This window comes from Schistocerca piceifrons, chromosome 8, assembly GCF_021461385.2.
Source record: "Schistocerca piceifrons isolate TAMUIC-IGC-003096 chromosome 8, iqSchPice1.1, whole genome shotgun sequence".
NCBI lineage: Eukaryota > Metazoa > Arthropoda > Insecta > Orthoptera > Acrididae > Schistocerca > Schistocerca piceifrons.
The window spans coordinates 360,321,930-360,608,192 of NC_060145.1; the positions used below are offsets into that span (position 1 = coordinate 360,321,930).

General features: G+C 40.0%; 1 protein-coding gene and 1 pseudogene across 2 annotated transcripts; one reads left to right on the forward strand and one right to left on the reverse strand.

The window, feature by feature from the left end:
* Window positions 1-49,641: 49,641 nt before the first annotated feature.
* Window positions 49,642-216,734, reverse strand: LOC124711563 (zinc finger protein 726-like). 2 transcript variants are annotated; one of them, XM_047241703.1, is made up of 6 exons: window positions 216,574-216,734; window positions 212,579-212,650; window positions 126,430-126,504; window positions 112,496-112,552; window positions 94,244-94,281; window positions 49,642-51,580 (listed from the first exon to the last, which is right to left on the reverse strand). In XM_047241703.1, exons 1-6 carry the CDS (start codon window positions 216,601-216,603, stop codon window positions 50,368-50,370), a joined length of 1,485 nt encoding a protein of 494 aa, XP_047097659.1. In that variant the 5' UTR covers window positions 216,604-216,734; the 3' UTR covers window positions 49,642-50,367. The 2 variants fall into 2 exon arrangements, with proteins under 2 accessions (XP_047097659.1, XP_047097660.1); XM_047241704.1 differs by lacking the exon at window positions 216,574-216,734 and adding an exon at window positions 124,510-124,709 and having other exon boundaries at window positions 212,579-212,631.
* A 26,617-nt stretch (window positions 216,735-243,351) lies between these two features.
* LOC124712351 lies at window positions 243,352-247,283 on the forward strand (annotated as a pseudogene).
* Window positions 247,284-286,263: the final 38,980 nt, after the last annotated feature.

Sequence of the window (286,263 nt, forward strand, 5' to 3'; positions counted from 1 at the left end):
CTTGCACCATTTTACATTTTTGAACCCTTTTTCCAGGTTGACAAATCCTATAAACGTGTCTTAATTTTTCTTTATTCTTGCTTTCGTTATCAACTGCAACATCAGATTTGCCTCTCTGGTGCCTTTACCTTTCCTTGAGCCAAAGTGATTGTCATCTAACACTCCCTCAACTTTCTTTCCCATTCTTCTATATATTATTCTTATAAGCAAGTTGGATGCATGAGCTGTTAAGCTGATTGTGCAATAATTCTCACACTTGTCAGCTCATGGAGTCTTCAGAATTGTGTGGATGACATTTATCTGAAAGTCAGATGGTATGTCCCCAGACTCATACATTCTACACATGAATGTGAATATTCGTTTTGCTGCCACTTCCCCAAATGATTTTAGAAATTCTGATGGAATGTTATCTATCTCTTCTGGCTTATGTGATTTTAAGTCCTCCAAAGCTCTCTTAAATTCTGATTCTAATACTGGATCCCCTGTTTCTTCTATATTGACTCCTGTTTCGCTTCTATCACATCAGACAAATCTTCCCCTTCACAGACTCTTTAATATAATACTCTTTACTCCTATCTGCTCTCTCCTCTGCATTTAACATTGATAGTGGAATTCTCATTGCAGTCATAATGTTCCCCCCTTGCTTTTACTTTCATCAAAGGTTGTTTTGACTTTCCCATATGCTGAGTCAGTTCCTTCTGACAATCATTTCTTTTTCAATTTCTTCACATTTTTCACTCGGCCATTTCATCTTAGCTTCCCTGCATTTCCTATTTATTTCATTCCTCAGTGACTTGTATTCCTATATTCCTGAATTTCCCTGAACATTTTTGTACTTCCATCTTCCATCCATCAACTGAAGTATTTTTTCTGTTACCCACGGCTTCTTCGCAGTTACCTTCTTTGTACCTACGTTTTTCTTTCTAACTTCTGTGATTGCCCTTTTTAGAGATGTCCATTCTTCTTCAACTGTACTGCCTACTGGGCTATTCTTAACTGCTGTATCTACAGCCTTAGAGAACTTCAAGCATATCTTGTCATTCCTTAGTACCTCTGTTTCCCACTTCTTTGCATATTGATTCTTCCTGAATAATCTCTTAAAATCCAGTCTTCTCTTCATCACTACTACATTGTGACCTGAGTCTTTATCTGTTCCTGGGTACACCTTACAATCCAGCATCTGATTTTGGAATCTCTGTCAGACCATGATGTAATCTAACTGAAATCTTCCCATATCACCTGGCATTTTCCAAGTATACCTCCTCCTTTTGTGATTCTTGAACAGAATATTCACTAGTACTAGCTGAAATTTATTACAGAACTCAAATAGTCTTTCTCCTCTCATTCCTTGTCCCAAGCCCATATTTTCATGTAACCTTTCCTTCTGCTCCTTCCACTAGAACTGCATTTTAATCCCTCATGACTATTAGATTTTCATCTCCCTTTACATACCATTTTACCCTTTCAATATCCCCATATACATTATCTCTTCATCTTCAGCTTGTGACATTGGCATTTAAACCTGAACTATCATTGTCAGTATTGGTTTGCTGTTGATTCTGATAAGAATAATCTTATCACTGGACTGTTCACAGTAACACACTCTCTGCCCTACCTTCCAACTCATAACAAATCCTACTCCTGTCATACCATTTTCTGCTGCTGTTGATATTACACAATACTCATCTGACCAGAAACACTTGTCTTCTTTCCATTTCACTTCACTGGCCCCTAGTATATCTAGATTGAGTCTGTTTAGATTTTCTAGCTTTTATACCACGTTCAGACTTCTGACATTCCACACCCTGACTTGTAGTACATGATCCTCTTGCTGGTTATTCAATCTTTTTCTCATGGTTGCCTCCCCTTTGGTAGTCCCTTTTTGGAGATCTGGTGGGGGACTATTCCAGAATCTTTTGCCAATACAGAGATCACCATGACACTCTTTCAATTACAGGCTGCATGTCCTGTGGATACATGTTATGTGTCCTTAATGCAGTGATTTCCATTACCTTCTGCATCCTCATGCCACTGATCATTGCTGATTCTTCCGCCTTTAGGGACAGTTTCCCATCCCAAGAACAAGAGAGTGCCTGAACCTCTGTCCGCTCCTCCACTCTCTCCCATAATGCCTGCTGCTCACAGTCTGGCTTCAGCTGCCAGAGACTTTGGTCATGTGTGTGTGAGTTGTGTTTGTGTGAGTATTAGTGTGTGTATATGTCGTCTATTTTTGACAAAGGCCTTGTTGGCTGGAATCTGTTACAGTCTTTTTGTTGTTTGTGCATGTCTGCAACTCAGCATCTCTGCTATATGGTGAATAGCAACTGTCCTTTTCATTATATTGTTGTGGCCATCCTGAATTTTCCATTGTTTAATGAACTAAATATTAGTGTCCATGGTGTCGAGCAACAGCTGAAATCATTAAAATTGAACAATGCTCCAGGCCCCCAAAGGAATCCCTGTCAGATTCTATACTGAATTTGCAGCTGAATTAGCCCCTCTTGTAACTATAATCTATCAAACATACCTCAAACAAAAAATCATGCCCAGTTCTCAGAAAAACGTGCAGATCACACTCGTCTACATGAAGGGCAGTAGAAGTGATCCACAACTATTGTCCAATATCCTTGACATTGATTTGTTGTAGAATCTTAGAATTATTGTGAGCTCAAATATAATGAGGTACCTCAAACACGATGACCTCCTCAGTGCTAACCAGCATGGATTTCGAAAATGCCGATAATGTGAAACCCAACACGCAGTTTTCTCACATTACATAGTGAAAGCTTTGGATCAAGGCAACCAGGTAGACACAGTATTTCTTGATTTATGAAAAGCATTTGACTCAGTACTACACTTATGCTTATTCTCAAAAGTACAGTCATATGGAGTATGAAGTGAAATTTGTGACTTCCACATCATCAGGTGTAGAAGTAACTTCAGGTGTGCTCCAGGGAAGTGTGTTGGGACCCTTACTGTTCATGCTGTATGTTAATGACCTTGCAGATAATATTAATAGTAACATCAGGGTTTTTTCAGATGATACAGTTATCTATAATGAAGTACTATCTGAAAGAAGCTGCATAAATATTCAGTCAGATTTTGATAAGATTTCAACCTTGTTCAGAGACTGGTAACTTGCTGTAGATGTTCAGAAATATAAAATTTTGCAATTCACAAAACGAAAAAAATATAGTATCTTATGGCCATAATATCAATGGGTCACTTTTGGAATTGGCCAACTAATACAAATACCTTGGTTTAATACTTCGTAGGGACAGGAAATGCAATGATCAGATAGTTTCAGTCATGGGTAAATCAGGTGATAGACTGCAGTTTATTGGTAGACTAATGGGGAAGTGCAGTCAGTCTACGAAGGAGAAGAAGAGAATAGAATCTTTTGAAATATGGTGCTACTGAAGAATGCTGAAGATTAGATGGGTAGAGCAAGTAACTAACGAGAAGGTACTGAATAAAATTGGGGAGAAGAGGCATTTGTGGCACAACTTGACTAGAAGAAGAAATTGGTGGGTAGGACATGTTCTGTGGGACCAAGGGATCACCAATTTAGTATTAGAGGGAAGCATGGAGAGTAAATATCATAGAGGGAGGCCAGGAGATGAATACACTAAGCAGATTCAGAAGGACGTAGGTTGTGATAGTTACTCAGAGATGAAGAGGTTTTCACAGAATAAAGTAGCATGGAGAGCTACATCAAACTAGTCTTTGGGCTGAAGACCACAACAACAACAACAACAACAACAACAATATAAGTGAGTGGGGTGTGAAGTGCAGACCACCTCCAAGATGATGCACCTGGGCAGTACTCTGTTGATTCAAAGCAGCAAAAAGTCTACACACATGGCAACCAAATAAAATGTGATCATGACCGTAAGAAATGGAATTATCCACAGCACAACAAAGATAGTTCTTGTAAGATCTCACTGATAAAGGAAACAGGACCACAAATCTGAAACTGCAACTCAACATTGAAGGCCTAATCCAAGACAAAGGAAAAAACTGAACAGAATTGCTAAAGAAAACAAGACTGACATTATTACACCCCAGGAAACTCATATATTTTACAAAGAACAGTCCTCTGTGGAAAACGTACTGGCTATAAAGTTGTTGGAAGCATAGCCTCAAAAACTCACAGCTACATAGCGTACATTTGCAACAATATTAAACAACTATGAAATCTTCACGGGTTATCAGCCTAGTGGCGTCGACTTCTAGTCATAACATTTCAATGGATTGTGTATCCATCATCTTCAGGCAAAGTGTTGGGATGCTGTCTGTTACGCGCCTTTGTAGCCTCCAGACTGCTATCAGATTCTGGCCGCTGACCAATCACGTGCCAGCGGATTCGCACCGGGCACTTGGCGCCACCGGTGGTGGGGAGGATGTGTGTGTGGGCATCAATTCCCAGTGTATGTTCATATCAGTGCCGGCTGCAGTCCCCTTTGGAAGGAGCATTCTTGCCAAATTTCTTTTAATTGCAGGATCCCAGGCTGTACTGAGATGGTAACCACTGTCTCGATTAATAAAATTTTTGTGCAGGCAAATCTCTACCGCTTCTTTTATCATTGAATCCCAAAATCCGCTGGCGCTGCATAACTTCTTTGTTCCTTCAAATTCGAAGGTATGCTTTTTGTTGATGATGTGTTCTGCCACCACAGACTTGTCAACTTGTCCAGGACGCACGTGTTCTTATCGTTCCGTATGTCGCTGTGTAATGCAATGTTGCGTCTGCCCTATGTATTGCATTCCACATTCACATCCAATTCTATAAACACCCAGTGTCATTAGTCCTAGTGGGTCTTTGGTCAATCCAAGAATATCCTTGATTTTCTTTGCTGCGTAAAAGACGGTCATCACTTGGTGCTTCTTAAGGATTCTTGCGATCTTCACCGTTGGTGGTGGCAGGAGCACACAACCTCTTGTGTCGTCCTCTTCTGCTCTCTCTCTCTCCTCCTCTCTTCTTATTGTTCCTCAAAGCTCTTCCTATTAGTTTCTCGCTGTAGCCATTTCTTCTGAAGGTTTCCTTTAGATGTTGTAATTCACTCAGTAAACTCTTCTTGTCACAAATGGACCTCACCCTGTGTACCAAGGTGTTAAGTACAGAGCTGCATTGTTGACATATAGGTCCGTATGTGTTTCCTTCCTATATATCAAATGTCCCAGCATGCCTCCTGTGTTTCTAGTAATCAGGATGTCCAGGAAGGGTAGGCTTCTGTTTTTCTCTATCTCTATGGTAAACTTGATGTTTTCGTGTGTACCGTTGAGGTGCTGCAGGAACTCAAGTAGTTTATCTTTACCATGTGGCCATACCACAATGGTGTCATCCACAGATCTGTAAAATGCTTTTGGTTTCAGTGGAGCCATGTCCAATGCTACCTCCTCAAAGTATTCCATGTATAAGTTAGCCATGCTTGGTGCTAAGGGGGAACCCATAGCAACTCCATCTATTTGCTCGTAGAATTTTCCACCACATTTGAAGTAGGTGGTGGTTAGTACATGCCGAAAGAGTTTGACTATGTCCTCATCAAAGTGCCCCTCGAGCAGTGCTAGAAAATCATCCAGTGGCACCCGTGTGAATAATGATGTCACATCGATCAGACTAACAGATCTTCTTCATCCAAGTGCATTTATTGCAGTACCTTGACGAATTCCGCCGAGTTTTTCACATGGTGGGGACAGTTCCCTACGAGTGGTTTTAACAGTTGGGCCAGATGTTTGGCAATGCCCTATGTCAGCACGTTTCTGGTGTTTAAAATCGGACGTAATGGAACCTCGTCCTTGTGAATTTTTGGTAGGCCGTACAGGCATGGTGGTGCAGGTGCCCTCAGGTACAGTCTTCTGACAGTGTTCTTTTCTAGTCCTGAGTTATTGAGCCACTCAATGGTCTTGTGTGTCACTGATGCAATCGAGTCCTCTCCCACTTGTTTGTAAGCAGTATCTTGCAGAAGATTAGTGGCAGAAAATTGCCACCTTGGAAAAACTACAATTACATTCTATATCACAAGTCTTGGTTTTGGCCCCACTTTTATTTAACTTGTACTGCGGAACTTTGAACAAAAATGTACCACATTTTGCTTGACAGTCCAAAAACAAAATTCACAAAAAATGGAATGCTCACACAGGCTCAGTCTTAGGTAAGGCATGGGGCAGACTTTGATTCATGAGAAGGATACTGAGAAAATGCTGTTTTATTCATTCATTCATCTTGTTCCATAGATCTGATAAGAAGCAGAACTAACAGGGATATTGAGCAAAACTGAGTATAAGACAAAGAAAGAAATTTAATCTTTGCAGTGTACTAACAGTAAACTTAGTGCCATTCACACTTATGCCATCTAAATGCAATCAAATAAATAATTGTGGAAAGGAAAATTACCACTCATCATATAGCATAGCTGCCAAGTTGAAGATAGGCACAACAAAAAGATTGTCACAAATATAGCTTTCCGCCAGTAAGGCCTTCATCAAAATTAGACGACAAACAAACATGTACACACTCACACAAATGCAATCCACACACACATAACTGCAGTCTCAGGCAACTGAGGCCACACTGATTTAGTAAAATAAATTAGTAATAGAGCTCAGCTATTATGAAGAAAGTTGCTGTTTGTCTGTTATTAGTGATTTAATACTCACTGACTAGAATAGTATGTTTCAAAGAAATTGTTTTTTTAAATACATGAATAATGAGAACTATGTACAGTATCTTACTACTTGTCATTCAACTTTATAACCAGCAATGCTACTTGCTGTCTGAGTAAAAGAGCTCATCAATTCTTGAACCTAGATTTTCAGACAATTTGTAGAAAGAGTGGCTAATGAAGTATGCTTTTAATTTTCTTTTGAACTGGTTGGAATTCCCAATTCTTTGGTATATTTTGGATGGCTGCTTGTTAAATATGTTACCACAAGAATACATAACTCCATTCTGAACTGTACGCAAGAAGGTAAAATCTACCTGAAAATTATTTTTGTGTCTTGTATTGTGAATATGTATAAGTTGGTTATAATTTTAATTTTCACAACTTGGGAGGTCCCTTATGAAAAATTATTGATCGTAGAGCAATGAAACTTTGTGGAAATTTTTGAAATAATGAATAAATCATTGAAGTCAACCTTCAAACCTTGCCACACTGACCCCATTCCAGTTATCCAGCTTGATTTCCAGTCACTACTCAAATCCTTAGGCCCATCCCAGAACCTCTCCCCAGAGTCCATCTCTCTACTTACCCCTTCCACTCCCCCCACTCCTACCTTCTACATGCTTCCTGAAGTCCATAAACCAACCACCCAGGACAACCCATTGTGGCTGGTTACTGTGCCCCCACTGAGAGAATCTCTGCTCTTGTAGACCAACACCTTCAACCTATTACCCGGAACCTACCCTCCTATATAAAAGATACCAACCATTTCCTCCATCGAATCTCCACAGTTCCTGTCCCTTTACCACACAGTGCTCTGCTTGTCACTATTCATGCCACCTCTCTGTACACTAACATTCCCAATGCCCATAGCCTTACTGCTAATGAACAGTACCTTTCCAGACACCCTATGGATTCCATACCAGCAACCTCCTTCCTGGTCACCATGACCAACTATATCCTCACCCACAATTACTTCTCCTTTGTAGGCATTACCTACAAACAAATCCAGGAAACAGCTATGGGCACCTGAATGGCACCATCCTATGCCAACCTATTCATGGACCATCTAGAGGAATCCTTCCTAAAAACCCAGGATCTTAAACCCCTCACCTGGTTCAGATTCATTGATGACATCTTTGCTATCTGGATTGAAGGTGAGGACACCCTATCCACATTCCTCCAGAACCGCAACAACTTCTCCCCCATCTGCTTCACCTGGTCCTACTTAACCCAACAAGCCACCTTCCTAGATGTTGACCTCCACCTCAGAGATAGCTACATCAGTACCTCCGTCCATATCAAACTTACTAACCACCAGCAATACCTCCACTTCGACAGATGCCACCCATTCCATACCAAGAAGTCCCTTCCATACAGCCTGGCCACCCATTGTCGTCACATCTGCAGTAATGGCCAGTCCCTCTCAAAAAATACCGAGGGTCTTACTGAAGCCTTCACTGACCATAATTATCCTCCCAACCTTATACAAAAACAAATCTCCTGTGCTTTATCTTCCCAGTCTCCCACCATCTCCCAGTCCCACAGTTCGGCCACAGAGGAGCATTCCCCTTGTAACTCAGTACCATCTGAGACTGGAGCAACTGAATTACATTCTCTGCCAGGTCTCTGATTACCTCTCTTCGTGCCCTGAAATGAGAAATGTCCTGCCCACTATCCTTCCCACCCCTCCTACAGTGGTATTCCACCATCCACTGAACCTACACAATATACTCATCCATCCCTGCACAACCCCAGCTCCCAATCCCTTACCTCATGGCTCATACCCCTATAATAGACCTAGGTGCAAGACCTGTCCCGTACATCCTCCTACCAGTACCTACTCCAGTCCGGTCAATAATATCACAAACCCATCAAAGGCAGGGCTACCTGTGAAACCAGTCATGTGACTTACGAGCTAAGCTGCAACCACTGTGCTGCATTCTATGTAGGCATGACAACCAACAAGCTGTCTGTCTGCATGAATGGCCACCGACAAACTGTGGCCAAGAAACAAGTGGACTACCCTGGTGCTGAATACGCTCTTGAACATGATATCCCTCATCTCAATGACTGCTTCACAGCCTGTGCCATATGGATCCTTCCCACCAACACCAACTTTTCTGAATTACGCAGGTGAGAACTTTCCCTGCAACATGTCCTACGTTCCTGTAACCCTCCTGTCCTCACCCATCCAGCCCCATCCCTGTTCCCATTCCAGCACTACACAGCCGTCATTTCACTGCCACACCCAGTCTTTTAATTTATTTTTATTTTTATTTCTCTCCTTTCCCCTTTCCACTACTTACCCCTCCCCCCCTCCACCTTCTCTCCTGCCCTCCATCTAAATTGCAGCACTTCACTGTCCGCCACCCCGACCATACTATCCCTCCCCCTCCCTGCCCCAGCCTTCTCCTTACCCCCTCCCAGTTGCCACTCCAATCATGCATTGGTGCTGCTGCTTGCAATGTGGTTTGTTGTCTGAGACTGCAGATGTGTGTGCAAGTTACATGTGTGTGTGTGTGTGTGTGTGTGTGTGTGTGTGTGTGTGTGTGTGTGTGTGTGTGCACACGCGCTTATTGCTGACAAAGGCCTTAATGGCCAAAAGCTATAATTGTGTGAATCTTTTTGTTGTGCCTATCGCAACTCAGCATCTCTGCTAAATGGTGTGTAGCAACTGTCCTCTCTAATAGTGTTACATTCCATCCTGGATTTTCCATTGTTACATTTTAGTTTCCACATGAGAGGAGTCAAATCTGATGATTTTGGTGTATATACAGTTTGGAACGATCATCCAACAATTTGGTTTGCTCCTGGGAAAGGCCAACAGCTAATCACACCACAAATTGTTGAGAAAGATACTGTGGCCATAGCTGAGAATGCTCGATGCAATGTGTGATCGTTTAGCAATGCACGAGCTGTGTCACGGCAATTGAACAATCCATGATCCACCAATTGAAAAGTGCTGTGAATAGTTTTGGGATTGTATCACTATAGAATTCACACTACTCACCAGCTTTTGCCATGTGTCACAGACATTCGAGTAGACTTTGTTCATATGTTTCTTGCAGGGGTTGAAGTTGACACGTGGCTTTGGAATATTTTGTGGGCTGCTTAAGCACACTTAACACTTACTGGGGCAGTGAATATTCACAATTGTCACATTTGGGGATCATCACAGCTAATGAAGTTCCTTTGCATAGTGAATGCATCACTGTGTTGTATGGCTTCATGATCAGTTCGTGACTAGTTTAGTTTTCATTGAGGAACTCAGACCTCAATGTCCAAGGACATTCAGCATGAACAACATGTATTACAGTGATTTGCTCCACCAACATGTAATCTCTGCTTTCTAGGAGATGGGTGTATGGGACTCAACTGTATTAATATACGACAGAGCTCCATCTTGCACTGCTTGTGAGATCACATGCTTACTCCATAACACCTTTGGAGGAAACTGAATCATTAGCTGATCATTCCAAATAGTTTAACCACTAATATCACCAAATTTAAACCCTCTCATGGGGAAATTGAAGCATGTTTCTTACAATGGTATATTCACTACTTCTCTTCCACATGTCCTTACAAATGTTTCCCCAAAGTTTCATTGCCCAGCATTACTCACTCCCTCAAGTAGCAAAAGTTGAATTATAACCACCCTGTACATCACAGTTCAGCTGGAACTTATATTCATTATCAGTAATAAAAAACCATTAAGGAGTAAATGTATTGGGATGTGAGTTTAAGAAGGCTTCTGCAAGATACACTTTACACAATATTCATACTGCTTGCCTCTTCTGAATAAACACTGCCCAGAAGGGAATTCCATAAGGCAACTAGGAATGAAAATATTCAAAAGAATCCAACACACTTTTCTTTAGGTAAACACAATGAGAGGTACATCTAAGATCATAACGCACTGAATTGAGCTTCTTGACTAGTTTATCCATGTGCTGACTCCATTTTAATTGTTATTCAGTGGGCACCAAGCAACTTCACACTCTGTGCTTCATGCAGTGTATAGCCATTAATGTGTGCTGAAAAGTCATTATTACTTGTCTGAAATTGCTTAATATGAGTCACTGTGAAGTTAAGACCTAGGCTGCTAGCTGTGAACCACTTATAGACCTGATCAAGTAGTATCTTAGTAGTGTCTGCTATGGTTGAATTTGAGCCATTGAATAGTGCAAATTACAAGTGTTGGACTGACCTTTAAAGTCATTGCAAGATCATTTATATACATTAGAAACAAGAGAGGGCCTGTTACTGATCCTTGTGTCACTCCACATGTTATGTTTCCACGTTCTGAAGTCATTTTCATGCCTGTTAATGAGGCTGGCTGTATTCTATTAAGAAGGTAAGATCCCATCCCTGCAATAGGGATGCCATAATACTCTAGTTTGATGAGTAAAATTTTGTGATCCGCACCATCGAAGCTTTCACAAGGTCATAGAATAAGATATCTTTTGTAGCTCTGCTAGCACTGTGTCTGATTTGGGTAATAAAACACATTGTTCATGAGCTGTAATGACTGTCAAAATTACTGATTCACACACATAAAATAAATATTTATACACATTATGTGGACAGATACAACTTAAACACTTGGCGTCTCAGATAACACTGCCCTAGGTCCAGAGATACTGTTTTTGTAGTGATATTCTTGGAGATGGAAGTCCATAGATCTTGTGTCCCCACAGGGCTTCCAAAGGCATGGCAAAGTTGTGTTGCGGTGTGGTGCAGGACATCTCTGGAGATGTTGTCTAGCTCATACTTGTCTAGATGTCTTGGTTGGCGCAGCAGTCTGCCTGTGTCTGGAAAGGTGATGTCGGTACTGTCTCAGTAGGTGGTACTGGAGGTACCATTGTTAAGTCATCCACCAATGTTTGTATGTGATCCTGTGGTGGGAGTGTAGGCTGATCCTGTGTCTGATTTTCCATGTTGTGGTCTAGGGCTGACATATGTAGGATGCTGTCCCTGGATAGTGTAGGTAACAGTGCAGCTGTATCAACTGACTGTGGTTTTGGTGGGGAGTGGTGCAATGATCATGACACCATGCTGTTGCCAACCTGTTGGTTTTCATACATGGCAGATACCACAATCATGTCATGTAGAGACTTTGTGATATCTTCTGGAAGGAAGTGTTTGACACTGAATGTGAAGGAAAGGGGGGTTGTGTCGTGGTGTGAGATCAAAGGGGCGGTATTGTTCCCCAGTGTCTCCACCAAAGTCCACACTGGGTTCAGTCTATTGACAGACACAGTAGTGGGCTTGCCAGCTAGCGTGATCTCAAATGTGTTTGGTCCCTGTGTTAGTACTTTATACAGTCCACTGAATGCTGGGTGCAGCACTGGTTTGATGGCGTCTGAATGCAGCATTACATGAGTGCAAGTCTGTAGATGTTTGTACACAAACACAGTGGGTGTTGTGTGGTGCGATGGCAGTGGGACTCTGATGCTGCATATCTGATGTCTGACTCATTGTACAAGGTCTGGGAGGTCCTGTTGCCTTTGCCTTTGTCCATTGTCTGTGTGACAAATTCCGCCGGGAGGCTAATCACATTGCCATAGAGAATCTTCCCTAGCAAGGCACTGAGATCTTTGTGGGCTGTTCTGATACCCAGCAGCACCCAGGGTAGGGCCTCTGACCATTCATTATAGTGGCACACCAGTGTTGTTTTCAGTGTGTGGTACCATCGTTCCACTATGCCATTTTACTGTGGATGGTAGGCTGTGGTATGGAATCTATGGCAGCCGCAGAGGTGGCTCAGTTCTGTAAACAGGGTCAATTCGAATTGCATACCCTGACTGGTTGCTAGCAAATCAGGGCAGCCAAATCTTGCTATCCATCAGTCAATGAACAATCTTGCCACTGTGTCTGCTGGCATGTCCCTGATCAGAGTGGTCCCAACCACACAGTCGTTTGGTCGCTGACAGATAAGACATAATGGAATCCATTAGATTCAGGTAGTGGTTCCACTATTGCTGGATCTTACCTCTGTTCAACAGCAACATCATTTAATACAGCAATGACAGATATTTCATCTTTACTGCATTTTTCACTCAAAGGGTTCCTTGAAAGGCACACAACATCTTTGTGTGCTTGTCCACTTTTGTATACTGCTTTGATGCCATACTCCTGAAGCCTCAATTCTCAGTTCACCAACTGGCCTGATGGATCCTTCAGGCTAGCCAACCAACATAGAGAAGGGTGATCCATCACAATGGGGAACAGGCTGCCATTCCAAGAAAACTTCTCATATCACAAATGTGCTATCCCAAACAACTGCAAGGGGCTCTTTTTCAGTCGTAGAGTAGTTTACTCTAGACCTGGAGAGTCTGAAATTGTAAGTAATTATCTTCTCAGCATCTTAATGAATTTGCACAACAACTGCACCTATCCCGTAACTGGTAGTGTTGGTATGAAGTCATATCTCAGCATTCTTGTCAGACAATGCTAGAATTGGAGATGGTGCTAGCACCTCCTCAAGAAGAAGGGATGATCATTTTTGCACCTCATTCCAGGAAAATTTGGCATCTCCCTGGAGTCATCTCTCAGGGACTGTGTTTGGTACAGAATTTCTTTGTGAATCATGGGCAGTGTCAGCATATTCCAGGAAACTTCTCACATCATAAATATACTGAGGGAAATCTGTAGCTACTCTTATTTTCTGTGTGTATCAACATTCACTAAATGTTTAAGAATTTAATTTTCTGGGCAGCAAAGAAACTTTTTTTTTTTATTACGATGAAGGCTTGCAGTTTCAACATACTTCAACACAGTTGCTATGCAGCTTAGTTTCTCTTCAAATACATTCAAAAAATGATATTGGCTTTCAGACAGAAAAGACACATTCTAAGGTGTCTGAAGCATTACACAGTCGAAACAGTATAACTTAAAACCCACAGAGGTATTCAGGAGTTATGAAGGCAGTCTTTTCCCAGCGAGCCTCATCAACCAAGATTTGCAAGTAGCCTCTCTACATGTTCATAGCTGAGAAATAGTTTGCTCCTTTTAAGCAGTCCATGGTATCATCAGTGCACAGCAACAGATAGATATCTTTCTTCATGATTTTCAACAATGTAGGAAAAACTGTAAAAACCGCCTGTCGGATTGCAGACAAACATGACTAAAAGACACTCACATATAGCTTTCAGCTACAGCCAGCCTTCATCAACACACACACACACACACACACACACACACACACACACACACAAGCAAGCAAGCACACCTCATTCACACACAACTGCCAACTCCAGAAACTCAGACTGGAATGCAACATCACATGAGATGCAAGCAGCACTCTGGTGGGGGTGGGGAAGGGGAAGGGAAAGTGGAAGAGGAAGGGGAAGGGAAAGTGGAAGGGGAAGGAATAGTAGCATATGGGTGGGGAGAGAGATGAACGCTGTCTTGTGGAGTGTGCAGCAACTAGTCTGCCAACAGTCACAGCATCATAAGATTGTGGGGCAGAGAAGTGGGTAAAAAAGGAAGAAAAAGGAGAGGAGTGGGGAAGACAGGCTGATGTATTGGCAGAGGGCTGCAAATAAACAGGGTGGGAGATGAGAATGGGGAAGAGATGATAGGACAGACAGGGTAGAAACAGTTGGGTGGAGGTCGTGAGCGGACAGGGTAACCGGAGGTTGACACTGGGATGATTATGGGAGCAGAGATTGTTTTGTAAAGATAACTCCCACATGTGCAATTCAGAAAAGCTGGTGGTGGAGGGAAGGATCCAGATGGCTCGGGTAGTGAAGCATCCATGATATCAAGCGTTTTATGTTCAGCTGGATGTTGTGCCACCAGGTGGTTTACTTTGCTCCTGGCCACATTTTGCCATTGACTGTTCATTCTGGTGGACAGCTGGTTGGTAGTCATACCAGTGCAATGATTTCAGCAGAGCTGGTAAATGATACGGCTGCTTTCACAGGTGGCCCAGACCCTGATGGGGTAGGATAAACCTGTGACAGGACTGGAACAGAAAGTTCTGGGTGGATGGGTTGGACAGGTTTTGCACCTGAGTCTTCCATAGGGAGATGTTTCTTGCGGCAAGGGGTTGGTATTGGAAATGGCATAGAGATGAACTAGGATGTAGTGGAGGTTGTGTGGGTGGCAGAACACCATTTTGGGATGGGTGGGAATTATTTTGGGCAGTATGTCCCTAAGTTCAGGGCAAATTAAAAATCTTAAAATAGTTTTAGAAAATCATTCTGTCAGTGGGCCTCGTGATTGTTTGCATTTTTGATTTATTGTCATGCATATATTCACTGGAAGATGTGGCTCCCATTGCTATGAAACCAGTAATGAATCTAAAAGTACAGGACTAAATACATCTAAAGACGTTTATTAACACACAATAACAGTCTAATTACTTTAAGGACAAACACTGTAAAACATAAAAATGTCATAATGTCATAAATCTGCTGACAAATGGTAAAAAGGTAGCCCATAAAAGATATAAAGAAGATGCAGCCAATAAATAAAACACAGTGTAGTAAGTTACCACCCAAGACAATCCTTTGAGTCACATCCACAAGACTCAGCTCAATTTGCAGGAACAGAAACACCTGGCCAGCCACCAGATCACAATTTCATATGGTGTGCTACACATCAGCTGAAATTAAAAGAACAGTCTCTGGATTCTGAAACTAAATGCCTGGATTGTTACTGCCAGCTACCTAACTGCATTATTAAAGATACAAACGATACACACTGCCAGACAAACTGAAGCAACCAGAAGATATGGTCAGAAGTCAGTGTAACTTCATAATGTACATAGAATTGGTGGGCATGTAAATAATAACAGTTGTAATTCCCCGTGACATTAGAACAGGCACCAGAGCACATTAGTGTTTTTTGTTTTTAGTGTTGTTACCAGACCTTGTTGGGTACATAAGGAGTGTGGGGTGTGAACAACATCAGATGTTGAGTGATGAAGAACATTGAGATGATGCACACTCCTGTGAGATAGCATTATCGGAACTTGACAAAGCTTGAAAGGGCCCTCATTGTGGGTCTCCATCTGACTGGCTGGTCAAAAGTGGCAATATCCCAGATTTTGTGGAATTCATTGTGACAGTAATGTGATGTTGGACTGCATGGAAACATGTGGACAGGCATACACATCATTGACCACCATCTGCACCTACATCCATACTCTGCAAACCACTGTGAAGTTCATAGCAGAGGTACTTATGATTGTATGTGATTAGGGCAGCTTCTCATTCCATTCACGTATGGAGCACAGCTAGAATGACTGCTTAAATGCCTCAGTGTGAACTCTAATAAATCTGATCTTGTCTTCATGATCTCTATAGGAGTGACACAGGGAGTTTTAGTAGATTCCTAGATTCATTATTTACAGCCAGTTCATGGAACTTTGTAATTAGTCTTTCTCAGGATAGTATGCATCTATCTTCGAATGTCTGGTAGTTCAGTTACTTCAGCATCTCTGTGACACACTCCTCTGGGTCAAACAAACCTGTGACCATTCACACTGCCCTTCTCTATATGCATTCAATATCCCATCAGTCCTATTTGGTATGATTCTTCAACACTTGAGAAATATGCTAGAATTAGTTGCACTACGATTTCATGAGTAATGTTTTTTACAGACTGCTTGCATTTCCTTAGTATTCTACCAATGAATGAAAGGCTTCCATCTGTTTTACCTACAAGCAAGCCTATGTGATCAATCCATTCCATAATCCTACAAAGTGTTAGACACAAGTATGCAAGTTGCAGTCTTTACACCTTCTCAAAATCTTATCAAGATATGAATGAATATTTGTGCAGCTTTTTTCAGATAGCACAGGTGTTTATAAATTAGATAAAAAAAGTAATCTTTAATTGTGAAAAGGGTAAATAACTTACAGAAATGTTTGATACAGCACTGAATGGAGGGTACCTTCAAGGTTTATTCCCACCTAACACTGTTAGTTTCCAACATTCCCTCTAGGTTGCACGCCTGATTGAATTATTCTAAAAGTCATGGAGGCATATAATGGTGCAGACCATGCAAAGTGTTGTTATGATTTTATGAATTCAAATCCGCTACTACAATTCAGATATGTGGATTTACACTGTCAAGTTCATTGTAAATCTGACTATTTTGTAACCACTGAAATAACATTATATACTGTCAAAACCATGAAGTTTCATTTAATTTCCTCCTCCACTTCTGGGTGTCCCACATACTTTTTTTGTCAGCTAGTGAACTTTATCTGCACATAATCGAATTTCATATTTAACAAATGTTTATCCTGATTCCCTCAAAATGTCAACAATTTGTCTAAATGGAAGGAAAGTGATAAACATCTGCCACAAAGCTATCACCCTGTCTGAATTGCTCCAATATTTTCTAAAATATTAGATTCACTAATGAATACCCATTCAATTATCTAGTTTGAAATGCATAGCAGTATAATAACACTTCTATCATGTAGCCTAAACCAAGCATTTTACTGCATTCCCTCTGACATTCTATTAGCAAAGTGGAATTTTATGCTTGTGTCATCCTGCATTTGCTATATTTACTTACTGTCCTAACAATAGAACACAATTTCTCTCGGTCAAAAATGAACACTCTACCTTAACAGAACTTAAACACTGGTGTTTCAAATGCCTCTGTCCTTTGACCTTCCTTTCTCATTCCTAATACCAGTGACTCACCTCATTACATAGATCAGACTGTCATATGCTATGCTGATGACAGCTCTGCTTTCCTCATGAAACAACGTATCAACTTCCAGTCAGATATACTAAAATCACAGGAGTGTGCACTCAGCTTGTTCTCATCAAACTACCCTGTAACCCTGAGTCTGCAGCACATCATCGAATCAGTCTTACTGGAAATGATGACAACAGTAACAACAATAATCCAAAAAAAGCATGGCAACTTCTTTTAGGATTGCCCACAGGTACATAAATCTGTAGAGTTTTAGGAATACATGTCGATTCCAAAGGTATGAAGGAGGTGTCAGCTCTGTCTACTGAAAGATTCCACAAATCCCTTATCTCTTATGGAATTCACAACCCTACCCTACAGGAGCTACAACCCTACACAGACCACAGACGAGAATGACAGCCATCCAGATAGTGTTGCACATAAAACAAACCTCGAAAATCCATCTAACAACATCTGAAAAGAAAGACTTCGGTCATATAATGAAAGAGGTAATGAAGAACAAACAGGAGAAGACAGATCTGATAAAAGATGTAGAGTTTCAAGAGATCAATAATGCACTGACAGGAGTGAAGGCCAGCAAAGCAGCAAGAATAGATGGAGTCCTACCAGAATTCCTTAAAAATCTAGGACCAGCAGGAAGAAATTGACTAGAAAACTCTTCTCTGAGTGCATCAGGCAGAACAAAATACCTACTATATGGAAAGAAGCCAAGGTATTCGCTGTCCTGAAACCAGGGAAGACTGAGGAAAACCCCAAAGCTTTTCGAGCAATTTCTCTTTTATGCACTGTCTGTAAATTATTTGAGAGAATTCTGGCATTGTCCTGTTGGATCCAGCCTCAGCATACAATACAGTGTGGAGGGATGGCCTACTTTATAAACTGAAAGAAAAACTCAGAGCAGCCACACATATAAACTTACGAAGAACATTTTAACTGATGTGACTTTTGATGCTGAGGTTAGATCCAACAAGACAACACCAATTTTCTTCTTATCCTGATAGTTCTTTTTGATAAAGGTTGTGAGTGCAAGAACTTGCAACATTTTAACTATAAGAAAAATTAGAGTAACTCTTAATGGCAAAACCAGCAGATGTGTAGTGCTCAACAATGGACTCCCATAGGGCTCGGTACTGCCCCCCTTATTGGTTAACTTGTACACTGGGGATATTCCAGAAACAATGTCTCACAAGTTTATACACACAGTCGATATGGCAATAGCTTCTCAAGGCAAATATTTTGGAAAAATGGAGCGGAAATTGGATGAAGACCTAAACTTGTTGTACCTATACTACACTAAATGGCATCTCCAACTGAATCCAGACAAGGCAGTAAGTGTAAATATGCATCTAAACAACAGAGAAGCCAAGAGAAAGCTGAACATCTGCATGAATAACCAGACCATTAAACATGAAGACAACCCTTGTTACCTTGGAGTAAAGCTCGACTGGTCCCTAACGTACAGAGCCCGTCTAGAGGATACAAAACAAAAACTGAAACTAGAAATGCCATTCTAGCCAAACCCAGTGGAACCACCTGGAGATATGATGCAAATACCTTGAGAATGTCTGCCTTGCCACTGGTATACAGAGTTGTCAAGTATTGTGCACCTGTATGGACCAGAAGTGTTCATCTATCAAAAATCGATATCCAGCTAAGAGAAACAATGAAAATAATATCGGAAGCACTTAAACCTACACCTGTAGAGTGGCTACCTGTACTAACATAGCACCACCTGAAATCAGAAGAAATCAGCTACTATCAAGAGAATATAGAAAAATACTGGCAAACCCAAACCTCCCCATACACCAGGACCTCTCAACAAAAAACCGCCAATAGAGGGCTTTAAGCTTTCCAGAGGAATATGGACTATGCTGATCCATGTGATGATGGGTGTTGGAAGATGCAGGGAGATGATGACAACATGGGGCCTCGCAAATGACACTCAGTGTGAATGTGGACTCAACTGATCAATGGCCCACTTGATGCAGAAGAAAACAGGAGAAAAAATTGAAAAATACATCCAACTGGCTGAGGAAGTCAAGGACATGTGGCATCAGTATAAAGTTGACATTATACCAATTATACTATCAACTACAGGAGTCATACCTCACAATATCCACCAGTACATCAACGCAATACAGCTACATGCAAACTTATATATACAACTACAGAAATCTGTAATTATTGATACATGTTCAATTGCCCGAAAGTTCCTAAATGCAATGTAACATATACCGTACAGTTAAAAGGAGGTCACGCTTGATCAAGGTCCACGTCACTTTCCATTTTTAACCAGACATAACGTCTGAGAAAGGAAAGAAATAATAATAATAATAATAATAATAATTATTATTATTATTATTATCATCATTATCTTATGAAAATTTAGAGATGTTAATATTTGTGACTACTCAAGAGTAATACATCTTGAACTCTTCCAGCCATACATTCAGTGTCACCTTATCATTTAGGAACACACACTTCACTTTACCAATATTTTAAAAACAGAACAACAACACATAGATGTGTACAGCTGATCCTATGAAGCATTGTTGCCCTCTTTTTAGCAGGTTCAGGCTACTAATTGTTGTTGTATATGTGTATTCTTTTTCAGAAACAGTCACATGAAGCTTGTTGTCATGTAAGAAACGTATGGCTACAATCCAGAACAAATGCAGGTTATTATATTCCAAGACACAGAAACTGGGAACATATATAAAGTACACTCTCTCTAAATTCAGAGCAGATAGCAACACTCTGCACAGGCCATGTCATTAAATGATCTCAAAGTAAGACCATATAACAGGTTAGCAGACAACCAATTTTACATTATGCAAGTATTCTACAAACTGAACACTGCTGGTATCAGTTTGTATGATAATTATAGCCAAAGCCTTACTTTTTTATGTATTGTGGTTATTAGCTTGTAAGACAAGAACTATATTTATTGTATTAATATTTTTATATCGGTTCATATACATTTATTCATTGTATTTCAATCAATTACTATTTAAATACTTTATTCACTGTGTTAAGGTACTTTGTATTTATAAAATGTTTGCATGTTAACCACATTTATTAATGTATTTACTGCTTTGATAATTTTTAATTGTTTACAAATGATGAAGTCTATTTCATTTCATATGGTCAAGGCAGAATACAGATTTTTGATACTCATTGGTGAGCACGTCACTGAATATGCTATACATTGAATATGCTAACTGATGCGCATCGTGTCACAAAGTCAGTTTGTGTTTACATACTTTTATGAATGGAAGTTGATTAAACCAATGCTATAATCAAGCCTTACCCCCTCAGCTCTGCATCCCACTTAATGAAAGTAGTTCATCAATAACTGGGAAATAATTTTGAAGTTTGCTACTACAGCTAAAATACTACATTACATTGACCTAAAGGTACACTGAGAATACACCAAAAAATTGACACAGTCTTAACACAGCCCTTTTATTTGTCATTTGTTCCTCATGTTCTGTAGGACCCATACAGTAGGAAAACATTCAGGGATGTAGAATGAATCAAGTTACACATTAACAAAAAAAAAAAAGCAGCTCTTGGTAACTTAATCTGTATGCAACAGTAAAAAAGTATCAATATACTGCTTTATATTATTTGTGCTTACATGAGCTACATGTACTACAGTAACTTAGCATGGAAGCCTCTACTTCATAAAAACCTGTTTTATCTTCATGTACAAGGGTCATTGTTCTCGGAACAAAATAAAAAAAAAAAAACTTACATCATTGAAATTTTTTGTATTTTTCAAATGTAGTCACCTTGTAGATTAATGCATTTGGTCCAACAATGTTCCTTTGCCTTGGTCCCATCTCAAAAATGAGGTTACTGAAAATGTGATATACCCTTTCAGAAGACATCTAGCAAATGTGATCAATTTCACACACTTTCAATCGGCACTCCTCCATGACCATTTTGTGCACTTTTGCAATGATTTCTGGTGTAGTAACACATCTTGGCTGACCACTGCATGCATCATCATCTAAGCTCTCCCGACCAAACTTAAATTCATTTGTCCACTTGGAAACAGTTGAATATGAAGGAGCAGAGTCCCCAAGTGTATTCTGGAAATTGGCATGAGTGTCCTTTTCTTTCATACCTTTCTTTGCAAAGTACTAATCACTACTCAAATCTCGGTTTTCCCCATCTTCGCAAATTACTACACAGGAACAACAACAGAGCCACGTCACCACCACAGCTCTCTTCCATGAGCACTGACATGGCACATGTTTACAGGCAACAGTCCAATTAATATTATGTGAACAACCCGTTGTGCTAGTGCTGACTTCTCGTGGTGATCGAGAACTTTTCAAACCATCCTCGTATTAAACAGTTGTAGTTCATCTTCCATAGCAGCCTAGCAAATGCTTTAAGATCCCCTTACACAGGACCAACAGGGAGTAGTTTGAGCAAGAAAACGTAGCTGTTTAATTTCTTGTCCAGTATGTGGAGCACCTTGGTACAGGTTTTGCAGCTGTAGTATTGATTTTGAATAAAATGTCACTACCTGTTTTATTTTTAATTTTATTTTGTGGTTGTTAAAATAAAAAGAAAATTGCAACCATGCTGTCATTTTATTCAAAACATAGTTGTGTCAACACAGAAAGAGTATGGTGCACTCACAGCCTCAAGTGACGGCGGTGGGCCAAATGAAACATGCACATGTTAACAGGGCCACTTGTATTTAAAAATCATCCTGACACAGGTCGGAAACTTCCAGAAAATTAGGAAATCACTAAGGAACAGTACAAGCTACATGATAGCCATTGGTGTTGATAAATAAGAAGCCATCACAAGCAGGGAGTGTAATTGGTAGCTGTTACAGTATAGGTGCAGTCAGAGTTGAAGACATACTTAGATGTCTTGAAATTTACCAGCTAACCCTTGTCATCACTTTTCTGTGTGCCATGCAGCAGTAATCAATCTGCATGTAACACTGTATTCCTCTGCAGAGATCAACTGACTTAGATGAGCATAGAACAAGAGAATTACTGGGTGTCTATGTTTCAGATAACAGAAGGAGGAGCAGGAAGAGTAGTCTGCACTTTCCTCTGTTAATGAGCTGATATATGACTTTCTGTAAAAATTTACAGTGAGCCCTAGCATAACATTTGTCAAGGAACAATGGTCATCTCTGGCAGCTAGTAATCAATATTGCCAGAGTAACTGAGTGTTTCCTATAATGCCACTGTCTCTTATGGCCAGCAGGCCATAGAAGTAAAGTCACTGTGAACTACGTACGGGTGCTAAAGACTTTGCTGTTGCACCATCACTATCACTTACTGCCTCTGATAGAATCATAATATCATTGGCAAACTCATAGTTTTTATTTCTTCTCCCAAAACTTTAATTTCCTTTCTAGATAGGTTTCTTTACTGCTGGATAGAATGCTCTTTTTCTTGTATAGCTCTTCTATTTATTCCTTCCAGCTTTCTGATTTCTCCTGTCTGCTTAATACTGGTTTGCCATCTGAGCTCTTGATATTGATACAGCTACTTCTCTTTTCTGAGTGTCTTTAATTTTCCTGTACGTGGCATCTATCTTTCCCACAGTTATGCATGGGTCGCTATCCTTGCATTTCTCGTCTAAATATTCCTGAATTGCCAGTCTACACTTCCTGTCAAATTTCTGGCGTATATGTATTCCCTTTTGCCTATTTCATTTATTGCAGCTTTATAGTTTCTCCTTTTGTCAGTTAAATTCAGTATCTTGTGTGTTTTCCAAGGATTTCTAATGGGCTTTGTCTTTTTGCCTATTTGATTCTTTGCTGCTCTCACTATTCCATCTCTAAAGATTATTCATTTGCCAACAGTTTATACGAGAGAGATTAAAAAAGGAAAAAGCAGTGGAAAGAAGTAATGAAATAGCACAGCAGATAGTGCTGGAATAAAACGAATGAACCAGTCACTCTGCAACACAGTTACATCTCCAGCCTAGTAGCTTAGGCTTGGACCTACACACTGCATAAAACTTTAAAACTTGTTTCATCACCAGCTAAAATAAAGCAGTCATCCCCTAAATTTGCTTCTACCCATTTATCACTCAGTTAAAATGAGATGTACAGTGATTGGCATGCCACAGGCATCACAGACTGGGGGGTCTCCTCCCACCAGAGTAATGTTAAAATGTGATGTACAGTGATTGGCATGCCACAGGCATCACAGATTGGGTGTCTCTTCCCACCAGGGTAATAAACTACGAGTGACAGTTAGAGCCCATGTTAGGCAGATCAGGGCCACTTCATCCCACCACAATGAATGGTAGAAGGAATGCCATGGTCAGATGGTTTGCTTCACCAACTGCAGCTTCTCATCTGTCGCTGTCAGCTACTCTTCCTCCCAGTAACGCATGTATCTCTCATGCAATGGAGAGATGACAGCCTGCAGGGGAATGGACATAATCCAACAGCATGTTCACTGCAGATATGCTTTGCAGCTGAGTCTCTGCTCCAGAATGCAGAAATACACAACAAATACTGAGAAAGGAAAACAAGTATGCTAATTTACCTTCCACAGATTCAAAGTAAAATGGTCCTCGAGAATGTGGAGTAAGTAAAAGGAAAAAGGAAAAAAAGAGGTCTAAACATATTTCTGTTTCCTCAAATTCCCACATTCCCCTGTACCCTTCAGAATGGAATCAACTTAACTAGCTGTTGAAAGAAATACAGTTGGTCTTGTATTTCTTGGACCATTTTCTCTGCTGGGTACACATGATGCAATATGACTGTCGGGCACTAAGGGACTCAAATCAGATGACAAACTGTTTGTCCTTAAGATGCCTTATCTGCCCCAGTGTCTTCAGGATTTCACAGAGCTCTATGGTAAATATAAGATATTCACAGGGTAGGCCAGGGAACACTACTGTACAGCCTAAGGAGACCCCCTTTTTGGAACCATCAGTGTACACAACTTTAGAATTATGAGAAGACAAAGTCTGGAGTGCGGTCCTACTTGTAATTTCTCATGTCTAAAGAATTTCTCCCCCCCATCAACCATGGACCTTGCCATTGGTGAGGAGGCTTGCGTGCCTCAGCAAAACAGATGGCCGTGCCGTAGGTGCAACCACAACGGAAGGGTATATGTTGAGAGGCAAGACAAACGTGTAGTTCCTGAAGAGGGGCAGCAGCCTTTTCAGTAGCTTCAGGAGCAACAGTCTGGATGATTGACTGATCTGGCCTTGTAACACTAACCAAAACGGCCTTGCTGTGCTGGTACTGTGAACGGCAGAAAGCAAGGGGAAACTACAGCCGTAATTTTTCCTGAGGGCATGCAGCTTTACTGTATGGTTAAATAATGATGGCGTCCTCTTGGGTAAAATATTATGGAGGTAAAATAGTCCCCCATTCGGATCTCCGGGCGGGGAATACTCAAGAGGACGTCATTATCAGGAAAAAGAAAACTAGCGTTCTACGGATCAGAGCGTGGAATGTCAGATCCCTTAATCGGGCAGGTAGGTTAGAAAATTTGAAAAGGGAAATGGGTAGGTTAAAGTTAGATATAGTGGGAATTAGTGAAGCTTGGTGGCAGGAGGAACAAGACTTTTGGTCAGGTGAATACAGGGTTATAAATACAAAATCAAATAGGTGTAATGCAGGAGTAGGTTTAATAATGAATAAAAAAAATAGGAGTGTGGGTAAGCTACTACAAACAGCGTAGTGAATGTATTATTGTGGCCAAGATAGACACGAAGCCCATGCCTACTACAGTAGTACAAGTTCATATGCCAACTAGCTCTGCAGATGTTGAAGAAATTGATGAAATGTATGATGAGATAAAATAAATTATTCAGGTAGTGAAGGGAGACGAAAATTTAATAGTCATGGGTGACTGGAAATCCTTGGGTAACAGAAGAAATATTGAATTTAATTGATGAAAGGAGAAAATATAAAAATGCAGTAAATGAAGCAGGCAAAAAGGAATACAAATGTCTCAAAAATGAGATCAACAGGAAGTGCAAAATGGCTAAGCAGGGATGGCTAGAGGATAAATGTAAGGATGTAGAGGCTTCTCACTAGGGGTAAGATAGATACTGCCTACAGGAAAATTAAAGAGACCTTTGGAGAAAGGAGAACCACTTGCATGAATATCAAGAGGTCAGATGGAAACCCAGTTCTAAGCAAAGAAGGGAAAGCAGAAAGGTGGAAGAAGTATTTAGAGGGTCTATCCAAGGGCGATGTACTTGAGGACAATATTATGGAAATGGAAGAGGATGTAGATGAAGATGAAATGGGAGATACGATACTGCGTGAAGAGTTTGACGGACCACTGAAAGACCTGAGTCGAAACAAGGCCCCGGGAGTAGACCACATTCCGTTAGAACTACTGACGGCCTTGGGAGAGCCAATCCTGACAAAACCCCACCATCTGGTGAGCAAGTTGTATGAGACAGGCGAAATACCCTCAGACTTCAAGAAGAATATAATAATTCCAATCCCAAAGAAAGCTGTTGTAGACCGACGTAAAAATTACCAAACTATCAGTTTAATAAGTTACAGCTGCAAAATACTAACACGAATTCTTTACAGATGAATGGAAAAATTGGTAGAAGCCGACCTTGGGGAAGATCAGTTTGGATTCCGTAGAACTATTGGAACACGTGAGGTAATTCTGACCATACGACTTATCTTAGAAGAAAGATTAAGGAAATGCAAACCTGCATTTCTAGCATTCATAGACTTAGAGAAAGCTTTTGACAATGTTGACTGGAATACTCTCTTTCAAATTCTAAAGGTGGCAGGGGTAAAATACAGGGAGCGAAAGGCTATTTACAATTTGTACAGAAACCAGATGGCAGTTATAAGAGTCGAGGGGCATGAAAGGGAAGCAGTGGTTGGGAAGGGAGTGAAACAGGGTTGTAGCCTCTCCCCGGTGTTATTCAATCTGTATATTCAGCAAGCAGTAAATGAAACAAAAGAAAAATTAGGAGTAGGTATTAAAATCCATGGAGAAGAAATAAAAACTTTGAGGTTTGCCGATGACATTGTAATTCTATCAGAGACAGCAAAGGACATGGAAGAGCAGTTGAATGGAATGGACAGTGTCTTGAAAGGAGGATATAAGATGAACATCAACAAAAGCAAAACGAGGATAATGGAATGTAGTCGAATTAAGTCGGGTGATGCTGAGGGAATTAGATTAGGAAATGAGACACTTAAAGTAATAAAGGAGTTTTGCTATTTGGGGAGCAAAATAACTGATGATGGTTGAAGTAGAGAAGATACAAAATGTTGACTGGCAATGGCAAGGAAAGTGTTTCTGAAGAAGAGAAATTTGTTAACATCGAGTATAGGTTTAAGTGTCAGGAAGTCGTTTCTGAAAGTATTTGTATGGAGTGTAGCCATGTATGGAAGTGAAACATGGATGATAAATAGTTTGGACAAGAAGAGAATAGAAGCTTTTGGAATGTGGTGCTACAGAAGAATGCTGAAGATTAGATGGGTAGATCACATAACTAATGAGGAAGTATTGAATAGAATTGGGGAGAAGAGGAGTTTGTGGCACTTCTTGACAAAAAGAAGGCACCGGTTAGTAGGACATGTTCTGAGGCATCAAGGGATCACAAATTTAGCATTGGAGGACAGCGTGGAGGGTAAAAATCGTAGAGGGAGACCAAGAGATGAATACACTAAGCAGATTCAGAAGGATGTAGGTTGCAGTAGGTACTGGGAGATGAAGCTTGCACAGGATAGGGTAGCATGGAGAGCTGCATCAAACCAGTCTCAGGACTGAAGACCACAACAACAACAAAGTATTTCTGGGCCTCTGTAAAAGCCATTGTGGAAGTCTGCTCCAAGCTTGGTGAAAATCTCGAGATCTAGCTGCACTCCTCAGTAAAAGGCAATCCTTACACCAAATCTCTTAAGGCCTTGTTGTCTTTCCATTTGTGACTGAGCAATGGTATGGTGTGCAGGCATATATGGCATAAACAGTGTTTTATAGACCTATCACACCAGGGGCAGTCATCACCTGATACAAAGCGGCTGCTTAGTGCGAAGACTTGGTTGGTTCATTCACAAAAGGCTCAGTAGTCAGCTGAAATCCTTCATGGTGCAAACGTCCAACATTTTTAAATAAGAGGGTCATGCAAACTGATAATCAAGCCAAGTTCACATAAAGGCTCAGTAAAAATGGAGCAAACAGGTTTGGTCATCTCCCTATGAATTGTGGTTGACATTTTAAAATACTGAGTGATTTCAGAAATCATCATCTCAGGTCCCTATGCTGTTGCAACCATATTATTAGAGAGTCAAATGTGAGGTCCCGAAACCTTACCATGGCTTCAAAAGTAAGAATGGTATCTCCCATTTGAAACTCAGAAAAGTTTCAAACAGTACATGAGTGGTCAAAAGGAGCGCACAAACTTCTCGTTCGAGAATGTAGCCACATAACTCAGGGACATCAGATAATTTACAATGCACCTCCTGAAGACATGTACACATTGGTCTACTCTGAGCCAGTATACATAGTTCCCCCAAGTTTCCCGAACCCACTAAAGTACGGAAGACATTCGACAGTGAGATTTTCCTCTGTTTCTCCCCTGCTGTTTGTCCTTGATGGGGAGACTGCAGCAGAGGGGGGTTATGTGATGGGCTTACCAGTTCCCTCAGGCAGACATTGACGTCAATACCAATGATGTTGGGTCACCGTGTCAGCCATCAGACAGGACCAAGGTTGCATGGTCTGATGGCCTTGGAGCTGATCATTCTGGTCTGTTTGTTTTCATCCTGAGTTTGAATTCTGGGGCAATGGCAAGGTCATTTTAAAAGAGACATTTTGCTGGGTCTCTTCTAGTCTCTCCATTGTGGGTCTGCTATCCTTTCTGACATTATGTTATTACCATGATTTCAGCATTAGGAAAGCTTGGTTGTGGGGCTAGAGAGTAGGCTTGCAGCTGCATTAACAACTGCAGATTGATGTAACTCCTTAGCTGTCAAATTTTGGGTGCCAGCGGTAGACTTTTTGTACAGGCTGCTTCAATGCTGAGGCAAAATGCATCACAAAAGTGGGTGGTTGTGTAGCCTTAAATGCCTTCTTTGTATCAGATAGGGAGATGTGTTGGTTGACTTTAATCTCCTGTAGTATTTTCTCCTCTTCTGTGAGGACAGGACATTCCTTGCTCTGAACGGAATGGTTTCAGAATAATTGACGCACATGGGTGGGGCAGCCCATTGGACACCTTCTTCATGGGCAGCAGACCAGCATCTTCCAGATGCAGCTTAACGCTTAGAACCTATGGTAGTGAGACAAATATGCTGACACTTAGGCAGCATATTGGTTTAGAAACATGGTACCTAACTTCAAGGCAGAGAAAGCCTAATGCAATATATTCCAGCAACTTTGATAAATTGTATGTCAGGATAAAAGTTGCTGATTTCTAGAGCTCACCATCAACCCTTTTTTATGAAATCCTGTACTTCAGTGACATTCTCACTTTCACAGTCATGTTGGAGTTTCTTGGTTTCTTTATCCATAGTGTTCCAGCATGTCACAACTCCTTTACAACAATTTAGCTCAGTACGCTGCTCATTGTTGATAGCATGTCCTCCAAGTAGTTTAGCATCCAACAACTTGTTCACTTGGGTAGCCTTAGGCGTCCTGATCAGGACTTTGATGTTGTGCAGCCTCCCAGTAGATTTAAGTTGCCCTGAAAGTACCAGGTGTAGAAGTATGAAACTGGAATTTCCCTATATGTGGTGTTCGCCACCAGTGTAAGGCCTGTGAGTCCGCATCTGCAGTGCAATCTGATTCCTGTAACAGCTCACAACAAATGTCAGCATGCAGTAACCCAAATTCCACACATCGGTATCTAACCCATAAACATGTCGAGCTTTGTGGCTACAAACTATGATTTGTGGACAGCATTGGTATTCTGTTATCATTTGAAGAAAACTGCTGCAGAATCATATCCAATGCTTGTTGAAGCTTTTGGTGAACACGCTCTTGAGAAAACACAGTGTTTCGAGTGATTAAAAATATTCAAAAGACGTGCTTTTGATGTGAGAAACAATGAGTATTGGAAGCCACTGAAAAATTTGAAGACAATGAATTGCAGGTCTTACTGTATGAAGATGATACTCAAGCTCAACAGGACATCACGGAACAATTGAATGTGGTGCAGAAAGCCATTTCTCTTCAGTTGAAAGCTATGGGAAAGTTGCAGAAAGTAGGAAAATGGGTTCTGTACAAACTAAATGAAAGACAGGAAGCAAATCGAAAGACACTTGTGAAATGCTACTCTCCAGATACAATGAAAGACAGCAAGCAAATCGAAAGTTGTTGTTGTTGTTGTGGTCTTCAGTCCTGAGACTGGTTTGATGCAGCTCTCCATGCTACTCTATCCTGTGCAAGCTTTTTCATCTCCCAGTACCTACTGCAACCTACATCCTTCTGAATCTGCTTAGTGTATTCATCTCTTGGTCTCCCTCTACGATTTTTACCCTCCACGCTGCCCTCCAATACTAAATTGGTGATCCCTTGATGCCTCAGAACATGTCCTACCAACCGATCCCTTCTTCTGGTCAAGTTGTGCCACAAACTTCTCTTCTCCCCAATCCTATTCAATACTTCCTCATTAGTTATGTGATCTACCCATCTAATCTTCAGCATTCTTCTGTAGCACCACATTTCGAAAGCTTCTATTCTCTTCTTGTCCAAACTATTTATCGTCCATGTTTCACTTCCATACATGGCTACACTCCATACGAATACTTTCAGAAATGACTTCCTGACACTTAAATCAATACTGGAGGTTAACAAATTTCTCTTCTTCAGAAACGCTTTCCTTGCCATTGCCAGCCTACATTTTATATCCTCTCTACTTCGACCATCATCAGTTATTTTGCTCCCCAAATAGCAAAACTCCTTTACCACTTTAAGTGCCTCATTTCCTAATCTAATTCCCTCAGCATCACCCGACTTAATTAGACTACATTCCATTATGCTTGTTTTGCTTTTGTTGATGTTCATCTTATATCCTCCTTTCAAGACACTGTCCATTCCATTCAACTGCTCTTCCATGTCCTTTGCTGTCTCTGACAGAATTACAATGTCATCGGCGAACCTCAAAGTTTTTATTTCTTCTCCATGAATTTTAATACCTACTCTGAATTTTTCTTTTGTTTCCTTTACTGCTTGCTCAATATACAGATTGAACAACATCGGGGAGAGGCTACAACCCTGTCTTACTCCCTTCCCAACCACTGCTTCCCTTTCATGTCCCTCGACTCTTATAACTGCCATCTGGTTTCTGTACAAATTGTAAATAGCCTTTTGCTCCCTGTATTTTACCCCTGCCACCTTTAGAATTTGAAAGAGAGTATTCCAGTCAACATTGTCAAAAGCTTTCTCTAAGTCTACAAATGCTAGAAACGTAGGTTTGCCTTTCCTTAATCTTTCTTCTAAGATAAGTCGTAAGGTCGGTATTGCCTCACGTGTTCCAGTGTTTCTACGGAATCCAAACTGATCTTCCCCGAGGTTGGCTTCTACTAGTTTTTCCATTCGTCTGTAAAGAATTCGTGTTAGTATTTTGCAGCTGTGACTTATTAGGCTGATAGTTCGGTAATTTTCACATCTGTCAATACCTGCTTTCTTTGGGATTGGAATTATTATATTCTTCTTGAAGTCTGAGGGTATTTCGCCTGTTTCATACATCTTGCTCACCAGATGGTAGAGTTTTGTCAGGACTGGCTCTCCCACGGCCGTCAGTAGTTCCAATGGAATATTGTCTACTCCGGGGGCCTTGTTTCGACTCAGGTCTTTCAGTGCTCTGTCAAACTCTTCACACAGTATCATATCTCCCATTTCATCTTCATCTACATCCTCTTCCATTTCCATAATATTGTCCTCAAGTACATCGCCCTTGTATAGACCTTCTATATACTCCTTCCACCTTTCTGCTTTCCCTTCTTTGCTTAGAACTGGGTTTCCATCTGAGCTCTTGATATTCATACAAGTCGTTCTCTTATCTCCAAAGGTCTCTTTAATTTTCCTGTAGGCGGTATCTATCTTACCCCTAGTGAGATAGGCCTCTACATCCTTACATTTGTCCTCTAACCATCCCTGCTTAGCCATTTTGCACTTCCTGTCGATCTCATTTTTGAGACGTTTGTATTCCTTTTTGCCTGTTTCACTTACTGCATTTTTATATTTTCTCCTTTCATCAATTAAATTCAATATTTCTTCTGTTACCCAAGGATTTCTACTAGCCCTTGTCTTTTTACCTACTTGATCCTCTGCTGCCTTCACTACTTCATCCCTCAAAGCTACCCAGTCTTCTTCTACTGTATTTATTTCCCTCACTCCTGTCAATTGCTCCCTTATGCTCTCCCTGAATCTCTGTACAACCTCTGGTTCTTTTAGTTTATCCAGGTCCCATCTCCTTAAATTCCCACCTTTTTGCAGTTTCTTCAGTTTTAATCTACAGGTCATAACCAATAGATTGTGATCAGAGTCCACATCTGCCCCTGGAAATGTCTTACAATTTAAAACCTGGTTCCTAAATCTCTGTCTTACCATTATATAATCTATCTGCTACCTTTTAGTATCTCCAGGGTTCTTCCATGTATACAACCTTCTTTCATGATTCTTAAACCAAGTGTTGGTTATGATTATGTTGTGCTCTGTGCAAAATTCGACCAGGCGGCTTCCTCTTTCATTTCTGTCCCCCAATCCATATTCACCTACTACGTTTCCTTCTCTCCCTTTTCCTACACTCGAATTCCAGTCACCCATGACTATTAAATTTTCGTCTCCCTTCACAATCTGAATAATTTCTTTTATTTCATCATACATTTCTTCAATTTCTTCGTCATCTGCAGAGCTAGTTGGCATATAAACTTGTACTACTGTAGTAGGCGTGGGCTTCGTATCTATCTTGGCCACAATAATGCGTTCACTATGCTGTTTGTAGTAGCTTACCCGCATTCCTATTTTCCTATTCATTATTAAACCTACTCCTGCATTACCCCTATTTGATTTTGTGTTTATAACCCTGTAGTCACCTGACCAGAAGTCTTGTTCCTCCTGCCACCGAACTTCACTAATTCCCACTATATCTAACTTCAACCTATCCATTTCCCTTTTTAAATTTTCTAACCTACCTGCCCGATTAAGGGATCTGACATTCCACGCTCCGATCCGTAGAACGCCAGTTTTCTTTCTCCTGATAACGACATCCTCTTGAGTAGTCCCCGCCCGGAGATCCGAATGGGGGACTATTTTACCTCCGGAATATTTTACCCAAGAGGACGCCATCATCATGTAATCATACAGTAAAGCTGCATGCCCTCGGGAAAAATTACGGCTCTAGTTTCCCCTTGCTTTCAGCCGTTCGCAGTACCAGCACAGCAAGGCTGTTTTGGTTATTGTTACAAGGCCAGATCAGTCAATCATCCAGACTGTTGCCCTTGCAACTACTGAAAAGGCTGCTGCCCCTCTTCAGGAACCACACGTTTGTCTGGCCTCTCAACAGATACCCCTCCGTTGTGGTTGCACCTACGGTACGGCTATCTGTATCGCTGAGGCACGCAAGCCTCCCCACCAACGGCAAGGTCCATGGTTCATGGGGGGGGGCAAATCGAAAGACACTTGTGAAATGCTGAAATGCTACTCTCCGGATACAAAAGAAAGTCGTTTCTCCATCGAATAGTAACATGTGATGAAAAATGGATATATTTCAAGAATTCTAAGTGTTGTAAATCATGGATGAACCCAGGCAAACCATTGATATCCACTGCAAGACCAAACTGCTTCAGAAAGAAGACAATGATCTGTGTTTGGTGGAATCTGAAGTGTGTCATCTGTTATTAGTTGCTACAACATGGTGAAACCATTAACACTGATTGCTACGAACAGCAAATAATTGATTTAGATCATGCATTATGTGACAAAAATGAACAGAATATGGAAAAAGACAACACAAAATCATAACACCCCATCACACACAGCAAAACAGGTCAGGGAAATGACTGAGGCATTCAGCTGGGAAATTCTAGGCAATGCAGCTTATACTTCAGACTTGGCCCCAGGCAATTATCACCTCTTTGCCTTACTGGAACACACTCTTGCTGTACAATGCTTCAGTTCATATGAAAATGTGCGAAAATGGCTCGCTGACTGGTTTGCTTCAAAAGAAGAATTGTTTTTTTGACGTGGCATTCATAGCCTTCCAGAGACGTGGGAGAAAAGTTTAAGTACCATTGGAGATTATTTTCAATAAAATATTGTTTATCAGTTTCAAACAACAGGTGTATAATTATTGCAACCAAATTCCGGTTTCATACTTATACACCTGGTAGAGCTTTATGGATGTAGAAGTGTGACAGTGTAACAACAACAAGTACATTATTTACCAGAGACTGTGGTCTGTTGTTATTAATACTTTTCCTTCACAGACATTGCAGGTGGACAGCAACATGAAGTCTCTTTGGAGTATGGGTATTAGTGAAGTAAGCATCCACCCAGACAGAGTCCTACTTGCCTGGGTAAGCGCATATATATATATATATATGCCTGATGAGGCAACAGTTTGTTGCGAAAGCTTGAATTTTGTGTGTATGTTTGTGTGTCTATCGACGTGCCAGCGCTTTCGTTTGGTAAGTCACATCATCTTTGTTTTTTTATATATATATATATATATATATATATATATATATATATATATATATATATATATATATATATATATATATATATATATATATATATATATATATATATAATGGAAGGAAACATTCCACGTGGGAAAAATTATATATAAAAACAAAGATGAGGTGACTTACCGAACAAAAACGCTGGCAGGTCGATAGACACACAAACAAACACAAACATACACACAAAATTCAAGCTTTCGCAACAAATTGTTGCCTCATCAGGAAAGAGGGAAGGAGAGGGGAAGACGAAAGGAAGTGGGTTTTAAAGGAGAGGGTAAGGAGTCATTCCAATCCCGGGAGCGGAAAGACTTACCTTAGGGGGAAAAAAGGACAGGTATACACTCGCACACACGCACATATCCATCCACACATACAGACACAAGCAGACATATTTAAATATGTCTGCTTGTGTCTGTATGTGTGGATGGATATGTGCATGTGTGCGAGTGTATACCTGTCCTTTTTTCCCCCTAAGGTAAGTCTTTCCGCTCCCGGGATTGGAATGACTCCTTACCCTCTCCTTTAAAACCCACTTCCTTTCGTCTTCCCCTCTCCTTCCCTCTTTCCTGATGAGGCAACAATTTGTTGCGAAAGCTTGAATTTTGTGTGTATGTTTGTGTTTGTTTGTGTGTCTATCGACCTGCCAGCGTTTTTGTTCGGTAAGTCACCTCATCTTTGTTTTTATATATATATATATATATATAATGGAAGGAAACATTCCACGTGGGAAAAATTATATATAAAAACAAAGATGAGGTGACTTACCGAACAGAAGCGCTGGCAGGTCGATAGACACACAAACAAACACAAACATACACACAAAATTCAAGCTTTCGCAACAAACTGTTGCCTCATCAGGAAAGAGGGAAGGAGAGGGGAAGACGAAAGGAAGTGGGTTTTAAGGGAGAGGGTAAGGAGTCATTCCAATCCCGGGAGCGGAAAGACTTACCTTAGGGGGAAAAAGGACAGGTATACACTCGCACACACGCACATATCCATCCACACATACAGATATGTCTGCTTGTGTCTGTATGTGTGGATGGATATGTGCGTGTGTGCGAGTGTATACCTGTCCTTTTTCCCCCTAAGGTAAGTCTTTCCGCTCCCGGGATTGGAATGACTCCTTACCCTCTCCCTTAAAACCCACTTCCTTTCGTCTTCCCCTCTCCTTCCCTCTTTCCTGATGAGGCAACAGTTTGTTGCGAAAGCTTGAATTTTGTGTGTATGTTTGTGTTTGTTTGTGTGTCTATCGACCTGCCAGCGCTTTTGTTCGGTAAGTCACCTCATCTTTGTTTTTATATATATATATATATATATATATATATATATATATATATATATATATATATATATATATATATATAGAGAGAGAGAGAGAGAGAGAGAGAGAGAGAGAGAGAGAGAGAGAGAGGTTTTTGTCATTCTCACAATCCAGGCAGTTAACCCAAGATCCTTGTATCCTGTGAAACACCACATTCCAACAACCCAAAGCATGGTGGTCACTGAAGCATGGCCAGAACTCATGGTTACAGAAGACTAATGGTGCTCACCAGTCCCCAGCTTATGAAACCCGGGTTTGACAAGCCCATACCCACCAAACAAATACTGAGCTCTTTGAATGGTGTGGCACATATGACTTTATTGGAAATACTGCAGATACAGAAGCAATAATCCCCAGAGACAGCAAAGTATTTGGAAGAGCAGTAGAATAGAATGGACAGTGTCATGAAAACAGATTATAACAGAACACCAATGAAAGTAAAACAAAGGTAATAGAATTAGTCGAATTATGAGTAAATTAGGTGATGCTGATAGGATTAGACTAGGAAATGAGATACTAAGAGTAGTAGTGGAGATTTGTTGTTTGGGCAGGAAAATAACAGATGACAATTGAAGTGGAGAGGCTGTAAGACACAGAATGCAGACTGACAAATATAATATCTGAAAAAGAACAATTTATTGAAATCTAACATAAATTTAAAGTATGCACTTCCAGCATGTGTTCTACTGATAAATTTAAGTACTAAGAAGTTTTTTCTGAAGATATTTGTCTGGAGAATAACTTTATACCAAAATTAAATGATTATCAGTTCTGACAGGAAGAGAAAAGAAGCTTTTGAAATGTGCTGCTGCAGAAGAATGCTGACATTTAGATAGGAGGATCATATAACTACTGGAGGAACTGAACTGAACACATGGAAAAATAAATTTTTGATATAACTTGACTCAAAGAAGAGTTGACATGACATATCCTAAGTCAGTGGTTGCCAACTTGGAGGTAATTACCTCCTGGGTGATAAAAACAAAAGGATTTAATTGTGTTTTAGTCATGAAACTAGATTATTTTTAAAAGATCATTACTATTATCACTATTTTATAGCACTGTATTACTGATTACCTACATTATCAATCATTACAGTTTTTCCCCAAACAACACACAGTACACCATGAGGGCTACAGCTTGTGAAACAAATGTATGATCATTATCACCCTCATATGGTCCACTCACCACACAAACTTTGTACTTTTCACCAAGCAATTTGATGGTAAGATCGAGACATATACCTGTGGGGTGCTGTGTGTGGTTGAACCACGCATCATTATGGAGAGGGTGGTGCAGAGGAAGCATTCTTTTTAACAAGTCTCTACCTTCAAGGGAATAGTTAGTTTTCTTTTCTGAGGAGGAGTTGTAGGCAGCACTGGGAATGCACTGAGAATTGCTTCACCTTTCTATAGAAAAAGGTCGTTAGAAATACATAGTACCAGTTGTGTCATTGACTCATCAGTTTGTGGTTTAAAAAAAATCATCTAGAGAAACTAAATATCACTGAAAAATGGAAATAGTCAATGTTCTAAAAGCCTTTTTTCACTAAACACATGTTCAATACTATTGTGTGCTTCGTACTCTGATGCAAGTCACTAGAGTAGTTCCTGGAGCGAAACCATGGAGGAAATGTTTCAAAGCAGTGCTTCCATCTGGAGTTCCAAGTAGGACTGTTGATATTTTTAAAAATGTCAGGAATCTAATATATTGATATTTTAAAAAATATCATTATCGGCTCTCAATGTCTTGGAAAAAAGTATCAAAATATTGACGAAAAAAATACCAATTTATCGAGCTGCACACTGTAAAAATATTGCCAGTTTTAGAGCTGTATATTTAAGAATTGATTTGTTATTAGATATTCTCTACATCAACAAGCTGTCAGCATGCTTACCCCCATTAGCATAAGATATGTAAGGAAATTGATGCACATTCACGTTTGGTGATAACCACTTTTCTAACGGTGGTAACTGCATGTCAGTGGCACAATACAAAGTGTCTGATCAGTCCATCTTTGGATTTTTGTGACCTGTTTTTTCATTTCTGCTCACACCAGTGACCTAGCAGCTGTAGAGTTAAACTGCGTGGTGAAGTTGAATGTTGCAATTTCTGTTGGTAGTGCTAAGCACTGATTACATTGGCATTTCCCCTCATGTCTCCACCCATCACAAAGACAATTTGTCATTTATATTTTTGTTCTTCATTTTCAGCAATGCCAATGTGAAGAAATAGCATGGTAATTGTCTTAAAAATTGTCTTTTAATACAACTCGTGTGCAATTTCTTTATATTGGAAGTCTTGTTATTCCATTCACACTGCCACTCCCCGGTGCAATTGCACTTCTCCTTTGTGCCATCTACACTTGCTTCCCACAGTCAATCAAAAGAAGGCAAACACGACCTTTGTTCGACAAGATTTGAACAATATTGTTGATCTATGAAACCATTCTGTGTAATTCCAATGCATGCAACTGATTTCTTTGATTTGGGATGCTGCTGACACACTGTTTGTCAATGCATGCGTGTAAGATCTCCAAGTGCAGTATGATCAAAGTGTCTTGTATTCATTTGTCTGAAACAGCTATTAGAAATTCTTACTCTGAAACAGAAGAATTGAAAAATGTCAGTGTGTTAAAAAAAGGGAAGACCATGGCCAATACATGTCTTGATGTACCTCATCTGAAAGATCAGCCATGTTCATCAATTGCAAAACAGAAAGGCCTGTTAATGATGTCATTTCTTTCTCAATAGTACAGGGAGTTCTACAGTAAACTTCACAGCATCTGATCCCTAGAATGGAATTGTATAAGAAACAGAAGGCATATTGAGGGAGGCTTTTTCTTGAAATTAATTTTGTTATTCTTCTGTAAAAAATTTACAAAATATGAGAATGATTTAAAACATTATTGCTGAATCTCTGTACTTTTTTTATCACAAATAAAACATAGGGCCTCATGGCACTTGAAACAAACTTTCTTATTGTCACTTAAAACTAGTGAGCTCCTTGGTATGGTACTTGGAACATTCATCATAAATTATTTATTTTCTAATTTATCACCTTATTTTCTGCAGTGAACAACATAATTCTGTGATATCAGACTACTACTCAATGTTTTGCACACAGCAAAAGAGATGCAATGCTTTTTGATTCTCCTGGCAAATGTGAGATTTGACACTTCATTTTTCTTGTGTTATTTTAAAAAAAAAAGTGTTTAAAGAATTTTTTTCTAAAGTATAGTTAAAAAACATTGGAAACCAGTGTCCTAAGCCATCACGGAATTAACAATGCGGTAATGAAGGGAAGAGTTAGGGATAAAAATTTTAGATCAAAGGATGAACACAATATGCAGGTTCAAATGCATGTAAGTTGCAGCAGTTATTTAGAGATGAAGAGGCATGTACAGGATAGAAAGAATGAAGGAAGATTGGAGTTTAATGTACTGTATACAGCATGATCATTAGAGACATAGCACAAGGTTGGATTACAAAAGGATGGGGAAGGAAATCAGCCATGCATTTTTCTAAAGAACCATCCCAGCATTTGCCTAGAGCAATTTAGGAAAGTCAAGTAAAACTTAAAATTGGATGGTTGGATGGGTATTTGAACCATTGTTCTCCCAAATGCAAATGTGAATCCAATGTGCTGACCACTGTGCCACCTTGCTTGGTGTACAGGATACAGTAGCACACAGTGCTACATTATACCAGTCTTCAGACTGAACATCATAACAATAACAAATACCTGTTTGAAATCCAGAATACTTTCTAGTATGATAGCAATTCTCTTCTTTCCCTTCACCTGTCCTAAGTAACTGAAGGCAGCTTCTGCTCCCTCTAGTATCTTATGGCATTGCAAAGGAGCCAGTACACAATTCATGGTCAATCAGGTTTAGTCTGCAGCTAACAGTAATGCAACAATCTTCAAAGGAAACAGCCATCTACATCTGTTTTCAGTGTGCTACTGGTATTCATGCAGCTTTTCAATAGACACTTGTGTGTGCAATGTAGCTAACAGGGACTTTCAGTCCTTGAATCTAGACAGTGAGACAATCTGTAGAAAGACAGAGTATGGTTCTAATTTTCCTTTGGATTGATATGGACTTCCAAATCCCCACCCAATGCCAGATGGGAGCCTGTTTGGTATCCTTGCCACAGCACAACATGGATTTAGGAAACGACTATCATCTGACCTCATCATTTTTGAAATTGTGAGTATAGTGCTCCATAAATTATACAGTTGGTAACACGTTACCTTGGCCTCTCCTAGACTCATAAACTTAATTTACAGCTCCTGTCTATATGCACCAGAGGCACACCACACAAATGGCTCATGTCTTGCCTGAGCAGGTGAATATGGTTGATTGAAATTCAGCTTTAATAAAATGCCAGTTTATTTAAATAAACACTGTACTGACTATCAGGACACTGAATGTAACAATAATGGAAATTCCTGGATGGAAAAATATATAAAATAAGGGAAAGGCAACCATTCATTTCAGAAGTGGTATATGGCACACAGAGAAATGTAATTGATTGAAAACAATTAACACTAGCTTTTGAGCTCTTGTTCTGTTTCTTCCTGAAAACAAACACACACACACACACACACACACACACACACACACACACACTCTCTCTCTCTCTCTTGATGGAATATGGAACAAGTCATATAAATAAAAAAATAATAAAAAAGCAATTATCAGAAATTTAATGAGTATATTGTTTAACAGTAAAACGTCATTGTACTGGTTACTGGTATTTCTGCTTGCACCTCCATAATTTAACACATTAAATTAAAAGTGAAGTCTCTACTCAGAAATAAGCTGCTGTTAATTTTATGCTGGTAATTCTACTTTGAAATGAGAGCATAATGGTAAGCAATATGAAATTCAATGTAGACATTACCTTATTTCACACTTTTGTAAATAGCAAGTATGGGAAATTCACTGCAAGAACTCGAGGAGATTAATGGGAATCATTCTATAACAAGTGCAGCATTATAATTACTCAGTAAACCTGGATATTTGAGAAGAAAATGCAGGGCATTTGTATGTAGTACGCTATTTGGAATATATTACACAGTAACCATTAAAGTAATTTTCATCCAGCTGGCAAATTTATTTAAAATACATCAATTATTCTTTTTTGTCAAAACTAAATCAAGTACTTGATATGATATCCACTCCAAAGAACAACATTCTCATATGTGGAGACCTAAACATAGACAAACTGAATCCAGATCCTACCTGGGAATCATTAATAAGTGTCACTCAAAGTTTCAAGTTAGTGTCAAGAGCTAACAGTGCAACAAGAATAACAAACCATTCAAAGACAGCTATTGATCAGGTTTTAACAGATTTAGATAAAGAAAACTGTAGTGTATATGTTGTTGAGCTAGGATTATCTGACCATGCTGGTCAAATTATAAATATAAAAATGACCACAGAAAGAACAAAGAAAATACAAGTATATAGGCAAAATTTTTCCAAACCAAAAAGGCAGGAGTTTGCTAAACAAATAGCAGATGAAACATGGGAAACTGTATATTCAGAGGTAGATGCAAATGATAAATTCAAGAACTTCATGACACTATTCAAAATAAAATTTGAAGAGATCTTTCTTAAAGTGTTACGTCCATTCTCAACAGCTGAACAAAACAAATGGGTGACAAAAGGTATCAAAAAATCATCTCCAACACTGAAGTACTGCAGCTCTATCAAACACAGTCAAACAAATCCATCTTTCTCACTTTTTTATAAAAGGTACAGAAAAACAGTCAGGAAAGTGTAGTGTGCTGCTAAGAGGGCTCACAACTCCAAACTGGTGCTGAGTGCTGAAAACAAAAACAAAGCAGTCTGGAAGATTGTAAAACAGGGAACTGGCAACAGAAAGATGAATGTGTCAAACATAAAAATAAAAAAAGAAGGGATTCTAGTAAAAGATCCAAAATATTTGGCAAACTATATAAATAATTATTTCAGCAGTATAGGTAAAAAATTACAGCAAAAATTGCTAAAAGACCCTCAGATCACAAATCTAAACAAAAGTGTACCACATTCAATTGTATTACTGCCCACAACAAAGGAAGAAGTCTACAAAGTAGTTTGCAAACTGAAAAATAAAAATTCAGCCGGTTTAGATGAAGTTCCAGTTTTTCTAATTAAAGACTGTTTAGAGAGCCTGTTATCACCATGATTTAATATTATAAACCAATCATTCAAGCATGGTTACTTTCCTGACTACTTAAAATATGCTAAAATACTGCCTCTCTTCAAAAAAGGAGACACAGGAAATATAGAAAATTATAGGCCACTCTCATGCTTTGCAAAAATAATAGAAACTATTGTGAAAGATAGACTTGTGAGCTACTTAAATAAGAACAACCTCCTAGCCAAGGACCAGTTTGAATTCCGAACAGGGAAAGGCACAGAAGCAGCAACAGCATATCTCACTAAATATAAAGGAAACTATACAACATGTATATTTCTCGATCAAACTAAAGCTTTTGACACAGTGGATCATAAGATACTGTTGGTTAAGCTAGATGAACTGAGAATAAGGGGGGTTGTAAAAAAATGGTTCCAGTCATATCTAGAAAATAGGATACAGATGACTGAAATAACACATTTATCATGTAACTCCAACTGTATTGAAAAATATGTTTCTTACCCCAAATATATAAATATAGGTGTACCACATGGTAGTGTCCTAGGTCCAGTACTATTTCTATATAGGTGTACCACAGGGTAGTGTCCTAGGTCCAGTACTATTTCTAATTTATATTAATGATTTCCCACAAAGTATAAAGCATGGGCATACAATATTGTTTGCAGATGACCCTAATGTGCTAATCAGTGACACATCACATGTATATCTAAGAGAGAAAGCTGAAGAAACACTAAAAAGTGTATATGAGTGGGCAGCTAACAACAAAGTCACGCTTAATATTAAGAAAACAAGTATCGTATTGTATTGTATTTATTGGTCCAGTAAATCTTACATGTACAGTACAGCACATCAGATATTGGACAGGTCAAAGTATATCTTACAATTAAAACACTTTAGAAACTAGAAAATTATGTTCACAAAATTTTACAGCACTTCATATACTGGGCAAGTCAATGTGTAAGTTATAATTAAACCACATTAGAAACTTGAAGTTTACAACTGAATACATGTATAAGCCAATATTAACGATTAAAGTATTTGCATGATCCTCTCTTAAGCTCTAAGGATTTTTGAGGAACTCTTCTACACTATGAACTGACATGTACACTAGAGAATTACATTCACAGAATTTTACTTCATATACTGGGCAAGTCGCTATACAACTTATACTTGAACCCCATTATAAACTTGAGAATTACATCTGAATGTATTTATAGGCCAATATTAATGGTTACAGTATTTGCATAATCATCACTTAGACTCTCGAGGATTTTGGAGGAACTCTTCCACACTATAAAAGCAATGTGTCAACAGATATTCTTTTAATGCTGCTTTAAAAATTTTTATATCTGTCATTACTTTAATTTCTCTTGGCAATTTATTGTAGATAATTTTTCCATGGTGTAATGTTCCTTTTTGGCACAAACTGGTTTTTGTATGGAGTACATGAAAGTCAGTTTTCTGTCTTGTATTATGATGATGAACATTTTCATTTTTGGGGAGGATACTAGGATTTGTTTTTGTATATTTCTTTATAAACATTGCACTTTCAAATAGGAAAATGCAAGGAAGGGGAAGAATCCCCATCCTTTTAAATAATGGTCTACATGGTTTGTTCCTTTTTATTCCAGCCATGATTCTCACTATTCTTTTTTGCATCCTGAATAGTTTTAGGCAGGATGGCGAGTTACCCCAAAAAGTGATCCCATATTTTAGGACAGAATGTATATTAGAATAGTAAACTGTCATTAGACAGTCCTTATGACAGCAGTTTTCTAGCACTCTCATTAAATAACACATGGTACTTAGCTTCTTTAATATGTTGTCAATGTGAGTTTCCCATCTAAGATTATCCTGTAGCCAGATCCCCAGAAATTTTGTATTAGGCACACTTGCAATATCCGTGTCTGACATATGAATTCTTATATCCTCTTCAATGTTTCTCTTGATATTATGAAAATTTAATGCTACTGTTTTGCTTTTATTTATTATTAGTTTGTTTTGGTTGAACCAGTTTACAACATTTGTTAATGCCTCAGACAGTCTTGTCTGTAGTATCTCTGCAGTCTTCCCGCTGACTAATATGCTTGTGTCATCTGCAAACTGGATAGTGCTATGGTACTGGTTGGCTGATGTTAGGTCATTTATATATACCAAAAATAGGATGGGGCCAAGTACCGAGCCCTGAGGTACTCCATATTTTACTGCTTTATAATCAGAATAATGTCTTGTTGATTTATTTTCTTTGTGAAAATGTATTTCTACTACTTGCTTGCGGTCAGTAAGATATGATCTAAGCCAGCTGTTAGGCATACCTCTGATACCAATTCTTTCAAGCTTCTGCAGCAATAGAGTGTGGTCTATGATGTCAAAAGCCTTAGACAGATCAAGGCATATGCGAGTTACTTTTTGTCCACTATCAATTTTTTCAAGTACTTCACCCAGAAATTCATATATTGCTGTTTCTGTTGATCGGCCTTTCCGGAAGCCATGTTGGGTTATGGATAATATTTTGCACTTTTCTAGAAAATCTAGCATCCTCTTATGAAAAATTTTTTCTAGTATTTTAGAAAATGTAGATAGCAAGGCAATAGGTCTATAATTGGCTATGTCTTCTTTCTTACCCTTTTTGAACAGTGGTTTTAGTTTCACTGTCTTTAAGCAGGAAGGAAAGACTCCATTTGTTAATGAACTGTTGAAAATGTGGGCTAATGGTATTGCAATGAGGTCCCCCACATTTTTAATGACATAATCTGGAATCTCATCCACACCTGTTGAAAATTTTGTTTTTAACTCTCTTATTGATAGTATAATTTCCTTAGGGTTGGTTGGAATAAGAAATAGGGAGTTGCAGTTTCTATTTTGATTGGATGGTGTTGTAGCAGGATTTTTATTTGAAGATTTTATGTCAGATAGTAATTTTTCACTAATATTTGCAAAGTATGTATTAAAAGCATTGGCTACTTCTTCTGGATTTGTAATTTTTTTGCCATCTTGGATTACCTGGAGATTTCCATTTTGGGAGGTATCGTTTCCTACTTGTTCTCTGACTATCTTCCACATGGCTTTCATTTTGTTCCTGGCCATTTTTATATGGTGATCATTTGTTGTTTTTTTTAGATTCTTTTATGACTTTGTGAAGCACTCTCTTATAATTCTTGAAATGCACCAGAAATTCTTCTGTAACATTTTGTGTTTTTGAGATTTCATAAAGTCTCCTCTTTTCAGCACATGATATTTTAATGCCTTTCGTCAGCCATGTAACATTTCTTTTTTTAGTTTTTAATGTTTGGTTTTTAACTGGAAAAGAAATATTGAAATAATGGGAGAATATTTCCATGAACTTGTCAAACTTTTACATGTGTCCTCATAGTTGTCTATATCATTCCATGTTTCTTTTTTCAGTAAATGCCTGAAGTGTTCTAGGTTGTGCTTGCTAAAATTTCTACCTTTTCTTGTCATTTGTTGTTCAGTATTTCCTGCAGTGTCTACTGGGAATTCAATAAACTGTGCATAATGATCACTGAAGCCTGTATTCATATTTCCAGATTTGTATAAATATTTATCTGTATTTATTAGTATCTGATCTATAGCACTGCTTGACGATTTGGTGACTCTGGTGGGGGATTTGATAGTTGTTTGTATGTTGTAGGTTTTTAATAAGGCCTCAAGGTTTAATCTGTCTTTTGAGTTCTTGTTGAAATCTATATTAAAATCACCACATATGATGGTTGTTTTACTAACTATTTTTATACTGTTAAGTGCCTTCTCAAGATTTTCAACGAAAGTAGTTACGTTTCCATCTGGGCTTCTATATATGCAAATAACAATTATATTTAAATTTGTCAGTTCTGTAGCAGAAATTTCGAAGTTTTGCTCTTCCCCTAGCTGGTTAGTGAACTTTAAATTTTCGTGTTTGACGTCCTCTCTAACATATATGCATGTTCCTCCATGCATGGAGGTTTTCCTACAAAAAAAAGATGAAAGGGTAAAGCCCTCTATCCTTGTGTGATGTAACGTATTTTCGGATAACCAGTGCTCACTAACACATATAACAGTCACTTCTTTTAGTTCATCCGATAACAATATTTCTATCTCACTAACTTTATTTGATAAGGATTGTACATTTTGGTGCAGGAGCATAAATTTCGACGGTGACTTATTTACTAGGTTGTTTTGGCCTACCTTATGTCCGACAGCTGCACATGACATATCATTTTTAACACTTTTACAATTGAAGTTTTCTTTCCAGAGCGATGTTTTAGAAGATGAAATCAACATTTCTCTGGAATCACTTGCCATAAAAAACGTTGTGGTTCTTTCCTGTTTCGTGTTGGGCGAGTTGACTTGTAGTGTGATGGCGTTTCTGCTGTAATTTTTGGAGTTGTAATTTGAGGAACCGCAACCAGGCTAGATGGGGATCCTCTTCTTGCCGCTTCAACACTTCCTGAAGTCATTGGAGTAATATTCTCTTCATTTGAAATTGGTGATTCCGTTGCTGCTGCTGCAATTGGAGGCTGCACTAACCCTGGCTGATTTCGGTTTAATTGTTCCATGATTGCATCGCACAGTGCTACTTTCCCTTTCTTGTTTCTGTGCAATCCATGGGTAGTGAAATTCTCTCTTTTTTGACTGTCTGCATTAATACATGTCACATTGCTGAAGAGCTTACATATTTTCTCTAACTTTCGGTTTGTTGCTTCGATTTCTGCATTCACACACGATGTTTTGATGAGATCATGTCTCATAGGGATGCTTATTACGAAAACTTTCATGTCCATAACTTTTGCCAACGTTTCACTTAAAGATCGCAAAGCGAATTTTGCCTCGTTCTTGTAGACATCGTTTGCGCCAGCTAAAATAATGCAAGAGTTACAACTTCCATGGTTACTGTGTGTTTCAATATGCTGAGTAACTTCTCGCAGTGGAGCACCTGGCTTCACAAATCCAATAACACTTTCATTTATTAGTTTTTCGTTCATGATCTTTGCCAGTCCTTTTCCATGACTATCAGAAAATAAATAAATAATGCCAGCATCTTGTTTTTTACGTTGACTGTTTTCGTTTGTTGTTTTCGGTTCCGAAACTTTCGTTTGTATATCTGCTTCACTTTGTCTGTTCGTTTTTTCTGATAGCACACTGAATCTGTTTTTGCACACGATATTAGAATCAGTCAATAACTTTCTTTGAGAATTTGACAGTTTACTTTTCACTACCGGTATGTTTGGAAGTTCGCGATTTCGAGGAAAGTTTGATCTGTTTTCATGCTTTTCCGCTACCATGCTATAGTTGTTTGTTTGCACACGTTTTTGTTTACTTTCAGTTCCTTGCAACAGTTTTTCTTCAGATGGCTGTATTCCATGATTTACTACACTCGATTTTTGCACACTGTTTTTTTGTATTAAAGTTACACTGCTTCTTTGAGATTTATCTTCCTGGATAGAGTTTTCTTCGGTCACTGATTCCCATTTTCCTGTGGAGGCCGTGTCTTCTTGCTTCCCGTATTTTCCCGATTGAAGTTCTTTTATATCCTGTTTTAGAGTACCGATTATGAATTGTAGACTTCTTATACGTTCATTTAGCTTTGATATCTCGTCCTTACAACTCATACACGATTTCTTTTTTCCATCGAATTTTACTTTTTTTTGCGGAGATACACGATTTACTTTAACACTAGCCGCCATCTTTTCAAAGTGCTATGTAGTTTTACATTAACAAAAAACCACATTATAATAACCTGAAGTTAGGTAATTAAAGCATAAAATGGGTGGAAAGCACAAAATTTCTTGGCATGCAGGTTGATAGTCAGTTGAAGTGGGAAGACCATGTAAAAATACTTCATAACAGAATCTCTACAGCATGCTATGCCCTCAAAGTTCTTACTCCAGCATGCAATATTTCATGTATTAGATCAGTATACTTCCTGCAAGAAATTTTGGTCTTTTGTCAAAGCGGTAGGTGGATCAAAACAAAATGTCCAGACACTCTGTGACCAAAATGGTACTGAAACAGAGGATGGCAGATAAAGGCCAAAATACTAAATGTCTTTTTCCAAAGCTGTTTCACAGAGGAAGACTGCACTGTAGTTCCTTCTCTAGATTGTTGCACAGATGACAAAATGGTAGATATCAAAATAGATGACAGAGGGATAGAAAAACAATTAAAATCGCTCAAAAGGGGCAATGCTGCTGGACCTGATGGGATACCAGTTCGATTTTACACAGAGTACGCGAAGGAACTTGCCCCCCCCCCCCCCCCTCTTGCAATGGTGTACCGTAGGTATCTAGATGAGTATAGCCTTCCAGAGGATTGGAAAAGGGCACAGGTCATCCCCATTTCCAAGAAGGGGTGTCGAACAGATGTGCAGGACTATAGACCTATATCTCTATCATCGATCAGTTGTAGAATTTTGAAACACGTATTATGTTCGAGTACAATGACTTTTCTGGAGACTAGAAATCTACTCTATAGGAATTTTGAAAAAGATGATCGTGTGAAACCCAACTCACGCTATTTCTTCACGAGACTCAGAGGGCCATAGACACGGGTTCCCAGGTAGATACCATGTTTCCTGACTTCCGCAAGGCGTTTGATATAGTTCCCCACAGTTGTTTAATAAAAGAGTAAGAGCCTATGGGCTATCAGACCGATTGTGTGATTGGATTGAAGAGTTCCCAGATAGAATGCAGCATGTCATTCTCAATGGAGAGAAGTCTTCTGAAGTAAGAGTGATTTCAGGTGTGCCGCAGGGGTGTGTCGTGGGACTGTTGCTATTCACAATATACATAAATGACCTTGTGGATAACATTGGAAGCTCACTGAGGCTTTTTGCGGATGATGCTGTAGTATATCGAGAGGTTGTAACAATGGAAAATTGTACTGAAATGCAGGAGGATCTGCAATGAATTGATTCATGGTGCAGGGAATGGCAATTGAATCTCAATGTAGACAAGTGTAATGTGCTGCGAATACATAGAAAGAAAGATCCTTTATCATTTAGCTACAATATAGCAGGTCAGCAACTGGAAGCAGTTAATTCCATAAACTATCTGGGAGTATGCATTAGGAGTGATTTAAAATGGAATGATCATATAAAGTTAATTGTTGGTAAAGCAGATGCCAGACTGAGATTCATTGGAAGAATCCTAAGGAAATGCAATCCAAAAACAAAGGAAGTAGGTTACAATATACTTGTTCGCCCACTGCTTGAATATTGATTACCAGTGTGGGATCCGTACCAGATAGGGTTGATAGAAGAGATAGAGAAGATCCAACCGAGAGCAGCGCACTTCGTTACAGGATCATTTAGTAAATGCGAAAGCGTTACGGAGATGATAGATAAACTCCAGTCGAAGACTCTGCAGGAGAGACGCTCAGTAGCTCGGTATGGGCTTTTGTTTAAGTTTTGAGCACATATCTTCACCGAGGAGTCAAGCAGTATACTGCTACCTCCTATGTATATCTTGCAAAGAGACCATGAGGATAAAATCAGAGAGATTAGAGCCCACACAGAGGCATACCGACAATCTTTCTTTCCATGAACAATACGAGACTGAAACAGAAGGGAAAACCGACAGAGGTACTTAAAGTACCCTCTGCCACACACTGTCAGGTGGCTTGCGGAGTACAGATGTAGATGTACATGTATATCCAATCTGTTATTAGTTATGGGATAATATTCTGGGCAGTGAACAGGAAAAATATCGAAGCTATATTCAAATTGCAGAAAAGAGCAGTATGTGTAATGACCAAGAGTAGCAGCATGGCTCACTGCCTTGAACTTTTTAAAATTCTGGAAATCTTAACTGTCCCATGTGAATATATTTTTCAGAATGTTACATACATTAAAAAAATATTGGATACTATGTTAACAATGGTTCTGTACATGGTTACAAAACTAGGAACTGCAATAATTTGCATCTGGATAGAAAAAAATAAAGTTAAAACGCAACAGAGTCTAATGTACAATGCCATCAAATTATATAACAAATTACCACAAAACATAAAAGACATAGAGGCAATGTCCTCGTTCACAGAAAAACTAAAAACAAATTTCACAAAATGAAAGTTACTATACAGTAATGGAGTACTTGAATTATAAAAGGAAGCCTGAAAAATGTAAATTAGATTATAAGAAAATTTCACTGTCAACTATTGTGTAAGAAACAAATGAGAACTGTTAAATTGTCTATTATTCAATGACGAAATCCATACAATGTAAATTGTTTCACGGATTAATAAAGAAATCAAATCAAATCATTCTTCTGTATATACAACTGACAAGTCTTAAAACAGAGTACCAACAGTGAAACCTTTTTTAAAAATCTGACAGCACTTTGGTGTAAAGTGTGAGAATTTATCTCCAAATATGTTGAACCAGTAGCAGTATAATTTTCCATAACAATACACTTTATTAAAACACTTTGTTTTAAGTCACATTCATAATGTTAGCTATCATTTTAATCAATTACAGGTTTTACTGTATTATTATCTGAAGACCCAAAAATGTAGAAGTTAATGCAAGCACCTCTCCTGATCCACCATAATAGACTGAAGCAACACAATCCCTGTGGAATGTATATCACCAACTTCTTTTTACAGCTAAGAACAATAGTGCATGTTAACACAAATGTACAGCACCAATCTGTTTATTTGTGGGCTCTTTCAGTTTCTGAAGCTTACAGAATTCCTCCAACTGTCAATATGAAGACCACAAGATGGATATGGCAGCAGAATCAGAGTCATATCACAAGCTGATTTCACAATAACATAGATTCACCGCTATTTGTGCTAGTGCTTCAAAATTCACAACTTAGAACAAGTATCACAAAAAAAAGCACATACTACATTTTGTGTTTCTTTGTGTTATGTTTCTTAAGACTACTGGATATGTCAAAACTTTTACCACAAATTTGACAGATATATGGTGGCCCTTCTGTATCAGTACATATGTGACTCTTCAAACCTCTAGCCTGAGTGAAAGACCTGCCACAATGTTCACAACCAAAGGGACGTTCTCCTGTATGCATTCGTTTGTGTCTTTCCAACCCACTTAACCGATCAAAAGATTTACCACAATCTTCACAGTCAAATGTTGGTAATGGTCCTATCATTCCTGCTCGCCTGCGTCTCCTAAATTTACCACTCTGTTTACGACAAACTTCACAACTTCGTTTCCTTTCTCCATCACGTCTCACCACAGTTAAAGCATGAGATTCTGTAAAAGTTCCACCACAGTCATCACAAGTATACTCTTTCTTTTTTTCATGAATTTTCCTGTGTTCCTTCATACGAATAGACACAGTGAAAGTTCTTCCACAGATATCACAACTGTATGGTCTTTCTCCAGTGTGCTGACGTTTGTGCCTCTTGAGATTGAAAGGGTCTTTAAAACCTTTACCACAGAATTCACAGCAGTAAGGCACTTCCCCTGTGTGTGTGCGTTTGTGACTCTCAAGTCGGTCAGATCTATTGTATGATTTGCCGCAAACATCACAACTATATGGTAGTTCCCCAGTGTGTATAAGTTCATGTCGTTTCAGATGGCATAACTGTCTGAAAGATTTGCCACACAAATTGCATTTATATGGGTGCACACCCGAGTGTGAATTTGCGTGTCTTGTCAATCTGGATGATTCAGTGAAAGATTTTCCACAGACTTCACACTTGTATGGGCGTGGTTTTACCTGCTCACATTTGCGTTCTACAGCCTCAGCATCTTCACTCACAGATGAAGCAGTTGTCTCAATTTCTGTAGCGTGTTCTGACATGTGTACTGTCAGGAAGTCTTTTGATTTGAATCTTTTTTGACATATTTCACAAAACCACCACTCCAATGCTACACTTTTGAATGTCTCCAATCCTGCTGCCACAAATGGTCTCCTCTTATCATTCAAAGAATGCTTTCTCAAGCTTATTGCATCAGGAAATATCTTGCCACAGCGTTTGCAGATGTAGGATGATGGTTGCAAACTGTCAACACTGATAACGCCACTTGAATTTGTAAGACCTTCTCCTGATGTATCAGTACATTTTCCAGAAGCACTCTGCAGTAACCTATAAAATTAAGGATACCAATAAAAAACAGTACAAAATTTTAAATTGTATATATTTCTTAAAAATTAAGTGAACTAACTGTAGAGGACAAGAAACATACATGCAACCCCCCCCCCCCCCCCCTCCCACTCACACACACACACAATATCTGCTGTGACAGGCCCATATGACACAAAGTTGCTTGGTACCTCCTTAGCATTCAATAAGAGAATTATTTCATGAAAAATGAAATCATGGAAGCTCTAGGTTGGATTAACAACACTATCAGAAAAAGGATAGATTGCTACTCACAGTAAAGATCACATGTTGAGTTTCTGACCAGCACAATGAAAAGACTGTTACACATTAATAGCTTTCAGCCAAAGCCTTCTTCAGCAAAGAAAACAAACACAAATTCACACAATGAAACCCACCTCGTGTACATATAACCACTTACACAGGCAGGAGTGGGGCAGGAAAGGGGAGAGATAACAGGTTACAGGTGGAGGGAGAGAAAGTCCTGCCTACCAGAGTGTGCAGGGTCTAGAGACTCCCAGCACAGCACCAGGAGGTGGGGTGCGGGGGTGGGGGGAAAGGCAAGCAGAACAGGATCAGGGAAGAGATAAGAACATGCAGGTACATTGGTAGAGGGTGGCACACAAAGAGGGTGAAGGAATGCGAAAAGGACAGAGGTGATAAGACGAGAAGATGGAAACTGTTGGGTGGAGACTATGTCTAATAGACTTTTCTGTCTGCAACTCAATGGGTCATCTTTATTGTGAGTAGCAATCTATTATTTTCCTAATACTCTTGTTATTTCTTGAAAATGCATGCAAGCTGCACTTAGCATGTATTTATAGATAACAAGAATTAAATATATTTATTATTGTGTCCTCCTTATAAACAGCAGCGTACAAGCTCACCCAGTAACATTTCATATTCGCTAAGGCCACAACTTGAATTGTCAATATCTCTCCACCTCCTTTTCCTTGTTTCATCACAGTAATTGCTTGGCTATCAATGTCTCCAATTTTGAGCCATTTGGATGACTATTTAGGATGAAAATGTACTTCAGGATGTGGGCAACGATCAACTTCCCATATACATCTCTATCATAGATGATGGATTATTTGGTAGCCAGACTCTGACATGAGAGTAATAGAAAATCAAAACATTGTGTAAATTGTAGCACCATTACAAGCATCAGTGTGTATTGTCATACAAATTTTAAGTTTATTTCAGACTTTATTAAAAGGTAACTTAAAGTCAACCAGGAGTACAGCAAATGTAAAATAATTCTGGATGCCTGGAACATACAAGTCAAGTCTAATTCTGAGAAAGTACTGACATCTGCTGCAATCTAGGTGTCACTTGATACAAACGAATCACAAAAGCTATTTAATTCAGTCATATACTACAGTCCTGAAATTCATGCCCAAGTTCTTTGGCAGCTGATGTGTCATTGGATTTTAAAAGAAAAATATTCTACTTCAAAATAACAACACTGTAAGGAAACACTAGATTGCACCTTACTGTAAATAATTATGATAAGTATGTATGTAAGGCAAAATCTGGTTTCGGGCAGCCAGAGACAGTGGTCACATGTGTGCGAGTTGCATTTGCGTGAATGTGTGTGTTTTCTAATACAGAAGGCCTCTTAGCCAAAAGCTTACTTGTTTAGCAGTCTTTTTGTTGGGCCTGTCTGGAACTCAGCATCTCCACTATATGGTGAGTAGCAATCTATTCTCTTCATCATACAGTCATAGCACTACTACAGGTTGAAGAATCTATTACAGAGTTACGGTAGTTAAGCCAACTCTTTGCTAAATGTACTTAAATCTGTTTCTAATGTGAGATAATATGAGTGACTTACAAGAAGACTAATGCTTATGTGAGAAGTGTGAATTTTGTTCTTTATGAAGCTCAAATATACCAATAGTTGTTGAAAAGTATCCTTCGAGTACCTAATTATTTCACAAATAGAGAGAGAGTCTTTAAGGTTCCTGTAACTAGCATCATTCTTCAGAGAAGAAGTTTATAGAGATTCCAGAAGCCGGATAACCAGAGAAGAAGATAGGCTGTGTACACCAAATAAGTCGCTGTGTACACCAAGTAAGTCAACTTGTATAAGAGAAGTGGGAAGTCTGCACATACACTTCCCAAATTCTTGTCTTCAAAATGTTAGAATGTGGTGACTGGTGTGAAAGGACACAAGAAGACAGGAATTTTGAGACAAAAACTAGATAAGAAGATATCATGTCTTGCCATAGCAACTGAGCATAATGAGACAAAAGAATCATTCCAAGAAATTGAATTAAGCCCAAAGTATCAGATGGAGAAAATTTATGAATGTAAAAAAGGAGAAGACTAAAGAAAGTCACAATGTTAAAAACTGGATTGAAGCTCTTGACATATTAGACTAAGAAGAGACACGCCTAGAAAGATATGACCAAAAAGATCTGGTGCAGGGAGTATATAGCTCTCACACACATCATAAGGATGCAGACGTGGAAACCACCCTACATCCGATGTCACTGGCACCAGCTGCTGTTCACCGGTGCTGACCTGCCATCACATCCGCTCACCTACACTGCCAAAAGTCTATGCTAGGTGAGTGCGAAACAAAACTTTAGTACCTTAGCAAGAAGTGATACAAACTATTGAGTGAACTTTATTAGTGTAGTTATTATACTTAAAGTTAATTTTTAAATGCTCACAAGGTCTAAAGCTTGTAAAAATATGGATAACGAACAGCAAGTTGGGGAAACTTCATAACCAGTCATGGCTATGAAAATTAGTAAAGAAGGGCCAGATTGGTCTGAGTAGGTAAATGTAATCAAAACTCAATTAAATGAAGCCTTAAATGCTCAGAGTCTGCAAATGCTAAATTAGATGGTCAGAGTGGAACTTTAAATGCTAAATTTGATGTTCAGTATGAAACTTTAGGATTGTTAAATGCCAAGGTAGATTCACAAAGTAAAGAATTTAGTAATCTATGTGAAGGCATGGGAGATTTGAAGACTGAATTCAACACTTTAAATACTAAAGTAGAGAATTTTAAGACAAATTTAAAGAATGAACTGACTAGTTCCTTGCACATTCATGTAAATCAAATGTTCACTGACCATAGTAGAAAACAGAATGATAATTCCAGGAGTTATCAAAAAAAAATTAGAATTTGAGATTGAGGACAGATGCAATAATGTAGAATCAGAAATCAACGAAAAATTAGGATCTTTCAAAAATGTGTGTAACGTTAAATTGAATGCTGTACAGCAGGGACTGAGTACTTTAAAAGAGAGAGTAGATAAGCAGAGCGAATTAATGCCTGTCATTCAATCATAAATTACAGGTGTGAGTACCTGAGTGGATAATGTAGAAAGAAGCTTTAAAGAGAAAATAGCAAACTATTATATTGTAAATATAAGTAGTTTGGAAGAACAAGTTGATGAAATTATAGAAAGAAAAGTTACCGCGAGAATAACATTTGGGAACCTGTCGCCTATGGCTTCTTCTGAACTTACTGATACCAGGAAGGGCATAGATGAACTCTGGAGAGAATTCAAACTTATCCAGGAACAAGTAGAAAAACGAGTAACTTCACCTAATGTGGTGTTAACCAGTGAAGCAGTTACTGATTTGCAATTGGGAGCTCATTTGGGGTTATCGAGACAATTCCCTAAATTTAATAGAGAGGTACATCCAACACATTTTTTTGAAAAGGTTTAACCAGGCTTTGCCAGAAAATTGGGAAGATTCTAAAAAGATCGAATTTGCTGTGGGTTACCTTCTAGGAGAAGCCTCAGAATGGGGAAACATAAATATTGAGACCTTTTCCTCTTGGGGAGATTTCCAAAAGAAGCTTAAAGAGAAGTATTGGCCTGTAAGAGCACAAGAAAAGTTAATATCATATCCATGGGACCCGGGCGGAGTCATATATCCCCCAGGGACATTAACATTCTGAGTTAATGGGCGGAGTGAAGACTGTCGGATCCTGAATTGTTTTCGGTGTTTCTTCCAAAACAGTTTCCCTGCATCGAATTCCTTTAAAATCTTAAACTACTCTGTCATCTATTCCTAAAATCTTAAACTATCCTGTAATCTTATATCACAGAAAAATGGATATTACAGTCAAATAAAAAACAATCCTACAGAATCACAGGTAAAAAGTGGTATTTAGATAAATTGAAATGAATGGAATATTATGTGTTTTAGAAAATATAATATTGTGTGACTAGTGGAACAACTAATATACCATAGTATATAGATTTTCTATTTTATATAGAATATTTTATACCTTTTGTGAGATGTGATATAAATGGGAAGGTTTGTATTAAGTTTGAAAGGGATGGGTGTTGTAGATAAAAGCATGGTTTTCAAGAGCAAATAAACCATGGCTAACACAAAACACACATCACACCTTTCAGACAACCCTCGCAAATAAGTGTGCCTGATTCTTCACCATTTGCTGTTTCCATAGGGTTGCTAAGATTTCCTTCGGGGACCTCAAGGGCGAAGGTGGGAATGTCTATTCTGTAGGAGATGATTTAACACCAAACCTCCTACGGTGTCCCACTCAAGTACCTGAGAGGTAGGGATCCTGGGGAAGGAGGGTGGTAAGGATTTCCTGTCTTTGGGGCTATTTTATTTCTCTTCTTAGATCTCAGCAATCATATCTATTTTTTTCCTTTCGTGCTTCTCATTTGAGAACCTATCTATTTTTTCCCTCTTTCCATATTCACAAACTTCTATCGCTGAAGTCCTTTCTTGTTTCCCTGGTTTATAACAACCTACATCTTAAATTTAGATAAGAAGGATGAAGAATCAGACTACATGAAGACAACATGAAGACACATCCGCATACACACAAGAATACCCTTATACACAAACATTGAAATTACAGACTAGAAACCTGCTGTGATGTGAGACTGCCAGGTGTTGTAGGGGAAAGAATGTGTCTATATAAGAAAATATGCACATACGCACATACAAATATATATAAAGACTGTGATGATTCTACATCGCAAATATATATAAAAAACTATCATACATATACATAAGTATATAAAAACTATTAAGATTCTGCATCAAGTATACATAAGGAGGACGCGTGAGCAAAGACAAAGAACACAAACAAGAGTGGAATTGATCGTGATAGTCATTTAAGAAAAGTCAGTATAATAAATATTCTGAAATTTGATGAATAGTAGGATAGTAGGACTTGAATTATAGGTAGGTGTAGTATCTACTAAGAGTATAGAAGTTGAGGAGGACTCTATGAATTAAATTAAAAAGTGAATGTGAAGTGTAGAGTAGATTTACCAGAAAGTACTTGATTATAGTATACATAGAAACATATACTAGGGTAATGAACCGTGAACCCTCTCAGAAAGATTAAGGGAGGCATACCCGGCATTTACTAAATATAAAGGACAGGCATACCTACATGAAGATAGGACAACCTGTGGCCTAAAAAATAGGAATGTTTTATAAAGGGGTGTGCCTACCAGAATGGAAAGAGGAAGTGCTCTCATAAGGTCAACCACAAGCAAGGTATAGGTACTGATCCCAGGGGAAAGGGACAGTATTGTGATGAAAGTTACAAAATCTGGTAGGGATTATTCTGGAAAGTTTGAATGCTATGCACAACGAGCGTTAATACATTTCATGGAAGTTTACGAGTGTCTAGGGAACACTTTCATTTTGTCCGGAGTTCCTTCAAACTATGAAGAATAATAGAAATAGTACATACTAAGGAAAGGTAGTGCAATAGATGAGAACAGAAAGTAGATTACTCTTGTGCCACAAATATCTGGAGCTTACAATCAGAGAAAGGGAGTCCTCATAATTAATAAATATTAGAAAAGTTGAGTAAAACCTTGCACAAATGCTCAAGTTTGAACAAAGTAGAGCAAGAAAAGAGTAGAAAGACTGTAAGCAGAAGCCTCTTTAACAGAATCCAAAGAATTGTAGTTGAAAAAAATATGTATATAAACATGTAGAAGAAAAGTATATGGTTATGATATGTAATGTTATGGGTGATGTTATTTACATAATGATTATGTAAAAATTATCGTGTGTTCGATCTGAGGAGGGGAATATGTAGTGTTTTGAGAATTTCTGTTTAAATTCTAGAACCACTCGGCCTTCTACCATCTCAAACACACGATATTTTAGATGTGAGAGTGGGATGCCAGAATCGTATCTATTGCGCGTCACATGTTTGTGTGCGCAGGTGTGAAATCAGTCATGGGTGGAAGGTAGACGCAGTGGACAAACGGCACTGACAAGTACTTGTCGGGTGATCCGTGGAAGTTCTAGTGAAAGTATACGGAAGAACTGTGGAACTTCTAGGTTATTCTGTGATAATTGTATCAGTGACCATTGTTATAAATAGCAAGAACAATTGAGATTCTGAAGTCTAAAAAAAAACTCTTATCTTGGGCTTGCTGGAGGCAAGACGTATTTTATGATTTGTTTGTAATAGAGTTATGGTAGTTAAGCCAACTCTTTGCTAAATGTACTTAAATATGTTTCTAATGTGAGACAACACGATTTACTTACGAGAAGTCTAATGTTTATGTGAGAAGTGTGAATTTTGTTCTTTATGAAGCTCAAATATACTGATAGTTGTTAAAAAGTATTCTTCGAGTACCTAATTACTTCAAAAGTAGAGAGAGAGTCTTTAAGGTTCCTATACTAAAATGTAAACTTTCACGGCCGGAAATATCATGTCCATTATAATTATCCGGGCTGTTATGCCGTGGTCGGTTGATGAATTCTGTGGTGATTCCCAACGTTTCGTCTCCGACTGCGGCAGACATCTTCAAGGGGGTCCGTAGCTTGATGGAAGGTCCAACACACACACTGGCTCGCTACTGACTGCCGCTAAATTCCGTGTCCGCGTGCCCCCGCGTGACGTCACGTGTTTTGAAAACGTCAGTGCAATTGGCTGCTGTCCGTCGCCGTCGATCGCCGTTGCCATCACCCAGTAGTGGACGAGTGGTACACATCTTCTTTAACACCGGCATCCATATACCGTTTAATTTGACGCCCTCCTCCTTTCGGTTGAAATTATTTGGGTGTTTAGCGATTTCGATTGCCTCTCTGTAGAGCCTTAACCGCTCGTGGCTGCTAGTACTTGCGTCTCCCCGAAACGATTATTGTGGTTCCCTGGCTGGAAAGCATGCTCCGCAACAGCTGATCGTTCCGTTTCTCCTCTTCTACAATTTCCCTTGTGCTCTTCCAAACGTTTAGAAACAGTTCTTTAGGTGGTACCCACATAAACATCACCACAGCTGCATGGGATCCTATACACTCCAGATTTTTCCAATGGTTTGCGAGCGTCCTTGGCAGGCCTAAGGTATTCCTGTATCTTCCTGGTGGGCTTGTAAATTACGGTAATATTCCGCTTCGTCAAGATCCTCCCTATTCTTTCCGTTACATTTTTAACAAACGGCAGGAAAACCTTAGATTTTGCAGTAGCCTGTACGTCAGTATGATTTCTGCGTGGCTGCCTCAACGCACGCTTTATTTCAGCGGACGAATATCCGTTCTTCGTTAGTGCATTGTGGAGATGTTCCATCTCAGCGTCGAGCAACTCAGGTTCACAAATGTTCCTAGCTCTGTCCGCTAACGTCTTGATAACACCCCGCTTCTGTTGTGGGTGGTGGTTCGAATCCCGGTGCAAATAACGGTCCGTGTGCGTGGATTTGCGGTACACTGAGTGGCCCAAACTACCATTTTCGTTTCTAAACACAAGCACATCGAGGAAATGTAGTTTGCCGTCTACCTCCTCCTCCATTGTAAACTGAATTCTCGAGTTTATACTGTTCAGGTGTTCGTGGAACCGGCTTAGTTCCTCCCTACCATGTCTCCACAACACAAACGTGTCATCCACATATCGGAACCATACATTTGGTTTCTTGCTGGCAGTACCTAAGGCCTGTTCTTCGAATTTCTTCATAAATAAGTTTGCAATTACAGGACTTAGGGGGCTTCCCATAGCCACGCCATCCGTTTGCTCATAAAACTGTTCACTCCACTTGAAGTATGTGGTCGTCAAACAACACTTAAACAACTCTAAAATATCGGCAGGAAAAAATTCGATCCAGCTGTTCCAATACATCATTAAGTGGAACCATGGTAAACAGCGATACCCCATCGAAGCTGACCAATATGTCCTCCGGTTGGACCACTATGCCATTCAATCTGCTGATGAAATGTGTCGAATTCTTTATATACGAGTCCAAATGGCCCACATGTGGTTTTAACAGTGTAATCTAAAACTTGGCTAACGAGTAGGTGGGCGAACCAATGGCACTTAGTATCGGTCTTAACGGAACATTTTCTTTATGAATTTTGGGCAATCCATAAAGCCTCGGTGGTAGCGCAACCGAACTGCAGAGACCTTTCTGTACACTCTCTTCAATGGAGGACTTTTTTATTAGCTGCGGCACAGTTCTGTGTCGCATTTGATGCCTAAAAAGGATAATTTGTGGCACACACATGGGGACTTCTGCATGCTAAATTCCAGGACTGTGGCAGACAGATTTCTGGTGCTGCATCTGCAACAATTTAGCCATGTCCCAGCAGGTGTGACTGTTTTTAGCAAAACTGACCATGCGAAGATGTACACACAGATCCTATCGCACCTTATGGTGTAGGAAAAACCATTATTACCATTTCCCTCAGGTTCTACGAGAGCATGTTTATGATGTTTGGCCTCAAGAAAGCTGCTCAGATTTTGCACTTCTTGGATGGCATCTTGATAGGTTAACCATGCTGCTTTGCATACCATGATGACATCCTTGTGTTCCACGAGACACCCAAGCTACACCACAACCACGTAACAACTGTTTTCCAGCACCTCATAGAGGCTGGCATTGTGATCAACCTGCAATAATTGAATTTTGCAGACATTTAAACACACCTACTGGATCTACACCTTTGCCAGACAAAATACGGGCAATAGTGAACATGCCACACACACACACACACACACACACACACACACACACACACACACACACACAAAAACTCACAAAGGCCTACATCATTACCTCGGGATGATTAAGTTCTACTCGCACAATCTGAGTAATGCTCTCACAGTGCTCAAAGCTCTGACTACAGCGCAATGCAGCCCCACTGCAAAAGCAAGGGCTCCTGTAACCTGGACTGATGAATAGAGCACAGCTTTATCTAAATGTCTAAATGGTGCCTTGCCAAAGCTGTACTACTCATCCATCTACATGATGTGGACTTGGCCATCAATGCGAACACCGTGGCTTCTTCTTGCGAAAGTTATCGACATTATCAATGCCCTTGGAGGGAATGCAACCATGAGCTGCTGGCTGTGTATCAGGTGATGAAACACTTCTGCTTGTCGGTATAAGCCCACCACTTCATTATCTTCACTGAACATAAACCTATAACAGACACTTTGTGGATCAACAACACCAACCGTTCACCATGCCAACTACAGCAGTTGGAGTATGTGTTGCAGATCACAATGGGCATCTGCACATCTCCGGGATGGACAATATTGTTGCTGATAGCTTGTCCCGTGACTGTGCAGTCATCTCCATCTCACTGAACTTTGAAGATGCCGCAAAAGAACAGGAGGGCGATGGAGAACTGGACAGCTTCCAACACAACACCTCCAGTGGCCTACATCTAGAATTGGTCCCAGAAGGTCTGATGCGACATTATGACAGGCACATATCATCCGTTCTTTCCAGACAGTCTCATGCAGAGTTCAAAACTGTGTCCCCATGTTATCAAATCCCAGTGCAAACATCATGGTGTTGCTAATGGCGCCATGTTTTATCTAGCTTAGACTTCGAGAAACTTCCGTCGGTAGGCATGCACATGCATGTCATGCCAGTGCACCAAGCCCATTTACTCTGTCCCAAGGCAAATGCTACCTTCTTACAGTGGTGGACTACTTCACCTGCTGACTGAAGGTGATGTCCATAGCAGACATTACCGCTGAGACGGTCACTACTGCCTTTGTTGATACCTGAATGGTGCACTTCAGCTGCCCTAGCCACGTAATTACACACAACAGCTGCCGGTTCAACTGTGTTCAAAAACGTCACCCATCTGTGTGGTGTGTGGCTGAACTGCATGACAATCTACCAACCAGCTCCATCAGATGCTGAAGATGGCCCTGATGTGCCATGATACCTCCTGGATGGAGGCACTCCTGGCTCATACTCCTTGACCTGTGAGTGATCCTCAAGCAAAAGATCGGCACCTCACCAGCACGCCACATCTATGGCCAGTCACTCTCCATCTCCAGAGAATTCATGGAGGAATTACTGCTGCCACATGACACCTTGGCTCCACTACAAGCAGCATGTCTGCACTGTCACATGGCTGGACTCTGACCGCACCCACTGATGCGGCACAGCACAGGCAGAGCTTTCGTTCCAAGCAGATCTACAGTGCCGCACACAGGTGTGTTACAGCTACCACTTTGGCCATCCTACTTGGCACTGCACCACTTGATGACTCATGGTGGGAAGGCATTGGAGGTCAAGTACAATTATAGGCTGACTAAAGTCTCCAGTGACAGAGTAAAATAGGCATACATCTAGACAGAACCAGCTGCTGCACATTTCTTCAACCTGGAGGTGGGCTTGGCAATGGACAATGTAACCAGCCATGCAGAGCCCATCCCCACACCTGCCGGTGACTCACTCAAGCTGCCAGCTGTCACCAAGCAGCCATGAGCACCCCAACCGCCCCACCCAGACGGCTGCCTGGACTGCATTCCAGCCAGCGGACTACATCACACATGCCGGCTGCTGTGTCCGCTTCAAATGTCCATGCTGCATCATAATAATGTCACACCGCACAAAGCAGCCCACGCACACCCCCGTGCATGCCACACCAGCCGCACGTGATGTCACACACTACAGCCATTGTGCTCATGCTGCATCACACACTGCCACCATTGTGCTCATGCAGAAGTCACCACAAGCATGTGAGACACAGACATACAGGTATGCTAGCTGTAGATGGAACATTTTCAATTCTTGCGCCTAACGAGCTCCACTCCCCTATGCAGAAGTACTGTTAGACCAAAGCTCGGCAACAATGCAGTGCCCAAGGGTGTACAGGCCACAAAGAGAGACGGTAGTGAGAACAAGCAGCTGATACTGCATGGAGTTCTACACCATTCTTCAATCTCTTGAGCTATGGTCCACACAGATTGAGCACAATGCACTCTACCAACCATCGCATATGCAAACCAGACAGCCATTACTTGTTTGCTATGTTTCTTGTGCCAGCAAATTAAATGGTATCCATGAGTCAGCAGACAAATAACACGCTCGGCCACTCACATGACCGTTGTCCTTCTGCAGCTACGAGACTGTACTGCATGCTCAATCACTGGGATTAGTGGGTTGAGCCATCCACCACTGTCGCGCAATCGCCCTCGTGAGCATTTTAAGTGAGAATATTATGAGTTTTTTTGTGCGTGTATATTGTTGTTAATAAACGAGATGTTGCATTACCACATGTATTCAATTACCACCACCTGTGCCTATAGCTTGGACTTTGTGTGTAGACACAGCAGTAAGTCGGCTCACAGTGTGACAGTTTTGAAAGTGGCAAAAATCACTTGTTGCATGCTTCAACATCAATAAAAGTGTTTATTTATACATCAATAGTTAACTACACAATTTATCATGTTACTACATGCAGATATCAGATTCATCTTTCTACTCAGTGTCATGTACCTAACATATTGTATAATTTGTTTATGTTTTCACTGAACATGCTTTCCTCTCAGTTTATTCAAACTAACATCTTTTTAATGTAATACTCTTGAAAGTATAGAGCCAATTATATATAGGCAGGTGAGTTGTAGGCACAGAAGGTAGCTTTTTTGCAATTTTCGCTTTGCTTCTTTCCCCTAATGTAAAAGTGAATGTTACAGACATCTCCTGCAAGGAATTTAATGTACTTTCATGTGCTGTAAAGGTTTTTATTTGTAACATGCATATTTTTTTAGCTCTACAGGATGGGAGTGGTTATCTTTGACAATTTTGCAGAAGTGTGCTCTAGCACCAATACCGCTCACTGAAAAACCAAACAAGACTAGAGAATTTTTAGAAAATTTTGTCTGCCTTACTTATATGTAGAGTGGTCATCTTATTAAAAAAAAAGGCAGAGTTATTGAGAGATAAGCAAAAAAACCTGAAAAAAGTGGGAAAATTGAGATATCTTGTGTTTTCCATTGTGATGCCAACCTCCTACAAGACGGAAAACATCAAGTTTGGATTCAGTAAACAAAAAACATACAGAACCACTGAGAAAAAGAAAACAAGATTTGCAATTTTGTTACAGGAAAATCACCAGTTGATTAGGCTGTAGAGGCTACAACATGAATGAACCATCTGAAAATATGTTTGAACTGGCAGCAGCCATGGCTGCCACTGCTGGTGAAATGCACAAAATGTTCACACAGACATCATTCAGTGCTTAGAAAATGTTTTTCTGTCCACTAAAACCACTATGAACAATGACTGACGCAAATAATTTCAGTGTTTACGTCATAAAAGTTACAACAGTAATACAATTTGTACTGCATCATGTAATTATGTACCATGAATATCTCACTATATCCAGTTCTGTGCACCAAATAGACTCGTATCGACAACTGATGTAGTGTATGAACAGGGCACAGTAAACAGGGTAGATTTTCCCAAATTTTTGGGTGTTCAAATTGATGACAACTTGAAATGGAAGAAGCATATTACTGAGCTTCTTAAACTATTAAGTTCAGCTTCTTTCGCTCTTCGTATAATCACTAGTCTTCATAATAAACAGATCAGCCTCCTATTGTCTTATGAAATAGTTTTCACTTAGACATAAAGTATTCATTGCACAAAAGAGAGCACTGAGAATAATTAGTGGTGTTCACCCAAGGATGGCATGTAGGCACCTATTCAAGGAGTTAGGTATTTTAACTGCACCATCAGAGTACATACATTCACTAATGAAATTTGTTATAAATAATCCATTTCAATTTGTGAAGAACAGTGATGTTCATATGTACAACACTAGAGGGAAAAATGACTTTTCCTATCCATTATTGAAGCTGTCAGATGCTCAAAAACGAGTACATTATTCAGCAACAAATATCTTGGATCATTTGCCCAACAACATAAAGTGTCTGGCAGATAGCAGAGGACGTTTTAAATCTAGCTTAAAATAATTTCTTTTGGACAACTCCTTCTATTCCAAAGACGAGTTTCTGCTTCAGAACTGGTTCAAAAAATAATAAATAAATAAATAAAAATAAAAAAGTTGTACCTCTAAATGTAGTTCCATGTGCAGAACTAAAAATGTCAGTAATATTAATATTAGCACTATTTGTGTGTGTGTGTGTGTGTGTGTGTGTGTGTGTGTGTGTGTGTGTGTGTGTGTGTTTGTGTTTTTATATACAGGGTGGTCCATTGATCATGACCAGGCCAAATATCTCACGAAACAAGCGTCAAATGACAGAACTACAAAGAACAAAATTTGTCTAGCTTGAAGGGGGAAACCAGATGGCACTATGGTTGGCCCCCTAGATGGCGCTGCCATAGGTCAAATGGATATCAATTGCGTTTTTTTACATAGGAACTCCCATTTTTTATTACATATTAGCATAATACGTAAAGAAATATGAATGTTTTAGTTGGACCACTTTTTTCACTTTGTGACAGATGGCGCTGTGATAGCCACAAATGTATAAGTACATGGTATCACGTAACATTCCGCCAGTGCGGACGGTATTTGCTTTGTGATACGTTAACCGTGTTAAAATGGACCATTTACCAATTGCGGAAAAGGTTGATATCATGTTGATGTATGGCTATTGTGATCAAAATGCCCAATGGGCGTGTGCTATGTATGCTGCTCGGTATCCTGGACAACATCATCCAAGAGTCTAGACCGTTCACCGGATAGTTACATTATTTAAGGAAACAGATAGTGTTCAGCCACATGTGAAACATCAGCCACGACCTGCAACAAATGATGATGCCCAAGCAGGTGTTTTAGCTGCTGTCATGACTAATCCGCACATCAGTAGTAGACAAATTGCACAAGAATCGGCAATCTAAAAAAAGTCGGTGTTGAGAATGCTACATCAACATCGATTGCACCCATACCATATTTCTATGCACCAGGAACTGCATAGCGACGATGACTTTGAATGTCGTGTACAGTTCTGCCACTGGGCACAAGAGAAATTACGGGATGATGACAGATTTTTTGCACGCATTCTATTTAGCGGTGAAGCGTCATTCACCAACAGTGGTATCATAAACTAGCATAACATGTACTATTGGGCAACAGAAAATCCACGTTGGCTGTGACAAGTGGAACATCAGCGACCTTGGCGGGTTAATGTATGGTGCAGCATTATGAGAGGAAGGATAATTGGCCCCTATTTTATCGATGGCAATCTAAATGGTGCAATGTACCCTGATTTCCTATGTAATGTTTCACCAATGTTACTACAAGATGTTTCACTGCACGATAGAATGGCGATGTACTTCCAACATGATGGATGTCCGGTACATAGCTCACTTGCGGTTGAAGCGGTATTGAATAGCATATTTCATGACAGGTGGATTGGTCGTTGAAGTGCCATACCATGGCCTGCATGTTCACCAGATCTGACATTCCCGGATTTATTTCTGTGGGGAAAGTTGAAGGATATTTGCTATCATGATCCACCGACAACGCCTGACAACATGCATCAGCGCATTCTCAATGCATGTCCGAACATTACGGAAGGCGAACTACTCGCTGTTGAGAGGAATTTTGTTACATGTATTGCCAAATTGACGGGCATCATTTTGAGCATTTATTGCATTAATGTGGTATTTACAGGTAACCACACTATAACAGCATGCGTTCTCAGAAATGGTAACTTCACAAAGGTACATGTATCACATTGGAACAACTGAAATAAAATGTTCAAACATACCTATGTTCTGTATTTTAATTTAAAAAACCTATCTGTTACCAACTGTTCATCTAAGATTGTGAGCCATATGTTTGTGACTATTACAGCGCCATCTACCACAAAGAGAAAAAAGTGGTCCAACTAAAACATTCACATTTCTTTATGTACTACATGAATATGTAATAAAAATGGTGGTTCCCATTTTTAAAAAAGCAGTTGATATCTGTTTGAACTATGGGAGCGCCATCTAGTGGGCCAACCATAGTGCCATCTGGTTTCCCCCTTCAAGCTAGACAAGTTTTGTTCTTTGTAGTTTTTTCGTTTGGCGCTTATTTCGTGAGATATTTGGCCCGGTCATGAGCAATGGACCACACTATTGATAAAATAATCGTAAAAATGATCTACGGAACATGACATAACTAAACTAAACTTGAATAGTGGTGATTAATGTTCAATGACAACACTATTTCACGTGTGGTGCTAGATAAACTTAGAATGAAAAACCTTACAGTGTTACATGTAGTGGTACTGGTGGAGCTTGAACTCTGATCTTTTGGCAGTGAGAATTACAATGACACTATTCAGCTAAAATAACAAGCTGTCCACGGTATTTCCGAGTCATGATATAAATTTAGGCCTAGAGCTAGGACAGTAAAAAATGTGATACCCATAGAACACTGAGGTCGTTTGTCTCCAATGAGATTTTTATAAAAAAATCAACAACAGGGCTAAAGTACGATCTATATATCTGCCATTCATGTATATGTGATACATTTCAGCCAAAACTTTACTTTGAAATTCTATTACTTTTATATTACTATTTTCAATACATGAACATTACTTATCTGTTAAGGAGTGTGACGTATTTCTAAAGTTCCTAACATTTACTCATTTCACAAGTCTGAAATCACGTACTGAGTAGATTATTGGTACTTTTGTACACATTTCCCACAGACACTCTTTTCATTTCACACAGGTATAATTGATCTTGTTATGCTGGCACATTTGAGTTTCACACACCCGTCATATTTTTGATGTGTCCAGTCTTGCAACTGAGTCTTCCTTCAACTGACTTTTTAATGTTGTCCTGTTCATTGTTGTTTTCCACTTGTGAGTTCATTTAACAGTTGAACAATGAACAATTTTTTTAATTTTTTTTATTTTAGTTATTTGATTGTAGGTGACCCGTGCTGCCCTGCCTAGCATGTTGTAAAAGATATGTATCTGCAATCTCCTGCAAGCTACATTAGTTGCATATTTATGAATCATTTAAGCAAAGACATCCACATCATATTTCAAGGAGTCAAGGAAGGCAATAGTTTCTCATTTCTTGTTCGCCCACTGCTAGTTCAGGATGTAGTGTGCTGACAAGAATGACATTCTTGGTTTCCTTCTTTTGGTTCAAGGTCAGTATGCATCAGCCTTCTTCAAGATAATGATGGAATGACAGCCAGAACTGTTAGTCTTTATGTAACTAGGAACTTTTCAGAGAATCTTGTTCATTGTTCCCACTAACAACAGTTTCTTCTGTCAATGTTCCTTCATAAACTGAAGGTATGTGAAGAGACAGTTTGTTGTCACACTCACTCTTTTGTTTGGAAATGGCTCCATGGAACAAATGTGAAATACTCTCTCAATAGCTGGTTGCCCTGTCAGCATTTCTCCTTACCAATATATGGGACAGCATGGCAAAAATGCTGTAATACTACACCTATGGCTGTCAAAATCTCGAGTCTATATTTGTCAGAATGGTTTGATGAATTGGGTAAATTTATACCTTGCTTTGCTTGCAAATATCTGCTCATCAGCTGTAATATTTTCATTAGGGTGGTAATAGTGGAAGTAGTTTCCGAAAATGTATTCTGAACTTCAGAAATGGGTCTGAATTTTTCAGCAGGGATGTATTGGTCTCAAGATGACTCCAAATCAAAGAGGAGAAATCCAACAAGTTCAAAAAATCTTTCATCATTTCATCCCTTATATTTTATCCCCATGAATGAGATCAAAGATCATCTTAAGAAACATATTCAGCTCAAAGAGTCTCTCTTGTGTACACTTCCTCCAGTTCCTTTGGCAACGTGGTCTAAATGGTACACTTTACTCCATTCGGAGCATTTAATATTGTTTGTTACTTTAAATTACACATCTGCAACTACATCTACATCAATACTCTGCAAACCATTGTGAAGTGTGTGGCAGAGGGTAAATCTCATTCTACCTGTTACTAGAGTTTCTTCCCATTTCATTCACATATGGAGTGTGAGAAGAATGACTTTTTGAATGCCTCTGTGCCTGCTGTAATTATTTTAATCTTATCCTCATGATTCCTATGTTAGTGATATGCAGGGGGTTGTTGCACATTTCTAGAGTCACAATTTAAAGCCAGTTCTTGAAACTTTGTTAGCAGACCTTCTCAGGATAGTTTACATCTATCTTCAAGAGTCTGCCAGTTCAGCTTCCTCAGTATCTCTGTGATGCTCTCCCATGGATCAAATAAACCTGTGACCATTTGTGCTGCCCTTCTCTGTACACACCCAATATGCCCTGTTAATCCTGTTTGGTGTGGGTCCAACACACTTGAGCCAGTCGTATGAGTGATTTGTATGCAATCTCCTTTGTAGATTGATTGCACTTCCCCCGTATTCTACCAACAAACCAAAGTTTACCACCTGTTTTATCCATAACTGACCCTATGTGGTCATTCCATTTCATGTCCCTACAAAGGGTTACACCCAGGTCTTTGTATGAGTCGGCCAATTCCAACAGTGACTGACTGATATTAAAGTCGAGTACTATTTTTTTTTTCATTTTGTGAAGAGCACAATTTTATATTTCTGAACATTTAGAAAGTTGCCAATTTTTACACCACTTTGAAATCTTATCAAGATCTGACTGAATATTTATGCAGCTTCTTTGAGACAGAACTTCATTATAGAAAACTGCACCAGCTGTGAAAAGTCTGAGGTTACTATTAATATCATCTGCAAGGTCATTAATATGCAACATGAACAGCAATGGGCCCAACATAATTCCCTGGGGCACTACCAAAGTTACTTCTGCATCTGATGATGACTCTCCATTCAAGATACCAAGTGGCATTCTCCCTACCAAAAAGTCCTCAATACAGTAACAAATTTTGCTTGATACCACATATGATTGTACTTTTGATAATAAGTGTAGATGTGGTACTGAGTCAAATGATTTTCAGAAATCAAGAAATACTGCATCTACCTGCCTGTCTTGATCCAAAGCTTTCAGTATGCGATGTGAAGAAAGTGCAAGTTGGGTTTCACATGAGAGATGTTTTCAGAATCCATGCTGGTTGGCAGGGCGTATGTTTTAAGAGTCTACAACAAATCTATGTCAAGGATACTGTGGATCATTTCTACTACTCTTCTTGTAGAAAGGTGTGACCTGCACTTGTTTTCCAACAAATGGACACTTTTCTTTGTTTGAGGAATCTACAATAGATTATAGTTACAAGAGGAGCTAAATCAACCACAAATATATTATAGGGTTTGACAGAGATTCCCTCAGGACCCGGAGCTTTGTTTAATTTTAATAATTGCAGCTGTTTCTTAAAATCGCTGACATTAATACTTATTTCACTCATCTTTTCAGTGGTAAGATGATTAAATTGGGGCAAATCTCCAGGGCTATCTTTAGTAAAGGAACATTTGAAAACAGAGCCAAACATTTCAGCCCTTCCTTTGTTACTCTCAATTTCAGTTTCTGACTCACTCACTGGGAACAGGACACTACCTTTGGTAACACTAACAGCCTTTACATATGACCAAAAATTTCTATGGATTTTCTGAAAGATCATTTGAGAGTATTCTGCTATGGTACTCAATGAAGGCTACATGCATTGCTCTCTTGACAACCAAATGAGTATCTATCCAGTGGTCAACTATACTTTTACACTTGAGCCACAGTTCCTCTTCCATGTGTTGAAAGGTTTAAGTTCTTCACTGAGATGTGGTACTATTGATTTTTTTACCTGATTTACTGAACATATACATCTTTTTACTTGTTTTAGTTGTCCTTTGTAACTTCACTACTGCATCACGGTCACTGATACCAGTCTTGATGTGGACATCCTCAAAGAAGTCAGGTTCATTTGTTGCCATTAGATCCAATACATTTCCATTATGGGTGGGGTTCTGAACTATCTGTTCTAGATACTTCTCAGAGAGAAGGAATTTAGCAATGTTTCACAGGATGTCTTGTCGTGCCCATCACTAACAAAACTGTAATTTTTCCAGTTGATTGTTGGATGATTAGTGTCTCCACTGATGATTGCAGTATGACTAGGGAACTTACTTACAAATGATCTGAGGTTTTCTCTGAAGTCAAGAGACGAGTCTGATAGGTGATAGAAGGACCAATTATTGTTTTATGCCTACCTCTGATACTGAGTCTAGCCCAAACAATCTCACATGCAGCTTCAATTTATATCTCCATGGATTTGAGTTTCTTGACTACTGTGACAAATACACCACCTCAATTTTCCATTTGCCTATCCTTTCGATATACCCTTAAATTTTCCCCAAAAATCTCACTGATATCAATTTCAGGCTTCAACCAGCTTTCTGTACCCAGTATTATATGAGCTTCACTGCTTTTCAGGTGAGCTTCAAACTCCATCACTTTGTTGCAAATGGTTCGGCAGTTAACCACTAGGATTTTAATACTCGGACCTGCAGGAGGCATTTCTTCTCATCTTACACTGATACATCTAGGTTTCCTAAAGCTATTGTCATCTGGATTTGATAGAGAGTCAACTAATCTAAAAAAGCCTTGTGTGCACCCTGCACACAATCAGCTATGTGAGTGGCAGCCTCTATCAGGTGTAGTGTACACCTGACCTATTTAGAAAGACCCTAAAGTTCTCAATCCTATGGCGCAAGTCCAGGACGTTGCGGCCTAACTTGTCACAGAACCTTCAAAGTCTCTGGTTCAATACTTTGACTCAGTAACAAGAAGCCATGATCAGTTCTGGGGACAATGCTGTAAATTGTGAGTTTCATTGTAACTCAGTGTGCAAAGCTGGTCTTTTCAACCTTCTCTGCCAGTCACTGGGATGACCCAAGTGTGATATCGGAGCTCAGATGACAGGCATCATTTGTTACAAGATGTACCATAATCTGCAGTTGGTTGCACCCTTTCTGCTCAATGTCTGCTGGAATAGCCTCTTCAGAATGTTGAATCAGGTCCCCAGGCATACACATTGAGTGCATCTGGTGTCCTTTCCTGTACCTTAATGCCATTTGCCTACGGGGTACTATAATTAGCCATAAGCTTCAATTGCTGATGATTCAAAAATGAGTCAGAAGGCACTGGTGACTTTGTAGCAGCCATTTACATCATGCACTGGGTCCTCCCCTCTCTTTCAGAACATTTAGAAACACTCTTCTTCCAGGTGACAGTAAGTTTGCAACCATTCCATTCTATTCTATTCCCTCTCTAACAGCCATCTTCATTGTTGACACAATTGACTTCTGAGATTTTACTGAAGAAAACATACATGGAAGAAACTGGAAATTTGTGGTAAGTTCTATGGAACCAAACTGCTGAGGTCATCAGCCCCTAAGTTTACACACTTCTTAACCTAACTTTAACTTACATTGAGGACAACACACACACACACACACACTCATGCCTGAGGGAGGACTCGAACCCCCAATGGGAAGAGCCGTGTGAACAGTGACAAGGCGCCTCAGACTGTGTGGCTACCCCATGCGGCAACTGAGATGGAGATACTTCTACTGGCAGTAACTCTTCCTCACTCATATTATTCATTGATAGTTCTCTCTAATTACAATCTGTACCTGATGAGTGACTTTCTGATCTAGATCCTGAGTTCTCCTGAACACACAAAAACTCTTCACTGCTAGACTGTGCTGACATGGCATGACTGAAAATGCCTGCTAAAGGCAAAAAATCCTAACTGATGAGGCAAATAATAGCAACACATGGAACACAGCTGAAAAGTTATAGGGGAACATCCAGCATGCAAACCTCTCCGACAATCCACATATCATTATTTGAAGCACTGACTGTTGACTGAAGCAAAATGTAATGCAAGTACCTTTATAATAATGGAAAGAGTAATATTATAAAAGGAATTATGCTAAGGGTCAACTAACCCCTCCTGCTACTCTAGATACATTTCATGCAATTGTGAAAATTTAACAAACTGTAGCACACCATTGTCAAATAAGGAACAGTACTATAGTTTGGTAGGAAAATGTTAAAAACTGATTTAATTATTGCAGAAATAGAAGTTGGAAGATGATGTTTGACCCCCCTCATTGTTACAGTGTTAAATTCCACATCCTCTAGTGTCCCACATCACATATTTAATCTGAAGTTTTCTCACACATGACTGATCTTATTATATTCTGAAAACTAATAGTACCATTTCATTGTCCAATGCTACATAATGCAGTGAAATGTGTGGGCGATAAGTTCTGAGAGCCTGTGCAAAATAAAGAAACCTTCATCACCACTGGAACAATTGACTGTTGAGGATGGTGACTTTCATTAAAGACTGAATTAAATGAAATATTGGTGTTTGACTTTGTAATGGTACTTGAATTACGTAACCATTATGGTACCTCACCTGAACCTCTCGATACCAGTAATATTCGACTGTATTTCTGTTAACTACTTAACATATTTCTGAGACAACATTCAGATTTGATTTCACTTTTGATACATTGATATTTTTATATTGCAATGATATTATTCTTATGTGTATTCTTTCTTTTGTCACTATGATCTTTGATGTACTTGTAACTCTGATTTTTGGGCGCGTAAGCGGTTGTTAGTTAGTTGTTAACTTGTTAGAGAGTCGGACCTTGAGAAAGTCAAGTCATGGACGTCATGCTGGAAAGACGAATATTGTCATCAGCTTATAAAATGTGAAGCCAAGGCACAGTTAGTCTCAGGAATCAGTCAAAAGAGCAAATCATGATATCAAAAATATGTTGTCAACTTGATGGAAACAAATGAAACTTCAAAATGGTTTGGAGGACTGACATACATGCAAGCAATGAAAAATAGTGATTATCATGAAGAGATCAGATGTTCATCACGTGAAGCCATGTTTGGAGTTCCCATGAATATGGGCAGTGCCACCTCAGTTCTTGCACGTGATTTAGTAAAAAATAAAAACACTGAAGAAGACTTGGAACCAATGTTAAATGCCACTTCCACTGACTCACAGGAAATTGAAAATGATGACCAAGGAATTTATACCACTGAATCAAGTACTGGAACTGATGGAATGGAGATAGAAAGTGCGGCTGCAGCAGGTGAGGAAGCATCAGAGACACAGGATTTGATTACAGTTAATGAGACAATGGCACCAGCTGAGGGTTGTGACAAGATGCTGACAACTTCCAAAAGTGTTAATAAAATGAAATGGATCCGAGAAGCTGCCAAAGGTCTTCAATTGCAGGCAAAGAAAATGAAAGTAGCCTCATGAAACAAAATTCCAAAACCTTCAGTTGGACAGAATGTGAGAATTTAAGTACCGGGTGTAGACAGGGCAAAAATTGATGCAAAATCTATAATATCAGTAGTGATAAATATTCAGGATGACTAATTTTATCAACTTGGTACCAAAGCTGGTAAACTGAAGTCATTGTACACTAGGAACCAATTTACAATGTGCAAGGAAAATTTTATCAACATCGAAAAAGTAGCAAGAGAAGAAATTAGTCTATGGGAAGCGGTTACCAAACAATCTTTTGTTGGAGCACAAGGGTTCAAAAAGTGCAATTTCTTAAGAAAGCATTCAACTAAAAAATGCTTGTGTAAGTCATATTTCATTTTATGTAATTCGAAATGCCACAATATTCAGCCTTGTTGTAACAAAAATTAACGTTCACAAGGTAACATATTTTCCAAACATTTTTCACTAATCTGGAATATTGCTCATTATAATCACACTGGAATGCAAGAATGTTTAAAATACATAAATTTACAATAAATAAAAACTATTTCAATAAATTGCTAAGGTGAGTTTTTTTAATGAATATGGTTTTACCAGTTGGTATGAGTATATACTAAAATTTACCAATGTGTCTTGGTAAAAGTTCGAAATTTATGCATATACTAAGAAATTTTGGACACATCGTGGTCGTAAGCCTTACATTTCACCAGTTAATTCTAGGATTTACCAATCATCTTATTTGTACAGTAACACACACACACACACACACACACACACACACACACACACACACACACACACAAACCAATGGTAGAGTAACAAGTTATTTTGTGCCAGAGAGAATATTTTGATACAAAAAAATGAGAAGAAATATGCTCTTCAACTGATTAATTTCTGTATCTTCACCTGTTTGTTCCTATAAGTGGTAGCGGGTGGATGTATGACTAGCTCCGCCGTGCCAGTATTGTTTAAAAATGTGCACTTTGATCATATATTAAAATGTGTTAAAAAAGTTATGAGGAAGGCAAGTTTTTCATATGAATATCTGCATCAATAACATCCATCTGTTCATCATTTTTCCTGAGCCAAGAATCCTGCATCAGGAGGTTCGAAGCAAATGAGAGGAATTTGCATGAGCAGTGGAGGGACAACCCTGTATCAGCTTTATCATAATCAGCTCTATCCACAATGGAACTAATAAGAAGTAGTACATAACTTTAAATTATAAATACTGATCTAAAATGTATTAACATTGAAAGTCTGTTGATATTATCACCAGTTAAAGTTCACCTAGGATATGTGTACCTTCCAATTTCTTTTAATTATTCTTCCCAATTAATGTTTTTTTAATTACTCAAGCTTAAATTATTAATCAGTTTCCATTATTTCATCCCCCCCACTCATATGACACTATTCAGTGGTGACCGTGACAGGATGGCACCAAACGGAATATGAACGGACCTTTCAATTGTTGAGATAATTTTTTTTTTTATGAATGATTCATTTTATTGTCACAAGAAACAAATGAAAGCTCTATTTTATTTGTTACATGTCAGTGAGAGAGGAAATAACAAAAACATTGAAGGAGCAAATTAAAATTAAATTCTGCCTAGAAACCAGATGCGCCGGGAATGCTGGTAAAGGTAGGACACTGCTACCCTATATGCTTATATGGCTGCACTTGGCACCATCTCTCTGGCAGTAGATAATCTCTTTTCCTTCCAATTAATATCCTTTATGGAAAGTGCAATTCTACAGAACAGAAAATTTGAATAAAGTCATCATTAAATTGCAAGATAAGTCATCAAATTCTATATGACTGTGTCAGATAATAATCAAGCTCAGTAATGAATAGGCAGATAAATCTACTTTAGTTGAAAAGTACCAACAAAACAAAATTTAATTTTTTAAAATTTTGTTAAACACTATTCACAATGGAGTCAAAGGAAACGGCAATTGTTGAAAACTCATTACAAAATGCAGTATTCCAAGATGTTGAAAATCTGAGCTTGGCAACACTTGTAAGTACTGCGCCAACTCGTGAACTGGGCAAAGGCTACCAAAACAACGAGGTTGGCATCCCACTATCAAAAACAACACTGGTAATACAATTAATCATGATGTCACTTTTATGACGCTTGATGAGACGATTTCCCAGTTCTCATTGGGAACCATTTTTTCAAATAGTGACACTGAAGCGCGCAACAGCAAAAATTCCTTTTATTATTTGCTCATGACATCCCAAATGCAAGAACAGGAAACAGTTCATAAAAGCAATGTAAACACTAGCAAGACACACTATTTGACACAACTCATGCAACTAATAATACAACAGTTTAAACAGCAGTTCACAAAACATCAGGAAAATATACAAGGTGTACAGCTTTGCTTACACTGTTTTTTCCTCAACACTTGAGGCTTTAATGAAACAAAATGGTTACACATGTATCATTCAAAGTATTTTTCATTGCTGGCCACTACTTTCTTCCATCTTTCGGGCAGTCTACAAATCCTGCATCGAAAAAATTGTTCATCTTTTGAAGCAATCCACGAATCAATCCAATTTGTGACTTCTTCATGATATCGAAAGTGTTGGACAGCCAAGCCATGTGCCATTGATCTAAACAGGTGATAGTCAGAGGGAGCAATGTCTGGAGAATACAGTGGGTGGGATAGGACTTCCCATTTTAACGTTTCCTAGTGTGTTTTGACCTCTTTTGCAACATGGAGTCGAGCATTGTTGTGCTGCAAAATCACTTTATCATGCCTCTCGCTGTATTGCGGTCATTTGTCTTTTAATGTTCTGCTCAAAGACATTAAATGTGTTTGATAATGAGCACCCTTGATTGTTTCACTTCGTTTTAACACCTCATAGTACATGACACCGAGCTGGTCCCACCAAATGCAGAGCATGATCTTAGGGCTGTGAATATTCAGTTTGGCTGTCAATGTGGAAGCATGGCCAGGATATCCCCATAATTTTTTGCGTTTAGGGTTATCGTAATGAATCCATTTTTCATCCCTGGTCACAATGCAATGCAGAAATCCCTTCTGTTTTTACCTCTGAAGCAACTGTTCACAAACACACAAATGTTGTTCAACGTCTCCTGGTTTCAGCTCACACAGGACCCAAGTTCCTTCTTTCTGAATCATGCCCATAGCCTTGAGATATTTTGAAATGGCTTGCTGTGTCACTCCCACTAAGCATGCCAATTCTTTTTGAGTTTCACGCAAGTCTTCACTCATCAATGTCTCCAATTCTGCATCTTTGAAAACATTCTCTCTTCCACCACTATGCCAGTGTATGATGTTAAAAATCATCGTTCTTGAAGCATTGAAACCACTCATGACACGTTCTTTCACTAATAGCATCCTTACCATACATACTTGAGAGCATTCAATGAGACTCAGCCGCTGTTTTCTTCATACTGAAACAAAACAGTAACACCTAATGCAAATGACAAGAATTAGGCTCGTAAAGTGACATTTTCAATCAAGAACAACTTTATGATGCAGACACAAATCGATTAATGTTTGAAGGAAGTAATGTTGAGCAAGGTCCAAGCTAACTGCCTGATGTTTTCAATCTGTTTCTTTTGACCGCTACTTACCGTTGTCACCACCTATCGGCAAACGGCAAAAGCAAAGTTGTACATTTTGTAGGACAACAGTTTACCACTGTAGTTCACAAAACATCACGAAAATATAGGACAACAGCTTACATACCAAAATCAGGCATTTAACGATTTCAAGAAGAGTATTAGTCAACAGTTCAGTGAGGCGAGCAAAACTATATGCACTGAATTATCTGATGAACTATCCGGAAAGTTGACTGGGCAAGGTAAACAACTAAAACAAGAAATTATTACCAACATATCCTGCAATATAAATACATTAACAGAAAAAGTATCATCCATAGACGATAAAGCAGGAACTACTTGCAGGTGAGTTACAAAACGTTAGTGAAGCATATTCTCAAATTCAGGAGACGCAATCCCAAGTGGATGCGTCGGTAAAAAATGTGACAAATGCAGTCAGTGAGCTGCAAGATGTATGCAAAAATTTACCTACAGAAGTAGAACAGTTATGAGTAGACCAGTTGATTTTAGAGTCAAAATTTGCCAAAAAACAGAGAGATAAGTTATGTGCAGATGTAAAGGAAGTAACTGAAAAAGCTGAAGTCAGGATGCTCGATAAGGGCAGCACCTTTGCTGAAAAGGTAGTGTCAGGGTGCAAAATTTATGTAGATACTGTAGAAGAAGCTCTAAAGGAGAAGGGAAGCCAACTTCTAGCTAACGCAGATTCAGGTTTAAAGGAAGCAGAGGAAATGTTACAAGGCACTACTGTTAAAACTACTGACATTCCAAAACAACATTTGACAGAAAACAAACCCATGCCTTCAGAGAGGCTAGATACTTTCACTGGTTACCCACAATATGGGGCTAACCCATCAAAGGAAAAACAACTATTGCCAGCAGCTGTACCTGTTGCACAAGCACAGTTGCCATGCACTAACCCACAAGCGAACACAAACATGCTTGTCACTGACAGCGTGGCATGTTTGTCAACGCTAATTGCAGATGAGGGATTACTTAGGCATCAACAATTTCCGGTATTTACCTCTTAAGGGAAATGAATAATCCCCATGGTCTTTATCAGAACATTTTGAAATGTTTTACCTTGTACCTGAACTGAAGCCCAGAAAATTAGATTTGTTGTTGGATACACACAGGGTGACGTCTTGCTATGGGCTATGGACATGGCGGAACATTGCCATTACTATGAACACTTTGAGAAAGCCTTTCTGGATAAATATTGGTCTGAGACTGTACAAGAGAGGCTCAGATGTGATGTATTCAACCCAGCTCCATTCAATAGCAAACATGGAAGCTTAAGGGGCTATTCTGAAAAATATTTGAATAAAACCAGATACAGGAAGAACGTGGTACCTCAAGTAGACATGCTGAAAATTTTAAAGAGTCATCTTCCAGCCCACATTAGGGAAAAACTCATTACTATTCTGGAACATGACACCTAATACTTTCTATCTGTACTGGACTCAATAGATTTGATATACAAAGAGATGCCAATACAACCTAAGCCTGTTAATATGCACACAGTGCTACAAAGATTTACGGACCAACAAGTAAACAATGGATTCTTAGTACAACACGGATGGCAACCTTACGCCACACAGATCTATGGTAATGGCAATGGTAATCACAATGGCAATGGACAAAGCCATAAATCCAAGGGCAGATATAAAATAAATGGGCAAAAAAACTACAATGGCAGATAGCATTTGGTGATCCTGTACAATATGTACAGACACAAGCTACTGGCAATAACCAGCCGATCACTTGGCAAATACAAAACAATACCAAACATCCAAATAATCCACAGACAATGGGATTTGCCAAACAAAATAATGCACATATGCCAAATAACACACAAAGGCAAAGATAATTTCAGTCGAGAGCCTCACAGGAGTCGAGAGCCTCACAGGATACTAACTGGTGTAATCAAACATCAGTAGTCCATATAATAGAAGTTATGCCTAACCCAGAGACCGATGCCACTGCGACACCAGAAAACTTGAACTGGTCATGGTAGGCCCCTGTTCTGTGACCTGGGAGGAGAGCGGGGGCATGAGCTTCATCGATACTTGCTTTATCAGATGTGATCAAGGTAGGTATACCCTCTAAGTTGTACATATGTATATTAATATTAGATTTAGGATGCTGGAAAATCATGTTCCAGAATTTGTGTTGTTAATTGATAAGGAACATTTTTGTTTCTGTTTTTTTCTTATAGTCAAATGTGTCAGCGATAAAATGAGTGAATGTGACGAAGAATTTATGCTTTCCCTTGCGCATGGCCTAGTTTTAAAGAAATAAACAAACATGTGAAACACACGATAGTGTGCTATGCAATACTAAACTCGCCACGATATAACTGGTATCAGAACAACACAGGGCATGCAAATGGGGAGCAGCTAGGCAACAAACACAAGTGCGTGCACACTGGACGGACACAGCTGGGAGTGTTGGAGTACCCAAAACAAACAAACCCTATGAGCTACAGCCTACAATAGCATTTGTAAAGCCTACTGCATAAACACGGACATAGAAAATTTAGGAAGAGTCTATGCTACAACTACAACTATCTGCACAATACACACATACAAAGATAAGCTGAGGGATTATACACACAGAAAGCAATCGTAAACTATGAGATATTTACTGAAGTTATGGTACTATATACATTATATCTATATATGTACAATATTTACAAATTTATGTAGTGAAAGTACATGCACTAATTACAAGGTGTACAACTTCACTTCCGCTGTTTGCCGATAGGTGGCGGCAATGATAAGTACCGGTCAAAAGAAACAGATCAAAAATGTCAAGCAGTTAGCTTGGACCTTGATCAACATAACCTCATTCAAACATTACTCGATTTATGTCTGCATCATTAAGTTGTTCCTGATTGAAAATGTCACTTTACGAGCCTAAGACTCGTCATTTGCATTAAGTGTTACTGTTTTGTTTCAGTATGAAAAAAACAGCGGCTGAGTCCCATTGAATGCTCTCAAGTATATATGGTAAGGACGCTATTAGTGAAAGAACATGTTGTGAGTGGTTTCAATGCTTCAAGAATGGTGATTTTAACATCATACACTGGCATGGTAGTGGAAGAGAGAATGTTTTCAAAGATGCAGAATTGGAGACATTGATGAATGAAGACTTGCGTGAAACTCAAGAAGAATGGCATGATTAGTGGGAGTGACACAGCAAGCCATTTCAAAACATCTCAAGGCTATGGGCATGATTCAGAAAGAAGGAACTTGGGTCCCGTGTGAGCTGAAACCAAGAGACGAACAGCATTTGTGTGTTTGTGATTAGCGTCTTCAGAGGCAAAAACAGAAGGGATTTCTGCATCGCATTGTGACCAGGGACGAAAAATGGATTTATTACGATAACTCCAAATGCAAAAAAAATCATGGGGATACCCTGGCCATGCTTCCACATTGACAGCCAAACTGAATATTCACAGCTCTAAGATCAAGCTCTGCATTTGGTGGGACCAGCTCGGTGTCGTATACTATGAGGTGTTAAAACTAAGTGAAACAATCACAGGTGCTCATTGTCGAACACAATTAATGTCTTTGAGCACAGCATTAAAAGACAAATGACCGCAATACAGCGAGAGGCACGATAAAGTGATTTTGCAGCACGACAATGCTCGACTCCATGTTGCAAAAGAGGTGAAAACATACTAGGAAACTTTAAAATGGGAAGTCCTACCCCACCCACTGTATTCTCCAGGCATTGCTCCCTCTGACTATCACCTGTTTAGATTAATGGCACATGGCCTGGCTGACCAACACTTACGATTTCATGAAGAAGTCACAAATTGGATTGATTCGTGGATTGCTTCAAAAGATGAACAATTTTTTCGATGCGGGATTTGTACACTGCCCAAAAGATGGGAGAAAGTAGGGCCAGCAATGGAAAATACTTTGAATGATACATGTGTAACCAATTTGTTTCATTAAAGCCTCAAATGCTGGGGAAAAAATGGCGGAAGCAAAGTTGTACATCTTGTGTATTTGATGGACCGGAAAAGTCTTGCTTCAGATAAACAAGCAAGTACAGCATAAGCGGAAAACTGAATGAATGAATGAATGAATAAATAAATATATAAAAATAAAAGAACAAAGGAAGAAAAAATAATATGATACATTACAGTTGCCCCCCATTGTGCACTGGCATCATACAGAGGTGCACAGTGCCTGAGCTTATTTCCCTTTTTGAGAATTGATAACCCGGGCCGGTATGGGCATACCCTTTATTTTTGGCCATTGGAGTTATCTTGTGTGGTTATCTATTTATATGGGCATGTCAGCTTCCTTTAACACATACATGCATAAGTTCTCTCTCCTAACAAAGTGCTTGCTGTAACCGGGTAGTCCCAGTGTTGTCATTCAGCATCTACACAGTGTTTAGCTTGCAAAGCATGCGTGGGCAGTGCAACAGTTGGTATCATCCCAGCCCACACTCACGTATCTAGTACAGAGCCAGAGTGTCCATGCCATGAATTTATAGTGGCTTTCACTGCATAAATTTGTGAAGCTGTTTTTAGTGGTGTGATCCTTTGTGAAACCTTTGAAGTAGTGACAACTGGTTTCTGTACCAGTGGCCCGAGGAATTTATTTCACCTTGTCACTCCATTTTGTGCCAGAGATAATGTTTTCATAAAAAAAGAAAAGACACATGCCCTTCAATTGATTAATTTCTGTATCTTCATCTGTTTGTTCCTACAAGTGTTAGCGGGCGGATGTATGACTAGCTCTGCTATGCCAGTTTTGTTTAAAAATGTGCATTCCATCTGTATATTAAAAGGTATTATAACAGTTGTTAGGAAGGAAAGTTCATTCATATGTATATTTGAATCAATAACACCCATCTGTTCATCAGTTCGCCCACACCAAGAATCCTGCATCAGGAGGTTGGAGCAGACGAGGAATTTGCGTGAGCAGCGAAGGGGCGATCCTGTATCAGAATATCTTAATCAGCTCTATGCGCAATGGAACTAATGAGAAAAAAGTATGTAACTTTAAATGATGAATATTCATCTTGAATGTACGAGGGCTATCCACAAAGTACATTACGTTATTGTTTGTGTCCGTTAGGGGCGGGGCTAGCACGGCCATCTTGGTGTCATGGCATTCTGCTGCTCAGTCGGCATCTTGCCGTGCTAGTGAGAGGTTCGTGCTGTACTCCATTGAGTTACTGTGACAGTCTGAAATGTCAGCGTTAATTGAAAATGCCGCGAAGTGTGAAGTGCACCGATAGAAATCTATCGGCAGCTTTGTGAAGTGTATGGGAACAATATAATCACTGAAGGTGGAGTGCGTCAATGGGTCATAAAATTTAAAAATGGCCGAACTAACGTTCACGACAAAGAGCGAAGTGGAAGACCCAGCATAGTGACTGCCGAACTTGTCGAAAAAGTCGATGCCACGGTCCGTGAAAACCGTAATTTCACAATAACGGAACTCTCTACGAGTTTTCCACAAATTTCACGAAGTTTGTTGCACAAAATCATTACCGAAAAGCTTGGTTACCACAAGTTTTGTGCAAGATGGATACCAAAAATCTTGGCAGAGATTCACAAAAATCAGCGAATGGCTGCAGCATTACCGTTTTTGGACACTTACGAGAAAGATGGCGACTCATTACTCGATCACATCATTACTGGTGATGAAACATGGGTTAAGCATGTGAACTGCGAGACAAAATTGCAGTCAATTCAGTGGGGGCACACAAATTCCCCTCAAAAACCCAAGAAATGTATGCAGACAATGTCGGCAAGGAAGGTGATGGTGACTGTCTTTTGGGACAGAAAAGGTGTGATTTTTGTGGATTTCCTGGAAAGAGGCACTACAATAAACTCTCAAAGGTATTGCCAAACTCTGCACAACCTCAGAAGAGCAATACAAAACAAGTGCAGGGGAAAGTTGGACTCAAAGATCTTGCTGACTCACGACAACACCCGGGCCCACACGGCAAATACCACTTGTGAAGTTCTCAAATCTTTTAAGTGGGAGCTGTTTCCTCATCCACCGTACAATCCTGACCTGGCAACAAGCGACTTCCACTTATTCCCAGCAATGAAGAAGTGGTTGGCTATGCAGTGTTTTGATGACGACGCACAGCTTCAAGAAGAGGTAACCACGTGGTTGAAGGTGCAGGCGGCCGAATTTTACAATGAAGGAATTTCCAAGCTCGTCCATTGCTACGATAAGTGCCTTAATTTAAGTGGCAACTATGTAGAAAAGTAGTATTTAAGTGTGGCTTTCATCTGTATATAATTAAAAAAATTTCCAATACTTTATTTATTTTTAATTCCAAAACATAATGTACTTTGTGGATAGCCCTCGTATTAACATTGAAGGCTTCTTGATATATTAGCACTAGTTAAAGTTCACCCAGGATATGTGTACCTTCCAATTTCTTTTAATTATTCTTTCCAATTATTTTTTTAATTAGTAAAGCTGCAATTATTAATCAGTTTCCATCATTTCATCTTCCCCACTCATATGACACTATCCACATTAAAAATACTTTTGAACTTTATCTGCTTACACATAACTTTTTCAGTCACAGCAACAAATGTTTCATGTTGACTGTTTAGATGACCTGAAATAAGTTTCTTGTCTCAATTACTAGCAGAAATATCTTCCTATTTATCTTTACATTCATACTCACACATATAGTCAGTGATACTATAACAGCTTATAATCACTGACTACCAGCCCTATGTAAACTGACTGAATAAAAAAAATTGAGCCTGTTTGTAATCAGGAGATCTAAGGTGTTACTATTTCAAGTTGTTCTACTATTAATTGCTCCAAATTTTTGGGTAAGGCACTTGGAACAATTTTCCTACTAGCTGTTTTAATCGCTAGACTCTTTTCCCTCTCATATTATAACACGACCAAAAAATTTATGCACAACCTTCTCAGAGTTGGTTTTTAAAAACCCTGCTGCTGCTCTTGAGGTACCAGATCTACAAATAGTATCCAGTTATTATGTTTGCTCCTGCTTTAACATTAATGTTTTCTCAAATTATTTCATGTTCCAAATTTGTACCTACCTCACAAGATATTACTGTCTTATGTATGGCTATAAGAATGCCTCCACCAACAGTGTTGAACCCATCCCAATGATATAATTACAATTAAAATTTAGAATTTCACTGCTAGTAAGCTCTGACTTCAGCCAGCTTTTTATACCTGGTATGGTATAAGCATTACTGCCGATTATAAGGTAGACTAGCTTTCCATGGACGCATATGCTATTCCTTTCTCCTGTGTCTCATGATGAATACAACGAAGTTGATCAATGGGGCTTTTTCTTTTTTGTTCTTTCTGAAGTCAAAACATAATTAAACATGCCTGGGGAGAGATTTCTCAGTCCCAAAACCTGATGTGTACGTTTCTACTTTAGCAGCCATTTCCTATGTGCAGCATACACCTGACTCATTAACCCTACCTGCCATTTCCAAATTGCTTGGGCCACAGTGAGCTAGAAGGTTGTTCACACACCGAGTCATTATGCTGTTTAGCCAAGGGCTCAAACTTGTGCAAACAGTATGTGCTTTGTACCATATCTCTCTCGCAGTGGAACTAAAGAACTGTGAAATAATAAACAACATTAGGCATAATGAATATTTTGACGATGTCTGGGAAGTAAAGTTGACTGATTCATCAGTGAATAAAAACAATTCAGTATTTGGAAGTGGATTGTTAACAACTTGTAAATTAATACTTAGTTTAAATTACATTCTGATAAAATCCATAGACCAGGGTTTCCCAACAAAATTTTCTCGAGGACCCCCTCATCAAGCAGGATTGGTACCTTGTCACATCAAGTATCAAGTACCTAAAAGGCTTGACATGCACATTATTGAAAAAATACTGAGCTTAAAACTTTTTCAATTTAGCCATCATTGTTATTGTTAAATTTTTGAATATTGCTCAAAATCTTTGTCCTCAAATCTAGGTGTTTAGTATAACAGACTCCCTATAGAAATTAAAAATTGAGTATGAAATGAAAATGACAGGAAAAAATTAAAACTGATTGTATTGGTCTTTCAAGTGTTCTACACTTGAGATTGCATTGAGTAGACATGTGTGAAAAATAAGAAAACACTAATTTCATACAAGGTATTATTTATTTGAAAAAAATACAGTTACAACAGAGTACTCCATCAGTATACAGTTAGTTTTAATTTTCAGTTCTTAATGAGATGAGTTCAATCTGACCTTTGAGTCCATTATTTCTGAAATATTAGGTTCCAAACTTGGAACTTTCATTCTGAAATCCGACCGCATGTCGAGCCAATTCCTATATCTTTTTTCACGAAAGACATGGAAGAAAATGCTTGCTCAAACTGATATGTAGTTGCAAATGGAAAGATCTTTTTCATTGTCTTATCTCCAAGTTTCTTGTAGTCCTTGCATGCTAATGCCCAGAAGTCTGTAATTTTATCACCGATGAAAATATTTATCATCGTACCACAGCTGGACAGATCCACAAGTTGATCTCGCTCTTCTTCAGTGAGGCCTTGGATTTTGTCTATTTCTTCACAGCTGAAGGGATTTTGAATTCATCTGTGGTCAGGGTCAGGTTCAGGGAAATACTCTCTAAAAGTGGTGGCTAGGCTGCGTAGATGCTCAGCTACAATGATCTTGATCTGGTCAGGCAAACTCTCCTCTGATGACTCCAAGAATTGTTTTAAAGTAGAAAAGCTAGTTAGTGACTCATTTTCTATCCTTGATGCCCAGATCTGACACTTTCTGACCATAACACTAATCTTATCCTCAACGTTGAACATGTCTACATTTTTTCCTTGTAAACTCAAGTTCAACACATTCAAGTGTTCAAACACAACAGCTAAGTAAGCAACTGAGCAAAGCCAAGGGAATCTAAATGATTAATGGAAAATCTCATATAAAGATGTGAAACAAATACTAACAAAGAGATAGAGGGGCTGGCCAGTACTTACCTCAGCTCAGTACAGCCGATAGATACACAAAAACCAGAACCGAAAATTTACGTTCCTAGCTTTCGGAACAAATGTTCCTTCATCAGGGAGGAGAGAGGGGAAAGAAAGGGAAGAAGGGAAAGTGGATTCAGTTACTCACAACCCAGGTTATGAAGCAACAGCTACCCTCCCTGTTTTCCTTTCCCTGTTGCTTCATAACCTGGGTTGTGAGTAACTGAATCCACTTTCCCTTCTTCCCTTTCTTTCCCCTCTCTCCTCCCTGATGAAGGAACATTTGTTCCGAAAGCTAGGAACATAAATTTTCTGTTCTGTTTTTTGTGTATCTATTGGCTGTACTGAGCTGAGGTAAGTACTGGCCAGCCCCTCTATCTCTTTGTTAGTATTTGTTTCAAAGCCAAGGGAAGTTAGTGAGAAAATCCGCATACTTTGTGTCAAGAAGGAAGACATGAACCTCGTCTCTAAGTTCACAAAATCTTGACAAGATCCTACTTTGAGAAAGCCATCTTACTTCTGTATGAATAAGAAGTTGCTCATGCTCACTGCTGATCTCTTTACACAACAAAGAAAATAATCTGTATTGCAGATGTCGAGTTTTAATGTAATTGATGCTTTGAACTACTTTGTTAAGTATCTTTTGCAAAGGTTCAGGCAATCTTTTGGGTCACCTCAGGGGCTACTGCTTTGATACGAGCTAGAAGTCCTGTTTTTTTACCAGCCATTGACTTTGCTCCATCCGTCGACAAGTCTACACATTTTTTCCAGGTGACATTGTGTTCATTGAGACACTTATTTAATGCACTAAAAATATTGTCTGCTGTTGTAAGCAGTAGTTCGCATGAAAAAAGAAAGTCTTTGAACGCTGGTCCTCCCATAATAATTGTGTGAAAACCAACATTATAGCTATTTTTGATATGTCTGTGCTTTCATCCAATTTAGAGCATGCATGTTACTCATGCAAAGTCCTTCGATGTTAACTGCCATATCAGTAATTCGTCTTTGGACAGTATTATTTGAGAGTGGGACAGTTCCTATTACCCTAGCAGCTACATCACCTAAATTCTCTTGCCAAGTATTACTGCTGATGGCAGTATAATTGTGTGGTTTTTCCCACATTTAGCAACAAGCTGAGCCACATCGTAAGATGCAAGAGTTGCATTTTCATTTACATTTGCACCACAGTGTTTGGTAATTGTTTCATGAGATGTTTTCAAATCTCCTAATTTATTTTTGAAAAAAATCTAATGACTTACTTTTGTACTCAGGTTGCTTTGTTTCAAGATGGCATGGGAATTTTGCTAGTTTCATACATGCATTCAAAAGGCTTTCATAGCAAATTACACATTGAAGTTTAAGCTGTTGCTCAGATCCAGTGAATGTAAAACCGATTTCCAAGTAATCAGAGTTATATTTTCTAATTTTTCCAGTAAGCTAACAGTGATCTTGGAAGGGTTAGGTCCATGGGATACCGACGATTTAGGTTGAATGGACACTGACAACTTCAGTTCGAGAGACACTGACTTACTTGCTTGAACATCAAATGCATTATCTTCCTCTTCATCTGTAGGTCTTTCTCGTTTTAACGAACCCCTTTTTAACCAACGGTCCATTTTTAACTATGCGAACTGTAGCTTCTGTGAAAAGCAATGCTTTATAAACACTACTGATTTAATACAGAATATTGAATATGTAAACAACACCTTCTGTGAAAGCACATGCAATAAATTAACAATGGCTGATTGTTGTCTGAAATGTGAGTTTTTGTGTGAAGTGACTGTCAGTTGTCAGCTGCAAAGAGGCAGCAAGCACAGTCTAACAGCATACAGCAGAACTATTTGCCTCTATCTAATCCTATTTTTGCATTAGAGTGTGTTAGTGTCAGTTGGCTCTAGGAAGATGCTAGATGCAGAAGTTAGCATTCGCTAAAGCTCTGCTCATGCAGGAAGCGGCCAAAACAAAAATCTGTTATCATACGAAATATATTTGATATATTTTTTATTCTAATAGAATCTTGCAGACCCCTCCGGCACAGCTCGCGGACTCCTGGGGGTATGCGACCACCTGTTGGGAACCACTGCCATAGACAATTCAAATTGGTGATATTTTTCACAACTATGAGGTATGTGTAACAGAAGTTGATAGTTTTTACATTCCTATGCTGTTTCATTCCATTTTTATTCTTTTTATATACTTTGCAAGCTCTTGCAGGATTATTTTTCAATGGCACGGGGTCTGTGTGTTTTGGAAAGTGACACCAATGTTGTAAGTCTAGTCTCATTGGTCGATAATGGTGCTTGTCTTTTATAAACGTTTTTTAATAATGCTTCAGCTATTTGAAGTCTATACTGTGTGCAATTCTGTCTCTTTTTTACATTGTTTTTATTGTACAGAATATAGGAATCATAAAGTGCCATATCAAACTGGTAAAAAAAGGTTTTTCAGTACATTACCATGCATTTCACATAACAAGAAACCCATTAATATCTTATCTTGGTAGACAGTACCAATCATTCTCCAGTTGTAATCAACAATACATTTTGGTATGAAAGTAAGGTTTCATTGACTTCTATTTTGTTCAGTCATTTATAAACTTTTGTGCTCTGTAGAAATAATATGAACATTCGATTCTTTGTTCCACTTCAGCACTAATACACCATTGCAGGTTCCAAGAATGCATTCCCCCTTTTCTTTAAAGTTTACTTTGACAAAATCTCCTAGTATACTTTTTCTATTAAAACTTACTGTCCCAATAACATTATTTCATTTTCAGTTAAAGTTATGAACAGTTTCACTGAAGAATACCAAGCACCCATATACAAAATGTGACCGTTATTTACAACTAACTTTGATAACTCCATCACAACAGTTTTAGATAGAGTGTAGTCATGATCTTTTTTTACCATTTTCTGAATATACACTATATGATCAAACATATCTGGACACCCCCAAAAATATACGTTTTTCATATTAGGTGCATTGTGCTGCCACCTACTGCCAGGTACTCTGTATCAGCGGCCTCAGTAGTCATTAGACATTGTGAGACAGCAGAACGGGGTGCTCCACGGATCACACGGACTTTGAATGTGGTCAGCTGATTGGGTGTCACTTGCATCATATGTCTGAAAGTGAGATTTCCACATTCCTAAACATCCCTAGGTCCACTGTTTCAAATGTGATAGTGAAGTGGAAATGTGAAGGGACAAAAGCATACAGGTCGACCTCATCTGTTGACTGACAGAGACTGCCGACAACTGAAGAGGCTCGTAATGTGTAATAGGCAGACCATGTAATGTGTAATGTGTAGTAGGCAGACCATCACACAGGAATTCCAAACTGCATCAGGATCCACTGTAAGTGCTATGACAGTAAGACGGGAGGTGATAAAACTTGGATTTCATCGTCGAGCAGCTGTTCGTACGCCACACATCATACCGGCAAATGCCAAACGACGCCTTGCCTGGTGTAAGGAGTGTAAACATTGGAAGACTGGACAGTGGAAAAACAATGTGTCAAGTGACGAATCACAGTACACAATGTGGCGATCTGATGGCAGGGTGTGGGTATGGTGAGCACCTGGTGAACATCATCTGCCAACATGTGTAGTGCCAACAATAAAATTTGGAGGCGGTGCTGTTGTGGTGTGGTCATGTTTTTCATGGAGGAGGCTTGCATCCCTTGTTGTTTTGCATGGCACTATCACAGTACCGGCCTACATTGATGGTTTAAGCACCTTCTTGCTTCCCACTGTTGAAGAGCAATTCGGGGATGGTGACTGCATCTTTCAACATGATCGAGCACCTGTTCATAATGCACGGCCTGTGGTGGAGGGGTTACATGACAACAACATCCCTGTAATGAACTGGCCTGCACAGAGTCCTGCCTGAATTCTATAGAACACCTATGGGATGTTTTGGAACACTGACCTTGTGCCAGGTCTCACCGACTGACATCGATACCTCTCCTCAATGCAGCACTCCATGAAGAATGGGCTGCCATCCCCCAAGGAACCTTCCAGCACCTGATTGAACATATGCCTGCGAGAGTGGAAGCTGTCATCAAGGCTAAGTGTGGGCCAACATCGTATTGAATTCCAGTATTACCAATGGAGGGTGCCACGAACTTGTAACTCATTTTCAGCCAGGTACCTGGATACTTTTGATCACATAGTGTATTTTGAACTTCTAACAACAGCTCAATGCTGACACACACAGTTTATAAAATTGTATCCCAAATCTTGGCCCCTTCGAGAGATTTAATTGTTTATTTCATTAACAATTCATTAAGTGTGGTGTTTTCTTCCATTCTGCATACTACTTTGAATTTTTTATAAAATATATCAGAAGTGTGACTTTACATGATTTATCCATCTTGTCAGTCACAGCATTATTTGCAAAAATATAAAAGCCTATCATTTGCAAAAATATTTCCTTGCTGGATATCAGTGTTTCTACAGTGGCTCTTGTAGAACAATACGTCTCATATTATTATTATTATTATTATTATTATTATCTTGGAGCCATTATTCTGCATAACATGGAAGTACATTTTAATTTCATTTAAACTGACATGGATCCATGCCTCATCAATTTTCTTTCTTATATTTTCACTGATCATTGTTTGTTCTGAGGACTGATTCATTTGTCACATTATTATTCCAAAACACATTGTACAGATAAACACTCTTGTACTTCCACCTAACCATTCTAAAATTTGTGCTCTTACGCCAGGAGTCTGCAAATACCACAGATTTTTGGCTTGTTATTTTCTTCTTTCTAAATCCACTGCTTCAGTGATTGATGATTAATATTGTCTTCATCATTAGTGTCATAATGTTCAAATGTGTGTGAAATCTTAAGGGACATAACTGCTAAGGTCATCAGTGCCTAAGCTTACACACTACTTAATCTAAATTATCCTAAGGACAAACACACACACCCATGCCCAAGGGAGGACCCGAACCGCCGCCGGGATCAGCCGCACAGTATTAGTGTCATCATCAATGATTAATCGTCTTTGACGTTTCTGTACAGAAAACACAGTGCCGTTCCCATCAAGACCATTATAGGCAGAATCTACCAAGTCACTGTCCACAATAACAACACACTTATCACTATTATCATCAATATTAGATGTTTTTTTTACTGATGTGTGAATGTAACTAACGAGCACACACAACTGAAGTAAGATGCTACCAAGAACTGTTGACCCATTCGTCTTCCTCATGTTGATGTCATTTGTCCCGCATGAAATTCCATGAGCCAGCCTAATACTGTTTATGTGTGAGACACATCAAGCACCATGAGGCAGACTGATGCTTATTGTTTGTAGTCCAACTTCCTTACCATGAATTTCACTCATGGTTGTAGGCCAAGGGGTTAAAAGAGGGTCCTACCTTTCTCTACCTAAAGGAATATTTACAAATATAGTGCCTTCACACTGTTTCAAAGACTGTTTAACTCTATAGAAATATGATATTTGCACTTGCATACACAGGAATGCCTCTCAAGTAGCTACTTCCAGAAGGCTAGTTTACATTTGACTTTGTCATGAAGCAGTGTGTAGGAAGATGACTGATGAGACCTAACAGCTTTACTGCATAGACCTTCACATGCTGATAAAAAGAATGTGTGTGTGCCCTTGTAGTGTTAACATATAACTTTGGTGAAGTGATGTGTTGTATAAAAACTTTTCAAACTGACAAATGATGATCACCACTAAAAAGGTTCATTTTCATAATGTATTAGATAATCCACTGTTTGGATGTACGGTTTATTTATACACATTATCAGGAGATACAAGCACGCATCTTATCTGCTAGTTGGGCCAACAATAAACATTGTGCCATGTTTTCAGTGCCTGCTCATCAGGCACTTTATCCTTTGCCATGTGTTCATGCCTTGGAGATATGGTGTGCACTATTAAGGAGGAGTAGAAGTGACAATGCCTATGACATCAAGGGGGCAGGAGAAAAACAGGGACTCAATTAAAATCTCTTAAATAAAACAGTGTTTTTGGACCGCTAGTCCGTGTCAATGTACTGCAATGTTCTGCATAATAAAGCACTTTTGTATCACATAATCATCATAAACAGGAGTACAATATATGACACACACTATTCATAAGAAGCATTGTATTTATTTCAAGAATTGGATGCTGGATTTGTACTCTTAATTTTCAGCAGTAATTGCAGCACTTTGAGAAAAAAAGTCTGATCAGATAATGTTGGCAAGTGTGCTGAAATAATAAGCTGAACAAGATAACATAACAGGAAGTCTCAGCTTTCCATCAGACTTTACTTCGTTGCAGGATATCACAATGACAAAACAGTGGAAAATTGCATCCTACAGTACATGTGCACTGAAACAACAACTGTTTGCAAATTGTTGGTGAGAAAAATACGTGAAGTGAGGACTGATATGTCTCATTTACAAGTATATATACTTGATATTTAGCTGTATCCCTAAAGACTGTAAAGTCTTCGACATTATACCACAAGGATGCCGGTTCTGCTTTCCTCCTAGGGACGGGAGCTCTGAAAGCTACACTGAAACTGCTCTGGGCTTCTCAGCTCTCTATAGGAGGATAACTTGATTTTTATGTCTGGTTAGGACTGTGATTTTAAGATAGATCAGATCGTATCATACATACAACTTTGAAGGCACACGTACAATTGCAAGAATTAGTGCTAGTATGACTCAGTTTATCAGTAATACAATGAATGGTGAGAGAGGTGCAGTAACTTTCTGGTCATCCATTAATTCACAAAGTGGCTACAGCACAGTTACACAGCTTTAAAATAAACAGTCAAAGAAGGATAGCACCAAGGTGCGACATTTACCCATCTAATCCCTGTCCCACAATACATAGGTCACTGACATCACCACATTTACAAAAGGAACACTTCTCAGCCATTGTTTATAGAAGTATATTTTACACAAAAGTTCATGTAGCAACCTATAACTACACATTGGTAACAAAAATTCTTTCGTTTTAGTTATTATGTTTACCGTTCGAAAGTTGTTAATTCTTGGTAATGGCTAAATATACAGTATTCTGAGCCACTAGCTGATAACTAATCATTTTTCAAGAGAGTTTTCTTTTTAACTTTTTTAATGAGCTAATAGTTTTATTCATGTGACTGGCATAAAACAACTTATGTGTCTAGATCTTATAAATGTCATGCACTGACCATTCATGACAACCAGAGCAATAACAAAAATTAAATTGATCTATTATAATTAGTTGTTTAAAGATACATGAATAAAATTCTGCAAATTCTTGGTGGAAATGGCATGATGTTGACCATCTTTTTCTCAAGCAGTTCATTTATGAACAAACATTCATGACTGCAGCAAAAATGTGACCTAAACTTAACTAGCAACAATGTCACACAGTCAATGCAGTGATAACTGTCTATAACAATGTAATGGTGGAGTGAGGAAGTCCTTGTTGGAAATGTCTATAGATTAACTTGAATTTGTCACGTAGGTCACAGTTGTGTTCATTGCAGCATGATCTAGCATCTCTAAATGTTTGATGAAAACTTTGAAAGACCCTGATCATATACAGAACAGCAAGAATTTTACATTTATGCAAACTGTCAACATAACATTATAAAGTGGCAAATTCTGAATGAAATAAAAGAGACTTCAAATCTAAGTGGAAAACTTACCATGCATTGTTTAACACTTTTTCTTTTGGCCCAAGTGCCTGAAACATTAAATAATGCTATTTCACAAAAACATAATAATATTTAGTGTAGTATGATACAAAAGTTATAGCCTCTCCTTGTCTTTGTAAAAGTCTAATAAGAACCTTCACTAATCAAAAATACCACCAACTGAACTATTCCGTTAGTGAGAAAAGTTATAAGTTATTACCTATTGGTGGATACAGGTGTTTAAGAGCTCATTTTCCAGTTCACCAGTTTTAAACTCTGGCCTGCATATTTTAAAGATGTAAACTATATCATAAATACACTTTACAGGAGTGATGCATCAATTTAATGAATAGCTGAATGATGTTATTCAAGTCATACGAGAAAATTGTCAAAATGATATGTAGTCAATTATTTATTTGTCACTGTAGTCACCATCACAAGTTACAGAAGTGCCTTCTGCCATGACATACAACTACACCTTCACTGTAGGTAATTTATTGGAAATATAGCTCCAGCGGAGATACATCTGTGTGTTTTCCATTTAAGAACTATATTTGCTTAATCCAAAATATTTGCCTCCTCAGTAAGGATGCTATTGAAAGCCTCTTAACGAATTTCCAAATATTTGTATTACTATATCAGATTATGAAGGGGAATGAACGGTTTCTTCTCACATCACCCCTAAGTACAGCGTATACCATAACATATGTATCCTTTTGTGTGTGTATGACACGAGGAGACCACTGCAATCCTGCTCATAATGTTACTGACAAGTGTCATGTGTACTAGACAAGATGTTAACCCCTTTCAGGTTCAGTAATGTTCCAAATAAAAACACTACATTTTCATCAGTAAACTACACCATCTACGTCTACATCTACATAATCTACATCTACATGCACTGTCTGCAAGCCACTGTATGGTATGTGGTGGAGGGTACCTTGTACCACTACTACTCATTCCCTTCCCTGTTCCACTCACAAACAGCAAGGGAAAAGCAATTGTCTATATACCTCTGTATGAGCCATAAGTTCTCTCGTCTTCTCTTCATGGTCCTTAATAAGAAATGTATGTTGGGAGCAGTAGAACTGTTCTGCAGCCACCTTCAAACACCAGTTCTCTAAATGTTCTCAATAGTGTTCCACAAAAAGAAAGTCCCCTCCCCTTCACAGTTTCCCATTTGACTCCATGAAGCACCTTTGTAATACTTGCATGTCAATGGAACCTACTGGTAACAAATCTAGCAGCCCATCTCTGAATTGATTCAATGTTTTCCTTTAATCCGACCCGGTCAGCATCCCAAACACTTGGGTAGTGCTCAATAATGGGTCGCATTAGTGTTCTACACACTGTCTCTTTTACAGATGAACTGCACTTACCTAAAATTCTCTCAAAAAACTAAAGTTGACCCTTTGCCTCCCTTACTGAAATTCTTACGTGTTTGTTCCATTTTATACTGCTCTGCAGTGTTACACCTTCATATTTGATTGATCCAACTGTGTAAAGTACTACACTGCTAATGCTGTATTTGAACAATGAGGGATTGTTTCTCCTACTCATCTGCATTAAGTTACATTCTTCTACGTTTAGAGTAAGATGCCGTTCATCACACCAACTAAACATTTTGTAATATGAAAAAGGTTTTACTAATGCAAGCTTTCAGAGCCAGTGGCTCCTGTTTCCAGCAGAAGATCTGAAGGGGAAGAAAGATGAGTGAAGGAAAAGGAACTGGACTGGTTTAAGAAAAGGGGTAGAGTTCAGGAAAGTCACCCAGAACCCTGGGTCAGGGGAAATGTACCAGACTGGACAAGAAGGAAAGGCTGATTGCAGCAAATTGCAACCCAGATGAAATTTGAAAACCTGAGAGCTTAAAGGTGAAAGACAGCAAAATATGGAAGACAGAGATTACTGCTAAAACATTGTGTGCAAGTTAATAAGAGTGAAAACCTAAGTGCATTTTATGTAACAAAAGTGGAAGGGAGACAGCAAAAAAACAAAAAAAAAAAAAAAAAAAAAACAGGTCAGAAAATTAAAGATGTAGAAAACTAGAACGGAGTGAAGAAAGGAGAGTTACTGTGAAGAAACATGGAGATGGAGGAAATTAATGTAAATTAAGGAGAGGTAGTGGAAAGAACCAAGGACATGTTGTAGTGCTAGTTCCCACCTGCTGAGTTCTGAGAAACTCATGTCTGGAGGAATACGAGGTGCATTCAAGTTCTAAGGCCTCCGATTTTTTTTTCTAATTAACTACTCAACCGAAATTGATGAAACTGGTGTTACTTCTTGACGTAATCGCCCTGCAGACGTACACATTTTTCACAACGCTGACGCCATGATTTCATGGCAGCAGCGAAGGCTTCTTTAGGAGTCTGTTTTGACCACTGGAAAATCGCTGAGGCAATAGCAGCACGGTTGGTGAATGTGCGGCCACGGAGAGTGTCTTTCATTGTTGGAAAAAGCCAAAAGTCACTAGGAGCCAGGTCAGGTGAGCAGGGAGCATGAGGAATCACTTCAAAGTTGTTATCACGAAGAAACTGTTGCGTAACGTTAGCTCGATGTGCGGGTGCGTTGTCTTGGTGAAACAGCACACGCGCAGCCCTTCCCAGACGTTTTTGTTGCAGTGCAAGAAGGAATTTGTTCTTCAAACCATTTTCGTAGGATGCACCTGTTACCGTAGTGCCCTTTGGAACGCAATGGGTAAGGATTACACCCTCGCTGTCCCAGAACATGGACACCATCATTTTTTCAGCACTGGCGGTTACCCGAAATTTTTTTGGTGGCGGTGAATCTGTGTGCTTCCATTGAGCTGACTGGCGCTTTGTTTCTGGATTGAAAAATGGCATCCACGTCTCATCCATTGTCACAACCGATGAAAAGAAAGTCCCATTCATGCTGTCATTGCGTGTCAACATTGCTTGGCATCATGCCACACGGGCAGCCATGTGGTCATCCGTCAGCATTCGTGGCACCCACCTGGATGACACTTTTCGCATTTTCAGGTCGTCATGCAGGATTGTGTGCACAGAACCCACAGAAATGCCAACTCTGGAGGCAATCTGTTCAACAGTCATTCGGTGATCCCTCAAAACAATTCTCTCCATTTTCTCGATCATGTCGTCAGACCGGCTTGTGCGAGCCCGAGGTTGTTTTGGTTTGTTGTCACACGATGTTCTGCCTTCATTAAACTGTCGCACCCACGAACGCACTTTCGACACATCCATAACTCCATCACCACATGTCTCCTACAACTGTCGACGAGTTTCAATTGGTTTCACACCACGCAAATTCAGAAAACAAATGATTGCACGCTGTTAAAGTAAGGAAAATGTCGCCATTTTAAGTATTTAAAACAGTTCTCATTCTCGCAACTGGCGGTAAAATTCCATCTGCCGTACGGTGCTGCCATCTCTGGGACGTATTGACAATGAACGCGGCCTCATTTTAAAACAATGCGCATGTTTCTATCTCTTTCCAGTCCGGAGAAAAAAAATCAGAGGCCTTAGAACTTGAATGCACCTTGTACTACAGATGGCGTATGTGTGGAATAGGCACCAAGGTCACGACAGTCTTCTTGTAGAGCATGCTCTGCAACAGGATATTGTGTGCTGCTGGTATACATGCACCATCTGTATTCTTCCTCCAGACACCAGTTTCTCAGAACCAAATCCTAACCACAGTTTCAGTGCCTCTTTTCGAGCTGCCTTACACTAAAAACTAGATCCACTGTTGACATTCCTGATCCAAACCCATATTGTTCCCCTCATAACCTTTCTTCTGTACTCTTTTTTTCCAGACTTTTCTCAAATATCTTGGCAGAATGACACAGCAAAACAACTCCCCTATAATTGTGACAGTTTCCTGCAGGCCTTCTTAAAAACTGGTGCTACGATTCCCTATTGCCAGTCTTCAGGTCTTCCTTCTTTCCATATTGTTCTCGTGGCCTGACAGAGCCATTGCAGCCCAACATTACCATCTCCACACTTACTGGTCCAGGTGCTTTTCCTGCTTTCATGATGTTTATCCCCTTTTCTATCCGGGTTATATCTATCTCGATATTCTGTGCTTTCCCTGGCTCCTCACATTTCTCTTACATACTACCATTCTTGAAAATATTCCTTCCACATCATCTTGATTTTCTGTACATTCTCAACTTCCTTTCCTCAGAGGCAATAGGAAACTACGTAAACCATTTGTAGTGCTAGTCATGCCATCAAATACTCTAAGCTCAAATGGATTCTTAATTTCTTAATAATAGCATTAAAAAAAGCTGCTGGAATGCACTATTTTATAAGGGGCCCTAAGAATCAAATGGGGGAGAGCTCCTGTGTCACTTTAAAGATTCCAGGATGTGTTGTGAGCATAAGATCTCATCATGAAATTTACATACGGAACACTGGTTAATCTGATTACATCAATGAAAAGTTGAGTACCAAATTCTAGAGTGAAGCTGTGTCAATGAGCAGAAATGTTTCCAACTGCAGTGGAAGATAATGTGAAACAATCAGTGTAGTTTTCCTTGTGATAACCACATAGCTTAAAGTCTCAATTTTAATTTACAATATCCATTCTGATATCAGGGAAAGGGGAAGGGGCAAGCTAGGTCTATATGACATGGAGGTAATTTTGTTAGTGAGACAAACTGGAAGGTTGTGCCCATCATGAGTATTTTTTTATTCCTGAAAGGAAAACAGCTTAATTCTTGGGAAGAATGAATATGACCATGATTACTGTCTCTATAACAGTATCTAAAAATGTGAGAAATGATATTGAGGTGTACGAATCTGCATATCACATGGTTTTGTCTGTTAAGGAGAATGCTTTCCGCAAAATCTGCATCAGCCAAGTTGAAGCATAAACTGTCTCTGTGTGGTCCCACAAAAGTACTTAACTTTATGATAAGCTAAACAATGTTGTGCCAGAGATGCCAAACAATGAAAGGTTAATCAATCAGGATGACTTTAGTGAGTATTAATAGAGACACAAATTCAGTGGTTGACTTCTATGATCATGAAGAGAAAAACAAACAGTGGGCATCTACTACAAATTTGTGTCAACAATGATACAATCATTTCCAAGAACCTTTCTCAGCATCATCAATGTTGTTACAGAGCATGGATTTCACATGACAGCAGGGTTGAAAATGAAACTTTTTCTTTTTTTTTTTTTTTTTACAAAAAAAAGAAGCCAGACACTTGCATACCTCCTCATTCAGTCATAAGATCTAGGGCTGAATGGACTAATTAATATCATGCTTGCAGTCACTCAAAGGTCTGGAGACTAAAGTAAGACCAAAATTTTGGGAATGTACATAAATCAGAAGAAGTCAACCTTGCAAGCAAGTGGTAGGATAACAGAAATTTTTGGCTCATTTCTCTCCGACACAACACATAGGCTATCACAAGCAAAGGGGTATTGGACTTCTGTAACACTAGAGCCACTTGAAAAGAGAGTCTGTTTAAAGGAACTCGGAAGATAAACAGTGTCAAATGAAGATAAATGGACACACACCGTGAAATGTTACATAATTGACAGCCATGAGGATTCAGTAAATAAATGAAGTACATGGAAAGAGAGACTAACACCTTTTCAAGATACTGTTCCTTCTAGATATAACCTCATATTTGGTGATAAAAAATGAAATGGTAAGCTTTATCTGTGATGGAAAGAAACTTACGAGGTTTTGGAAAAAACAGTGAGACATTATATTTCAAAGATAATAACACTGAGGAACAAGAAACTTCTGTGTATTCTACACAACATAAAGGGTCAACTACACTATACTCCAATTATGGTGCATAACATTAAAATAACATGCAAACAAAATTCTGCTACACAGCTTATAACATGATTGAAAACTTATCTACATACTCAGATACTTCTGGATAAAGTAAGGATTGTTGAAAGTAGAGGAGCATAAGAGCAAGTCATGAGTATAAACAGAATGATCAAAGAGTGCCAAGAGATTTTTATTTCCTGTTTTACAAAGTTCCTTGATGTAGCGACATAAAGTTTTTCAATTATGTTACACGAAACAATCTATCAGGTATTATGTATTCACATTCATTAAAACAAGGGAAGGTTATGGTTTAATGTCCAGTCAATAATGATGTCATTATATACAAAGCACACTGTCTTGATGGGGAAGGAAACTGACTGTGTCCTTCCCGAAGGAACCTTCTCAACATTTTCGCTAAGCTCCTTAAGGAAACTGTACAAAACCTATATCCATATGGTTGGGTGGGGATTTGAATGGTCAACCACCAATTGTGAGTTCACTGTCTTACAACTGTGCCACCTCACTCAGATTCACATTTTTTGTTATTCTGAAAAGGTTCTCCACAAGAGTAAATTTGTCACAGTAAATATGGATACATATTAGTTTGAAATTTTTAGTATGTTAAAAGGTGTCACTGGAGGTGGTTAATACTTTCATGTACTTCTTTCAACACTTAATAATATAGGCAACTACACTGATGGAAAAAAAATCACAACACCACAAAATGATTAATGTAGAGTAATGAAATTTCAGGAATACACCTGCCTATGTTGATTAATGTTGCACGATCACAGGTTAATGTACGCACGGGATAAGCCATCGCAAATGTGAAATACTGGTACATTAATAACCAACATAACTGCCAGAATGTTGAATGCAAGCATGCAATTGTGCATGCATTGTGTTGTTTAGATGCTGGGTGTCAATTTCTAGGCTCATGTTCCATGCCTGCTGCACTTGGTTGGTCAATACAGGGATGGTTAATGCTGTTTGTGGATGATGCTGGAGTTCTCGTAAGATGATGTCTTATAAATGCTTGATTGGAGACAGATCTGGTGATCAAGCAGACAAAGTCAACATTTTGACACTCTGCAGAGCATGTTGGGTTACAACAATAGTATGTGGGTGATGGTTATCCTATTGGAACCCCCCCCCCCCCCCCCCCCCCCGGAATGCTTTTTACGAATGGTAGCAAAACAAGTTGAATCACCAGACAACGTACAAATTTGTAGTCAGGGTGCTTGGGATAACCATGGAAGTGGTGCTGCTATCATACATAACTTCATGCCAGATTTTAACTCCAAGTGCAGGCCCAGTGTGTCTAGCACACAAGACAGGTTGGTTACAGGCCCTCAATTGGCCTCCTCCTAAACAACACATGGTGATCACTGGCACTGAGGCAGAACCAGCTTTCTTCATAAAACACGACAGATCGTCTCGCTTGGATCCGTCCTTCAAGTCACCGATTTGCAACAGTTTGTTGCATCATTGTGGTGCCAAGTGCTGCTCAAATTGCGGCTGCAGATGCAGTATGATGCACCAGGACCATACACCAACCATGATGGTCTTCACTCTTGATAATTTCACATGGATATCCACAGCCCAATCTTCTTCCAAACATACACTCCCATGACCACCATTGCCAGCTACATTCCTGCAAAGCCTTTCTGCAGTTTCACAGAAGGAACATACAGCTCCTCTTAACCCTCATTCAAACTCAGTGACATGTTGATAAAGGTGTCTTTATTGCATTAAAGGCATTCTTGATTAACATCAACACACCATGTCCTATCTCAAAAGGCAACTAACACTCTTGAGTGTTACAGTGTGTACTTAAGCACACCTAATTTGTATCATCATAGTGGCACTACCAGTGCCACTCTTATCCAACTGGAACGAAATTTTAATGGACATTGTCTTTCAGTTGTAGAAACATGACTACCAACTTTCGTTTATGTTGCACAATTCCTCCTTGGTGTTGCCATTTTTTCCCTGTCAGTGTATAAAAATGGGGTAGTAAATTTATAGTGCACTGAGGAAGATTGCCATAAAATAACTACCAAAGGCAACCAATGTTCTTCATTCTTTTTTGTAGTTCCAAAGCCTGGACAAACAAGACAAGTGATCAAATTTGCAATAATGGCTTTGTACTTTTGCGTTAATGTAGGGTGTTAAACTTATTCTAAACTGAAAGAAGGACAAACACAATATTCTTCTTGGCTCTGCAGCTGGGTATGCAATCATTTGAACACAATATGTCGGTGGTAGAGGTGGCTGCTATCTTCAGGTGAGAATGCTATATGCTAATCTTGCTGGAACTGATTGATACCGCCGAACAGCCATCCTTTTATATGCCACAGAATGCCAACAGTGCATGCACCAGAAATTGTCACTGCTGCCACCTACCACAAGTGAACAAACAGTACACAAGGGCCTCAGGAATGAGAGCTGACAGAAATGTATAAATCACTATCACATAATACTGTCAATGTATTTTGCCACAAAAGTCAGTTACTGCTGGTTTTTTAACATTGGATGAAACAGGTCTCCATATCTTGCTCGAATGGTATAACCTACATAGTGAATTTGATGCTAGGAGGTAGAAAATTAATGTGATCCAGGAAATGGTTCAGGGCATTTTTTCTATTTGGCCGTACCATACTTGTACCATCCATGTACCTCCAAAAAAGGTAAGACAGACATTCATGGTTGTGGATTTGTTTCAGGTGAAGAGGTGCATGCCTGGATACAATTATTGTTCTGTGGGCAACCAAAAACATTATTCCATGAAGACATTTTCCATCTAGTCTAATAATGGGATAAATTTATTAGTAGTTATGCTGATTACTTTTGAAATAATATACAGTTTTGATTACTTTTGAAATAATGTACAGTTCACTTTCTTCTTCTCCATCTGCCTCATTTTCATTTGACCACACCTTTTATATGTTATAATGTAAGATGTGCTGTTGAGTCATTTTCAGAGAAGTTGGCTACCTGTGATCTGGGTGATTGGATCTTCCAAAGAGGGAGGCATGTTGTACTAGAGCTTCATTACTTGGCATAGCTGAGATAGCAAAAAGATGTGAGCATGGACTGATGTAAGAACTATCAGGGAAGCAGGGCTGGAGGAGGTCAGCTAGATGTTCTAGCATAAGATGCTACATGAGGGGCAACAATGACACTGCAGGAATCCTCAACATGGTGTTGTGGTAAGTGAAGCCGTCACACCTTCAAGCCCTGACAGCACAGCCAGGGCTGTAATACTGACACAGCGGAAAGACAGAAGCCACTTTAGCAGTGGTGACCTGACTGCCACACACTCAGGCCATGTGCCCTGCATGGATCTGTGTGCCAGTGCCTGCCAGCACAGTTACCTTCCTCAAGAGCTGGCACAGCTGCCTGCCATTCAGGTTGGAACTGACTCCATTTCTCCACTGCTGGAACGCTCACGGCACGGCACTGTCCCACAACAGCCTGTTATGCTGTGCCAATGAAGACAGTACACCGATTTCAACACCCTTAATACGCAAGCATCATGTTACGGGCTTTCAAATTAAACTAATTATGGTGTGACGGCCCTCAACTATGTACCCTCAGACACAGAGTTGAAATATTAAAAGTTTTGGCTAGTTTTGTTGTCCAGGGGCTGGGACATGTAGTTGCCGCATTACAAGCCAAATACTGCTGAGTCTATAGTATACAATATAAATATACAAATGAATTGAATGGTCAAAGATTCCTATCACCCGGCAGTTGTGATTTTTGGACATAACATAGATATTCATAAATGAAAGATTGCAATTAAATAAATTCTGCAGGTTCTATTTTTAAAACTTTAAATGATGAGTACAATAGCAAAAGTACCTTTAAGAATGCCCTTTATTATTGTAAAACACTTATAGATGTTGATGGTCTGGCAATTAAATAAAATATAAGTTGAATAAAAGGGAAACAATAGATTCCTACTTCACGTAATTAGTTATGAACAACAACATAGCTCATGAGATATTCACTTCTAAACACATACTAAGTCTTCACTGCAGAAGCCATGTAAATATCACAAGTGCACAAGTCGGCACTATGAACTATTTCTATCTCTGTGCGCATGCACAAAACTCCACTCTTCAGCGTAGTTCCTAGAGCGCTCCCACCTTGTCTCCAAGCCAACGCACACTCACAAACATAATGAAACACATTCAAAATATCGGATTTACATTTAAATAACTTGAAATTCAATAAATATTCCTACGGCTGGACAATAAACACACTCTACCACACATTATTAAAGACATAAACAAACTAAATAAACTTATATCAAAGGAACAGAAGTAAGCCAGTAGCCTAATGTCTCTGTGCTCTCTAAAACACAGTAAATAATTGACCAATTTCTTCATGAATAGTATATATCAGATATAAACAAAGACATAGATGAATAAATATATTTATAAGCCTGCAGCTACCATTTTTTTCGTGGAACTGTGGAGTACTTACAGCCTGACGCAATCGATAGTAATCGGCCACTTTGACCTCTAATAACTCAAGTACTATTCAAGTTACATGCATCTAATTCATACCAATTTAGGTTTACAGTAATAGCTTTATAAAGACATGTCGATCGACAAAATCAGATGAACCGTTTAGATTTTGGAAATTTGTTGCTGGGTGTTACTTGTGTAATTTATCATCAGATACTAAACCTTAAACTAATAAAGATATTAAAAATCTGATTACACAGTAAGAATTGTCGTGCAAATAATGGTAATGTACATGTTTCTTTTTGAGGCATCATGATTCCTCCGGCTATTATTAATTTCTATATGAACTGCGAAATGTCTGCCATTATGGCTTCACAAAGTCCACCATCTCCCATACAGAAGGGATCACATGTTAGCAAAGATCACAGTAACGTGTGCCATTCACACTGCATGTCTTTGGTCTATGGGGTTCGAGTTCCTCAAGGAAAAATGGATCAATCGTTAACTATGCTATGAAGACACATGACACAGTGACATGTTCACTATGCAAGGGAACTTCATGAATGTCTGTTGGCAATGATGATCCCAAAATCTGACATTTATGAGAGTTTATGCCTCAATGAGGATAACGTATTCTTCATTACTCCACAAAATGTGCCAAGGATACATGTCCTAAATTTCAGTCCTTGCAAGAAACATAAGAGCAAAGTCTACTCAGATGTCTGCGTCACGTGGCACATGTTGGTGGGTATTTGAAGTTTGTACAGTTATCATTTCACAATTGTTCACACCACTTTCTGAACAGTGAACCACAGACTGTTCAGTTGCCATGAGACAGCTTGAAGACTGCACATTGCATCCAGTATTCTCAGCCATGGCAGCAGTATCTTCTTCAACAATTTGTGGTGCAATTGACCGTTGGCCTCCCCCAGGAGCAAACCAAATCACTAGCCGATCATTCCAAACTGTGAAAACACCAAGATCACCTGATCTGAACAATCTCATGTGGAAATTAAAATGTGTTTCTTTTAATGGTTTATCTATTATATCTCTTCTGCATGTCCTTGCAAATTTTTGAACAAAGTTTCATTTTCTTATGATCACTTACTTTTCATGTAAGCTCTCTCAAGCAGCAAACATTTAATTACAACCATGCTATATAATAAATTGGTTGAGCAGAAACTTGTCTAATTAACACTGAAGTTATAAAAACCCCTACCCAACAATCTCTCACCCTCACCACCCCACCCATCATCTATACCCCCATTACCCAACTTAACAAAGATTGCTACTCCTGTCAGACGCAATGGCAATTTTGACCCTGGAAATAGTGTGTGTGTGTGTGGGGGGGGGGGCACACATGCATGCATGAGAGAGAGAGAGAGAGAGAGAGAGAGAGAGAGAGAGAGAGAGAGAGAGAGAGTTTCTTTTGTCTGCATCTGATGAAGGACTAAATCTGATAGCCAGATAATAACTAGCAGTCTTCTTGAATGGGCCTGTCTGCCACTCCCTCTACATGGTGAGTAACATTCCACCCAGTTCCTTAGCATTACTTGTGAGTCTGGGACCCTTCCCTAGTAAAATTATAGAAGAGACATAACAGATACTAAATACAACACTTTTCATCAAAGTTAACTTAGTAAGTGCAATAGTGTCTGAAATATGGTCATCAGACTACAGCGACAGATGTTGTAAGACAGGAAAACAGGTGTTGTGAAACGTTAATTTTCATAACTGGAAGTGTCACTTTTATTAAAATATTTAAATTATTATGCTGTGGCTAGACAAATTTCTTATTGAAATCCAATGTTTTATTCACATCTGCAGATGACACTTTGACAGGGAGTTGTAGCTTTTGTGAATGTCTGACGTGCACCATGGCTTGCCACTGAATGAAGTAAAATTCTGATTCCAAATACTCTTACACAGAGGTATAACACCATATGTTTTGAAAACTCTAGCACAACTGGCAGTTGTTGGTACCTGTGATCTGCTATTATTATCACCACATGGTACACATTTTTGGTACTGAAATCCAGGTACCATTCAGTTTTACATCCTCCTCCTCCTCCTCCTCCTCCTCCTCCTAATATCTATGACCCCTCTAAAGATCCTCTCATAAGTCTCCATCTTCTTCAGCACCAGAATCCAGATACTATTTAGTTTTCTATCCCCTTCTTTCCATTTAAAATTACTGAGATATTTAGTAACCTCTATGACTTCTCTGTACAGCCTCTCACAGTATCCACTTATAGCTACCAATAACTGAATATCACAGTAAGATTACAAGCTTATTAGATCTGCAAGTATACAGGAAGCTGAATTGGGACACAAATGGCAATGTTCTTAGAACTGTGACATGGATGATAAAATAATCCACCTCAATTAGAGTGGGCAGCAAAGTCTGTTCAATTCAGTTGTGCAACCACCTAGGCTTTATAGGTTGCCAAAGATTCACAAGGAGGATGTCCCTCCAAGACGTACAGTACATGCCACTGGTTCATCCAACTATTTTGGCTGCCAAGTTCTTGACAAAATTATTACAACCATTCATAGACCAACTGAATTCTTAGATCAAGAATTCGGTGCATTTTATTTGGCATAGTGGTCCAGGCAGAGGACATGTTAGTCAGTTTGATGGTGTATCATTGTTTACCATGGGTCCACTTAATGACATGTTGGAACAACTGAATCATGTTTTTTTGTGCAAATATTGCAGAACTGTTTAAATATCATCTGATGACCACAAATGGAAAAATGGTTTTTCCAGACAGACAGTTGGTGTGGCTATCAGGAGCACCTTAAGCCTGGTGATAGTAAATTTCTTCAAGGAAAAATCTGAAGAACTGGTGTGACTAATTAGGAACTGCCAATAAAGTACCAAATAGATGGTTCCATTATGCGGACAACATGTTTGTGCAGTGGAGACATGTCAGAGAGGAACTATGTTGTTTTCTTGAACATCTTAATGAGATTATTCTGAAGATTCAGTTCACTATCGAGAAGTGGGTAGACAACTGATTGCATTTCCTTGATATAATAGTCTTCAAGACAGAAGATGGTAGTTTGGCCCATATTGTATACTGAAAATTCATGCATATCTCACCAATCGCTGTCAAAAAATGGACAGTCATCCACTAAGATAAAATCAGCATTAAGACTGCCATGCAAATATCATATGGATGAACAAGTATCTGCAAAATCTAAGTTCTTCCTGTAGTTCATTAAAGACTTTTTTAAGTTATCAGTTTTCTGATTGGTGATGTGGCCCACTACTAGCTCCTTTCCTGTGCCAACCTCTTCATGTCAGAGTAGCACTTGCAACATACTTTCTCCATTATTTCTCATGTATATTTCAATCTCTGTTTTTACACTTTACAGCTCCGTCCAGGATCATGGAAGTTATTCCTCAACATCTTAACCCAACTCTTATCAATCATTGTTTCTTCTTGCGAGTGTTTCCCACAAATTCCTTTCTTCACCAATTCTGTGGAGAACCTTGTCATTTTTTACCATTCCACATCATTTTCAACATTCTTCTGGCCCAGCACATCTTAAATTATTCAATTCTTTATTGAATGGAATTCTCTGGGACAAACACATAACAACTGATAACAAAATAAGGATTTTTAAAACAATAGTTAGGAGCATTATTACATATGGTTCAGAAGTGTGGACAACAAAATGGCAACTGAAATCAAAATTATTAGCCACAGAAATGGATTTCTGGAGACGTTAAGCAAGAATATCAAGACGAGAAAGAATAAGAAATGAAGTAATCAGAGACAAAATGAAATGTAAAAATTCAATTATTGATTTCATCGAGCACAAACAACTTAAATGGTATGGACACATCAGACAAATGGAACAGGAAAGGCTACCAAAATGCATAATCGACTGGGTACCAATTGGAAGAAGAAAAAGGGGACGACCACCTGATACATGGATACAGGGAGTTCAGTCAGCAATGAGGAAGAACAACATTCCTGAAGATTTATGGACAAATAGAGAAGAGTGGAGAACAATAATTAGTGACTTACTGTAATCTAGAATAGGTGCTGGAAAAATGTACTCACATTGTAAATCCAGAATAATAATAAAATAATTCTTTTCTGTTATCATTTCCCCATAGTCCATGATTCACCACCACACAATGCTGTTCTCTAAACATACATTCTTCGAAATTTCTTGCTCAAATTGAGGACAATGTTTGATACTAGTAGACTTCTCTTAGCCATGAATGCCTCTTTTGTTGTATTAGTTTGTGTTTTATGTCCTCCTTGCTTCATCCGTCATGGGTTATCTCGCTTCCAGGGTAGCAGGATTCCTTAACTACCTCTATTTCATGATCACCTATTTTGATATTAAGTTTCTCATTACTCTCATTTCTGCTACTTCTCATTACTTTCATCATTATTCAGTTTATTCTCAATCCATATTCTGTATCCACACTGTTCATTCCATTCAACAGAACCTGTAATTTTTCTTCACTTTCACTGGGGATAACAATGTCATCAGCAAATCTTATCACTGATGTCCTTTCATCCTGAATTTTAATCTCACTCTTGAACCTTTCTTTTATTTTCATCACTGCTTCTTCAGCGTACAGATTGTAGGGCAGGGGCAAAAGACCATTTCCTTGTCTTAAATCCTTTCTAATCTGAGCATTTCGTTCTTGGACTTCAGTTCTCATTTTGTATTCTTGGGTCTTGTACATAATGTATAATACTCATCTTCACCTGTAGTTTACTCCTATTTTTCTCTGAATTTTGAACATCTTGCACAGTTTTACATAACCAAACATTTTTTCAAGGTTGGCAAATCCTATGAATGTGCTTTGATTTTTACTTCAGGCTCACTTCCATTATCAAGCACAACATTAGGACTGCCTCTCTGGTACCTTAAACTTTCCTCACACCCCAGATCCTCAATTTTCTTTTCCATTATTCTGAATATTGTTCTTGTCAGCAACTTGGATGCATGAGATGTTGTGCTGATTGTGGGATAGTTCTGGTACTTACCTGCTTATTATCTCCAGAATTGTCTGGATGATATTTTTCCAGAAGTCTGATGGTTTGATGCCAGTCTCATAGATTCTGCATATCAACTTTAATTTAATATGGTCGCCACTTCTCACAATGGTTTTAGACATCCCAATAGAATGTGATATATTCCTCCTGCCTTCTTTGATCCCAAATCTTCCACAGCTCTTTTAAATTCTGACTGATGGGATGTCAAATCTCTTCTCTATGACTCCAGTTTCTTCCTGTATCTCACCATCAAACAATTCCTCCCCCTCACAGATGCCTTCAATGTAGTCTTTTCCAGCTATCCAGTCTCTCCTCTGTACTTAAAAGAGAACTCCCTTGCACTCTTAATGTTGTCTCCCTTGCTTTTAATTTCACCAAAGATTGTTTTGACTTTTCTATTTGCTGAGCCATTCCTTCTGATCATCATTTTTCATTTTTCCTGCAGCCATTATAGCTAGGCTTCACTGCATCAACTGTTTATTACATTCCCAGGTGATTTATATTCCTATATTCCTTCTTTCATTAACCAATTAAAGTATTTCTTTTGTTATTCAAGGTTTCTTTGGAGTTACCTACCTAGTACTTATGAGTCTTTCCTACATTTCTGAGTGCTCTACATAGAGATGTTCAGATGTTCACTGCTCCTCTACTGAAGTGCCAGCTATAGCAATTCTTATCACAGTATACACATCATTAGTGAATTTGAAATGTATCTCATCCTCCCTCAGCACTTCAGTATCCCACTTCTTTCCACATTGATGCTTCAGGATGATACTAAAATTCCAGTCCACACTTCATCATTACTAAATTGTGCCATGAGTTTATACCTGCTACTGGGTATGCCTTACATTCCAATATATGAGTTTGGAATCTCTGTCGGATCGTGATGTAACCCAGCTCAAATCTTCCCGTGTTGGGCCTTTTCCAAATACACCACCTCCTTTTTGAGGTTCTTAAATAGAGTATTGACTATTATCAGCTGAAATGTATTGCAGAACTTGATAAGTCTTTTTCCTCTCTCATTCCAATTACCAAGTCCATATTATCTTGCAACCATTTCTTTTACTCCTTCCTTGCTCCAAAACTGCATTCCAGTCCCCCATGATTAGTTTACTTACATCTCCCTTTATCTACTGAATTACCCATTCAGTAACCTCCTATACTTCCTTTCTTCCCTCTCTGCTGGTGACATTGGCATGTATACCTGAACTATTGGTGGAGGCACTGGTTTATTGTCAATTCTGATGAGAACAACCCTACCACTGAAGATTCACAGAGCACACACTCTGCCCTACCTTCCTATTCATAAAGAATTCTACTCCCATTATACCTTTTTCTGCTGCTGTTTATGCTACCCTATATTCACCTAATCAGAAACCTTCCTTCTCATCATTCTACTTCACTGACCCCAGTATAGATTGAGCCTTATCACTCCAGTTCACATCCCAACTCACAGAATGTTTCCTGTCCATTGGTTATTCTGTCTTTTCCCCATTGTTACCTCCCCCTTGGCAATTTCCTCTTGGAGATTTGAATGGAGGACTAATCTGAAATCTTTTGCCAATGGGAACAATGTCACAACACTTTTTTTAAATTGCAGGCCCCATGTCCTGTGAGTTCCTATTGTGTGTCTTTAATGTAGTAATTTCCACTGCCTCCTACATCCTCCTACGTCTTTTAGGAGCAGTTTCCTAACCTCTGTCAGCTCCTCCATCCTCTTTGACTAGTCTGTTCGCAGAATAAGAGTGACTGCTTATACCAGAAGTTTTCAATAGCCATTGCTGCCAATTTTTTTCAAAGTTTAAAAAGTGGCTGGGTTTGGACTTGGGACCCAGGACATTTTTGTTATTAGTCAAATATGCTATGCCACAACACAGGACTCCAGTCTACTACTGATTGCATACAAAAGATCTTGACAAAACAGAATATTACTGTAGTTTGCAAATTCGACCAGACGATAAAATAATTGGCCAAGGATGCTCTCAAACTGCTGCAAAAAGCTTGAATTCACAGGATGCTGTATAGTCGTGGCGACATGAACATGAGTACTACTAAAAGAAATGGATAAAAACAACCAGAATAAACAAAGGCAACCACAGAAAGGGAAAACAGACAGATAAGCTATTATGGAACATGGATACCATGAAATGCTACACAGAGAAGCCATGGAGATTAATAAACATCCCAATATTTTTTATCAGAAGGAGGAAGGTGTGAAACTCAATGATATCTGGATTATGGTGATGAGGTAATTGTGTAGTGGTCTCCCACCATGATCCTGTGTGATGTCACACAAGCCACGTGTACACTGGACCTTCAAGAAAGCTAAAACTCCCCTTGACAGTGTCCTATGCTGCTGGGGACAAAACATTGGGTATGAAAAAGGAATTCATCCAACCATGGTGTAATGGCCTGGGATATTTTATTAAGTGTAGGTGTTGTCCATCACAGAGCGATTACCTGTCCAAATTTTTAATATGTATTGTGATGAGGGTACAATGACTATAAATGAGAGAAATGTAAATACATACAGATGCTTACCAACAGCCATTCTTTCTACACACCATTCACAAATGAAACTGATACAATGGAACACGGTACTGGTACATGAAGTATCATTCACCACACGTCAAAATGGTTTGTTAGCATGGACGTATATGCATGTACCAGAATGACAAATATACCACAAAGGAATGTTTTGGAGGTCTCTATTTACAAATTTGCTTCTTGAAAGTCTTGAAGTTACAAGATATACCACAATAAGGCAAGTTGTGTATCATAAAGATTTCTAAAATTCTGTCTCAGATAAAATCAGAATTACTTTAAAATATTTTGTAGTTCTGTTATTTATAACATATTATATATTCTAAAATGACCCTTATGAATAAGCATAGGGTGTTTCATATATAAAAATTTAATAATAAATTTCATATGTACTATCATATATCACTGCCTCAATGTGAAGCTCCACATTACTTACTTCGTCCTCTTTGATTTCAATTTGGAGCATCTCCAACGGGTGGCCTGTTTCTGGTGCCTGCAAGAGAAGCAATGCAAATGATAGTACCTGCACAATTTCGGCATGTAATGGCTATGATTAACTGAGTATGGCTAAGCAGGTATGGCTAGAGGACAAATGTAAGGATGTAGAGGCTTACCTCACTAGGGGTAAGATAGATACTGCCTACAGGAAAATTAAAGAGACCTTTGGAGAAAAGAGAACCACTTGTATGAATATCAAGGGCTCAGATGGAAACCCAGTTCTAAGCAAAGAAGGGAAAGCAGAAAGGTGGAAGGAGTATATAGAGGGACTATACAAGGGTGATGTTCTTGAGGACAATATTATGGAAATGGAAGAGGATGTAGATGAAGATGAAATGGGAGATATGATACTGCGTGAAGAATTTGATAGAGCACTGAAAGACCTAAGTCGAAACAAGGCCCCGGGAGTAGACAACATTCCATTAGAACTACTGACAGCCTTGGGAGAGCCAGTCCTGACAAAACTCTACCATCTGGTGAGTAAAATGTATGAGACAGGCGAAATACCCTCAGACTTCCAGAAGAATATAATAATTCCAATCCCAAAGAAAGCCGGCGTTGACAGATCTGAAAATTACCGAACTGTCAGTTTAATAAGTCACGGCTGCAAAATACTAACGTGAATTCTGTACAGACGAATGGAAAAACTGGTAGAAGCCGACCTCGGGGAAGATCAGTTTGGATTCTGTAGAAATATGGGAACACGTGAGGCAATACTGACCCCACGACTTATCTTAGAAGCTAGATTAAGAAAAGGCAAACCTACGTTTCTAGCATTTGTAGACTTGGAGAAAGCTTTTGACAATGTTGACTGGAATAATCTCTTTCAAATTCTGAAGGTGGCAGGGGTAAAATACAGGGAGCGAAAGGCTATTTACAATTTGTACAGAAACCAGATGGCAGTTATAAGAGTCGAGGGACATGAAAGGGAAGCAGTGGTTGGGAAGGGAGTGAGACAGGGTTGTAGCCTCTCCCCGATGTTATTCAATCTGTATATTGAGCAAGCAGTAAAGGAAACAAAAGAAAAATTCAGAGTAGGTATTAAAATCCATGGAGAAAAAATAAAAACTTTAAGGTTCGCTGATGACATTGTAATTCTGTCAGAGATAGCAAAGGACTTGGAAGAGCAGTTGAACGGAATGGACAGTGTCTTGAAAGGAGGATATAGGATGAACATCAACAAAAGCAAAACAAGAATAATGGAATGTAGTCTAGTTAACTCGGGTGATGCTGAGGGAATTAGATTAGGAAATGAAACACTTAAAGTAGTAAATGAGTTTTGCTATTTGGGGAGCAAAGTAACTGATGATGGTCGAAGTAGAGAGGATATAAAATGTAGACTGGCAATGGCAAGGAAAGCGTTTCTGAAGAAGAGAAATTTGTTAACATCGATTATAGATTTAAGTGTCAGGAAGTCGTTTTTGAAAGTATTTGTATGGAGTTTAGCCATGTATGGAAGTGAAACATGGACAATAAATAGTTTGGACAAAAAGAGAATAGAAGCCTTTGAAATGTGGTGCTACAGAAGAATGCTGAAGATTAGATGGGTAGATCACGTAACTAATGAGGAAGTATTGAACAGGATTGGGGAGAAGAGGAGTTTGTGGCACAACTTGACAAGAAGAAGGGATTGGTTGGTAGGACATGTTCTGAGGCATCAAGGGATCACCAATTTAGTATTGGAGGGCAGCGTGGAGGGTAAAAATCGTAGAGAGAGACCAAAAGATGAATACACTAAACAGATTCAGAAGGATGTAGGCTGCAGTACGTATTGGGAGATGAAGAAGCTTGCACAGGATAGAGTAGCATGGAGAGCTGCATCAAACCAGTCTCAGGACTGAAGACCACAACAACAACAACTGAGTATCCTTCTGTCTATGTGATAAATTAACAATAAGAAACAATAAAAAAGCTCTCAATCACACAGATATGCAATAAACACACAAGTTATATCTTATGCTTAACTTCTACAGTATTACGGGCATAAATAACAGACTGAGGCACAATTCAAAAGCATAGTATCATTTTCGATGAAGTGTAACACACTTCACTTAGTACATGTGCTCAGCAGCTTCATGTGGTTGGTTAGCCTTATAACCTCATGTTGTTTGTTTCAATGTTTTAATCCTGAAAGCACAATATTAGCAATTCTGCAGACAGCAAAGTTTGCTGCAGGAACAGAATTTGCAATGTCTGAGGACATAATGCTGCTGAAACTCACTGTCTGGTGTATGAAACATATAGACATATATATATATAGTAAGGGAAGTTCATCTCCTCATGCATAGAAGAAGGATGCACAGAGAGCTGTAACATAACAGAAAATATCATTCACACTAGCTTTCCATCACTAGCTCTTTTTCTACCAATAGGACACACATTCAAACCCATAACTACACAGACACCCAAATGCACACTCCCTTTGCCATGGCAAGACTAATTATTGATCCTTAATTATTGAAAGCAGTTGCCTGACCTGATGGGGGTGTAAAGGGGTAGGGAAGGATGCAATGAGCGAGCAGTGGGAAAGATGCAGGTTTTTGGACAGATGACTTCATGGCCACACAACGAGATGAAAGAAGCACAGAGAGTATAACAAAAAGACATTCAGAAGCCCTTCTCCCTTGTGCCGCCTCTCACTTTCTTCCTCTCCATCTTCATCTTCCTTTCCTCTCTCCCCCCCCCCTTTTCAGTCCCCCCCTCTTCCTACATCTCCTTCTGTTGTGACCTCTGTGCTGTTTTTTGTTATGTGCTACTGTGGTCCACTATCAACTTGCTGTAGGTGGGTGGTTGCCTTCTCTGTATTTTATGTACTGCTCCATCTAGGAAATTCCATTAATATCACACGTTGCTAGTTCCTCTGTCTTCCTCCACATACCTTTTTACTTGTGACCTGTCTCACTTTATTTATGTACAACTCTTTGTCTATTCTTTATTCCTTAATTTTTTATACTTCCTTCTGCTCTATGTACCTGCCTTCAGTGCACATACCTGCCACCCTCTGTCGGGTGGTTTGAATGCCTGCTGTTGTAACGGCCCACCACACTACACAGTGCTGTGCTACAACTCTCTACTCTCACGGTGACATCCACATTTCGAAAATTTAATTCCAGTGCAGTTTTTAAGATTATTTTCCTCCATCGACTCGTACTACCTAACTTGACTGTCAGTAGTTTGCACTTGTTTGTTTACGATCTCCCTGTGAGATTGTGTATATTTCTTTACAATCACATGTTTCTTCCTGTCACACATATCAGTTTCTGATTGATCTTATTTATTTATGAGAACATCCACTACTTCCTGCAACTTTCAAACATCATCTGATCTTCCTACAAAGCCCTCTATATACTGCCATCATTTATTTTTGTTATAATACTGCACCCAGAAATTTTCATCATCTTATTTTTCACCTTTTTGAACAAATTTTCTGTTACTCCTTTTGTCCTCCACCCATCCACCATCCAACCATGAATCCCTGCTCACTCTACCTTCACCAATTCCAAAAACTCTCCTTTGCCCTTACAAAACTCCAATCACATACACACTTTCTAAAATCTTATCTGGAACATGGTATCCCACCTAATGAGCTTACCATTAAAATTGACACCTCAGGCTGTCACCCACCCTACAACAAGAACCTTCACCTTTTCCAATTCCATCAGACCCTCACCCTCAACAATTTGATGTTTCATAATCATACAACCCAAGCTCAAATCATACTTGACAGCCTATACTCCTTTCACAAAATATTTTTACTCTGTGACACCAACTAACTGGCTGCTTATCACTGCAATAGAAACTCTTGCCCTCTTACAGTTGGAACAGCATTCACAGCACTGTCTGAGGAAGCTGTCCCAGTTACTCACGGCTTATGCCCACATGGGTTAACTATAGCCAAGAAAAAGCCTACCACTCTGACCAGAACCACATTAACCCTCTATAGCTCCCTGAGCTCCCAGACCATGCTTAAATTTTTTAAGGGCACAAAAACAACTAGGGTCATACGCGCCAATTTCAAAACTGTGAAACATGAAGACAAAGAGAGCAGTTAAAAATGACTACACGTCAATCCCAATTGATGGAAGAGAAGACAACTAAAAAATGGGACGCAGAGAAAGGTCTATAAAACACACCCATAGAGAAATGGAGGTCCAGAACTAAAAATTAAATGGCCTTTGCCGTATTGCTACAATGAATAAAAAGTAAAACATGGTCAACAGCCCACGAGTCATTTGCTAAAACAGTCAATAACTCAGACAGCAAACCCAAGCGGGAAAGTAAGCAGTTAAAAAAATGGGCATTCCACCAGGAAATGGTGGACAGTCAAAAGTTGGGTGCAATGTGCACAAAGTGGTGTGGGAGTGCTACTTAACAAATGACAAAAGCTAAAAAGGCAGTGCCCAATATGCAACTTAGTCAAAATGACCTCCTTGCAGTGGGAGGGCCGAGAGAAGGTCATCCAAGCCACTGGTAGTGGCCTAATAACCTGGAGATTATTCCCATGAAGGGAGGACCAGCAGCGAGGCCAGAGTGCACCACCCCCTGACAAATGGCAACACAAAGATCATCATAGAGAATATAAGAACTAGTGGGCTGAGGTACGAGGACTGCAGCCTTGGCAGCAGTGTCAGCAGCCTCATTTTCCATCAAGAGTGAGAAGGTGACAGTTTTCCTGGACCTGTTGCACTGAGGGATGGGCAGTGTACAGTGCACATAGGCCTTGAAGGGCACTGAGAGATGTTGTTGATGATGATGATGTTTGGTTTGTGGGGCGCTCAACTGCGCGGTTATCAGTGCCCATACAAATTCCCAACCTTCGCTCAGTCCAAACTCGCTACTTTCAGGAATGATGATGAAATGATGAGGACAACACAAACACCCAGTCATCTTGAGCTGCTGAGAGAGTCTGACCAGATGATACAATTGAAAAGCCTGTGTTGCTGGATGTACTCTGTGGCCTGATACAGGGTGAAGAGCTCTGCTGTAAATACTGAGCAATGTGCTGGAAGCCAATACTGAAAAAACATCGGCTCCAATGACGAAGGCACACCCGACACCAAGGTCAGTCTGAGACCCCATCAGTGTACACAAAGATACAGTCGTGAAGTTTCATGTGAAGTTCGTGAAACTGAAGATGAAATTGAGGCTGGAGTAGTGTCTTTAGGAAGCAAATGATGGCCAAGATGAACAAGGGCCACAGCAAAAAGCCAAGGTGATGAGGGGTTCACAACCACTGGGAAAGTTGCAGGTGGCTTGAAGTTAAGCTGCCGGGGCAAGAGTCGAAAGCAAACTCCAAGGGGTAACAGAGAAGAGGGACATGCTCCATACTGGTGATCAAAGGTGTCATTGAAGAAGGAGGCATAGGACGGGTGTCCATGGATGCCAAACAAATAGCATGCATACATGCTAAGAAGAAAGTGACAATGGTAAGACAGCAGTAGTTCAGCAGCTTCTGCATACTGACTCTAAACCGGGCTAATGTAAAAGGCAGCAGTGGCCAAATGCATGCCACGATGGTGGATAGTATTGAGATGGCATAAGAGGGATGGACGTGCAGATGCATCAACAAAGCACTCGTAGTCTAGTTTCAAATGGAAAGGGGACTGGTACAAACAGAGGGTGGTTCAATCTGCACCCCAGGAAGTACCATTGAGGACATATAGGACACTGAGAGACTGCGTGCAGCGGACTGCCATGTAAGACATGTGGGAGGACCAAGAGTGTTTCCTATCAAACATGAGCCCCAGGAATTTTGTAGTTCCGACTAATGGAAGAGCAAGAGGCCTAAGATGTAAAGATGGTGGAAGAAACCAATTGTGCCACCAGAAATTCATACAAATGGTTTTGCCAGTGGAAAAACGAAATCCATTGTCGATGCTCCGTGAAGAAATATGATTGAGACATCACTGGAGACACTGCTCAATGAGACTGATCTATGGAGAACTGCAATAGATGGCAAAATCATCAACAAAACAGGAGCTGGAGATGCCTGGCAGAAGAGGAGCCATTATAGGGTTAATAGCAATAGCAAAGAGGACAACGCTCAGGAAGGAACCCTGAGGCACACCGTTTTCCTGGATAAAGGTGTCTAACAAGGCAGAACCCACATGAACCTTGAAAACTTGGGTCTGTTAAAGACTCCTCAAGGAAACAGGGCAGGCAGCCACGGAAGCCCCATGTGTAGAGAGTACGGAGGACACCAGTCCTCCAGCAGGTGTTGTAGGCTTTCTCCAAATCGAAAAACATGGCCACAATCTGGGATTTCCACAGAAAACCGTTCATGACATGGATGGACAAAGCGATGAAATGGCCAATTACAGAACGGTGAACTCAAAATCCACATTGTGCAGTGTTTAGCAAATTGCGAGACGCGAGCCACCATACCAGCAGGGCATGAATCATTCATACATTCCGTAACCTTGGAAACAGCTGGTGAGAGGGATGTGGCAGTAGCAAGAAGGGGGGTGTTTGTCCCTACTGGGCTTAAGTATAGGTATGACAGTGGCTTCACATCAGTGTCTGGGAAACATGCCCTCTTCCCTGATGCTGTTGTATGCATTAAGTAGAAAGTGTTTGACCGCTAGAGGGAGGTGCTGCAACATCTTGTTGTGAACAGCATCTGGCCCTGGGGCAGAGGATCGTGATGAAGTAAGAGCATGATCTTGCTCCCTCATAGTAAAGGTGGCATTGTAGCAGTCACGATTCTGGGAAGAGAAGGGTATCGCCCGAGCCGCCTCCACTTACTTCTGATGGAGGAAGGCAGGGTCATAGTGGGAAGAGCGGAGCAAGTTGTTGGAGATAGCAACAGGGTCCATGATGACATCATCTGCTACTGTCAGGCAGGAAATTGGGGAATGAATCTTGCTCCCAGAGAGCCATCAGAGGTTGGCCCACAAAACAGAGGAGGGAGTGGAACTGTTAAAAGAACTAGTGAATGATATCCAGCTAGCTTTTTAGCTATCCCGAAGAATGTGACTACACTGCATTTGCATCTGTTTATAATGAATGCAGTTTACCATCGCAGGATGACAGTTAAAAACATGGAGAGCACGTCTCAACACATGAATTGCATTGCAGCATGGCTCAGTCCAATAAGGGCCTGGGACACAGCATGGTAAAGAGGAAGTGCAAGGAATGGAACTTTCTGCAGCAGTAAGGATAACATTTGTAAGATAATCCATCTGATCATCACAACTAGGGAAATCTTGTTTGTAGAAGGTCACCAGGGAGGAGTAAAACCACCAGTCAGCCTTAATAAGCTGCCATTGGGTGTGCACACAAGTGGGGTAGGAGTCAGCAAATGGATAGCATATAGGAAATGGTCACTCGAGGAGATGTCAGAAAGAACGGACCACTCAAGACAATGGGCAAGCTGGGCAGTGCAGAAGGATAGGTCCAAATGGGAATAGGTGTGCAAGTAGTTGGAAAGGAATGTGGGCACTCCTGTGTTAAGGCAGAAGAGGTTAAGTTGATTAAGAAGGTCAGCCAAGACAACATCTCTCTGACAGGTTCTGGGAGAATCCCAAAGGGGATGGTGTGCAATAAAGTCAATGGGCAGCAGAAATAGGTGAGTTGGCTGTCCAATAAGCTGGAGGAAGTCTGCCCTGGTGACATCAAATGATGGAGGGGTATAAAAGGTACAAAGGGAAAAGGTCAGATGAAGAAGGAAAAGGTGAAAGGCAACAGCTTGAAGATGGGTAGTCAGGGAGATGGGTTGACTATGAATGTAATCCCATATGAGCAGCATGACTCCCTCATGGAATGGAATGAGGACCTCAGGAGGAAGGTCAGAACGTACCAGAAAGAAATGCAAAACCTCAAAGTAGTCGGGAGGATGCAATTTTGCTTCCTGAAGGCAGAATACAAGGGGATGCTGCAATTCTAAAACCAGCCATAAATCCTCTTTGTTGAATCGAAGGCCACACACATTCCATTGGAGGAGAGTCATGATGAGGAAAAAATGAAGGGTGTCACCTTGACGGCTGCTGCGTGCCAGCCTGTGAAGACTCACCATTACAGGACAGAGAGGCAGGATGACCCTGCTCCAAGAGGTCCACAGACGCACTGGCTTTCTTGTGCTGTCAGCCTGCAGAGCCCAACGCAGAAAAACGGTTGGTGGTGCACACCAGTGACATGGAGGCCAGCCGGGCAAAGGTATCATGTGGCGACACCATCGAAAAGGAACTTCAAGTTGGCAAATGAGAAGACCGTTTGCCTTTGTTAAACTTCTTTGAGCCCTTTCAGTTTGAAAGGAAGCCTCAGGTGCTGGTTGGCTGCACGGACGTAGGAAGTCTTCACGAGAGTACTCCTTCTGCCCTTTCCGGCCTGCTGGTTGTGGAGCTGATGATTTCACCCCTTGAGGCGAGAGTTTGATGGCTTCTTGCACTGCTGGATGAGGGTATGGCAATGCTACCTTGCACTGGCTAATTTCACAACCTCAGAGCTGAATTTGAGGTCACGTGTGTGTGTGTGTGTGTGTGGCCATGTGCTTCATGGAGCGAGATGTAGCAAGAACATTACTATAAATGCCAGAAGGTAGAACACATGCTTTGCGACTAGCCAATACCTTGCGAGCGACCGGGTAAGGAACTTTTTCTTTTACCCAGATCTCCTGAACAGCCCCCTCATTGAGACAATCTCGAGAGGTGGCGTCATGGTCACCATTGCAGTTGATGCAGCGAGAAGGAGGAGGTGGACAATTGCCCTGGTATGCGTCCCTACCACAGGGTACACATTCGACCAGGTATTGACAAGACATTTGAGTGTGGTTGAAATGATGACACTGGTAGCAGTGCATCGGGTTCAGAATGTACAGTCAGACTGTGATAACTTCATAGCGTGCTTTGATCTTGGATGGAAGCAGCACTGTATCAAAGATGGGAAAAAGAGTGCATATGGGCACTAAGGAGGCATCTATCTTTTCCCTCACCAGATGGACGGCAATGACACCTTATCAAAGGTATGTTTGGATTTTGGCCTTGGTCAGGCCATTGAGAAGTCTAGTGTAAATAACACCACGGGAAGAATTCACGGTTCTATGGACAATGCAGATCATTCCAAAAAACCTGCAGACATGTTCCCCAAGGAATGATGAAAAGAATAGCAACAGGATAGACATGCAGCATGGAAGGGACAAGATGTGGCAAAGGCAGGAGTCCCGTGATAGTCAAGCACAAGCTTGCCAAAGAGTGGCATGCCCCCTGGGGGGCTGACAATGTCTTGTTGACTTAATCTCCCTTCCACATCCCCTAAAACTTCTCCATCTTCCATGAAAGACACTACTTCTGAATACCCATCTCATAACACTTTAGTCAATATTTCTGCCAAAACTCTGACCCCTGAGGAAGTCTCAATACTTTCTTAAGTCCCAAACCTAATTACAGCCATGCTGGACATGTAAGGGACCTTCTTTCCTTTACTTGATCTTTGCAGTGGGAACATTTCTACAGCACATCCTCTACTGACAACAGATAACCAAAGCCCCCATATGTAATGCTGTTTACAACAGTACCAACCTTACAACCTTACTCCAATCATGATACTCCTCCACTTCCAACCTGGCCTCACCTTCATTTCCTAAATCCCATCCAGTTGTGCCCAATATAACTCCAATAGAACACAATGTTCTCGTAACCTGAAAAACAATCCAGACCTAATCAACCTTCCCACAAACAAAGGCTCCACCACAGTGGTCGTGAATCATAGTGACTGTGTGACTGAGGGCCTCTGCCACCTTTATGATGTCTCTGCTTACAAACCACACAACCATGATTCCATCCCAGATATCTAACATGACCTCAAGCAGCTTCTCAAGGCCTTAACTCCATCATGTAACCTGACACCTGAATCTATCTCCCTCCTCACATCAGCAACTTCTGCACTACTACCTTTTACCTACTCCCACAAACCCTGTTCCACAGGTCTCCATACCGATCATCCCATTGTAGCTATAGGTACAATGCACCCAAAGAATGAACTTCTGCCTTTGTTGACCAATATCTCCAAACTCCTTTGTTGGCCAACTATGTATGTGACATCCTTTAACACAAACACCCCCATGCCCATGGCCTTATGGCCATGGATTACTACCTTTCTTATCACTCTCCTGATATGAATCCCACCACCTCTACTTATCCTTCAATCCGACCACAACCTGATGCACAATTATTTCTCTTTTGAAGGCTGATTCTTGTAGTAAATCTGTGGTACTGCCAGGTGTACTCACATAGCACCATCCTATGCCAAGTTATCTATGGGTCATTGGGAGGAACCTTCATATCCACTTAACACCTAAAACCTCTCGCATGGTTCAGATTCATTGGTGACATTTTCATTGTCTGGATTCACAGCAAGGACAATCTTTGCTCTTTCTTCCATAACTCCAATACCTGTTCCTAGTCCTTCTCAACTCATTGAGCCACCTTCCTAAATGTCTCTCTCTAATTCTCAGATGACTCAGTAAATGCATTTGTCTATATCAAGTGCACCAACCACCACCAGTAACTCCACTTTGACAGCTGTCACCCATTCCATGTGGAAAATTCTCTTCCTTACAGCCTTGCCATCCTTGGGCACTGCATCTACAGTTGTCAAAATATAACCTCAACAGAACCTTTACTGGCACACAGTATCCTATATAGTTCATACATAAACAATTCTCCTGTGCCATTTGTGCCTGTGAGACCAGTAAACCTATGAAACTGAAACAGACCTGAACCAGCACTCCTCTGACCACCCAGTATCAACCTGGCCTTGTAAAGCTAAACAATATCCTCCATGATGGTTTCAATTACTTTTCATCGTGCCCTGATATGATGGATATTCTATCCAAAATCCTATCCAAATTCCACTAAAATACTGTTCCACTGCTCATGCAACCTACAGAATATCCTTGTCCATACATAACACATTCCTACTCTCAATCCCGCACCCTATGGGTCGTTTCCCTGCAGTTGGTCCAGCCGCAAGACCTGTGCACTCACCCACCCCCTCCTACCATAGCCCAGTCACTGGCACTTCCTAGCCACAAAAAATAGGCATGGTCACATGTAAAATATCTGAACTACACAGATGGGAATTGTCTCTCAAATGCATTCTGTTCTCTAACAATCCCTCTGGGCTAAACCTTCACTAACCTGTTCCCCCTGCTTCACCTTGCCTTTTCCCTTCTCTCTCCTGTCTACAACAGTCCTCCATCCAGATCATGCATTGCCTTCTACCACCACTCTTCCTCATTGCCCCCTCCCCTCCCATGTTGGCAATCTCTCTCTCTCTCTCTCTCTCCCTTCCTCCCCACTATCTTCTATCTTTCTCCTTTGTCATCTTCACCTTTATTTCCTTTTTCCCCTCATATTTTTTCACTCTTCAGTCATCCCCCCCCCCCCCTCCTTGATAAACCTCTTTTTGTTGTACCCTCTGTACTCTTTTTGTCTTGTTGTGTGACCGCAAAGTCATCTGTACAACGACTTTCAACTTTCCTGCTACTCCCTCCTTGTGTTCTTTCCTACCCCTCTCACATACATCACCTCAGGCAAGTGCTTTCGATGACTGAGGATCAATAATTAGACTTGTTATGGCCACACGAATATGTGTTTGGGTGTCCATGGTTCTGTATATGAATATCTATACCATTGCTAGAAAAAGAGCTAACGCACAAAAGTTAGTGTGACTGATGCTGTTATGTGTCACTGTGCTCCATTCATTCATTCATTCATTCATTCATCTGCTTCAGATGATTGGCTGCCATTCTCTTACTTTATGTGTTGCTCAATCCAGGATTTTCCATTATTGTTTCACTAAGATGTTATTTTTCTAAAGACAGAAACTGGACACATTTAGTTCTTGGAATAAACAGTGAATAAAAACTAAGAAGCTACAGTCTATGATAAATAGTTCTGGCAGAGGAAAAATTGCAGAGTTTTCACAGTACACTAATGGATCACTGTATATTACCACAACTGTCAGCCAGGATTCACCGGTCTGAAGTCATAAATATGCTGTGTGCACATGTATGGTCCCCCTCCGATTTCCTTCATGCGGCAATGACTTCATGCAGAAATGATGTCATGTTGAATTGCAGCAGCCTTGTGTGCCAAAAGCAGCCTCATTCTATCAGGTGGGTAGTCTTCATGTAATTTCTGATTGGCATATATCTGCACATAAACAATATTTGCAGTTTAATCTTTCACTGTGATAAACACGCAATTCTCTCGCACTTGTGATTGTGACTGTCAAGACCAGTACCTCTTTTTCTTACTAATGAATCATGTATAATATCACACGTAAGACCATTTAAAATATCCCTGACTGATTCAGTCTGCTGGAATATAATTCCAGCCTGGATATTTAGTCTTGTTTGGTCATGTTATTTTTGTAAATTTAATTATGTAAAAATGTGCTTGAAAAGTACAGAATTAACATGTTTTAAGACTGTGTTTACCAAAATCTGCAAGACTGATTTGGAAATATTGTTCACACAAAATTACATTTATGGTATGGATGGAGTGCAAGCATGAGTAGGTTATAAAATAATTTGAGAAATTTATTTTCTCTTCACAAAAATGACTGTCATGCTTTATGTCTATACAGCATAAACCAACAAGTCCCAAACATTTTGTTTTGTACAAAGAGTCAGCTACAAAACACTGAAAACAATTTATCACATCATTCTTTATTAGTGCCAAATGTATACCACTCTTACAGTAAACAAAAAGCACTGGCAAGCTGAACTAACATTAACATGTACAAATGCATCTTTTGGTGTCTGCTGCAGTGCTGCATTTTTATCAGATGATTCTGAACCTATGTCAATTTTATTTTTTTACCATCTGTGTCTTACCAACTATTAGAGCTGTCATCACTTTCTTGACGGGAGAAGCGTGCTCATGATACCAAAATTATAAGTGGCTGTGAATATATTATTTTAACTGACAAGAGATACCATCTAGTGCAATACACATCTATCCGTAGCATTAAACCTGTCAGCCCGAAAGTAGTCATTCCCATTGGCTACACACCAAAGAATGCTGTGGATGGATATATCCATTGAACTGAGAATGAGCAGGCCACCTTTCCAATTAAAGGGTTAAATCTTTTAGCACAGTTGTTATCAGTGCATGCACTAATGCAAAGTTGCAGTTTTTGTTAATGTGCACCATTTTACTTTCACAATAGTCAATTTCTCTCCCATAAATTATCTTCCTGGCACAAATTTTTCTCCAACTCCACAAATCACGTTTCTCTGTATTATACTACTTTCTGATGTTGGTTGCAACTGTCACATCTACCTTCTTATTTCGTTTACTTGTCATGTACCTCGTCTTCAACCCACATGTAATAATCAGTTGTCTTGAATTATCATATTACCTGCTCAGAAGCAGATTTTTTTGTTTCTTGATCACTGTTCCATCTAATATCTCATCTCTTTCTTGTTGTAGCAAAAGGTCAACAGGACATTTGAGAACCTATACACCAGTTTTACAAATTTTACATAAATTTTACTGAAAGCCATTGGCATTACATATAACACTTGATACATCACTCAAAAAATATTTAAAAATAACAAATGTTTCCCAAACAGAGGTATGCTGAACATGTTAAAATAAACAAACATTCTCTATGGATAAAAACTGGTCTGCTTTTTCTAGACATCCAGTTTAATCTGTAAACTAAGTTACACAAAATGTTAATGATAAAGAAAAGTGTTTTGTACACTATTTGTGAATGCAATGTGACAGTTGAAATATAGTATTTATTGAAAATATAATGTGTGTGCATTTTATGGATTGTGTATATTCTGTTGTTATCAGATAAATGGCATTAAAATTCTGAGTGAATGGAAGTAATATACGAGCAGGAATAATAAGTTTTCACCTGTTCCACATCTGCCGTATCAGGTTCAAAGACATCTTCAAATTTCTCTTCTTTCACTTCCACATCATCAGTTCCCTGCAACATGAAATACTTCAACCTAAGAAACAGTAGTACCAAGTTTGCCTTGTGAACTGCTTGTGAAATCTGTCAGGCAAACAAACAATCAAGAATCGCTACAGTCAGTCCAGAAACCAGTAAAATATGAAAAATAATAACCATTATTATGTTTATTTTAATTATACCATCATCAAATTAATAATCAGTAGTGTGATATGCACAAATACTTTAACACAATGATGGAGTTCAGCTATATGCTGGGTGGTTATAATTAAATTGACAGTGTTCCTAATGTTGCAATGTGGGCTGTATACATGCCAGGAGTTGAGATATTGTAAGTATGTTCATTAATAATGTGCTTGCAGAGTATATTGTGGGTGGGGTGATGGGGGGAGGGGGGGGGGGGGGCAAAAAAGTCCCATTTTCTGCCATCAGGTGAAAATATGGCACTGTCAGCAGCCAGAATGTGGTTTGTGCAAAAGGAATGGGGAGGAACAAACAAACACATGATAACCATGGTTCTGGAACGTTTATTAGAAAATGGTCACAAGTTACAACCTTTGTTCAAGATAGTCTACTGACTTAGCAACATGCCGCATTGTAACATGGGACGGTCGACAGTTGCTCACAGCATATTCGTTGTAATCACAGTGATATATCACTGTATGCTATCCTGCATATCAGTAAGAGTCTGGATACATCACTGATGGACACGATGTCCCCACAACCAGCAGTCACATAGATTTGTGTCAGGGGATCTTGAAGGCCACGCATCTCAAAATTGCCGACATATGATGCATTCATTACCAAAGGCTTCTCAAAGCAAATCTTTCACCTTGCAAAAGAAATGTGGTGTCGCCCCAACTTGTATGGAAATAGTGGTGTGAACAAAGCTGTGTTCTTGCAAAGCTGGAATCATGTGTTGCACAAGGAGATTCTTGTAACATGCAGATGTCACTTTACACCAACAAGCCCACAAGTTGTCATCTCCTTGAAGAAAAACAGAATGAGGAGTTTGTGAAACAACACCAGAATATAGTTATACAAGCAATCAATAACAAGGATCACCCACAATTATAAGAATGCAAATCTGGAGTAAAACAAATTAATAAATACACACCAGCAGTAACAAGAGTAGATGAATGAACCAAAGCAGAAACAGGGATATGAGCAGCTATATCTGCAGGAAGTCAAGAAGAGAAAGGAATTTGGGCTCTTGTAGTTACAGCTGCCAAAACAATTAATATGGTTCATTAGACCCTGTTTGGTGAAGAAAGAATAAATAAATCACAGCTATAGCTGCAATAATAAATAGTAATACAAAATGAAATGTGAAAAATCAGTTTGAAGTTGCATTATCTATAACAAATCCACCGCATACTCACTAAACTAAGACTAGTCTTCATTTTCCTATTTAAGGATCTGAATACTTGCTCTAGGACTGCTGAGAGGAATCTCCTTGCCTGTAGCCTATTTCAGTACTGATAAAATCTAATGGAAGCTGTACTATTGTTGTATATATTCTTCAACAAGCTAACATATGTTGGACTGTACCTTTTTCCTTGTTTTCCAATAGCCATCTGCACAGTTTTTGCTGAAATGAAGTCAAAAGTTTCTTCAACATATGTGAATTTTGACAAAATGCTAATGCATACTCATTGCTCCATTCTACAATTTTGTCTATGACTTGCACTGTCCATTGTGCTGTATTCACTTTTATAACCAACTTGTGTCCTTTACTGATTACATTGACGGTATTAAGTTCTGGGTGCCAGATGTCCAAGTATTATGTCCATCATCTCTTTGAATGCAAAGTTACAAAACACTGTTATTGCTGGTCTTCCAGCTAGCATAGGGTACAACAATTATAACACATGAAAATAAAATGTGGAAAATTAAAGAAATCAATCATAAAACAGAATAATGATGTTAAATATGAACAAATATTAAGAATTTAACACACATAAAAGAATATTATAACAATGGCAAATATTTCATTCTTGGCTGGATAAAATGATACCACTGAAAACTACTCATTTCCTTTCACAGAGTTTTGATAACAGTCATGAATTAACGCAAAAAATTGTAACATTCCAGATATCTCATGACGATGTCACCACGGCATCTATTCCTTCTTGTTGTTCATTATCCAGAAAGATAGGATGAATTATGTGGAAACACCAAGTGTAGACAGTCTTATATGCACCATCTAAAACATGGGCAGTGATTGGTAGTGTCAAAGATGATATCCCAAAGATGGATATAAGGGGTCTATCAAATATCCTGCCAATGTGGCAAGACATATATTGGTCAGACAGTGTGTACTGTTGAAGATCATTGCTAAGAACACCAACAGCACGCCAGATTGCCACAGTCTAAAAAGTTGGCAGTTGTTGAACACTACCTGTTGGAATTAGGAGGAGGAAGAGGAGATAAGTGTTTAATGTCCCATCGACAATGAGGTCATTAGAGACAGAGCACAAGCTTGGATTAGGGAAAGATGGGGAAGGAAACTGGTCATGCCCTTTCAAAGGAACCATCCTGACATTTGCCTGAAGTGATTCAGAGAAATCAGGATGGCCAGACGCAGGTCTGAACCAACAGCCCCCTGAATGAGAGTCCAATGTGTTAACCACTACGCAACCTTGCTCATGCCTGTTGGAATTACACAGAGTAGATTATGACCATTCTAAAGTTCTTATAGAGGCTTCTAATTTCTGGGGCTCTGTTATTAAAGAATGTATTGAGATTTGATTAAGAGAATCTCTGATCAAGCATGACAATGGCTATAGCTTTAGTAAGGATTTGGGAACCTGCTATTACCTGTAGTCTGATTATGAAAAGGGAGGAGATATCCCAAAATCAAATGACTTCACAAACAGGTGGAGGAACAGCAGAGGTGCCACCAGTATGCATCCCTAGGTGAACCTAAGACAGAGCACTTTATCAGCAGTTGGAGTGGGGAATCGAGGGATGGGGAGAGGAGACGAAAGCAATGTGCCGCCCCTGAAGTGGTCAGTTTGTCAGTGTACCTGATGATGGCAACAAGGTCACCTGTTGAAATATTGTATCCATTGGACAGTGATATCTGGGCAGTTCACTTGTGAACTGTTTCATAAGAAGTAAGCTGGGAGAAGCTTAAGAACTGCATAACATTTTGTGCTACTGCCTAAAATGGAAGGTAATACTCCATCAAAAACAAGGGATGCCCTTCCATTAAACCTGATTTGCCTTATATTAAAATGTATTTTGCAGATACAAATAAACCACATAACTGGAAGTGCCCTCTTGCTAGAGTAGGAATCCAAACGGATATCTTTTTGTATCTGGAGTATTCCAATTTCCTAACTGATACCCATTACAGCCTTTTGTACCAGAATATGAAATTACTGTCTGAACCATCCACATTTCGATACGTATGCCACAATATGGTGCATGGTGGAGTGTAGCTTCATTTACTTTCCTGTTCTACTCACAAACAGAGCAAGGGTAATATAACTGTCTAGATACCTCCATATGAGCCACAATTCCTCTTATCTTATTGTCATGATCCTTATGTAAAATGTACAATGAGGCCGTAGAATCATTCTGCAGCCAGTTCCAAGTGCCGGTTTTCTAAATTTTCTCAACAGTGTTCTGCAAAAACAATGTTGTCTGCCCTACAGGGATTCCCATTTGAATTCACAAAACATCTCCATGACCAACTGGTACAAAATTTAGCAGCTCAGCTCTGAAGTGCTTCAACGTCTTCCTTTAATCAAACCTGGTAGGATCCCAAACACTCTAACAGTATTCAAGAATGAGTAGTGTTAGTGTTATATATGTGGTTCTTTTATAGGCAAGCCATATTTTCTTAAAATTCTTCCATGAAACTGAAGTCAAGTATTCATCTTCCCTACTACTGCCCTTACATGCTCGTTCCATTTCAAGTTGCTTTGAAATGTTACACCTCAATATTTAACAGACATGACTGTGTCAAGCAGCATGCTACCAATGCTCTATGTAATGGAATTTTTTTCCTACTCATCTGCATTAACTCATTTTTTTTCTACATTTAGAGCAAGCTGCCATTGTTTATAACATCAAATAGAAATTTTGTCTAAGTCATCTTTTATCCTCCTACAGCCACTCAATGACAGCTTCCCATCCACCATAGTACCATTAGCAAACAGCTACAAATTGCTACTCACCTTGTCCGTCATTCCATCAAGGTATATAGAAGGACAAGAGGGTACTCTCATACTTCCCCGGACATCCTTGATGATACCTTTGTCCCTAATGAACACTTGCCATCAATGACAACATACTGGGTTCTATTACTTAAGAAGTCTGCGAACCACTCACACATCTGAGAACTGTTCCATAAGCTCATACCTCGTTAATAGTCAGCAGCGGGTGGCCATGTCAAACACTTTCCGAAAGACTAGTAATGTGGTATCTGCCTGTTATCCTTCATCCACGGTTCACATGATATCAAGTGAGAAAAGGGCAAGCTTGAGTTTCATATGAGCGATGCTTTCTGCATCCAGGCTTATTTGTAGACAGGAGCTTTTCCACTTCATGGAAATTTATTACATTCAAACTCAGAATATGTTCAAGAATTCTGCAGCAAGCTAGTAAGTAAGGGGCCAATGTTGTAGAGTAGTCTTTGTAAAACTGAACTGCGATTCCATCCAGATCTGACAGCTTATTTGTTTTCAATACTCTCACTTGCTTCTCTGCACCAGGGATACCTATATTACTATGCCCTCCATACATGCATCTGTGCGATGCTCGAATGATTGTATGTTTGTACAATCCTCCTGTGTTAACGATTTCTTGAGCTATAGATAGGTATATGTATTTTATATGGAAATTATTTTTACTTGTAGTATTGTGATTCTAAATTTCACTCTTATTATTAACAAAAACACCATTAGCAGTAAAAGTATTGGCCTTTCTGTAAATGTTGGAATTACAAGTCCCAGAAGAGGCTTCTGTAAGATGTTTGGGTTTTCAACGTAACACGTGATTTCTGCACATATCATTAAACCTCAGTGGCCCACGACAGTGGCCATGTGCGTGTGAATTGTGCTTGCATGTGCATGTGCATGTGCTTTTTGTGTGTGTGTGTGTGTGTGTGTGTGTGTGTGTGTGTGTGTGTGTGTGTGTCATACTATTGTCATTATTCCATTCTGAATTTTCTGTTCTTTGAAATGATGTTTTATGATTGTGAGTGGTATTTAAAATACTGTGTACACCTGATTATTTTTGTATGGATTATGCAATTTGTGTATTATTTGTGCATCAAAGAAAAAAGATGTGCAATATTTTTCTCTAGCAAACAGCAACCAACAACTTGTCACACAACAATAGGTGCCACTTCTGTTGTTCAAATGACTGCTGCTTGACAACAGAGACCCATTTCCCTTCTCATCGGCCAGCCTGTCCTGTGTAAATCAAAAACAATTTCTATTTCTGACTTTAATTGGCAGGTAAGTGTCAACAGAGCAAGTTAAAAGGGATTTATAAAAAGAGACAATGGAGAAGTGAAAGAAGCATGAGTTGATTTTAAAACAAAAATTAGAATTAACTGAAAGGTTTGAGAAAGGTGAAACTGCTGCAAAACTAAATGTTGACTATGATATCATGCACTGTCATTAAAACGAATAAGCAGATAATAAAGGATTTTGTCACGAAACGTGATTCTAGTTCTGGATCATCTACACAAAAAAACATGAAGAGATCTACATTTGATGAGTTAGATCAGGGCTTCACAACATACGTGCTCGCGGAGCAAGCTGAGAGCAGCAAGGCGCGAGCACGTAGCAGCGCGAGCACGCTACCCCCACTACCGGACCAGAGCGGAGAGTGGGGAGAGTCACGTGGGGCACACAACAGCTGCCGCCAGTCAATGTAAATCCGCGGCCACCTGCAGGGATATCACTCACGAATTATTACTGCGACAAATGAAACAAATAAAGGAGAATGTACACATGCCACATAATTTTATTAGCTTAGTGTATGCCTCTACATTCGCATTAATTTGTGAACTGTTACACAATAAAAGGTGTCACTGAAGTGTGGGATTCTCGGTTATCTTGTACTTTCTGCCCTTTACAATTGCGTCTATGTTCGGAGTAATTGTTCTTGTGCATTTTAGGCGCAGCGTGCAGTTTAAATTTCGATCAGACAATGCATTTCTCAGGCGCGTATTCTTACATTTCATTGCAGAGAACAGTTGTTCACAAACATACGTGGAACCGAACATTGATATTATTGTAGCCGCCAGTTTGTGCAAACGAGGAAATCTATCCTGAGGGAAGTGTCTGTAGAATTCCAAAATGTTTTTCTTGTTCTGAAATTTGTGTCTGTAGTCTCTGTCACACTGCAGGTCAATAATTTCTTGCTGCAGCTCAGGACGAATCTCTTAAATATTCGCTGAATATGGAGAAAACAGATCAAAATCACTGTCTAGTGCTGTCGGATCTTGAAAGTGCTGATCAACTAAACTATGTGAATAATGTTCACAGTCTTTGTGAACATCTTGCATGGATGATAATTTAGGAAAATGAGCTAGGTTCCTGTTTCCAGCTGTCTCACCCAAAGTGTCAATTTCATTTTAAAAGCTCGTATTCGATCTATGAAATGAGTAATTAGCAGATCTTTACCTTGTAGTGAAATGTTCAAAGCATTCAGATGGCTAGTTAAATCTGCTAAGAACGCGAGATCACATTCAAACGTGCGCGTGCACTTCCCCTCCCTCCCCATTCCTCCACCTTGCACCTGCTCGCGAGCACGTGCCTGAGCAGACGCGAGTACTCGCGCTCAAAACCGGCCAGTTGTTAAGCACTGAATTAGATGCTGCTCTTTTCCTGTGGTTTAGCCAAAAACAAGCAGAAGGTTTCATTTTCATGTGTAATGAATGCCATAAAAGGATTTTTTCATGAAGTTCTAGAGTTAGAGGGGCAATTTAATGCCTCATCTGGATGGCTAATCAGATTCATAATGTTATGTTACTGTGCAAGGAGAGCAGTTTAGTTCAAATGTTACAGCAGCTGATTCCTTCTGGGAAGAGTTCTAGAAATTTATGGAAAAAGAGAATTTCACACCAGACCAAACTTATAATGCAAATGAAAGTGGTCTGAATTGGAAATGCTTACCAACCAGAACCCTTGCTTTTAAGAGCAAAGTTCGTGCTGCTGGATATAAGTTTTCTAAAGAACATATTACAATTTTGTGCACCACTAATGCTTCTGGGAATTAAAAAGTGAAACTGCTAGTGACTGGAAAATAAAAAAAAAAAAAATAAATAAATAACGTGTTCAAGGATATTGCAGATAAGGATATCCCAGTGCATTACTATGATCAAAAACAAGCATGGATAGTGAAATTTTCAAAAACTGGTTCCACACACATTTTGTACAGTACAGTGATTTCTAGTGAGAAAGGATGGCTACAGAATGCTGTTCTATCTTCCTAATGAGAGGGTTCTCATATTTGGTGATGGTATCATTGTAACTAAATTTTTAGCTACTAATATGACTGCCATTATACAGCCAATGGACCAAGGCTTAATTGCATTGGTAAAATAGCACTACTAGGCTGGCCAACTGAGAATGCTAGTTGACGAGAATGATTTGGTAATGTTCTGGAGAGTTGACAATTCTAGATGCCATACATGGGATTTCTGATGCCTGGCAGGAAGTCAAGCCACATACACCAGTTCAATAATGGAGAAAAATTCTTCCAGGTATAAAAGCAAGTGATTTTCATGGTTTGAGTGAGAAGACACAACAACCGCACAAATAACAAATTGCTGATGAAGGAAAGTTGAATGAGTGGCTGAAGATCAACACTTGTGACCCCAGCTTCCACAACATGAGTGACACTGAAATTGAGACTACTGTTTCACAACAGAACAAATAAGAGGACAGTGAATGAGAAAGTGGGGACAAAGAAAGTAAACTAGTCAGTCATTGTGCTTCACTATAATGATGTTGTTGCTGCAAGAAAACTTTGAAATGCTATGTGGAAAAGCGTCAACAACTCTCAGAAGCAAACCAACATCACAGACTATTTTAAGAAATAAACAGGACTACAGCGCCTATGCACATAGCTTCGATAAAATTTTGAACAAAGAATGCATGTGTGAAAATATCTCGATTATTCCTGTTTTTCAGTTACCCCAAATAATCAGAAGTATACAGCATTTTTTATCCTGATTTCAAATCTGATTTGAGTTTTTCTGTACAATGTCAAATTTATGAACAAATCACTTCTGTAATCACATTTTTCCTATAATGTGGATTTTTTAAAATTAAAGTAAAAATAGATTATTTATTTTGCAGCCTTGTATAGAACCACCACACACTTCATTAAAGTCGACAATCATGTGTGTTCACTTTAAAATGCTGATAATTATTACAAAAACACAGCACATTCATAGCAATTTAATTTCCCTTTGTTGTTGTCATGGCATCAAGTTTTTTTATGACATGGAGCAAAACTTCTCTTCATTGATTGTCTCCCTTCACCGATGCCATCTCTCTTAGCATAAAACAACAGTCAACCATAGCCATAATGTTTGCATTCTGTTTTCCCTTCTATCTCGTTCCCATCTCCCTGGTGTCCTGGTAAAACAATTCTCCCTGTTTTTCACTCACACAGTCAAGGTTCACAGGGGGAAAAAATCAATATGTGAATGTAGAAAACTAAGCTTCATGCTTAAGTTACATCCTAATTTCATGGAAATCTGCAACATTGTTTCACCAAGGGGTTATAGTTTGGATGTTTGTTGCAGCCCAAAAATATGGCCACTACTTCTGTGGATTCAATGCACTTTCAAATAAATTGTCTCTCACTAAACGTCTTATCTGCAAACCCACAAAGATCCCTTCTTTATGTTTCTCACGTGATACATGTGGAAATCTTGTTACCAAGTACCGGAAGCAGTCATAATCTTTTCAAGTGGTTTAGTGGACTGTTTCATTAATGCAAGCTTGATGTGAAGAGATGGTGATAGTATCCTGCTTGATTGAACACTTAGTTCATTTATTGTAGTCGGTGAATTGGGTTGTTCTTTTGGGCCAGTTAGTCACCTTCCAATGCCTGTCTTTCGCTTGTCTGCACCAATCACAAATGAAACACAGCAGTTTTATTTAGATTACTGACCAAGTGACATACCACAATCATTCAAACTCCAACATATTGTCCAAGAATGTTTTTCATGGCTCAAGTATTTCAACACAGCTTTGAGGTTTTCTTAGGGTGTACTGAGTGTATGGTATATCTTATGTGGTGCATCTGAGAGGCATTTCAGCCCTCCACCAACATAAAAAATGATTCACAATTGGTGGGCTAGTAAGAGGGAACTAAAAAAAAGAGGAAGACTACCTGTGTCAATAGAGGATTGAATGCAAGATGGTCAAAACTATAAATGGGCGTATTGAAATGGATTCAAGGACACTGTCAAAATGGCTTTTTAATTAATACTAAAATGATTCAAATACACACTCATAAACTAGCGCAACAGTGGAACTTAATCGACTTTAAGGGAAGAGTTGGTTGGTGCAACTGGTTTATGAAGCATCATGGACTTAGCATACGAAACAAAACCAATATATCTCAGAAAATGCCACAAGAGTATGTAGAGAAAATATTATCTTTCCTTTGCTTTATCATTCAAAATCAAAAGAAAACCAGTATGGAACTAAGCCAAATAGCAAATATGGACAGAAATTCTCTGACATTTGATGTGTCAAGTAATAGAACTGTTGCCATGAAAGTTGCTAAAACTGTAACTATAGAAACAAGTGGACATGAAAAAACGCACTACATAGTTGTTCTTTCATTTTCCACAGATGGTACTAAACTTAATCCAATGATCACTGTCTAATGCAAAACAATACCAACAGGTGGCATTGTATATGTTGTAACACTTCTGCCACTAAATGTAACTGGGTTTTCTCTTTTGATGCTAGTCAATTGTCAGGATGAGCATTACTGCAAAGGGCATTTGATTCCAAAGCATTATGTCAGGGTGAAAATAATAAATAAATTAATTTTTCTCTCTTAACAACATGTGGGCAGGGTGGGTTCTTCCTTGGCTCGGGTATGAGGTAGAATGAAACAGCATTTTTACATAAGATAACTTTTATTGAAGATTTGTACAACTGTTCCCTTACTCAATGTTCTGGCTCGGAGAGCGGCAGCTGTGTCGTTTGCGAAGCCTTCTGCTGTGGCAGCAGCGGCATCTGATTACGCCTGGCGGTGTGTATCTCGTGTCGCCGTCTCGCCCAGTTGACTGGAGATGCGCATCATGCGGTGGCCCGTTTAATTATTGAGAGCAAAGTCGTGCATCGGACGGTGATACCTTGGATGTGGCGTCCCAGTGTTTCTCTTCTCTAAGCAGTCGCATGTGTCAGTGTTGTGCGTCGGCCAGCGAAGCGGTGCTGCAGGGGAAGGCCAGTGTCCCGGACTCGAACAATGGACTCCCGCTTGCCAATCTTCGGCTGTCAGATCTTCATCCCAGCTCACAGGTGACTGCTGATGTGAGGCCGTCTCCTTCCCGTCCTCACAAGTCACCCGGGTACGTAAAAATCAGACTTCAAATACTTCTTAACTTCTGTCTTCTGGCGCCGAGGTTGCTGCTTGCTATTCCATTACAGCCGCGGACTTGGTGCGTCTGTGTATGATGAAGTCTTTTCTTGCATGATGGTCTTCAGCACCGAAACTGACTGAAAACTACTGCTACTCTTCTTCTCTTCTTCCTCTTTTTGTCGGGCCCACTGCATCTCACATATTTATTCACTTCAGTTCACTGGAGGTGAACGACTTCACGGTCATTGCCTCTTCTGTGACATTGAAAAGCTTCTCAAAGAATCTCCTTAATGTCGGTCATTGGCTCTTGGAATGTAGGCGAGGGCCTTTGATATCTGACAACTGAGAAACACGTGAGCCGGTCATTGCCTCTTCTGTCACATTGAAAAGCTTCTTGAAGAATCTTCTTAACGTCGGTCATTGGCTCTTGGAATGTAGGCGAGGGCCTTTGCTCACATGTGACAACTGAGAAACACGTGAGCGGGTCGGGCGATGCCCTGATGGCTGAATGGACAGCGTCCGCTTATGTGGGGAGGGTGATGGCTTCTTCTGAACTTGCTGACTTCACGGTCATTGTCTCTTCTGCTCTGCCCACTGTTTCACAGTGCGTAATTCTTCTAAACTAAACTAAGTTTTTCATTTATTTTCTAATTTCTACTTCACTTTGATTTCACTAATTTATTTACTTATCTTAAGTGCCACTCAACAATGTACATGACAAGGGTTGGATGGAGAAGGCTGGTTTGAAATTATGGATTAACAGAATGTGGGAGAGAAGGAAAGGTGCTTTACTGAATATGAGTTCTCTTCTTGTACTAGATTAGTTAGAGTTAGTAATCACTTAAACAATTATGTGAAAGAGAAATTGAAACAGGGAAATACAGAGCTTGCTGTTATTCTGGTAGGACTGTGTCAATAGATAGACCATTTGAAGAGGGTATGAGAGAGGAATGGAACAAACGAATGATGGATGAAATTAAACATGAATTCATACCAAAGGGAGCTTTAAAATGACCTACAAACAAACAAGTGTGTTAGTGGATAAAACAGTTATGGTCTAGAGTGAGAGATGACATCATTCTTAAATATTTCATGAAGTGCAGCATAAGTCACGCTCTCGGTGGTAGCAAAGACCATCTTATATATGATGACAATAATGACGACAAAGAGGAGGAGGAGGAGGAGGAGGGGGGGGGAGGAAGTAGTAGAAGAAGGTTCAGATGTTGATATTCGGGGATTTTAAAGGTCACTTCAGTTTTATAGCCTAAGGATTTTGTTTAGTCTGTGGTTGCAGTCTAATAATAAAAATTCCAGAAATGTTATTTCTTAAAAAACTGCTGAAAAATTAAGATGCGTCTTCTAGTCCGTAACATCTTATAGCCTGTAACATATGGCAGCTGAATTATGTATAAGTGATAACTTTTAGAAAGTTATTCTCTATCATCATCGTCTTACCTCACCAGCAACTGCTGAAAATGGCACAGCCTAATACTCTACATGAGAATAGCCTAGTGGTTAATGCCAATCCCATCAATGTCAAGACAACTACCAACTCGGCTATGGCAAGTAGCGTTACATTGCCAGCTGAAACTGATATTAAACAGAATCCAATATTATAACCTATAGTTCTATTGCTGAAGTTAATACCATGAATTTTAATCCCATAATTGATCCAGATACAATGATTTCCAGACCCAAGATACAATGATTTCTAGCCCCATTGTCAGAGTAGATAATGTAACATCAGTCCTAACAACTGGATCTGTTACTACAGAACAAGATTCTCTTGCATTGATTTTGCAAAAATTAGAGAGCACATATACTGACTTTTCAACACTAAAAAACAACAACAAATTTTTATGTGAAACTAGATCAAAATAGTCTGAAGCTTGCAGTGAAACAAGTAGTGTCATGTGTAGTACATATATCTGCTGAGCCTAAAAGCAAAACAGAGGAATTTCTAAAAGAATAGGGTAATCAGATAACTGAAAAATTCGAAATAGAGCTAAGGAATGTGATACATCAGACTGTCACTGATGTATGTGCAACCTGTCAAGTGCGAATTTAGTTCCATGAGGTAAACGTTGCCTCAAAATCTGTCCAAATGGCAACAACAGGTTCAAGATAAATTAACTAGCCAAACTGATTGTGTGAAAAAGGAATTAAAAGCTGTAAAAGGGCAAATTGGTGATAACATGTCACACATGCAGCTCAAGTAGATCGGGTCACTGGCCACTATTCTTAGAATCCATAATATTACTCTCCAATAACAGGAGCAATATTGCCACTCCTACCTGGCAGAAACATACAGAATTGTTAGATGAAAAAAATTTGCAGAAATTTTCATCTGCTTGAGTTACTGAAAATTTATCAGAATTCAAGTTTGGGTGAAGCAAGATCAAATTCCTAAATCAAGTAATTTCATCTGAGGGTATAAATTCCAATCCTGAGAAATTATATTATGAAAAGGAGTTGCCACTCATGATACAGTGGAGGTGCTGAGTCACAGATAAGAACAACAAAAAGTCTGTCACAAATAAGCTTTCGGCCAGTATGGCCTTCGTCAAAGACAGACAGCAGACACACACACTCTCATGCAAACGCAACTCTCACGCACACGACTGGAGTCTGGCAATTGAAGCCACACCACTTGTGTGGTTTCATCTGCCAGAGACTGCAGTCGTGTGTGTTGTATGAGTCGTGTTTGCATGGTGTGTGTGTGTGTGTGTGTGTGTGTGTGTGTCTGATCTATTATTGCCGTAGTGGCTGAAAGCTTATTTGTGACAGACGTTTTGTTGTGCCTATCTGTGACTCCACTATATGGTGAGTAGCAACTTTCCTTTTCATAATATTGTTGCATTTCATCCTGGATTTTCCATTGTTTAATCGTGAGAAATTGAGTGCTATTAAGAACTTTCTGTTCCCAAGAAACAATCAACAGCTGAAAGCCTTTATAGGGTTATGTTTATGTTTTTAGGCAACTTGTGCCACATCAGTCATTGAATAGCTATGCCTTATTAGGCCTTTTAAAGAATAGTCTGCGGTACAGGACAGAACGTGAGGAGGACTTTTGGGGCTACAAAGTGTGTGTTCATTCACTCTGACATATTGCATCATCCCAACAAATCAAAAGACTTTTGCCTTGCCTCCGACACCTTATTTTAAACCTATTCTATGCAAAGGAAAATATGAAATAAGGAAATGAGCTTCGCCTGTAGGACCCTGTCTGAGTATGAATGAGGATATTCTGCACCTGAAGTACAGATCTTGTCTGGGCTTTAAAAAAGTTAACTATTATTTGTTTGGAAGACATGTCAAGGTTTACTTTTATCACTGAGCCTTCAGTTTCTTACTGTTATGTAAAACTGCTGTATAATCATCTTACCCATTGGTCAATGTTTCTTTAGTCATATACCTTTGATATTGTTTACGTAAAATGAAGTGACTAAATCATTGCTGACACCTTATCACAGTGCATGCATGTGTATTCCGCCACCTATCAAAATGCTCTTGTATGGCATACTCATTATGTATGGTGCAAAAAAGTGCTGCAGGAAATTGACCTTACATCACTATTTCCCAAATATGTAGTAATGCACACAACACATTCCAAAAAGTCTCTACCTTGCCAAAAGGCAAAACCTTTGAACTTGGGCAGTAAGACAGAATTGCATACAATATTACCTAAAGAATCTTTGAGAATGGTTTGTATTGATCTTTCAGCACTACTACCTTCCATCCATGGGGCTGTTAAATATACTGTTGGCTTATATGATGTCTTTTCTAAATATCTTAAGCTCTGTGCAGTGAAATCAGCTGCTGCCACACCAGTCATTAGGAGAATAGTAAATGAAAATATCCCTATGGTAGGCAAGTTTCAATCAATTTTGTCAGACAATGGGCAATTTCACTTGTCACAAATATAGGTAAACTTGAAAGATCAGAAGATTAAGCAAATATTGGTCCCACAGTTCAACCCACAAGCCAATCCCATGGAACAGATCTTTTGTGAGTTCAATCACTTTATGACGACTTACACACCTCATAAACAAATGAAATGGGTAGAATTTCCAAGCGTATTCGAAGAAATAGTGAATAATTTTCCTATGCACCCTACTTCACACACTCCGGATGATTTACTGAAATGGGAAAGAAAAGAATCAGTGGCTGAAACCCATTCCACATATGCCATGAGCAGAGGAAAGCCTGCAAGAAAGTTAAAACAAGGGCTGACTTCTATCACGGAAAATACTACTCTACAAAAGGAACAGTATGACAAGAGGCTGGGTAGAATGCAGGTATACTCTGTAGGTGAGAAAGTGATGTTGAAAACTCACTACAAACCTTCACTATTATTAAGAAAGAATAAGAAATGGCAATTGGTACCTATGAGACTATTCCAGATAATCCAAATTCCCCACAAAGCTCGTTACCTACGACCCATCTGACTATGAGTAAAATTAAAGGTCAGTACCCTCACAAGACTTGGGAAGTATTTCCAATAACTGAATGCATATACTGACTGAACCTATAAAATAGGATGAGCATAGGCTTTAGTTATAGAACTGTGCTAGTTACATGGAGTATAATCTTCTGCTTAGTTAATAATGTTAAGAAATTGGGAACATACATTACCACAACACACTAAGTTTTAGTTTTTGTAGAAGAAATGCCTGGCTGCAAGTACGAAAGATTGTATATCTAATCCATATGCAAATGGTATTGGTGTAGCAACAGGAGCAAGAACATAGACGACTAGTCTCCCATTTAAATAAAAACATACACTTGATGTGTCAGAGAAGAATGTTTTTGTAGTATGACCATTGCAACCTTAGGGTTAGTATTGCTTAAGGGCAGCAGCGTCAATGGACATGACCCGTTTACTACGCAGGTAAAAGCAGTTTGGTCATAAGTCTATTGGTTAAGAGGTGATGAAAAATTAATGACGTCCTACAAGGTATGAAAGTGTTTTGCATAATATGTGAATGAGTGTATGTAAGGACTTCACACGCAACACAGATAGCCAGCCAAATACTATGTCCTTACAATACAAGCACCTAAATGACAGAGTTAGTAATCAGAAAGTTTAGGCAAAAGACTATATTATAAGCCTTTTTGTCATCTACATCTAAGATCTAAGGTAAATGTGTTAGCCTGTAATTCAAGGATTTTATTTAATCATCAGGTATCTGAATCTGTCATGTGATTTTAAAGCTGATGAGCAAAATGCAATAAGCTGTTTGAGTCTGGAACTTAAGCATTTAAGGTGACCAATATTGACTCTTTGAGAGTTGCTTTCCTTTAGAACATTACTAGCAGTAATGGGCAGCCCGGGTGGCTGACTAGTGGGATAAGGATATCATGTAGAACAAAGCGGGAATTATATCAAAATGTTAGAAGTAGTCAGAATCAAGCTACAGTAGCCCATTAAAAACAGTATTGTAAGGTGCTTAAAAATGTTATTAGGAAGGCAAAGAGTATGTGGTATGCAAATAGAGTAGCTAATTCTCAGGATAAAATTAAAACCATATGGTCAGTTGTGAAGGAAGTGTCTGGTCAGCAGTACAAGGTCAACAATATAAAGTCAGATCGCAGTAAAAATATTTCTGTTATTGATAAATCAGATATATGTACAGTATTTAACAATCATTTTCTGAGCATTGCTAGTGAGTTAAATAAAAATTTAGTTTCTACAGGAAATCATATAACTTTCTTGGCAAATGCCTTTCTGAGATTGATGTCTGAAATACTCCTCTGTGATACAGACAAGAGGGAGATTGAGTCAATAATTAAATCACTGAAGACTAACGACTCTCATGGTTATGATGGAGTGTCTAGCAGAATATTAAAGTACTGTGCTGCACATGTCAGCCCTGTATTTATCCATATTTGTAATTTTTCCTTTAGAAATGGTCAGTTTCCTGAGCAATTAAAGTACTCAATAGTGAAGCTGCTTCATAAAAAGGGAGAAAGGGATAATGTAGATAATTTTAGACCTATTTCTATGCCATCAGCGTTTGCAAAAGTTATTGAAAAGGCTGTGTATGTAAGGATAATTGATCATTTTATGTCATACAATTTGCTATCAAATGTACAGTTCAGCTTTAGAAGTCATTTAACAACTGAAAATGCTATATTCTCTTTCCTCTGTGAGGTAATGGATGGGCTAAACAGGCGTATTTTTTGATTTAACTAAGGCATTGCTCCAGAAGTTGAACCATTAGGGAATACAGGGAGTAGCTCACAATTGGTTCATCTCTTACTTTAGCAACAGGCAGCAAAAGGTCATTACTCACAATGTTGATAACGGCTGTGATGTGGGATCTGAGTGGGGTACTGTCAAGTGGGCCTGCCCCAGGATCAGTGTCGGGGCCACTCCTGTTCCTTATTTATATAAATGATATGCCCTTGAGTATTACGGGTAACTCTAAAATATTTGTGTTTGCTGATGACACTAGCTTGGTAGTAAAAGATGTTGTGTGCAACATTGGCTCAGTTTCAAATAGTGCAGTACATGACCTCAGTTCATGGCTTGTAGAAAATAAACTAACATTAAATCACAGTAAGACTCAGTTTTTACAGTTTCTAACACACAATTCAACAAAACCTGACATTTTAATTTCACAGAACGGGCATATGATTAGAGAAACTTAACAGCTCAAATTTCTAGGTGTTCAGGTAGATAGTAAGCTGTCATGGAAAGCTCACATTAAGGATCTTGTTCAAAGACTTAATACTGCCATTTTTATTATTCGAACGGTATGAGAAGTGAGTGATACTTTGACACGAAAATTAGTCTACTTTGCTTATTTTCATTCGCTTATGTTGTATGGTATTATATTTTGGGGTAACTCTTCCCATTCTATAAGGATATTTTTGGCTCAGAAATGGGTGGTTCGGGCAATAAATGGTGTGAGTTCACGAACCTCTTGTCGACCTCTGTTCACGAGTCTGGGTATTTTGACATTGGCCTCTCAATATGTATATTCCTTTTTGTTGTTTCTTGTTACCAATATTAGTTTATTCCCAAGAATAAGCAGCTTTCACTCGGTTAATACTCGGCAGAAATCAAACCTGCATTTGGATCAGACTTCCTTAACTCTAGTGCAAAAAAGTGTGCAGTATACTGCTGCATCCATTTTCAATAAGCTGCCACTCAAATTCAAAAATCTTAGCAGTAATCCACACGCTATCAAATCAAAACTGAAGAGTTTCCTCTTGGGTTACGCTTTCTGTTCTGCTGAGGAGTTCCTTGAAAAATTAAACTGATTCTTATTGTATTGCTGATAGTGTTTACTTAACTTATGGGCTGACTTTTTTCAGGTTCATGAACATTTATTTTTATCTGTTATTACTTTTATGTTGTAATTTCATGTACTGACACGTTCCATGACCTTGGAGATTTGTTTCTCAATTTGGTCCTACGGAACTTGACGTGTAAATAAAAAAATAAACACACTCAAATGAGCATAGATACTGAAGATTTCTGATGATGGAATGACTGTCATCCAGGTAAATGTTGAAGGAATATTTTTGTAATAGATGATGATGAGATAAACTCCTTGGCTACAGGAGAGCCATGCAATAAAGACTTTTACAGCCACAAGATCATCAAATGATGTGTGGATAGTGTATTACCTAAATGATTTAACTAATTGTTCACTGTGTTGGAAATTACATAAAATTTGTCAACCACATGGTGATGAGAGAGGCCATGAATAAAATTAACTGTATTGCCAATAAGAGTACAACACAGGATATCGCTCCAAAATTGGAATAATAATGCAGCAACGGCAAAGAATTTCCATTTATTTATCTTAAGAATTACCACTTCTACATACGTGTGTATGTATATACATATATATGTAGTAGCAGTAAGTTTTGTCAGGTGCAATAGCTATTAGCTATCTTATATAGTGCAAGCAAAGGAAGAGACAAAGTAATGTCATATGGCAAGCACTCTAGAAACATTCTGATATATGCTTTTTGTGCTAAAAAAAACTGTTACACCAGTTTTCAAGATCAGAGGACTAATGTAAAACAAGTCTCAAACTCATGAAATTTTTCTTTTCCTTTTACAACGGAGTTTATGTGAATTTTACTACATGTCTATGATGTTTGGACTTATTACTTGCATGATTATGGTACTACTCACAGCATGACTAAAGCAATCATGACTGACTGATCTGTGATGCAAAATGTTACTCATTTATTCTGCTCTACTAGGAACAATTGATAGGAACACTATCTCTAAAAAAATTGTGTTTCTGTAAAATGAGAACGAGATATGCAGCAAATCTGTAAATGTGCAAGTTGTTGTGATGAAATGCATTAGATACATCAGTAACTATATTCTAATCGTATTTCTCATTAGTGAGGCTTAGAAACATGTATGTAAAACAATATGTAAATAAGGCAAGGTGGAGAGGAATTACAGTAGTAATTATGTTCAAGCAACCAGTACTCAAATGGACTTGAAAAGCTAACAGTGTAACTAGCATCCAAGAGACAACTGATATTATGGTAAAATTTGCTGCTGAAATGAGCAGACACCAAACTGCACAAGTGTTTCATGCAATCTGGTCATTACCACTGACTAGTGTAGTGTTTCGGGATATTTGTAAACATCTCAACACACCATTGGAAAGCTGTTGACAAGAGATGCTTGTGAGTAAGTTGAATAAGAATAAATGTAGTGGGAAAGGGAAACTGTGTGTTTTCCTTTCTTGTATGCAGTGAAAGTGGAGCAGTGGTGGAGCCGGCGAGAAGGGGACCAGTAAAAATGGTATTACAACCACTGGTTTTCTGGGAGTCATTTGTGCCATTGTACAGCAAGTGCCTGAATTCAAGGGCCATGGAGTAAACGACACACCAGCAAGAACATAATGAACAATAGAACAGCAGTAGTTGTTTATCTGTTTTTGCTCTCTCAGGTCATAAAGTACACATGTACGGACATTTTTGAATGTACTCAAGTGAAAGATATTACCGTAGCAATGTTTGTTGTGTTGTTAAAAGAAATAGTGAAAATGTTGGGCAAAATATACCCCTGGTTGTGACAAATATGGCTATTTATTTAGAAGCGCAGTAGAGAGAACTTGCAGAATCATTCCAGGGATCTTCACCACAGTTGATTCGACAAGGAGATGGCATGGAAGGATCCGGACCACCAAACAACTACTATGAGAAGAGAGGATAAAGGTAATAATACTTTCAGCTAGCGGTGTATTAGGGTCAGCAAAATATTGCCATGTTTTATCAGCCAGGGACGCAACTTCTCGATAGTGCTGGTATAAGACCCACCACAAATCCTACAAAATATACATCAGCAGGAGAATGAGCGAAAAATACACCCCATGTGGTGACCCTGGAAAATGCGAACAGAGAATGCACCAGCAAGTGCAGAAAATTGATTTGAGTCAGAATTACGACTTCAAAGAATAGAAGACAGAGAAGTTGCCCCTGACAACCACTAATCAACAACAGTGCCTAATAACACACATAACAAGAAACCAAAAATAATTCAGAGCCTCTTTTAATGAACTGTCTGAGAAAGATTAGTAAACTCATAATGAATGGAAACTATAATTTACTGTTGGATATCTGAAATAGAAAAAACAAGAAACCAAAAATAATTCAGAGCTTCTTTTAATGAATTTTCTGAGAAAGATTAATAAACACATAATGAATGGAAACTATAATTTACTGTTGGATATCTGAAATAGAAAAAAAAAAGAAGAAGATAGTGGCAGTAGAAAGTGCACCCATATTACAAGCAGTGAGTGCCTGGAATTAGTTCAAAACTTAACAAAATTGTTTCAATAGGATAACGCATATGGCTCCCCCCCCCCACCCCCCCCCCCCACCCCCACCCCCACCCATGAACCATGGATCTTGCCGTTGGTGGGAAGGCTTGCGTGCCTCAGCGATACAGATAGTCGTACCGTAGGTGCAACCATAATGGAGGGGTATCTGTTGAGAGGCCAGACAAACGTGTGGTTCCTGAAGAGAGGCAGCAGCCTTTTCAGTAGTTGCAAGGGCAACAGTCTGGATGATTGACTGATCTGGCCTTGTAACACTAACCAAAACAGTCTTGCTGTGCTGGTACTGCGAACAGCTGAAAGCATGGTGAAACTACGGCCGTAATTTTTCCCGAGGGCATGCAGCTTTACTGTATGGTTAAATGATGATGGTGTCCTCTTGGGTAAAATATTCTGGAGGTAAAATAGTCCCCCATTCAGATCTCCGGGCGGGGACTACTCAAGAGGATGTCGTTATCAGGAGAAAGAAAACTGGGTTCTACGGATCAGAGTGTGGAATGTCAGGTCCCTTAATCGGGCAGATAGGTTAGAAAATTTAAAAAGGGAAATTGATAGGTTAAAGTTAGATATAGTGGGACTTAGTGAAGTTTGGTGGCAGGAGGAACAAGACTTCTGGTCAGGTGACTACAGGTCTATAAACACATAATCACATAGGGGTAATGCAGGAGTAGGTTTAATAATTAATAGGAAAATAGGAATGTGGATAAGCTACTACAAACAGCATAGTGAACGCATTATTGTGGCCAAGATAGATACGAAGCCAGCGCCTACTACAGTAGTACAAGTTTGTATGCCAACTAGCTCTGCAGATGACGAAGAAATTGAAGAAATGTATGATGAAATAAAAGAAATTATTCAGGTAGTGAAGGGTGACGAAAATTTAATAGTCATGAGTGACTGGAATTCAGTAGTAGGAAAAGGGAGAGAAGGAAACGTAGTAAGTGAATATGGATTGGGGCTAAGAAATGAAAGAGGAAGCCGCCTGGTAGAATTTTGCACAGAGCACAACTTAATCATAGCTAACACTTGGTTCAAGAATCATGAAAGAAGGTTGTATACATGGAAGAACCCTGGAGATACTAAAAGGTTTCAGATAGATTATATAATGGTAAGACAGAGATTTAGGAACCAGGTTTTAAATTGTAAGACATTTCCAGGGGCAGATGTGGACTCTGACCACAATCTATTGATTATGACCTGTAGATTAAAACTGAAGAAACTGCAAAAAGGTGGGAATTTAAGGAGATGGGACCTGGATAAACTTACTAAAGAGAGAGCATAAGGGAACAATTGACAGGAATGGGGGAAAGAAATACAGTAGAAGAAGAATGGGTAGCTTTGAGGGATGAAGTAGTGAAGGCAGCAGAGGATCAAGTAAGTAAAAAGACAGGGCTAGTACAAATCCTTGGGTAACAGAAGATATATTGACTTTAATTGATGAAAGAAGAAAATATAAAAATGCAGTAAATGAAGCAGGCAAAAAGGAATACAAACGTCTCAAAAATGAGATCGACAGGAAGTGCAAAATGGCTAAGCAGGGATGGCTAGAGGACAAATGTAAGAATGTAGAGGCTTATCTCACTAGAGGTAAGATAGATACTGCCTACAGGAAAATTAAAGATACCTTTGGAGCTAAGAGAATGACTTGCATGAACATCAAGAGCTCAGATGGAAACCCAGTTCTAAGCAAAGAAGGGAAAGCAGAAAGGTGGAAGGAGTATATAGAGGGTCTATACAAGGGCGATGTACTTGAGGACAATATTATGGAAATGGAAGAGGATGTAGATGAAGATGAAATGGGAGATACGATACTGCGTGAAGAGTTTTACAGAGCACTGAAAGACCTGAGCCGAAACAAGGCCCCCGGAGTAGACAACATTCCATTAGAACTACTGACAGCCTTGGGAGAGTCCTGACAAAACTCTACCACCTGGTGAGCAAGATGTATGAAACAGGCGAAATGCCCTCAGACTTCAAGAAGAATATAATAATTCCAATCCCAAAGATAGCAGGTGTTGACAGATGTGAAAATTACCAAACTATCAGTTTAATAAGTCACAGCTGCAAAATATAACGCAAATTTTTTACAGACGAATGGAAAAACTAGTAGCAGCCGACCTCGGGGAAGATCAGATTGGATTCTGTAGAAATGTTGGAACACGTGAGGCAATACTGACCCTACGACTTATCTTAGAAGGTAGATTAAGGAACGGCAAACCTACATTTCTCGCATTTGTAGACTTAGAGAAAGCTTTTGACAATGTTGAGTGGAATACTCTCTTTCAAATTCTGAAGGTGGCAGGGGTAAAATACTGGGAGCGAAAGGCTATTTACAATTTGTACAGAAACCAGATGGCAGTTATAAGAGTCGAGGGACATGAAAGGGAAGCAGTGGTTGGGAAGGAGGTGAGACAGGGTTGTAGTCTCTCCCCGATGTTATTCAATCTGTATATTGAGCAAGCAGTGAAGGAAACAAAAGAAAAATTCGGAGTAGGTATTAAAATCCATGGAGAAGAAATAAAAACTTTGAGGTTCGCCGATGACATTGTAATTCTGTCAGAGACTGCAAAGGACTTGGAAGAGCAGTTGAACGGAATGGATAGTGTCTTGAAAGGAGGATATAAGATGAACATAAACAAAAGCAAAACAAGGATAATGGAATGTAGTCGAATTAAGTCGGGTGATGCTGAGGGAATTAGATTAGGAAATGAGACACTTAAAGTAGTAAAGGAGTTTTGCTATTTGGGGAGCAAAATAACTGATGATGGTCGAAGTAGAGAGGATATAAAATGTAGACTGGCAATAGCAAGGAAAGCGTTTCTGAAGAAGAGAAATTTGTTAACATCGAGTATAGATTTAAGTGTCAGGAAGTCATTTCTGAAAGTATTTGTATGGAGTGTAGCCATGTATGGAAGTGAAACATGGTCAATAAATAGTTTAGACAAGAAGACAATAGAAGCTTTTGAAATGTGGTGTTACAGAAGAATGCTGAAGATTAGGTGGGTAGATCACATAACTAATGAGGAGGTATTGAATAGAATTGGGGAGAAGAGGAGATTGTGGCACAACTTGACTAGAAGAAGGAAACGATTGGTAGGACATGTTCTGAGGCATCAAGGGATCACCAATTTAGTATTGGAGGGCAGCGTGGAGGGTAAAAATCGTAGGGGGAGAGCAAGAGATGAATACACTAAGCAGATTCAGAAGGATGTAGGTTGCGGTAGGTACTGGGAGATGAAAAAGCTAGCACAGGATAGAGTAGCATGGAGAGCTGCATCAAACCAGTCTCAGGACTGAAGACCACAACAACAACAACAACAACAACAACAACAATGCATACGGCGGACGTCAATCCAGCGGGAGTTATCAATGCAGAGCGGCGAGCAGTTATGCGGATACGGGGTGCTGTATGGTCCAGTCAGCAACAGTGCGCAACAGGAGAGCAGACGTCAGCTTCAACTTCAGAGCCGGCTTTGGCTGTTCTACAACCAGCAGCAGTTCACAGATCCGCAGAAGGGTGAGCCATGAACATTTAAAAAAGTAGAGACATTTCTGTGAGTATAGGGTTCAATACTAATATTGTTGATTGGTTATAAATAGTGCATGCCGATCACAAGAAAGATGGCAATGCAAAACAAGGAGTTAAAATCGATACTAGAAGGTATAATTATAGAACAAGCAGAGAAGGATAAGGCAATACTAGAATGTATAATTAAAGAACAAGCAGAGAAAGATAAGATAATACTAGAAGGTATGATTAAAGAACAAGCAGAGAAGGCTAAAGAAGGATGGAGAGCGGAACAAGTAGAATTAATTGAGTCCATTAAGGAACAAGTTACTGAATCAATCGATGCCCACTCAACCATAAAATACAAGAGGTTAAAGCTAACTCAGAATCTAACTTTAATGCACAAATTAATGATCAAAACATTAAAATACTGAAAATAAATTCTGGAGTAAATTAATTACAAGAATCAGTGCCAATAGAAGTGCAACAAGGAGCTAAACAAATGTTAACAGATCATTTACAGGAAAGTATACACAGATTAACAACCCGACAGTAGACAGACTATCTAGATAATGTGAATTCCCAATTCCAAGTGGTACAAGCTAGTATATCAGACACAAATAAATGTATCACATCCTTACAGAAAAATGCTGTAACATCGATCACGTGAAGCCATAAGTACTCCACAGCTACACAAAAAAAAAAAAAACAGTAGCAGCATGCTTATAAATATATTTATTCATCTATGTCCTTGTTTATATCCAATATCTACCATTCATGAAGAAATTGGTCAAATATTTACTGTTTTTAGAAAGCACAGAGACATTATACTACTGGCCTACTTTTACTTGCTATTCCACTGATATATGTTTATTTAATTGGTTTATGTATTTAATAATGTATGTTAGAGCGTGATTACGGTCCAGCCATAGGAATATTTACTTAATTTCAAGTTATTTAAATGTAAATCCAGTATTTCAAATGTGTTTAATTATGTTTGTGAATGTGCGTTGGCTTGAAGATTTAGTGGGAGCACTCTAACCAATCACAGTGTTCGTGAATGGGGAGACTGGGTGGAAGTGGGAGAAGAGTACGGGAGAGGACACAGGGGAGTCGGTGACAGTACGGTGCCAGGGACTGTTGCACAGGACGTGGAGAGTCCGGGACAGTACGGCGGCGGACGCAGAGTCGTGGGAAAGACTTGGAGTGGAGCAGTTTGCGCGTGGTCGCGAGAGATAGAAACCTTCCATAGTGCTGACTTGTGAGATTTCCGTGGCTTCTGCAGTGAAGACGTAGTACGTGTTTGGAAGTGAATATCTCATGAGCTATGTTGTTGTTCATAACTAATTATGTGAAGTAGGAATCTATTGTTTCCCTGTTATTCAACTTATATTTTATTTAATTGCTGGACCAACAACACCAATAAGTGTTTGCAGAAATATACCACATTCTCAAAAGTACTTCTACCATCGTACTCATCATTTAAAGTCGTTAAGATAGTACATGCAGATTTTATTTAATCGCAGAATTTCTACGTTACATTCGCAATTGCCGAGTGATTCATGTGTCTATTCATATTGTATACTGCAGACTCAGCAGTATTTGGCTTGTAATGCAGCAACTACGTATCCCAACTGCTAGACAACGAAACCAGCCAAAACATTTAATATTTGAACACTGAGTTAGAGGGTACATAGTTGAGGGCCACCACACCACACCACTCCATTTTCTATTTGAAAGCCCGCATGGGGCACATATAAAAAGTACATACAATGGCATTTGACAAAATTGAAGTACTTAGATGATTCAATAGATGAAATGCACTTAGTAAAAGTACTCATTAGATGTTTACCATACCACACTTGACAAGGAATATTGTATAGAAGGTGAAAAACTGTGAATGAGTTATTAACGTTTATTGAAGGTTTAGACACACTGAATACTGAAAGAAATGAAAATTATTCAGTGAAATACGGGGAATAGGAATAACAAATCCTTTCCTAATTCCTTACTGCAGACAAAGGAATCCAATGATTGTAGAGTAAGCAGTAATGAAATTATTCACAGCAAGGACAATGGTCTAAACTACAATAACCCTAGAGGGGAAAGAATTCAGACTGATAACATCAACTCGCAGGTGTTTACACCTCAAAACCAACAAATAAATATGCAACAAAATAATGACACAGGGGCATATCAGTGTATTGTTGAAGTAAGTTCCAACCGGTATCCGGTCTTAGTGACGGAAAATGAGAAAAATCCTGGGTCAAGGGCCAGAATCCAGGATGTCACAGAACAATACTTGGCCCATATATAAGAAAAATGGTGACATAGAAAACGACAGGTTATTAGTGGAAGAGGAAAATTTAGAAAAAGTACAACGCAAACCAATTGTAATTGGAAGAATAGGAAATAAAGGAGTGGAAATTTACATTGATTCAGGAAGTGAAGTATCAATAATTTTGGAGGAATGGCTATTAAGTGGAAGAATAAAAGAATTTCCTAAGTTACCTACTACAGGAGTACGTATTTTAGGTATTACAGGTACTAAAAGCAATGTAGTGAAATGGGAAATAAGGGTTACATTTGAAATAGACCAACTGGTGTCTGAACAAACCATGTTAATAGTCCCTAAAATAAATACGCAAGTATTACTAGGAGTAGATTAGCTAATGAAATGTGCAGTGGTAATAGACTTTCAGAGTGGTTCTTTTAAGTGCAGTCTAGATAACTATAATAAAGAGATCTTGTTTAAGATCAATGTCAAGGACTAAATGCAAGTAATAATTTACAGTTAATAGCGAATATGAGTTCAATGGAGAAGGATGTAAGTAATCTACAACAAACAGCAAATAAAGCTGATTTATACACAAAGGCTTACGAATCAGAACTGTTAACCCTTACTCAAAATGAAGAGCTATATCGAATATTATGCAGATATTCAGATGTATTTTCAGACAAACCAGGGAGTATAGGAGATCATGTGTGTAGTTTTCCGATCAAAAGCAAGGAACCTTTTTCTGTAGACCTAACCCTGTACCAATCAACATAAAACAGGAAATACAAGAAGAAATAGATAAAATGTTAGATCATAATGTTATAGAAAGAAGTACAGGCATATACAACAATCCACTGTTAATTGTCAGAAAGGCAACAGGAGGTGTGCACCTAGTACTAGATCCGAGAAACTTGAATCGTCTCATTGAACCAGAGAGAGATCATCCCATATGCATAGACTAACTACTTGCTCATTTTGCAAAAGCAAATTATTTAGTTTCATGAATCTGACGACTGGGTACTGTCAGGTGAAATTAGCTAAAGAATCTAAACCTTATACTGCTTTCCTATATGATGTAAAGTCATACCAGTTTAAAGTTTTGCCATTTGGGTTATACTTACCAGTATCAGTGTTTATAAGAGCATTACATCAAGCATTAGGGGGAAAGTTGTTACAAGAGCTATTGTTTTATGTATATGATATACTGATTGTTTCAGAAAACTGAGAGAAACATTGTGATTTACTTGCAAGAGCACTAGAGAAATTCTATGCCAAGGGAATAACTATTAAGCATGCTAAATCACATTTTGGGCAAGAGGAACTAAAATTCTTGGGACATCTCATAGGAATAAGAGGAATTAAGCCAGATCCAGAATGCATTAGAGTGATTAAAGACTGTCCACATCCACAGAATGTGAAACAGTTATGTCCCTTTTTAGGATTAGTGGGATTTTATAGACGGTATATACAAGGACAAGTCACGAATTATCCACATCTACTATTGCTATAAAAGCAAAAGCGAAATAGATATGGCATGAAAATGCACAAAAGGCATTCCAGGAAGCCATCCGAGTCTTCACGAACCATTTGGCATTATAACAGATGCATCAGAATATGGCATAGCAGCAGAAGTATTTCAAGGGAAATGGGACCCAGAAGAAGGAGAACATAAAACCACTGCTTTCACTAGTCGCAGCCTAGACAAACATGAGCTGAATTATACAGCAACTGAGAAAGAATTACTTGCTGTGATAAGAAGTTTAAAAAAATTTGAAACAGTGATTGGGTGTTCAGATATCGTTATTTATACAGATCACCAAGCATTGATATTCTTAATGGAAAGTTGTTTATTACATAGGAGGCTCATGAAGTGGGTATTGCTTTTACAACAGTTTCAGATACAAGTAGTATACATCAAGGGAACATTAAATTGTGTACCAGATGCTTTATCACGACTGCCATAGAGAATGAGTAATTTTCAGAGAACTACTGGACAGGAATGATTTTTAATATAAATTTTATGAAAATAAGCTATACAAAAGACAAAGCACATGTGTTAGCTAATAAAATCAGGCAAGGAATGAAAGATGAAGAAGAGTTAAATCTTAAAATGTTAAAGTATGAGAAAATTGAGTTACTGCCCACAGAAGACAAACTTTGGGATGGTGTGTATTTTACCCTTTTTCTCTCGCTGATGTATATTTTTTAGGATTTGTGGTGGGTCTTATATCAGCACTATCAAGAAGTTGCGTCCCTGGCCGATATAACATGGCAATATTTTGCCAACCCTAATACACCACCTGATGAAAGTATTATTTATTACCTTTATCCTCTCTTCTCAGAGTAGTTGTTTGGTGGTCTGGATCCTTCCATGCCACCTCCCTGTCGATCCAACTGTGGTGAAGATTCTTCGAATGATTCCGCAAGTTCTCTCAACTGCGCTACTAAATAAATAGCCATATTTCTCACAAACAGGGGTATATTTTGCCCAACATTTTCATTATTTCTTTTAACAACACAACAAACAATTGCTACGGTAATACCACTCTCTTGAGTACATTCAAAAACGTCTGTACATGTGTACTTTAGGATCTGAGAGAGCAAAAACAGATAAACAACTACTTCTGTTCAATTGTTCATTATGCCCTTGTTGGTGCATCATGTACTCCATGGCTTTCAGATTCAGGCACTGCTGCACCATGGCACAAATGACTCCTAGACGACCAGGGGTTGTAATACCATTTTTACCGGTCCCCTTCTCGCCGGCTACACCACTGCTCCACATTCACTGCATACAAGAAAGGAAAACACACAGTTTCACTTTCCCACAACATTTATTCTTATTCAACTTACTCACGTGCATCTCTTGTCGACGGCTTTCCAATGGTGTGTTGGGATGTTTACAAATATCCCGAAACGCTACACTACGGCACGGTGACAGGAGCAATGAACTGCCAATAGAGGCAGTTTAATTCCAATTGTTGGTGGTGCTTTAGACATGGAGTCCACACTCTCGAAGTTTAAATGGATAAATGAAGACAACTTTGTCAACTACGAGATGATGTATAAAGGCTATGCCACATATAGTATCTATTTGCTATTTTCTATTCATCTGTTACCACGTGAAAGACTAGTTCAAGAGCTATGTACAGCACTTTGTAAAAAATTATATGGATAGTGCGAGACCACTACAGTTGCCTGAAGGTAACATGGCCTCTGATACACTCACTAGAATCTCATGTGAATCAATCCTTGTATAAAAAATAAAGTTTAATGCCTAATATCATTAACAAGCAAACAAATAACTCATTTGGGATGTTTGTGTTGTTACATATACAAGTAACTCACATGTGCAATCACTGTAATTCCCACTTGTGTGTCTTTTCTATGTAAACTACCAATTCTTGATGCCACTTCCTGGAATCCTACACAAAGGGGCCTGTAAGTACCTAACCCTGTCATCCTGAAAAACTTGCCTGGAGGTTCGTGGTTCAGACAACAGTTCCTTGGTCATTACACCATTGTCCTGCAGTTCATTGTTTCTTATATCACTTCTACCACAAGCATCACCACAATCCAGGACGAATGAACTACATTTTACCTCCACTAAATGATACAGTGACTATTTCTAAATTTTTTTTCTCTTTCTAGAAAAATATTTGAAGTAATTTCTTTTGAAACTTTCTATTATATGTTAAGCGAACAGACTAAAATTAAGTAAAGTTTGTGAAGCCAATGAGTGACACTAAGTATGAAATACATGTCCTACAAAGACACTCCTAGCAGTGAAAGGAACATTTGATTTCATCGAGTAATTTTATGAAGAAAATTTCTCATCTCAATCAAAGGCAGCAGTGAAATGATACAGCCTGTATATATATTTTTCATTATAAATGATATTAGGAATCTGTAATCAAACAACCTTTTATACATTTAAGGGTAACATAATCTATGTCAGTGTTTGCAATAAAAAAATCAACAAAATGTTATACCTGAGCTTTTGTAAGTTGTTCATCAATTGTTTTGAGGCATAGTTTTTCTTCTGTTTCAGCGAGTCTACTCTCCTCTGCCTTGACTGTTGCTTACATAGGCATTTGTAATCTTAGTTAATAATAACAGCATTGTAATTCTTCAAGCTTTCCCAGCAAGGCATTGTCACATTCATTAATCAGGTTTCTGCTGGTTATTTGTGCCTTTCTTGCATGATATTTCAACTGCAGTCTTCTTCAGCTGATGCAGTATTAGACAGCACCTGAAGAAGACTACAAGTCACACAGCTGAAATATTGTGCAGGAAAGACGTGAATAACCGGCAGAAACCCGATTAATCAACATGGCAATGACAGCACTAATTGGAGATGGCATACATGTGTTTTAAGAATTACCTGACCTATCGAAGTTTCCATTTTCTGCAAGTACTTTTAACGCTGATGGAAAATTACCAACCATTTTCTACATCTCATGCAGATTGCTACTGACGATAGAAAAGTTTTTTACAGCCTGCATCTATTGTTTCACCAGGAAGTGATTTCCAAACATGAACACAACTTGCTGTGTTTGTAAAAATTAATATTTACACAGTTGTGAATTAGAAATTGCGAGCCTGTTATCCCAGCAGTGAACAATGAATCCATGCATCTACATTCTCAAATAATTTCCTTTTCCAATGTAACTCCTCTTCTTGTTCAGAAGTGGAGAGTTATAGGTTGCTCAAACACTTGAAGGAACTCATTTGTAATTAACTGCAAAAACACATTTAACAACACAAATATAAACTGACATCACTTTTGCACGTCAACAATGAACTTTAAAACTTACTACCTAACAGGCAGATGGGTCTGACAAGTGCGGCCAACTATTCCATGTTACTAAAGTAAAATTTCCCTTACTTGTAATAAAATCGCTCTCTGCAGAACTATGGTTTAAATGAAAAATTTATGTACTTGATTTGCAGTACAAAACTATATGCAATAGAGAGAGAGAGAATCAGACTGAAAAGTACTTCAGGAACAGTGAAAATTATGCAAACATCAAATATCGTGTTGCATCTTGTTATACCCACTTTTATAAATATGTCTGCCCCCCCCCCCCCCCCCCCTTACCCTCACTGCCTCACAACCAATGCTGTGCCTGTTGCTAGTCTAGTCCCTGCACACGCTGCCCTTCTCTCCCCCTACCCATACACTGCTGTCCCTTCCCCTTTCTCATTCAAACCCAGGATCTCCTGCTTACGAAACAGTTCCATTAAGCACTGCACCATCTGAACATGGTTTTTATTACAATAACTGCATGGAATATCTCAGTACACCTCTCGGCCGACCCACACTCCCATCGAGTGCCACCTATCCGCAGTCCCTGTCCCTGTACTGTATGCATGCTACTTTGAGATTCCTATAGGTCCTGCATTATAGTACATTTGCATTGAAGGTGGTGGGTTTATGACTCATCAAGGTGAATCAGTTATGTTTTTTGGACGTGTCAGAAAGAACGGACACCATGCTTTCATACAATTGATTTGCCTTGATGGGCCATGAATCCACCATTTTTGGTTCGGATGCACTATTATGGTGGATCTCCTGTAGGAATCTCAAAGAAACGAGCATGCAGGACATGGATGGGGACTGCGGATTGGTGGCGCTTGGTGGGAGCATGGGTCGGCCAAGTTGCAATAAACACTGTCTCTGGATGGCACAGTGGTTCATGCAAGTGCCCAGTCAGCAGGAGCATGGGTCGGCCAAGTTGCAATAAACACTGTCTCTGGATGGCACAGTGGTTCATGCAAGTGCCCAGTCAGCAGGAACCCTGGGTTCAAGTCCCGATCTGGCACACAGTTTTACTCATCACCACTGTTTCTGCATTAAAGTCCTGATCCAGCTGACATCAATAACTTCTTCCCCCTCTATCTTCAATGTAAGTAATATGCATCACAGCTGCAGATTACACATGCTGTCTGTTCTTTCAGATATGTCCAAAAGAACAGACACCACGCATTCATATAATCAACTTTTTCCTTGGATATTTGATATTCTCAGTGTTGTATACTTTAGTTTTTCAGGAAATACAACTTTATTCACTGACAGATAATAGTTGTACTTCGAAAGAGGCACTATCAAGTGAGCACAAGATTTAGTACTCTGGTTGAAATGCCATCATAACCAGAAGTTACTGCACTTCAATCACCTAATGAGTTGCTAAAACTGATGTCTATGCATGTGCACATACACGATAGAAGTGCACAGTGTTTGTTAGGTAATGAACAACAGCTTGAGAGCTGTTTTCTATTACGTGTTTCTGTGTGCCATGCATCCTCTAAATATAAGTGGTTTCCTTTCTTTTATATTATGTACTAGCTGGTGTACCTGGCTTCACTCAGGGAGTTGATATGAGATTGTATGGTAGTTGGAATAAAAGGATAAACTTTAAAGTATAAGAGGTAAAAAAATTTTATTGAAAGTATACTCTAACTATTTACAATACTTATGAAAGAATAAGAGGTATTTTTTTGATTTTTTTTTTTTTTTTGTTGAAAACATATCCCAACTATTCACAATACTTCTTTATAACCAACATCTTTCACTCTGTTATCCAGAGTATATATGTAAAATTTTTCCAAATTTCCTACTTGACGGTGAGAAAAGCAGGAATCTTTGAGGTTGACGTAATATTTTAAAGTATGTCCTTGCGCTCTGTTAATTGTAAAACTCTAGGCTACTTTGACTGGAAATTGCAGTCCTTTAAACTGGAATGGCAGTTCAGTACAGATCAGCGGTATTCTGGGGATAAACAGTGTGTGTCCTCTGTACTTTCCAGTCATAAGTTTAGCTTCAACGAAGTTATTCAATAGCTGTTTGACAATCATCCTTTTTCAGTTACAGGGTTTTGGTGAGTTGATATTTCTGAGGAGTATGATCAGAGGCCCAATTTTAAACTGAAGGCAGTATAGTGGCATTCCTGATACTTGCAAAGACTTTAGAAATTCTGTTGGGAAGTTCACACTTTCTTCAGTTTTTACCATTGTGTCGATCGATTTGTGTATTCTCTCTTCACCAGGCTGAGTGGACGATTTGGATGGGATTCGGTTAATGAAAAGGGGACATACAATACAAGGTTTATTTCCCCAAAACAATTAATTAATTGTAATGAATTACACCATGGTTTACAAATTACAATGACACAAACAATCAAACTGCTTACAATATGAGGTAATAAAAATGTGAAATGTGAACAGAGAAACTTATTTGTGTCGTTTGAATCACTGCCAAACAAACTTTACAAGTTGATACTTTGACAAATAATCGTTGTGCATTAAACTACATACTTTCACCTAATATAGTTAAATTTTTAAATGTGAAGCACAAATGTATAATTTACAATTAAATTTTCAGTTGAAGTTACTCCTTCCTATACCTTCTTTAAAAGAGTGATGTAATTTTCAACAGGTGCCTCAGCTAAAAATGCCCATAAATCCGTAACACAACAACACGTACATGAGTAAATATATGTGCGACAAGGCCCAACATTAAAAGCACAAACACATACAAACTTTCGCCAACATGGGCCGCATGCCGGTCAAAACATGTTACGACTACAGCAGCGGGTAAACTTACATAGGTAATAACACAGGCCACCTTGCAATCTTGCCAAAATCAGTTTACACAAAGGAGGAAGAAGAGGGAGGGGTAAACACAATAAATACCATATGCAAGTCCACTTGCCAAACCTACTACTAAAAATACAGGATAAAAAGCTCTCAATTACTGACAAATCCGGGATAAGCCCGGCAATATTGCACCTGAGCGCTAGTAGCCAAAATAAGGTTGACAGATACCAAGGTCTGACATTATCGTAGGACTAACTGGCACAATAAATAAATAAGAGTAAAAGAACAAGCAAATGCCAATGCTCAAGAATTTAAATAAGATTAAGTACACACGAGGCTAAAATCAATTGCTAGCACCTTGGGTATCGTCTTAGGCTTAATTGACACTACAAATAAAGGTAAAAGGACAGACAAATGACAATGCCCAGCAATTTAAATAAAATAAGTAAGCACAAGGCTAAAAGCAATTGCTAGCAACTTAACAAGCACACATAAAAATATCAAACTGCTGCCACATCACAAACGGAACAGGCGTGCGCGCAGTCCCCAGCAAGCCAGAAAACCAACAACACACACTCCAGCAACTGAGCCAGCCTGACCACAGTAATTTCAACTCAGAATCAGGGCGCGTGAGCACACTGGGTCCATGCAAAACACACGCTGCTAAATAATTCCCACCAACAGATACGGCCGCCCCCCCAGGCGGGAAAACAGGGACGACGACCGGGTACACACCAGCAGAAAACTCGACACCCAGACTCCGGCTAAAACGGAAGCACGCAGAAAATATGAACAAGGTGAAGTAAGGTGAAATGAACCAAACCACGCAGACCGGACAGAGCAAACACACACAAAAACTGCCCTGCAGTCCTTACAACTCCTGAGTGCGGAAACCCAAGCGATATCGTGGCACCCTTTTCAGAAGCTGAGAACCTCGAGCGATCTTGTGAGGAAATCCATTAGTTGTCCACTACACCACGTCATCAACACGGCACACTGCCCAATGCCCAAATCAATGAGGCCCGCCAACAACGAGACCACACCTCCGTGCCGGGGCGGAAGGCAATATACCGCCAGCTCAGTGCGAATCAAACTGCCGAGCCGAGCGCGCGCAACCCCCCACGAAAAATGCTCCAGAGGGCAGCAGCCGCCTCAGCGCCTGCGCAGGCCGAACCAGACGGAAACAGAAATACAAGCCACTACCAATAGTGCCAGATACGCAACGCGCCAGAGAAATGGCACACAGGCATTTTCTTTTGAATATTAAGTTGATATTGTCAACAATATTATTTTTAGTTGTCAAAATTGCCCTTTCAAACAGCCAGTCTGGATTAGTATAGTTGTGAACAATGTTTGGATAAATTTGGTCAACGAGTTTGTTTTCAGCAGTGGTTGTGTTGCAGAAATCATTGGGGCTGGTCAATAGGATATGTGCCTTCAACTATTTGTGAAAGTTGTTGAGCAAAATGTGCTGTTTTGTCTTTTGATAACTCACCTTTCATATTTTTTGTTAGTCGCAGTATTTGTATGTATGGCCAGAAGTATGACTTTTTTCTAGCATGCATTGATCTTGTCTGATGCTGTTGACTTGGGGATAACTGGAAGCGTTTGTAAAAAAATCTCTTGAGAGTGAGTAGAGCTCCTCCCATCACTTCAGAGTTTCCTAGCAAGTCTTGTAATGTTTTGTCCATGGCTTTGAGCAATTTCTTATGTGCCATTGTGCATTCATTCCAGAAGATAATTTCAGCTTGCTTTACAAGTTCACCCCGTCCATCTGCTCTTGAGATTTTACATACTGGGAATTGTCCTTCAGCCATATACAACAATAGCTGTAGGGTGGAATGGGCAAGTTTGTCATCCTCCCAAAAGTGTGACTACAATGCCAGAAGATGCAACTGCCAGTGCGATGTTTTGTTTAACACGTAGTTCTCCTAGCAATACATTTATTAGAAATACCTTCCTGGTGCCTACAAGTAAATAATTCCACCAGTTTTGTTGTTCTTGAACATTCTGGAATCTTTCCGAATGTCCCAGAGCATCCTGGATCATTGTGGAACATTCCGGAGATAATGACATAGAGATCCTGATGGTGGAAATCCATTCATGTACAGTGACATCCTTATATAAACTACCTAATGCTAAATTCTGCTTCAAGGAACCACCTAACTTCCACTCTGAACCAACAAAATTAGTAATCGGTGACTTTAACTGCCACAGTACACCATGGGGCTACAAGACTGAAAAAAATGGAGAAGATCTGGAAGATTGGAGTGAACGAATGGGACTGATGTTAATCCATGACTGGAAGCTACCACCATCCTTCAATAGTGGCTGATGGCAAAGAGGTTATAGCCCAGATAACATCTTTGCCAGTGAACATGTTGCCCAACAGGTAAAGAAGTATGTTACAGACATAAACCCATGCACACAACATCGACCTATTGTTTGTTCTGTTGAAGCAGCTGTGAAACCAGAGTGTGTCCAGTTCAAAAGACAATTTAACTTCAAGAAAATGAAGTGGGAGAATTTCACACAAGAACTTGATACGGAAATCCTAAATCTCAACGCATCACCAGAGAGGTATGATGATTTTGTCAAAACAGTCCCAGCCATCTCACGTAAATATATCCCGAGAGGATGCAGAATGAACTATATCCCAGGACCCGATGAAGACTCCAAATCTCTGCTGGAGAGATATGAACAACTATTTGAGATAGATCCACTCTCTGATGAAACAATAAAAACAGGTGAGGACCTATTAAATTCCATATCAGTTTCCAGAAGCAGAAACTGGTGTGATTTGGTATCAAACCTAGATATGAAACAGAATAGCTGAAAAGCGTGGAAATTATAGAAGACCCTCAACAATGATCCAACCACTACACCCCCTGACCTCTCGAAGGTAACCCCTGACCAAATAGCTCATCAATTACTTTTCAAAGGCAAAACTAAAGGAAGATCAGAAAAATCTAAATTCATTAGACAGGCAAATGAAAAGGAGTATCTCAACACCCCTTTTACCTTAAAAGAACTGGAAACAGTTTTCACAACTATAAAGAGTAATAAAGCTGCTGGCCAAGACGAAATACGGACAGAACAAATCAAACAGTTTGGACCTACCACAAAACAGTGGATATTAAACCTTATGAACACCTGCATTTCAAAATTGCAAATCCCAAAGATCTGGTGTAAAGCCAAGGTAATAGCACTTTTAAAGCCTGGGAAAGAACCAACAGACTTAAAAAGTTTCTGTGGTGTCACCGCCAGACACCACACTTGCTAGGTGGTAGCCTTTAAATCGGCCGCGGTCCGGTAGTATACGTCGGACCCGCATGTCGCCACTGTCAGTGATTGCAGACCGAGCACCGCCACACGGCAGGTCTACAGAGACGTCCTAGCACTCGTCCCAGTTGTACAGCTGACTTTGCTAGCGATGCTACACTGACAAATACGCTCTCATTTGCCGAGACGATAGTTAGCATAGCCTTCAGCTACGTCATTTGCTACGACCTAGCAAGGCGCCATTACCTGTTAATATTGAGATTGTAAAACATGTACCGTCAAGAGCGATGTACACCAATTATGGATTAAAGTTAAGTATTCCAGCAGCAACGTACCTTATTGGCTATATTAATTACATTGTCCTGTTCCAGACCTCACGCCAGTTTGCGTGAGCTTAAACGCGTGCCTTTCGGCTTCCTCCAAACTCCGTGAATTGGCTCCTGCCAATTCACAACAGTTTCTGTCCGGTTTCAATTCTTTGTCATTTGTACAAGGTATTGGAAAGGCTGATCCTAAATCGAATATCAGAGTATATTGATAAAATACTCATAAAAGAGCAGTCCGGCTTCCGATAGGGAAGGTCTTGCTGTGGACAGATCCTTAATTTGACTCAGCATATTGAGGATGGGTATGAGAGAGGCGGAATAACAGGTGTGGCTTTCATCGACCTCACAGCGGCTTATGATACTGTTAACCACAAAAAGCTGCTTAGAAAAGTATAGTTAGCTACAAAGGTTTACCGACTAACTCAGATCCTTCAGTGTATGCTGCAAAACAGGAGATACTTTGTCTCTCTCCAAGACAAGAAGAGTCGATGGAGAATGCAGAAAAATGGTCTCCCTCAGGGAAGTGTGCTGTCTCCGCTGTTATATAATATCTACACAAATGACCAGCCAATTAACTCTTCAACTAAGGCATTCATATACACTGATGATACATCACTCGCTGCCTAAGGGGAGACCTTAGAGGAAGTAGGGGTGAAACTGACAATAGCTCTTGAAAATTTGGCCAAGTATTATGATGAAAACCAACTGAAACCGAACCTTGGAAAGACCCAAGTCTGTGCATTCCATCTTAGAAATAGGGAAGCCAAAAGGAAACCAAACATCACTTGGAGAGGAGAAAAACTACTCCACTGCGAAACTCCTAACTACCTTGGGGTGAAGATGGACCGTTCCCTCACATTCAAAGCCCACTGTGAAGAAACGAGCCTCAAAGTAAAAGTGCAGAACAACATCATCCGCAAACTTACAGGAACCACCTGGTGTGCCCAGCCAAAAGTGCTTAGAACATCTGCCTTGACACTATGTTTCTCGGCCGCAGAATATGCAGCACCCATCTGGCAAAACTCTGCACATGCTAAACATGTAGATACAGCCCTGAACGAGACAGGATGCATTGCTACAGGCTGCTTATGACCTACTCCTGTCAATAAACTGTACCAAATTACAAGTATAGCACCGCCATGCATTTGAAGGCAAGCTGCAACAGAAGTGGAGAAGAAAAAACAAGAAATCGACCCTAGACATCCTTTGTTCGGACATGACCCTCAAAGGCCAAGGCTGATGTCTAGAAAAAGAGCTTCCTACAGAAAATTATGGCAATTCATTCATCTCCCAGAACTCGCAGAGAGGAGCTTTGGCAACAAGACTCCCTAGCTGAAGACGATTACCTAACGGTCAAGGAGAAAATAGCCAAAGGTACACACCTGTCATACATGACCTGGAAGACTTTGAACAGACTGCGAGTTGGGGTGTCAAGGTGCACAGCCAACCTCAGGAAGTGGGGGCTTCAGTAATGAGGAGGAAACTTGTCAGTGTGGTGACGTACAGGATGAACAACATCTGCTAGTCTGCAGGAACCTACCGGCTGCATGCACTATCAGTGATCTTGCTGCAGCCTGCGAAACTGCTGTGATCACCACCAAATACTGGGCCCGTCAAAATATATAATTATCTTGCTGCTTGTTTGTATATATTACTGAATCTGTGTCATAAACACTACTGTACATATTTAATTTTGCAAATTTGTTATGTGAATCAATACTTATTACTTTTTGTGATTATTTTATGTCCTGGACTCGAAAAATAAATAAACTTACGAAATCTGTTGTTTGTTTTGCTGATCTGTTCCAAACCATAATTTTTATATAAGGATGATACATGGAGAAAGTAACTAACTAAATATCTGTCATTTCAGCATTTTTGTGATGACTGAAAGGAGAAACCATATTATGATCTTCCACAGTTGAAACATTTTTGTTGGAATGAATTCAGTATGTTGGCCTTATCTCTGTATCTACATCACTGAACAACTGAATAAATATTATGATTTGCTTGCTTACTTTATGTATGTTTTTTTAAGAGCAGAACTTTTTGGGCCTTGCAGTCACATCAGTTGGAAAAATTTTACTTTCAAATTCAATGAATGCTTCTCACATGTGTGTCTAAGCACTTATTTTGCTTCTAAATAATGCTAATGGATCTACTTTCAAAACAAAGGAAGAAATATTAGAGTTTCACATCCTGTTGATGACAAGGTCATTAGAGACAGAGCACAAGTTCTGGTCAGGAAAGGAAATAAATCATGTCACTTGGAAATTAACCACCCTGGCACTTGCCTTAAGTGATTTAAGGGAACTATGGGAAATGTAATTAGATTACTGAATGGGGGTTTGACTTATTGATCCAAATTAGAGTACAGTTTCTCACAATGTACCATTTTATTTGATATCTTGAGTTGATAGACCATGTTTCCTTTTTTTGTTTTCAGCTATTATAATAATTTGTTGAATTTAGTGGTCAATGATTTGGGTACCATTTTCCTTGGTGGGTACTTGCTTCATGCCTATTAATTCTCCAAACTGCCTTTGTTTCATTCTTTTTTTGTCATGAAGAATTTTGCTGTTTTGTTTGTTGTGTTATTTCATAGCTCTATATGTATTATTTCCTTTACTGTCCCATAAACAAATGGATCTCTCTGTCAAAGATGCTAAATCTTGAGAACACAATCAGGAGGGATCAACTAGGAAAAAAGTTTGGCCCTCTGCTTACAGTCATTTATGTAGACTAGCATATCACTACCTAGTCCAGTCACTTTCTTACTGACCTTTGAGGACAACAGCATGTAACATCTTAGGTCTCTTCAGTCCTCATCAGGATTCAGGAGAAGCATTAAAATAACATCTGTCCATGAGCCATGAACTGTGTTGCCTCTCCAATTAGATCACTCTGAGCGAGTTGTACAGGTCTCCTTTACGAGCATTTTAGCATGTCCACATGGTTTCCACTGTGACCATGAGTTACAAAAATGTACAATCTAACTTTCATGTAGGAAAATGGGCAGATGTATGCTTCATCATTGATGGAACGCAAGTCCCAACTCCCCCTCTTAGTAACAACTGTGTGGTGGCAGAAGACCAGGTTGTGACTGCCAGATGCACTGACTAAAATAATTTCCTCTGTCACTGTTTATGGTTTGTCTCTACAAATATTCTCAAGAGTCTTATTGTGTGTTACATATGTAACATAACAGCATACCAGCCTCCTTATATAAAAGTACTCCTCCTCTCTTACTACTGTGACTGTGGTGAAACGTTTTATGGGGTTGTGTGATTTTAGGTTTTACTGGCACATAACGATTTTCAAATGATCCCAGTATTTGGTCAGGTGGTATTGTCTTAACGGTGAGACATTTCCACCAGCTAACTTACTGCCATCTTCAGAAAGTCTTGATGACTATTTTCTCCTGGGCACTGTTTTATACACCTCCTGCCTCCCACTGCTGAGCTTGGGCCCATGCAGAGGCGAATGGAATAAGAAGGCAGACGGGAGAGGGAGGGGTGGGATGGGTGGTGGGGAGGTAAAAGCTAGTTGAATCACAAATAAAATCCCTCTGTTTTTGTGTCACCACCACACGGGCCAAGAGGCCACTGATAAGGATGAAGCGTGTCTATGTGGTATTGTCTAAGTTCTTCAGTTACGTGGCACGAGTTGATTTTTTGACAGTCATCATACTTTGAGCATGCTCAAGGCAGGGTCCGAAGCCTTATGAGTTGTGCCTGGCTCGTGTTCGTGCCATCTCTTATTTAACATTCTGTTTTTACCATACTGCAACCTCATTATGTTAGTTTCAATTACTTGTGTCACTGAGTTGCTGCTTTCCCTGCCTGCGAGCGGCAGCAGCAGCACTTATCAATAGAAACCCTGCTGTATTATCTTTGCTGGACTGCTATTACTTCCTGGTCGTTGTGTGATGACCAGTGAGTTGGAACATGCCAGCAGTTAGTTCGGACCTGGCAGTGTTTGAGTTGGCATGCAGCACAAGTTCAGTTTGGGTGCAGCAGCAGTGAGGTCCGGACCACCATGACTCGCCCGACGGTTGCCGACACACATGATTGGAGTGGGGAAGACTTTGGTTGGTCGTCGGTTGGCTGTCTTGCCAGACAATGTGTATTTGGCCAGCGATCGCTTATGTGTTGGCTGTGTGTACCGACTCGTGATTTGTCCCTGTTATTGTACAGTCACTGCTGTTAGCATTGTCTAATCCTTCGTGCAAGTGTTCGTGAAACTGTGTGTAGTTTGTGTGATTCTGACTGACAAATTATTTTAAATGATGTCGGCGTACTGGCTCTCAGCAGTTGGTCGGTTGGCATGGAGCAGTGAGGAACTCTCGGTGGGGCATAGTTTGGCCAGGGCCTGCTGGCGGTCTCTACGCGGTGTCGGAAAGTGTGATGCTGTTCCTATTGCTATGAGGTCCATGGCTCACCAATCCTGGACATGAAAGTTGAGTTTTGATTTAACTTACTAGCAAGTCAAGACTGTTCACATTGTGTCGTTTGGAGTTTGTTATCGGCTGTTACAATATTCCCGCGAGCAACAACATGGTTTTCAAGTTGGAAAATTCTAGACACCCTCTGATTGAGTTTCACTGTATTTGGTTATTTGAATTGAAGTGCACCAGCGGAATCTTCTGCCTTGTGGCCATTAACATTCTGGTTACCTGCCCTGGGTGTTGACATAAATTTCAGGCAGTGTAGTTTTCTCATCGTGTTGTTGCTGTCCAGCACGGTGTGTAGTTTGACAGCTCCGTGTATGATTGGTTGTGGGTGCCATTGTTCTGTTGAACTCCCTGTTGTGCCCTGGTCAGATGAAGTGGAAGTTATCTTGCTGGTGGGTCCGCTGACTGTCGGTTGGGTTGTTGTCGGATCGTGAATGATTGGCCCGACTGCCTCTCTCACCTAAGCGAGTATTAGTGTTTGACTTACAGGCTGACCCTCAAACATCTGGGCACCCTTGTGTGGACAGCCTTTTTTTTTTTTTTAATTTGTTCTCGTTGTTGGTACTTGTTTGGCTTCTAGGCGGTTTTGTGTTTTAAATTATAGCTGTTTTACTCTTAAGGCCTTCAGCCTAGTTTTAAGTACTGTTTCACATAAGCCCTTTGACATTTAAAAAAAATTTTGAATTTTTAAGTCTTCAGCTTTCAGCCAATTTGAATTTAACTTGTTTACTTCAGCCTACTGAATTTTTAATTGTTTGGCCTTCAGCTGGCTTGAATTTCAGTTGTTTGTTCTTAAGGCCTTCAGCCTAAAGAACTGTTTCATGTAAGGACTTTGGTATTTTTAAAAAAAAATAACGTTCTGGAGTTTTAAGTGTTCGGCCTTCAGCTGATTTGAATTTAACTTGTTTACTTCAGCCTAACTAAAGAACTGTTTTAAGATAAGGCTTGCCTTTTAAAGTTCTGATTATGCTTGCGTTTTAAGTTATAGGTCTTCAGCCATTTTTAAATTAAAGTGGCTTTCAGCCAGTAATGAAGTCCCAAAGATTAAGGCTGTGTGTTTAAAAAACTTTCTTGGGCTCTTTTAATGTTTGATCAAATAATAAGTTGTATGTTAAAGTGTAACTGACAGCCCCTTATTTTGGCCCCTTTCCACAATTTATTCTATCTGTCCTGTCCTGCGGGTTAAGCAGGGAATTTCACCTTACTTAGATGGAAATCACTATCCACATTTATCAGTTCATCCTTTAAATGGATCTCTACAGATGTAAATCACTATCTTCATTTATCAGTTCATCCTTTAGTTGGATCTCTACAGAACCTTTTAAAATGTCAACACATAATATGGTGGCCGGTTTATGGTGTTGTTGAACTTATGTCACAATCTCTTCTTTCACATTCAACATTTTCTCATCTCTATTCAGAATGCTTTGAGGTTCTCTACAGTAGGTTGATACTGGAAACCACATTTGTTGGAACAGCAATACCACACTTTTCATATCAAGTGGGAATACATGGTCTTCAATGCTGACCTGAAATTTGTGGATTGATTTATAAGTGGTACGGGTAGTCATGTCTGTAGTGTTATCTACACTTCCCATGAGTTCCTTATGACATTCAAACATACCCTGTTAACTTTATAGTGTTCAGACAGTCAAGTGCCCTTCTTTAAAGTGATGGTCAGTCTGACAAGGGAATTCAGACAAGGAATTCTTCATTGAATTGATCATCACTTTCCACTGAACAGTTCCACAAAAGCATGAGAGCATGACAGACTGATGGTAAATGTTGGACATAGATCAAGGTTTGTGTGTATGGATAAACAGTTTACTACTACGATATACTCACACTCCACAAGGACTGAACATGGGGGATCTCCTGGGCAGCCTTATGGAATATGATAAGCAGAAATATTTTGAGCCATGAAAGGAAATATTCCACTTGTGGACTCAAATAACTACCAATACGTGAGCTTCTCTCTTAAGTTCAGAAATTTTCATGAACAGTCATTTCATATTAAAGTTGCTGTGCATAACACACAGGATATGTTGATAATGCTGGTCATGGTTTGCAGCAATGGAGTTCAGGAGGTGCACCAAGGACCTTTTTCAGAATCCTTCACACTGAGAAATTGTGTCAATCGCGGTGTAATGTAATATGTTTTCTGAAACTGATAATGTATCACATATTAAAAAAAATATGTCAGATAAGAAATAATTTGGTTTGATATTATATTTATAGAAATCAGAAAGGGTGAGCAATTTTTAAAAAAATGTGTAATGTGCACATGTCACACATGTCGTCTGCCCCCCCCCCCCCCCCCCCCACCCCCATACACACACAAATTAAATGCGATAATTTAGGCACACTGTTGTGCTATCTCACTTTTGTGGTAGGGAACAAAGAACTACCCCTCTCAGCACGATCTGCATGAAACACAGGCAACTACTACTGCCAGCACTCGTCTACTCAATACCGTCTCAGCTGGAAACATATATTAAACAAAAGAGCCTAAAACACAGTTTTTATATAAACCAAAATAAACAGTTGGAAAACCTCTATAAGAACACAAGGGCAACTGTGCAAGGGGGAAAACAGACAGATCGGCTGTCATGGAAATGCTTTGCAGCCAGGAGACCACTGGATTCAATAAAATAAGACTCAGACATAATTGGTAGTGTCAGCCACAAGTGGATGTACGAAAATCTACACAGAGAAGTCACAGAGATTACTAAGATTACTAAACACCCCAGTAATTTTCATCGGAAGGAGGAGGGCGTCAAACTGAATGATATATATGGGTTCTGGTGATGAAGAACTTGTGTAGCAGTCTTCCCACTATGGGGCGATAGCAAAAGTGGATGACAGCAATTGACAACAGCCAATTGCTTTCAAAACGTGTAATGTGATGCAAGTCAGGTGGACAATGGACCTCAACAACAAGTTCCACGCACATGATCACATCTGACCCAGAATGTGTGTGTGTGTGTGTGTGTGTGTGTGTGTGTGTGTGTGTGTGTGTGTGTGTGTGTTGGGGAGAGGGGGGGGGGGCTTGTTGGCTGAAAGCTACTTTCTGACAGTCTTTTTGTTGTGCCTTTCTGTGACTCACCATCTCTGCGATACGGTGAGTAGCAAATATCCTTTTCATTATATTGTTACACTCCATCCTGGACTTTCCATTGTTTAAACATACCACAAATAAATGTCTTGCATTTTGGAGGGAGAAGACTGAAAGCCATGGAAAAGGGCCCACATACAAGCCCAGCAGATGGCACCTTGGAGCTGGCATTCAGAAGACGCTACCGAGTGGGAGCTGCATCAGAGGCAAAAATAGCTGACATACAACACCTGGGTAACTATATACTCAACAGAGATTACAGGTTCATTGATGGTGACGAGGGAGAGTGTGACACTTAACACAGAGCTCTGTGGGATATCATTCTTCTGGATTCAAGGGGTGTTGAGTAAAGTGCCAATGCTAACCTGGAAGAGCTGGTGGGATAAAAATTCATGGATAAAAATTCATGGATAAAAATCGGAAGGAGGCCGCAAAAGCTCCAATCATGGAGGGTAACTAAAAACTGATGCCACTAAGCTGTTTCTTATGTGTTATGTAGGTCAAAGAAGCCTGTCAGCATTTAGAAAAGGCTGTCAGATTGCTGTTTCCAATCTAACTAAATGGTCCTTCCCAGAAGCCACACTAATACGTGACAAAATTGATTTGAATACCCAACATACTTGGAAGCTAAGCATCCTCTTGAGCAGTTTACAAGATACTTTAGTCCGGCTAATCAGTCAGTAGCTGACAAGAGATGTTGGGTTCTTCTCATGCTTATGTACAGGAATAATTATGCTGTCTCACCATTGCAAGGGGAAGACACCTGTGAGCCAAATGCAGTTGAAGACCCTGAGTAGATGTTTCCTCTGGATAATATCCAAGTTTTGGATCATCTGAATGTGGACACTATAGGATTTGGGGCCAAGTCATGTGAAGAGGTAGGAGGATGCAAGAATTCCCATACAGTGACGGGTTCATTACAGGCCTCAGCTTGGCGGGGTTTGAAACATCAAGGGGCTGCTTCTACTCATTGTTCCTGGTGGGAAAAGGTAGCAGGGTAGGAAGAGGATGCCGATGCTGTCTAAATTGTGTCATTGTGTCATGAGGTGGTCTGCCAGGACTGATGGCTCAGTACACAGAGCACCCTGTAGGATAAGACCCTGAACAGTCAATTGTTGCTGGCAGCCCAGAAGGCAATGGAGCTGGGACCAAACCTGAGATGAAGAGGCATATGTCCTCGAGATGGATACATAGCACTCCCAGCATTCCTGTTTACTCTGCTTAATACGGTAGTGAGCCTTAGCATGGAGATGCTTAAAAGCAATAAGGCTGGTCTGTAAAAGGTGTCATTTAAATCACTGCAGTTGCCAACGGCAGTCCTGGATAGCCGCTGCTACACCGTTGGTTCATCACGGTTTGGCTCGTGATGAGGGGGGCCTGTGGATAGGGGGACCGCAGTGCTGTTATTGCTTCCACATTGGTATTGTTGTTTTTGTTGTTTTGGTTTTTTTAAAGCGCAAAACTGCTATGATCATTAGCGCCTGGTCCGTGACTTAGGTAACAGTAAAAAACCGAAAATGGAAACCAGCAGCAATGGGAACGAAAGTCATTAAATTGGAGAAACTAAAAGCAGAAGGAATGCTTAAAAATCCACTACAGAAAGGGGTTGGTTGTCCCCAAAAAAAAATCAAATGACTGACGTCATTTCACTGTCACTAATAAACTGTAGAACGCGGTCAGCTGAGCGCGTGTCATCTGCTAAAATCAACGATATATCAGGCGATAGCTGTAGACGGGAGCGTAACGGATTAAAATAGGGGCATTCAATTAAAAGGTGTCTGACCGTCCACAGCTGAGAGCAGTGGGGACAGAGTGGGGGAGGATCACCGCTTAAAAGATGTCGATGGCTAAAAAGACAGTGCCCTATCCGGAGTCTAGCTAGAATTACCTCCTCCCGACGACGCGTTCGGGAGGAAGAGGTCCAAGCGCAAGGAAGGGCTTTCACTCCCCGCAATTTATTATGGGCAAGTGTTGACCAATGCGCATGCCATAAATGAGCAACTTGGCGACATAAACCGCTCCGTAGATCGGTAAACGGAAGAGACTGAATAGCTGGCCGAGGAAGAGAGACTGCAGCCTTGGCCGCTATATCGGCCGCCTCATTCCCACAGATACCAGCGTGTCCCGGGAGCCAGAGGAACGCCACTGAGACGCCCCCCAGGTGGAGCAAGCGCAGACAGTCCTGAATCCGGTGGACCAGAGGGTGCACAGGGTAAAGAGCTTGGAGACTTAGGAGAGAGCTGAGAGAATCTGAGCAGATTACGTACTGTATCCGCTGATGGCGGCGGATGTAGTGGACAGCCTGGAGAACAGCGTAAAGCTCCGCAGTATAAACCGAACACTGGTCGGGAAGCCGAAAGTGATTTGGGGTGTCACCAACAATATAGGCACTCCCTACACCTAACAATGTTTTCGAGCCATCGGTGTAAATAAATGTGGCTTCCGTCATTTGTGCACGTAGAGCAGCAAATGCCCGACAATAAACAAGTGAAGGGGTACGATCCTTGGGAAATCGACAAAGGTCACGGAGCAGGCAGATCTGGGGATGGAGCCAAGGCGGTGCTGTACCCCAAGTTGTCAAGAAGGTTTTAGGAAAGCGGAAGGAAAGAGAATGGAGCAGTTGACGGAAGCATACTCCCGGTGGTAGTAGGGAGGAGGGGTGGCCTGCATACCCTACATCAAAGGAGGCGTCGAAAAAAATGTCATGGGCTGGATTAGCAGGCATGGAAGACAGATGGCTAGCATAACGACTCAGAAGGACTGCTCACCAATTGGACAGCGGAGGTTCAGCAGTCTCAGCATAAAGGCTTTCCACAGGGCTGGTGTAAAAAGCTCCAGACACTAAACGTAATCCATGGTGGTGGATAGAGTCGAGACGCCGAAGAATAGACGGCCGAGCAGAGTAGTAGACTATGCTTCCATAGTCCAATTTCGAGCGCACTAAGGCGCGATAGAGGCGGAGAAGGACCACTCAGTCCGCTCCCCAGGAGGTACCATTCAGGACACGGAGGGTGTTGAGGGATCGCAGACAGCGAGCCGAAAGATAGGAAACGTGGGAGGACCAGCACAGTTTTCTGTGAAACATAAGACCCAAGAATTTAGCGACATCTGAAAACGGAAGGTTGACAGGTCCTATATGTAAGGAGGGTGGAAGAAACTCCTTACGTCGCCAAAAATTAACACAAACGGTCTTACTGGGAGAAAAACAGAAGCCGGTTTTGATGCTCCAAGAGTGGAGGCGATCGAGACATCCTTGAAGACGTCGTTCAAGAAGGCTGGTCCGTTGAGAGCTGTAGTAGATCGCAAAATCGTCCACAAAGAGGGAGCCCGAGACATCAGGAAGGAAACAATCCATAATTGGATTTATGGCAAGGGCAAACAGTACAAACTCAGCACAGAGCCCTGGGGTACCCCGTTTTTTTGGGAGAAAGTACGGGAGAGAGTAGTGTTCACCCGCACCCTAAATGTGCGCTCTGCCATAAATTCGCGAAGAAAAGGGGCAGCCGACCTCGAAACCCCCAAGAGAACAGTGTGCGGAGGATGCCTGTCCTCCAACAGGTATCGTATGCTCTCTCCAAATCAAAAAATATTGCTACTGTTTGGCGTTTCCGGAGAAAATTGTTCATGATATAAGTGGAGAGAGCAACAAGATGGTCAACTGCAGAACGATGCTTTCGGAATACGGATTGGGCAGGTGTTAAAAGACTGCGGGATATCAGCCACCAAGCTAAACGGTAATTCACCATATGTTCCAAAACCTTACAGACACTACTCGTGAGAGAAATGGGGCGATAGCTAGAGGGGAGATGTTTGTCCTTTCCAGGTTTCGGAACAGGAACGACGATAGCTTCCCGCCATCATCTGGAAAAAGTACTGTCGGTCCAAATTCGATTATAAAGGCGAAGGAGGTAACGCAGACTATGCAGCAACATTTGGATGTGGATACCATCTGGTCCTGGGGCGGAGGAGCGAGAAGAAGAGAGTGCATGTTGGAGATCTCACATGGAGAAAACAGTATTGTAGCTTTCGCGATTTTGAGAGGAGAAAGCAAGATGTCGCACTTCTGCTGCACGTTTCTTCGGGAGAAATGCTGGCAGGTAATTTGAAGAGCTCGAAATCTCAGCAAAGTGCTGACCCAATGAGTGAGAAATTGCGACGGGGTCCACTAATGTATCATGCGCGACAGTGAGCCCAGAGACCGGGGAGAAACTAGGCGCACCTGAGAACTGTCGAAGCCGACTGCAAACTTCCGAGGAGGGAGTGAAGGTGTTAAATGAGCTAATAAAGAATTTCCAGCTTGCCTTCTTGCTATCGCGGATGACACGACGGCATCGCGCACGGAACTGCTGATAGCGGATACAGTTGGCCAAAGTAGGATGGTGGCGGAAAACGCGAAGAGCACGTCGCCTCTCATGTATTGCGTCTCGGCATGCCTCTTTCCACGAAGGAACTGGGGGGTGCCGGGGAAATTCGGAGGTGCGTGGTATTGAACATTCTGCAGCTGTAAGAATAACGTCGGTAATATGTGTGACCTCATCGTCGACGCTGGGAAAGTGACGGTCATTGAACGTCACTAGAGACGAAAAATGTGTCCAATCGGCTTGGGCAAACTTCCGGCGTCGTGGGTGCATATATGGCAGTTGAGGCTGCAGTCTAAGGACACATGGAAAGTGGTCACTCGAGTGTGTATCATCAAGGGCGAACCATTCGAAGCGCCGAGCTAGCGGAACAGTACCGACCGCAAGGTCCAAATGAGATAAATTTGTCGTGGAGGCAGACAAAAATGTAGGGACCCCAGTGTTGAGGCAAACTAGATCCGCTTGGTGGAAGATGTCTAGCAATAGTGAGCCACGTGGACAAGGATGTGGAGATCCCCAAAGCAGGTGGTGGTCATTGAAGTCCCCAACCAGCAAATAGGGGGGTGGAAGCTGACCAAGAAGATGAAGGAGATCAGCTCGTGCCATTGGTGTGGACGATGGAATGTATACAGTACAAAGAGAGAACGTGTATCCAGAAAGGGAAAGACGGACAGCAACAGCTTGGAAGGAGTCCTCCATGGGCTGGAGTGCCTTCAACAGAGGGGAGATCATATCGGACGGACTGAAAATGAGGGAGAACAAAGCTGTCATGGGGACGCAGCTTTGTTTCCTGAAGACAGAAGATGACCGGCGAGTAGGATCATAAGAGGATCGACAATTCATCCCGATTGGCTCGAATGCCGCGGATATTCCAGTGGATAATGGACACAGGGTGAACAGAAAATGGAGGAATGTGACCAAGGTTGCTGTCAACGACTGCTCAGAGCTTGCGACCGACAGCATGGAATGGCATTCAGCCGAAGGCAGAAGCTCCTGATCCATAGGTTGTTCAGGACCAGCTCCTGCCACCAGCGATCAGCCGGTTGATCGGCCGCCAGCAGTGCGCCTCGGCGACACAGAAGACGGCCGAGGGCGATTTCCGCCAAGTGGTGCTGTAGATGAGACACGCCTTGGCAGAGAAGGAGATGAACTGGGTTTCTTATTAGCCTTCTCGGAAATATGATGTTTAGATGGAGGAGGAACCGATGGTTGTGAAGTTGGAGTACGTAAAGAATCTTCACGAGTATGTATCCGCTATCAGCAGTTCCGTCTTGGTGTCTGACTTTTGGGCTCAAGATTTAGCAGAACCCGATGAAGGGTGAGCCAGAGAGTGGGCAGGCAAAACTGGTGAGGTTGAACGGGCGATCTTTGCGCTGGCTGATCTGACGACCGTGGCACTAAAGGTGAGGTCGCAAGTCTGCGTGGCCGCCTCTTTTGTTGGCCGAGGAGAAGCAAGGACAGTGCTGTATTTTCCAGTCTGAGGCACGGTGGGCTGTCGACTGGCGAATAATTTTCGAGCAGCAAAGGTCGACACCTTTTCCTTCACTCTGATTTCCTGGATGAGCTTTTTGTCCTTAAAAACGGGGCAATCTCGAGAGGAAGCAGTGTTGTCACCCATACAGTTGATGCAGTGAGGGGAGGAGGTGGACAAGCACCCTCATGGGCATCCTTGCCACATGTAACACATTTGGCCGGATGGGAACAGGACTGGCTGGTGTGATTGAACCACTGACACCGATAGCAACGCGTAGGGTTTGTGACGTAAGGGCAAACGGAAATTATCTCATAGCCTGCTTTGATTTTCGATGGGAGTTGAACTTTGTCAAATGTCAAGAAGACAGTGTGGGTTGGAATGATGTTCGTGTCAACCCTTTTCATAACTCTATGAACAGCCGTTACGCCCTGGTCAGACAGGTAGTGCTGAATTTCTTCGTCAGACAATCCATCGAGGGAGCGTGTATAAACGACTCCACGCGAGGAATTTGTGCACTTCGACCCGGACAGGGAAGGTGTGGAGCAGAGAAGTACGCAGCAATTTTTGTGCGTGGAGGGCACTGACTGTTTCTAACAACAGGGTGCCATTCCGTAATCTGGAACAAGACTTTACAGGACCTGCAATTGCGTCGACACCTTTCTGAATAATGAAAGGGTTGACCGTGGAGAAGTCATGACCTTCGTCAGACCGAGAAACAACAAGGAACTGTGGCAATGATGGAAGAACTGTCTGTGGCTGAGACTCAGTGAACTTACGCTTGTGAGCAGACATAGTGGAAGGTGAGGAAACCATTGCGGAAGAATCCCCCATGATTACCGGCGTCTCCGATGGCGCGCTCCTCCCTTGTGGGGGCCCTCTCTGAGGGCACTCCCGCCTTAGGTGATTGTTCACACCTCAGGTCACACCTCCCGACAAACGGACGGAGGGACCAATCGGCACTTTCGGGAGGTATCAGCTTGGGTAATCACCCCTCCCTGGGCCTGGCTGTTACCAGGGGGTACATACGTGTCCTACCTGTCTACCCGGGGCGGGGAATTACGTTACCCCGTCACCGGCTACGCACAAAAATGCGTGGGTCGGCCTTCAGACACGCACAGGGAGGAAGAAAGAGAAAGGGAAAAACAAAGAAAGGGAAAGGAAAGAGGAGAGGTCTCAAATGCCGCAGCGGAGAAAAGGGTAAAGAGAAGAGGTAAGGAAAAGAGAAGGACAAAGGAAGGATGAAGACATACAAGCAGAGAAGGCGAAGAATGCGGTACATTTACGAGCGTCCGTCTCCGGACGTAGGCACAAACCATACTCCCAGAGGGGGAGAAAGGGAAGGAAAGAGCCAGAGGTGAGGGGAGGAGGGGCGAAGATGGGGGAGAGGGAAGGATGTGGAAAAGGAAGGTATGCAGCCCGGAAAGGAAGGAGGGCCACATTAGCTCGGGGTCCCGTGCTCGCTACGCTTGTATCCACAAAAGAGTTGTGGACCCCCTGGGGGATCCACATTGGTATGAAAGGGGATCCAGTCACTAATGACATCAGTGCGAACCAAAGTGCAGACCCCTCCAGATGCTATCTCGGTGCCAACATGATTCTGACAGAATGCTCAATAACCACACAATGTTGGTGAGTTGTCAACATGGAAGTACGTTTCATGAAGAGCAAGACAGAATATGAGGAAACAAGTTGTTGTATCTGTGGTAGATGATGGTTACATCTGTTGCAATTCCACTGGATTATTGTGTAGTAAGAGTTCAGGTTAGACATAAAAAAGCTGAGGGGAGGTCATGTCATCGGGTTAGTGGTCATCACCGATGATGATGAGGTGACATCTGTACAGACTGGGTCTGATTCAGAGTGAGGAGGAGTGGCCAAAGCTCCCCCAGGATGTCATGGAAGCCTCATCCTTGGACTTACGCTGCTTCTTCTCTTGCTGAAGATGTTATCAGTATGGGAATAGGTGGCAGTGAAGCCTGAATTGAACAGAGAGCAAGCAGCTTTGTGTCCCTAGAAATGTGCTTTCCTGCATCCGACCTGACGTCGCAGGCTTCCTATCTTGAATACGCTGGGCATGGATGCTACCCCTAGCAGGAGGCAGAGAAGAAGATTTCTTCTCTGGCTGTGGACGAGGAGGAGGAGGAGGAGGAGGAGGAGGAAGGGCAGTTCCTTGAGGAGAAGGGACAGGAGCCACCAGGGTGAAGGAAAGAGAATGGGGCAGGATGGGAGTAAGGAGAAGGGGGTAGGAGAGGAAGACATAACTGAGGCAAAGGTAGACGGGAAATCCACAGGGTGAAGTCTGTCGAACTACTTCTGGGCTTCAAAGTAGCTGAGATGGTCAAGGACCTTTATTTCGTGGATTCTCTTTTCCTCTGTTTACACTGGGCATTCCAGAAAATGGTTTGACATCACATCTGTGTACCATCAGCTTGACCTTCATGGGTAGGGAATGCCCCTCGAAGGTCAGCCAATGTCTACACGACTGTCCTTAGTGCCTCTCTGGACAAGCCAGATGAAATGAATGCCACATCATTCCAGATTAGCCCTAAGTTCATCATAGGATTGGAGGAGAAGGTCCATTAGCAAAATTACACGCTGTGTCACATTGAGAGACTTGTGAGGAGTAATATTCACTGGGACATCTCCTAAGCGGTTGCAGGCATGGAGGGAGGCTGACTGTCGGGCACAAGTTGTCTTTATAAGGAGATAGTCAGATATCATCTTGCTTAAACTTATGCACCACAGACAGACATTACTGTTGATGCATCTCTGTTGCTCTTGAAAGGACTTCTTGGATGGAGGCAATTTATTCTTCCAAAATGGATCAGATTTGGTATATGATTTTATGAATTGTTAGAAAGCTGTTCTGAATGTATATGGGAATTCTTGGTTTGCCGGCCGCTGTGGCTGAGTGGTTCTAGGCACTTCAATCCGGAACTGCGCTGCTGCTACAGTCACAGATTCGAATCCTACCTCGGGCATGGATGTGTGTGATGTCCTTAGGTTATTTAGGTTTAAGTAGTTCTAAGTTTTAGGGGACTGATGACCTCAGATGTTAAGTCCCATAGTGCTTAGAGCCGTTTGAACTTCTTGGTTTACATTGGTAAGGACACAAATTACAGCATTAATTATCCTGAAGAGAAAATAACTTACTAGTTTTAGAACTTACTCATGATTTGCTTGGAAAGGAATGTTGTATTTACCTTCATTACTACTGCTGCTACTACTACTACTACTACTACTACTACTACTACTGCTGCTGCTGCTGCTGCTGCTGCTACACTAGTTCAGATTTAGTTGACAAGTTAGCAATGTAGGACAACAAAGTGTTTATTACAGTCATGCCATCTGAGTCAGTGTGTGAAGTTGTATCAGTGTGAATGCTTCAGTCTGCCTGTGAGAGTTTTTTAGTTAAAAACCTTTTTCCCCAGCGAAAACGTGATGACAGATCGTTGGGAGCAATGCGTGGCTGGGAAATTTTGTTTCCTGTTGGGGAAATCAGACATGGAAACTACTGTAATGCTTAAGACTGCTTATGGGGCTGCTTCCCTAAGTAAAACCACAGCCTATGAGTGGTTTTCACGTTTCAAAAATGGAGAAATGTCAATTGAAGACCAACCCCATTCCAGATGCCCCTCAATGTCAAGAAATGATGAAAATGTCGACAAAATCAATGCCCTCATTCATGAACCACTGATCAACTCTGCGAGACGTCTGGAATATTGTAGTGTTCAATTCAGAGGATTTTATTCAAAGATTTGCACATGAGAAGGGTTGCAGCCAAATTTGTCCCTTGCCTTCTCACAGTTGAGCAAAGGGAGCATCGACTTCAGGATGCTTTGAGCTTCAAAATAAGGTGAAAGAGGATCCTGAATTTTTTTCCAAGGTGATGAATCATGGTGCTATGGATATGACAATCAAGTCAGGGGAAGACAAGTGGCTCTCCTTGTCCCAGAGTAGCTCGCCATGTGAAGTCAAGCATCAAACAATGCTCATCTGCTTCTTTGATTGCAGAGGTGTTGTGCACACGGAATTTGTTCCCTTGGGTCAAACTGCCAACCAGGACTACTACTACTTGGAGGTTTTGAAAAGATTGAGGGAGAGTATCTGGAAGAAAACGGCAGATCATTGGCACACAGATGACTGGGTCTTCCATCATAACAACGTGCTGGCCCACACTGCCCTCTTCGTCAAACAATTTTTGACAAAAAATGGTATGACACCAATTTTCCATCCCCCCAACTCACTAGCTGTAGCTCGTGATTTTTTGTTCCCCAGACTCAAAATGGACATGAAAGGAAAGCATTTTGCCACTGTGGAGGAAGTAAAAGAAAAATAGCTGGAAGGTGTAAAGAATATCCTGATAAGCGAATTTAAAATCTGTTTTGAACAATTGAAGGATCAGAAACTTCCTGGCAGATTAAAACTGTGTGCCAGACTGAGACTCGAACTCGGGACCTTTGCCTTTCGCAGGCAAGTACTCTACCATCTGAGGTACCCAAGCACGACTCATGCCCCGTCCTCACAGCTTTACTTGTGCCAGTTCCTCATCTCCTACCTTCCAAACGTTACAGAAACTCTCCTGCGAACCTTGCAAAACTAGCACTCCTGAAAGAAAGGATATTGCAGAGACATGGCTTAGCCACAGCCTGGGGGATGTTTCCAGAATGAGATTATCACTTTGCGCACACTCCGCTGCAGATGGTAGAGCACTTGCCCACAAAAGGCAAAGGTCCTGAGTTCGAGTCTTGGTCTGGCACACAGTTTCAATCTGCCAGGATGTTACATATCAGCACACACTCTGCTGCAGAGTGAAAATCTCATTCTGGAATTGAAGGATCATTCAGAGAAGTGTGTTGTGGTCAATGGAGAATACTGTGAAGGTGATCAGAATATTAAGAAATAAAGATACTAAGATTAATTTCCATCCTCTCCCCACCTCCTTTGTAGTTAGCCATATGATTTTTTGTCAGAAACCAGTTTAAAGATTCATTCCATCTATACCGTAAATATAATTTTGCATGAACAATATTTTCAAATCAGTTGTGCACATTCTGGTAAACACATGATCTTTAAACTTGTTAATTCTGTACTTTCCAAGCCCATATTTACATAATAAAATTTGCAAAAATAACACAACCAAGCAAATATAAATCCCTCCAGGGGGCCCATATCTCTTTTGCAAGTACATGTGTGGCACACACTGGTCTCTGAACTATTGCAGCCTTTCTCCTTCTTCTTTTCTGGGCTGCTTTACCTTCTTCTTCCTTCTCCCCTGTCCTTATTCCCCTCACTTTGCCCTTTTTTGTCCCTCTCTTGGTATTCTTATTTATGTCGGCCTGGTTATCCTCTTGACTTAGTTTCATCTTGTGGTTTTCGTTTGTTTGCTTTCCCTCCTCCCTTTTGGATTTCCTGTTTTGGTCCCTCTTAGGGATTTGACCATCTCTAAATTTGAAATCCGTAGTATGAGCCAAATGGGGAAGAGGTCCATTCCTAGTAGGGATGGGAACAACTAAATGAAAACGATTGATCCATTTGGTTGTTAAAAACGGTCGACTCATTCGGTTGTAGTTACATGTATCAGTTGAATTATCCATTCATTTATTTCGAGTGAAACTAATCTGTGGGAGCAACTGCATGAAAAGATATGACACCACTGTAACTTTGTGTATTGGCTGAATTGTTCATTCTTTCTTTTCAAGTGAAATGTTCATTCTTTCTTTTCAAGTGAAAACAATCAGAAGTTTTTCTGTCGGTTGAACCATGTATTCATTCTTTTAACTGAAACCCCTTTCAGTGTTTTAGATGAAAAAGCTATCCATTTATTTTTCTGAGTGAAACTAGTCCACAGTAATTTAATTAGTTGAACTAATCTTATACTGACAGAGGGTGGTCCTAAGTGAAGCGTATCTCAGGGGTATGCCAAAGGTAAAATAAGCAGTATACTGTTCATTAAATTATGTACTGAATGGAGTAATTTTTCTTTTCATCATTTAAAACTGATTCACGTATTGTTGTGGATTAAATTGTTCCAGTTGCCATTAACACGTAAGTAGTTAACATGACATATTGTTGGGGTAAGCCTGTCATCGCCTAAATTTCTAACCCCAGACAAAAACTTCTAAAACAAATAGTCTGCAGACGACAAGTTGGCCAATGGCCACAATATTGTGTGGGGAGCGAGAACATGAGAGGGGTAATGTTATCTTGCTGGCATTTCAGTGCCAACAACACCAGCAGATGCATGCCTCCATCCAACCAGCAGATATAAATTACGCATGAGAGAAGGATTTGTGAAAACTCATTATGGAGACATTCATATTCAGACATAGTACTAATTTGCAGTAAGGAAATTAAACATAAATGAAATCTGTTTTACACAGCTCAATGAATAGAAGGCAAATGACATTTAAGATACTCATTCGTCTGGCAAACGGGGTGGCGTCATAGTGTATGCAATTGCCTATTGTCGACGGCTTCTCACTGTCTCTATAAAGCAGTATCAAAAACATAGGGTGTTCCAAAATTGGCTTTATAGCATTGATCACATATATTTCAGAAATGAGGACAGGTAGAAAAGCGTGGTTTGTGACGGAGGGAAAGACATGAAACTGACCTAATAAAAACGTGTTAAAAAGTGATTGTTCATTTATATATACACAAATCTATAGTCCAGCACCAAATAGTAAACATTTAAAACCAACAAAAAATTGATATTTAATGCCATGAGTACAAAAATTCGTATTTCAGTGACTAAATACATACATTTTGAATATGCTTTATTTTTAGAAATATGCTTTTATTCACATCTCCTTGAACAAAATACTTTGGCTCTAAAACAGTTGTCAGCCCTACTCATGGTTCATGTATAACCAAAAGGGCTGAAAAAGTTGTAAGTAAAATCACTCTCACACAGTGAGTGAGTGAAAACATTCATGTACCTGACATGGCTGCAGAGACTAGTTTCATTCAGTTGTATTTGACTGGAAAAACAGGCTGAACGAAAAAACAATTGACTGACGAGTCGATTATTAAAAAAGAGTCAATTGACCCATCATTCCTCCCTAGTGTCTTTGGCATGGGTTCCTCTCCTCCTCCTCCTCCTCCTCCTCCTCCTCCTCCTCCTCCTCCTCCCCCCCCCCCCCCCACTCACCCCTTTCCCCCTCCCCTCCCTGCCTGCCATAGCTCTTTTGCCTATTTGCTAGGTAACCAGCTCGGTAGCCAATCCATGTGGTGGGGCTTTATGTATCCATTTGGCTGAGCCCTCTGAACCGACAGGGATCATACTGCTGGTACCTGTGCTTGAACACCTTGTGAAAGCCTAGGAGTGGTTGCTATCTCTTCGTGGTATTGCAAATTCTGGCCACAGCCATAATGCCATGCGGCTGTTGCTAAGGCTGGGTGGCGCCCATTAGGCGAGCCTATGATCGGAGTGGGCGGTACCAGTGTGGACATTTGGCACATGAAATGTACTGAACTCTCTGGCTGCTCTTCTGCGACTGTGACTCTTTGTAGGAATAGTTCCATCTCAGTTCTTGTTTCTGCCTTCCCGGCCTTTCCCCCTTGGCTACCCTCTGGGGAGGAGGGCTAGGACTGATGGGGAGACTTTTGCTGCTGCAAATACTTCCTTTCAGTGAAGCTGAGCCCTTAAAATGTGCCTCAGATATTTCATAACTGGCAGTGCTTTGAATAGTTTACTGTTCACAGCACCTTAAGATGAGGGGGTGCCGGTTAGTTCTTGCCTTTTCCTAGTTCAAATTGATGCAGATAATTCTAATGTTTTGACATTAAACTTTGTTCTTTACATTATGTGTCATAGTAAAAATTCAAAATGAAAGAGTTGTGCTATGATTAAACGTCCTTTTCTTTTTTTAAAAAAAGGGGACATGACCAAACAAATTTATGATGAGATGTATGGTACATTGGGTGGGTGACAGCCTCTCCTACTCCACTTACTAGAATTGGGTTGCTGCATTTAAAAAGGGCATTTCAGCAATTACAAGATCAATTCAAGTCACCATTATAGAAACTGTGAATGCTATTCATTTGATGCTCGATGATTGGAGGATAACTGCTAAAAAGATAGCAGAGACCGTTGGCATATCTCGAGAATATGTGGGTTGTATTATGTATGAGATTTTGGACTTTAAACAGCTATCAGCCAAATGGGTTCCCAAATGCCTCAACGCAGTCAAACAGTGAGTGATTGCTTCAGGGTTCAGGTTGCTTCTAGTATTCCAACTTGCTGTACCAAGGAAGTGAGCTTGTTGCTGACAGTTGCTCATCATTCATAATGTCCTTTTTACCAGTTCTATCTTCTATCTTCTATCTTCTCTCTCTCTCTCTCTCTCTCTCTCTCTCTCTCTCTCTCTCTCTCTAAATATTATTGAAGAATGATTACTGATAGCAAAATTATTACTGAATGCATTAAATAGCTGGCAAGTATTTCTTAATGAAATATATATTCTTAAATGTTAAACGGTTTTCAGTGAAAAAACAAAAACAAATGCTTTGTCAGATGTAGCAACATTTGAGACAGAATACAGGTTTTTATTCTGCTCCTTTCTTTATCGACTTTTATATGACTGCGCTGCTGTGAAGATAAAATGAGAACACTATCATAAGAAAGATTTAATAACAAAGAATCAATAACCTAGATGCTGAAAATGTTTCCAATACTAGTCAATTCCTATGATTCCCAGAGAATCGGTGATTCTTGTAATTGTGGAATTGGAGTCAGCAAATGACATATCCATAATTAAAATGCTTATGGATAAACTTTTATTTACTCTAATTCTAGTTATGTTCAGGAGAAGCTGAGGCACAGTTCAAACCTTATGAATCTTCTCCTGCTTATGAAGATCAAAAAACTGACTGAGAACAATGTTTTAATTTTTTTGCAGTAGTGTATTACAAGTAAAAATAGTACCCACAGGCTTGCTACTTAATACAAGCTATACCTTATTTCAAACAATACTTTTAATCTTAAATGTTGCTTACTTCTTTTATTATGTACTATCCCAAGAATTGACCTTATTAAAGATGCAAAAGTTATGTTTACAGTCCAATTTATTTCCCCTTATAACTCTCCTCTAACTCACAATCAGCTTTTTCAACATGGCCACCCAGCCACTAAACCAGCAGTGTAACAAAACACCTTTTCCAATGCAAGATATCAGCTTATTTTTTTTATAAGTGCCACTTATCAATCTTTAAAATGCATAAATTCCCCGGTATTTATGAATGTTGGGCATTTTCCCAGGCATTTATCCTGGGCATCTCCCCTGACTTATACATGACAAGGCATTTTACAACACTGCCTTAAATACTAGTGTACACATTTCTTACAACTACTAATGTCACAATTTTCATGCACTCAACAATATTCATTCTGCTCATCTGCACTTTTTGCCACTCTCATACAATTAGTCATCCTGTCTGCTGCGACCTTAACTTTCGGGGCGGGGGTTCAGGAGTTCATTTGGTAGGGTGACTCTCCATCTCAGGTAGATGAAGGCTGCACAAAATGAGTCAGAGTCCCTGTAATTGCAGCTGACAGAGAGAATGTAGATCCGTTGTGTCACAAGCTGTTCCGTTTATTAACAATCCACTACTGCGTAATTCCAGTATCTTCATCCCTGTGAGCCTCCCCTGCTCACAGCAATTCAATACAGCCGCTATGGCATCATAAATGAAATAAATCCAGTGTAGCAATGCTTGCTGGAAAGAGTTTTGTGGCTACAAAATATCATGTGGACAATCCTACATACAGCAGAACCCTCCCTGTGCCTGTGCCAGTCTGGATCACTCAAATCAGACAGACTGTAACCCTTTCCATATGACGGTGCTGAAGTTCCTGCACTGTCTTACCATATGCTTACCTCCAGCGTCTCATATGAACAAGATTTCTTTTGTCCTGCTGTGTACAAATTTTCCTGCAATCTTTCACTTTAATGCAGGTAAGCATGAGTGGTGAAACACTTGAATTGTATGTGCCCACTCATAACTGGTAACCAAACAAAATACTTGTAACCACTGTCCTCACTTGTGATAGCAAAGAGAGAAATTTTGATTATGCAGCTCTGCAGTAAGTTCTGGCTCTGATGGCAACTGCTCCTCCACTTTCTGCAACCCACTCAAGTACTGTTCTGATGTTATCAAGGCTGGCCTAAACTGACCATGAACAGCATGGTGAATGGCTTCCTGCAGATTTGCCACAAATGCATCTCAGACACTGTCCACCACTGATTGTAACAGTCTTGCGATTTTTATCCTCATATCCAAAATGTCCTTTCAAGTTTGTACAATTTTTGGATCCTGTTTCATGGTGTGTTCTATTCATCACCTCCCTCTCCAAGATTGTCAACTGCATGGTAAGCCCTTCCACCATTCCTTTATTATCCTTTGCCATTTCCTTCACTCCTTCAGAGGTTCCATTTTATTTCCCTGTCACTCTGATCTGCAGTTTCAAATGCTGTTTTCAGTAACCTTTCCTTGCCATCCAACCAACTTAATTTGCATCACATCTGTTTCTCGATTCATCTGTTCCTATAGCTGTTCTTATGATTTGTGCAATCTACCATACTCCTCCATACTTCTTTAACGACACCTTCCTCCTCCAATTTGTTATGACCATGCTAACATATCCTCCAATCTCCTCTCCCCATTTCTCATCTCCCGCAAATTGATGTTTAGCTTCAAAATCTATTGACCACTTATGGAGAACTGCATCTTCTTGCCTGGAAATCAACACTCCAGACACTGACCTTGCAATATCCCTCTCCACTCTTTGTGAAGAGGTGAAGCACTGCCACAACTAGGATCCCATTTGTCCCCATCCTGGTGCACAGCACCCTCAGAACAGAATCCACAATTACTCTTCCTTCTCTTTGGATAGTCTCTGTCTCTTGACATATTTATTACACCTACATTAATCATATACTCCAGACAACTTTATATTAACTGCAGTACACAAAAAAATACTTGATACACCCCATTCAAATTACATCTCCTACCTCTTCAGACTACTTACCCTGTAACTGCACTACAACATAACACAAAAACTCATGTCACTCCTCATTTTTTTCATTTCAATCCTCTTTATCACATTTTCTGCTCTTTCTCTTCACTATGGATGTTGATTAGACTTGTAAAGCATTTTACCAATCTTTTATCTGATCACTTCAAATAGCAAGGACATTTTTCTCCCATACACCATCTCATAAGGGGATACCAGTACCTGTGCGAACCTTCGAGTTGTGAGCTGCCACAAAAATGATAGCTATGTATCGCAGCCACTGCAGTGAGAATTTACATAGTAACTCGCCATTCTACCCACAGTACAATGGACACACTCATTTCTACCATTAGTTTGCAGTTGTTGCGAACTAGTTCTCAATTTTTGAACCTGGTGCAAATGACAAACTATTTCATCAATTCAGACATGAAATTTGTCCAATGATCGATGATCACTGTCTCTGGTACATCAAACTTGAGCAACCAGTTGTTAACTATGGCTTGCATCACTGTTGCTGCTTGCTGATTTGGAATGGCAATCATTTCCACATTCAGAGAAAGTTGATCAATAATCATTAAAACAAAATGGTTTCCCACTGGAGTCAGGTTAAATGGATCTAAGACAGCCATCCCAATCATTTTGAATGGTTTTGTTGCTCTCTGTAACATTTGTAAAGGTATATGCTTACAGCTCATGCTCACTTACTGTGTACACTGAAAGTAATCCTTTACATATTTGTTCACATCATCTCTCCTCCCTTTCCACCAGTACTGTTCTGCTAGCCCCCTGTTCATTCCTCTCCAGCCTTCATGCCCAGATAGTAAGTTGTCACATGTTTCACTTAACACTTCCTCCCTGAGCTTTGCTGGCACCACATATGGCCCTAACCCTGTTGTCTTACACAACAGGCTATCAAACAAGTTGAACTGCAGCTGTCTCATGGAAAGCTTGCACTCAGTCTAAGCAGTTTGTGCTGTTTGCCATTCAGTAAGTCTATGCCCTAGTGGCTATACTGCTGCCAACTTACTGCTCAATCCATTCGTGTTTACAGGCTTCTTTCCTGGCTTATTCAACTTCATAACCAACTTCACTCAACCTCAATGCTCTTCTTGTGAGCTCACTTTGAGGGTCCTTTAACTCCAATAATCATTTTAGGGCTCCATGATTAGCCACTACTTTGATTTTTTTATACAAACAGCACAAAAAAATCTAGCTCAATATATTAATCTGCGCCAATGGCCTTGCCGCAGTGGTAACACTGGTTCCCATCAGATCACTAAAGTTAAGCTTCGTACTTAGTTGGGTCATCATCCAGTCTGCCAACTGTTGTTGGCAACCCGGGTGCACTCTGCCCTTGTGAGGCCAAGTGAGGAGCTACTTGACTGAGTAGCAGCAGCACCGGTCACAAAAACACAATGGCCAGGAGAGCAATGTGCTAAACACATGCCCTTCCGTATCTCGTATCTGTGTCCGGTGTTGCCTATGGGCTGAGGATAAGGCAGCCGGTCGGTAGTGTTGGGCCTTCATTAAAGGCCTGTTTGGGTGGTGTTTGTTTGTTTATATATATATTTATCTGAGCTTTCAGTTCTTTGTTATGGAATAATTCTTTTCCACTTTATTTGGTTGTCACAAAATGTAAGCCAAAGGATGTCCTCCTTATTTACCATCTGATTTATAACCCCCCCCCAACTGCCTGATGAAGCACTACGTGACAATACAAACTCCTTCTGATAGTCTGGGAAAATCAACCCAGGCTTGATGTCAAAGCCTTTATCAAACTCTCAAAAGTGAATTGGCATTCCTTCATCCACTCAAATTTCACACCTTTTTCAACATGTGGTGTGAGTGGCTGTGCAGCCAATCCCTTTACAAACTTCCTGTAACAGTTTGCAACTGTTTACCTGTCCTAAGAACAAGAAAATCCTGAACTGTTTACTAATCTCTGGTCTGTTCTGATCCCTTCTTTAATAATCCCATGCCATAAGTAACCTACTTCCTCCAACACAAAATGACACTTCCAGACTTATCAGGTGACATGCCTTTCAACAGAGTGTCAAGTTCCTACGTTTGGCTTTCTGGAGTATAATCTTGTTTGCCTCATCATTCTTTCGCAATTCACATGTTCGAACATTACTCTTATGTATTCTGTCTGTGAACTACTCTGTTGTCTCACTGTCTCATTACTCAACTGACAACAGAAAAATCTCAGGCTATTCTGTTTTTTAAAACGTTATAAGAGAATTCCTACAATTTTTAAATGCCTGTACATTCCTTAACCTCTCTGCACACCTTAAAAAGGCTTTTGCCTCCCCAATCAACTGTAACTTTGCTATTTGCAGCAACTGAACTTTCAGCCAACCTCCCATCTTTGGTAGTGCTTCCAGATGATCCAAAGAAGACATCACATCTTCAGCTGACTTACCAGGAAAGGAACTAATTAGGATGGTAGCAACTGGATCCATCTGATGATCACACTGATGGATTAATGCTGACTGCTCATCCTTAACCCCAATTCAGCACAGTAACTCTGTCATGTCTGGTCTCTATTGCACTACATCACTAATTAAAAACTGTATTGCTTCTTGCTGGACCAAACGATGAGTTCTGACTCTGTATTTGTGGAATCTTTACCCTTCATATACAACATGGCACAACAGAGAATTCATTCACATTACTCACACACTTATAACTGCTCCACAAAAACTTACACTTCATCTTATTATTAATGATCTAGACTCAAGTACACAGCCTGCCAGTATGGTCATAACGGCAGCATGTACAACACACTATTGATACTGTCTCTGCACAAGGTGCAGTATGCCCTACAAAGTTACACGAAGAACGCCTCACTGGCCACCAGTTGTGTTCCTACAGTTTCAATCAAACTCTGATATCCCAACCAGCTGTACCGGTTTGACCAAAGTCACTCTTAAGTTTCTATGCAGCTCTTGCTTAGACCCAATCTCCCCTGAACACAGAAGCAGAATCAACAGTTTGCTCAATCACCCCACAGTGTGACAACTGCACATTGTGGCTGTGACATCACAGTGCATGGAGTATGGACCTTCTGCTGTCCACTTAAGTCCTCTGAAGTAAATGTCAACACTTCTGACACCACCTGAAGTTGTCTGGGGTGTTAGACCACTTCTGTTCAGAGTTGGGTCTAGAGATTGTGTGGATGACAGACTGCTAATAGCTCAGGCACACATCAAAAGTTAAAACATTTCATTAACACTCATTTGTCTACTAGGGCGGTGTCTTGGTGGAAGCAGCAACCAGGCCCCCTCGAGCACGTGGAGAGGCGGCATGTGGCAGCAGTGAGCTGATGGCTACCCCACTGTGACAGAAGTGCCCCACAATGCTGACTCCAATAGATTCTGCAGTGGTGTGTAGCCTCGTTACTAGGCCACAGCCAGTGGCACTGAAGATGGCAGAATTTTTTGTACAGGATGCCAGTTTCTGATGGTTAACATGCCCCCACAAGTGACAGTGTGCAGAGCCTTAACAATTGCACTAGCACAGAAGGGTAGGTGGTTGAACCACCCGGCTCCCCAGTTACTGCCTTCCAGGGCAGGAATCTGGCAGCTGCTAGAAATGGGCCAACTGCTAACTTGCTGGCAGACTAATAACAAGTCCAAGGAGGAGGACTTGGTACTAGCAGATGGTGTGGCAGTAGAGGCCCATAATTTTGGTGGCTGCTTGCTGTCACATGGTGCCTGGTCGTCTGATGGGACTCTCCCATCTTTGTTGGCACTGCTAGGCTGATGATCCCTGTGCTCAAATAAATGATTTTCTACACTCGTGCCCGCACCACTTCTTGTGCCGACATGCTGCTACCGGCCGCTCTCATTACAACAAATCTGTATCAAGGGCATGTGGCAATGGCTTGCCTTGTCCTCCAAGTATCCTGTTTTATTACTTTGGTTGCAATATTGTGGAGCCTAGTCTAGTCTGCCTTGTGATATCCAAACAGCCCACAATGTATATATCTATTCAAAGCGTACCTAAAAATTTGCTTGACATCCTTCTGAGAGATAATCTCCATTTCTTGCAAAATAGCTGAGTAAGTGTACACCAAATTTGGCTGGAATTCGGAGAAATAGTATCAACAGCAATTGAGAGATTTATACCAAATAAATTAACAAAGGACAGAACTGATCCCCCATGGTACACAATACAGGTCAGAACACTGTTGCAGCAACCACAAAGAAAAACATGCCAAACGAATGGAAAATCCACAAGATTGGTAATATTTTACAGAAGCTCGAAACTTAATGCGAACTTCAATGTGAGCTGCTTCTAATAATTTCCACAATAAAACCTTGTCTCAAAACCTGGCACAAAATCCAGAGTGATTCTGGTCATATGTAAAGTATGTCAGCAGCAAGACACAGTTAGTGCCTTTTCAGAGTGATAACAATGGAAATATTACCAATGAAAGTGCTGCTGAAGCACAGTTAGTAAACACAGCCTTCCAACGTTCTTTCACAAAAGAAAATGAAGTAAATATTCCAGAATTCAAATCAAGAACAGCTGCCAAACTGAGTAATGTAGAAGCAGATATCCTAGGAGTAGTAGAGCAACTTAAATAACTTACAAAAAGCAGGTCTTCCAGTGCAGACTGTACACCAATTAGGTTCCCTTCAGAGAATGGTGATGTAATAGCTTCATACTTAATCATATACACCTGCTCGGTTGATGAAAAATCCATACCCAAAGACTGGAAAGTTGCAAAGATCCCACCAATATTCAAGAAAGGCAATAGGAGTAATCTACTAAATTACAGGCCCACATAATTAACACTGACATGCAGCAGGATTTTGGAACATATATTGTGTTCGAACACTATGAATTACCTTGAAGAGAATGACTTATTGACACACAGTCAACACGGATTTAGAAAACATCAGTCTTGTGAAACACAAGTAGCTCTTTCCTCACACAAAGTGCTGAATGTCATCAACAAGGGATTTCAAATTGATTCTGTATTTATAGATATCCAGAAGGCTCTTGATAGGGTATCTCACAAATGGCTTGTATATGCAATATTATCTCAATTATACACTGGGTTCATGATTTCCTGTCAGAAAGGTCACAGTTCATAGCAACTGATAAAAAGCCATTGAGTAAAACAGAAGTATTTTCTGGCATGCCCCAAGGTAACGTTATAGGTCATCTGCTGTTCCTTATCTATATAAATGATTTAGGAGACAATCTGATCAACAGTCTTAGGTTGTCTGCAGATTGTGCTGTCATTTACTGCCTAGCAAAGTCATCAGAAGATCAAAACAAATTACAAAATGATTAACAAAAGATATCTGTATGGTGCAAAAATTGGCAGTTGACTTAATGAAAAGTATGGGGTCATTCATATGAGTGCTAAAAGGAATTCATTTAACTTCAGTTACACAATAAATCAATCAATTCTAAAGGCTGTAAATTCAACCAAACACCTACGAATGACCAAAATAAAATTTTCACTCTGCACTTGATATGAAACTTCCTGACAGATTAAAACTGTGTGCCGGACCGAGACTCGAACTCGGAACCTTTGCCTTTTGCGGGCAAGTGCTCTACCAACTGAGCTACCCAAGCACAGCTCAGTTGGTAGAGCATTTGCCCACAAAAGGGAAAGGTCCCAAGTTCGAGTCTTGGTCCGGCACACAGTTGTAATCTGTCAGGAAGTTTCATTTATGAATGGCAATTACAAACAACTTAAACTGGAAAGAGCACATATAAAATGTTGTGGGGAAGGCAAACCAAAGTCTGTTTTATTGGTAGAGCACTCAGAAGATGCAACAGATTTACTAAAGAGTGCCTAACTATGCTCGTCCATCCTCTTTTGGAGTACTGCTGCACAGTGTAAGATTGTGATGGCCTTTCACCGCACAACTGTCTTAGCAGTTCCATACTCTCAAACTCACTACGGCCATCTGCTAAGGCAGCAAGTTTCACCCCTCACACTGTACATGCATTCACAGTTGTTAATCTTGTTGTGTGACAGGACACTGCTATGGTCGCTGACTACCAGTGTGGAACAATAGACGCCCCTAGCGAGGCTTCCACCTACCAAGTTTCACCACTCTTTGGCTGCCCTTAGTTGCTGCTCCCTGCCTGAACTGTGAGGAAATGGCTACATGGTGACACACCTGGAGCTGGTGCTTTCATGATGCTGAAAGACACCCGTGCCATGCCGTCTTGATGTCTGGCACACAACTGGTGAGGATATAATGTTTTCATGTCACGCTCCCATACACACTATAAATTTTGTTTTGTGTGTCTTAGTGTAGGTACCGTAAGTGTGGATGTAATGCAATGAACACTGGGACAAGGCAATGACTTCTCCAACTCCACCATATCTACTGTGCTGCACCTGGTTACTGCACTCACATCTCTAGTGAGTGACTGAGGTACATTTTGAACATGAGGGTGTTTTTGTTACTCCAGCAACATGTGGACCTGTTCTTTCTGTGTTTGTAACTTCCGTTGTTACTCAGCAAAACAAAGGAACGTTCCTATACAGGTGATACAATGATGAACTCAGTCAACTTAATATTCTATTTCGGCACATTACTGGTTGCCTTGCCGCATTAGGCAATGCTCCGACCCTAGCACATGTGCTACAGATACTACTGTGCTTCACAACACAAACTCATTCATTAATATGGGTTTCACCACCTCTTGTGAAACCTAGTGACCAATGGCTACCACCACTGGCCCCCAATACACACCCCACCACATGCAGCTGCCGTGCCAGTGCTGCATGACATTATCGTCAAGCTGACCATGTGCCTTGTGGAACTCGAATGCTGCAATGCCGATGTGCATGCACAACTGATGGCAATGGGATCACCAGCTTCCCAGCCCCCGATACCAGATTCCATGTCACTGTGTGCACCAGCCCCAGCCTCCGCCACCACTGATCCTACTGGTCTCTAAATGTCACTGTCTGATCCAGTAAAAGCTATCACCACTCCATCTGGCTGTGCTTCATCTGCTGCCCTTCAACCTGCGAGATCTGCACCTATGGTTTCCTCAGTGGGTGCTATGTTTTCCAGCTGCAGTATCACTCAGGATGCCACTAAGTTCACCATGGCGATCAGCCAGCTCGAGCTACATATTCGATGGAAGTACGTGACATCATCTCATCGTCCCCAGCCACTGATCGCTACGAGACACTTCAGCACCACCTCATGATGTAACCCACCTCTTTTGGAATGCAGTGTGCCAGGTCCTCCTTTCCCTCAAGCAATGTGGGGACCTACAACCCTTTCTATTCCTGTGTCACCTCCAGAAACTGACAGAGCCAGACATTGTCTCTAATGGTTTTCTTTACAACCTCTGGCTGGCTTGCCTCCCAGCCCCAATACAGATAGAAGTGGCGTCACACAGCAACCTTTACCTCACCACTGCTACCAGCCTCACCGACAGGGTACGTGAGATGCTGGCCTCCCTGTACATGGCTGTCACCACCATGTACCAGGCTCACTCCCACCCAGCATAGCCAACTGGCAGTCGCCCAGCCAGCCATCCCACCAGGTGCTCACCCTTGCCACTCAACAAGTTGCTAGTAATGTCACGGGGCCCATGCCTCCAGCCTACAGCAGTGATCAACAGCTGGGAGTATACATCATACTCACACGCCTCAATGCTGATGTGGCAATGTTGCAAGTGACTGTGGCCGACTTAACTCTGACCACCACAGCCCATGCAGCCGCAGCTACTGGCGCAATGACTCCTACTGACACCACAGTTCTGGCCACCCTGCTGATGCCCCTCACAAAAGGACCGGCCTCTGCTGGTACCAGTAGTACTTTGGCCCAGATACAATGAGCTGCAGAGAATCTTGCTCTTGGCACACAAACACCAATGACTGCCAGGATTAGGTGCACCTGGCTGCTGCTCAGTCTCCCAGCACCTGTTTGTCAACGACACTCGTTCTGCCATGCCATTCCTCATGGGCACAGGCTCCAAATTGTCTATCTTCCCGCAGAGGCTTGTATGGAACTCTCAGCCATTCTCCTTATGGCAGCAAATAATTTCACCATCGCTTCATACAGAATTCATCATCACATCCTCATCTAGGCTTGCAAAGGGACTTGCCCTGGTCCTTCATCATTGCCGATGGTACTAACCCTATTACCACAGCAGACTTCAACAAACACTACCACCTGCTCCCTGACATTGCTGGTCAGCACCTTGTTTTTTTTTTTTTTTTTTTTTTTTTTTTTTTTTTTTTTTTTTTTTTTTTTTTTTTTTTTTTGGGGTTTTAGGGCGCAAAACTTCTATGGTCATTAGCGCCCAGCCCGTTACGTAGGAAACGGGAAAAAAAAAACGAAATTTAAAATCAGCAGCAAGGGGAACAAAGTCATAAAATTTGAGAAACTAAAGGCAGAAGGAATGCTTAAAAATCCACTATAGAAAGGGGGTTGGTTGTCCCCAAAAAAAAATCAAATGACTGACGTCATTTCACTGTCACTAATAAACTGTAGAACGCGGTCAGCTGAGCGCGTGTCATCTGCTAAAATCAACGATAGATCAGGCGATAGCTGTAGACGGGAGCGTAACGGATTAAAATAGGGGCATTCAATTAAAAGGTGTCTGACCGTCCACAGCTGAGAGCAGTGGGGACAGAGTGGGGGAGGATCACCGCTTAAAAGATGTCGATGGCTAAAAAGACAGTGCCCTATCCGGAGTCTAGCTAGAATTACCTCCTCCCGACGACGCGTTCGGGAGGAAGAGGTCCAAGCGCAAGGAAGGGCTTTCACTCCCCGCAATTTATTATGGGCAAGTGTTGACCAATGCGCATGCCATAAATGAGCAACTTGGCGACATAAACCGCTCCGTAGATCGGTAAACGGAAGAGACTGAATAGCTGGCCGAGGAAGAGAGACTGCAGCCTTGGCCGCTATATCGGCCGCCTCATTCCCACAGATACCAGCGTGTCCCGGGAGCCAGAGGAACGCCACTGAGACGCCCCCCAGGTGGAGCAAGCGCAGACAGTCCTGAATCCGGTGGACCAGAGGGTGCACAGGGTAAAGAGCTTGGAGACTTAGGAGAGAGCTGAGAGAATCTGAGCAGATTACGTACTGTATCCGCTGATGGCGGCGGATGTAGTGGACAGCCTGGAGAACAGCGTAAAGCTCCGCAGTATAAACCGAACACTGGTCGGGAAGCCGAAAGTGATTTGGGGTGTCACCAACAATATAGGCACTCCCTACACCTACCGATGTTTTCGAGCCGTCGGTGTAAATAAATGTGGCGTCCGTCAATTGTGCACATAGAGCAGCAAATGCCCGACGGTAGACAAGTGTAGGTTGTACCATCCTTGGGAAATTGACATAGGTCTCTGAGCAAGTCGATCCGAGGACGGAGCCAAGGCGGTGCTGTACCCCAAGTTGTCAAGAAGGTTTTAGGAAAGCGGAAGGAGAGAGAATGGAGCAGTTGACAGAAGCATACTCCCGGGGGTAGTAGGGAGGAGGAGCGGCCTGCATACCCGACATCAAAGGAGGTGTCGAAAAAAAGGTCATGGGCTGGATTAGCAGGCATGGAAGACAGATGGCTAGCATAACGACTCAGAAGGACTGCCCGCCGATTGGACAGCGGAGGTTCAGCAGTCTCAGCATAAAGGCTTTCCACAGGGCTGGTGTAAAAAGCTCCAGACACTAAACGTAATCCACGGTGGTGGATAGAGTCGAGATGCCGAAGAATAGACGGCCGAGCAGAGGAGTAGACTATGCTTCCATAATCCAATTTCGAGCGCACTAAGGCGCGATAGAGGCGGAGAAGGACCACTTGGTCCGCTCCCCAGGAGGTACCATTCAGGACACGGAGGGTGTTAAGGGAACGCAGACAGCGAGCCGAAAGATAGGAAACGTGGGAGGACCAGCACAGTTTTCTGTCAAACATAAGAGCCAAGAATTTAGCGACGTCGGAAAACGGAAGGTTGACAGGACCTAGATGTAAGGAGGGCGGAAGAAACTCCTTACGTCGCCAAAAATTAACACAAACGGTCTTACTGGGTGAGAAACGGAAGCCGGTTTCGATGCTCCACGAGTGGAGGCAATCGAGACATCCTTGAAGACGTCTTTCAAGCAGGCTGGTCCGTTGAGAGCTGTAGTAGATCGCAAAATCGTCCACAAAGAGGGAGCCCGAGACATCAGGAAGGAGACAATCCATAATTGGATTAATGGCGATGGCAAACAGTACAACACTCAGCACGGAGCCCTGGGGTACCCCGTTTTCTTGGGAGAAAGTACGGGAGAGAGTAGTGTTCACCTGCACCCTAAATGTGCGCTCTGCCATAAATTCGCGAAGAAAAAGGGGCAGCCGGCCTCGAAAGCCCCAAGAGAACAGTGTGCGGAGGATGCCTGTCCTCCAACAGGTATCGTATGCTCTCTCCAGATCAAAAAATATTGCTACCGTTTGGCGTTTCCGGAGAAAATTGTTCATGATATAAGTGGAGAGAGCAACAAGATGGTCAACGGCAGAATGATGCTTTCGGAATCCGCATTGGGCTGGTGTTAAAAGACTGCGGGATTCCAGCCACCAAGCTAAACGGTAATTCACCATACGCTCCAAAACCTTACAGACACTACTCGTGAGAGAAATGGGGCGATAGCTAGAGGGGAGATGTTTGTCCTTTCCAGGTTTCGGAACGGGAACGACAATAGCTTCCCGCCATCGCCTGGGAAAGGTACTGTCGGTCCAAATTCGATTGTAAAGGCGAAGGAGGTAACGCAGGCTATGGGTTGATAAATGCAGCAACATTTGGACATGGATACCATCCGGTCCTGGGGCGGAGGAGCGAGAAGAAGAGAGGGCATGTTGGAGTTCCCGCATGGAGAAAACAGTATTGTAGCTTTCGCGATTTTGAGAGGAGAAAGCAAGATGTCGCACTTCCGCTGCACGTTTCTTCGGGAGAAACGCGGGCGGGTAATTTGAAGAGCTCGAAATCTCAGCAAAGTGCTGACCCAATGAGTTAGAAATTGCGACGGGGTCCACTAAGGTATCATGCGCGACAGTGAGCCCAGAGACCGGGGAGAAACTAGGCGCGCCTGAGAACCGTCGAAGCCGACTCCAAACTTCCGAGGAGGGAGTGAAGGTGTTAAATGAGCTAATAAAGAATTTCCAGCTTGCCTTCTTGCTATCGCGGATGACGCGACGGCATCGTGCACGGAGCTGCTTGTATCGGATACAGTTTGCCAAAGTTGGATGGTGACGGAAAATGTGAAGAGCACGTCGCCGCTCACGTATTGCGTCACGGCATGCCTCGTTCCACCAAGGAACTGGGGGGCGCCGGGGCAATTCGGAGGTGCGTGGTATTGAACGTTCCGCGGCTGTGAGAATAACGTCGGTAATATGTGCGACCTCATCGTCGACGCTGGGAAAGCGACGGTCATCGAATGTCGCTAGAGACGAAAAAAGTGTCCAATCGGCTTGGGCAAACTTCCAGCGTCGCGAGCGCATATATGGCAGTTGTGGCTGCAGTCTAAGAACACATGGAAAGTGGTCACTCGAGTGTGTATCATCAAGGGCGAACCATTCGAAGCGCCGAGCTAGCGGAACAGTACCGACCGCAAGGTCCAAATGAGATAAATTTGTCGTGGAGGCAGACAAATATGTGGGGACCCCAGTGTTGAGGCAGACTAGATCCGCTTGGTGGAAGACGTCTAGCAATAGTGAGCCACGTGGACAAGGATGTGGAGATCCCCAAAGCGGGTGGTGGGCATTGAAGTCCCCAACCAGCAAATAGGGGGTGGAAGCTGACCAAGAAGATGAAGGAGATCAGCTCGTGCCATTGGTGTGGACGATGGAATGTATACCGTACAAAGAGAGAACGTGTATCCAGAAAGGGAAAGACGGACGGCGACAGCTTGGAAGGGACTGTTTAAGGGGATTTGCTGATAATGGAGAGTATCGTGGAGCAGAATCATGAGTCCTCCATGGGCTGGAGTGCCTTCAACAGAGGGGAGGTCATATCGGACGGACTGAAAATGAGGGAGAACAAAGCGGTCATGGGGACGCAGCTTTGTTTCCTGAAGAGAGAAGACGACCGGCGAGTAGGATCGTAAGAGGATGGACAATTCATCCCGATTGGCTCGAATGCCGCGGATATTCCAGTGGATAATGGACATAGGGTGAACAGAAAACGGAGGAACGTGACCAAGGGTGCTGTCAACTCAACGACTGCTCAGAGCTTGCGACCGACAGCATGGAATGGCATTCAGTCGAAGGCAGAAGACCCTGATCCATAGGTTGGTCAGGAGCAGCTCCAGCCACCAACGATCGGCCAGTTGACCAGCCACCAGCAGTGCGCCTCGGCGACACAGAAGACGGCCGAGGGCGATTTCCGCCAGGTGGTGCTGTAGATGGGACACGCCTTGGCGGAGAAGGAGAGGAACTGTGTTTCTTCATAGCCTTCTTGGAAGTATGATGTTTAGATGAAGGAGGAACCGATGGTTGTGAAGTAGCGGTACGTAAAAACTCTTCACGAGAATGCTCTTTTTTCGAAGACTTGGCGTCTGACTTTGGGGCTCGAGATTTAGCAGAACCCGACGAAGGGTGAGCCATTGAGTGGGCAGGCGAAAGTGGTGAGGTTGAACGAGCGATCTTTGCGCTGGCCGATCTGACGACCGTGGTACTAAAGGTGAGGTCGCAAGTCTGCGTGGCCGCCTCCTTTGTTGGCCGAGGAGAAGCAAGGACAGTGCTGTATTTTCCTTTCTGAGGCACAGTGGGCTGTCGACTGGCGAGTAACTTTCGAGCAGCAAAGGTCGACACCTTTTCCTTCACTCTTATTTCCTGGATGAGTTTTTCGTCCTTAAAAACGGGGCAATCTCGAGAGGAAGCAGCGTGGTCACCCATACAGTTGATGCAGCGAGGGGATGGAGGTGGACAAGCACCCTCATGGGCATCCTTGCCACACGTAACACATTTGGCCGGATTGGAACAGGACTGGCTGGTGTGATTGAACCGCTGTCATCGATAGCAACGCGTATGGTTTGGGACATAAGGGCGAACAGAAATTATCTCATAGCCTGCTTTGATTTTTGATGGGAGTTGAACTTTGTCAAATGTCAAGAAGACAGTGCGGGTTGGAATGATGTTCGAGTCAACCCTTTTCATAACCCGATGAACAGCTGTGACGCCCTGGTCTGACAGGTAGTGCTGAATTTCTTCGTCAGACAATCCATCGAGGGAGCGTGTATAAACGACTCCACGCGAGGAATTTAAGGTACGGTGCGGTTCCACCCGGACAGGGAAGGTGTGGAGCAGAGAAGTATGTAGCAATTTTTGAGCCTGGAGGGCACTGACTGTTTCCAACAACAGGGTGCCATTCCGTAACCTGGAACAAGACTTTACAGGACCCGCAATTGCGTCGACACCTTTCTGAATAATGAAAGGGTTGACCGTGGAAAAGTCGTGACCTTCGTCAGACCGAGAAACAACAAGGAACTGCGGCAACGATGGGAGAACCGTCTGTGGCTGAGACTCAGTGAACTTACGTTTGTGAGCAGACATAGTGGAAGGTGAGGAAACCATTGCGGAAGAATCCCCCATGATTACCGGCGTCTCCGATGGCGCGCTCCTTCCTTGTGGGGGCCCTCACCGAGAGCACACCCGCCTTAGGTGATTGTTCACACCTCAGGTCACACCTCCCGACAAACGGACGGAGGGACCAGTTGGCACTTTCGGAAGGTATCAGCTCGGGTAATCACCCCTCCCTGGGCCTGGCCGTTACCAGGGGGTACGTACGTGTCCTACCTGTCTACCCGGGGTGGGGAATTACGCGTTACCCCGTCACCGGCTACGCATGGAAGTGCGTGGGTCGGCCTTCAGACACACACAGGGAGGAAGAAAGAGACAGGGAAAGGAAAGAAGAGAGGTCTCAAACGCTGCAGCGGAGAAAAGGGTAAAGAGAAGAGGTAAGGAAAAGAGAAGGACGAAGAAAGATGAAGACATACAAGCAAGGAAGGCGAAGAGTGCGGTACATTTACAAGCGTCCGTCTCCGGACGTAGGCACAAACCATACTCCCAGAGGGGGAGAAAGGGAAGGAAAGAGCCAGATGTGAGGGGGGGGGGGCGAAGATGGGGGATGGGGAAGGATACGGAAAGGGGGGTATGCAGCCCGGAAAAGAAGGAAGGCCACATTAGCTCGGGGTCCCGTGCTCGCTACACACGTATCCACAAAAGAGTTGTGGATCCCCTGGGGGGGTAGCACCTTGTTGACAGCAACAATGGGAGATCAACAAGGTGCACCACTCATTTAGCTGTTCTCTTCGATGCAAAACAGGTGGCATATGCTGGCCCATATACTGACTTCCAGGTGCAATTCCTTGTTCTTACAAGCCTGTCCAGCATGCCACGGGAGGTCTGCTATTCAACTGTACACTATGATACGACGCCTAGGCAATGTGTCTTCTGCCGCCCACGCCCCCAGGTGTCGCATAAACTGAAGATCACCAAAGGTGAGTTTGACGAGCTGCTTACCTCTGGGGTACTGCGTCCTAAAAGCCTGAGGGTATCTGCTGTTCAGCTCGCCAAGAAGAAGGGATCCATGCGCTGATTACTGGAGCTAAACACCTGCAGTATCCCAGACCAGTAACTGATGCCATTCCTATGCTGCTACAACAACATGCTGGCTGGAGCTAACAATCTTCAGTACAATAGACTTTGCCAAGGCTTTCACTCAGATTCCAGTTGCGCCCAAGGACATCCAGAAGACAGCTATCATAATGCCATTTGGACTCTAGGAGAGCATCTTTCTGACCTTTAACCTCCGTAATGTTGCACCAATGTGTCAGCAGGTCTTGGACATCGCTCTGCAAGGCCTGTTGTGCTGTTTTGCGTACCTGGATGACTTACTCATTTTTTTCAGTGACGCCACTGGAACACCACAAGCACGTCCACAGTATTCGATGAGGTTTCAGGATTGCAACCAGATCATGTTGACTTTTTGCCACAATGTTTCAGCTGGCAATCGTCCAGCCATCTTCAAGTGAGTGTCCATCACTGGAGACTGCAAGTTCCTGGCGTCTGCTTTATAGCAAAAATTGGTGGGGAAATGCATGCACATTGGCGTCCTCTATCGAAATCCATGCGCTCTGCAAATACTGTTCTCTGTGATGCGCAGGTTCATGCGTAAAGGTGAAAACTAAAGGTCTGCCCTCTGTCGGAATGCATGCTCGCATCGCTAAAAACCAGATGTCAGATGTCACCAAATGTGACATTATGAATAAACTGCCTTCTATCAAAAGAAATTAGAGGGATCACTGGGTCCCAAGCCTTGTCCAGTTGAAAATTGCCTTCACAATTTATAAGATTTTTGTGCTAGGCGTATTTCCACAGATTCTTTAATTACTGAATCCCAAAAAGTTATCGCTGGTCAGTCTGCTCAAAATATTCATTGTTACGTATAAAGTAGGTTGACAGAAAGACACGATGAAAAAGTGCTGTGATATCGGCTGCAAACTTATTGCTGATGAGCGACAAAGAGTCCTTAAGAGGAACCTTAGTCAAAACCTACTTTTTATTTTATTTAACAATGAATATTTTGAGCAGACTGACGGTGATGCCTTGAGCAGTCTTCTCTTGCCTTTGGTAGCAATCATTTTCATGGAAGACTCGAGGAAAGGACATAAACTGAGAGTCTTCTGGCAATATGTGGGCGACACATTTGTAGTGTGGCCCTATGATGGAGGAGGACTGTCATGTTCCTTGCAGCAACTGAATGCAATCCACAAGAACATCAAGTTTATGCTGGAAATAGGGAAGGATGGTTGTCTGCCATTTGTGGACATCTTTGTTACTAGTAGAGTGGATGGGTCACTAGGGCATTCTGTCTACTGTACGCCCACACATACAGACTTTTACCTGCAAGCGTCGAGTTGCCACCTCCCTACAAAAACTACCAGCAACCTTAGAGCATTGGTGCACCAGGCTCATGTTGTTTCTGATGGAGACAGCCTTACGAAGGAGCTAGAACATCTACGGTCGGTGTTCAGAGGTAATGGTTAAACTCCACTTCACATTAGCACAGTGCTCAGAAGGAAGAAACGTGACCACCCACAACATCATGGAGATAAGAAGCTGTTCAGGTCCAGGGCTTTCCTTCCATATGTTGGCAACCTTTCACCTAAAGTAGGCAGGATGCTAAGGAAACATCAAGTTAAAGCAGTCTTCCAACCACTGGCAAAGATTAGTGCCCTTCTCGCTATGGATTTTTCTGCCATAAAAATCCTGGCCCCAGCGACAACTTTTTGGGATTCAGTAATTAAAGAATCTGTGAAAATATGCCTAGCACAAAATATTATAAATCGTGATGGCAATTTCCAACTGGATAAGGCTTGGGACCCAGTGATCTCTCTAATTTCTTCTGAGAGAAGACAGTTTATTCATAGTGACATGTCTGGTGACATCTGACGTCTGGTTCTTAGTGACACAAGCACACATTCCGACAGAGGGTGGACATGTGGTTTTCACCTTTATGCATGCACCTGTGCACCACAGATAGAACAGTATTAGCAGAGGGCGTGGATTTCGATAGAGGACGCTCCTGTGAGGGCCACTAATGTGCACGCATTTCTGTGCCACTTTTTGCTATAAAACTGACACCAGGAACTTGCAGTCTCCAGTGACAGACACTCATCTGAAGATGGCTGGACGATTGCCAGCCAAAATATTGTGGCAAGAAGTTAACATGATCCAGCTGCAATCCCAAAACCTCATTGAACATTCAGTACACTGGGAAAACTTCAAGAATCAAATGACCACAGTATTTTTCAAAGTACCCAGGACGCTGGAATGACAAAATGCATGCTCGGCGCCAGCAAGGTGGAGTTCATGGGCCACACCATTTCTGCTGCTAGCTTACATCCCTTACCCAGCAAAGTACAAGCTATACTAGATTTCCCATGCTGAAAGACATTCAAGGACCTCTGTTATTTCCTCGGTATGTTAAACTTTTTCCACCACCATTTAAGGAATGGCACTGACACAAAGGAGCCACTCACCGGCGCCCTTCGCAGTGGCAAAACAATGGGGACAAGCCTATGTAATGGGCACCACAAATGGAAGACAACTTCTTGACTGCCAAACACAACTTAGCAGATACCACCCTGCTCAACACCCCACCCCACTGCTCCCTTGTCATGGTCAATGCCTGCCTGTCAGCCATCCTGCAGCAGCACGTGAGTGACACCCGGCAGCTCCAGCAAGCTCCCCCCCTCCCCCTCTGAGGCAATGGAGTGCATATGGCAGAGAGCTTCTCACTGTCTATGAGGCTGTCAAATACTTTCAGCCATCACTGGAGGCCTGTCACTCCATGGTCTTCACTGACCACAAACCCATAATGTTTGCCCTTACAGGAGACATTGATCAGTGCTCCGCATGTCAATTTCGGCAGCTGTCATTCATCTCACAATATATGACTGAAATCCATCATATTTCCAGAATTGACAATGTCATTGACGACTGTCTCAGTCACATCTGTGCCAATGCTTTGTCATTGGACTATGAGGCACTTAACACTGCCCAGGGGCATGACACACAACTCACCTGACTCTGCCAGGATGCTGCCTCTGGTCTCTGCCTTCGATGCACACTGGCTCTTTGTTCTGACAGAAGTCACTGGTGCGATGTACACACTCTCCCATGCCCCTTCCTACATGCTGACTTCCGCAAGGCTGCATTCAATTTATTACACAACCTGGTGCACCCTGGTGTGTGCGTGTCTGCCCCTCTAGTAATGCAGTGCTTTGTGTGGGCAGGTATTCAGAGGGTGTGGGCAGGCGTTCAGAGGGACTGCAGGACCTGGGCCCGCACCTGCCTTGCCTTTCAGTGAGCCGAGGTAGGCCACCATGTACACACCCCCTTCACGGCTTTCTCAGACATCAGGCATGGCTTCATCCACGTTCACATGGACATCATCCGCTGCCTACCTTCATCTATGGCTGCCACTACCTTCTTACCATCGTGGACAGGTTCACCTTCTGGTCTGAGACAACATCAATAACCGACATTACTGCCACCACAGTAGCAGCCCTCTTTGTCTCCATGTGGATTGCCAGTTTTGGCAGCTAAAGCTACATCACTACAGACAATGGGTGCCAAATTACATCTGCCTTTTCCGTGTGCTGACAGGTCTGTACGGAGGTGACCTGCACCTGACATCGAGCTGCCACTCAACTGCCAACAGCATAGTGGAACAGCTACATCGCATCTTGAAGGCTGCCTTCACCTGCCATCACAACAGGAGGACAGCTGCACTGCAGCTGGCACTTCTTGGTCTCCGTGTCGCTCACAAGGATGACCTTGAGACACCGGCCACCAATCTTGTTTATGGCCAGCTGCTCACTATCCAGGCAACTATCTGGAGTCTGGTGACCTGCCTGAAGATGATGTCATCCCTGAGTTGCAAGACTGCATGGCCTGCCTGCTACTCACTCCTCCCCAGTGTCACAGCAAATGCAAACTTTCATTCACAGTGAAACTGTGCCGTGCACCGTTATGCTTTGCATCAATACTCATCAGCCCCACCCCCGGCTCCAACCTCAATACTGTGGCCCACATAGGGTTCTAAAACAGGACTACAAAATGTTCACCTTGCAGCTGCAGGGCACACTTATCAACATTTTGACTGATAGGCTGAAGCCTGCCTATACGCTGCCTGACCCCATGCCACCCAGTTTGACTACCATCCACATCAACAAGCCGCAGATGCACGCCACCACCGATGATGCCAGGCCCTCCAACAACCCAGTCGCCCCTGCCACCCAAGCCCACGAGATGCCCGCCCACAACATTACATCTGAAAACACTGCAGGAAACCCAGTGTGCTACACAGTAATGCATCCAACCCATGGGCTGTCACCAACACAAATGCACAGGATGCTCATGCTCCTGCTTCTCTAACTCTCCTGCAGCCTCTGAATGACCCAACTATTTTCCCTCCACCATCGTTAATTGCTGGGTAGGGCCCCAATGCTTCCGCAACAGTGTTATTTCACGCTCTTCCAGTGCCACGTTCCTGTCCTACCACCACCTGCTGCTAAGGCAGCGAGTTTCACCCCTCACACAGTATTTATGTTCACAGTTGTCGATCTTGCCATGAGGCAGGACACTTCACCACTACAGTTGCTGGAATGACACATGCCCCTAGTGAGGCTTCCACTGACAGAGTTTCACCAGTTTTCATCTGTCACTCATTGTCCACTTTGGTTGCTGCTCCGTGCCTGCGCCGTGAGGAACTGGTCACATGGCAACACTCCAAACGCTGGTGCTTCTGCGACACATCATCGTTATGCCTGGCATGCAACTGCTGAGGATATTATGTTTTTGTGTCATGCTTCTGTGCAGATAATAAATTTTGCTTTGTGTGTCTTAGTCTGTGTATCATAAGAGCGGATATCACGTGGTGAATACAGGTACGAGGCAATAATTTCTGTGAATCCACTATTTCTACCAAGCCATGCCCGACTAGTGCATTTGCATCTCGAGTGAGTGACTGATGTACATTTTGAACCTGAGGCCGTTTGTGTTATTCCAGCCATGTGTTGACCTATCCTTTATGTGCTTTTAACTTTGTGTGTAACTTAACTCAATAAAGTAAGGAAAATTCCTACTGGGTCCCTACCAGATACGGTTAATGGAGTACACACCTAGAAAGTATTTTTGTATTATCAGGAAATAGGGGAGAGTGTGTCACAGACATGACATGGGATTTGGGATGGGCATCACTAAAACAAAGGTGTTTTTCGATGCAGTGGGATCTTCTCATAAAATTTCCATCACCAGCTTTCTCCTCCGAGCGCAAAAATATTTTGTTAGTGCAGACCTACATAAGAAAAAATTATCATCGTAATAAAATAAGGCAAATCAGAGCTTACACGGAATGATATAGGTGTTTGTTTTCTCCCAAATGCCGTTCGAGAGTGGAATATGAGAGAATTATTGTTAATGTGATTTGCTGATCTTTCTACCTAGGCACTTAAATGTGATTTGCAGAGTATCCATGTAGCTGTAGACATTGTGATAAGCAGGAGATGTTCTTCAGGTTTTCTGGGTGCAGGCAAAACTGAAGCTGTACAAATAAAGCTGTGATAATATTAGCCTTTGTTTCTCAGTGTATTTTGCAGCTTATTTTTTGCAGTTCAGATGCAACAAATTTGCTAAATATATCCTCAGGTAGTGTTACTGGAACTATACACAGTGCTCTTGTCATAAGGTAATGTCCCTCAGGGTTCATCGAGCAGAGATTCTTTGTCTTGTTTCTGCCTCCTGGTAACAAAACATACTGTTCAGGCTTAACATACATGCTTATTTTTATCCTACTAAAACAATACTGTTTCACTTCCCAGACTGTAAGGATGAGCGGACAAACACAGCAGAAAATTTTAACGCACTGTGGCAGTTTCCCTATTGTTTGGGGACCTTAGATGGCAAACATGTCAAATTCATGAGTCTGCAGAACAACAGATCAATGTATTACAACTACAAGAGAATAAACAGCAATTTTATTGCTGATACATACAACAGATTTCTGTACACTAATATATGCTGTAATGGTAGAATTGGAGATACAGGTGTATTTAGGAGGAGGAACTTGGCACACGTTGTGAATAATGCTGAATGGCACTTTCCTCTAAGAAAAACAACATAAAACTACCTCATATCATAATTGGTGTGACACCTAATAGTAAACTTTCTGATCACACATTAAACTGGACTCAAACACGCATTTGGATTGTTAGCAAATACATTCAGAGTTCTGTTAACAACAATAAATTTAGGAGAATGGTCGAGAAGGTAGTTTTAGCAACATGCATTATACATCATTTTCTTCTCAAAAACTCCATGCATTATTTCAATGTATTGGAGAGCTGTATCTGTAATTAACTAAGGGAATGTGAAGATACTATACTGCAAATAGATACAATGCTGGCAATGCAAAACATACATTCATAGCACACTGCAATCAAATTGGCAGCAGAAGCTAGCAAGATGTTATCTTTGTTTCCTATACTGTGATATGTAGTATATCTCATCTTCTCCAGTAGCACTTACAGAACTTTCTTCAACTGTTGTAACAAAAATACCTAATTTCATTAAATGAAAATAAATAGCAGTTTTCCACAGCAAATAATAGTGTATTCATAAATTTCACCTTGGATGTATATTACACACACTGCTCTTATCCGTCAAGCAGTGCCCAGAAAATGAAGTCCATTAAAAATCAAACTTTTGATGTGTAAACTGTCTCATCTTCACTGACAGTACAACTATTCTTTGAGGCCTCAGTGCCGTGTTTTCATGGCATTAGTATGAATGCAGACTTTTTATTTTCTTTTTGATTTTCTGCCCTGTAGTCTGTGGCCTATATTCTTAATATGTAGCATATTTTATTTAATGCCATTTTCTGTTTGTCTCTGCTATGATAATCTTCACTAGAGATATCATAAAGATGCAGTTTCCATTAATATTGTTCTATTAAAATGCTCCTATATTCTTTGCACCACCACTTGTTGCATATTCTGCTTGTAATAATTTTGATGGCCTGATGTAGAAGCTGTAGGGTGCAAAGATGCAGACTCTCTTCTCAGCTTGAAAGCACATGGGTAAATGAAAGCTTTGAATTCAATCAGCAAACAGCAAAACCAGTGCAATATCAGAAGTGCTCTCAAGGATAGACACCTGCCTTTTGTTCCATGTAACACTAAGAAGCAGTGGCGGGAAAGAGTCTACTCAGTATGTGTAACTCTACAAACTCATGTACATGTCAAGGAATGTATAAATGGAAAGTAGGGCACTGTCTGGAAAATTATGGAACCACCATCTAAGTCCCCTTGTTTGGAGCCATCATAAAATTGATCATTTAAAATACAAAGATGTGTGTGCTTATAGTGAAAATTTGTTATATTTATCTTGTTGTTGGCAAGTTAATTTAAAATTCATCCTGTGTCTCTGTATTTGTCAAAGTGACTGTTTGCTCCAACACACTAAGAGAACCTTGATATCTCCAATGCTGTTCTCTGCCAAAAGCTGTTTCAGTCGAATCCTTAATGGCTTTGTGGCTTCAGGGTGCTTCAAAAATATTCGCTCTGCTGAAGGCTGAAGTATAATCTACCACTTTGGCCATAGTATACATACCAACAAATAATGATCACCAAATGTGCAATTAATTTTCATTACTTTGTTTAGTAACTTTGGACACATATAAAGTGTGGAAATTTTGTACTATCTGTGCCTGGAACAGAGTGTGGATGGATGCAGCATTTCTGCAAGATGGCCAGCAGATTGGTCATGTTTTGCAGCACCTGCTGGTTTGGCAGTTACTCCATGCAGCTGTACCATTGCTTTTGAGGCATGCTGTGCTAAATGGAATAGAGCACACTATGACAATGTACTATGTCATGAGAGAAAGAGAAGGAAGTCTGGTCTGAAGTCTGATGGAGAGTCGACTCTGAACTGTCTATTAATTTGTATTACTTGATGTAATAACCAAACCATAATGCCAAACAGTTACTGTATACAATTTTTAACATAGTATGAGCTGGAAGAATATGCGTATGTCTTGAAAGAGTGACTCCTTTCATTTGGTAGGTTATTGGAAGCACGATTCCATTTCCAGAACAGGCCAAACTGTACGAGAAATGAAATCCTCCCAAAGGAAGAAAGGAGAGGGAAGATAAACTCCAGATAAGCAAGTCAGTAATTTCGGATTGTAAACATCAGCATCAGAATTAATACATGAAATCCACCTCCAAGCACCAATCCAATAAAGCAGGGAACATTCCAAGGGTGACTAATGATGGTAGACACTGGAGATTCTTTCACTGACTTTGCTTTAAAGGCATTTTATATGGTCAAATATTGTCATTGGATAGAAAATGATGAGCCACTAGTATCAACACTGACACTAGGGACAGGATTTGTTCAATAAATCCCTGTTGGCAGTCTGATGCCCTCAGCACGTTCTGTGTGCACTATCTTTAGGTACCAAGGTTGGATTGAACCTTAAGTAACATAGATATATTCTGGATGGGACCAGATGAATAAAAACTATAAAACTGTTGTAGGCTGGATCTGTCTGCACCAGATGTTATTCCACTGACACTTTACAAACTTACTTCGAGGTCCCACAAAACAAGGTATTCATGTGGGCCTTCATTCAAATATCACACAAGGGAACCTACATGACTGATTGAAATGGAGACTGGTGTGATTAAAACCCTCTTATGACTCACTAAGAACGCAATACATACTATTAAAATGAACACACATCATCTTACCTACTACTGAAAAAATCCATCTTTTGTGCGCAGTTCTCTAGCCTCTGAATTGTCAACTGTAATTGGCGAGTTGTTGATGCAAGATGAGGAGGAGCAGTAAACCATAAAATTGTCAACAAACAAATTTTCAATGGACTCTTTACTATGTCATTTGTAGCAATGGCAAAGAGTGTGACTTTTTAAAGGCTCCCTTGATAGATGCCACTCTTCTATATAAAACTGCTTAAGAATGCCTCCTACACAGTAATGGAATGATTGCTCTGCAGGGAAAGAGTTCACGTTAGATTGGCCTCTTTCACAGAAGACCCAGTTATGAAGCTAGTTATTAAAAGGAACTGGTAATACTTGTAGCATAAGTGATCCAGAAATTAAATGACAACCACCAGCTTAATTTATAGTTATTTGATTACTGTTCTGTAAAACATTGCACCAGGCACAATGTAACCCAGCTATGAACACTGTTTTGAGAGGAAACACTGTTTCAAAATGATAGTTGAAGATGTCAGAGAACTTTCCAACTTTTTGCTAGTGCCATGCATCTGAGAAACTTCCTCCCATCTTTCTCTTCATAAGTGATTGAATGTTTGTTCATTCTGTGCACTGCAGTCATGGTTCTTTTATGGTTTTGGCTTGGTAGTAAATAGCCTGAGAAAGTTACCACTTGGGCTTCACTATCACTAAAATTTGTATTTGCACAATTTATAATACAGTTCATGTTTACAAATGATTGGTCCAGAGTAGTGGCAGAAGTTTTTGAGGTTCTTGTTGAGATGGTTGTTGTTTGTTTTAAACTGAAAGTATCTGTTAGCTTGAGCAATATACTTTTCTAGTGCTTGTTGTCAGAAAGTCAAGTTGCTCATCTATACACTACTTTTATTATAAAATTGATATATACAAGGAGTGACATAAATTATCGTGGAGTAATTCTGCCTACACTTTTTTTATGGTGGTACACAATATAACCGAAAAACCTTACACAGATAATACCACACCTGGAATGCTACTGGTTCAACAGCTTCCATATCCTCAACTCGTTCATTCTTCACTGCTATAAATTCAAATCCCTGAAAGCCAAATATTTATTAAATCCCAAATAAATAGGTAATATGATAATGCATGCTTAATTTGTTAAATTTTCCTACAAAACTTTTTTATATATATTTCCAAGAAAATGAATGCTAGTGTGTCATCAGTGTTCGTGTAACAATTATTACAGAATTAAAACTTATTTGTGATAAATATTTGTGTATGATAAGTATTTTTTTATCTTCCACTATAAGAAATCACATACAAGGAATCCACTGGTTGCCACATGTAATCATTAGTGAAATATATCCATTTATTTGTGCATCTTGAGGGTTCTTTTCATTATACCTTATGAAGACATGGAATATATTTGCTTATTTATAAGAACACAGTATGTTTTGGCTGTTATGAGACAGTGCACTCTCCCCTCTGAAATTTTGCTTGAAGTCAGAGTTTGACTTGTAGCATAGCCCAATATCTACATCAACATCGTATTTAGGCTAATTCATTATAAAATATAAAGTTACCAGGTAAACTCACAAAAAATGTATTTCACAATTGACAAATTTCTGATGTATATTTTGGCAGATGTTATGTCCTTATATTATAACTTACTAAAAATGCATATGAATGCGTTACTACAAATTGACAACTTACAGAAACATTATTAATTCATATTCAAGTTCAGTCTAAGTTTAAATGTATATGTTAATCTCCCAACCCTGTCACACACAGATAATATTAGTTCTAATATCCTGAGTCTTATCCTGTACTACCCACATAAATAGCGAGCGGTCTACCCGATGGGAGGCCCTCATCACACGTCATTATTATTATTATAATACATACTTGTAAATTTTGTCTATGTGCATTCTGAGCTATTTATTTTTGTTGTATTATGATGACAATTGCTATATCACTGTGAGATGATTCCTGGTTAAATAAATATATAAATAAAAGCGTCTATCACTTGAAATGCATTCAATCTGTTTTAAAATTGCATCCTCGACGAACATGGACTCTAGTTAAAATAATTACGGCTGTATAAACTGCTCATTTCCCTGACAGATTAAGGTGAAACTGCGAAATGAGATCAATTTTAGTTCTTCTTCATCTATATTTATATTTTGTGAACAACTGTAGTGTGTCAAAATGTGTAGTATACATATGTACTTAATCGCAAGCCTATTCCACCCACCAGTGGCATGCAGGAAACAACTTTATCTTTGGTTCCATATGTGCTTACTTTCCGCTGATTCTATCCTTGTTCTCATTGAAAAATATGTATGTGGGAAGTCTTAATGATCTTTACCTTCTACCATGGCATTGGTATTATGCTTATGAACATTACTTCATAAAGGAATAAAAGTATTAGGGGTATGCTGCTTAGCCCTGCACTGCTATTGGTGGGTCTCACGGACCCTGACTTGTGTGAGAGATTCGTTTTCATTAGGTTCACAACATTGCACATAAGCAGCATTACTTGTAGCTTTGTACCTTATACAGCTGTGCCATTTGCTCGTCAAGTGATGGTGGAAATCCACTATCTAGGAGTGCCAGTAGTGTGTTCGGGTCTGCCAGACCAACCATAGAAAGTAGGTAAGTACTTGTTGGGGGTATAGGACCCAGAGTAGTATGATGGTATCGTTTGTCCCAACACAAATACGTTTGTAGCACACATTCAAATTGCTGAATCAGCCTATTTATTTCGGACAAGAACCATAATGGATGTAATAGGAGATCTGTGTAACTATGCACTGGAAAATGAAATTATTAGTGACAAAGCAGGTGACGAAGGAGGAGACATGGACGTCGAACTAGATAGTGAACATGATACGGAAAGCAACAAAAGTGAGGATGACAGTGATAGATACCACAACAATAAGAAATATTTTGTTGGTAAGGGCAAGTGTATTAAATGGATGAAAGACATGTCTACTACTCATATGAGAACGGGGTCACATAATAGTGTCTCCCATATTCCTGGTGTGAGCGGAATGGCAAAGAATAAAAGGACAGATGTAGAAATATGGTGGCTGTTTTTCATGGATGAAATAACGGAAGAAGTAGCGATACATACTAACCAATGTATCGAATCCGCTAAGTTGAGATACTCTTTGGCTCAGACCTTCAGTCATGAGACAGATAAAGGTGAAATTGGAGCATTTCTTGGTCTGTTGTATTTGGGTGGAATCTACAAGGTTGGTAGGATTAATTTAGAAGAACTCTGGGACAGAGATGGAACAGGATTGTAATTATTCTACTCTACAATGACCCTACAGACACTCAGGTTTCTGGCACAGTGTCTGAGAACTGACCATTAGTTAATGAGGTCCAACGGGCAAAAAGAGGATAAAATGGCTCCTATATGAAATATATTGTTCACCAAAAACTGCACAGCACTCTATTCTCTTGGAGAATATGTCACTGTAGATGAAATGCTTGTCAAATTTTGAGAACGATGTAGTTTTCACAACAATGTACATTCCTTCCAAACCTGCCAAATATGGAAAAAAGTGTTCAATTTAGCTGATGCAAGAACAGTGTACATGTCAAATTTGGAAGTTTATTTAGGTGAGCAGCCAGATGGACCATAAAAAGTGAGTAATTGTGCAGCTGATGCCAAAAGGTTGTGTAATCATATTCCCAAAACATCTTGGAACATAATTTTGGATAACTGGTTTACAAGCTATCAACTGGCCCTGTCGCTTCTGAAAGGCCATAAATTAACATTTTTGGGAACAGTAAGGAAGAACAAGACGGAAATTCCCCCAGAATTTGTGAACACATGAGGTAGAAATGCTTTTACAAATATCTTTGATTTTCAGCATACGTGCACATCAGTTTATGTACCAAAGAAAAACAGGTGCCTACTTCTAATGAGTATTATGCACCATGACAACAAAAAGATGCAAGAACTGGGGAAGAAATAAAGCCAGAGATGATAACTCTGCATAATGCTACTAAGGGTGGGGTCGATTTAGTAGATCAGATGTGTGCCACCTATGATGTAGCAAGAACAACTAGTTATTATTTTGCTTACTGAATGTAGCAGGCATGAATAGTCTTGTCATTTTCAGAGTTAACAACCACGAGGAGACTACGAGGAGAGACTTTCTGAAATCGCTTGGGTAGGCTCTTGTCGGAGGCCAATCGCTACACAGGGCCGGCAGTAAGCATATCAACCGACCTCTCAAAAGATCTGTCAACAGGCTGGCGGGAGTCGAACAGGGAGACGATGGGATTGTAAACCTGAGTATGGTGCCTAAGAGAGAGGACGGTGCTATGGGTGTGAAGATAGCAAAACGCAATATATTTGTTGCAAATGCTCTAAGTTTGTGCCTCTAAAAAAACACTCAAGTTTAATTTGTAAAGACTGCATGTAGTGGCCTGGTGTGGTAAAACGACATGTGGAAACAGTACGTTCGAAAGACATTGTGAAGACTCTCCGTTTACTTACGTTTCCGATTTCTACTCATTTGTTCATACGTGAGTTTGATTTTCGCAGCTTTCATTGTTCTACTTTGTGTGCTACGACACACGACAGTCACATTCTGTAACCATTTTTGTCCTGTACGGTATGTAAATGTTAGAATCGCTGTCTAATTTCCTTACGTAGTAATAAAGGACAACAATTTACTCGAATCCAAAGCAAAACGTGTTTGTTTACTTCATCTAGGCAACATACGTGAATGTGAAGCCCTTTTGTGCTCCCTATCTTTATCAAATAAGACTGATACGCAGATCGGGTCTGTGAGACCCCTCGTAACAGCGGTGGTACAAACGAACACAGTCGCAACGCAGTGTTAAATGCTTGGTTACAGAAACAAGAGAATGCACGCTATCTACTATCTTTATTGCACATGTATGGGAAATACTGTTCCACATTACATTGATTACCGAAGATACAAATAATTATACGAATTTCAACCGCGCTCATATACAACGAGAAGCTCCTCACCTCCATCTTCACTGAGTCAGTTACTTCCATTTCCTGCTACCCTTTCTCCCTCGCTAACAGAATTTTTACTGTAAACAAACTAGCACTGTTTGTCCCCGAGTCCATGACAGGGGAGCTTTACATGTTTACAAATTATGACAGCTATAGCGACAGTCGGCACTAGCCTGCGCAAGGAAGTTCGAAGAATAATACGGAGATACCAGTGAGCTTACTGGGAAATACACGGACCCCCATACTCAACAATTTGTCTGCGCAAATAACTGTACATGCAATGGATCGCCACAAAAGTAGTACGTTCACACGTCAAAAGTTCCAATCTACTGCTCCCCCGCTATCTGTCGGTGTAGGAAAGTAATTCCTGTGGCAATGGATGACACTCTCGTACAGTAACATCGAAGTTTATTTCATTTCTTAAGAAATTGAGGAACTTATATTACGGTCTGTATTTGCAATTTGTGTTGCAAAAAAAAAAAAAAAAAAAAAAAAGAAAAGAAAAGAAAACAAAATACCGGAAATAGAGAGACAACTCTCAACGGTCTACATAGTGGCTACATAAGCAAAGGCAGTTCTCGCAAATAAATTTAGTTCACGAGTAATGTAATTATTTAAGGACAATTCAGGAACGTGTAATTATCTTTTGACGCCCATAACCCCTAGTATAATATAGAAAAGGCTTGCCTAAGGAGAGCAGTTTCCCCAAATGAGCAGCTGACGGTGACGTTAAGATTCCAGACAACAGTAACTACAATAATCTATAATTTGCTACTATAATTTTGAAACAAGCGTTGAATGAAATCATACCCCGCACACCTGCGCCATTTACGCTGTCCTGAAGCGTGATTTCATGAAGGCAAGTTAAGTACTGTACCTCAATTCTGACAAGTAATTGGTCGTATTTTTACAGTTATAGAAGCGTTTGAGAAACAGTATATTCTTAGAAGTTAGATAGGGTCCGTTGCCAATGAGCTGTGGTTCAGTTTATTTCTAAGTCGATATTTTCAGTTCCCTGCTTGAAGTCTACCTGCAACTTTTACACTAGGATGTAAAATTCCAGGCTGAACTCTAGACAGGGATTCATTGCATATCCAGGAAATTACCTTCTGAATTTTGTTAAGAGATTCGTAGTTGATCTGGAAAGTTTTACTTGCAGTATTGTGGAAGTGAATCACTCTTGTTATGAACCACATACTATATTACGAAGCAAAATCAGTGAATAATAGCTGTGTACCTGAAGGCTCTTTTATCAGATCTCCCAATATCAGCTTAACACAATATTCTGACTGCACTCTTCATTAGCAAAAGTGGGGTCTACTTTCGTTTGTTACTCTGTCCAAACTCACATTATATTCTGGCATAGGACAGTACTAAACTGCGACAGTACTGAGTGAAAGTAAGATAGAAATATTCCAGCACCAGATCAAATAGATTTCGTTACTTTGCGATAAACAGTACGCAACGAATTGCTTTTATTGCATACTGTTTCCCTGTTTGCCGTAAAGTTAACCGCTCGTAATTTCTCCGTGAAAGAATTATAGGCTGATGCTTTCTTATCCCTATGACTGTAGTCCATGCTTTAAATTTTCCACATACATCTATGACTCCTATACATTTCGATAAATTCGCCAATGAACTTTCTAGAACACTGACATGTATCTGCCATTTTAGATCACTCTACAAACACCAGAGAAATGCCTGACTGAACAAACAGCTGACTCAAACACGTTTTAGTGTCAGATTTGTATTTCCTGTCTACATGTACAACTTGTCTGCGCAAATGTGGTCCGCCGGCTTAGCTGGGTGATAACGTGCTCGCCTCCCATGCAAGCGGGCCTGGGTTTGATTCCTGGTGGGATTGGAGATTTTCTCCCCTCGGGGACTGGGTCTTGTGTTGTCCTCATCATCATTTCATCCTCATCACCGGCGGGCAAGTCGCCCAACTTGGCGTCGACTGAAATAAGACTTGCACCTGGCGGCCGATTTGTGATTTGACTACAGGTTTGAGCATCTTCGCTCAAACCTTCACTGTCCAGTTTTGCGCACATCTAATATCTGTGCAGATCTCCTGTTTACAGACAACAACCTATCTACGCTGATGTGATGCGCGCAGACATTTGTGCACCCAGATTGTTGCCTGTGGACAGGACTTCGCCATTGTGAAGCCAGCGATTTATCCACTCCGCCATATATTGCCGGCCAAAACACGGTGAATAGCATGTGTGTATTATAGTATTATTCATCGAAATACAAACGTATATTGAGGAAAAAATGTTACTCTTGGTACCTGCGAACGCCATTATGTGCATTGTCATAATATAACAGATCTCTTCACTCGAATGCACAGATATCGGACGACTTTCGGTGAAATTCAAATTAGCCTTTTTTCTTCAGTCACATCTGCCGACATGACACGAAACGGATAAGTTTAGTCAAAGAAGGAGTTTTTGGCATTCTGCGGATGAAAAATTTAATCGGAATATAGTTCAGAATCTATGGACTGAAATTGAAGGTTTATTGGAAATCTCAAGTAGGAAATATCTTTATCAGAATTTTAGGCGTAAATTATGACCTGTAAAAATAATTATCGTAAGTGAGAAGGATGCAGTACCTTATACTTAAAGTAACTGTAGTACATTTTTTTTTATTGTGGAAGGTGGGCATTATCTCTCTACAAATTTTTATTGCTGCTTGCTGGCGCTTGTAAGTCATTAGGGTGATGATTCTGTTACCTGAAGTGGTTTGCAGATGTACTGTATGTGTTTCCACTTTTCAGTGCTTTTGGTGTCCAGAATATTTATGTTTCATGTACACCATATGCTGAGTGTTGAGCACTGATTGACAGATGTCTGCAAAACTTCAAATAAATTCACCAAAACAGTGTGTTCGTAATCTTACTTTTCGAGTTATCCATTAATCATCTCAAAAACATAAAGCTGAAGATCCATATGTGAAATACTTTCAGATAATGGAAGCGTATTTCAGGTACTTGTAGAGGTGTGATTCGAGCTGTATCCAAAAATCCGATAATCACATTAAAGACATAGCTCTGGTTGACATTTCGATATTTGATATTTGGCAGTTACACCTTTCCCATATTTAGGCCTGTTTCACATTCTTACAAAATAAAATTTCAAGGTTTTTGTGTGATACGTTAGGTGCTACTTAGGTTGCACTAAAGATTAGTTTAAAAAGTAACAGTTTCACTTTTGCACCCCAAATAATATGAAATATTAAATTTATTGTACACTGAATTTCGGAGCTATGTTTTGTGTGAGTCTACTAAAAGGCACTTTAATGTAGTTGATTTCCTTGATTAAAATCTTCACTCAATTTGTAATAACACTGCCACCAGAAACCTTGTTACTTCCTGTCTCAGAGCCACAGGGGAAGCGTTTAAAGGACATTGAAGTTTCCAGTACAAGCGTCTGATTAGGCCTATCTGAATATACTGCCAGAACTGCATTAGTTCTCAACATTTTTAGAATAAAGTGAGCTGCAATGAAACTACAAATCTATCTTTCATTAATTAAACAATATTTGCTTACTTACACACAAATTTTATCCACACATAATGCAATGGAAATAGCTACTTCCACCACGTAACTTAACTGTCATGGGTTCATAACCTGATTGGCAGGACGTTTATAATTCTAAGTCACACATCCTACCACTGTAGCATAATAAACAATAATTGGAACGACGTGTTTTGGAGAGATTCTTAATGCAGTGTAACATTGAAACTATATACTTTCGTAATATACATCTATAAATAAGAAAAAAATCAAATAAAGGGCATGTTATCTTCAAAGATTGTGGCCTCTTCTGATGCTAATGGATGGTGGGAGAAGGAAAGTGGCGTTACAAAGTTAAAGCATTTTTAACATTTGTAGCAAGGCGTTTTTCCGTTCATCTCACACATTTCTAAAACTTGTGTTGTAATCCAGTAACTGAAGATGGAATGTACAGTACTCACCAGGTCCTTTTTGAGACAGACATAGCTCATTTACATGCCTTTAGCGTTTTTTAAATGGCAAATGCTACACAGAAGCACTTTTGTCCGAGAACAAAGATGTCGTAGTATCCATCCCATCCTTGGAGGATAAAAACCTAAACTACTTCATACACAGAACAGATTCTACCCTAACCTAACCTCTTTGATCCCACCAAGAACTGACGAAGGAGATTGGACACATAGTGACCAAACTGTCGTTAATATTATTGGTTTACCTCTGGCAATGGCATCTAATGATCATTGTCGATGCCACTGTGAATGCAGCCTAAAGGGATAGTGCAGCTCAAAACAAGAATAACCAATAGCTGACACCAAAAAGCGATAATGTGACGTCCCTCTGTTCAGCTGAAATCGGGAATTGGCCACATGACGCCCCTTTCTCGCTGTGTGGTTTGATCTTTGTCTTGACCACCAAATTTATGGAGGCGTTTTTAAGGATTTGATCAGAGCTAAATATTTGTGACAAACAAGATTATGTATATGATCGTTGTTTGTTTTATATGCAGCAATTTAAGCTGTGCTCTTAGGTTACTACCTACCCACACTTTCGAAAATCGTAACAAAGTGTTGTTGACAAGAAAAACTATAATTAATACGATTACTGCTCTTTTCAACTACTGTAGCAGTTTAAGCTGTGCTCTTGGGTTCCCGTCTATCTGCACTGCCTGAAATCATGAGCTATTTGGAAATAAACAGAAAAATATTGGTGACAGGTGAGAATCTATATGTCATTCAAGCTGTACTCTTAGATCTGTGGCTAACCACAGGCTGGGAAATTGCGACGTATTCGAAAAAAAAACGTCAAATATTTGTTACAGGCAGGAATATAAATGTCACTGCTGGTTGTTTCCCTTGCATAAATTTTGTCTTTCGTTTTTAAATCAAACTCCAGTCATGAAATGGAAGCAATGCATTACAGAGGAAGCCCGCTATTATATGTAAATAACATCGAATATTGCAGAATGCATTTCTGTTACATGAATGCCGAAGTCCCAGAACATGTAACAGAAGCAATGATTTGATTATTGTTCACTTTCAAATCTTCTTACGACTTTCACAGCCAAAGTGACCTTAACTGACATTTAATTATAACAAATCATACCTAGAGTGACATGTTTGTGAGAGATCTTCATTGTACCATTGCCTACAAATGGCATACTGGTCATAATGTGTAAATTTTACCCAAATACAAGGAACCAAATCTGGGATCTTATATGTAGCGAGCAAGAAAGACACTAAGTTCATTCTGTGAAACACATGAATCATGTCATTATGATGTATGGTTGCTGTATCGAAAATAATGTAAGCCATGTATCGATTTTTTTTTACTTTTGTGATCGTTTAAGAAGCTACTGCAGTAGCCATTCTAACAAACAAATTAAAGGAGCAACATATTAAATCTACATTTGCTTTATTGGTGCAGAGGACGTCCTCCAAACTTGATGGGGACAGACTACTGATGGAGTGAGTGTGTGCATTAGTTTATTCCTATGGGTCCAACATCTGAAAACAACACAGTGTTGTGGTGTATCTGATTTTCGCCAGAACTAGATATAAAATAACACCATTGCTAATACTAATATTCATTACAGTGTGTGGAGGAAGAAAGGCATCAGTCTGAGTTATTTTCTCTGAGTCGTCATAGAGGTGGAAGTCACAACATAGTGAAAAGCTGACTTCCCATTTAGTTTCTGTGCACATTACTTACATGATGAGAACGGCATGAGCATGAGCATAAAAATAGATAGCTAGAGACCTATTATTCGTTAAATACTAATTTCAAGTGACCATACTAAGCTGACAATTTCCGAAATTTTTTTTATCAGTAAAATGCAAAGTTTGTTAATATATCTCATCTGGTACGTCCCATGCATTTTAAAATTTCCACAGTACTTTCTTTGCAGTAGCCAAACGATGATTAATACAGGAGTGAAGAATTCTGTAAATGCTGACTGCCAAATAAAATAGTATGGAGATATTAAAGTACCTGGAAGAAAAATCTCTACGGTATGCTATGACATCCATTTTCTAACAGCAGTACATTATGTTTCATGTATCAGCACAGACTACTTTGCCTGTATACATTGTCATTAATCATGGCCTAAATTTTCAGGCTTATGAAAAACATCCAAACTACTTTGATAATGCAGAAATGAGTAATGCAGATGATAGCAAAAAATAGCAGCTGCAGTGCAATGCCTAAAATGATAGTAAGTTTGACTTGCTTTTAAATGTAATTTAAAGTAAAATACTGATGAGGTCAAACTTGGCACATTTTCAATTAATAGAAATTAGACATTACCATAACTTAACATTCTTGACAAATAAGTATACATTTTTATGAAGTGTGTGTTCTGTGGCATTTACAAGGCCACTGTAAGCAATATACGTATTTAAATACAACTTATTTCATTTCTAGCTATGGCGAGAAACAGACATACCATAACACTGAGTTGTTTGCATGTGTGACGTATCAGAAAACGCTAATGTTCATACCTGCCCTGTAGACAGGTTTCTGTAGTTTGTCCGTATCGAGTTTCATGTGGACTTGAAATCATAGTGCAACATGGCAGAATTTTCACATAAAGAAAAAAAATTGTTTTCTATGGATTACAACATGACACTTCTGTCGTAGCCCACCACTGTTTAACTGACTGAACCATGATGATGACATTGCTTCGCAAACCACAATTTTAACATTCACATAGCACATTGTTAGGTTATTTTCATAAAGTTGGTAGATTTTTGCCTTCAAAGAAAGAAAAAGACAGCAATTGTTTCCAAGAATTAAATGAAGACATAATGAGCTCTTCTTTTACTCTTGTGCAAGAAGGGCTAACCACAGTTTAGTATCTTGAACACTCACAAAAGTTGGTACATGGATCCTGTCACTTTTGGTACAGCTAGTACATACGATTTTGATGTTGCACATGAGTTTGATGGAGTAATCTTAATGTCCTCCTGTGAGCAGCGGATGTCACATGACCCAAATGCCAGGCATGCTGTGATACGTCTGAAACAATCCTACTGTGTCACACTACCCCGAAATGCTATTGATTAATCTTGTTTCTGTCTGAGTTGTCCCTAATGATAAGTGTAAGAATCAGTTCACTACACTTCATGCACATGAGGTGTCATTTTGGCTTTACACACTGCTGAAGATGAGAGAGCTGCTTATCGATTTTCATGATTGTTAAATTCACAACATGTGAGGCGCACATAATGTTCAAAATAATAACATTCGCTCAATAAAAGAAACTGGAGATAACACCTTATCTTTACTGCAGAACACGTTGACTGCATAATCACGTTGTTTATAGTTGTGTAAAGTTCTGCAATCATGTGGACTGGGCTATAGATGAAGAACAAATTAAAGTGTTTGGAAAAATATTTCCACAGCTTATTGAAAAGTTGTACTAACTACGTTTCCTAATGTGCCTTCATCAACACTGAATGTGAGATGAATTCCTGATTTACAAGCAAATAATAAGCTCAATGCAGCCACCACTGAATCCATTTAATGTACTGGTATACTTTCAACATGGTTCATGAAAGTGTCTCAATAATGTAAATTTATAGTTTGAAACTCTGTTAACTGGTTTCTGGAGTTGGACTGTAATTAAACACAGCAGGTGGCTATTCTAGCAGACAAATTAACGCAGCATCTCATTTAGCTTTTGTTCTATGAATAAATGCTGTTTCAAAACATCAGCACATTGAGGATCAATCGAAAACGCTGCGGTATTGTAACAATTTTTGATAACAAAAGGGCGGAAAACGTCATATTGATGTTTAAAAATGTAGAGGACATTCTAGTTTGGCAAATAAGTGTCCTAAAGGAACTAGACTGTAAATTTTCTTTTATACTTATAGATGGGTGAGACTAACTTACCTTCTTTTGCAAATGTGTCAGTCTTTTCTATGTTTGTTTATTCTCAGTGGTAGGTCAGATGATTAGTGTGTTTTGGATATTGACTTACATTTGCATGTCATCATAATTAACTTGTAAATTAGTGACAATGACAACCCACTACTGAAAGAGCACTCTTTTATGTACATAAAATCTAATGTTACATAACATACTTATTATAATTTGATGAAGAAGTTCTAGAATCTTTTAGGAGCATGAAAGGAAAAAGATGAAGAAAATTGGAGATGGTTGGATGCAGATGAGCTAATTTACACTTCATAAGTTCACACTTATAACACAACACTACGACAGTGTGTCAGAACTTAAGACTTCCTGCTGTAACTTAGATTTCATGAAAGCTTTAACTGCTAGTATGTCATTTATGACTTTCAATTAAACAAATAGTACCAAGAACGATATGTTCTTATGAAGCTTTTAGGTGTCATTGACATGGAAATTATTATTCAAAATATATCAACTATGACAACCAATGTGGGACTCCCAAGTGCTCCACATCAAATGCTAACGAAAAGTCGAAAATAGTTCCTGCTGTATTCGTTTCAGCATCCGTCATCAAAATGATATCACATGGATCTGAGATCTTGTGAACTGATTGTTACCTTTCCACAGAGCTCAGTTTGACTGACTTCAGTGCCACATGGGAACTGCTGTTGGCTCTGAGCACTATGCGACTTAACTTCTGAGGTCATCAGTCGCCTAACTGCTTTTCCAGAAAGTAATAATAATTTATGTGTATCAAAAACTTTGACATTAAATGCTAATTTTTTGTAAGTATTTGTAATATAATGTTGTCAAAAGTCGTTCCAATCGATCCAGACACACCACCTCATGGCACTATTGTTCATTTCAAGAGAATGCTGTGTACTATGTATGATGTAAACATGCAAAACAGTAAGAAAATCAAGCTTCCTCAGCAGTCAAATTGGCACCTCAAAAAGTGGGACAGTCGTTTGAATCATTTGATAATGACCTTGGAGAAGAAGAAATATACAGATTAAGAGTAAACTATACAGATAAATTCTACTCAGTGTAAAGGAAGAGTTGTCACATCAGATTGCCAAAACATAATGTTTTGTCATTCAGCTTTGAGGCCTTTTCCATCAACACTTTAATTTGGTTTACAAGAGCATACACTTATGATGGGTTTATATCCGATACTTTCTTGCTGCAGCATAGAACAATAAATGGTAGCGAAGTGAGCACCTAGTTTAACAAGTTATGCAGTATGTATGACTGTGGAATTCCACTGATTTAATAGATATTGAAGTTATGAATAAGTGTTTAAATAAGACTTTATTTCTGAACTGAAGTTCTCATGAATAGTCACATGATGTTTATAGACCAGTATGGCTCATCCAAAAAGAATGATGAAACACTTTTTCTAACATAACAGAAATGAATTCACAGATAGTAGTCTAATTATCTAATTGTCTTTGAATGGAAATGACTATGTTTGCAATAAAGTATACTGGTTAATATGTACAAGTTTGTTTTGTTTGTGAAAGTGAATTAGAAATTTAATTTAACAAATTACTGCATGCTTGTTTTGTTGCTCACAAAATGATCGTTTAAGTGTGTAACTCCTTTGTTTTTGAAATTCCTTTTTTACAGATGTCATAATTGAATATATGTGTACTAGTGCTCGTAGTGCTAAGTAAAAATCATGATTTAAATATATATTCCCGATTGTGAAAAATTGTTGACCGCAACTGATAGTGTTTAGAATGACTTAAACCTTCTTAGAAGGGGAAACACGAATGAGAGAGACAAAGATGCACTTTACTTGATATTAAGTGTAAGTTTTTGATTTAATGGTAATGCTTAAATGTACCTAAGCTGTACCAAAAATTTTCATACAATATTGTTCTTGTCCTCTCACAAAAATGCGTCATTTCCATGTTTACATTCCGAAAATCGTATGGTTTGGTAGCAAAATGACTGGTAGGATCTTGTGCTGTTTGTACAGTTAACTGTTACAGCTAATAGTTTGACTTACAGTAAAACAATTGGCTGTTTTGTTGCGATGTAGTCAATGCTTAACAAAGTAAATTTCGAATCAACAAATGAAATTTTCAAGTGTCTGATTGTGAGTAAATTGTACCTAAATATATGTGAGTTCTCAGCTATGACTGTCAATAGCGTGGCTTTAATTAAAACTGAACTCTCCCGAACAGGTCATGAAGGCTCAAAGGGACCGACTGGTCGCCATGCCATCCTCAACCCACAGGTGTCTCTGGATGCAGATATGGAGGGGCATGTGGTCAGCACACTGCTCTCCCGACTGTATGTCGGTGTCTGAGACCGAAGCCACTACTTCTCAATCAAGTATTTCCTCAGTTTGCCGCACAAGAGCTGATTGCACCCCACTTGCCAACAGTGCTCGCCAGATTGGATGGTCACTCATCCAAGTGCTAGCCTAGCCCGACAGCGCCTAACTTCAGTGATCTGATGGGATTCGGTGTTACCACTGCGGCAATTCTGTTGGCATGGCTTTAATTAGAGAGGGCAAATTTCACGCAGGGCAGTTTTGGTTACAAAAAGATGGTGGAATTCATTGTCCTCTGACTTCAGCCTATGACTGTTCTCAGCATACATGATGACATCTCCCTTCATTCTAACCTCCTTGGTTATTTGCACCATAGACATTAAATTTTTGGTCTATGATGAACTCAAATATGACATAACTATTACGTGTACATGCAATACAGAAGATAACAGAAACTGTATCGACTTTTGTGATTGTTCAATATGCTGAATGGCAGCATAATGGAATTAAATGCCCTGCTCATGCACCAACCGACTAACCAACAATTTTGACATTTGTAGTGTAGGTACCAATGGTCTTGGGATAGCGTATCTGTTTGGAAATAGAAATGTCCTTTGTTCCAGGTTCGGAACCCGACACTGCTTAAATTTTGATTAATAGTCAGCACTGGTGGCCGAAGACTTCCAGCATAAGAAGACACTCTCATTCTGCAAACAGCCTTGTCAAAGAGCTCGAAGGAGTGGACAGAGGTTCAGGGCACTCTCTTATCATTAGAGTGGGAAACTGTCACTAAAAGTGGAAGAATCAGCAATGATCAATGACATGAGCTTGTATAAGGCAATGGAAACCACTTCATTAAGGAAACATAACGTGTATCCACAGCCCACAGGACATGCGGACTGTAATTGAAAAAAGTGTTGTGATGATCTCTCCATTGGCAAATCTGTTTCGGATCTCCAGGAGTGGACTACCAAGAGGGAGGAGACCACAAGAAAAAGATTGAAGAACCAACGAAAGGATAACGTTCTACGAGGTGTGATGTGGAATGTCAGAAGTTTGAACGTGGTAGGGAAGCAAGAAAATCTGAAAATGAATCTGAAAATGAAAATGCAGTCTAGATATAGAAGTGATCAGTGAAGTGAAATTGAAAGAGGAAAAGGATTTCTGGTAGATAAGTAAAGGGTAATATCAACAGCAGCTGAAAATAGTATAATGGTAGAAGGATTCATTATGAATAGGGAGGTTGTTGTGTACATAGTTCTGCGTAGTCAGCGCATACACAACTTTCCCACTAGAGCGCGCCCTGCTAAGCGCAACAGCGCAGGCGCAGCGCTCGGCCATCTCCGCACTAGAGATGGCGCTGTCTTAGAGATGGACCAAATTCTGCTTCCGCCGATCTGCGTATTAATATGTAACTCAGCCAATGAGATTGCTGCTAAAGTAGAACCTTTCCTCCTCGCTAATCACACTCACGCAGTGATACCTGAATGTGCGAGGTATTATAACGAGTGTACAGACCTCCGATTAGTCAGTCTGCATCAGTCTGCATTAGTCTGCATTAGTCTATAATCAAGTTTCAGTCTGCGCCTAGTAAGATTATCATATTCCTGTACATAGCCATGAAGATAAATGTATAGACACTTTGTCAAGCATTGGAGATATGTGAGAATAAGATTAATGTACCAAGACCAAAGGAACTTCAGATTGTCAGTTGTAAACAGAATCCAGAATCAAGTTACGTAATGTCTATCCTTTTTATTATTTTAATAAATGTGTGTGAAAATTAATCAAGTTCTGTTTAAAGTTGGTCACCGTCAATCTGCTACTCTAAGCGTGCAAGTGGCATTTCTATCGTCTGACCTAATGGCAGAAGATAAACATGCCACGATAAGACCACCAGACATATTGCTGACACTCGCCTACTTCGTTAGAGCGACAAGTCAAATAATCTGACGGCGTGTGTACCGAAGGTCTTACAGTATGCACACCACAGAGGTATAGCAGAGAGTGTGTTACTGTGAACAGTGATAGGGCTGTTCTTATCAGAATCGACAGTAAAGCAACAATGACAACAATAGTTCAGGTACACATGCCGACATTGGAAGCTGAAGATGAAGAACTAAAGAAAGTACATGAGGGTACTGAAAGAGTAATACAGTATGTAAATGGAGATGAAAATCTAATAGTCATCGGGGACTGGAATGAAGTTCTAGAAGAAGGAATAGAAGAAAAGGTTGCTGGAGTATTTTGGTGCAGGACAATAAATGAGAGAGAGGAAAGACTAATTGAATTCTGTAATAAATTTCAGCTAGGAATAGCAAATATGCTGTTCGAGAATCACAAGTAGAGGAGGTATACTTGGAAAAAGCCTGGTGATACAGGAAGATTTCAGTTAAGTTACATCATGGACAGACAGAAATTCCAAAGTCAGATACTGGATTGTAAGATGTACCGAGGAGCAGATATAGATTCAGACCACAATGTAGTAGTGATGAAGAGTAGGCTGAAGTTTAAGAGATTAGTCAGGAAGAGTCAATAAATAATGAACTGGAATACAGAAGTACTAAGGAGTGATGAGATATGCTTGAAGTTCTCTAAGGCTATAGAAACAGCAATAAGGAATAGCTCAGTAGGAAGTACAGTTGAAGAGGAATGGACATCTCTAGAAAGGGCAATCACGAAAGTTGGAAAGAAAAACATAGGTACAAAGAAGTTAACTGCGAACAAACAATGGGTGACAAAAGAAATACTTTAGTTGATTGATGAAAGAAGGAAGTACAAAAATCCTCAACGAAATTCAGGAATGCAGAAACACAAGTCACTGAGGAATGAAATAAATATAAAGTCCAGGGAAGTTAAATCGAAATGGCAGCACGAAAAATGTAAAGAAGTCGAAATAAGAATGATTGTTGGAAGGACTGACACACCATATAGGACAGTCAAAAATTAAAAGTAAGAGTGGTAACATTAAGAGTACAATCGGAATTCCACAGTTAAATTCTGAGAACAGAACTGATAGATGGAAAGAGTACATTGAAGGCCTCTGCGATGAGAAAGATTTGTCTGGTGTGATAGAAGATGAAACAGGAGTCTATTTAGAAGGGGTAGAGGACCCAGAATTAGAATAAGAATTTAAAAGAGCTTTGGGGAACTTAATATCAAATAAGGCAAAAGGGATAGATAACATTATATCAGAATTTCTAAAATCATTGAGAGAAATTGCAAGAAAACTTCTAATCACGTTGGTGTGTCGAATGTATTAGTTGGCGGCATAGCATCTGACTTTCGGAAAAATATCGTCCACACAGTTCCAAAGACTGCCAGAGCTGACAAGTGTGTGAATTATCGCAAAATCAGCTTAACAGCTAATGCGCCCAAGTTGCTGATTAGAGTAATATACAGAAGAACAGAAAACAAAATTGAGGATATGTTCTATGACGATCAGTTTGGCTTAAGGAAAGGTGACGGCATCAGAGAGGTTATTCTGACATTGCGGTTGATAATGGAGGTATGACTTAAGAATAATCAAGAGACATTCCTAGAATCTGTCAACCTGGAAAAAGCGTTTAACAATGTAAAATGGAGCAAGATGTTCGAAATTCTGAGAAAAGAAGGGGTAAGATGTAGGGAGAGACGGGTAATATACAATATGTACAAGAGCCAAGAGGGAATAATAAGAGTGGACAACCAAAAACGAAGTACTCTGATTATAAAGAGTGTAAGATAGGGACGTCCTCTTTCGCCCATAGTGTTCAATCTGTACATCGAAGAAGCAATGATGGAAATTAAAAAAGGTTCAGGAGTGGGATTAAAATCCAAGATGAAAGGATATCAGTGATACAATTCGCTGATGACACTGGTATCCTGGGTGAAAGTGAAAATGAATTACATGATCTGCTGCATGTAATGAACAGTCTAATGAGTACAGAATATGATATGAGAGTAAATTGGAGAAAAATGAAAGTAATGATAAGTTGCATAAGTGAGAACAACGAGAAACTTAACATCAGGATTGATGATCACGAAGTAGATGAAGTTAAAAAATTCTACTACCTAGGCAGCAAAATAATCAATGATGGACAGAGTAAGGAGGATATCAAAAACAGACTTGCAATGACAAAAAGGGCATTCCTGGCCAAAAGAGTTTAGTAGGATCAAACATAGGTCTTAGTTTGGAAAGAAATTTCTGAGAATGTACATTTGCAGCACAGCATTGAATTAAAGTGAAACATGGACTGTAGGAAAACTGGAACAGAAGAGAATCGAAGCATTTGAGATGTGTTGCTACAGATAAATGCTGAAAATTTGGGAAACTGATAAGGTAAGGAATGAGAAGGCTCTGGGCAGAACTGGAAAGGAAAAGAATACATGGAAAACACTGACAAGGGGAAGGGGCAGGATGATAGAACATCTTTTAAGACAATAGGGAATGACTTCCATGGTACTTGAGGGAGCTGTAGAAGGCAAATGCTGTAGAGGGAGACGGATTGGAATACATCCAGCAAATAATTGAGACGTAGGTTGCAAGTGCTACGCTGACATGAAGAGGTTGGCACAGGAGGGGAATTTGTGGTCGGCTGCATCAAACAAGTCAGAAGACTGATGACTAAAAAAAAAAAGAGTAAAAGGCTTTTTGACCTACTGACCAACCAACGTGTTGGGCATTTGGTTAGGTATGACCATCTGACAGTTGACACCACTACCGTCACCACCACCACTTCTCCTGTCCCTCACCACTACTTCACCCAACAAAGTGGGCTGTGTGTGATACTCTTGTGCCAACCATCCAACAAAAAAGTCTCGTCTTTTATCACTGTAATGCTGTTTCGATATAGATGCTAAAGTGAAAGGTCGATGAAGCTTCGATGACAGAGGTTCTAGAGACATTTAAGAAGTGCAGATGTTTTTGAAATATGTCATGCCAGGAGTACAGCAACAGTGATGTAAGAACTGAAGCACTTGTTTCATTTTTTAACGAGTGCATAATGGTTTCATGTAGCATAAACAAAGAGTAAAATAAGAGTAGCTTGTTGAGCTACTATATTTCGATTTTTATGTTTTATTTGTGATATTTACCAGCAAAGTTATCAACGGAAGTACAGACAGAAGAGGGGGAATAAATTTCAGATTCAATATATGTCGAATACAAAACCTAAAATCCAAAACATAGACAGTCTATGAGGTTTTACTCATAAAATATGTATCCTTCAGTGTTAGAAGTGTTAAAAAATCTAGCCTATGTCCAAGCCTTATGTTAAGAAGTGTAGTAGTAGCAGCAGTTTTACTCATTTGTAGAACTCTTTTATAAGGATATTGGACATGTCATGGTATTGAAATTTAAGAAAAATAAAAATTGAGTAATTTGTGTATACAGATAACTAAATACTTACAGGTCTAATATGACAAGGATGGGAGCCTTGTCGTAGGAACCATCCTGGAATTTGCCTGAAATAATTTAGGGGAACCACAGAACAAAGTGTAGGATTTTTTTTACATTTCTAATAGTGCTAAAACACTTATTATGCATTCATAGTATTTATTAGATGATGTACACCACCATCATTTGTAGTCTTTCTTCTTCTAAATTCAAATGAGTTTCTTACACTTCAGCAGATACATTTTCTATTAATACAAGAATAAATTAATAAAGTTTACACAAACAACTTCTGTTTTATTTATTTTGCTTCACCATGATGTATTTCCTCAGGAAACTACAAATCACTTTGCAGATTTCTGGAATCATTTATATAATAATTGCAGGGATAAAACTGCACTGTATTTGAGGTCCTCACAACGTCTGCAAGTGGCTTGAAACCATAATGTAGCTAACAGGCTCTCCCCACAGATTACAACCTCTGTCATGACTGTATTGTTTTAAGTGAAGAATGGTCAGACGATGTTCAGCAGGTTCAGAAAATGTGTTTAGTCTATTCTTAGATAATTACGAAAATCACTGGCTCCCCTCTTCTTAAGTAACAGACAGTTCATGAATTTCTTTCTTTGCAGCTGGCGGGGGTGGCCTAGCGGTTCTATGCGCTTCTGTCTGGAACCATGCTACAACTATGGTCGCAGGTTCGAGTTCTGCTTCAGGCATGGATGTGTGCGATGTCCTTAGGTTAATTAGATTTAAGTAGTTCTAAGTTATAGGGGTCTGATGACTTCAGATGTTAAGTCCCATAGTGCTCAGAGCAATTTGAACCTTTCTTTACATTAGTCTGTTCTTTGCCTAGAGCTTTCTCTTCGCTTTTTTGGCCTTCTTACCTCTAAAACACCCAAGGCAAATACCAGTTTTTGTTTCAGTGCAAAACCAAGCGGCATCTTTATTGAACATAACTTCAGTGAACTTACAATAAGTAGTTCACACCATGTGATATGGCTGCACTGTAATCATCGAGTGAAGTCGATCGGGACATATGTAGGCTACACATGAAATTCGTTGGTCAGTTGGTACATGTGTATGGCCCTTTAATAGAGCAGCTCATAAAAGATTTGTTTAATAGCTGGCAGTAGTGTCAGTTATGTGTACAGAGATGAAGACACTATTAAGCAGGGCCTTCTCCTGCTTCTGGATACTTGGAGTATGGCTGTTTGCTGCTTAAGCAGTGAGTAACAAGCAACCAGAACATACCCAGAAAGTGTTTTTTGCTACAAATGGGAGTTACCATGTGAGCAAAACACTAAAATGACCTTATTAGTTTCTTTTTTTTATTTTATTTACTTCCATATTATTGCATTAATTGTCTGGCAGAACATTAAAGTTGCGTTTGTCCATTTGCTACAACTAAAATGAACCTTTCTTTTTTCCTGAAATAGTCAATTTTTTTGAAATTAATTGTTTCATTCCATGCTTAGCCACGTTTCAACTGTTTGCTCAATTTCAAGCACACATTGTCATCTCTTCATGTATGTAGTATTATCAGGTCATATATTATACCATAATAAAGAACCAAACATAAGAGATACTCCAAGAAATTTGGCATACCGAATACCACACCAAAATGTTTAATAACAGGTTCTCTATTTAATAAGAAACTTTATTTCATAAGAAATATTGCACCAACAATTAAAACATCCATACATTTTGTATTGTTTTATGGATGAATACATATATCTCTGGGCTGGATCTAGACAGATGAGGGTAATCTCAAAAGTAATGTCTCCCTTTTTTTTATAATTACATGGACCTGTTTATTTCTACAATGGTTTACATCAGTTTACAGCATGAACATTTAGCTATTTTCGACATAATCATCATATCTGTCAATGCATTTTCGTAGACATTGAGTTTTTGTATACCTATGTCATACCACCTCGCCGCCATGCTGTTCAGAAAGTTATGAACCTCTTCTTTCACCTCGTCGGCAGAGCTGAATAGCTTTCTGGCCAAATGTTCTTTTAACCTAGGGAACAGGTGATAGTCACTAGGTGCGAAGTCAGGACTAAAAGGTGGGTGGGTGATTATGTTCCACTGAAACTGTTGCAGGAGAGCAACAGTTTGCCGAACGATGTGTGGACGTGCTTTATCAGGGAGAGTGTGTTCACCCTTGCTCATCATTCCTCTTCTCCAGTTCTGAATTGTCCGTTTGAGTTTTTTCAGAGTCCCACAGTACATCGTAGCGTTAATTGTGGTCCCAGTGGGCATAAAATCGGCCAACAATACCCCTTTCCGATCCCAAAAAACGGTTGTCATGAGTTTACTGGCAGACTGCGCTTGTTTGAATTTCCTCGGCTTTGGCGAAGAAAGATGCAGCCACTGGCGTGATTGTTGCTTGGTCTCAGGTGTAAAGTGGTATGCCCAAGTTTCGTCACCTGTGACAATTGAGTCCTGAAAGTTGTCCTGTTCAGCTGCAAGGTGGTGAAGAAATGCGCGGGAAGCAACTCGTTGCCGCATGTGGTCCTCAGTCAGCATGCATGGCACCCACTTGCGCACACCTTCTGGTAGTTCAATGTTTCCATTAAAATTCTGTGAGCGGTGCTTTGGGAAACCTCAGGAACCAACATGCAGTGATCATCCAGGGTGATCTGCCGATCTTCACGCATGCTTTGCTCAACCTTCAACATTGTCTTCTCAGAAACTGACAGTCTCCTGCTCCTTTGTTCGTTGTGAATTTCGGTCCAACTAGCTGCAACCTCTCTACACCACATTTTTGATATCCATGCACGACTCACCATACACTTACGTCAATTGGCGATGGATTTCAATCGGCGCAGTGCCCTTTGCTTTCAAAAATCGAATAACTGCGCGCAATTCGCACTTGGCGGTAACATACAATGGGAGCTCCATTCTCAGTGGCTGACAAGCAAAGACTGAGCGTCTCAGCGCGGGGTGCACATGTTTACACACAGTGTGTGAAACACTCTGCATAACAGTGTGACCAACTGCCACACAAACAGAGTTCTGTACTTATAAAAAAAAAATAGGGGGCCTTACTTTTGGGATTACCCTTATATGAATGTGTACTTAAAGCTGAATATGTTTTTTTAGTCTGATTTACGAAATTCTCATGCTCTTGGTGTATTCTCATGTCTTGTTCCTTTTATGCTTTATGCATATTCTCACACGTCTTGTTCCTTTTATGACATAATGTGAGATATGCCGATGCTTTACATATATAAATGTTCACTTGGAGGTGATAGCAGACAAATTTCGTCGATAGTATGGAATAAAATATTTTATTGCAAATGTATTGTGAGCTTTAGCGGAATAAATGGTTTCTCATGCACAGATTACTTCTACAAAACACAATGTTTTTTATCATGAGACATATTTCAGCACCTGTATGGTACCTTCTCTAGGCTTTACATTATTTCTTAACTTGTTTTGTTTATGTCTTAAATGTTACTCTTTGGTAAACTGAAGACTGGCAGCATAGCACCTTTTTATCATTGCAATACATTTTCTTTATATGATGTACGATATATTCATTTTTTATACACTTATACAAACTTTTATCTTGATTTAGCCAATACATATTAGCAAAAGAACGTAAAAGCTTTAGAGCATACATTTAAAGAGTTATTTCGGTAATGTTGCTGCTCTGCATAACATTGTATTGGAATGCCAAAAGTTTACTGAAGCAGCAGATTAATATTTCAACTTGAAACAAACTAAGAACAAATATTAAGAGTGATTTAGTGCATGACACAACATAAAACAAGGAACTGACACTGTAATACATCTGTTTAATACATGTCTGGGTTAAGACATATGCTTTTTCTCTCCATCCAGCTCAGACATTCTTCTCGCTCAGAAAAGAGCAATTAGCGGCACAAAACCAACAGATATATATGGAAGGTCTCTTTCTCAGTATTCATCTATTTGGAATCTTGGCGGTGTCTACATATTGAGATCATCTTAGTCTTTTGGAGGTAGAAGCAAAAAACTGCCCATGCTCCAAGTTCAGGGCATAAAATTAATCACTATGTTCATACAGCAGAAACCCTGAAACCTTGCCTTTAAAAAATTTCTCTTTCAATAGAAATAAAAACAGGCAAAACTTCCCTGCTCTATGCGAACAGTGTTCTTGTTCTAAGTACTTTCTGGAGGTACTTTATGACTATTATTCCAACATGCAAGCGTAGGATTCATGATGTACAAGTTGAAATAAGTACCTTGATTCAATGGACCGATGGCCTTAGCAGTCTGGTCCCTTCAATCCCACAAACCAACCAAGCAACCAAGTACCTTGATTCAAAACTACAAATAGAGACAAACTGAGTATGACAAGTTTATATACCAATGTCACACTTCCTAGTAGAGGTATTACTTTAAGTTACACAAAAATGTCATTGTAGTAGATCAGAGTACCAAAGCATGGAGCTCTCTTGCAAAACTGCAGAGGTTGTATGTAAATGTACATGTAAATGAAACAGGGCATTTTTAAATTGGAACAATGGAATCCATATGGCCTAAAAATAAATTGGAATGAGAATTGACAACCAGTGCCACAGTTGACCAAGCAACGAAATTACAAGTAGAATTGCGACAAGAAGCCTTTGAACAGCACAAACAACAAACAGAGGGTTCATACATCACAACTGCTCCTGCACAGCAGTGCGTGTTTTCTGCCGCTTGAGAATATCTCTCTGGCAGCTACTATAATGAACCTTATATCTTCAGTGATAGATTCATTGCAGTTTTAGAAGCTGCTGCTGTCCTTACCCTCCTTGAAGTGATAATCTGCCAGCTTAACGAAAAAGATCTAACAATATTGTATGTGGATAGTAAATTAGTATTATGATATGTTATCGTGGCTTGGTACCACAGGAAACCAAAATATAAAGAGCACAAAGTTCATTTTAAGGCCATCCTAAACCATCAAAGTTGTTTGTCAAATTAAAAAAAAATTTTTTCTTTGTGTGTTCATCAAACTAGCACTTGTTGGGTATCAATGAAGTTTGTCAGTTTAGCCTCATTTTCTGGAGCAGATGCTGTTGATGTTGTGAGGTATTTTCACACTAGTAGGTATGACTTGCAAAGCAGATGAAGCATTTCTTACATTGATATTGGTTGCTGAAATAGATATACCTATGAAAATCTGCTAAAGGAAATTTTATGCTCAGAATGGAAATCTTACACTCAGAACATGAGGATTACAACAACTTTCTGCAAATGGACAATCAAATATTAATAACTTGGTTACTCTGACAACTCTTGGAAACAAAAACACACATATGTCAAAAAGCTTACTATTCAACTTGTTCCTCTAATGACACTTCATTAAAACACCACAATGTGGGACCATATAAATCATATGTGGAAGAACTCAAGAGCTTCAATTTTTTTATTTTATTGCATGCCTCCTTAAGTTGTGTACAGAATGTTGGTTTTATCCTTAACTTTCCTTCTGGGTAATGTATATCTGAGAAAGACGCAAAATATCCACCATTTTGGTAGTTGCCAATGCTGTTTTGCTCTGGATCGTAATTTCCAGAGCTGTGGAAAGTTTTTTACTAAACGTCAACACAAACAACGACCGACTTCTTTTCAAATCTGCTGTCAATCAAAATTTCTCTCAAACACATAGAACATGCTCTTTGTTTGTCAAACAAGTTTAACGATGCACTACACTGCCAATTACTTAATAAACCTAGTAAAGTTTGACAAAATGTTTGATCTTCATATGGGGGGACTTTACAACATGGAATCAGAGAATAACAATAGCACTCTTAGTGCTCTGGCAATCAACTTGGAACACGAGAAAATATGGCCCAAAACCTCTTATTTTTAATTAGAAATATGCAAGTTCTACGATCATTTCATTTATAGTTTATGGATGGGTGTAGTAGTCTCATAGTAAATTGTGCACCTGGAAGCTGAAAGGTTTTTGTAACGTTCCAGAGTTATACATTCGAGAAATCTCAATAAAAGACAAAGATTAACTTCTCATAGCTGAAGTTCACAGTCATGTAAAATTTTATAAGTGACAGTGTGGTTGTCTTTTGAGTATGTAAAATTTTGTAAATGACATTTGGGTGCCTTCTGACTGTAGAATTATTTATTTGTAAAACCCAGTATTGCAATTCCAACAATTTGGACAGTACCATGTGAAAATAATTGCGACTTAGCGCATGTCAAAACCTCTGAATCATCTGACATGATATGGCACACAACCTGGTTTCATGAAACTGTGTTCTTGATTGCAATTTCTTGTGTGTATGTTACTTTTTGAATGACATTGTGAACACGTAGCTCGTATTCTGCTTGATTTTGGCCCAAATATGTAGCATTGTGTGAAGTAAATGTTTTTGTTTCATGTGCAGCAGAAGATGCTTTTTTTGTATAGTGTTCTGTGGACATTTGATCCTGGTTAAAAGTTTGTGTGTGAAATGTTCTATTCAAATGTGTCGTAAGGATATTGTGTATTTCTACTTTATTTTAGTTCACATCTGGTTTTTGCAATTTATCACATTTAATGGAGAACTCTAGGGGGAGAGACCCAGTGACCTAGCTGGCCAAGCATGAAGACAAGCAGTAGAAATTCTCGCTGCATGTGGGCAGACAGTCTCTTCTTGAAATGTAAGCCAAGGATGGCTTGCTATGAAGGGCAACAAAACGGAGCTTACAATATCGTCGACTTGCAGCTGTACTGTAAGGGTGCTGTGGATGACAACCAATGGAATCCTGCTATGAAATGAAATGGCACCCCAGACCATCGCTCTTGGATGTCAGGCCATATGGTGGGTGACAGTCAGGCTGTTATACCACCGCTACCACCGCTGTCCAGTGCATCGCCAGACACGTCTTCAGCCCAGAATCTATTTGATTGACGTAGAACTGTCTTCAGAGATGAGTTCTGATTCGAAATGAGCCATGATGACCAGTGAAGACGTACTGGGAGACACCCTGGACAGAGATGGGTTACCAATAATAGCGCCCAACATATGGTCCAACAACCTGAAGTGATTGTCTGGGGTGCCATTTAATTTCATAGTGGGATCTCTTTGATAGTCTTTGTGGGACCCTTACAACACAACAATGCGTGGACGATATTCTACACCCCATTTGGCTTACATTTCCTCAGGATAATGCCTGTCTGCACACAACGAGAGTTTCTACAGCTTGTCTTCATGCTTACCAAACCGTACCTTGGCCAGCAAGGTCATCAGATCTCTGAGCAATTGGGAACGTTTGGAGCAGTATGGGTAGCGCCCTCCAACCACCTTGGGGTTTTGATGATCTAATGCATCAGATGGACAGAATTTAGCACGATATCCTTTAGGAAGACGTCCAACAACTTCTCAATCAATGTCAAGCAGAATAGCTGCTTGTATAAGGACCAGAGGTCGCCCAATGCATCATTGACTTACTCGAGTTGTGAAGCTCTTTCTCCTGAATAAATCATCAATTTTTTGTGAAATTGCAAACATCTGTTTGTCTGTATATGTACGTCATGTCTACCGATTTGTGTCCTGTACAGATAATTCGTTCATGGTGCATAGCTTTTTTTTGTCTTAGAGTGTATTAATGCACATATTCATTGCAGTGAGGTTGTAAACATAATGGGGCACATGTTTCATAAAAATCTGCACTTATTTGCTGATATGGTTAAGTTACTATAATATGCAAGTCCTTTTCACTGAGAATATGTAAATTTTGTCTTCATGAGCATATTGTAGTATTTGTAACATAGTTTTCAATTTTTTCTTTAAATTACATTCACAAGGAAATTTAAATTTCTATCATTTTGTGTGGTGTAAGGCTTTGAGCACTTTTTAATTTTTTGTTATCTTCTGTGTTACTCATTCATACATTATGAAGATAGTTTAGATATCCATCCCAATCTTAAATTTTAGACAATGACTAATGACAATATATGCAAGCAAAGTAGTCTTCCCAGACACACAAAACATAACATACTGCCCTTAGATTCTGAAGGTCATAAAATGCTGTACAGATTATTTTTCCAGTTAATTTAGAATCTTCATCCCATTTTAGTCGAGAGTCACCATGTTTGGAATCCTGAAGTCCCGCTTTTCCAGTTTCAAAACCCATAGAAAGCAACTACCAGATGAGAATATTAACAAAACTTTACATTTTAGTGACATAAAGAAGCATTTGCAAATACTGTTAACCCAACATAATCACTTGGGGCGTTTGTGAAAGAATAACCCTTTATCCAACTATTTTGAGCAAAGACGCTGAACCATTATCTTCAGAGAAACTACATGAGGAGTAAATTTTACATTATGATGTCTCAGAGCAAAGAAAAATGAGACTGACATTTTTCTTTCTCCATGTAGAGACTGAAACTGAGCTGTTGTAACATAAAGTCTGATAATGTCAATTTACCATTGACAAACAATACTGTTAAGTTCTCTTTGTAAAGTAGGCAGGCTTTCGCTTTCAGAGAAACAAATGACAGCAATAACTTCGAAAATTGCAGCGAATATGCCAACTGAAGATATAACAAGCTGCTCCACTAATTTACCCTCTAGAATGGTTACTCCACTTTAGTGTTTTGAATGATCATGAAAGTTGACACATGGCTTCTTTGATACGATGTGTACACTCTATAATGATGTCATATGTGACTTTATCATGGTGCAAACAACGTCTTATAGCTTCTCTCCACTTGTAGGAGGTATTAATGTGGGAATGCAAGGAAACCTGGCAGTCTGTATGCCGATTCACTGAGCTGCCCTACGCAGCTGTACCTGTCTATGGATGCGCTCAGAATACGCTGGTTAGCTCGCTGGTTGAGGTGCAGAAGTTCCTTTTGAGTAGAATGGTGCACATTCTTAGTCTGCTCTGCAGATTTTTCACAGGATCTGAAAGAAACTATCTGGCATAAAAGTTTGGTTCTTTCTCATCTTGTAGCATTATATGTCAGCTCCAAGGTGAAATGTCTATTTTTTCGTTCATGGTCATATTTATAGTGCTGTTTTGCATTTGAATAACACACTCCACAAAATAGTTTGTAATAAGAAATAGGACTCAGTATATTTTTGAATTTAGTGTATATTAAACCATACATTGTCATGTTTGAAATTTAGATAACATCCTTAATTTTTCTTTTAACATTGGAAGAGATGTCTATACACCTCTAATCTTGGGAAAATGGACTGCTCTCATCTACCAAATGATAAAAGGAGAATGAAATATTCATAACATTCATTGTAACTCCTAAAATCTTCAAGATATCGAAGTAAGTTTTTGGTAAATGATAGCATGTAAAGAACAGAGTATTTTGACACATGGTTAAGTGTGAAATTTTCTTATCTAGTGTGATATATGAGTATCAACAGACCTTTACAATGGAATAACGTTTTTATAAGAATCATTCACAGGTGTGAAATGTTCATTAATGTGGCTTTGCAACAACATAAGTAACAAAATTAGACATATATATTTATACTGAGAATGTACTATTTTATAAACTATTAATCTAATTGTTCTCTGCTATATACTTAATAAACCAGTATTTTAGGAATCTTTTTTAACTGCAACTGCACTAGCACATCACTGGGGTGATATTATATAAACTTCGCTGTGTTCTGGCAAAAGAAGCAAGTTTTAAGATGACAGCAAGAAAAATGTAAGTACTTAGTAAAAATTTGTCACTGATGACACTTCTCTGGGGAAAAAAGTGGTAAGCAGTCTTCGAGAATTAAATCTCTCCTTTTATTCCAGTTTCAGCAGAATCCTGTAACCCAGTGTGTTTTGAATAGTGAACAATCGGTACTGAAACTAACCAATGAATTTGCTTTATACACTTCAATGTTCTTTGAAATATGAAAAATTACAGCAAATACCACAGTTTGTCAGTGGATACTAAGGTTAAAAAACATGATGAATATTACTTTCTAATCCACTTGAAATTATCCATAAAGGTGAAAATACATTATAAATATATATGATCTATCTGTAAACCATCAACAGATATTGAAGTTGAAAAAGCTGATCATTTCACTGGGAATAGAGGTAGAAACAAAAAATATTATTGTATTTGCTGTGAATTGTTTTCATGTTTCTTGGATCATTGAAGTGCAATAAGAAAATTCATTGGTAATATCTATTCCAGTAGTTCACTCTTAAAAATATGATATGTTATGGGATTCCACCAAAATTGCAACACAATTGTCGACTTACTTTTATTTGAATCGTCAACCATTTTTCTTTGAAGAAACATCACTATTTGTGAGTAAAGGGTACATTTATCTTGTTGGCAACTTTAATTTTACTTCGTATGAAGAAACATGGTACAATCTCCACAAAGCCACCAAACTCATGTACTTTCATAGCTTATGGAAGACGTATTGTGTCGGTTTCCAATAACATAAATGAAGAACTTACATGTTTATTTTCATATTAGCAAATTCACTTCTCAGAGCTACCAACAACTCTTAAAAAATTGCAGTACTGAATTGAAAGAAGAAAAGCTGTAGCTATTGCTATACTGCCATAACTAACAAAGTTTCATATTTAACTAACTATATGGCAAAATACTCACCTCTTTGCATGCTGTTATTTGACCAAACCTCATTTAGATATTTTAAACCATTTACGAAATATGATACATGTTTGTGAATAGTTCTCTTTCATTGTATTGCACCACACAAGGAAAGAACTGAGTGCGTTACATAAAACCCATTTTCTCGAGATCAGAGATGCTTCTAGACACCCTCCCAGCTTTAATGAAAATGTCAGTATGTTAGCTAAATTTCATGATGTAATATGCACTAAACGCAAAATCACAGCTACCCCTATTTTTCATTCCAAACACAACGAATTTCGCACATTGTGTTATTATGTGCGAAATATCACAATAACTATGATCGTTGATGAAATGATATACACCTCAGCATGAATCTTATGTATAAAACCATAAGTAACGGAAAAATCACCCAATAATTTCTGTAATACCGTTTGGGAGAGTTTGGAGGGTGAATGATTCGCCTTTGTCAGCATAGTGTGTCGTCCATTGGCAGCAGCGAAGCTGATAAACAATGTCTCATATATTGTGCCTCACCAGAAGGCACATGTCTGCAACAATCGATGCCACCATCCAGCTGCCATTGTGCATTGCTCTATTGGATACCAAGGTGACATTACCCACACAAGTGCAAGCCATGTCGAGCTGGCCTCCACACGCAAGCAACTCGCTTTCTTTGTTTGTGCACCCTTATATGGCAATTATCCAGGAACAAAACAGGTTTATCACGACTGCCATCTGGCAGCAAAACGTGTGAAACTAAAAGAATTAGTAAACACATTATCCATGTGTGAAAATAGACTATTGTGAATCTGCACATGCAAACTAGAAGACAATAAAGCATGCATGATCGAAAGGGGGTACTCCAAGAGTACTTTCTTCAGGTTATTGTTATGATTTATTGTTATTACTGACGTCTGTGGCCAGCAGGTAACTTCACGTTTTCATGTGGATGCTTTTGGGCATTTTTCAGTGAATAAATTTTCGAAATTCAGTAATTTAACAAAAGCAATATTTTTTACTGACAGAAATTCTTTTATCCAAATTGTTTGTGAAAAGCGCATTGAAGTCCTAAAATAGGCATACAGCGGGGAAAAATGTCTGCCATATGATCCTTACAAACCACTGTATGATAATAAAATAGGTCAGCAAACGTTTATTTCTGAGAAAAGATGCATATAGTTTTATGTGTATAATTTTCAATCTTTGTATGTAGCACCTTAATTGACGTAAGTTCACTTTTGATTTGATTGCAGCTTATGCTCCACTTGAGTATGACAGGAAGGAGGAACTGGAAGTAGTCACTGAGAGAGTCCAACCATAAATGGTATAAAATGAAAGGTTTAATTCTTACTTCCAACTAGGTGGTTGCCTCATACATTACTGCATCACTTTGGGGAATTTCATACTGTATCATTTTGTCAAAATACGCATCTATTCCCATGATGTTCCAAAATTTCTACGGATATTCTGGACTCAATTTCTTCATCGATAAAAAAAAATAAGCCCATGCCTTCACCTGTTGATTCAGATAGGGTCGTACCGAACAGCGTCTGGCTTTTCGTCATTGTAATTTGTTCTGCCCTAATCCTACAGTTATATATGCTGCTGCTGATGATGATGACGATGATGTCTAGTTTGTGGGGAGCTCAACGATGTGTTATCAGCGTCCGTACAAATTTCCACTCTTTTCATGGTCCAGTCTCCCCATACTCTCGAATGATGATGAAAGGATGAGGACAGCACAAACACCCAGTCCCCAGGCGGAGAAAACCTCCGACCTGGGCTGGAATCAAATACAGGACCCATGATCCAGAGGCAGCAACGCTAACCACTAGACCATGAGCTGCAGATGGTTACAGACACTACAATTGCAATGGCTCCATAAACAATTGCATCCTAAATGTACGAAATGCTGTACAAACGCATATTTGGATAAAAATATGCTTGTGTAGATAGGTGTCATAAAACGAACGGTTGAGCCTGGAACAATTCAGTGCACTAATAAAGTAATTCCCTCATAGCTGCAAAAGAGAACAACGATCACTTAATAACTACAAAACTTTAAGTCTTGGAAATGTTCTGTTAGAATGATCGATTTTGCAACAAATTAGACACTCCTCTTTGAGTTACGAACGTTATTGCCTTTTAGTGGGCATGCGCAGATTTGCTCGATGAATATCACACGCCGGCTGTGGTGGCTGAGTGGTTCTAGGCACTTCAGTCCGGAACCGTGCGACTGCTGCAGGTTCGAGTCCTGCCTCGGGAATGGATGTGTGTGATGTCCTTAGGTTAGTTAGGTTTAAGTAGATCTAAGTTCTAGGGGGACTGATGACCTCAGATGTTAAGTCTCATAGTGCTCAGAGCCATTTGAAGCATTTGATGAATATCACACATGTATTGTGTATCAGGCGATCTGAACCAGTCTGCAGTTCCAAACGTGTACGCCAAGAACGCTGTTGCAAAGGTGTATATCTTTGTTACATTGTGTAAGGAAGTGGCATTAAAATGACAAAGCCAAGCGCTCATACCATTCATTCAAGATTTTGTTGTTTGTAGCTATTGCTATCTCAGTAATAATATCACTCATCTTAGTATCTCCTGAGCGGTTTTACAGTCAGGTTTCGCTAACTGACATTTAATTATAACAAACAGTACAAAGAATGATGTGTTTGTGACAAATGTTCATGCACCTTACATGAGATATTTTCATAACACAGCTTAAAACATGAACACAATCAAAGACAACTAATCCAATGTAGCGTCTCCAGACTTCTTCATTTGCGGACTGCTATCAAGTTTCGTAGCTGCATATATTTGCACGTCATTTTGACGATAGTTCTTGGCAAGCTGGGAGAGACATGAACATCTTCCTTTGCTTTAAAGAACCTGGGAGACGCCATATTGAATTTTGTCGTTTTTAGTTAAATCACATTGAGGATCTCTCTAAAACGCATTTGGATTGATATAATTCGTTGTAATGAAATGATAAAAAACGTCATATTAATGGTTAAAGAATTTTTAGTATCTCATTGTGTGAATGTATTTCATTTCATGGCAACATCAAACTGAAGATTTATGAAATACACTTCGTTCTTTGTATGATTTGTTATAATTAAATGGCGTATTGGCAGTTAAGCCTTCAGGAAATCACAAGATACAAGACAGGGTCACAACTTGTATCAACTCATTGTAGTGTTATTGGTAGAAACATGGGGTTATGAAGTGTAAGTTTACATTTACGCATGAAGGGCCCAACACAAAAGCGATGGCTCACTGTTGATATCACCAACATTATCAGCCACTTTGATCCCACCACATGAGAGCGACTTCTCAAGCAATTGCGACTGGTCTTACGAATGCCATTGTTGGAAAATGTTATGCTGCTATGGGAAATGAGCTGCTATGTTTAGCAACAGTGGCAGTTTATCTTCATGAACTCTAGGAATTGTAATTTCTTGTCTAGATCTTTTCAGTGTGTTAATGCAGTTACCTTTTCATGTATGAGCTTCCATTTCATTTTTCATCCTTTAATATTATAATTTAACTGCAAATATTTACATAAACTGTTTTAAAAGCTTAATGTGTCTATAAAAAAGTTGTCAGTCACAACACTATTGTTTAACCATAACTTTTGTTATGTATTGTATGGTGGCGAGTTAGATCATATGAAATGACAATTGGTGTGAGTGTAGCTGTGTAAGAGATCTGCCCTTATCATTTAAATTGAAATGGTATTATGGTAAAGAAGACACTGTCTTCAGGAACATTGTAGCTGGGATAAAAACTGGCTAGAAACTGAATGTGTGATATGAACTCAGTGTAAGAGAGATGGCAGTGTGTACAGTTCCCATATGAAACACAGGAAAGGTGTACCAAGATTTCGAGCCTTAGATGGCACTGAACGCCATGATTATGTCCAAGGAGTTGTTCAGGATCAAATACATGACGCAAGATTTTGGACTAATACTCACAGGTGTTCAACTCAGAGACCCATACAGATTCAAGACGTGTAAAGAAATCTTCATTGCACGAGAAGGCATGTACACAGGACAGTTTCTGTGCTGTGTAAGGAAAGCCAACTTTCAAATTGGAAGTGTGATGCTGCTCTGTACAATGATGAAGGGACAATTTTTTACAATCTGGGGGAGCAAACAGGGGTTTGTGGTTACCCTGCTTATGCTTCATGCAATTATGTAACTGTTTTGCACATAACCCAGACACTGAGAAAACTCATGGGAAGTTACCATCCATTGCATAGAAAGTTATACCTTCAAACAGCTGAACCATGGTTGATATTGTAGCTGGAGGTGGAAGATTTGTAAGCCAATTCTTAAAGCTGGACGTACATGCCATAAATATGAGGCTACGTGTAAAGGAAGAGGAGTATCTATGAATCCAGTTGAAAATCCTGATGGTGATGGTACATAACTGTAAACTGAAAAAGCTTCGACTGTTAAAAGTAGAACTAGTGCTGGTAGAAAGATTGGTCCTATTGCTGCCAGAAGAACTGAAAGGATTAGTAGTGAAATCAGACACAAAGAAGAGATACAAGTAAAAGCTGACTGAAACCTGCAAGGCCAAACTTCTTTTATTTGCTTTGACGCCTCTAAAAGACTCCGGGACTTCTTGTTAATTTAATGGAAGTATGTCCTGTTACATTCGACATTATGTATGTGTAAGAGTGCTCTCTGTCAGGAGTGTATTTGTTGAGTTTTGTGAACATACCAGGGAATATGGACCAATGACTCGCAAGAACGGTTATCCGAACCACATCCACATTAACTGAAAAAATTGCAGAGATCATATGATAACAAATGCTATAAATGAAGTGCTGATAAAAGTATTTTCATATATTCAATAGCAAATACAGATAAAGTACTAGAGTTTCGTGAAAACTTCCGTTTTTTAATTAAACTGAAGTGTATACTTTTCAATAAACTGTCTAGTTTCCTTTCCTACCAGAACAATTACGTTTTTGGATTCTACATTCAACTGCTACTGGAGTATGTGTACTAATATACCTATTGCATTTCACTATCCAGGAATGGAGAGAACATAAAATTTTGTAAATAGACCTGAATGATATGTATAGGATGGACATTGTGTCATGGATGAATCAACAGACATAGTATAGTTAATTCGAGTATAACAATGGAAGATATTATGATTTATTCAGATGTGAAACTGCGTGGTCAACCGACAGCCTGTCTACACCCCCTTCAATCAGGTTGACTCATATATGCCAATACACTGCGAAAGCAGTGGCATTTTGACATCACATCTTTAGGCCGTTCATCTGGAAAGAATGAAGGGGAAATTCTATGTGGAAACATAGGAGCAGTAGCACTGATGTACGTTGCAACGAAATTAAACAACTTTGCTAGCATAAATATCTGACACAGAAAAATACACTTGAACTTAAGCCAGATATGAATGGTCTGAAAAAAAAAAGGATTTCAGATGTAACTTCTCCCACAGGGGAAAAGAGCTGAACTGAAATCCATTGGGTAGTGTATTGGCGTTAGATGTAAGACTGTTTTGCGGAAGAGACAGTCCTTCGACTTGGTCCTGAAACACTCATGTTGGCTTCAGCAACTGAACGGAAATTGTATCTTACTTTTCAGTTATATTTTGAACGTTTGATCGCCACTATGTAGCACTCTATGAGGTTCGGAGTATGGCTGTTTAAAGAGGCTGCCAGCACAGTGTCGTCACACAGCATGATGTGACCAGCGTTTTCAATGCCTTGTGGTCAGATATTCGCTGTACACTGTGCGCCTGATGAGAAGATCTATGGTAGCGGGTGATATGTTGTTTAATTGTTACTTGTAACCAAACCCTAACGAATCTACAGATTTCAGATTGTGCTCTTATTTGGCTACAAGCTGCATTCAAACGCATCAAGTTTCTTATGTATCAGCAGTGGCACATTCTGGGAAAATGTCTGGGCTGTCACTAGGCTTACCAGATCTGGACAAGTGATTGGTGGTTAAATGTTATCTGTTATCTTCACGAACAGTGAGTGAAAATCAGTTTTTCTTTAAACAAGCTGTGATAAGTTAAACAACGATTATAAAAGGAAAATAAACATTTTTACATACCTGTTTATATATATATATATATATATATATATATATATATAGCTACATGGATTCAAGCCATCTTTCTTTATGGATAAACTGCATTGTCTCACAATCAAAAACCTATTCCTTGTTGTGTCCTCTCTGCAAATCAATTGTGTCTTTTGCCACTGATAAAAGAGCCAAGTAGCTCAGACGAATTTGTCCTTGTGTTTCCGGTTAATACCGTTTTAATCGTTGCAAAGGAGAAAGACTCCTTTCTGCACTTTCAGTGGTAGAAGGAAATATTAAAATAAGTTCACCTATTTTCTTAACTTCACTGTACACTACAAGTCCATTTTATATCATATAATATGCAATGGTTTGAAATGATTCATTAGAAAATTCTTAAAGTGAATATAACAGTTCCAGTTCAGATTTCAGAGGCAGTATATTGAAATAAGAAACATATAGTTCTCTCAGTTCTCAAAATATATTTGTCAGAAAATTTTTATCGTAACTCGTAAAATTTTTAAAACCTGGTAATGTTAGAAATTTCAGCTGTTTCTATGATTCAAATCTTAATTTAGCTTGAGCTGTTAATGTGTCCAGGACTTCACAGAAAACTTGTAAGTCTGAAGAATGGGTTTTATCTTCACAACAGTTTCTCTTTCTAGGCCTTTCTTCATTCTCTTCATCAGCAATGCTCGTAGTTTCTGACCATAATTCTTCAAATCCTGTGTTTCTAATATTTTGCATTGTGGTAATAAATTCGTTTACTTTTTCCATACAGTAACATATATTTATGCTTTTGTTTTGTAAAATTTCAGAAAGAATATACGAAAATGCAAAAACTTTACCGAACATAATAAAGAAAAAGTTGGTTTGAGTCCTTGAGAGAAATCGCACAAAGTTACAAGTATTGTTGATTTCTTCACTAGACCAGGCGCCACATTCCTCTCCCATTGAAGTAGGAAACTCATGTCTTCTATACTGATGCAGTGTGCTTACGAGCCTGGAAACAAAATTCCATCATGTAGGTGCAACACTTGGCATTTTCTTTTCAGTAGAGGCTTTAAGAGCATCTGTGCATGAAACGCAATCTATGAAAAAGCGGATAAACCATTAAGGGAAAAAAATTGTCTGGTTTTCTTAATAAAGTTCACAGATTGGATAAGTATGAGATAAGCTTATGATTATATTAGTGTATGATGGTAGCATCAGGATTCTCCACTTTAATTAAAGTATGAACTTGAACATACCCAGCCATTATTGCAGCACTATCGAAAGCTAAAAAAAATTGTTTGGACATCCTAAGTCATCTGCAGTTATTTTTACATATTCAAATAAACCACTGGCTGTCTAGTCAGAACTTAGATCAGTGAACTGTAGAAATCGTTGTTTGTAGTTGCCTTCGTCTTCACCATAGCGTGGAGTAGTAGATATTTGACTTCATGGTGACAGCAATTGTTTCTTCGAGCATGAGTCCACAGAAGTAGCATTATAACTACCTGATTTAATCTTATTTCTCACAATACTGGCCACAGCATTCGTCAGATCATTCTGTATAAGAGCAGAGGTGCCTTTGAAAAAGCTAGTTGTCTTTAAATGCTGAGACACTGCCAATTAATAATTAGACAGAAGTTGTAGCAGTTCTATGTAATTGCCTCTATTTAATGACTGCTATCTTTCATCGTGGTCTCTAAAAGAATGTTCTCGATTTGCAATAGGTTCCACTGCAATAGATTTCTATTTTATTTCATCTTTTCATTGTGCAAACCGCCAATAATTTTTTTATGACAGTTCAATCAATGGTCAACCTTTGAGTGCCGAAAGTTTTTAATGCTATAAAAGATTTTACATGCATTGTTGATCTGTTAGGTTTATGCAAAGCTGTAATTAAATATGGTAAGTCTGCGAAACCTGTCCTATTCCAGAACATTTTCTCAGTTGCTAACAGTACTCTGGCCAGTAATAAAGTTTTTTTTAGTTCGCATGAACCATACAGCCACACATTTATCATTATTGTTTATATTAAAACACTTTTTGTAATGGTTCTTATCTTTTTCCTCCTGCTGATACTGCAAGTGCGGAGGAGTCAGAATAAGTCTTCTCTCTTTTACTATCACTAACTTATCCTCATATTTCTACTGCAAAAATGGTCTTTTCACTAATTGTTTTACTACACATTGTTCATCCATTTCAAAGAATCAGCTCTAGAAACTGTCTTGACTACGAAAAAATAATAAAAATACTAATACAGCTCTTGAGGAGCGTAGCAAGCTCCCAAACACACTTTTTGTTGCTTTTAACTGCATGTGCTGTGCAGAATTCCCAAATCCCGTCGTGTCCGTTCAATTCGGAGACGCCCATGTATGTGTTGCGACGTGGGGTTCCGAAGCTTTGGCGTGCAAATTCTTGCGTTCCTCCGCCTCACACCTCCTGCAACGTAACGTAGTAATGGCTACTGCAGTAAGGATTCTAAACTCTGCTCTCCCCTCTGTTCGATGTAGAGAGCGAGACATATTCCACCCTATACGCCAAATTATCGTGAGGGAAACTGGCTGGTACTGCATTTATTATTGATATTACTTATTAATTTCTAGTTCATTTTACATATGGGCTTCGGTGATAGCTTTGACAGGTTACAATATACGCAACTGCGATCAGTCACTAAAATATTGATACTCTGCAGCCAGTTGGTCTTATGTTTTGTTTGTTTCGTCTATTAAAATTGTTTAAAGATGCCAAAAGCGGTCAACAGTTTTATACTGGCCTGCAGAAAGCACTGTACCGCCCCTTCGGTCGCTACGCGCTAAAATGGTCGTTTCACTGGCCGCGCGCGCAATCGTAACGCAGGACCTTCACTGTGAAACGTATCGCAACTTTAGCCTTTGGAACAAGCTTCAGCAAACACAAAAGCTTTATATTATCAGTGGAATATTTGCAATGTTACTACGTTGGCAAATATTGATGCTAATATCACCGTTTGTCTAATTTGAATTGTGTGCGCTCTCACTAAACTGTTGTTAGGAAAAAGGCTATTGACCACTGTTTCCAGAGTAACTGGTGAATATATGGGCCTGATCGTACATTTCACGCACTGTCACAAATGCACAGCCATAAATTTAACCCTGTCTACTTTACATGGCATTTCGACAGCATTATTATATCTGCTGGTACAACAGTCGTTACTTGCGGGCATAGGAAAAAGAACATTTGTGACTAATCTTATTTCACCCTCTGAAATAAATGTTATAACTATGTTTTGCAGTAGCACATCTATGAAGCAGATAAACTACTTTATTAACTTTGAAAATAATATCCAGTTTTATCACTGTGATTTTTGCTCAAAATTTCAAGATGGAAGCAAGCAGTATTGTTTCTGATGCCATGCTTAGGCATCCATATTTACAGCTTTCACTTTAGGAAATACTGAAATTTGTTAACTAGTTGACAAGATTTCATTCAGCAAAATTTACGTCAGCAAATGGAAACAAGGTAACCAATGCGCAAACTTTTTATTCCATTCCGATTAAACGAACGATAAACGAACTTCATCATACTTGGAATATGCAAACTCTTCAGATTATGTAAATGCTATTTTTGACGTAATTTTAACAAAAGTTATTAATTATAATATATGACACAGGAATTACGATAGTGACTTGTCTGTATGTAAAATGAAATTCGAGTTACATTGAATAACGAACTACATTGTCACTTCTACTAAACAATTTAGAATTTTAGCCATGTTGCGTCGCCGAGAAAATGGTGGCCAACAATCTTTCACAACTTCTTCACATCTCTAACAAAATATTTTAAACATCCACTAACACAACGCTTTCCAAAGCTGTTGCTCCAAATGCAGCCATGGCTCAAAAACCTTCGCTGCGTCGTAAGTCTGGAAATTGTTGAATCTGTGACTTCAGAAATTCAGAGACGACATAATCCTCAGTTGGTAACATCCAGTGATCTCTATACTAACTGGATGGCGAACTTCAGCTGTCTCAGCGTGCCGTCATCTGTTAGCGCCGCCATATTGCAGTTAGGCAAGAAACTGTATGTGATATTTTAGTTAGAAAGGCGGCACTCGTTTTCGTTTAGAAGTTTCTACATTCTTGACGACAATAAAACGAACTAGATTAACATTAAAGCAACGAGCTACCAATTTCCTTTTACGCTCATGAACACTAAAGTCTACTGTAATATCGTAAATATAAAGTAGCTAAAGGCGAAACAATATTTTTCCTGGGCGTAAGGAACAGTTTTATTCACATATGTAATGCACTTATCAGTGGTGACATCATCTTTGGCGTCGGCAAAAAACGTAATGGGGTTTATTTAAACATGAATTTGGATATCTACAACAATATGCTAATTGTTGTCAGGCACCATATGAAACAACCAAAATAACTTGTGACACTGACACGAAAATTGTTCTCTTCTTTTACTGAACTAATTCACATGTACCAACGTGAAAATTGCGATGAAATCAGTTAGTTTAAAGTGCATATTTAACGGATAACTAACGTATATAAACAGTACAGTCAATCTGGGTACTTTGCACCACTTTTTTCCGTCTTTTTGAAAGTACTGCGCACACAATCTACACCACAACAGACACCAAAATATTGCTGAGGTGTGCTTGGCAATGAGGAAATATGTGCTAGAGACGCTCTCTTGGAGTAAAATTTCAATTTTAATACTGGTACAAAATTACTCAGTCATTCTGGGTAACTTCAGTCTTAAAAAACATAATATTTTTCCCATATCTAATGTTCTGAATTAATTTACATCCCAATAAAAGGAAATCAGGTGTTAATAAGAAGTAAAAACAGTGATGATTCAGTTTCCAGATTTACTTTGAAATATTAAGGTATTTGTATCAACCTGACTTTGTTCAACTTAAATCACTGTCAGAAGCCCACTTCAGAGTCAAAGCAATTAAAGAAAAATCACAAAGCGTAAGAGCTTTTAGGGAGGTGGACAGACATTTGAATGAATCACAGAGGTAATAAAAACGTTACATTTGGTACAAAATAATACAAACAGTTGGAACACCAGCCATTTGAAACAAGAATAGCAATTGGTACAAAGATACTATGATTAGTTAAAAGTTACCTTGATTGTGATGACCAAGTAACACCTTCATATGTCTATGTACTTTTTTTATCATTTGTAAAATGATGAATACTGTAAACATTAAGCATGAGCAAGGGTATTGAAATGAGAACACAAAAACACATTGAAACACGAAATATATATTTGTCATTTCCAATACGTTTTTAACCACTGCTGCAATGTTACAAGCACAACACTACACATTACTGAATAAAATAATCTTACTGAGTTTTTGTCTTACACTAGTTGTATTGTGACCTATTTTCTCAAGTGAAAACCTTTTCCCATATGTTTTCAGCCGCACCTGAATGTACCTGGATGCAATCTTGCGTACAAGCTCTGTCTCATGCAAATCTTCAATTCTGCATTAATTATGGAAGTCATGGTCAAGTTTAGGGAATGAATAGTTCACAAATTTTTTAAGAACACACATGACAATCTTAGTAATTAAATGCTTTTGCCTCATGTCACCATTGACAACAAACGTTTGAAACAATTTTTCTGAGTGCTCCACCATAGAGTATACAGCATTACTTGTTTCAATAAGGTTGCCTCGGCTTACAAAGTTTGTGAATGAGCTCTTTTCTGCAGTACTAAGAAGTGCATATGTTGCATCATTACAAACAGTGGGTGGCCTAAATAGAGGCAGTCTTTATATGTAACTTGTTTTGAAATGCGAGGGCAACATACCCTGCAATGTAGTACAAAATGTTCTGCTTGTATGTGGAAAACAGAGTACCCTCTTCAATAAGTGTGCACCATTTTTCTACTTCGTCTACAAACATACAAGAATCATCTACAAGAGGACACTTTTGTGTTCGGAAACCATACAGTCCTACAAGTACCACTGAACACATGTTAAAATTTGTACAGTTTCCCCCAACAGTGCAAACATTAGTGCCTAAAAGCAACTTGCGCATAGCACACTTCAACTAATACGAATTTGGGTTGTTATTCCAACCCACTCCAGATCTCACACATGAGAAGAAGAGTTCAATATGATCTTGGGAAAACTTATATGTCAATAAATATTGCAGAGGAGAATTTTCCCTGGTCATTATTTCCAGTGCAATGGCTTTAATCGAATGCATGTTCAAAATTATGCCAAACGCAAAAGTATTTCTTGGGTGCTGCATGAGAGAAACACCATTTACTTTTAAACTTCTTATATATGATTCTGTCTGATGAAAAATATCAAGCCAATATGCCTGATTACTGAGTTTCAGGCTGGCTTTATATCCCGAAGCTAGAGGATTTCTGGAGTTAAAGACATCAAAAATTCTGTCTATAAATCTCAAAAACTCCACTGTTGCCTCACTACCATAGAATCTGGGATTACCAGCTCTTCTCAAAAAATCTATAGTACCTGCAACACTAGAACTGAGTGTTTGAACTGCTAAGCTGACATTCATCTTTTTATTAACATAATTAATATGCTGTCCTGAGAACTTGTTAGCAAATGTCATGCCTTCCTCAATTTGCAACTCATTTAGTTCTTTTAAGTACTGCCACTTAACATGGCCATTTGTAGACTCTATAACACCTACTTCTGCTAATGCATTTCGAGCAAGTTTCACTAAATGACACATATCCAGAACACAGTAAACATTGTGGTTTGAAACTGGGTGAATGAACTGAGCAGAAAAAACGTTTTGATGAGAATTAATACTGCATCCGAATGAATGAAGAGTACTTATATTTGTCCTTGTGCCATCACAAGTGACTGCCCAAATTCTGATGCCTGAATTGCTTAGCCTCTCCAGAGCAGAGTTTATTAACTTTGCCTGCACACTACCATCAAAGCCATTCACTAAAAAATACGCTACAGGACACTTAAATTTACCTTTTATGGACACAAGCGTAAAAACTAATGCCTCCAAAGCTTCTTTCACTTCTTTTGTTTGTTCAACTTCTCCTCCAAAATCTACATAACCTGTATACCTCTTAGTTTCCTGGTCCCACACTACCTGTTTTCTAATTGCCATACTGTCTATTACGAGGCTAGAATCTATAAATTCAGTTCTCACATGATGGTTAAATTCAAAGTACCTGAACACATCGCTTAAAAAGCCAGGATCACAATTCACAGTCCCTGCCCAACGAGAAATGAGTGATTTATGAGGCAGAGGCGTTAATGTCTGTAAATATTCATATGCCTTAGGAGAGTAAAAATACACTATCATTGCAAACGTTTTAATGTCTGTTTTGTACCTGTTTCCCTTGGATGACACACTATTATTCAACAAATTTGCACACTAATTCCACCTGAGTCCCTGTTTGTTGATTCAGGAATTCATGCAGCTTCTCTGTTAGATGACCCTTCATTTTCAGAGCACTTATGATGTCTTTCATTGAATAGTTTTTCTTCTCTCTTCTCCTAATTTTTTTCCTGCAGGCTCTTGATTTTTCTTCTGAGTGTCTTGTAAGGTGTATGCTTCGCTGGCGATGGGCGAGGCATGACAGAATCTCTGACCAGAGAGTAGTTTATCGTTAGTTGTTGCTTGTTGCTAGTCTGCGCGAGTCGACAGTAGAAGTTAGTCTGCGCTAGTCTGCGTGAGTCGACAGTAGAAGTCAGTCTGCGCTTGTCTGTGCGAGTCTGCAGTAGTAGTCAGTCAGATACGGTAGTAGGGAGTCGGCATGGGTCGGCTGTGTGCTCTGCTCGTGACTCTGGTCAGGACTCTGGAGGATGAGTATTGTTGTAGAAGGTAAAGAAGCAGCCTTGCACATATTTAATAATGTATGTTAATTGTAATTTAATTTGTTAAAAAAATGCCCCAATAATAATTTTTTTAATAAAGTAACTCTTTTAAAGAAAAGTATTCATTTCAATTTAAAGAATTTTTCCACTCTTTAGAAGAAAAAGCATTCATTTCAATTTAAAGAAATTTTCCTATGCATTCCTTCTAAGAATAAAAAAAAATATACGTGAGCATTGCATGAAGGTGTGTCAATAAATAAGAGCAGATATAGTTGCTGTTTATTGAGGTAAGAATTTTGCTTTTGTTATTCATAATACAGTGCCGAAGGTCAGCGCTGCTTTCCTTATAAAATTTACCAGATATTATTATTTCTGTGAGGAGGTTACACTTGGCGACATCCGGCCGGGATCGTATTTCTTTGTGAATCTTCTGAGAAGTAGTCATATATCTGCTCTTAATTACTTAAATGTAGTTTGCATCTGGCGCAACGCATTTACTAATTTGTCACTCTTTCTTCCACAGATCATTGGCAATTTGTTGCTCTTTGTTGTATTTGTGTTTGTTGGATTTTGTATTGTCTTTGTTTTATTTGTGAATAATTTTGATTTGTGAGAAATGCCACGAAAAACTGTTAACAGTACATCGCGAGGTGTATTGTATGAAATAGCCGATTCTAATAATTTGACCGATAGTACTTGCGACACGCAGTGTAATGATGACAATCCTTCATTCATAGACAATCAGTGTGTACCGACCACTAATGTTGATTTTGATCCTGGTGATGAACAGACGAATTCAATTGTGTCCTCTGTTAATTTAACGACAATTGATGACGTGGGACGTTCTGTTACAATGAATGCTGCCCAGCTTGACACACCCGGTTTGCAAAATTTACGTAATGAATAGACAATTTTTTTTAATGAAAATGAACAGTGTAGTCAGAGTACGACAGATTCATTTAATTCCGGTGTAGTAACTAACAGTGCACATACGATTGGCAAACCTTTTCAAGAATTACAGAATGACCAAATGGTTACAGAAAACGTGACAATTGCAGATACGCCATCAAACAGCACAGAAAATAGAGTAGGTAATGTTACTGTGGATCAAGTATTGGCATTTTTACGACAAATGTATGAAAAACAGGAAAACCATTTCAAACAACTTAATGAAAGTTTCGACAACCATTTCAAACAACTTCATGAACTAATTAATGAAAGTTTCAATCTGTCGAATGAAAAACACGACAACCTTAATGAACAGAACAAACAAGTTAGTGAACAGATTACAGCTGTTACCGTGCAACGTCACGACACGAAAGAACAATCATGTGAAGAAAGTAAGGCTCATGCTAGGAACAGTAATTAAGAAATTACATCTGTTGCACAAGAATTAAATAATACACATGCAGCCACAACAGAATCATTTAGAGATGAAATTAGTGCGGTCACTGAACAATGTTCAGGAAACACAAAACAGTTACACGACAAGTTTAATTTAAAGTTACCAGAAGTTTCACACACTCTGAATACGGAAGTCGATAAGAAATTTGAACAACAGATCAGCCACATTGACGAACGTATTAAAGTAACAGAAATGAAAAAAGTTTTTGCCTTAGTGACAACAGAATCACTTAGAGATGAAATTAATGCAGTCGCTGAACAATGTTCTGAAAATGCGACACAGTTACACGACGAGTTTAATTTAAAGTCACCAGAACTTTCACACACTCTGGATATGGAAGTCGATAAGAAATGTGAACAGCAAAACAACCAAATTGACGAACGTAGTAAAGTGACAGAGATGAAAAATGTTTCAGCGTTTAATACATCACAGCAGACGCCACTTTGCGAACATATGTCAGCACAGCCAGTATAATTTAGGTAATTTACAGAGAGTACGTGACTTAGATTCCAAACAGTCACAGACAAATAGATTCTCATAGAATCGTGAACCTGTTCAGACATACAGAGACGATAATTTTGATTACAAACATTTTCTATCAGTGAGAAAATTTAAAGTATTTAAAAATGACAGAACACAGATCCACCCCCTTGGATTGGATACAACAATTTAGCTTTGCTTTTCCACCAACTTGGCCTGTAACGCACAAACTTGAATTTATTTGCAGTTTTTTGGAAGGCGAACCGGCAACTCGTATGAGACCGATCACAAGGCAATGCTATTCGGTAGAAGAATTTCAGAATGCTTTTCTGTCAGCGTATTGGTCGAAGACGACACAGTGCAGAATTAAAGATCAACTAATTAGTTTACCAAATTATGAGAACTCAAATTTTCCCAGTGTCACACAATTTTTTGAACACATGGTCCAACAAAACCAGTACTTAGTGAACCATACAGTGAATCTGCACTTATTCAATTATGTATTTCTAAATTGCCACGATCATTAAGAGTGTCACTTTTAACAGGTCAACAGAAAGAAAATATTTCGGCATTCAGAGATCTGTTACAGCTTTTAGAAGTGCAGCAATCGGATTATTCCTTTATAAACAAAAATTTTTCATACAATAACCAAGGTCAACAAACATACAGCAATTACTACCAGCCACGCAATTTCAATAGCAAAGCCAATATACGCTTCAGGAACGAAAACTACCAGAGCTTTAATAACAAACAAAATTTTAATTATCAGTATCATCAAAATTATCAGCAACAGGAACCACGTTTTGGTAACAATAGAGGTTTTTCCCAACAACAGCAACAAAACCAACCGGTTAGCATACCTAACCCACAATGTAATGTACAAGGTCAACCTAGCTTTAATGTTTCGCAGCGTGTGCGTATAGTCTCAGCCCCAACAAATAGTAACACACAGCAACAAGGAAATCAGTATGTACAGAAAACACGCTATTTCAATTCCTATCACAATGCACCGTATAGCAATGACTATCATGACAGACGTAAAAGTAATGAGCACAATTTTCAGCGTACATTTAATAACAGTCTATCTTATCAGCAGCAAGAACATCCGCCACAACAAATAATCATGAATGAACCAGACAGTAGGTATCATCCAGAACGTAATACGTCAGGAAGAAATAACAGAACAATACAAATAGTGGAAATGCCACAGCATCCTCCCGATAATAATAACACGCCAGATAGAATTTCATTAAATACAGTACAGGTTGCATATTCCAGTAACGCAAGCAATACTTTTGACACGCAGAATCTTGTTCACGAAAACGTTATTTGAAACATGCTTTGTTGAATGCACCACTTTTATCGCACCCAGATCTTATCAGAAATTTTTCCATTGCCACCGACAGTTCTAACACCGCTTTAGGTGTACATATTTTTCAGGAAGTTGAAGAAGATGGCACTACAGTAATTAAAAACATCGCCTTTGCGAGTCGCATTCTGTCACCTGCTGAACGTAATTATTCTGTTACAGAACTTGAAACATTATGTGTTGTATGGGGTTTTACCAGATTTCGGCATTTTCTTTATGGAAGACATACCACCGTTTACACAGACCATAGAGCGATACAATTTTTACTTTCCGCTAAATTTACACACGACAGATTAAGCAGATGGAAACTTTATCTACAGGAATTTAATTTTATGATTGTTCACATTCCCGGCACACAAAATATTGTAGCAGATGCACTATCCCGTTCTCTCAGCAACAATGAGCAAGACATCGCAACCAACTTCTGCAAAGCAAATTTCAGTGTCATGTACATTCAACAAGTTGCATTTGAAAATTTCATTTCGTCGTCATTACAAGACATAGCACGGGAGCAGAATAAAGACAACGTATGGAAAGAGATTAAACACCTTTGGCAAGATAGGAATAATGTTAGCATTAGAAACCATTACACTGTACGCAATGACATTCTGTTTCGCCGCTCTCATCCTGACAGCAACAATTGGTTATTATGCATTCCTGACGAACTTGTTAACAAATTAATCTGGTATACTCATTTAAGTTATGCACATTACGGAGCCAGAAAATGTTTTGTTATACTGAGACAGAACTGTTATTTTATCAACATGGAGAAACGTATACGACGAGTTTTAGCGTCATGTAAAATCTGCCAGAAAGCTAAATCAGATACGACTTCACATATTCCTCCATTACATCCCATTGTATCTATTAAATTGAGACATATGGCCGCTGTAGACATTTTCGGTCCGATTCCCAGGACTAATAGAGGTTTTTGCTACATCTTTGTCGCTGTTGAACTCACTTCAAAATTTGTTACCTTCACTCCGTTACGCAAAGCTACTGCTAAAACTGTTTCGAAAGCATTTGTAAAACATTTTTTATTTCATGTAGGGCATGTGTTGAAAGTAATTTCCGACAATGGATCACAGTTTCGATCTGCTATATGGACACGTATGTTACGAGCTAGATACATTTCTCCGATATATATATTCAGGTACCATGCTTCTTCGAACACTTGTGAACGATTAATGAAAGAAATTGGTAAACTGTGTAGAATTTACTGCCATAAGAAACATATTGATTGGGACACACACATACTCTCATTCCAAGACGCAATTAATTCCATACCAAATGAATCTACTATGCTATCTCCATCTGTTATATTGAAAAATGTTGAACCACCTAACAAAATTAAAGAATTAGTAACATTTCCTACATCTCGTCGACTACGACACCATGAAATAATTGACATTGCGCTGAACAACATCAAACGTGCCGCAGAGCGCCGGAGAAGACAGCAAAAACAGGTTTGTATACGCTGTGACTTTCACATTGGACAGAAGATATTAGTACGTACACACTATTTATCCAACAAAGGAAAGAGTAAATGCAGTAAATTTGAGCTTTTATACGCAGGTCCATATCGAATTCGCAGCATTCCTCACCCCAATGTAGTACACGTCGAAACTTTGAGAACAAAAAAACCAAAGGGAACCACCACGTGTCGAACGTCAAACCTTTTATTGAATGAAAATACTTTATGATTTATCACACTGTAATGCCATTTCCTATTTTTTATGACCGCTTGTGCAATTATATTCACATGAACACCTACTGATGATTATCGTAACTTTTTCTTGGCAAGTGCCCGGCAAGGTAAGGTTAGCAGGTCGCTTTTCTTGTCATTACACATCAGATCGTGCATATTTTTCCAGATGAACTTACACATTTTATGACCACTTATGCAATTATATTTATGTGACTACTTACTGATGATTATCGCATTTTTTCTTGGCAAGTGCCCGGCAAGGTAAGGTTAGCAGGTCGCTTTTATTGTCGTTACACATCAGACCGTGCATATTTTTCCAGATGAACTTATACATTTTATGACCACTTATGCAATTGTATTTACGTGACTACTTACTAATGATTGTCGTATTTTTTCTTGGGAAGTGCCCAGCAAGGTAAGGTTGGCAGGTCGCTTTTGTTGTCGTTACACATCAGACCGTGCATATTTTCCATTTTTTATGTATGTATGATTGTTTTCCTGTTTTGTTTGTATGCACTATGAAATATTTAAGATATAACAAACACCAGTTGACTATAACATTTTGCCATATGATATCTAAACATCGTGACTACTTTACTTTTTTTGCTGCTACATTGTGATACACTGTGTACATTTTTGCTTCTGAACACTGTCAATGTTTTTGACATATTACGTTTTCTGTCATGCTATGCTGGATGCTCAATTATGTTACTATAAACCAGTTTTTATCTAATGGGTATATGAATTAAATGCAAGACATTAATCTTTGTTCATCATTTTCAGAAAGAAATAACGTGTAAACGAAATAAATTGAGCAGAAATGGGAATTTCACCTTCGGAATGAACGAAAGAGGATGCAATACCTCGTGATGAAGAGTAAATGGATCAGAATTTATAAGCATTAACAAGAATATACTATACACATCGCAGAATAGCAGACTTAACTAATTTTTTCTTTCAGAATACGAGGCGATTGATGCAGGTTGTCAGGCAGAACTACACACCTTAGTTTTAGTGATGAAATATGATAGAAATAAGGAATAGTTGTATAATGAATAATGAAGTGACTCTTTTGCAGATGATAATGAATGGTGATGAATAATGATGAAGAATATGCTACTATGGATAATGAAGTTTTTCTATACAGGTGATGATAATAATGGAGTAATGGTGATATGGATAATGAAGTTTTTCTTTGCAGATGAAAATAATGATGAAGTTTATATATTTACTGTTAGTTAAGAGATGCTATGTAGTTATTTAAGTATTTGTTGCAGTTCATTTTGACAGTATGTTTTATATCGCATGGTATGATGACTGAAGGTTTTGGAAAGGACAGCTAGAGAACACATATATTTTTATACACATTTCACTACCTGTTAATTCGAAGTTCACTACTTTTCAGCATAATATGGATTTCTTCTTTCAGTTTCATAATCCATTTTGTATATTTTGCAGGAGAAATTATTCATGAAATTAATGTGGTATAAATAGTTGTTTATTAAACCTATGTCGTTTATGAATGTGATCACATATACTCTACTTGTTTCATAACCTTGCTACAGCTGACTCATGACGAATGACATTACACATCTTCATTTGCAGCAATAACTCAAAAGCAAACAAAGTAATTACCAGTCCCAAATAACGCTACTAGTTTAAGAGAATTCTGAATAATACTGATCAGCTCTGAATAGTATGTCACTTCAATAATGATTTCTGAATAATACAAAAAATGCTTTGTAACTGGCCAATGAATGCCACCATTTATTGTAATAAGATTACCAATGATGCCAATGATTACTATAATTAGATTAATTATGTATAAATGCTATGCCAATAATTAACTCATTTTGAGTAATAATTTCTGAATAATACAAAAAAATGGTTTGTAGCTGGCCAATGAATGCCACTGTTTATTCTAATAAGATTACCTATGATGCCAATGATTACTATAATTAAGTGAATTATGTTAATACTATGCCATTCATTAGCTTCTGTTTTGAATGATGACTTCTGATGGTTTGTAACTGGGCAATGAGTGCCAATAATTACTATATTCAGTTAATTTTATGAACATTATTCTGTAATACTACATACATGGTACAGAAATGTTCAGTAACTGGGCGATGAGTGGCACCAATTACTCGAATCAGTTGTTGGACTAGTGTAATTCTCAATGAAGACTACTATGTGACTTAATGTCCTTCACCTTCTGACCTAATTACCAGAAATTACTGCAATATCCATTTGTCCTGTCTATCCTCATGATCATGGAGCACTATATTTGGTTTTTGCACTAATTCTACGTTGGTCTACTTTACAAGAACATGGCGTTGACACGACATGCTGTCCACCACCTTGAGCGATGGAGATGTTATTATGGTCCCACTGTTTGGTGTACCTAGTGTACTACCAAAATGATAGCATGGATTATTATTACGACATTTCAGTGTCTTGGCTACACTGATTAATACTTCAAGGAAAAGAGCTTCAGATTGTCTCACTTGGTGTTGTGCTTCTGTAGAAAGATATGGACTTTCAGTGCAGCTGCGTGCAACCAAAAGTGCTACAACCATGACGCAGTCCTTCCCATTCCTTTCCTAATTCTTGTAAAATGATAAAGACATATACTGTGCGTGTGCACTTCATTTCATTTGTTAACAAGATCAGTTGTCCTAAAAATGCTAAAGACTTCTATAGTGCATGTGCACTTTATTTCACTCCTTGATATGTTTATTTGTTGTAAAATATTAGAGAGTTTTACAGTGTGTGTGCACTTTATCCCATTTGTTAATATGTTTTGTACTCATTGTGTATACATTTTGTGATTCCCAGATATGTTCTGAACTTCAGTGCGTGTGCACTTTCGTCATTTTGTTAACGTGATTTGTATTCATTGCTTATACATTTTGTGATTTGCTGATATGTTCTGAACTACAGTGCGTGTGCACTTTTGTCATTTCTCAGTATGATTTGTACTCGTTGCCTATATATCTGTGATTTCCTGATATGTTCACTACTACAGTGCATGTGCACTTTTGCCATTTGTTAATATGTTTTGTACTCATTATGTATACATTTTGTCTTTACTTAATATGTTCTGAACTTCAGTGCGTGTGCACTTTTGTCATTTGTCAATATGATTTGTACTCATTAGGTTTATTTGTTGTAAAAATATTAGTGAGTTTTACAGTGCGTGTGCACTTTATGCCATTTGTACTCATTACGTATGCATTTTGTGATTCCCTGATATGTTCTGAACTACAGTGCGTGTGCACTTTTGCCATTTGTTAATATGTTTTGTACTCATTGTGTATACATTTTGCCATTGCTTGATATGTCTGTACTCAGTGCGTGTGCACTATATTTTTTTTCAGGTTCTGCACTTATATATCTGTAAATATTCTGTGATTGTAAAGTTAATTAATTATGAAAAATTTGTTGCTCATGGCAAGTCCAATTGACTCACCATCGCTGCCAAATTTTTGCCCCCCCCCCCAGTGGAGGGTTATGTAAGGTGTATGCTTCGCCTGCGATGGGCGAGGCATGACAGAATCTCTGACCAGAGAGTAGTTTATCGTTAGTTGTTGCTTGTTGCTAGTCTGTGCTAGTCTGCGCGAGTCGACAGTAGAAGTTAGTCTGCGCTAGTCTGCGCGAGTCGACAGTAGAAGTCAGTCTGCGCTTGTCTGCGCGAGTCTGCAGTAGTAGTCAGTCGGATACGGTAGTAGGGAGTCGGCATGCGTCGGCTGTGTGCTCTGCTCGCGACTCTGGTCAGGACTCTGGAGAATGAGTATTGTTGTAGAAGGTAAAGAAGCAGCCTTTTTATAAAGTAACTCTTTTAAAGAAAAGTATTAATTTCAATTTAAAGAATTTTTCCACTGTTTTGAAGAAAAAGCATTCATTTCAATTTAAAGAATATCTCCTATGCATTCCTTCCAAGAATAAAAAAAAAATATACGCCAGCATTGCACGAAGCTGTGTCGATAAATAAGAGCAGATATAGTTGCAGTTTTTATTGAGGTAAGAATTTTTGCTTTTGTTATTCAGAATACAGGGCCGAAGGTCAGCGCTGCTGCCCTTATAAAATTTACCAGATATTATTATTTCTGTTAGGAGGTTACATTTGGTTCATGGTTCATTATTTAATTAATATTGTTGTGTGGGTTTATGGTCAATTTTCATTTATCAATTTTGTGGGGAGTTTACGCATGGTTCCATTTCACATTTTTTACTAAACATTATTTTGTTGGGATGTTACATTTGGCTCCATTTCACAAATTCTCATTTAATAATTTCTGTGGGGAGGTTACAGTCTCCACAACGTCTGGTAAAAAACTGCATGTGTCAGTGGCCTTGTCAATCATATCTATTTGTGTTTGAGATCCACATTCCTTAGATGTTTCACAACTCTGAGAAAACTGAAACAAGAATAGAATACAAGTAGTACAGGCATGAAACAAAGTTTGGCAAGTACTTATGAGAAAACATGTTTTGTTGAAAACGGAAACAATGTTTATGTGAAGTGACTAACCTGTTCAATATAATCATGAGTTTCTACAGTAGACTGTTCAGTTGTTATTCTAATCTGTCGCCTTGGTTGCTTTTCCGTGGGCATTAAATGCATCGGAAACGCAAACTGTGATGGCACTGCATCAGGCTTGAGATGTCTCCTCGAAGTACCAGGCCTTACGAAATAATCTTCTTCCAAGAAGTGATCTCCACACAAGGAACTAGCCCCTGTAGGCGTGAAACCTTTGCGTTTAGTGGCAATGACCTACTGTTTCAGTAAATCGCCTTTTTGCAGAGGAAACCTGTCCAAAACAGAAGACACATTGTATCATGCAAGGTAACGACCAAGATATTTACGAGATTGTTGTCATTTCTTGGCATTCAATTATTACCTGTGGAAAGTTAAATTACTTTCCTTGTTCCACCGGTTCGTACAGTTGTATGCAGAGCACGAAATAACCATTTTACACTCATAACATACACTTCGTTAACACCAAGAGAAACTTTTTACCTAACTAAAAGATGGCGGACGATATAAACGAACACTCCTGTGACGGCACGGATAAGCGCTATGGTCAAAGACAGAAGATGTACATCCAGTTAGTATGGAGATCACTGGTAACATCCGTCTCTTAGGTGAGTATAAAAGCTCTCAATGTATTGTTGACAGACGTGCATTGCTACTTGGATCTAATATTTCAGCCATGATTCATTCGTGAGTTGAACATGCTACTGTGTGGACGTTATTATTTCATTTCCCCGATAGTATTGTTTTACTCAGGTACGGACGTCAGTTACATCGTCTCACAGGCGGATATTACTATTGAGGTAAGATTTTTACTCCGTCTGACAGACGGATATTACTCTAATCGAGTAAGTTTTTTTGTTATACTCTTTACTTTTCAAATATCTCATTACTTGTGGATGGCTACTAGTGGATGGATACCTTGTGTGTCACAAAGAAGCAAAAGAATGGTGCAGATGGCTTTAGAGCAGTTTGAAGAAAGCTATGATGATTGTCATTCAGACGATTCTTATGTTCCTGAGAAAGATCACGTATCAAATTCAGATCATGGCAGTGATTATGAAATAGATGTGAATGATATACTCTGCACATCCGAGAATGAACAAGGTGGTGTTGCCTCTCTTCAGAATAGGGAAGATGATGACACCGAAACTGACACAGTTTATCACGGCAAGATGAATTGCTTCAGTCGGAGTTCCGAAGCGCCCAATTGTGGTACTAAGACACCAAACAAATATGTAAGAAAAATTAGATTGTCATCGTGGTTAGGCCCTGCCAATCGGTTAGGTAACGATCAAGACCCAGAAGAAATGTGGCGTTTATTTTTTAACACTGAGATATTGAACGAGATAGTAGTACATACCAACTGAAAACTACAAGTGATAAGGAATATATTAGAAAATCCTTCGTCTCCGAGTTATAAAGATACAGATAAAACTGACATTGAGGCAGTGATTGGTTTGATCGTTCTGTGTTCGATTTTCAAGTCTGGACGTGAAAACTTGGCATCATCTTTCATAAATGACGGTACTGGACGTCGCATTTTTCGTGCAACCATGTCTCTAAAACGATGTGAAGTTTTACTGGTGGCTCTCAGATTTGAAGATGCACCTACCCTTGAACAAAGGATAAGAGATGATCCTGCAGCACTTATGTCCAATATTTTCAACATTTTTAATTCCAGTTGTCAGAAGGTATATTCGATTGGGACTCATGAATGTGTTGATGAGAGTCTAATCCCCTTTAGAGGCAGATGCCGATTCAAAATAGACACGCCCAAGAAACCTGTTAAATATGGCGTAAAAACCATCTGCCTCACAGATGCACATTCTTTCTATCTGTATAATGCTTACAGTTAAGTGGGGAAAGATAGTGATGGAGCAACACTATCTGAGGAAGACAAAAAGTTCCAAAAGCCAACACAGTCTCTGATTCGTCTTTCCAAAAGTATGTACGGGACAAACAGGAACAGCACAGCAGACAATCGGTATTCCTCCAGTGAAATGTGTAAGGACCTGCTGAAAAACAGGTGGACATATGTTGGAACTCTAGAACCCAACAGAAGAGAAGTTCCAAAAGAGTTTCTTCCCAACCCAAAGAAAGAAGTGGGCTGAGTGTTTATGGTTCATACACTATTCTCTTTTGTTCCAAAAAGATCTAAGGCAGTTTTAGCGCTTTCTTCATTGCACCACACTGGGTATACTGATGAAAGTAGCAACAAACCAGAAATTATATATTCTGGTTTAGACGCTCTAGACATGAAGTGCAGCAACTACTCACCTAACCGGAGAACAAGGAGATGGCCACTGGCAGTATTTTACTTTCTAATATCTGTGAGTTGCGCGAATGTCTATGTTATGTATCTTTATAAACGTACAATGTCAAGATCTGAGTTCGTGAAGAGCAAAGGAATGAAGTTAATCAGATGTCATATGCAAGGAAGACTCCAGATTCCAAACTTACCAGATGACCTCAGGAAAATTATTTCAGGTATTTTGTCTCAAAAGCAAAGAGATGGGACTCCAACAAAAAGAAAAATAAGTGACAAGTTAGAAAAGAGAAAAAAAATGACGTTATTGTCCCTACACATTGAACAGAATGATGGCATGCAAGTGTGTGAAATGTGATAAACCCAACTGCTTACAGAGCTCCATGAAAATATGTAAAATATGTGAAGATAGTTTGTAATTTTTCTCCATTTCTTTGCAGGTATATCAAGATATTTGAGAAAACATGTTAAGTTTAGAAACTATATCATCTGAAACATTAATATTAAATTTTGTGAATTTTGCAAAGGAATAATATACTTTATAAACTATTCCACGTAAAAACTAGTACCTAATTTTATAATTGTTTCGTACTGTATTGCAAAATGTGACTGAAAGACAGTAAAAATATTAGTATTAATTTTTCATCAAGATTTTTAGATTGTTATTTATTTTCGATATTAACATCTGGGATAGGGCTCGCAGGTGGACCAATCATGCATTACATCTGAACACGTGCTCTATGTTCGAAGTTTGGTCCACCAGCGGGGAGACATAATCCTGGGAGCTTTCTTCGAGACATGGATATACACAGACATACAGAAAACAGAGCAAATGCTCTCCAAATGTGGAGGTGACTGGATACAATCGAGTATAGTGTTATACTACGCCTCCCGATCAATGCATTTGGGCTAGGTGTTGGCAGATGCACTACATTTACAAGCAATTCTAGAACACAGAACGAGAGGTTATGTCATGATGGCATGGATGGAACTGACATAAAAAATCGATAGAATTGCGAAAAATGACAGGGGGATAGGTATAAATTGATCGAATATACACTGAAGTGCGTATCTTCTGGTTTGAGCAGAGCAATTTGTACATGGGCACAAGTATGTGGCACCAAGAGGAATCCGAGAAAACGTCGACATAGAAGCGAAGGGAATCAGGGAAGCAGTCATTTTTTTCCCACTGAGGCAGCATTATACTGTATGTCTGTTGAGGTACCAGTGATACACGCGAGTTGACTACTGTATTTGACGCTTTGCAGGAAGACAGAGAACCATCTGCCTCTAAACTTACATGCATCTGTGTTAATGGATGAGAGAGAGTGGACGGGGTGATCGATTGAGATGGTGCTGTAATGAGGTATGATTTAATGGTAGACTGATGATGCATTCTAGAGAAGGGGAAGTTGCTGCAGGTCAATTTTTCCACTGTTCTGTCAGAATGCATCAGTTCCATGACATAGCCTGCGTTCGACTCGTATAGTCACGTGTTCTGTATGTGCTTTAAATCACTGTCTACTTACGATCATTAACAGTAAACCTGTCGAGCATCAGAGGACTTCCATCTCATGTGTGATGAAACGTGACACATTCCTCTAAAAGAACTATGGTTTATTCGATGTACTCCATTCCTCTGTCGCATATTAAGTGTAAAATCGATACTTCAGTTTCATAACTAAGTTAGCGGTAGGTGTTTGTGAGACACTGCAATCCCCTATGTGTACATCTACTTGACAGATGTGCTGTTTACAGAGTTAGTGGCAGAATGACTTGTAATTTTCACATGTCAGACGCTGCTGCTATGCGTTTATCTGTTTCCTTGTAAGAGGTATTCCCCGTTGCTAACCATAATTTTATATAGCGCTGATGTAGGCTTAATATAATTTCTGAAGCGTGGTCGGATGTGAACAGTGGGTGCTATATATCTCTGGAAAGCTATATTGTGCTCGTATCACAGAGTCAATGTTTTAAGGAAGTAGTTTTTTCGTTTTGCGGTTCGATAAATAGTTTATTGTAAGAAACCGGGAAGGAGGCTGTATGTCATGTGCTTGAAATATGTTTCTTACATTGGAATATTAACAGCGCCACATTCCATACGACTGATAGGTCGGAAACGCAATCGATCTAACATTATAGCTCATTTTAAGTGCGGAACGTTGTAGCCTGAGGAGCCTTTCCACAACGCCACCAAACTCTTTCAGTTTCCTTATGTTGTAACTGTCTTTTATTTAAAACGATCCACAGTGTGTGTGGCATGTTGTGGTAGGCGCAGTAACAACATAATTTACACCGTGTGACATCTAGTTTTCTGAAAGAGACAATGGATCAGAACGTGTTAATGTCAGTTTAGAACATGACAAAGACCTTGAAGTCATGGCGGAAAAACAAAATGTATGGTAGTCAACAAAGTGTGTTACAGCAGAAAAAACAATGTTTCAAACAGCGACAAAGGGTCATAGGGAGCGTCTCTTGCAGCTTACAGTATAGCCTGTGGGATATGGTCGTCCTGCAGTATAGGTGCCGAAACTTTAAATGGGTCTGTGCAGTGGATCAATACCTGTATATTTAATAGGATCGTCACATGTGCTCGAAGCCGGCACACATGCGGTACTTGTTTTCAATATATGGGAGGAGAGAGATGCAGTAAAAATCTTATCGAGGTCTGTATCGGATGAAGTTAGTGGAGCTTTTATAGTTCGTAATTTTTCTCTGGTGGGTGGAACAGAACAATGATGATAGAATGTTCGAGTGATAGATGTGAACGGGCCCTGAGGGATGTGGATCTGTAGTACCTGCTTGTAGTTTAGAGAAGCACCACTATGCAGTAGCAGAATCCATGTCCTTCCCCCAGTTTCCGTACTGTCTTTTATACTACCTTGTGTTGCAGGAGCAGGCTTTGTTTCCATTGAACAGTCAAAACACAGTTCTGTCGCAGTAACTCATCTTTGCCTATTTCTACGTGGGTTGCAGAAGGTGGTAGATATAGTTTTCTCCGACTTCTACTCAGTTCTGACTTACATTGGAACAATCACATGCTCAAAGCTGCAGGGATGGTAGCGCAGAGCCTGAGGGGTAGTTGCAAAATGCATATGGGCTAACTAAAACCATGATGGAATTTTACTGTAGCAGATAGGTTCGAGAAAGATGGCTCGTTTCGAGATATGAGAGTGCCAGTAATATGACTCTTTAGTGACTGTAATCATTAGAGGACGTCTCCATAGGATCCAACGCATGTATGTGGTTGAATGTATAGACTTGATTCAAAATCATAGACATCATTTCTAGCAGATAGCGTTACACTAGAGATCTGAAAAGCTAGTGTACATTTCTTATGACCTCAATCAGCACACCATCTGCTACTGTTTGTGATCCTTCTCAATCAGTCATCGCCTATAACCCAGTGGATATATCACAGAACCTCTGACATAATATCGAGGCAGAATACGTTACAAATACTGGAGAAATATCTAGTGGTGGCGGTGTGAGGGGGTTGCAAATAGCGGTTTCATACCACGTTCCTTAGCCGAATCACTTTCAAAATTCATCGATGTTATGACGAAGTTGCATCGTGTGCTGCGTGTAGTTGGATTGCTGCTCTGATAATATACATTCCTATGATCACTGTCTCGGTATTTGTCTGGAAAAAACATGTGATTCGTAGGTAATGCCATACGTGGATTTATAAAGCTGGTACAGCTTTTAACATGGGTACTTGGGTGCACATGTAGAACCAAGACCGCTTGTAACAGTAACTTACAGTAGTTGTTGGGTTTTTTAACATTTGGTGGTTTGTAAGACAATTAAACCCGTCTTTCTAAGACACGGTGCTAGCACTCGCAAGAAAAACTTATGAGACATGTCCACCCATCGTTGATTTTCGGTCAGTATTATTTCGTATCGCCAGCCATCAGTTATTGACAAAGTATTATACCTAGTAGTGCGGGTGCGTGATAGGTTCGCCTTGAGCATCAGGCTTACAAAGTATGTGTTTGTGTTCAGGCATGCGCAAAGGAAAGTAGGGATTTGACGTGGAATACTGTGATAGCAAAGGGAGGACTATGTCAAGTCATAAGAATGGTACTGATATTTCTATTTCCAGAGCCACAACCGTCAACAGTGCGTATTTCCGATACTTCAGTCATTGTTGAACGTCGTTCAACTGAGACCATGACTGTAACATTTAGTTGTAAGTAAAGGGATAAAATATATATGTGACCGATTTCTTAGGATGACGATTCTACCTGTGTGCGCTTGGCGTGCAGCGCCGGTGACCTGTGCAAGGATGATTCACGTTTCCCGTTAACTGTAGGACCTGTCAGAATGGAAAGGCCTGTTGGAGTGTAGGAATGTAGATGACTTACAGTATTGTCCTCTAGACGAGCGAATAGCGAACTAATACTTAGTGTGTGTTGGATAGCTTTCGTGATCCGTGGAAATTTGAGAAGACTGAATATGGAGATGTGTTTGCACTGGACTGTTATTCCCTCACATGTAAATTGTTCCGTTGACTGCTTCTGCACATTTCACGCCTTTATTTAGTTGAGAGATGATCGATTGTGGTGTGTGCATCTAGCATGTGGAAGACACGTTTGATGGTTCTCTAGACATGAGAAAGACCTTAGTTGACCTTGTAAATTATATGGATGATTTGGAGTCTGCTACAACACTGACATTGGTATTTGCGAGTGGAAATATCAGTTTTCTCTATTGTTTTTCGAATTTTCTCGTAAATGTCTTCACAGGCGTGACAAGTTTCTAGTTAGTCAGTGGTTTACAGCACGATCCACCTAGCTAAAGTTTTGGATGTGCAGAGAAATAATTTCCAGTCTATATCTTCGGGATTATGTTGTGCACGCAATCGGTAGGATATTGCTGTGTGCTTGTTGTCTAGAAATACCACGAAAATGGTATAATATTATCACAAACCATGAGAAAATACATCTTGTAATCCCAGAGCCTGTAGATGGGTGTAGAAAAGCAAACAAGCAAGCAGGTCTGGACCACAAACAGTGATGCATTCCCTAGGGAGAATGATCCCGAATTTGTAGAACAATTCTGAGAGTGACTTTAGTCTGCTGAGGGTGCTCTGGTCACCCATAGGGAATGGATGTCCGGCGATCTCGCAGGGAAATATCTAGTGCTGTGAGGAGTGTATACGGTGCTGTCTGTCTTTGTGGTATATGTGCAAATGATGTAAAACGGCTGCTTTTTGTATGGTGCAGGATACGAGTTGTATGTTTACTACATCGACACAGTATTCTAGGCGCGCAGTCCGGAATCGCGCGACTGCTACGGTCGCAGGTTCGAATCCTGCCTCGGGCATGGATGTGTGTGATGTCCTTAGGTTAGTTAGGTTTAAGTAGTTCTAAGTTCTAGGGGACTGATGACCACAGCTGTTAAGTCCCATAGTGCTCAGAGCCAGCCACATCGACACAGTATGCGGTGATATATTGCTGGGTTGGAGATCTGTTTCCCGCTCTAATTTTCAAGACCCTGTCCTCAGTGAGAGAGCAGTGTAATTGAGTAAGAGTCTTTCCATATTTGACGATCTGTAGGTCACTTTACAGGGTTTAATTGTCAGTGCAATATGGTGATCTGTACAAAATACAATAATGATGCTCTATTCATTCACAAGACATCCTTTGTGCTGGGACATATGAGAGTCTACAAACTGATTTGTTCAAGATGGAGGCAAGGTATGTATGGAAAGTTCTGAGAAAGCAAGTGTTCAAAGACAAGTTGAAGCAGATCATCCATCTCTTGCGGGATGCCGTCACTCATCCACTACTGTGGCCCTAGGACAACTTCAGACCTGTAGCTGTAGGATAGCGAAAATTCTGGCCATATTTTTCTCTTCTGTAAGACAGTGCTTCGATTTCTGTTTGCGTAATAGTTCTGATTTCCCCCCAACCTGTGCTTAGAGAGTGCTCTCTTTCCAAACAACAAGAATGCTTTTACGATTAACGGTGTTTTCGCGAGCGTGAAAAGGATTTTAGCGATGAGAAAATTTAGCGTTTCTGAGACGTATATTGATAGCAGGACAAACATTTCACACGATGCGTCAGGCACACTGGGTATGCATTCATGGCTAGATGCAGCTCCCATGTTCAGTTAGGATCGTTAGGAACAATGCTCCCTGTGTTATTCTGTGGCGTCAGTATCCATAGGTATTGCATCAGCAACGGTAAACACACATGCTGCCCAGAGGCGTCTCGCATATGGGACTGGCGTGAGCCCACCTTGGAGTTATGTGATCTCAGTATAACACTCGAAGAACTCTAACTATATACCCCAAAAATAGAGCCAACTTTCATTCGCTTGCTGTAGGCAGCAGAAGCATGAGAGCGATGGCTCGCGCTGGCTTGCGTCCGGCTGTGGCGTCGACGCGCGCGCGCCCTTGGAGCGTCTGCACTCTGCAAATAGATCTTTGCTCCCATCCGGTCGCGTCAGCACTGGTGCCTAGGTGATCACATATTTCTGGGAGAGTGTGCTGTAGTCTCCTGTGCGGTCTAGTGGACAGGGGGTGGTGGGCGGTGCCCGTGCTGTGCACGTTGTTTGCGTGTCTGTTGCATTATTTTGCGAGCAGGTCTGTAGACTGTGCTATGCGTTATTTGGACAGTTTACAAATTGATTTCGTGTTTGCACATCAGTGTACTGTATTATTTAGGAGGAGTTTGCATATCTGTACTGAAATTATTTCGGTAATTTAGGGGTTGTTTGTGTGTCTGTAGAGCATTATTTAGGAATAGTTTACAGGTCTGTGGACTGTGTGGCACAACCCCAAGCATGTGAGAGCATGTGTTTTGTATCAGTGTCATAAATATATTGTCTACAACCCATCCCTAAATAAATTGTTCAAAAATAAATAAAGTACACTCCTTCCTCTCCCCATCAGCCCAGCATAGGCTGAGTCATTTTCCCCTCCAGGCAGCCATTTTGGGTTATGTCATGCAACGGACAACAGTGCCCTCTGGTGACAGTACTGTGTACTAGGTCCACACCTCATGGCAACCCTACTATTTCGCCCCATTTTTCCCCACCGTCTTGGGTTATGTCATGGAATGAACGACAGCACTCTCTTGTGGCAGAACTGTGTACTAGGTCCAGACCTCAGGGTGAATACACTGCTTCCCGCCAAAATCCACCATCTTGGATAACGGTAGTTGCATCATCAGCTGACATCACAGCCGCGATCTTGGATTACGTCACGGAATGGATGACAACGCCCTCTGGTGGTGGTACTGTGTACTAGGTCAGTTGGACTCTGGACCTCATGGCGAACACACTGTTTCCCACCATTTCCCCCGCCATCTTGGATTACGTCATGGAATGGATGACAGTGCCCTCTGGTGGCAGTACTGTGTATTACGTCAGTTGGACTCAGGACCCCATGGCGACTACATTTGATGGTGGTACTACCTCTAATTGTTAAAATAAATAGTGTATGCAAAATCTTACGTACAGCACATGTCGACTCCTCTTCCCGCCAGTCCCTAGGAAGAGGTGGCAGTTGGATGATATAGGTTAGTGGAGATAGCCCAACTGCCCATCCTTTCTCACTATTTTATAGGTTAGTATAGATAGCCCAAGTGACCATTCTTTACTACCAAAATTCAGATTTCCTTACAGTCCCTAGGAAAGGGTGGCAGTCTTATGACTTGGGTTAATGGAGGTTCTGATGGAATTTGAACTTCCCACCATTTTCTGGCGGAGGGGAAGGGAGAGGTAATTAGGTAAGTGGAGGTAGCCCAATTGACCTACCTTCCTGCCAAAATCCGCCATCTTGGATGACGTCATGGCCACTATCTTGGATGATGTCATGCACTGTTGCCAAGTCTACAGACCGCCATCTTGGATTATGTCATCACTGCCATGTTGGATACATATGGCAACAATGGAGAGTGGGGCCGCAACCCTGTAGCTCTACTACTAGGGTATACTGAACTATTATGAGAATAAGAGTTGGCTGGAGAACAAGGGGCTCAATAGATTGATGATAATGACTGGAGGTCCTAATAAATCAACTATTACTCTCTTGACTATATTGCAGTATAGCGATTAGTAGTGAGAACTCAAATGGGATCACATGGAGAAACAGGCAAGGTGGACTTGCAGCAAAGTCAGTGCACATGCTGTTGAGGACTTCAGTATAAATTGATAGGTCCTACAATGCTGAAGCCGCAAAATACTGTACCAGTCCTGAAAGCTGCACCACGTCGTCGGTACGCAGCGTTCTGATGATGTAGGCGCCGACTTCTGCTGTGCAACAACTCTGTTTCAACCACTGGCCTTGAAGGCTGTCTCAGAATTCAAAGTTCTGCCGAAAAAGTGCGACTAAGTCGCAAGAGCGTCCAACTTCGATGAAGATCAGAGCCTGAATCCCTGCGCCCGTGCAATGCAAGAGCAAAGCCAACATTGTTCAACTCCCTATTATCCTCGAAATCTGCAAATCAGCATTCAGTGCTGATTCCAAACTCCCCCACACTGTCTCAGAACGTCATTCGCACCAATAGCGACCATTCAATTTCGAGCAGGGCTTTATGATGTCAACTAGCCTCAGTTTAAGTTGACCAATCATACCTGTGCTATTCAGCTGAGAGCACTGATCTCGCCGATTGACTGGCTACGAAAACATGCCTAGACTACCGGCCATCCGGCGCCAGACAGTCACGCCGAGCAGGGCACGGTCCACAGGTATTCTCAGAATCATGAGGACAATGCAGTCAGTCGGTGCCAGCAGTCTTCGTTCCGGACGCGCCGGAACGGTAAACACATAAACACAAACTGTGGCGTCACTCAGATGTCTTGCAGGTCGTTTCGCTCTGCATACAATAGGTGAAACTCGAACAACGTCAGTGGTTCCGCCAATACTTAAGCCCTTTGAAGTACGACCCTCTCAGCATTCGCAGAAGTGCAGTCCCCAACCGGAAACTCAGTTTGCCGCATCCTCCGGCACTCGCCTCACACAGTGAAAAGTATTTTGAGCTCTCAGTATAAAACTCTCATTACAATAACCTTATTTGGCCTGTTACCAATGTGCAGTGACATAAAACATTAATAAAATTAATGAAAATGAGAGGCGACATGCAAAGGAGGGCATGGAACCTCTCAAACGTGTTTCGACATCTTAAATGGACGATGTGTCTTTGGTACTGGATGAAATCATCCTTTTTTCAAAGACATTTGGAGAACATCTAATCTACTGACAACAGCACTGAAATGTGTTCAGACTGTAGGCTTCCTGTGAAATCCTAATAAGTGCCTCCTTGCTGACAAAGAAATAAAAATCTTGTGGCATCTTGTAAGAGACGATGGACTCCGTCTCAATCCAGAGAAAATAAGAGCAGTCACAGATTTTCTCACTCGTCGGCACATTTTTGATGCGAAAGGTTTTCTCAGCACATGGTCGCACTACTGTCGATTCATAAAGGATTTCTGTACCAAGGCACGACACTTGCACGAACTACTGCTGGGAAAGAGTGCTGTCTAGTCGTTTGGGTCATCAGTCGCACTTATTTGGCAGACTGTTCTCTATTATGATGGACCACCATTCTCTTTGCTGGCTGAGTAGCTGGAAGAATCCATGAAGTCAACTGCTAAGATGGCTGCTGAGGTCTCAGGATTACAGTTTCACAGTGATGTAAAAAAGCCGACACAAACCTAAGGATGCCGACGGCCTTTCGAGGAAGCCTGTTTTGGAACTCAGCAATGTGGATGAAACGTCAATTATCGCTACATCAAATGTCACCGCTACAGAACAGAGGGAGGATACAGTGCTGCTGAAAATCGTAGAAGCCTTGATGGAGGAGACACCGACCAGAGAAGAAGTCCAGTTAATTAACGAAGTATAGTATAAAAGGACTATGATCCACTGGTACGAAAATGGTTGCTTGCCATCCCAGATCATCTATAGCAGCTATCGTGAAGTATTCCCACGATGATCCAACGTCTGACCACCATGGATTTGTAAGAGCCTAGACAAAATCAGATGCAGGTACCACTGGGCAGAACTGTACCAGTCTGTTAGACACTATGTGAGGCACTGGAAGGAATACTAATAACCTTATAGATCGGGCAACAACAGCTAAAAAATTTGTACGTAATGTGAAGGACAACCAGACATTTTAAAATCAGAGATGGAAAAACAGTCTTTATAAACTGAGTGCCTCTCCAAATTTTTCAATAGCTGCTTATTGAGTTTTCACTGTATGACGAACGGTTTCATACCCAGGAGGTATACTTTCAGGTCGTATAAAACTAATACTTCATGTGTCACGACTTCCAAGGTGCAAGTGCGCATAAAACCATGTCACTCCTTGGTAAACCTTGAACCGGCAGATGGGCATCCGATGCAAACTATGACTGATCAGTAATACATTTCCTGAACACTGTCATAACACGAGCCTGGACAGCATATGACAATGATAGGACAGAACTATCGTTAAAACACGCGGGGGAAATAAAGAATTAAAAGACACACAATCCTTGGGAATCGTCAACATACTACTATGTATTGCCAGGCGTCAAATAGAACTACACGTTACATCGAAAGTTTTACCAAGGAGTGAGATGTTTTTAAGCACCTTTGCACCCTGGGAGTTGTGGCACAGGAAGTATTAGTTCAAAATGTTCAAATGTATGTAAATTCCTAAGGGACCAAATTGCTGAGGTTATCGGTCCCTAGCCTTACACACTGCTTAAACTAACTTGTGCTAATGACAATACACACCAATGCCTGAGGGAGGACTCGAACCTCCGGCGGGAGGGTCCGCGCAAACCGTGACATGGCGCCTCAAACCGCATAGTGAAGTATTAGTCTTACATGACCTGAAGACATACCTCCAGGGTATGAAACCGGTCGTAATGCAGTGAAAACACAATGAACAGCTATTGCGGATTTGGACATTCACTCAGTTTAATACAGACTATTTATCATCTCTGATATTAAATTGTTCAGTTGTCTTTCATATTATGTACTTCAAGGAATGCCGAAGAGGGAAGCTCATACCACAGTTACCCCTGGGGCGTCTGGTACCAATTACATCTGCAGCAGCTCCATTCTGTCGAATAGAAATCGACCTCTTGGAGAGGTTCCCACAGTTGACAAACAGGAATCGATGGATAATAGTCTGCAGAGACTATCTAATCTCCACACGATAACTCTTCACTCTGATCTACCTTATGATCCTTCCTCAAGGATCGGTGCTGGGGCCACTGCTGTTTCTTATTTATATAAATGATATGCCTTCTAGTATTACAGGTGATTCAAAAATATTTCTGTTTGCTGATGACACCAGCTTGGTAGTGAAGGATCTTGTGTGTAATATTGAAACATTATCAAATAATGTAGTTCATGAAATAAGTTCGTGGCTTGTGGAAAATAATTTGATGCTAAATCACAGTAAGACTCAGTTTTTACAGTTTCTAACTCACAATTCAACAAGAACTGATATTTTAATCAGACAGAATGGGCATGTTATAAGCGAGACGGAACAGTTCAAGTTCCTAGGCGTACGGATAGATAGTAAGCTGTTGTGGAAAGCCCATGTTCAGGATCTTGTTCAGAAACTAAATGCTGCTTTATTTACCATTAGAACAGTATCTGAAATAAGTGACATTTCAACACGGAAAGTAGTCTACTTCGCATATTTTCATACGCTTATGCCATATGGTATTATTTTTTGGGGTAATTCTTCTGATTCAAAAAGGGTATTTTTGGCTCCAAAACGGGCTGTTAGAGCTATGTGTGGTGTAAGTTCGAAAACCTCTTGTCGACCCCTATTCAATAGTCTGGGAATTTTGACATTGCCCTCACAGTATATATTTTCTTTAATGTCGTTTGTTGTTAGCAATATTAGCTTATTCCCAAGAGTTAGCAGCTTTCACTCAGTTAATACTAGGCAGAAATCAAATCTGCATGTGGAATGCACTTCCTTGACTCTTGTGCAGAAAGGAGTGCAGTATTCTGCTGCATCCATTTTCAATAAGCTACCACAAGAACTCAAAAATCTTAGCAGTAGCCCAAACGCTTTTAAGTCTAAACTGAAGAGTTTCCTCATGGCTCACTCCTTCTATTCTGTCGAGGAGCTCCTGGAAGAGCTAAAAAATTAAGCAAATTCCAGTGTTACATTCTTGATTTTCTTTATTTAAACTAACGACGTGTCGCCTGAATATGTTTCTTATATTTCATTTTATCTGTTTCTACAATCTACAACTGAATATGTTTCTTATATTTCATTTTATCTGTTTCTAAAATCGTGTTGTAATTTCATGTATTGACTCGTTCCATGACCATGGAGACTTCTCCTTAATGTGGTCCCACAGAACAATAAATAAATAAATAAATAAATAAAAAGAGCTTCCTGCAGTTGACAAACTGGAATCGATGGATAATACTCTGCAGTGACTACCTCATCTGCACATGACAACTCTCTACTCTGTTCAGTAAAACATACAGTACACACTCATACAAAGTACGTACACTTTGCACACACACACATATATACATCATATGTCCACGTTATGCACACACAACATTTTAATTTCTGATTGGTTCAACGGTCTCAATGAAGGATGATGTCCCAGAAATAAATTAACATGGTTCCAATTCCACAATCTCGTAGAATGTTTTTGAGAGGTTTCCCTTGGTTGTAAGGCAAATGCTGGAATTGGTAGGTGCTTCCCATTCATTACTAGTTGGGAATCCCAATCTGCCCCACTATCATCGTATGTGGTATTTGGATGAATAGGAACTGTGATTCTTTAATAGGCCAGATATAGAACAGCCCACTCCACTGCGTGGGGTGGGGAATGAAATTTTTTTTTTTAAAAAAGACCCTCGTCCACTAGACTGTCACTAAAGCTGTGTCGACTAAGGGAGCTTCGGTAATTGCCAAGTTCCTTGTAGAAGACAACATTTTAAAGCACGGAGTACCCTGTGGGATGATCTCTGACTGTGGAAAATTTACCAGGCGAGATTAGTAAAAAAAAAAAACTCCATCTTCAGGCCACGAGTGGCCTACCGGGACCATCCGACCGCCGTGTCATCCTCAGGGGAGGATGTGGATAGGGGTCAGCACACCACTCTCCCGGTCGTAAGATGATATTCTTGACCAAACCCGCTACTATTCGAACTAGTAGCTCCTCAATTGGCATCACGAGGCTGAGTGCACCCCGAAAAATGGCAACAGCGCATGGCGGCTGGATGGTCACCCATCCAAGCGCCGGCCACGCCCAACAGCGCTTAACTTCGGTTATCTCACGGGTAATGGTGCATCCACTGTGGCAAGGCCGTTGCCAGGTGAGATTGGTAGTAGAGATAATTTCACATAGTAACTTCAGCATTGCAAGACAACTGTCTACCACCCACTGACGAAAGACCTCACAGAACGCTCTAATAAGACGTTGACAGATTTGCTCTTTGTGAACATTAATGTCGAACAGTGAGACTGGGATACAATACCGCCCATCGTGACGTTCACAACAACAGAGCGAAACAAGAAACTACAGCGTTCGCAGCATTCTTTTGCTCCACGGTCTCAGGGCAGAAGAGAAACTGCATTAGGACTGTTGACATTTTAAAAAATATCGGGAATCCGATATACCTATATTTTTTTTTTAAAATTCATGTCGTCCATTGATATATCGAGAAGTAGTAGATATATTGACCGAAGAACTATCGATGTAGATGCGTATAAGAATTTCGACTACATATTGTAAATGTCTTGTCGGTTTTAGAGACGTTTATTACAGTATTGATTTATTATTAGAGATTCTGTACGTCAACAATCTAGCAGCTTGCCTATCCCCTGAGAGCAATAATTGAAAGAAAAACTACGCACGTTCACGCTTGGCGACAACCACTTTGCTAACAATGGTGACAGCATGTAAGTGACACAATAAAAGGTGTAAGATGGATCTGTCGCTCTATTTCGTCACGTATCGGATTTGTCCGGAACGCTTCATGTCGACTTTCCCTCTTTTTCATTTCTGCCAATGCCAGCGATGTAGCAGTTGTAGTGTCAAAATTGTGTGGTGAAGGTAAACTTTGCAATTTCTGTCGGTAACGCCGAGCGCCGATTACGTCAGTATTTCCCCTCACACGCCTCCGCCCACCGCAAAGGCCAGTCTTGTCATTTAGATTTTTGTCCATCGTTTTCAGCAACTGTTTTTGAAGAATGCCGATGTAAAACGGTAGCACACTGGTTGCGTTATGATTTTTTTTAACCCAACTGTTGTGTTCTTCACAGCGGAAATCTCGTTATTCCATCCACAGCCCCCTCCCAGCGCAATAAGACTTCTTCTTTAGTGCCACCTATACTTGCTTCAAATAATCAAAGAGGAAAACAGGGCATGATGAAAGCTCAAAAAGTAGTACAACTCCTTCACCAGTGAAAATAAAATTATGGTTTACTGACATTGATGGTGGTCCGGTTTGAACTAATGACCCGCAGCACACTAATCGGCGCAGCGAATCCCTACACCTGACTACATTCACCAGAGCTCGCGGCATTGCTCCCGCTTAATAACTAAAGCGAAAATAATATCGCCGATGTATATCGATACATTTGGGAAACATATCGATAGTTTATCTACAGACCTACAATGGATACACTGGTCCCGCTTTAACTGGACGATACTCACAAGGGAACCTCCCCATCGCACCCCCCTCAGATTTAGTTATAAGTTGGCACAGTGGATAGGCCTTGAAAAACTGAACACAGATAAATCGAGAAAACAGGAAGAAGTTGTGTGGAATTATGAAAAAAATAAGCAAAATATACAAACTGAGTAGTCTATGTGCAAGATAGGCAACATCAAGGAGAATGTGAGCTTAGGAGCGCCGTGGTCCCGTGGTCAGCGTGAGTGGCTTCGGAACGAGAGGTTCTTAGTTTAAGTCTTCCTTCGAGCGAAGAGTTTTATTTTTTATTTTCAGACAATTATTATCTGTCCGTCAGTCTGTCCGATGCGAGGTAACTGCGCCGTAGTATGGGGACACTACACCTAAACAAACATCGAAACACACGATTTGCTTGGACATACGCAGGATTTGACGGTCTACACACGGAAAAATTTGAAAACGTTAGAAACATATGTTTTGACAGAGCACAGGGAAAACTGTGCGACTGTGAAACTGTTCATTTGTTGCAGTTTATGTGACAAACTCTTATGTTTTCATCACTTTTTTGGGAGTGATTATCACACCCACAAGAAAACCTAAATCGGGCAAAGTAGAAGAATCCTTTTACCCATTCGCCAAGTGTACAAGTTAGGTGGGTCGACAACAGTCATGTGACTCACATGCCGTCACCAGTGTCGTATAGAATATATCAGACGTGTTTTCCTGTGGAGGAATCGGTTGACCTATGACCTTGCGATCAAATGTTTTCGGTTCCCATTGGAGAGGCACGTCCTTTCGTCTACTAATCGCACGGTTTTGCGGTGCGGTCGCAAAACACAGTGAACAGAGACGTCAATGAACGAACGGACAGAACATAACTTTGCGAAAATGAAGAAAGTAAACTTTTCTCTCGAGGGAAGACTTGAACAAAGGATCTCTCCTTCCACAGCTGCTCACGCTAACCACGGGACCACGGCGCTCCTGAGCTCACGCCAAACTTGATGTTGCCTATCTTGCGCATGGACTACTCAGTTTGTATATTTTTTTCATAGTTCCACACAACTTCTTCCGGTTTTTTCGATTGATCTGTGTTCAGTTTTTCAAGGCCTACCCACTGTGCCAACTTATAACTAAATCTGAGGGGGGTGCGATGGGGAGGTTCCCTTGTCAGCAGAATTACGATAAACACTTCATCACCAGGGCCGAAGTAGCAAGGCAGCTGGCTGGCTCCGGACACTGGACCCCCAGGAGAGAGACCAGGAGCACTATATCGCAAAGCATTGGCCAGTGAGATACATCCCATGAGACTCTCAATGAATTTTTACGCCTGTTTGGGAAGTGAGACTCCCGGAAGATTTACTAAAGAGCTACTTCGAGCTGTACCATATCCTTCGTCGCTTGTCGGAGCTCACATATGACGTCGAGGATGACGACCCTTTATCAGGAATATAAATTCGCAGAGATGTCTTCCATGTCCTCCGTATGAAGTCCTGCTACAGTTCACAGGGGCAGAGTAGTGACAAGGGGGCAAGGAAACAGAGGGCCCACTTGATGATAGTGAAACTTCGACAAGCCAGACTACCTTCAACATAGTGAAGAGAAGGTAACAACAGAACATGTGTAACCGCCAGGCCTTCATATTTAGGACAACTGATAAGATCTACAGGGTGGCGCACGAAATGTGTTACCAATTGTTTCTTTCACTATTTACGACGCACATTAGATATCCCGCTGGGAGCTCTACAGCAGTACCAGCAGAGCTTGGAAAAACAAGTGAGTTACGAAATGACGTGTAATTCACGATACTGCCGCTAGGAGACTAGTAAGCAGCAATGGCTGACAATGGAAGACTGACGACACAGCAACGATCGGTAATTGTGTTACTTTTTCACGAAACGAAAAGCCTTGTTGTGACTCAGAGGCGTTGTTGACAACAGTTTAACACACGATGAGTCCCTTGCAAGAAGACCATCCACAGGTTGTACGATAAACTTGTACAGGAAGGAACAGTATTGGAAGCGAAGCGACCTCAGCCTAAGCCTGTTTGTTCGCCAGAGAATATTGAAGCGGTACGAGTTGCTGTACAGAGAAGTCCCGGGAAATCGTGTAGAAAGGCAGCAGTGCAACCGGGAATATCCAGACGCTCCGTTCAACGCATTCTTAAAAGTGACCTCCATATGTACCCATACAAGATGACCTGTGCACAGAAGCTCACTGAAGAACACAAGCAGCAGAGACTACTGTTTGCTCAGTGGGCGGAGGATAGGGAACAAACTCTCAACAACGTTTGGTTTTCAGACGAGGCGCATTTTCATTTAGACGGTGCAGCTAATAAACAAAATGTACGCTTTTGGGCCACTGAAAACCCACAAGTGCTTCATGAACGACGGCATTATGCTCCGAGGATTACAGCTTGGCAGCAGTTTCCAGTCACGGACTTATTGGACCCTTTTTCTTTGAAGAAACTGTGAACAGCGAGCGTTATTTGAGCATGCGTCGCAATAGCTTCATTCCACAGCTTCTTGCTACTACCTTGCCCTTCAACACGCAGTGGTTCATGCAAGATGGAGCAAGGCCACATACTGCAAACACTGTGTTGGAGTTTTTACACGAGCGTTTCGACATGCGGATCATTTCACTCAGGTTTCCATGTCGCTTGAATGACGGGCAAAATTGGCTCCCCAATAGTCCAGACCTCAATGCATGTGACTTTTTTCTTTGGGGGTACCTAAAGCAAAAAATTTTCCCGAAACGTCCACGTGATTTAATGGAGCTCAGAGGACTTATTCTGCAAGCTTGCAGTGAAATTACGGAAGACATGTGCTGTATGGTAATCACTAACTTCAGTGTTCGTTTGAAGGAAGTTAGGAAATGAGATGGTGGACATACTGAGCATGTGCTGAGTTAGAACAAATCTCCATGGACGGTTCTTCATTGTAGTATATGTTCCTTTCAGATTGTATTGACAATAAAGTTTATCTTCAAAAACAAAATGGTAACACATTTCGTGCGCCACCCTGTAGATGTAGGGTGCCATACTCGTCTGGAATGAGAACTTCTATCGCTTTTTGAGAGGGAGCAAAGCCGCTAGCGCTGGTGCATGTAGTTACGAGTAGGAATTAGTATCGCCGATTAGTGTGCTGTGGATTATTAGTTCAAACCTGACCACCATCAATTGTTTGTTTTTTAGTATTTACCATTTCCGGAAGGTTCTGGAAATATATTTGTAATCTTTGTGTATTTTAGAATATTCGATGTTTGTATAAAATTG

Coding starts and splice junctions, on each gene's coding strand:
- LOC124711563 (XM_047241703.1), bottom strand. CDS start 216,603: ATGGAAGTAACTGACTCAGTGAAGATGGAG. Junction 212,651..216,573: donor CTGACTCAGTGAAGATGGAG/GTGAGGAGCTTC, acceptor TTTGGCTTTCAG/GGATTTGAATTTATAGCAGT. Junction 112,553..126,429: donor ATACGGCAGATGTGGAACAG/GTGAAAACTTAT, acceptor CTTCTCTTGCAG/GCACCAGAAACAGGCCACCC.